Source organism: Anolis carolinensis, chromosome 5, assembly GCF_035594765.1.
Source record: "Anolis carolinensis isolate JA03-04 chromosome 5, rAnoCar3.1.pri, whole genome shotgun sequence".
Taxonomy (NCBI): Eukaryota; Metazoa; Chordata; class Lepidosauria; order Squamata; family Dactyloidae; genus Anolis; species Anolis carolinensis.
In genome coordinates, this window is record NC_085845.1 from 161,997,713 (window position 1) to 162,256,845 (window position 259,133).

General features: G+C 39.6%; 3 protein-coding genes and 1 long non-coding RNA gene across 8 annotated transcripts; 1 reads left to right on the plus strand and 3 right to left on the minus strand.

Annotated features, from left to right (window-relative positions):
• Positions 1 to 26,419: 26,419 nt before the first annotated feature.
• dusp6 (dual specificity phosphatase 6) lies at positions 26,420 to 36,957 on the minus strand. The gene is made up of 3 exons (XM_003221118.4): positions 36,268 to 36,957; positions 30,876 to 31,313; positions 26,420 to 27,973 (listed from the first exon to the last, which is right to left on the minus strand). The coding sequence occupies exons 1-3, from the start codon at positions 36,689 to 36,691 to the stop codon at positions 27,666 to 27,668; spliced, it is 1,170 nt and encodes a 389-aa protein (XP_003221166.2). The 5' UTR covers positions 36,692 to 36,957; the 3' UTR covers positions 26,420 to 27,665.
• Positions 36,958 to 72,494: 35,537 nt separating this feature from the next.
• Positions 72,495 to 104,197, minus strand: poc1b (POC1 centriolar protein B). 2 transcript variants are annotated; one of them, XM_062982799.1, is made up of 13 exons: positions 104,076 to 104,197; positions 103,486 to 103,596; positions 101,604 to 101,691; positions 100,640 to 100,811; positions 99,109 to 99,288; positions 97,987 to 98,094; positions 97,662 to 97,777; positions 95,014 to 95,147; positions 89,668 to 89,736; positions 89,276 to 89,428; positions 84,494 to 84,580; positions 75,014 to 75,208; positions 72,495 to 72,757 (listed from the first exon to the last, which is right to left on the minus strand). In XM_062982799.1, exons 2-13 carry the CDS (start codon positions 103,498 to 103,500, stop codon positions 72,659 to 72,661), a joined length of 1,416 nt encoding a protein of 471 aa, XP_062838869.1. In that variant the 5' UTR covers positions 103,501 to 103,596; positions 104,076 to 104,197; the 3' UTR covers positions 72,495 to 72,658. The 2 variants fall into 2 exon arrangements, with proteins under 2 accessions (XP_062838869.1, XP_062838870.1); XM_062982800.1 differs by lacking the exons at positions 89,668 to 89,736; positions 104,076 to 104,197 and having other exon boundaries at positions 103,486 to 103,653.
• On the plus strand, positions 104,100 to 117,363 carry LOC134299578 (uncharacterized). Its single transcript, XR_010006781.1, has 2 exons — positions 104,100 to 104,230; positions 117,249 to 117,363. It is a non-coding gene; the product is annotated as an uncharacterized LOC134299578 (long non-coding RNA).
• Positions 117,364 to 126,008: 8,645 nt separating this feature from the next.
• Positions 126,009 to 226,365, minus strand: atp2b1 (ATPase plasma membrane Ca2+ transporting 1). 4 transcript variants are annotated; one of them, XM_062982798.1, is made up of 22 exons: positions 225,817 to 226,102; positions 180,619 to 181,051; positions 175,341 to 175,538; positions 166,303 to 166,557; positions 166,078 to 166,203; positions 156,285 to 156,428; positions 146,872 to 146,910; positions 145,805 to 145,960; positions 145,006 to 145,220; positions 143,788 to 144,030; positions 142,571 to 142,812; positions 141,039 to 141,276; positions 140,052 to 140,231; positions 139,886 to 139,973; positions 139,265 to 139,371; positions 136,471 to 136,662; positions 136,057 to 136,270; positions 135,675 to 135,886; positions 135,037 to 135,144; positions 132,443 to 132,625; positions 132,023 to 132,136; positions 126,009 to 129,064 (listed from the first exon to the last, which is right to left on the minus strand). In XM_062982798.1, exons 2-22 carry the CDS (start codon positions 180,821 to 180,823, stop codon positions 128,750 to 128,752), a joined length of 3,774 nt encoding a protein of 1,257 aa, XP_062838868.1. In that variant the 5' UTR covers positions 180,824 to 181,051; positions 225,817 to 226,102; the 3' UTR covers positions 126,009 to 128,749. The 4 variants fall into 4 exon arrangements, with proteins under 4 accessions (XP_062838868.1, XP_062838867.1, XP_016849241.1 ...); XM_016993753.2 differs by having other exon boundaries at positions 128,889 to 129,064; positions 131,971 to 132,136; positions 225,817 to 226,100; XM_062982797.1 differs by lacking the exons at positions 132,023 to 132,136; positions 225,817 to 226,102 and adding an exon at positions 226,241 to 226,365.
• Positions 226,366 to 259,133: the final 32,768 nt, after the last annotated feature.

The following is a 259,133-nucleotide window of genomic DNA, read 5'->3' on the forward strand; positions in this document are numbered from 1 at the left end:
CCAGACAGCCCACAATACAAGACTTGTCTCGCTTTTACCTGAGATGTCCAAAAGCAAAGTACTGTAATGCAGAGAAAACTGGGTTTTCCCAGTTTGTTCTGCATCAATTTGACATCTGGAAAGATCTGGACCTTAAGCTATGGTCTGGATCTTTCCAGGTGCTGGACCTGTGGGGTTTGATTCCCAGGACAACTTCTGCAATCCCTGGGGTCAATCCCCATAGCCATCCCAATTCTTCAGGCTCCTGGAGCCCAAAGGAGCAGAAAAGTGCCATCCTCCAACCCCCCATTTTCCTCAAAAACCTTTATCAGGGGGGCTTGCCAGAGGCACAGACCCCTGCATAGAGTACTACTGATGCTTGAAAGCCCAGGGTTTGAGGTAGGGTTGGAGACAAAAACCCGTGAGGAAACGGGTTATTTTAACCCACTTCCTCCTAGGTTTCTGCCATGTATGGATGGGCCCTCAAATGATTAAGAATCAGGTTTGCCATCAACCAAAGTTGCCTTAATTCCTATTAAGATCACTTGTAGGCAAGACTTAAAGTTTGTGACTTGTTCAATGCTCTCTAAATGAGCACCATCACTGAAATATGAATGGTATCTCCCACATCCCAACCAATATTCTGTCTGTTGCACTGCATTAAGATAGTCACATGATTCCAGTCCCCAGCCCAACCAAAATGACAAATCCCTGATTGTCAAAAAAAATCATGTAAATGATACAGGCCTGTTTCTAATTGTTGTTTTATTCTATTATAATGCAACTTTTGTCTGATAATGTGACAAGGTAGTAAACAATAATACTAGTTAAAAGCAATATAAACACAGAATAAAATGTTTATAACGGCTGACATCCTATGAGTGACACATATGAGCATAAAGTGTGCTACACATGTGGATGTAATTATTTTGTTTACTATATGGGTTGTATCTAGCTGAAGGCAGCATAAGCAGAGCTGTGTATTTGGGACCAATCTAGTGTATTAAAGTATACAAAGTAGTGCGTGCACAGTACTTCTATACATTGCCTTTGTGAATTGCACATTGCAATTTCACAGGGGATTGTCAGCCATGCCCATTGCCTATTGAATCATAGATTTTACTTTACTATGGTAATCAGTAACTTAACTCTACTGGCAGATTATTTGTGCTATGCTGAAGTATCACAGGATCTCAAACATAAACATGCATTTAGTTTCAGGGAACAAAAGCAACTCCTGAGAAACTATACCAAGGCTTTGAAGAAAATGTTAGTGCCAAAAATCTCTGTTAGGCTTTATATAGCACCTGTCTGTTGTCCTGGTATCTAAGCACTGCACAAAAGCCCAGATGAAAAGCAATAGGGCTTGCAAGATATTTCATGACATGACATTCATATTCTCATCTTGCAGTGACCTTTATCAGAAAGCTTGTCAGCTAGTAATAAAGGCACGAAGTTCCTATGCACATGTAAAGCTGTGGCATGGAAGAAAGAAAGAAAGAAAGAAAGAAAGAAAGAGAGAGAGAGAGAGAGAGAGAGAGAGAGAGAGAGAGAGAGAGAGAGAGAGAGAGAGAGAGAGAGAGAGAGAGAAAGAAATCTTCTTGAACTCATAGAGGAAATGATACAGAACAGGTTCTGACTCTATGAGGTATAGTAGAAAAGGGGAAATCTTTTTGTGTTTATAAAATTGCTGCTGCTTACAGGTTATGAATGGAATTTCTTAAGAAATGTTGATAGGGCTTCATGTAAACACATAAGGAGCAACTAATAAAAAGAAATATTGAAATGTCACATTGAGGAAGTCACAAACTTGTTTTCTGCTGCTCTAGAGACTAGGGACCTTATCAAACTCAGTTTTCTCAGAATCTTCTCTCCCTTTTAAGGCACTAGCAAAATGGAGTCCCACGGAAGTCATCCCACAACGCATGCCCACGTCCAGTGGCTGCAATGGGAATCCATGTTCCAGTGCCTAAAAACTGAGAGAAGACTTCATTTTCAGAAGTTGGATGTCGCCTCACTCCTAATTGCAGAAAATGGGGATAATGCAGGGAAAGCACAGAAAATGATGGGATACAATGTAGGATGGCTGGCCATCCCAAATATGGGGAAAGATGGGAGGGAACAAAGGAAGATGATTCCCTCCACTTTCCCCTGCTTTCCCACTGCCTGTCTGATGAGGTCTGTAGACACAGAGCAATTGATTCAAATGTCAGGAAAAGGTATTAGGGGGGAAATCTTGACTGTAAGAGCTGTTCAACTGTGGAATATGCTGACTTGTAGTGTGGTGAAGTTTCCTTCTCTGGAGATTTTGAAGCAGAGGCTGGATGGCCATCTGTCAAGAGTACTTCATATATTCCAGAATGGGGTTGGGTTGGATGGCCCTTCAACTGTATGATTCTGTGAGATCTATGAACACATGCCACAAAGTTATCCAGATCCAGTAAAGAGTGGGTGAGACAGAAAGAGTTGCTTTCAAGAAAATTAATGCAACTTGCCGGCTTGCCATTGTTGTTTTCTTTCTGCTTGGGTTCAACCATACACATGTTGAATGAATTATATTAATGATTCACTTCACCATGGGTAATGAGCTTGGATTTGTACACACACCCCACCCCCAAACTTTGAACTGGACTTGAAAAGTTGAGTATCTAAAAGAGAACTGGAGTGGTATAGTGGTCTGAACATTGGACTAGGGCAATGGGAGCTTATAGAAACCCACAAGGTACAAAAACTGAACAACTTCTGAACAAATTTTGCCAAGAAACATACTTACTTAGACTATCCCTTGTTATCCAAGTATGATGGCCCTCCAAGTGTTGTGTCTTGGCAGTGGATACATAGGTGGCTGTAGAGCCCTATTCATGATCTGCATGTTCTTCCACAGTGAGAGCATCATTTTCCAGGTGGAAGACGGTCCCAGCCAGGGTTGGCTTAATGTGCCTTCCTCTTGGCATGTTTCTCCCTTTCACCCTCCATTCGAGCTGACCTCCAGTTAGAATGCTCAAGGGCTAGGGCTTCCCAGTTCTCACTGGCTATGCCACAGTTTTTAAGGTTAGCTTTAAGCCCCTCTTTAAATTGGACTTGTGTATAACTTTATATTTGAACTTTATATTTTTTTTCATCTTTTCTTTCTGTCTCCTTGAGGGGGTATAGTAGGATGGTGATGCTAAATAGGAGAAGCATCATTGACTCATATGGATGAGGGGAGGAAATCCAGTCTTAAAACAGCACACAGGATTTATGCTTGCTGATTCATGACTTCCTACACTTATTAAAAAGTCAATTCTGCCATTTAGTAGAGACAGGATAAAGAGACATGATGGCAACAACAGAAATGAGATGGCAAATTCAGAGAGACCTTAGGATATTTACCTCCATACTTCATAGGATAAGGTTACCATGAAATGTTTTCAGAGCAGGGTGACAGCTTTGTTTCTGACATAACATAACAATTCTAATAACTGCTCAACTTCAGGTGAGATGCTGAGGCAAAGAAAGGGGGAAATAGCTGGATTTGGTACTAGGAAGAGAGAAGCAACAACCTCAGGTGGTCAATGCAACATGGTGGCCATAATGGTCAATCATGTTCTTTCTGGTTTCTAGGGTAGCTTCACACAAAATCCTGACCTGTACTCCCTAAAACAGGGTTTCTCGGCCAATGTTTTGTAGAATTTAAGGTTTCCTCAAGAGGTTGCTAGGGGAAGACTTGATTGTATTACCAGCATTGAAATAAGATTTAGTTTCTAGTCCAATCAACTTTGGTACAGGGGATGGAGGTGGGGCACAATCCTGGTGATTGTTTCAGAAACCAAAATGTTTTGGACTGAACTTGTAAGGGAGACATCCCATTTGTGTAGTGGTACCCTGTTTCCCCCAAAATAAGACAGGGTCTTATATTAATTTTTGCTCCAAAAGCTGTGTTGGGGCTTGTTTTCTGGGGCAGTCTTATTTTTCAAAATTGACTTTTTAAATGAACTATATCTGGGGCTTATTTTTGAAATAGGGCTTATATTTCAAGCATCCTCAGAAATGCTGAAAAATTATGATAGGTCTTATTTTCAGGGTAGGTCTAATTTTGGGGAAAACAGGGTAAATAAAATGGAGTGTCAGCCTGTGAAGTAGTAGTAGTGCTTGTCCTTTTCCCATTGAACAAATCCATCACTCAACCACCAGCCATACCTAAAAAAGATAAGTTCTCATGGATATAAGGAACTGCTAAACTGGATAGACTATAAAACTTATCACGTCAATGTTAGTACTCTTGGAATACATTTAAATATGAAAACTCTCACAAGCACAGTCTGTAATTATCATGTCACTGTTATGACTCTTGTTATTACTATGACCTGGAAAAATGTTATTGGTTCTCTTTCTATAGCTTAAGTGACAATGTTTTTGCATACATGTAATAATGTAAGGCAATAAAAGATTCTAGCTAAAAACAGTGAAGAACTACTGCCAGTTATACTTGCTACCCAAACCTGTTGCCCTGTAGTGGGAATATTAGATTACAGCTTCTTTGTCCTCTACCAATGTCCTATCTGCAAAGGAAGGCAGTTGTAGATGAATAAAAAAAACGTAAGCTCGACTAAAGTTCTGACATGGTATAAAGGAAGACAGCTCCCTACATCACACCAAACAATCCCTACTACAAATTATCAGCTACTACACTTCCTAATATTCGTTATGCCATTGTTTTTGGTTGTTATGGTTATTTAACTTATGGCAGCCCTAACATAAGGTTTTCTTTCTGAGATTTCTTCAGAGGTAGTTTGCCATCTCCTTCCTTTGAAGTTGAAATAGTATGACTTGCCCAAGATAACCCAATGGGTTTCCATGGCTGAGGAGAGATGTGAATTCTGGTCTTTCAGACTTCTCGACTAACATTCAGATTTCATTCATTCATTCTGGAACAGGTAAATGTGTTGATGTATTTCCATTCAGCCTGTTACCATTCATATGCTCTCATTGACTTCCAGTTGACTCAGGACAGGCCTAGATCTCAGTCTCTCAATTTCACTACATTCATACAAGAGACAAAAGCAGGCAAATTCCAGGTTTAATGTGTCCTTCCATTTCCATGGACACCCTCTTCTAATTTTGTGTGGAATGTTTTTTTTTCCTTTTAGCTATCAACCTTGTTAATTCTGTTTCTCCACTTAATAGCTTGTACAAATGTACTGAAATAATGCGACACCAGCAAAGAAAGTCAACAGAAATAGAAGATAAAGCGCTTCTTCCAAATATGGGTCAGGTGGCAGATGATGAATGGAAGACACAACAATTCTTAATTACTCTTTTAAGCCTTAGAAACAATTCACTCTGTGTTAAATAATCTGCCACATAAGGGTAGGATCATACACATAGCTCACAATATGATGTGCCCACCGAGTAGAAGTCCCTCAGAAGTGAGATCCAGTAGAACTATATCACTGAATCTCAGCCATTAATTGTAACAAATACAAATCACATTGTAAACATAGGCTGAGATTCTGCACTGGGAGGCATAGTTATGGAAATGTATCCATGGCTAGATCTCTCAATATTACCTTCCAAAATATACCTTTCAAGCATTATAGTTCCTGCAACATGGCAATTTCTGTGTTGCCAGAGAACATCGGGTGAGCAGAGATGCACCTAACTTTCTTCCTGTAGCTGGACTGGCTGCAATAGATAGCTATTCTCTTCAAATGATTGTGTTATGATGATGGGGGAGCTGTGCTGCTAAAACACCTTTTGTGGGGGATGATTTGTGGGGGATTGCACATTGTGTGTGCAATCACTATAAAACTGAATAGCAATGTTGTAAAGAAGGTTTATGGCATTGTAATTACTGGGCAGGATGTCAACCATAATGTTCCTAGTTGTGTACTGAAAGGGACATCTCCCAGTTTTGTGATAACAGGAGGAAGAGGATTCATGGTGTCAGGAAAGTGTGCAGTAAAATCAACTTGACAATTTATAACAGTGTAAACAATACAACTATTTCGGAAAGCTAAAACATATTAAACAATTCAGTATTTTTAGACACATTAAGAATAGTTGAACTAGTTTACCATGATTTCAAACTGTGCTGACATCCCATGAAGCATTAATGATGTCATAAGCAAAAATTACAATATTGCCAATCAAAGAACTATAAACAAAATAACCCCCAAAGTAACCACCAAAGAAGGATACTTCATGCTCTGGAGAATGGTCAGTGTGTGAGATTGCCTCTCCCAGAAGCAAGGGTTTTTCAACAGCAGCTGTGGAATCTTGTTCCTACTGCCTGTTGCAAAGTTCCTCATGGCTTGGAGAAGGTTGGATGCATATTTACCCATTGCCCCACTCACAAGTGTCCCAAAGTCTTATGTGGAGGTGAGGCTGCACAGCTGAAAGTAGTTTCTGGGGGCAACATCAGGAGACATAACTACAAAATGACCCCCAACCATATTTTCCATACTTCATATAACTAGGTAAAACCAAAGGCAATAGCAAGCCTTATTGAAATGAAGAACTTCTACCCTTGGAGAGCCTAGAGAATAGCTAAAGAGAACAGATTTTGTCAAATGTCGATAAATCAAATAACTGATATGTGGGTCATATGGATATGTGGGTCATATTGTTCAACAGACTTCTATTGTAGGTACAATGCAGAATTATACAAATCAGACGTAGAAGTTGAGAGTATTCTTAGTTGGGGTGCTACATCAGAGAAGTCTCCCTCTTCTCAATCAGATTTCAGACCTTGGGTGGACATACATACTGAGAGAAATACTCATTCAAATTGTACTTCTCACTATAGTTCCCAACATGAACTCTGTGTAAATTCCTTCACATTCCTAAAATGGCTCTCTAATAAATCTCCATTGCTAAATTTGTTCATTTCAAACTAACAAAATGACAGGTGTGTGCATGACAGCAAGACAAGATTCTAGTATTCAGCTTTAGGAGCCTCCTAGCTACAGATAGCATTATTAGAAATTCTTTCTGCATTAGACAGAAAGAACAGAAGCAATCACTTTTCTGACATCTTGAAATAAATTTAGATTCCAGAATTGTTGATAAAAATAGACAGAACAAATGCACATGGATCTGAGTAATGTGAGTTACTGTCTGATTAACCAAAGGGACAAAAATGCCTTACAAGATTGTTTTCAAAAGTTTTAAAACTCCAGTTCTGGAGTCTTTAATACCTTTTTATAGAGGGCAAATTGTAATCACGATTTGCAGTAGTCAAAGTAAGAGGAATAGAAAGGGGGACAGCAAGAAGCGGTAAGAAAATCTGGGCACTGTAAAAGCAACAGAATTCATCAGAACTATCCTATTAAATCAAGATATTTGTAGGATATGAGACCTAAAGCTTCATCTAACCTAGTAAATCTGCCCCAGAGCAACCATGGACTTGGCACATTCATGTTGAATCTCTAGACACTCTTGGAGAAACATGTGCTCCATAGCACTATCACCTCCTCCATGTTGTCACTGCATCTAGCTGGCCACTGAGCTCCATCCAAGCTCCTGGCTATCATGGACACATCTGGTAAGCCATACAACTAGCAAGAAAAGCAGAGACACTATCACTTTGTTGTGGATCATCTCCAGGTAGAAAACAAGGTTTTGGTAGGCTCAGCCTATTTCCCTATGAATATAAGAAGGAATAACCCTCTCGTTTCACTTTGATATGGGAATAGCCATATCATTTTGGAAAGTAAGATTGGCCTCTTACTTTCCAAACAAATAAAATGATAACAAGTGGATATGGTTGTGTGAATGACATGCTGTGAGTAACTGTGACTGTTATTAAATGTATACGGCTCAATGACATCACTAGGGTCCATTTCTAGAACTCAGATTTTGGCTTGGAAATCTCAGGGTGATCCTGAAATGGCAATTCTATCCAGAAACATTTCCTGCCACCAAAACGGTGCACTTCTAAAATTGAGGACACTGGCACTACCATTGACATAACTCTACTACTGAAATTCAACAAAGATGACACCACTAAAAATAATAAAATACACTGTATCTCATGACCTTCACTTCCTTTATAATTTGAAAATATGTAGGTGTTCTGCATTACAGACCATTGGAGCTTTCTGGCATGGAATGGTATTTTGCCACAATTATGCATCATAAAAACTACCTTTTCCCCCTCTATAATAACAGATTGTTGAATCATCTATCCAGTGAATTCAAGTTTGCTTCATCCCTTCTAATTTCTGGTGAGCAATGTAGACTACGCTATTTTGATTGTTCTTTGTATCTTAAAGTTAGGGATGTTTGTTCAGGCTGTTTTAAAACTCTGGTTCCAGAGCTACTTTTAAAGAGGAGTCTGGGGTGTTTTAATGGGTTTGGGTTATTTACTTTAAACATTTAAAGTGTTTTTAGCCATTGTGCATCAACCTGGGTTCCCCGTGGGTCAAAAGGTGATAAACAAGCAAACAAACTACAGAAACATCTGGAAGATCAGGGTCATAGGTCACATTTTGGTGGCAACATCAGCAGAAAAAATAGTGGTAGATTCCAATTACTTGAAGGAACACATCACAACAGGAGAAATAACTCGCGGCAACTTACAAGTGTGGCAAAAATTCAATGCCAATAAAAACAACAGTACAATAAGACATAAAACAGTTAAGAAACAATTACATTAAGCATTAAAATACATGGAGCTATATACTAAACTTAAAACATATAAAGTGCATATTGTGATCATCTTGGTAATGTTTTGAAAATATATTTGCTTCAAAAAATACTTTATTTTTGAAACAACTGTTTATTGAGAAAGTCAATGGATTTCAAATTAGCAAGCCTTAAAATGTGTGTGCATGCATTCAAGCTGCTTTTCCACCAATGGCAACCCCTTAATTTCAAAAGGTTTTCTTCAGCAAGGAATCCTCAGAGGTGGTTTTACCAATTTCTTCCTCAGAAATATAGCCTAAAGCACCTGGTACTTATACACGGTTACTAGGTTATTAAAAGCACCACTTCCTTAAGATAGATTTAAGCGATAAAAAGAATAACTGAGATTTTAAAGTTCATATGGAAGATACTGTGGTTTAATTCTGTTTAAAAACATCAGTCAATTTAAGAGTATCTGTGTGAGGATACACAGCTCAGTCTTTGGAGTTTCACAAATATGTTGATTTCAAGCAAAACCTATTACAGACATGCAATTGAAAGAATTGCAAAGTGTGAAGCCAAATGAAAAAAACCTCCAAATGCTGCATTCTTTACAAAACCTTTTGACCTTTGGGTGACATTTAATGACCAGAGGTGTGGGGATGACGGACTACTTAACAGCCTGTCAAAAGATTTACTAATCCAGTCTTGCTGCCACAGATGTATTGAGCTGCATGCTCTTAATCAAAAGCAATTATGGTGATATTTGTAAGAAAAAGAAAAATGAACAAACCAGATCAAAACACTAAACAGAAGGTGTATAATATTTATGGCCTTTGATGGGGTTGTGCTTTGAAATGAGAGCTAATTGCTATGTTCACTAAGACCAATGACCTAAGAGTATAGTGTAGTGGTTAGTACAGTGTTCAACTAGGACTAGAGAATTCCAGGTTCCCATCTCCATAATGCTATGACAGACACTCTATGTCATTTCACACAGCACAATTATACCACTATGAGTCTACTTTAACTGCCATGGCAGCAACCAATGAAACTATGGGGAGACCTCTCTGTTTCAGATTTATCAATACAGGCAGCTCCATAGTTATGAACAAGATAGGTTCTGTAGGTTTGAAAGCTCCAATATACAACATACTACAGAGTCCCCAAGTTATGAACAAGATAGGTTCTGTAGTCGGAGCAGACAGATATAGATAGATAGATACAGATAGATAGATAGATAGATAGATAGATAGATAGATAGATAGATAGATAGATAGATAGATATAATCTAGGGCCCCTCCACACAGCCATATAACTCAGAATATCAAGGTAGAATAACCCACAATATCTGCTTTGAACTGAAATATCTGAGTCCACACTGCCATATATCCCAGTTCAAAGCAGATAATGTGGGATTTTATTCAGCTGTGTGGAAGGGGCCCTAGAAAGCATAGAAAAGGGTTAACTCCTCTATAGTGTTTGTTTTGTGGTCCATATGCCTGTTCAGAAGAGTTCACTTCACTTTCTGTCCCTATGAGAAATGAATTATGAAAAAAATGGCTTGGGGTGGAAACAAGCATTGGTGAGAAAGTTTCAGTAGAGACACCTTTTCCCCATGATAACTCTTTCAGGAGTGAATTTTATTTCCTAGGGGTAGATTTCTCTCACTTCCTGTTGTCTCACCCTCGTTCTTAACTGTGAGTCATTTGTAAGTCAAATATTTGTAAGTCGGGACTACCTGTAACCAGAGCCGGTCCAACAATGAGGCGAATTGAGCGGTCGCTTCAGGCGCCAAACATACGGGGGTGCAGTTCAGACTGCTTTTCTGTTTATTTGTTGTAAAACATGATGTTTTGGTGTTTAATTTGTAAAATCTTAATGTAATTTGATGTTTAATAGGCTTTTCCTTAACCCCTCCTTATTATCTAACATTTTCGCTTATCCAATGCTTTTATTTTTCAGTGATTTTTTTTTTGGGGGGGGGGCGCCAAAATTCTGTTCGCCTACACTTGAAAAATACCTAGGGCCGCCAACCCTGCCTGTAACTCACAAAACTGCAAATTCCAGAATTCTATGGAAGAACTTTGAACAATGGTGTGAAGCTTGACACCACTTTCACTGCCATGACTCAATTCTGTGGAATAATAGGAGTTGTATTTTGGTGAAGCGCCAATACTCTTTGGCAGTGAAGGCTTAACATTTTGTAAGAATTCAACACCAGTCATTCCATTGCACTGAACCCTGGAATTGAAAGTGGTTTCAAACTGCACTAGTTCTACAGTGTAGATGCACCCATAGTGCTATAATTGTGCAAGGTGAAAGGTTTCTTAAAGTGATAAGTATAAAACTGTGAAGGTGGGGAGGATAAATATTATACAAATGATAGAAATAAGTAAAAAGAGAGAGAGAGCAGAGGGAGAGAGATAAATGACATTCCACCAGAGAAAAAAGGAAGGTGGTGATATAAAGATGAAGTGATATTTCAGAGTTCAAAAAGAACCCAACCATAGCTAAATTATGAAGAAAGAAAGAACACGAAACATCTGACATTTGCACAGAAATTGGGATTTGATGGATGCTTTTACTTAGCAGAGGAGTGGAGAGTCACTACAGGAATACTTTATGCCCCATGCTTGAGGTAAAGACTGATGGCTCCACTGCCATTTCTTTGGCCTGAACTTCTCAGAATTAGACTGTTTGCATTCAGTCAACACTTCAGTTTTATAGTCCTGGGGAGCCAAACATGGCTAGCCTTTTGAACCCTGGGCTGTCTTCTGTCTGGCTACACCCTCATCTTCTGGAGCCAAAATCATTTAAACAACTGCACAATAGCAGGTAATTAGGATGGAGTCTGTTAATCCTCTGCTCTGGGCCCTGAGGCATGTATTTAGCAGAATCAGCTGGGGGTGAAGGTTGAATTGCAGTTATCAAAGCCTGAGGTTACCATGTGAAAGGTTGAAAGATAAGGTCAAGGAAATGTGCACCGAATAAAGGAAGGCCTAGACAGATAATGTTCAGATTAAAACCCTTCTATGGAGACATTGACTATGGTTCCCTTTGAAAACAAATTAAAAGCAATTCACCCCTCTAGAGGAAAGTCGAATCCCTTCTTTAAAAACAAATCCCATAGCTGTGCCAGTTATATAGCCCTATCTTATGTTTTGGCTAAGATAAAGTTTGATCTCAACATCATGGTATTGTTTGTGTTTGGGCCATCTGCACTCACGCATTTTGGCCAAAGTAGCTTTTCAAGAAAGTAACAATTTGTTCATTTCTAATGGATATCTTATGTATGAGCAATTCTGCCCTTCTTAGCCAAAAGTTCAAAGGTTGGGAAAGCACTTTTTTGACTAAATTTCCAAGAATCTCCAGCCATTGAGCAAGCTGATGTAGATAAAATGCAAGAAAGCAATTTTTCTATCAAGTCTATTGAATTCACATTGAATTTATGACCTGGTAGATTATTTTGGCCATAATGGAGATTTTTTTTTCATATAAAATAATTCAGAATATGAGTGGAAAGGAAAATTATGGTTAGTTTTTCTTGTTTTTATGTGCCTTGAAGTCATTTCTGACTTATTGTGCGTGTGTATGTGTGTGGCTTTGTCAGTTCCTTCCTCTAAAATATAGCCTGTAGCACTTGTTGGTAGTCTCCAAGTAAAAACCCAAGCTGATCTTTGCGCCCAAGTTCAAACAGAATGTGGTGCCTGTTTTCTTGGCAATTTTATTCGAAGGAGGCTTGCCATTGCCTTCTTCTAAGGATGGGAGACTGCAATTTCCCCAAATGTAATCACCAAATCTCTGTTGCTAAGCAGGGATTCAGATCATCAGCCAGAAACCTAGTCCAATATGCAAACTATAATCACATGAGGTTTGATAATCGCATAAATAACCACTCCCTAATGCAGAGATTTGGGGATTTGAACCCTTAAAGAATGTTAGAAAACCCTGTTCATTTCACTGCTTCATAGAGTACAAAGATACCATACATGTCCACCCACTGAGATTGCCTATGGTAAATAACACATTACTTGCTATGGATGATGAGATACATATTTCTAAGATGCCCCTTTAAAGGCTGAACTATAATGATTTGAAGATTCAGAGAATGAAATCTTGACTGGAAAAAATTTTTAATACCACAAGCAATTTAAGTTGATGGGCTTTCACTTTTAATTGAGTCACATTTCTTGCTTGTTATATTTTGATTTCCTATGTTAAACTCTGCATGAAGAGAACAAAATACAATGCAAGAAAGTCTGAAGCCTTAATCCCTCCCCACGCAGCCTATATTATACACAACCTATATTTATTTTTCATTTCAGCAGATCTTCTTACATCAGCAGCCATAAGACACCATTAATTAATCATAGAACTAAGCCTAAAAATAAAAACAATTCTGTTTTCAGTGTGTATTGTGTATTAATTCGTTATGAATCTATGCAAATCTGGTTGACAGCATCAGGAATAAAGATAGCATCCCATTTCCTGTGCTGTGAAGAATTCTGACACATTTATTCCTTACTAAATGAAAGCTTCTTTCTTCCTAAAGATGATCATAATAAAATTAATAAAAAAATGAATAAATTGTGAAACAAAACACAGCTGAGCCCACAAATGAATGTTCAGAGCAATGGACTAAACGTTTCCTTGAGCAGAGCTATAATTTGGGAATGAAAAGAGTAGCCTTTCCTGAAAGGCCCTATAGATAGGCTGGATTATAAACACTATCATCTTCAGATAGTTGTTGTCCAAAATATTTGGAGCTCATTTCCTCAGTTCAGTTTGTTTCTACATCCTTTACGTATGGCCTTTCTACAATATATTTCATCTCAATCTGCCAGGCAATGTAGAATGAACAGAAACATGTAAAGCAATACCTAGATCAGTGGTTCTCAATCTGTGGGTCCCCAGGTGTTTTGGCCTACAACTCCTGAAAATCCCAGACAGTTTACCAGCTGTTAGGATTTCTGGGAGTTGAAGGCCAAAACATCTGGGGATCCACAGGTTGAGAACCTCTGACATAGATGGAAACACTGAAAAACAAATAATACCCCTAGCATTGATTTTGAGCCAGAAAATAACATCCATTCCAACATTCCAATATTTTGTGGGGACAGTCCTAGTTATTCTTCTGTGAATCCACCTTTTTTGGCTGCTTTTAAAATGTCCCAGTTTCAATCTCCTCCTCCCATGTTCCTCAGCTTTCTCAGCTTCGTTCCAGTGGTGCAAAGTGAGTTCAAAATGCAAAATTCTTATAGAACAGGAAGAGACAAGAATGCCATCTTGCCTTCTGTGTAAATTCAAGCAAAAGCAAACTTCTGCAGCTTCTCTCACTTGTGTGCTCTTCTTCCTCATTAATGATATTGGCCATCTTGACAACACTCAGAAGATGTTTAGTCTCATTTCTCCCAGTTTTTATCTGTGAAATGCTGGGGTACTATCAACATTAAACTGTGCTATCAACACCAAACAACATTAAAAAATGGTCTGAGGAAAGGAGACTTAATTGCAAGGTAACTTCCAGTGGTAGCTGATGCCTTCCTTGTCAGTGAGGCCATGAATCTGCTGAAACTGTAATCTGGAATGTATAGGAACTGTCCAAGGTCTTAACTCTCTTGACAACATAGCTTCAGCACCTTAGAGAGCTTATTTAAAGGTTGTACAAAACTTTCATCACTTAAGTAGTATGGAAGCTACTAGCCACCCAAGTAGTCACAAAAACAGAAGGTGCAGTACTAATGCAGAACAGGAAGACTTCCAAAGAACCAGGTAGAAGGGTAAGAGGCGGTCAGAATAGAAGGAATTTACTCTCATAGGTAACCAGTGGAGAAATCAAGATAAATAACACCTAATTTGATGCTGAAAATTAAACAGTTACATACTAGTTCCTGCCAGGCAATTGATCAAGTCAAACTGTGTCAGAACTTCAGAACTTGGTATAGTTACTTTTTGTACTACAACTCTGGGAATCCCACAATGGTTGAAGGATTCTGGGAGTTGTAGTACAAAAGGTAACCCATCCAACCCCAGCTTTGCAAACTTTCAAAATTATTTTCCTAAATTATTTTTTCTTCTGCCCCCCCCCATCTCTACCTTCTAGAAATATATTTCCCTAGAATGATACATTCCCTAGCTAGAATGTTACTCCTTTCAAAGTTACTTCACAGACTTTTTTGTACCTCCCCAGCTCATTCCATTTTTTTTAAATGCCACCACAACGCTTAAAAAAAACTCACTTCCATCCTGCCATTTGTCAAAAGTATGACGTTTTTCCTATGGGAGAAAGCTCAGCCACAGTTAATTATGCCGTTTTTCCCATTAGCATGAATCTGGATGACATGACACAAGATGAAAATACAACATGCTAACAGTAAGTCAAACAGCCTGTTTAACAAATTGAAGAAGGCAAGGGACTAACTCCATCATTATGTAAAAAGTCTGAAACCCAGACAATCTGACACAGAGACCCCCAGAAAACAGGAGATGTTTTTAACAGACGCCATGGCCATGAGCTTCCATAAAAGTCAAGTTTCTGGCATTATGAGCCAGGTCTTCGCCCCAGTCTCCAGATGAAAGTAAACAGACCTCCCACACGGTGTCCATTCTTTTCTTTTTCTTCACACCCCCATCCCCTTTTGAAATTCTGCCTTCAATAGCTGCAAGCTGGACAATTTATTGGTGGAACACAGCCAACGAGAGAATACTTTGCCTGGACTCCTGTGGAACTAACACAGTTGTGAAATAGATTATTGTTATTTTCTCTCCCCAAATATAGGCCTGTAATTCTGCTCATCTTACTCCACTGGGTCTTCTCTCCCTTCATCTAAACATTCTCTTCATTCTCTTGTTACACATTATTATGAATTATGGGAACATGTGTTCAACACAGAGATATAACCAGGTGACTGCTGGAGACTAGGGTGGACTTAATGTTCTAAAACATCTATCTTTGTGATTTCTTTTCTTCTCAGGGAAGAGAGAAATGCTTCTCCATAAGCGGTCTGTGTGGCCAGAACAAGAATAGTTTTCCATACTTTACACGTACATCAGTGAAGAAGGATGAGAAGATCATGACACATAATAATCTATCCAGTTGTAGACATGCATGAAGTTTACACTCTACCCCTTTTCATAGATACCACTAGCTGGTGAATGTGGTTTACTTAGAGAGTTTTTACTCTGGCTCGTAGTAATACGTTGACCTATGACAACCAGGTGATGTTTGTGAACTTTTGTATAATGGGCCTTCTCTTTTAGTTCTGCACAAATCATTGCTTTTAAATCAGTGTTTCACATGCATTTAATTAAATACAATTTTTCAAGATTATTTTAATTGTAACTTTTAAAATGTGTTTTATACACTTTTGCTTGTTTAGTCAGCTCTCCGTATTCATGGATTCTGACTATATGTGTATATGTGTATTTTATATCCAAAAGGCAAACCTTGATTTTGCCATGTAATATAAGGGACACAATTTTACTACACCATTGATACACAGTAAGCCCTTGGTATCCAATGGGGTTTGGTTCCAGGATACCCTGTGGCTACCAAAATCCATGGATGGACAACTACCACTGTATACAATGGGGTAGTAAGGGATTTGTTATATAAAAGGATCACCTTTTGGATTTTTAAAAACATTTTCAAGCAGTGAATAGGAGCCCCCAGTGGAGTAGTGGGTTAAAGCCTTGTGACTTGAAGGTTGGGCTGCTGATCTGCAAGCTCCAAGGTTCGAATCCCACCCAGGGAGAGTGCAGATGAGCTCCCTCTATAAGGTCCAGCTCCATGCAGGGACATGAGAGAAGCCTCCCACAAGGATGGTAAAAACATCAAAAAACATCCGGGCTTCCCCTGGGCAACGTCCTTGCAGACGGCCAATTCTCTCACTCTAGAAGCGACTTGCAGTTTCTCAAGTCGCTCCTGACATGAAAAAAAAGCAGTGAATGGTTGAATATGTGGATATAGATGAACAACTGTACCAGGACTTGATCATCCATGGATTTTGGTATCCATGAGGGGTCCTGGAACTGAACTTCAGTAACCGCCAAAGGCCCACTGCGTTTCTTTTATTCTGTTAGCCACTGTGAGTCTCATTCTTGACAAAATGGTCAGACAAAAAGTAACTGATTGATTTTAAACATAACCCCTGTTATGCTGGCTGGGGAATTCTGTCAAGTGAAATCAAAAGAAAAACTCTTTCTAAGCCCTCGTGAAATATGTGTTTTATCCCGATCTCTCTTCCTGGTCCTACATCTTCTGGCTTTCAGAATAATTTTTAGCTGCATGGATTGATGATGAAATACAAAAAAAAAATCAGTGAACTCCCTTTAAAAGCAGGCGGGTGGAGGGGAGAGAGAGGGGGGGAGGGAGAGAGAAAGAAGGAAGGAAGGAAGGCAGGCTTGCATTTGCTGAATGGGAGAGGCTCAAATTATGCTCAGCTGGTTTAATTCACACTGAGAGCCTTCCCTGGCTTCCTAGTATTCAGATGTGTTACTTCCCCTTTGTGGTAATGGCCCATGGCGCTGGGCCAGAGAACATTATTAATTTCAGAAGTGGCCTGAGAGCAAACCCGCAGCGACAAGAGAGGAAGTGGCAGGGAGGCCATCTGTTGGTTTCGACAGAACAGTAGGAGTCCTGCTCCGTGGGTTCAGTGAGGAAAGCAGATTAATAATCCACAAAGAGGAAACTGCCTAAAATTATCCACAGGCCATATTTTTTTAAAAAAAAAAAATCACTTGAGCTGCAGCTGGACAGGAAATTGCTGGCACTGTTTGCACTTTCCTGCTCTGTACATTACAGGGGACCGCCAAGAACAAGAAAATGCTCGATGTAGGATTACAGGAAGGATGTGTTCGTACACTTGGAGACATACTCCTTTTTTAATGTGGTCATACAGCTATTCCATTTTCCCCCTCTATAAAAGATTTTCAGAAATGTTTTCATTTCTTTTCTCTCTCTGAGAGAGGATTATAGTTCTCAGAATTATGCTAGGTTGGGGATGGAGGGTTCAAGATTCATATTCTTTTACTGGGCTTCCCATAGACTTCTAGTTGGCCACTGTGTAAACAAATGGTTGGATTTCAATAATTCCTCTGACTAATCCAGAGTGGCTTTGCTACCTTCTTAAATCAGACCAAAGGCTGAAAAATTAAGAAAGAAATTCTGTGAAGTTCTAAAAAAAAACCTCTGATATCGAAACATTTTTAAACTCAGGAACACAGGAGAAATAGTACTTTGAGAAGAGAATAGGTCATAGAATCATCGAATAATAGAGTTTAAAAAGACCCCATGGACTATCTAGTTGAACCCCCTGCCATGCAGGGAAAGCACAATCAAAGCACCCCTGATAATAGATGGCCTGTTTAAAAGCCTTCAAGGAAGGAGTTTCCACCACACTCTGAGGCAGAGAGTTCCACTGATGAATAGCTTTCACAAGAAGTTCTTCCTAATGTTCAGGCAGAATCTCCTTTTCTCTAATTTGAACCTATTTCTCCAAGTCCTAGTCTCCAGGGCAGCAGAAAACAAGCCTGCTCCCGCTTCCTTATGGCAGCCTTTCAAATATTTAAACATGTCAATCATGTCTCCTGTCAACCTTATCTTCTGCAGGCTAAACATACTCAACTCTTTAGGACACTCCTCATAAGGCATGGTCTCCAGACCTTTGATCATTTTAGTTGCCCTCCTGTGCGCAGATTCCAGCTTGTCAATAACTCCAATTCTGTGTCCAGAATTGGACACAGTATTCCAGGTAAGGTCTGACCACAGCAGAATAGAGAGGCTGTCCTGCTCTGAAGCTCTCTAGAGATGAAATTACCTCACAGGCAGACTGCAAGGCTTTTATTTCTCAAAGCATACAGTATGGTTACAAGCCAAATGCCATCTGAAAGTTGCTTTCCCTCTCACCTAATGATATTCCTCACCCTGGCCCTCCCCTTCACCACCCCATTTCCATGTAGACACTCTGTCCTGGTCAGCTCTCCCCTGCTTCAGGTGTGCTACTAGCCAAGGCATGACCTACTTTCATGGTTCCCCACAACACCAGGAAAGGAGGTCATGTCAGAGTCATGATGATTTCCCTTGATCTAGAGCCACTATACTCCTTTTGATACAGCTCAAAATCCCATTGGCTTTTTTAGTTGCAGCATCACATTGTTGGCTCATGTTTAACTTGTTGTCTACTACGACTCCAAGATCTTTTTAACAAGGATTGTTGATCAAACCAGGTGTCAGCCACTCTGTAACTATAGATTTCATTTTTTTCTGACTAAGTGAAGTATCCTACACTTCTTCTTGTTGAAATTCATTTTATTAGTTTGGGCCCAGCTCTCTAATCTGTTGAGGTCATTTTGAATTTTGATCCTGTCTTCAGGAGTATTAGCTATCCCTCCCAATGTGGTATCTTCTGCAAACCTAATAAACACGCCCTCTAATTCTTCCTGGACCACATCATGCATCTGAGAGGAGAGATAATAAGACTACCTGTACATTACAATCCTTTAATTTTGTCCCCCAAGCTTCAAAATCTCTGCTGATCTTTTGTAGACTATGCTTCGCAACATCATTGGTTCCCACATGAAACAACAGAAGAGGTGGATGGTCAGTGGGCTTGATGAGTCTCATCAGTGGGTCAGTTACATGGTTGTTTTTTGCCCCAGGAAAACAGCATACTTCTCACATTTGCAAATCCCCAATTCTGTTCCTCTCAGAAGGGAGTCTCCTACTACCAGTACACGACTCCTCTGGGGGCAGACAGGGCCCTTTTCCTGTGTTGAATCCAGTATGATGCCCATCTCCTGAAAACTGACCTCGTTGTTCTTGTTCCTGTTCCGCTTCATTTTGACTGAATTCTGAGGCAATAAAATGATGTTTTCTTCAGAGATCTCCCCCCTGAGTTCATCAAGAACAATCCACTCAGCTGTGTCCAAGAACCCCTCATCCTCCCCAGACAGTTCTTGTTCTGCATAATTTCTAACTGGGGAAAGAGCTTTCATTTGATTCTGTAATACAAGATTTTGTGTATGTGAATTGGCCTCCTCCTCCCTAAAGACATCTGGCATGAATTCATCAGTTGTATCTAAGAACTTCAACATGTTCTAATTCTTCATCACCTCTGACAGGATAGAGAACTTCTAGAGAGCTGTGGCGCAGGCTGGTGAGCAACCTGCTGCAATAAATCACTCTGACCATGAGGTCATGAGTTCGAGGCCGTCAATTAAAAAATAAAAAATAGCCCCTGCTCGTTGCTGACCTAGCAACCCGAAAGATAGTTGCATCTATCAAGTAGGAACTAAGGTACCACTTATAAAGTGGGGAGGCAAATTTAACTAATTTATGACGTTGGAATGAGGAAGTGCCGTCACAGTGGATGATGAAGCAGCTGCTCCCCCCTGTGGCCAGAATCAAACATCCCCTCAGGAGAAGATTAAATTGCCTCTGCGTCTGTCTCTGTCTCGGTTCTATGTGTATATGGGCATTGAATGTTTGCCCTATATGTAATGTGATCCGCCCTTAGTCCCCTTCGGGATGAGAAGGGCGGAATATAAATACTGTAAATAAAATAAAAATAAAATAAATCAGTTCTATAATTCCAGATTTCAGAATGATCCTTGTGTCCAAGGAAAACTCAAGCTTCCTGATCTCCTTAAGTGTAGTGATTTGGGCCTTCATTTGTGAATTCTTCCCGTCTAACAATGCAACTTGTTTGCATTTGCTGGAGATGTCATTTACCAAGTTCTGCCAAAAAGACAAACATTCCACAGGTCCTACAGCTGACTGCTGCTCCCATCCTAGTTTAGACAATAAGCAACAAAAGCTTAATTTCCATTTACTTTCTGGAAGTGCCATACATTTTAACAAAAATCTTAAAAGAAAATCTGTTGGCAGGTCAAAAATATAAAAATGGGAAGGACTTCCGGTGGAAACATGGAGCAGCAAGCTAGTAAGCTGGCTGGAACACAGGGTACTGCAAGGATAATAATGACTGTTTAAGAGTCAGAAATTCCTCTTCAGAAAAACATAAACCCTCAAAACTCAAAAGATTTTACCTCCCCATTTTAGCCCACTGGAACTGGAGGAGGAGATGAGAGAAGGGACATTGCGCTCTCCAGCAAATTGGCATCAAGGAGGCAGAAGCTACTCCAATCTACTTCTTAACAACTCTGTATTCCCACAAAGATTGCAAAATGATTGAATGATGCCCTTAAATCTGCCGTAAATTTGTGGCAAATAACATCTCTGAAGGTAAATCTATTTTTTTCATTGTTTGAAAGCTATAAAGCCTTTAAAAAGACTAGTTAAGTTTAACTATTGAAATTATATTCTAATAATTACCTGCTAGTGAGGCTATCTGGTGATTATCTACATAAAGAAAAAGAGATTTAATCTGCTAATATTTAAACTTTAAAAAACAAAATGTGGGGACCAAAATTGTTTACCATACCTGAGAACAGCATTGGACAAAACAAAAGCCAGCCATATGGAAACCTTGGACTTACACCAGAAAGCAATTATTGAGTGGAAACAGGAGGTATAGCAGAGTAGAAAGAGGAAGTAATTGAACCATAGAAGAAAATTTATAAAGAAGTCCATAAAGCTTGGAATACAAGAAACAGGAAAATAACAACTTTCCAGAATTTTAGGCAACAGCACATCAAATTTTAAAATCTTTGAAAATTGGATGTTTATTTAAATGACAATTTGCACAATTGTTAATCAATGACTACAATGACAACAAGCCTAAGAACTAAGGACCAGAAAGATGAGAAAGACTCTCCATGGATCTTTAGTGGATGAAGATCCAATGAGAGAAAGACTAACTCAATTAAGAGTCATTACAGATGGAATGAAAAGAATGGAGATAAGAATGGAGGAATAAATCATGCAGGCAGAAAAACACCTAGGAAAGGGTCAGAAGGACATGAGAGAAGATATGCAGTGGTTGGGAGGTGCAATGGGTGGTATTTTGAAGCAGTGGGAGCAGCAACAACAGAAAATAAAATTAATTGAAGAAACACAAAAGAAGATGCAGATGTATTTCCAGAGGGGTTCAGCCCAACTTCAGTGGCTGGATTATACACAAAGATTATATTCCTTGAGACTGAGAGGAATCCCTGAATCAATATAGGAATTGGATATGGTAGTAACAGACACTGTGGCTAACATCCTTGATAGAGGAACAGAGAAAATGGCCAGGATGGAACTTCAGAGGCTTGTAGTTCACCTGCATCCAGAGAAACTGTGACCCCCACCAACAATGGACTGGGACCAAACTTGGCACACAGACCCAACATGGCCAACTGTGAATACAAGTCAAGTTTGAGGGCGATGAGTTCGAGGCCAGCCCATGGCGGGGTGAGCACCCGTCAATTAAAAAATAAAAAATAGCTCCTGCTCATTGCTGAACTAGCAACCCGAAAGATAGTTGCATCTATCAAGTAGGAAATAAGGTACCACTTATAAAGTGGGGAGGCAAATTTAACTAATTTATGATGTTGGAATGAAGAAGTGCCATCACAGTGGATGATGAAGCAGCTGCTCCCCCCTGTGGCCAGAATCGAACATCCCCTCAGGAGAAGGTTAAATTACATCTGCGTCTGTCTGTCTCTGTCTCAGTTCTATGTGTATATGGGCATTGAATGTTTGCCCTATATGTATATAATGTGATCCACCCTGAGTCCCCTTCGGGGTGAGAAGGGCGGAATATAAATACTGTAAATAAATAAATAATTAAATAATAGACCCAACCTGGCCGACTATGAATACAGGTAGGGTTTGGAGGTTATTGACCTTGACATATGACAGTTATAGTTCAAACTTGTCCAGAGAGCTCTGAACCAAGCTGACAACAGATGTGGACAAAACTTGGCACATAGACACAACATGGCCAACTATCAGGAGGATTGACCCATGATTTTGGGAAATGTAGTTCACCCACATCTTTATGCATTTTCTAATGAGAGCATTCATAAAAAACAAAAGCAAAGGCTGAATTTTTCTAATAAATAGCCTTACAAATTACCAAAATGATATTACCTAACATCCAAAAATGAACAATCCCTTTTCAAATAACCCGGGCATCACAGAGTACCCAAGCTAGTCAGTAATTAAAGTGAAATTATGTATGTATGTGGGTGGAGTTCCCACAGGCTCCCATTTCCACAAACAGTTAGGATCCCCACCAATGAGGAGCCATCAAAGGCCCTTCCTCCAATAAAGGAAAGCGTCATGAACATGTATAAGAGCCACCAACCCCTGCAAATGTCCTCCACAAACACAATACTGCTCACCACCCAAGTTAATGCTTTCATACGGGAGCAATTTCATTCTAGATTTGATGTATGTTCTACACCATGGACATCTCAGCGTTTCTTACTCTCACAATTGGTGTGGAATTTGCATGATCCCACCCACTGCCTCTCCAATAACCCTTTGCTACTCTTTTTCTCTGTTGCACAGCAAACAGAGTTGCATTGCTCCACAACTGAACATACTGAAAATGTTCAGGAGACTAACTCTATATGATGGAATTTGTAGTTCACAATGCATCAAGACAGAGCACTGTGACCTGCACCAACAATGGACCTGGACTAGATTTGACATAGAGGTCACCCATGACCAACAAAAAATACTGGAGAAGTTTGGGGGCTACCCCCTGAACCAAATTATAATGGATTTGGACCAAACTTTTCCACCCACTGCTGAGGAGGCTGTTCAGGTCTTGAACCGGTACTTGGCAGCTGTGATGATCTGGATGAGGGCAAACAAATTGAAATTGAATCCAGACAAGACAGAGGTACTCCTGGTCAGTCGAAAGGCCGAATAGGATATAGGGTTACAGCCTGTGCTGGATGGTATTGTATATCCCCAAACTGTCAACCTTAAATGCTTAAATCAGACACAGAAGGAAGATTTATAATGGTATTGATAGAATTACATACTAAGAAAATACTAATTGTTACTATTTATGCTCCTACAGTGCAAAAGATGGAAGATATCGAGTATACGGATATGATTTTATGGGAGACTACTACTCTATTGTGGATTTCAATACAGAAAAAAACCCTATAAAACCAATTCAAGATAATTAAGAAAAATTTCCAAAAAAAAAACCTTCTGAACTATGATCAAAGAACTTTCAGTCATAGACATCTAGAAATTCTTACTTCCACAAGAAAAGGAGTACAGATTCTTTATCCACAAATTCCACCCTCCATGGCTTGAAAATATTCAAAAAGAAATTTCAGAAAGCAAACCTTGATTTTTGCCATTTTAAAAAGGAGACATAATTTTACTTATGTCATTGTATGTAATGAGGCTTGAACATCCATGGATTTTGGTATCCAGAGGTATCCTGAAACCAAACCTTCAGATAACAAAGACCCACTGTATTAAGCACAAGACATCACTGAGATTTCATCTTGGTGAGTGGTTATCTCTCCTTCATTTTAAGATTTTTAAGCCAAGGTTGTGTGGCCACTTCTCAAGACTCCTTTAGCTATAGTCCTTAGGCCAACAGAAGCTTGGATCAGACGACCCTTAAGATCCCTTGAGTCAATGTTATTCAGATTGAATCCATCATTGTGCAAGTGCCCTAAAGGAGAGAGAGAAACTAGCTGCAGAGGATGAGTAGGGTACAGACAAACATTGTAAAAAACAATATACTCACTGATGCTACTTAGTCAGAGATGACTGACTCATAATGCCCCAGTAGGCTTTTCTTCTTCAGATTTTTCTCTAGCACAGAAAGTAAAAAGCGGCTGTTGTAATCTCTCTTGCTGTTTCTCCTGCACCAGGAAGTAAGCCCACCAAAGAGCATAAATATTTTTTAGTGTTGCTGACAGCAGAACTGACTGCCTCTTTCTATGATTTGAAATTGCTAGTAAAGCTGGAGAGTATTGTCAAGGCAAATTATTTTTTCAATTTATTACTATGATTTAATATTATTCAATCATCCTTAACTACAAACACGTGTACACGTTCAATGTATTTAGAAATTCCTATCATGTACTCAGTACAACTCTTTCCTAAATAAGTGTGTCATAGTTTAGATGGTGTGCAGTCTTCGATATCCTTGGGAGAGCTTAAACACAATATGGATATGCTTGATTATTTGGTTTACTTCTGATTGGCAATTTCTCTAGGGGCTCTCCAGTTTTGCAGGATAATTTCAGAAGTACTCAACTCCTCCAGCTTAAGCTCAAGACTGTCTTGCTCCCCCACCAGCCTTTTCCAGGGCTCATAGCACTTATTATGATTGTGCAGTCTCAATGTGCATCTACACTGTAGAATCAATACTGTTTGATAGCACTTAACTGCCCTAACCCAATGCTATGGAATCATGAAAGTTTGAAGTTTTACAAGGTCTTCAACCTTCTCTGCCAAAGAGTGCTGGTACCAAAGCAGTCGAAGTTGTGTTGTGTGGTTTCTGGGCTGTATGGCCTTCTTCTAGTAGCATTTTCTCCTGATGTTGCACCTGCATCTGTGGCTGGCATCTTCAGAGGATCCTGTAAAGATGCCAGCCACAAATGCAGGTGAAATGTCAGGAAAAAACGCTGCTAGAACACGGCCATACAGATGGCAACCACTCAGTGCTGTGATTCCGTCCGTGAAAGCCTTCGGCAATAGTTAAAGTGGTATCAAATTGAAATAACACAACACTAGATGCAGTCTCAGTGTGATGGAGAACAACATAGGACAGCTTGTTTACCCCAATAGTAAAAGTAGCTAGACACCAAAATGTGAATCTGATGGCTTGACATTGGCTCTGATCTCCCAGCCTGAATGCCGTTTGCACATACATACAAACATCCATGGGACAAGTTCTTTTTCTATATGAGTAAAAGGACTGTGTAAACACTCATTTTGTGTCAAAGAAAACAGGATTCCTCAATACCAGTGGCATAAATGTTGACTTTATCCTAGAGAGTTGCTATGTGTTTGGAACAGACATGACAAATGGGGAAAAAAGAAAATCTGAGGTTCCCGTTTTAATCTTTAAAAAGTCCTTTCTTCGGCTCAGTGTGAAGGAAAGGATGTACTCTAGAAAATGTGCACTCAACCTGGCCTAAGATTCACTTTAAGAATCAGAAAACCTTACCTTGTATCTCTCTTACCATCTGATGTTGGTATACCTCCTACAAACATCTTATTTCAGTGGTTCTCAACCTTCCTAATGCCGTGACTCCTCATGTTGTGGTGACCGCAAACATAAAATTATTTCCATTGTTGATTTTGTGATTTTGCTATTGTTATGAATCTTAATGTACATATCTGATATGCACGGTGTATTTTCATTCACTGGAACAAATTTGGCACAAATATCCAATATACCCAAATCATCAGAAATAAGTGTTTTCTGATGGTCTTTGATGACTGCTCTGAAACCCCCCTGGTGATACCCCCCCCAGGGGTCCTGACCCCCAGATTGAGAAATGCTGTCTTACCTGAAATAGCCCACAAGAGAGGCACAACAAATAAGCTAATTCAAGCTCACTGAAAGAGGAATTATAAGCATAATTCATGAACTGAAATGTGGTATTTGTGTCCACACTATCCTGCTCTCAGCAGAGGAAACCTACATGTATGTATCCCCCCCCCCCCATCCTAACTAAAGTAATGTTGGTTACAGAGGTGGTATCATCTGTTATCTGATCAGCAAGCAATATACACACTTGAAGTTGGCAATGCATGCAGATCTCCTTCTCCAAATAGGGTCAAGGGTTTGAAGATCAAACGTCACATCATTCTACCTATTTGCAAAGGATAAGAAGTTCCATCCTTTGGATTCATTACAGAATGCATTAGGTAGAAGATAAACCAGTTCACGTCTCCATAGCCAAAAATAGTTATTTATTAATAATTTACGATCTTACATTCTTTAGAATAAAACCTCAAATTTACACTGGCAAATTAGAGAATCTCCCTTATTGACCATCGTATGCAAGATTCTCTTGCATATACACAGCTATACAATGCTCACACACACTTCCAGTTTTATACAAAAATAAATGCAATTTTTTTGCATTTGAGGTGAAGCTCCCTGAAGAGTTTGTACAGAGGTAATGCACTGTTTAGCACATATCAATTTTTACTCATTTGTTTAGAGCAGAACAAAAAGTAGTTCCTTCTATGTGAAAACAGAACTCTCTTCCAAAAGAAAAAAGCAAGCTAAACTATTTACAAAGATAAGGCCAAAAAAAGTCATAATGAGACCCTGTACTGATGGCACACTCAAGAAATATATATAAAGTGAGAAAGAAAGACTACCACCACAAAATAGGGAGAGGGGGGAACTGATATGATCTTATCCATCCACAGAGTGTGAATGGACAAAACAACCTCAAAGCAGACATTCAGTTTCTAACAAAGGAAGAAAGTTTGTCTCATTTAACATGCTGCAGATGTAACCTTTGCACTGAGAAAAGAATGGATTACCAAAGATGACAAAAATGCCATCCCTCACATTGACCTCTTGTACCTATCATTAAAACTGATGTCTCTTATTCATTTGCAATTTAAAACATTTACATCGATCAAAAACCAAGCATGATAAAGCTCTTGGCAAACAAATATTCCAAATATATTGAGCTGAAACCCTTCTTTGGCTCCTCTAAATCGACACAAGGAGAAAAAAACCCTAAACAATTAAGTCTTCATTGAAGACAACAGGTATTACAAATGCAACAAATACATTTCTCTCAGTCTCACCACAGAAAACATGTGCTCAGAGTGTCTGTTCTCCCCCTAACCGTGTTTGGAAGTCCTCAGTTCCAAGTCACTGCATAGGTCGGGTTTTCTGTTCATTTTGTGCATTCAGCAAAAATAAGCTGCCTACCTAACCAACAACGGCTGAAATTTCTTTTCTTTTTCCCTGGGAGAACTCAGCAAGTCCCCTTCCTTTGCAATAGCAGATTTCAAACTTTGTAACCTTTTATTTTTGTTAAGCACACAGGCGGACCCCTGCTCAATAGCAGTGGCCACAAAAGAGTGCAGTGTTTGTTTGCTGCTGTCAAAGAGAACCATTGAGGAATGATCACATGACCCAAGGCTAGAAGGGCTGGGAATTGGCTGGCACTCACGTGGACTGCAGCGAGTCCACTTGGAAGACATTTTGGTTGGAAGGAGTGGTGAAGTACAGCTGTTGGCTGGGCACCCGGTTGTCACACGGGCTGTTCAGCCCCAGAGTCCTTTCAAAGTCCAACAGTTGTCCCATGAAATTAAAGTTGGGGGAAATGTTGGATTTCTTCATCTTGACAATGTCATAGGCATCATTCATGGAGAGGTTGAGCTTTTGCATAAGATAGGCAACTGTCACGGTGACTGAGCGACTGATTCCTGCTAGGCAGTGCACAAGCACCCCACAGTTCTTCCCACGAGCTTCATCTGTTAGGCAAAAAGAACAAGGAAGACTCCATAAGATAAAGATTTTCATCTGACATGAAAAAAAGATTCAAGAACCCAATGTTAAGTGAGATGAGACCCACAGGCATGCATGTCAACAGAACTGTGATGTTCTCCAGATGTTGTGGGCAGTACTTCCCATCAACCCCAGCTGGGATGACTAATGGCCATGGAGAATAGAGAAGTCCAAAACATTGGGAGGGTTGTAAATTCCCCATCCCTTGTTTTACCTCACTACTCTTTTCCTACATTTTGATTACATTTGACAGGAACATATATGTTATGTACTGAAGTAGAGTGCAATATATGTCTCGATATGATGCCTCATGAACTTGAATGTATATTGTAGTTGGGTTTTTTTTATCTGTTTATTCTATTATGCTTACATTATTGTGATGTACTTTGATTGTTGTTTATGTGATTTTAATATGTTGTAAACAACTTTGGGTCCCGTGAGGGAGAAAAGCAGGATATAAATAAAATTATTATTATTATTATTATTATTATTATTATTATTATTATTATTATTATTATTATTATTATTGTGCTTGCATTGCCTTCCCAGGAATCAAGTGAGGCAGGCCATGCTAATTTCTCTTGATACACCCATTTTTTTTAGTTAGAGGCAGGTCTTTCAGATATTTATCAAATCCTTGATGCATCTCAGCAGTTAACCTATTTAACCCAATTACATAGCACCACCTTTATTATACAGCTATGGGACAACATAACTGGAAGCTCTCTGGTATCTTTGTAAGAAACCCAGCTTTTTGTGTTGCAGATCCCAGATGCGCTGGCTATACTGACAGAGGAATTCTGAGAATTGCAATCCAGGGAAGCGACATGCAAGGTCTGCATAGAGGGCTCATTCTTCCTGGCACATTTTTAACAAAAGACAAAAATCTGCATTTCCTACACAGAGAAAAGCAGACACACCACTCTACCTTAGCCTTCTGCTTGATATGCCTATTTTCTAGGTACAAAATGCATTTATTTTTAACTAATTAAAGGGAACTCCCAGGCCTGTAGTCTAAAACAGGTCTACAGCAAAAAACTTCACCGTGCGATTCTACCCACTGTGCAGCTTAACGACAAATTGACTACAAGGATTCTCTGTAAAACCACATTCTCCCAAAAGATTAAGACATGTTAGCCTGCAGCAGAAACAGGGCTGCAAAAGTGGCCATAGTGCCTTGGCAGCACAATGTGAGAAGATAAAAGCCACATCCTGCTTCACCAGATACAGCAAACAGCTTCTAATGGATCCCACAGATAATAAGATCTGTGCTTTTTCAAGCGGCAACAACAACACAGAGCAGAACACTTGCTCACCAAAAGAACGGCGCCCTAGTATGGCGCTAAGTGTGGAAAGCTCTACAATGTTGCCCTTTTAGAGAGACAAGCAGATTGCAAAGGTCTATTAAATTATTCTCCAACTGCTGTGCAGTGCAGTCGAACAATGAAGGCATTCAGCTCTTTTAAAAGAAAAAGAGAAGTCACAGGGGACAGCCCATTAGGAGAAACAGGATGTCAACATTGCTAGAAAATGGGTTCCTTTGTAATAGGAAGTACATTATAATGCCTGGAGATTAGTTTCCTTGTGGCTCGCAGCCCACAGTTTCTTCTTGCTGGGCTCAGATTACCTACATTCTGCCCTATCACCAGCCTCGCTCAATCAGATTACAGCTCGGTATATTCCGTCACTGTTAATGCAATCACCCTCCCAATACGGGTGTGGGGAGAACACAACTGAATCATTTCACAGAGGAGGAGAAAATACTTTTTCATTCATGTCCACTTTTACTCTTGAGTCTTTGCCATGTTTTAATGTATACCTGCTTATGACATGAAAGCTGGGCCTAGGAAAGTTACTTTTTCTGGCCTACACTTCCCAAAATTCCACTGGCAGCACAGTCAATGAGGATTCCAGGGGTTGTAGGCCAAAAACTACATTTTGGAAGCTCTGCGAAAAGTGGGAAACTTAAGAAAGAAACTGTTCAAAACATTTAGATCAAAAGTGATCAGGTTTTGTGGAAGTCAATGGAATCAAGGGGAAAATCATATATATCTCTTCTCAGAACTAAATATTTAATGGGACTTACTGCTTGACAAATATCCATAATGTATTTTAAAACTAACTAGGTTCAAATATGCAACCATATGGATTCATATTTTGGTAGTTAGGGGTGTGCTGATCTTTTAAAAAAGAATGCATTTGATTAAATCAGTGGTTCTCAACCTAGAGTGCCCAAATGTTTTTGGCCTTCAACTCCCAGAAATCCTAACAGCTGGTAAACTGGCTGGGATTTCTGGGAGTTGGAGGCCAAAAACATCTGAGGACCCCTCGTTGAGAACCACTGGATTAAATAGATGCCTAAATCCACATGATCTGAGTAGACCCATTAAACCAATGACAATTTTTCTAGTCAAATAACTGGTTTTAGGCAAGTGTTAGTATTAATATAAAACAAAATTGTATTGTATTTTATTTTTGTTTGCTTTCAGTTTTTCTGCTCAAATTCAAAGACGTCCATGAAAATTGATAAAGAAATGTTATTGCAGAATTCTGACAAATGCCAACTTTGATTTTAATTCTTAAAATGCTTCCACACACCTGGTAAGCTCATAATCTTTTCCCGTTTTAATAGCATAACCAGGAAGACCACACAAAGCATGCTGCTAATAAGGCAGTGGTTCTCACCCTGTGGGTCCCCAGGTGTTTTGACCTACAACTCCCAGAAATAAAAGCCAGTTTAACAACTGTTAGGATTTCTGGGAGTTGGAGGCCAAAACCTCTGGGGACCCACAGATTGAGAACCACTGTAATAAGGTAACAATGAAAGAAGACAAATCACAAAGACTCCAGTTATTCATGAAATCTCACCTATAAAAGAGATGGCCTCAGGAAAGAACTGAGACAGATTTTGGCTCCAGTGGTCAGAGATAGGGATCTGCTTGTATTTAAACTCTCCAGCATTCTCAAAGAGGTTCGGCAGGTTGGGGGTGACATTCAAGATGTATTTAATGCCAAACTCTTCCAGAACATCCAAATTAGTGGAATCCTTGGCACAGCCCAGGTAGAGGTAAGGTAAGATCTCAACTGGGAAGGAAGGCTGGTTGTTGCACAGAGGGCTGCCATCAGAGTCGGTGGCACTGTTTGGATCTCGATCAATGTCAGATTCAATGTCTGAGGAAGAGTCTGAGCTGATTCGGAGGCCTCCTAGACCCAGGACTGGCAAAGGGGGAGAGCTGCTGCTACAGGAACTGTCTAGGTTAGTTTCACAATGAAGAGCATATTCTGCCTGGAACTTGCTGAAACCACCTGAGAAGAAAAGCAGAAAGACAGAGTTTGGATGGGAGCTCACATGGTGATTTTCTTCTTCAATGGAAGTCTATCAACTGGAAATGCATAACTGGAGAAATCCTGCAAGACTATACAGTTGAGACACCACCAAAAAAGAGGAAAGAATAAAGTGTGGTTACAAAAAAATGGATCATCTTCTGCAGATCTCTGAAATGCTATATTTGAAGAGCTCATGTTTACTGAAGAACTTTGGAAGAGAAGTACTTGGTCATGCTGGCTAGAGCAGTGGTTCTCAATCTGTGGGTCCCCAGGTGTTTTGGCCTGCAACTTCCAGAAATCCCAGCCAGTTTACCGGGATTTCTGGGAGTTATAATAATAATAAAAATAAAACTTTATTTATACCTCGCCACCATCTCCCCAATGGGGACTTGGGGCAGCTTACATGGGGCCATGCCCAAAACAATACAATATAACAAAATATAAAAACAACACATCATAACACAATTAAACAATACAATAGATAATAATTGAAGGTCAAAGCATCTGGGGACCCACAGATTGAGAACCACTGGGCTGGAGGATATTGCCAGCTCTGGCCCAAAAAGTAGCTTTTTTTTAACTCAGGACTGTCAGATTAAGGTTAGGTGTGTATGCTGGTCTCTATTCCTATGCAGTCCAGTAGGAAAGGGGGTATGAATTCTGCTCCATCACATCAGTAAGAGCAATTCTGTATGATGAGAAATAGGTCACCCTACTGACACAGCTGACCCACACTGTCAAGCACTAAACAAATCTACAGTTAAGCAGGGGAAAGAGTCAGGATGTCAGGAAATTTCAGAGCTACACAGTGAATCCATTTTCTCTTTTTTAACCACTATATTCAATTCATCATTGGGTATTTCTGGTCCCCAAATCCTTAGGCTCTGCCTAAACCAATTCAATTCATTTCAAAACCTGCCACACTATTAAGGAAACAAAAAGATAAGCCCCCATTCAAGGGATACCATGGAAACCTTTCTCTTCTTCTTCCTCTTCTTCCAGTCTGCTTGTTGTTGTTTCTTGCAGGGGATTCCTCTGCAAAGCCCTTCCCTCCCCCCAACTTCCCATCAAAGACTTCAGATTTTGCAAGCCTCTCTAGAGTTCCCTTCTCAACAAAGGGAGACAGGAGGTAATAGGATTAGCAGCTGAAGGGCATCCTGGTCTCAAAGGACTTCCTTTGAACCCCAGACAAATGTAACCAGTGGCTTTTACAGCTCCTTGGCAGTTAACCACAGGCACCCGGTATCTTAACATTTTGATCTGGTAACTCACCCCCAGGGTTTTGTTTGTTTGAATCCATGGGCCTCTTCATCTCCCACCCCTAAGTCTGAAAACCACTGGGTAGTGAGACAGCAGACATTTTGGAAATGAAAGATCTGTAGGAGCCTTTTTCTTCTGTGTGGGTAGCAAGGTTTGCCCCACATTTCAAGCATTATAGCAAGTGAGAACTAAAAATGATTTGCAGTTAGAACTCTGACATTTGGATACCCTTGACTGCCCCTTTTGTCTGGATGCCTAAACTGTATTTCGAAAGGCTCATCTGAAATGCTAAGTTGAAAGTCGGAGACTCAAGATCATTTTTACTTGGAGAGCAGAATTCTCCTTGGGGTGTGATGCTCTCATTCTCTAGCCCTGGGCACAGCCCTGCTTTTTGTGCCAATGTGCTTTGACTTCAGAACATACTCAGCCCTTCCAGCATTTCAGAACTTGCAAAACATGGTCCTGAATGACTATCCCAAAGTCCTACCAACCAGGCGCCACCCCTTGTGAGTTGGATGCAGGATAGAGACTACCCTAAACTTGCTTTCACCCAGGTAGAAGGCAGCTCAGAGCATAAGGTCTAAGGTATTTAGATACCTCAAAGTAGAGAAAGGGACTGGAATGTACTGGAATCAAACCTCAGGTCCCTTCTACACTGCCATATAATCCAGGGCCCCTTCCACAGAGCTGAATAAAATCCCACGTTTTCTGCTTTGAACTGGAATATATAGCAGTGTGGACTCAGATAACCCAATTCAAAGCAGATATTGTGGGATTTTTCTGCCTTGAAATTCTAAGTTATATGGCTGTGTGGAAGGGTGCCACGTTATTAAAACACATAATTCACATCTGATTTGAACTGGATTATATGAGTCTACACTGCCATATAAACCAGTTCAAAGCAAATAATCTCGATTTTATAAGGCAGTATAGAAGGGGCCTCACTGGATACCAAGGGCACACTGCATATATCTTTACTGGGACTAAAGAGTCCCATAGTAGTGCACTGGGGTGTCATAAAATTACAAGAGAAAATTGAAGGGAGATTTGCACATCGCTGCACAGGGACTGACAACTCAGCTTACATAAACTTCTAATTCAAGATGGAAGTTGTAACTCTCATTAAACCAGCATCCTGTCATTGATGCTTCACTCTGCATGGATTAAGAAATATATAGGGGGGCTCTTGTAGTTATTCTGCCATCTGGGAAAGATGTTGGTGGGAAGACTTCAATTGGAGAGAAAAAGGAGGTTGCTACTTTAGAATAAAAGGGGAAGGGAGGAAGAAAGAGAGAGAGGGGGTGAGGAGGAAGAAAGGAAAGAAGAATGAAAAAGAAAGAAAGAGAAGGAGAGAGAGAGAAGGAAAGCAAGAGCCAGGGGCTGAAGGAGAAAGACGGAAGAAAGGAGAGAGGAGAGGAAGAAAAGAAGGAAGCAACGGAAGAATGGAAAAGGGAGGAGGAAAGAAGGAACCAGAGGCAGAAGAAGAGGAAAGGAAGGAAGGAAGGAAGGAAGGAAGGAAGGAAGGAAGGAAAGAAGGGAGAGAGGAGAAAGGAAAGGACAAAAGTAAGAAAGTAGGAGAAAGGAAAGAAGGGAGGGAGAAAGAGAGACGGAAGGAGGAAGGAAAAGAAAGGGAGAGAAGGAGAAAGAAGATGACACCAAATGGCAAGGGATAGCCAGTACATCCAGAAGACAGGAGCAGAATCCAAAGTGATCTTCACAGATGAGAGAGATGGGCCAAAACTAACAAAATGAAGTTCAACAGGGACAAATATAAGATATTCCACTTAGGCAGAAAAAATAAAATGCAAAGATACAGAATGGCGGACAACTGGCTCGACAGCAGTACGTGTGAAAAAGATCTTGGAGTCCTTGTGGACAACAAGTTAAACATGAGACTATAATGTCATGTGGCAGCTAAAAAAGCCAATGAGATTTTGCCCTCCATAAATAGGAGTCTAGTGTCTAGATCCAGGGAAGTCATGCTCCCCGTCTATTCTGCCTTGGTCAGACCACACCTGGAATACTGTGTCCAATTCAGGGCATCACAACTGAAGAGAGATGTTGACAAGCTGGAATGTGTCCAGAGAAGAGCAACTAAAATGATCAAGGGTCTGGAGAACAAGCCCTATGAGGAGCACCTTAATGAGCTGGGCATATTTAGCCTGCAGAAGAGAAGGCTGAGAGGAGACATGATGATAGCCATGTATAAATATGTGAGGGAAAGTCATAGGGAGGAGGGAGCAAGCTTGTTTTCTGCTGCCCCGGAGACTAGGATGTGGAACAATGGTTTCAAATTACAGGAAAGGAGATTCCACCTAAACATTAGGAAGAACTTCCTCACTGTGAGAGCTGTTCAGCAGTGGAACTCTCTGCCCCAGAGTGTGGTGGAGGCTCCTTCTTTGGAGGCTTTTAAACAGAGGCTGGGTGTCCATTTGTTGGGGGTGCTTTGAATGCAGTTTTCCTGCTTCTTGGCAGGGGGTTGGACTGGATGGCCCACGAGGTCTCTTCCAACTCTATGATTGTATGATTGCTGGGGAGGACAGACAGGGCCTTCTCAGTGGTGGCCCTCGGCTATGGAAATCCCTCCCCAATGAAATCAGGTCCACCTCCTCCCTCCTGACCTTCAGGAAAAAACTTAAGACATGGCTGTGGGATGAAGCATTCAAGCAATAATTGAAGAAGTGCAATAATAAGAGTGAATTAATGTGATTGACAAATGGATAGACCTTGGACTATGATTTTAATTTGCATGATTTTTACTGATACTAATGTTTTAATTGTTTGGCTTTTAATTGTATTTGATTTTTTTTGGACTTATATGTCAACCTAACAGTTGGGAAGGTAACGGTGTTCCATGCAGTCATGCCAGCCACATGACCTTGGAGGTGTCTATGGACAACGGCGGCTCTTGGGCTTAGAAATGGGAAGCCTTTACCTTTACTATGTTGTTGGCATCAAATTGTTGCCTGTTGTAAGGACTTCAGGCGATGGGAATGGTGGGGTACGAATGGGGGAAAATAAAATAAATAAGAAGGAAAAGAAGGAAGGGGGGAGCCAGAGGCAGAAGAAGAGGGAAGAAAAGAAGGAAGGAGTGAGGAGAAAGGAAAGCAGAAAAGAAAGAAAGCAGGAGAGAGGAAGGAAAGAATCATTGAAAGAATCATTCCAAGAGACCTTATGGGCCTTCTAGTCCAACCCACTGCCAAGAAGTAGGAAAATCGCATTCAAAGCACCCCGGACAGATAGATGGCCATCCAGCCTCTGTTTAGAAGCCTTCAAAGAAGGAGCTTCCACCACACTCGGGAGCAGAGAGTTCCACAGCTGAACAGCTCTCACAGTGAGGAAGTTCTTCCTAATGTTCAGGTGGAATCTCCTTTCCTGTAGTTTGGAGCTGTTGTTCCTCGTCCTGTTGCCTCATCACACTAGAGCCTGACTCCACTTTGAATCCTGCAGAATTCTGGGGTTTGTAGTTTGGTGAGGTCCAGGACCTGTCTGGCTGATCTGTTTAAAGCCCCCTCCCTAGAGTGGATTTAAGGTGGATCCAAGCTCCAGCGTGATGAGGTCCCTAGTCTCCAGGGCAGCAGAAAACAAGATAGAGAGAGAGAGAGAGATGGGGGGAATCCCGGGGCACCCTTCCCTCCCTCCCCTTCCTCTCCCTCCCTCCGGAGGGGCTCACCTTCCAGGTAGAAGGCCTTGCAGCCGTCGTCCTGGAGGCGCTGGAGCAGCAAGCCCAGGACGGAGCCGGCGGCGGCGTTGTCGTTCCACCCGCCGCCGCCGCCGCTCCCTCCGCCCGAGGCGCTGCTCTCGTCGTAGAGGACGACGGTGTCGGTGCCGCAGCGGCGGGCGAACTCCTCGCGCTCCTCGGGCCCGCGGGCGAAGAGGGCGCGGAGGGGCAGGTTGCCCTTGCGGAGCCGGCGCAGCATCAGCCCCGGCAGGGCCACGCTCACCGCCGACTCGATGTGCGAGGACTCGTAGAGCTCCTGCGGGCGGCAGTCCATCAGCAGCAGCCGCTCGTTGCCGGCCTCCAGCTGCTCGTGGAGCCACGCCACCGTCTTCCCCAGCGCCGCCATGGACGCCGACGGACGGAGCGTATCCAGCATCGGGGGCAGGAAGGGCCGAGAAGGGAGGGAGTGAGCGAGTGAGCCGAGACCCGAGCTTAACTAACCCCCGTTAATGCCGCTCGGGGTGAATGAATCCCTGGGTGAATGAATCAATCCTGAATGAAGTCTTCTTGCATCGTGCACTGGCTGGCTGTCTCCCTTCTTCTCTCCTCCGCCTGCCTCGAGCCCACCCTGCCTCCCTTTCCGCCCGAATCCCGCTCTCAATGTCCCCTTTTAATCCTCGCTCCGCCCCTCCCCTCTGCAAAAAAAAAAAAGCCAAAGCCGGAGTTCCTCAATGGATCCCGCCGCGCGCGGCGTCTCAATGGAGCCCTTTCTCTCCGGCTCCGGCCAATCAGCGCTCTCCGAACGGCCCCGTTGCCACGGCGACGGTCCGGCTGGAACAGGTCCGGGTGTTGATGAATTGGTAATGAGTTTGTCATTCACAAAAAAAAAAAAAAAAAACGGAAAGGAAAGGAATTTCCGCTCCGGATAAAGCCGAGGGCAAACAAGCGGCGGCGTCGGCTCAGTGGGGAGGGAGGGAAGGAAGGAAGGAAAGGAGAGAGAGAGAGAGGGAGGGAGAGAAGAAAGGGGAAAGGAGGGGAAAGAAGAGAGAGGGGGAGAGGGAAAGCGCAGCCGCGGGAGAAAGCGGGGGAGGGCGGCGTCTGGACGAGAAAGCGGCCCCGGCGGTTACACAACAAATGGTCCAATTAGCAGAGGGACAAAAAGGCAGCCTCCCCCGGCATCCGCGCCACTTCGCAGCCTAATGGGGCCTCCAGGGAGCTCTCCAAGGCTGGGTTGCTGTTGTTGTTGCTTGGGAGGGGAGAGAAGGTGCTTGAGGTCCCTCCCCCCAAAACCGGGATGTGGTGGAGTGTCCTCTGAAGGTTTTTAAGCAGAGTCTGGATGACCATCTTCAGGGAGTGCTTTGATTGTATTTTCTTGCATGGCAGGGGGTTCAACTGCATGCCCCTTGTCATCTCTTTCAACTCCACGACCCTTGTTTTGGGGGAATTAGACCATCATGTCTCTGCAGGAATTCTCAAATCAGAAGTGTCCAAAAAAATTTTTTTCGTGTCAGGAGAGACTTGAGAAACTGCAAATCACATCTGGTGTGAGAAAACTGGCGTTGCCCAGGGGACGCCTGGATGTTTTGATGTTTCTACCATCCTTGTGGGAGGCTTCTCTCATGTCCCTGCATGGAGCTGGAGCTGATAGAGGGAGCTTATCCGCGTTCTCCCTGGGTTGGATTCGAACCAGCAACCTTCAGGTCAGCAACCCAACCTTCAAGTCATCAGTCCTGCCAGCACAAGGGAGGCAAGAGTGAATGTTGCAATTGATCATCTTGATTAACACTGAAAAGCTTGCAGCTTCAAAGCCTGGCTGCTTCCTGTCTGGGGGAATCCTTTGTTGGGAGGTGTTAGCTGACCCTGATTCATTCATGTCTGGAATTCCCCTGTTTTCTGAGAGTTGTTCTTTATTTACTGTCCTGATTTTAGAGTTTTTTTAACACTGGTAGCCAGATTTTGCTCATTTTCATGATTTCCTCCTTCCTGTTGAAATTGTCCATGTGCTTGTGAATTTCAGTGGCTTCTCTTTGTATTCTGACATGGTGGTTGTTAGAGTGGCCAGCATTTTTATGTTCTATAACAACAACAACTTTATACCCTGCAATCTCCCAGAGAGACTCAGAATGGCTTACAAGGCACTCAAGGTGCAGCACACAAAACAAAAAAAATGCAGAAACAGTAACATAAAGCATTATCAGCCAACATAAATATCTCACTTCATAATAACATGCTGTGTCCACATTGGTTCATCAGGTGCTCTGCTATGGCTGACTTCTCAGATTGAATTAATCTCCAATGACTTTCATGTTCCTTTGGGCAAATCAAGTTTTAAAAACTCTAAAATCAGGAAAGTAAATAAAACCCAACACTCTGAAAACAGGGGAATTCCAGGCAAGAATCAGTCAGGGCCAGCTACCACCTGCCAACAAAGGTTTCCCCCAGACAGAAACCAGCCAGGCTTTGAAGCTGCAAGGCCAGTAAGGTTAATCAAGGTGGCCAAGTGCAACATTCACATCTGCCTCAAGCAGACAATAATTCTTTCTCCCACCCTGGACAGTCCATAGATATATAAACTCCACTTGCCTAGTTTCCAACAGACCTCACAACTTCTGAGGATGTCTGCCATGGATGTGGGTAAAAAGGCAAGAGAGAATGCTTCTGGAACATGGCCATATAGCACGGAAAACTCACAGAAACCCAGTTATTTCGGCCATTAAAGCCTTCAACCGCACATCGAATTAACGCAGTTTGAACATATCTTCGAATTGTGGTGGCCAGATAAGAAATTCCCACAAATGCAAACAAAAGAATGCCCTTAACGTACATCAGTGCTCTGTGGTTTGTGTCGTCCCCTTCCAGGACTCAAACTGCTTCCAGGATTTTCTATGCAATCATCTGTACAAGGAAACCACTTTTTTCAATACTGGTTTGAAACTGCATGAAATGGCCAGTGGAGATGGGGCCTGTAGAATTAATGTAGTTGACAAATCTTTTCACTGCCACAGCTTGGTACTATAAAATTCTAGAATTGTAGTTTTACGAGGTCTCTAGCTTCCTCTGCCAAAGAGTGCCGGGGCCTCATTAAACTAGGTCTCCTATGATTCCATACCATTGAACATTGACAGTTAAAGTGGTGTCGAACCATATTCATAGAATCATAGAATTGGAAGAGACCTCGTGGGCCATCCAGTCCAACCCCCAGCCAAGAAGCAGGAAAAACACACTCTAAGCACCCCTGACAGATGGTCATCCAGCCTCTGTTTAAAAGTTTCCAAAGAAGGGGCCTCCACCACACTCCAGGGCAGAGAGTTCCACTGCTGAACAGCTCTCACAGTGAGGAAGTTCTTCCTGATGTTCAGGTGGAATTTCCTTTCCTGTAATTTGAAGCCATTGTTCCAGTAGGTGCACCCTCAATCTCAAAAGTGATGTGAGAGCATTTGCACCCAAGCTAACATCTATGTATCTGAATTTTACCTCCATATTCTTTTAAGCATACATACTTGACTGTGAGCTCCACCGCACGCTTGGAGGGTGGTTGTGAGAATCTTCCTTTTTAACAGTGTTTCCAGTGATAATGAACAGAGGAAGTCCCTTGCCTTCCGGCAGCAAGCAAACAAAATAAACAATCCACCTGCCCGTGTGGAGCTCCCAGCCAGTTCAAAAACACTCCCTTCTACTTCTGTCCCCTTTCCTTTAAATCCCTACAGCGATGAGAAAAAGCCTTTTTTGAGGCAACAAGGATACAGACAAGCATCTAAATGGACTCTCTTATCGCTGGATATTTGTATTTAGTGACTTTCCCTGATCTCTAGCAGAGGTGGTCGTTGTGTGTCTTCAAGCCCTTTCCAACTTATGGCAAACCCTAAGGCGAACATATTCTGGCAAGATTTGTTCAAATAGGGTTTGCCTTTGCCTTCACCTGAGGCTGAGAGAGTGTGACTCCAGTCACTCACTGGAGGGTGCATTTAACTGTCAGATTAATGCAGTTTGACACCATTTATCTGCTATGGGTCAAGGCTCTTGGAATACTGGGAGTAGTAGTTTTATAAAATCTTTAGCCTTCTCTGAGAAATAGTGCTGTTTCTTCACCAACCTATAATTCTCAGAATTCCCTAGCATTTAGCCATGGCAGGAAAAATAGTATCAAACTACATTCATTCTACACAGTGTTGAACTAGCCTGGGCTTCCCTGCCTAAGTGAAGTCGAGCCCTTCTCCTGTCCTTCATGAATGCTCTACTACACCAGGCTGTCTCTTTTGTTAGCAGAGATAACAAGCAGCAATGCCACGCATCCACCCATTCCCCAAGCGTATTTCTCTTCTCCAGGAACATGAGGAGGCACAAGATGTTTTGGGGGGAAAAACACTGAGAAAAAGACCCGTTTACTTTAAAAATAGTCAGAGGAGAGCAAAAGAAAGAGAGCTTGCTGCCTGCTTCTCTAAACCACAGCCTTTGCAATGCACCCTCTAGGCAAGCATAATGCATAGAGGAAGGAGCTGCGTGGGCGTGAATTACGTGAGGAACGTCCCAGAGAAAGCCGGCTGGCATTTGCTGGGCTGCCAAGCAGGTTGTGACTGCTGCCAGAGCTTTTATTTTCCATAAGTACATCCGCACTGTAGAATTCATGCAGTTTGACTCCACTTTAATTGTCTCAAGGCTATGGAATCTTGATAGTTGTAGTTTAGCAAGGCATTCATGGGCAGAGAAAGTGAAAGACCTTGAGAAGCTATTCCATAGCACTGAACCACGTCAGTTAAAAGTGGCATCAAACTGCATGAATTCTACAGTATAGATCAGTGGTTTTATTTATTTATTTATTTATTTACAACATTTATATCCCGCCCTTCTCACCCGAAGGGACTCAGGGCGGCGTACAAATTGGCAACAATTCAATGCCTGCACATAATTAAAACAGCAATGAAAATCCAATAAAACAATTAAAACAATAGAAAAATATAAAACATATGATTAAAATCCATTCCTCCAAAATCCTCGTGCTGTAGCCGTAAATCAGTCCAGGGTCGTCTTTTATCATTTAATCTTTGAAAGCCTGGGCACATAGCCATGTTTTCAGGGCTTTTCTAAAACTCAGAAGGGTTGGGGCGTGCCGTATTTCTCTGGGGAGGGTGTTCCACAGCCGGGGAGCCACCACCGAGAAGGCCCTGTCCCTCGTCCCCACCAGCCGCGCCTGTGAGACAGGTGGGACCGAGAGCAGGGCCTCTCCAGATGACCTTAGGGATCTTCCTGGCTCATAGGAGGAGATACGTTCGGACAAGTAGATTGGGCCAGAACCGTTTAGGACTTTATAGGTCAAGACCAGCACTTTGGTTGTCAATCAGTGAGTTCCCATATGTTTTAGCCTTCAACTCCCAGAGATCCTAACAGCTGGTAAGCTAGCTGGGATTTCTGGGAGTTGTAGGCCAAAACACCTGGGGACCCACAGGTTGAGATCCAGTGGTATAGATGTACTCTGTGGTTCCTTCCAACAGCTTGAAATGCAAGCCTGCAGTGAGCAAATTTGCTTAATTGCTCTTTGTTTTATTATGAATTTATTTTTAACCCAAAAGGCAGGCATAGGCAAACATTTGTGCCTTGAGGCCACATTTCGGGCCCAGCCAGGAGGGCTGGGCCAGGAGGGAGGGGAGCCAGGCACACACTGGGTGGGGAGGGCCCGGGCCTGGGAGATGGTGTAGCCAGGGGAACAGGGCAGGGCCCAGGTCAACCTCAGGTTGTCCTCACAGCATAAGGATGGGGCTGCTCACCCCATCCTTATGCCAGGAGGAAGGTGAAACACATGGTGATTGCCCTGATCCTCCCCCCCCAATCCTCCTCCCCCAATCCTCAGGCTGTCCTCTTGGCATTATGCTGGGAGGAGGGCGAGACCGGTGGCGGCTGGGAGTGCTCTGAAGGGCTCTCAGCCATTGCATGCCTTCCTTGAGCAATCTTCCTGGCATAAGGATGGGGCCACTTGCACCATCCTTATGCCAGGAGGAAGGCGAGACACATGGTGGCTGAGAGCACTCCAGAGGGCTCTAGCTGCTTCGTGCCTTCCTCCCCCATCTTTTTGGCATAAAGACACAGCACCATGTACTTCTGCCAAGAGGACAAGGAAAATGAGGAGAGCCTGAGGTAAGCAGCACCCAGGGGGCCGCATCCAGCCTCCGGGCCTTAGTTTGCCCATGCCTGCCATAGGGACTCAAGGTGGTGAACAATTGCATGATGCAATATGGTAGAATTTAAAAACAAGGCAAATGCATATACATTTGAACACAAAAACAAAAAAATTATTTGCATCATGAGAATAAAAATACTATTATTAAAGTACCTGTATATTAAAATACAGCAAATACAATTTAAATTATTTAAAAACTAAACCCCCTCCCCCCCAAAAAAAGTCCACCCATAATATCCTCAGCAGCTTGCTCCCTCATCAGCAGCCTAGCTAGCCTTCTTTTTTGCTGGCTGGCTTGCCTTCCTTCCTCCCTCCCTCCCTCTCCTGCTCCTCCTTCCTCCCACTTTCCTGGGCTTTCAGTGGAAGCCTTCCCACGCACTAAACCATTCCCCCGCTGTGAGATGCTCAAGGCGTGCGCTTCATCGCTACCCTGCAAGGAAACCACCCAGCAAGTGAGGAAACTGCTTTGCTACCAGGCAGCAGCGAGCAAGGGCCTTGTATTAATAGGCAGGGCTTCAATGGACCACATTGGAGGAAATCCTGTGGGGAGGTCAAACTTCCAGCACTTGTTTTGTTGTTGCAGCTGCTCAGTGGCATCAAGATGACATTGTGGCGACCCTAGGAATGAGAGACCTCCAAGAGCCCAGCCACCAAATGCCTCTCTTTCAATCTTACAAACTTGGGGCAGCCTGAATTCCTTGACTGAATCAATTCACCTTTAGGGTGATAGAATCGTAGAGCTGGAAGAGACCACAAGAGCTTTCTAATCCAATCCCCTGCCCAATTATTGTTGTTTACCTGCTTCTCAGGGTTCCAGGCAGGGAACGAAATAATTAAAATACATAGCTAATTTAGAGAACGACAAGAGAAAACAATACAACTTCATTTTGGATTTTTTTGATTTAAATTTTTTTTTGATATGACATTTGTTTATTTGTGTATTCATACATTTATGACAATGGAAATGATACTTGTTCAGGGCTTGGTTATGGGTTTAATAACAATAACAATAATAATAATAATAATAATAATAATAATAATAATAATGTGCAAGGAAACCGACGAAACCATTGATCATATCCTCAGCTGCTGTAAGAAAATTGCACAGACAGACTACAAACAGAGGCACAACTACGTGGCCCAAATGATTCATTGGAACTTATGCCTCAAGTACCATCTCCCAGCAGCAAAGACTGGTGGGATCACAAACCTGCAAAAGTATTGGAAAATACTTTGGAACATGCAAAGATACTGTGGGACTTCCGAATCCAGACTGACAAAGTTCTGGAACACAACACACATCACATCACAGTTGTGGAAAAGAAAAAGGTTTGGATCATTGATGTTGCCATCCCAGGTGACAGTCGCATTGACGAAAAACAACAGGAAAAACTCAGCCGCTATCAGGACCTCAAGATTGAACTTCAAAGACTCTGGCAGAAACCAGTGCAGGTGGTCCCGGTGGTGATGGGCACACTGGGTGCCGTGCCAAAAGATCTCAGCTGGCATTTGGAAACAATAGACATTGACAAAATTACGATCTGCCAACTGCAAAAGGCCACCCTGCTGGGATCTGCGCGCATCATCCGAAAATACATCACACAGTCCTAGACACTTGGGAAGTGTTCGACTTGTGATTTTGTGATATGAAATCCAGCATATCTATCTTGTTTGCTGTGTCATAATAAAATAATAATAATAATAATAATAATAATAATAATAATAATAATAATAATAATAAATCTTTACTTATAACTGGCCTATCTCCCCGAAGGGACTCAGGGCAGTTTCCAACAATATGCCAAAAGAAAACCATACAAACAGTTTACATCAGGACAAGGCACATTAGACAATATAAACAACCTAAGTGTAACTTAATAAACAAAATGATGACAAGTAAAATAAAGACTAAAAACTGAAAATAAGAAAATAAAATAAAAAACATAAAAAAATAAAAAAATCCTGATAAAACACACTAAAAATAATAAATATATAAAACTGAGTACATTGAAACTCCATCAGGTGAGGTTCAGGAGTACAATAGTCAGGTGTACTAAAAAGGGCCTAATCAACTATCTGGTGACCTAGAGACTGGGTCTAGGGACTAATCCTTCTCAAAAGCTTGTTGGACCATCCAGGTTTTCAGTTCCTTACGAAAGGAGGACCATGTGGGGGCTTGCCTAATCTCCCTGGGGAGGGAGTTCCAAAGTCGTGGGCCACCACCGAGAAGGCCGTCTCCCTCGTTCCCAACAACCATACTTGTGAAGGTGGAAGAAGCGAGAGAAGGGCCTCCCCAGCTGTATCTGTAGAACCTTCCTCAAAAACTACATTTCAAATGAGTTAATTTCTCTCCCCCTCCCTTCCCCTCCCCTCCCCCTATCATCTTTCTTCACTGTCCTGCTTATTTATTTGGAAGCAAATTGACATTTGCTGCCCAGTAGGCACCCTCTTCCACTATTTTATGAGATCACATGCTACTGAGCCCACGAGGGCGTAGGCTGCAGGAAAAGTAATGAAGTGCCAAATTCTGAATATTGCTGTCACATGTATTATATAAACAGTGCGCAATCCCACAGGGTAGTTTCCCTTTTTATTGAGACAATTTGAAGAAATAAAACTTTATTAAGCCAACTTAAAGGAACATGCAGTTCAAACAGCATTTGAACAGTTGCATGATTCTCACCCCTGCTTTATAATATTGAGAAGTGATCTAATTTCATCTAATTATGAAATGTACTCAAGGACTGGCTATTAGGGAATAATATCTATATGTGATAGTGGAAGTCTATGCATGATTATTTGGAAATACACCTCCATTTAATTCAACCAGGTTTACTCCAAGTACTTAGGAGCAGAACTACAAATATGACTACCATAATATACTGCTTACCTGACCATAAGCATTATTGAACTCACTGAGGCTTACTTAATAGACATAAACAGGAATGCACTATGAACAACCAAGAAAAACTTTTATCTGAAAATATATCTTTTACTGTAGTACAATTGGATTTCAGATAGTTCCCTACTGGCCATTGACAGCAGTTATTAAAATGTTGGTAACTTTTTAATGATATACATCAAGAAGTAAACATTAGAGAGTCTGTGTTTTGTAGTGGTTACAGTGCTGAAGTGGGAGATGTGTGTTTAAATCTACCCCCTGAAACATGAAGCTCACTTTGCCTCAACCTGGACTAGTGGTGGCAGGTCTCTTCCATGTCAGTGGGCAGTAAAGCCACCCAGGTAGAGTTGGGCCCGAATCCTGTTTCATCTGTTTCTTTCAGGGTTTTGTACTGTTTTGTCCATTCGGATGGCATGGAACAATGCAACTCCCTCCTGAATGAAAAAAGCAGTGAAATGTAAAAAGGGGGGAAATGGTAGCTGTTTGGTTGGCTGATTTTCAGTGCTTGGCTCGACACTCATAGGCCCGGCTCGCAATGCCTACAGTTGAGCGCCAAGCTCTCGTAGCAAGTAGGCCCAGCAGGCAGGACCTACAGTCAAGTGTTGAGCATTCGACTGTAAGCTCTGTGAGCCGGGCCTACGAGCCATCGAATGCTCGATGTTTGCAGACCCAACAGGCAGGGCCTATCTACAGCCAAGTGGCAGGCCTACTCAAATGTAGGCCATGGCTAGCAGGCCCTGGTGCTTTGCCACCCAAGGTCTGAAAAATCTTTGGGTTTTTTTTCGGACCTTGGATGGAAAAGCCCATTTGTGTAGGTGCCCGTTTCTGTAAGTGGCAGACAGAAATGGAAACATGGTCATATGAATGGTACAAATAAAAATGGTTAGTGATGCCATACAAATGCACACCACTAACCCCAGGTTATAATCCTGGCATTGAATGAACTCTCCAAGGTGCTGAATCCTATTTCTAAATAGGCCCAGTGCCATAGCTACTAGCTCCCTGAAATCTAGCAAAAACCTGAAATGGATTCACTGTCCCACATATATAGAAATCATCAGCCACCACTGTCTTGACCTATTTTGCAGGGCATTGTGAAGAAATCTGCAGAGGAGGAGAGCCATATGGAAGAGATCATGGGATAAAACATGCGACATAAATAAATAAATAAATAAAGTTAGAAATGGTATTACTTGACACTTTATAAACTTATCTGTATATGTATGTTTATATCTGCTTGAAATAAAATCCCATTGCATTTACTGAGGCTTACCCCCAAGTTGATATGCATAGAATTTCTGAGCAAGTCCAAATTGTATCTTACTTGAAAATCAGTGCACTTTGGTTTCCTAGTCTCCGCTATTGTTTTAACTCACAACAATCATTGTATTGTCTCTAAGCTTATGGCTTTGTGCTCCTTCCAGTTTGTCAAGATTTTAATAAAGTTTACTGTAAAGCAAGAAAGGAGCCAAAGGGTCAGAAATGCCCCATTTTGGTGACCTTTTGACTTCCATCATCATTTCCCTGCCAGGCATTCAAAAAAGACAGTAAATGGCACCATGGCAAAAAGAGTAGTGGAAGCTGGTGCTTCTTTCAGGTTCTCCCAGGATAGACTAAGCCCCCACCTTTTACCACTGTACTTAGAGAAGTAAGTAGTTCTTTATAAGAGTTAAGGCCCAGTACTCACATTGACCCATGGATAAGTTAATCCTGGTTTTGGGTGTTGATCTTTTGACTAAAATCTCTAGACTTATACAAGAGTATATAGGATAATTCATAGCTGTCCCTCCAAGCCTTAGCTTTCTTCTGATTTACTTGACTTACACATTTGTTATCTTCTGGGTTTCCAGGCTCCTCTTCTCACAAGCCCCTAGCTGCTCTAATACCTAGGGACCTAGGTCATGAGAGGACTGCCCAAGATCATATGAAAAGTGTAAACAACTGCCAGTTGTTAGTGAACAGATTAATACATCAATGTAAAAGATACAACAGAAAAAGAAATATATTGTAAGGGAAAATCAGATCTGGTTACAAATCAAGGTTCCAGTACTCACTCAGAAAACAAGTGGGTTTTCAAGTACTTTAGCTACCTAACACACAATATGGTTCCCCTCTAGTTTATTGGACTGGGCTAGTATTTATGGCTTTATCAAGATGTCGACTATATTAAGATTTTATGGGCTATACAGCAAGGCCCATTTTATGACAAGTAAAACATTTTCAGTCACCACTAATGATGGTATCAAGGACTGCTTGCTCATAAAACCATCCATTTTTCTTCACTTACACTGTGGCTAAATGCCAACATTATTACATAATGATCAATTGAACTCAATGTTCTTTTCCTTTTTAGATTATGGCCACCTAATCTTAAAGACAATAAAAAGACCAAGAGCCATTGTGATGTAGTGGTTAAAATACTGATAAAAAATGGGAGGACTTGCTTCAAGTTCCCACTTATTTAGAAATCTTACTTTTTTCACTGTGGGTTACAGTCTTTAGCTCATGAGATCGTGGAGAGGATAAAGTGGAGAAGAAAACAATCACATATCCTGCATTGAGCTCGGTGGAGAGAAAGTGAGATGGTAATATGATTAATAAATATTACATCATGTAAGTAAGGAATCCTTGGTAGTGCAATGGGTTAAACCCTTATGCCGGCAGGACTGCTGACCGACAGGTTGAAAGTTCGAATCTGGGGAGAGTGGGTGGGCTCCCTCTGTCAGCTCCAGCTCCCAATGCAGGGACATGAGAGAAGCCTCCCACAGAAACCTCCCTAGGCAATGTCCTTGCAGACGGCCAGTTATCTCACACCAGAAGCAACTTGCAGTTTCTCAAGTTGCTCCTGACACAAAAAAAATGTAAGTAAGATAAACTAAGAGACTTTTTCATACATATATCTAAGGTGCTTGGCTACATTCTTGAACAATAGAAATGCAAACCTTGGCCTTTGAGTGAGGATTCTGGGGGCTGTGGTCCCCAAAGTAAGTTTACCAAATGGCATCTGGCAAATGCACATGTACAGTTTGTGCAAACATTCCCAGAAGCTGGACCTTGTTGTCCACGGAAACTGCATGATGATGTGCACTAGTTGTTTTTACATAACACAGCCCAACCCCCCAAAATGTTTTGGTGTCTTGGTTATTAGGTTTATCTAGTTTCTTACATATGTTTATCATTGTTTTCTATGGGTGAGTAGATGCTGACTGGTAGATGTCAATTGTCCTGTAACTGGTGCCATTTTTGGAATCAGCAGGTCAAATATTTCCAAATAGTTTTAAGCATCAAAATATGTGCTAGGCAGTGAATTCAATCATGCACCAAATACAGTAGAGTCTCACTTATCCAACACTCGCTTATCCAACGTTCTGGATTATCCAACACATTTTTGTAGTCAATGTTTTCAATATATCGTGATATTTTGGTGCTAAATTCATAAATACAGTAATTACTACATAGCATTACTGCGTATTGAACTACTTTTTCTGTCGAATTTGTTGTATAACATGATGTTTTGATGCTTAATTTGTAAAATCATAAACTAATTTGATGTTTAATAGGCTTTTCCTTAATGTCTCCTTATTATCCAACATATTCGCTTATCCATCGTTCTGCCAGCCCGTTTATGTTGGATAAGTGAGACTCTACTGTATATCAGGGCTGGACAGAAGGAAAACAATGGGTGATCTTAGAGTAAAATTGCTTGGGAAAGGAATAAACTGAATAATAGCTAGTTGTCTGCAAATTGCAAAGGATTTTGTAGCATCTTAAAAGCTAACTGAGATAATGTCTCATTCTTCAAGATGTTACCAGATCCCTTTGCATACTGATATTCTAGCCAACACAACTATGTCTCTGAATTCTACTCTTCTGCTAATTGCTTACTTCTCAGCTTTAGTATTTTCTTCATTATTTAGGATTTTCTTCATTTTTGCTGGTTGTTTTACAGTGTCATATAGGATACTCTAGTAACCTGTGGGCATTTCCCCTTAGATCCTGATGTATGTTTTACAACTGATAACTGAATTGATGTTGCCTATTGAGCCATTTTTTATGTATGACCCTGAATAATAGATGAGAAAAACTGGTTTACCATAATCCGTTCTATGTTTTGATACCTTCTTATATCCTTCCTTCCGCAAGTCCAAATGAGATTGTCTTGATGAGTTCTGTTTATTATGTATTTATTGGTGATAGTGCTAGGTTACACCCCCCTCAAAAACAGCCCGTAGCTAGGTTCTTAAAAAGCCATATCATTAAATTTGAGTCAACATGCTATCTGGAGATCACAGTGGCTTAAAATGTAAGTTTAGTGGATAATAAAGAGAGGGCAGGGTCCACAGTTCCCATTAGACATACATGCTCCCGAAACATTCTCAACAGCCAATAGCAAAAACTTGCTGGATCTGAGCAGGGACTTATCTAGCTCAACACAGAATATGCCCCAAAGATCTGGAAGTGTGCCAAATGGCCAATGGCTTTTGGGAAGTCCACAGCCAGAACATGAAGGCAACATTCCTTTTCTACGGTTATTCTTCAGTGACTGGTTTGCAGAGCTATATTGCCTCCTAGAAGTATTACCAGTATATAGCAGTGGTGGCGCAATGGGTTCAACCCTTGTGCCAGCTGAACTGTTGACCTGAAGATTGAAGGTTCGAATACCCGAGACGGGGTGAGCTCCCATCTCTCAGCTATAGCTTCCCATGTGGGGACATGAGAGAAGCCTCCCAGCAGGATGGAAACATATCCGGGTGTCCCCTGGGCAACATCTCTAGATGGCGGATTCTCTCACATCAGAAGTGACTTGTCTCAATTCACTTCTGACACAATTTTAAAAACCCAGTGTATATCCTACACCCTGATAACCTTGTCCATTCTAAATTTGAATCTAGTTCGACTACAGAGCCCAAAATAACTGTATTCTTGGCCCAAGATGACCTAGAAGTTAAATGGTCATGGATTCTAGGTGATACAAAGAGAAAAAATCCTTCATAATTTTCTCTACATTATAAATACTTTATATGTTTATGTTTCACCTCACTTCCCTCTTTCCTTCCCTTAACTGAAATATCCCTGAAGACTTTTTTTTTCTTCTTTCCTTTTTAGATGAGCTGCTCCAATCTGATGGTCATTGTGACTGTCTTCTGCAACTTTTCCAGCTACACAACAATCAGAATATACAGTATCAAAGATGGTAAAAGTTATTTTTTGGACTGCAACATTCTGAGTCTGCTCACCAGCGTGGGTACTGTGCACGATGGCTAAGGAACTCCAGGAGTTATAGTCCAAAAAAGGGATTTCCCTAAAGCTCTGAGTGTCCTCAAATGGGAATGCTATATGACAAAGCTTTTTGTCAAACCCTTTGCCTTTTTTAGATTAAGTTTTTCTGCTGAGAAGTAACACCCACACCTTGCTTTCAGCACTTAAAATCCTTTCTGGGAATAAAATTTGGGACAGAAATTTTGCATAATAGAAATAGCCGTGACTCACACATTCGATTTAGGGTGGTTAGGTCTATTCTGTCGTGTGGGTGCTTGGATAGAGCAATTATATAACTGTTAGGGTAGCTGAGAACTTTTGACATCTGTGGCAGTTTAACAATGTCCTTGTCATAAACGAAGATTTCAAGAGAGGATTTTACGCACATTAAATTACTATGCACCTATAAAATAGTTAAAACAATGTTGTCATGTGTACCTGTGTATGTGTATGTATATCTGCCCTGTAAACTCATGGTGATCCCATGAATTTCATAGGGTTTATTTAAACAAGGAGTAGTCAGAGTTTTTGCCAGCTCCTTCCTCTGAAATAATAGTGTACAGCGCCTGGTATTGATTGATGGACTCCCATTCAAGTATTAACCAGGGCTGGCCTTGCTTACTTTAGGAGATTAGATGGGATCTGGATGGGAGACAGGGCAGACATAATGGCAATTGCTGGATTTACTTAATTGGACTATTGTGGAAAAGGTAGAAGTTTATTCAGTTTCATTCACATTTAAAAAGAAAACTTACCAAAATCCTTAGATTTGACAACCCACCCCACCCCACCTCTTATATATTATTTTAACATGTCAATTGTGGGAAAAAGTGAAACTGAACATGTGTCCATCACCCAAATCTCAAGATGACCTCTTTCAGTTTCATGGAGAGATTAAAATAGTGGAGGAGGATGACTTTCAAGTCAGTGTGGTGTTAAATCTTTTCTGAGATCAGTCTGCATGTTAAGACCTATACAAGATACTGAATCAATTTTCAGCGTTCTTTTTAAGGAAACACAGAGCTGTGATCCAATGAAAGAACATTCTCCATGGTCTACTTTCATTAAGAATAGTTGTGGAAGATGACTATATGCGTAATGATCTGCGCCCTGTTAAGACCAGTTAAAGTAGACCAACTGCTTGGTTGTTGAATAGTGAAACATTCACTGGCTACCAACAGGAGTGATGCCAGTGTGTGTGTGTGCTTGCCTTTAACTTCTAGCCTGAAATCAAAGTTAACAATGAACTCTAAAATTTGAAATCTCCTTCAAAGTTTTGCTATTATTGTATAATGTATTGCAAGAACATCCCATGTCTTCCAAAATGGAGATACTAATGTGTCAACTCAGAGTTCCCAGTAAACAACATTATCAAATTTGCTCCATAATTGTAACTAAGTTTTGGACTTGTTTTGCAACATTTTGCAACTAAAATCTCACATTTTGTAACAGCCCCCAAAGGGGGAAAATTGGAGTTTCAAACCTGGGCTCTTAGTAAATCCACCAAATTCAAATATTGTCCAACAAATCTGGTTGCCACTAGTTGTAGCAGACAGTGTTGGGTAACATCCCCTTTCACTTTTTATGATATGTACAACACCATACAAAAACAGTTTGTTTTGAGAATCTGTTTGTTTGCACCAAACATCCAAACAGAAAAAGAGGGTTCTTTTTGAGATATACTGCAACCAATACAGAGAAGGCAGGAGGTAAATTTTCTCTGAGACTCCTTTCAATGTGGTGTCCTAGAGCTGAAGCAAAAGATTTAACATTTGAACTGGCAATTCAAATACCATCAGGTGAGCTTTTGCTTTAAGCATTCTAAAATTGAATCACATTTAATGACTTCCTAACTGAGAATTCCTTCTCCAAAAAGTGTTCCTTCTTTTTCTTTTTCTAAAATATATATTCAGAATCTTATCAGATGCAAACAGTTCTTCCAAATTAACTGTCTGACTGCTTTGGTACATCTGTATGTTTCACTGTTGTGGTTTTTTGAAAGGTCAGGTACATGGCATGCCAGACTACTGTCTGCTATACAAGAGCTGGCAAGTCCTTTTGAATTAATTTTTTTGGTACCAGCATGACACATCCTTCTTCTTCAGTTTCTAGTAAACTTGGATTTAAGCTTTCTTCTTCATTAAAGAATGTAGTATTTCTTGTATACAAAAGGATCTATCTTATTCAGCAGTGAACACTTCCCCACTCTCACATTTTTAAAAGCATTTCTGTGGATTGACAACATTTGATAGAGCTGTGATGTGCAAGAATACATGGATGATCAGAGTTATCGAGAGGTAATATATGGGTCATCCATTCAATGAATGACCAGAGGCATCCAGAAATAGTGGAAAAGGCAATTCTATAAAAATAATTTATTTGGAACCAGGTAGACCATTACTTGAGATCCTGCATGGTGTAGTGATTTGAACGTTGAAAGATTCTGGAGACTAAGGCCCCATCTACTTTACCATTGTAATGTAGATTGAACTGAGCCTTCACTGACTATATATATTGTAGTTCAAACTGCATTATTTGGCAGTGTAGATGGGTCCTAGGGTTCAAATCCCCACCGAGCCATAAAAACTCACTGGAGGACCTTGACAAATGGCATTCTCAGTCTCAGAGGAAGGCAAAAACGAGCCCCTTCTGAACAAATATTGAAACAAAACCCCTGTGGTAGACCTTAGAGTCACCATAAGTTGGAAACAACTTCAAGGCATACAACAAAAACAACAACAAAACTATTATTAGGAGTCTTGAATATCTTTTATATCTTTAAGACTAAATTTTAGGATCTAAATGGACCACCTTGCATTTAGCTTTGAGATAAGAAAAACTGTTTTGCTTATCATCAGATCAGAGTGAAAACAGAAACATAGTGTAAGAGAACTGATGTCAAAGTAAATACAAGGTTACAGCTATATTTCACTTTGAACTTAATGACACTAATTTATTCAATAAAAGTTCTTTTATGCTGTTGTATCATATATTATAGGATTCATATTATGTCATGTGGTGCTATGTTTAATCTATATTGGTATACTTAATAATGTTTTTGACATCATTCTACAAAAACAGAGTACTTTCGCATCATTTTCTTCACATTGTCATAGTGAGGTGAAGATGTTTGTGGGATAGTCAATCTTTCCAAGGTCTTGTTGGGACCAGTTCTGTTGAGGATGCCAGATGACTTGCAGAAGAGGAGAATACAAATCAATTGGGTCATGTTTTCCTTGCAGCTGACACAGGCATAATTGTTCTGGATCAGAATGTACATGTGGAAAAGATCACGATACTGTAGTCAATCAGAAGCTGAATGAGTCAGCAGCACACACACACAAATAGGAAGGAAAGAAAAATGCAAATAGCACTTCTGAATTAAGTAGGAAGTTATTGCTCCATTTTATTTTACTCTAGCCAAACTTCATCTGGGCTAGTCTGTCTAGTTTTGTGTGCTATATTTTTAACAAGACTGTGGTAGACTGGAAGAGATTTGGATGGTCAGTAGTAAGGGAAGGATTACACTGCGTAAGTGGGTAATATGAAAGAAAGACATGCAAATGCCTTTCAAATACTTGTGGGATACAGTGTGTTGCTGCTGTTCTTGGAAGCAGAACTGTACAAAGTCTGGAACATTAGGCTTGAATATTAATATCATAAGATATACCTCCATTCACAACGTGAAGCTCCTTTTTACAAAGCCTTCTTTTGGAGTGCCCAGACTTTCCTTTTTCTCCTTGACTAATGAATGCCTAGGTGGATTTTTTAAAAATTGCTGTCAGACTTGGAAAGAAAGTCTGGAGAAACACACGCTTCTGGTATTGGATGGCAACAACATATCTGAGGTAAAGAGTGCAATAAAGCTTGAGGTGGGATATAATGGAAGACTACTTTAGCTATTCAACTGTAACTGAGCGTATCTGCCTACAAAAGACAAGGTAAACAGCTACTGCCTCCAGAACCCACTACTGCATATGTATGAAAAGGGGTAGGTAGATAAATCCGCCTTGCCAACTACAGCCAGATGAACATCCATCAATCTATATATTCAGCCACCAAAAGAAAAATGAAGGCTAGAAAGTTATCCCATGGTACATTTTGGAAGAAGTCTCTCATTGTCTCTAGAAAATGGGACAAGTTTTTCTCACACATACAAGATTGAACACCAATGTGTTATAGTTGTTTGGGCATTGAATTATGATTTTGGAGACCAGAGTTCAAATTCTCACTTGGCCATGGAAACTCACTGGGTGACATTGAGCCCCTTATACCTTTTCAGCCTTAGAGGAAAACAAAGGAAAGTCCCCTCAGAACAAATCTTGCCAAGAAAAATCCCATGATATGTTTGCCTTAAGTTCACCATAAGTTGGAAATGATTTGGTCAGTGTTACAACAGAATGTTTTTGGTAGATAAGGTTTGAATGTTGTGGCCCACTAGAATCAAAATGGTCCCAGGCTCCTTGAGGTTGTATAGCCTGAAAAAGGAGATAGAAGTTCATTAAAAAAAAATGCTGAATCTGAGGGCTCTTCTACACTGCCAAAAATCTCAGGAGGAACTGGGTTATATTAACCCAGTTCCTCCTGAGATTTTGTCCCCACCCCCCAACTCAAACTCCTAGCGTTTCCCTCAGTGGGCTGGCTAAATGCCATCCTGGGTTGACCTGGAAGGGCATCCAGCCATCCTGCAGCCTCCCATTTTACCCTGAAAAAAATACCCAAGGGGCATGCCGGCAGTGCAGGACCCTCCGGAAAGTACTCCTGACACACAAAAATAATGTCAGAAGGTAAAGGGGGAAAGGAGGAGATCCATCCTCTCCTCCCCATCTCCTGATGCATCATTTTTGCATGTCAGGAGTACTTCCTGGAGGGGCCTGCGTTGCCAGCATGCCCCCTGGGTATGTTTTTGAGGGGGAAATGGGAGTCTGGGGGAGGGGGTGGTTGTCATCTTGCTTTTTCAGGCTCTAGGTGCCTGAAGAATGGCTGTGGGAATTGACCCCGGGATTGTGGAAGCAGTCCCAAGAGTGAATTCGCACAGGTCCAGCACCTACAAAGATCCAGACCTTAGCTTAACGTCCAGATTTTTGCAGGTGTCAAATTAATCTGGAGGAAAGTGGGATATCCCAGTTTTCGCCAAATTAATCCGGGTTTACCTGAGGCGCCATTTAGGCGCCTCAGGTAAACCCATTATGTATCTCGGGATATCGGGCAGTGTAGAAGGTCCCTAACTAAACGCCATTTTAGGATTCCCAAAATAACTCACCTGGCTAGGGCATGATGGGAGCTATTGTCCATAGAGTAACTTTTCCAAGCTCATGTTGAAGCTGTGCCAAAGTGGCCATTAGGATTACAAGACTATTTTGGCTTTCGTACAAGTCATGGTTCAAAAAGAGATAATATTCAGCTTAATCATCTGTTTTGTAACAAAATTTTTAAAGTTAAGCTTTCAAGAATGTCAATTTTGGAAGAGTGAGGCAAGGTGAAAAATCACAAGTCACAAGTCAGCTTCCACAGAGGAAGCTGAGATAGGGGGAGAGAAAGGAAAGTATCTGTGGGTGCCAACTGTCCATTAGGTTTTCACCATAACTGTTAGAACAATCCCAGTCATGGGGAAGCTAAGTGTAAAAGAGTAAGACTGAGAGGAAGTTGGTGGACTTCTGCCAGTTTATATCAGCTCAATGGTTGCAATTATTGTGGTTATTGTTCGGCTATTTCAATGCAAGATCCACACAAAACTCATCACATTTTTTGCTTTGAGTGCAAAATTCCCTTTGGTTGTACTTGAGTTTTGGAAAGTTGGGGAGACAACCAGCTCCTTTTGTCCTTTAGACATGAAGGAGTAACTTGCCTGATTGTTATTTATTCAGCTGGATGTAATGACTTTGAGAAGATCTAAGTGGTAGGCTGAGAAATGTGTGACTTCACCTAATTACCAGAGCTCAGAACTTTGATCTATGAGCATCTGTTTATTCACTTGTGTGGATCACCTTCTGTTGAATTCTTTTTCTTTTCTTGGTTAAGATCTATAGCCCTCCAGATGTTGCTGGACACAAGATCTTATCCATTTTAGCCAATGGTTAGGCATGAGATCATCAGCATGGGTTGAGCAATAACAAAGAGTTTGCTAGCACCACCATCCATAGGGGCATAGCTAGATAAAGACCACAACTTTATTTGTTACCCACCTCACATGATGGCTTTAGACTGGGAACAACATAGTTGAAATCCATAGATAAAGAAGTGTAAAAATACACATATTAAAAACAGAACAAAGATTAAAACATCAATACTAACAAAATGTAAATTTAAAATTCATAGTTTAAAACTGACATACTTTAAAATAAGAATTTTCTCCTTCCATTCCCACCTGACTGATTTTAATTCAGCAACCATATATCCAGCACTGAAGTACAGGTAATTTAAAATTTCAATTGTGCATTTAGAAATACAGTTTGGGCTTTCAAAGTAAGAAAGCAAACAAAGTTACAAAAGGCATGAACACATAACAAATGATAAGAGTTGTAAGTGTGAATGACTTTCAGTGGTTCACACTTTGAAATGATAGAAATTTGGAGGAAAATTTCATTGGGTGGGGGAAAAATTTTTATTTGGAGGAGCAATCCTCTCGTTTAACCTCTTTTGAAGCTACAGTCTTAAGATCTATGGAACTGGCAGTTATGGTGACCCCATGAAATTCATTGAGTTTTTTTTAAGTCAATGATTAATCAGAAGTGGTTTTTCCAATTCCTTCCTCTGAACTCCAACCTATAGCAACTGGTATTGCTTGGGAGGGCTGACCTTGCTTAGCTTTAAAGATCAGATGTGATCTTGTGCCTTTAGAGTGTTTACAATTTTATATATGTCATTTTATATAGATCTGCCAGCAATCTAGGTTTGTGATAATATGACTACACTATTATTATTGACATTCTTATAAATGTTATTTTATATAGATCTGGCAACCTCTGAGGGTGCAAGGGACATTTTTTGCCTTCTCACAGACCCTAGAGCAGAAATATGAAATGTGTAACCTGTGAAATCCCCAAAGACCCCAGATGCCCACATTTTAATAATTTTTCAAATAATCCTACCTCACAAAATGGCTTGATTTATTTTTTAAAATCACTTCACACGGAGAGGATGCTGAAAATATCTAAAAATGATTGTTCTCAACAAGACAGGAACTTTGTATGAAAACAGGATGGTCTGCCTTAAAAGACGCCAGTGTATCCCAGCAAAGTTTGAGAAAAATCAACAACCAGAGTTTGAAAGGGAAAACGTCCCAGCGGGTAATAGAATGCCACATCTGGTAAACAGGAAAGGAACATTCAGCACAGAGAGGGCCTGGAGGTGAAAAGGCTGGGGAGAGCTCTGATCTATTAACATGATAAAGATGCTGGACAGAAAGATGGCTTTGCAAACACTAGCAAAAACTAGCTACCCAAACATGACTTCCAGGTAAGGAACTTCAGCCTTCCAGTTTGAAAGCTCTTCAACTCAGCATATGTCCCTAACAAGCAGACCCAAATATGATGGATGTGAATAAAGAAACACCTGGGCATCATTTGCTTTTGCCTGGGAATCACATCCAGCTTTAATATGGCTCAGTAAACTAGAGTGGGAGCCACAGTGGTTTCCAACCTTTTTTTGACCAGGGACTACTTGACCAGGGACCACTCTCCAACCTTAGTTCCAAAAAAGTTATGAATCAGTTTTTGGTCAACTTTAGATTAGGTTTGTTTAATTGGGGTGCTGATTCAGAAAATTGTATTGGATAGACCACATCAGCTCTAGTTTCTGATACAGAACATATGGCATCCAGTAATCGCCATCTGTTCGCCCACAGAAAACCATATTTAGTAATCTAGAGCTGATGTGGTCTATCCAATGCAATTTTCTGAATCAGTACCACAAATAACCCCAGGAAGAGCCCTAAAAACGAAGACACCAAGGAGCCCCCGCTTCCAGATGCCACATGGAATGGCTCCGCTCAGGGGGAGGGAGGAGGAGAAGCAGCAATCAGGAGGCTTGTTGTCATGCCTTTCGTGGGTAGTCAGACTCTCCCCTCCGAACACCCCCATTGCCTTGGCATTATAAGAGAATTTTGCGAGACCAGTTGCTCTTGTTGCAATGGTGAAGTAACAGTGAGGCCGCAGACCATATTTTAGTTCCTGGGGGCCACTGGTGGTCCATGGACTACAGGTTGGGAACCATTGCTATAGCAGGATTTTGCCCCTTTCTAAAATCTACTGAATTAACTGCATGTAAACTACTTTTGTACTTTGAACTCAGCTTGGCGCAACTGAAGATATAACCAAAGACCAGAAAATCCCAGTTTTTGTTCCTGTTTTTTAATCTTATTTTGAAGATTCATATGTTTTGTTTATACCAGAATATTTTGTCAGCACCCGATACAATCAGAGTTTTTTCATGTACCAACTCTTGAAGTTGGTTTAATTTAACCCAATATAAAATCAGAAAAAAACCAAGAGCAAAATCTGGGATTTTTCAATCAGTCTGAGCTAGATCTATACTTCCATTATAACGCAGTGTAGATTCAGCCCTGAATGAAGCCTGCAGTAAATTAAGGAAATGGGGGGAAAGGAGGAGAAGAGAGATTCTGGGTCATTTAAAAACCAACGGAAAAGGTCAGGTTACAGCAGTTTAATTAAGGACTGCCCTGCCAAATTGTGATAGCTGGAGAGTGTGCTCTTAAGGCCTCCTTTAGGTGGGGCACTTAAATTCAAAAGCACAGAAATTTCTGTGCCAGGAGTTTCCAAACTATTTCCTGGCATCAAGGAGGCAAAGCTAGCTTGCTTTTGCCCACTGCTGTTTCTTTAAAGCTGGTGATGTCAAGGTCCATTTGCTGGTCAAGTAAGAAAAGCAGAAGGGAGAGAAGGTTAAAGGGAGAAACTGCTGGAAAGGAAAATAAAGCATCCATCCTTGCCCCTTCCTTCTCCTTGAACTTCCCCCACTCCAATTTACTCTTTTCTACATCAGTGGCAATAATGAACTTGGAACTCCCATGTGTGCTCATCCAATGTCTATGGTGATGAGATTTCTTATAATTTCCAGAGATTCAAGTTATAAAATCAAAGGATTGTGAACCAATTCATAAGTGAAAACTGTCATAAGGAAAAACTGTCTTCTTCACTGAGGAAAAGCAAAAAAGGGAAAGCGCATATAAGGATAAAATAAATTTCTGAGCCCAACAGTTGAAATGTACAAAATCTGCAGTCTTCCTCCCACTATTTTTGGTTTTTGTGTTTACAGTGATAAGATCAAGAGTACTGTTCTAAATAGTGTAACCTCAAAAGCTTCATCTTAAAGGGATTAGGTCTGTGATGTGAAGGGATTACATCTTGATTTAAGACAATCAGAACAGCACTCTTTCTCATTTATTATGTCTGGTCTTTGCTCCTGTCACACTACACTAACACTCCCCTCACTAAAACCAGGAAGGATGCACTAAATTATAAAAGCAAGAAGTTTCTATAGCATCCACATACTGTATCGTTTTCTTCTGCTGTTTCCTCTTTGATACTCTTTCTTTCTTGGTAATCAATCATTTGCTCCTTGGTGAGTTCTTTTCCATGTCAAACATGATTTGTTCTGTAGGTGGATCAAAGTTTTCAGCTCTCTTTGCTTCTGTTATATTTATGGGGTGCTCCTGGTGATCACATTACCTGCAAATGCCTTCCTTTAATATTTGCAGATTCTTCATCCTCTATTGTATCTCAAGTCATGATACAGACATACAACACTGAGAAAAAGATCAAGTCAGGTTTTATTTTCTTTCTATCTGGGTGCTTCCACACAGAATGAAAATCTGCACCAAAGCGGGTTTTCAAAACCCCACTTTGGTGTGGATTTGCAACCCCACAAGCCCCCCAAAACCTGGGATTTCCCAGGGGGGTGGCTACATTACAATCGGGATGGCATGCGGCCACCCTGACGCCCCCCAAAATAAAGTTAAATTTACCTGGCCACCATAATATACCTTTGTGCTCCTGGAGCCCAAAAAAACAAGATGGCCATGTGGATTGGGCTCAGAAATCATATGACACAGTCCCCAGGCCCAATTCACACAGGGGCCACACATGGTAAGACCCAGATCTTACCTTTAGATCAGGACCTTACCAGTTTTACCGGAAGCATCGTTTGGACACCTCCGGTAAAACTGAGACAGATTTCCCATTATGGGTCTGTCAGGATGGGCCCCACCTCCGAAACCTGTCTTATGGGGTATCACCTTGATGAGATGCCAAGATATAAAAATGCACACATTTTTGTACCCTTTTGATTACCCTCATAGATGTTTTTCCTCTGGTCATCACATTTCCCTCCACCTTTTTGTAATTTCTTTGCTGGTGGTAGCTCTTTTCTCATGTAGGATCTACCAAGCTTGACTCTAGGACCCTTTCTGTTCTTTCTCTGAAAAATTGCTGACAAAAACCTTTTCAAAAAACATTATTGTCACTCTTCCATTGCTAGGACTTGCTGGAACTTTAAACTCATCCTGTCCTATACACCTCATTCATCTAAGTTCTAAGTTACTATTCAGCCTATTTACTTCCCCCTCTCTTTCTTGCTTGCTCAGCTCCACCACTTCCTGCTATTACAATCACATAGTCCTATTTTTGATACTTTTCCATTATTTGCCCTCAGATAAGCAGGTTTTTTTCAAAACACTGCAAATAACAACCCCTTCCTCTTTGTTTTTTGTTTTTTTAAAAAAATTCTGGGTCAGAATTTTGCATAATTTTGGCTCATCTCTAGACTCTAATGCAACTTCATAAGTTGTCTTTCATAAGTTTTAAGACCATTATCTTGCTTTCAATATCTGATGTTAAATGCATTCACCTCATTCATCTAAGTTCTTCTTAATTTACTCCCTCGTCCTGGCATTTAGTATTACTGAAAACCAGGATTCACCATGCTTCTTATGTGGGGTTCATGTGTTACCATTGCCTACATATGTAGGGTTTCAAAAATGGGGCCAAGAATTTTGATCTGTATTCTCATACCCATATAGAAAAATGATGGGCATAAAACCACCTCTTCAGACTAGGTAAATCGGCTGGTTTGTGTGATGTTATTGCAATGTGACCTCTCCTACGTCTAAACTAAATGCTTGAAAGAGACTTGAAAAGACAGTGCATTCAACCCTCTTGAGGAAGGTTTTTTCATATCTACAGATTCTGTATCCACAGACTAGGCCACCCAAAAGCAAACCTTGATTTTGCTCTTTTATATAAGGAGCACAATTTTACTACCCTACTGTATATAATGTGACTTAAACACACAAAACATTTGGTATCCACAGCGGATAATGGAACCAAACATCAGTAGAAAGCAATGAACTACTGTTTATAGAGATATATTCTCTCTTGTATCAAAGTCTCAAGCTATTTAGAGGGTTTAAATATTATTGGCAATACCTTTCGTTCAGAATGGAAACATACTGTCCAAGTATACACAGACCCTGGACAACTATAGCTGTTAATATATGCAGAAGTTCTACATTTCTAATTAATAGGCACTATTACTATCCTGAGATTTTCTATTAGTCATTTTGCTAATAGCTGTCGAATGAAGGGATAGAAAAAGCTATTCAATAAAACAAGACCACGGGAAATCCTTTAATATCATGCTAAATGTTGACTTCCTATGTAAATAGTAAGCAGTCACTTGACATTTATCTAAGGAGGACACTCTGTGGGAGTGGAATTGTGAGATTAAAAATAAGGCAACCTAGAGATATATATTTTTAACATAGACTGAAATTCAAATGATTGCAATTTTGCTGCTGTTTCTATGATAAATCTATAATGCAAGTTTATAAATTATCTGCAGTTTGAAAAATGGTTATTACATTCTTTGGGCCTGGTACAACTCTGCAGTGCAGTCCTATATCTACTCAGAAGTAAATCCTGGCACTTGGTAGGGTCTTGTGTGTACTTAGGGACTTTCAAATTACCTGTTGCCTTGTGGTGACCCCTACCAATTTCTTGTCAGCTCTATTTAGTATATCAAATATTTCATCTTTATTGAATTATGAGAGGAATCACATGAATAGAATTGAGTCTTACATGGAAAAAAGTTATAGAAATGGTCGAGATTGTTGGAGGTAATTTTATTGAAAAGCTTTCTGTACTAACCCCCAAAACATTTTTCTGTGTAGAACAAGTCACAATACGAAAAGTCTTTGAAAATTGTGCATTTTTGATGTCTTGCTCACAGTGATGACAAAAATTGTTAAAATATAAATTCTTGCATGAAGTGATATCCATGAAGATTTACATCCTGAATTAACAAATATTTGTGTACCAATTGGTTAGGGAGATAATCTTTCTAATGTCTGGTTAAATTGATGTTCCCTGTGGGTTAGGATTTGCCTCTCATTCAGTGCCTCGTAGCCGCCGTGTCTGGGGCAACAGACACTTAACAATGGTTAATGTTTGAAAGGCACAATATGTTCTGTGTAACCAGGCTGCTCATTTCCTCTTCTTAATAGCTTGATTGCTATTGCAGAGGCTGAAGTTTTTTCATTTATTTCATTAGACCGCAAGAAACAATGCTATTAATATTCAGGCTCTGACACATTTTAAAAGTAGAGACAAAAGCTAAACTTTAGTAATTCATTAACTATTTTTTTCTTTTAAAGGTCAGGGTACTTCATGCAAGTGTCCAACAAAAAAAATGATGGGAGGGTTTCATCCTTGACCCTTGCAGCATATATCAAGGACCTTGTGCAGAACATTTCCAGCCAGTCATGCCCTTTCACAGGACACTCCATTCCTCTACCCAACTACTCCCATTTGTAGTTTTCTCTTTCCAGATATACTCAGCACCCTTTGTCCTTTGTGTACTCAATACACATTAGTCTGTGTTTGCAGGAAGGCTCCAAATTACTTTTTTAAAAGTTTTACTTGTGTAAAATGCTGGACTCTATTTTAACTGGTAAAATTACTGTTGTTATCATCATCAGCACCCCACCTTTCTCAGGATTGAGACCCAAAGTGGTTCACAACTTTAAAAGTATACAAAAAGTAAATATTAAAATAGAATGTTTGAATGTTTTCACTTCTGTTGTTCTTCTGTCTACCTATGTATCTATATTCCTATAAAACCACATCCGGGTGCCCAGTTTTTATATTCTTCATTGGCTTTTAAGCAGAGGCTGGATGGCCATCTGTCGGGGGTGCTTTGAATGCGATTTCCTGCTTTTTAGCAGGGGGTTGGACTGGATGGCCCATGAGGTCTCTTCCAACTCTACTATTCTATGATTCTATGTTCCTTTCTCCATGCAGTAGTTTGTAGCATTTGGAAGCATGTCTTTTGATGCTGTCAGATTTTGTGAAATAATGCAAGAGAGAGTAATCAAATGGCAATTGAAAAACCAGCTGGTTCTCCTCCAAGATTCCATATCATAATCATCATCGGTGATCACTCGTGTCCAAGTAGGATGGCCTTCCAAGCATAAGGTCTTGGCGGTGGGTCGGTAGATGACTGTGGAGACCTATTCTTGACCCGCATGTTCTTCTGCAGTGAGGACATCAGTTTCCAGATGGGAGGTGATCCCAGCCAGGGTTAGCTTGATGCACCTTCCTCTTGACATGTTTCTCCCTTTCTCTCTCCATTTGTGCCTCTTCAAATTCCACAGTATTGTTGGCGACAGCTGAACTCCAGTTAGCTCAAGGGCCAGGGCTTCCCGGTTCTCAGTGTCTATGCCATATTTTTTAAGGTTGGCTTTAAGCCCCTCCTTAAATCTCTTTTCCTGTCCACCAACCTTCCATTTTCCATTCTTCAGTTGAGAGTAGAGTAACTGCTTTGGGAGATGGTGATTGGGCATTTGGACAATGTGGCCAGTTCAGCGGAGTTGGTGGTGGAGGATCCTTGCTTCAATGTTGGTGGTCTTTGCTTCTTCTAGCATGCTGATGCTTGTCCACCTGTCTCCCCAAGTGAATTGCAGGATTTTTTGGAGGCAACGCTAATGGAATCATTCCAGGAGTTGAGTGTGATGTCTATAGATGGTCCACGTTTCACAGGAATATAACAGGATTGGGAGAACAATAGCTTTATAAACAAGCACCTTGGTCTCCCTACGAATGTCCCGATCCTCAAACACTCTCTACTTCATTTGGAAGAATGCTGCACTTGCAGAGCTCAGATGATGCTGTATTTCAGCGTCAATGTTGATTTTTGTGGAGAGGTGGCTGCAAGGGTAGCGGAAATGGTCAACATTTTCTAACGTTACACCACTAAGCTGTATTTCTGGCATTGCAGAGCGATTAGCTGGAGAACTTTGGTTTTCTCAACGTTCAGAGAGAGGCCAAGCTTTTTGTATGCTTCTGCAAAGGCATCTAGAGTGGCTAGTAGGTCTGGATCCTCCCCTGCGGCCCTCCTGGGAGTACATGACTCCTGTGGTTACACCCACAGGTTTGTTGGAACACGCAAGTCCTCTCACCACAACAAAGTGACAATCCCTCAAGAGGGTTTCCATAACATCTGAGTTCCCATAATATCTCAAGATCTCAAAACATCTGAGTTGAAGGATTAGCACTAAATGCTTCTTACATAGCATGATTTTGGCTACTAGCTTATGGGACTTTCTAGCTTTCATCTAGTTCTCAACTTGTGGGTCCCCAGATGTTTTGGCCTTCAACTCCCAGAAATCCTAACAGTTGGTAAACTGGCTGGGATTTCTGGGAATTGTAGGCCAAAACACCTGGGGACCCACAGATTGAGAACCACTGTTCTGGTAGCTTCCCTGTTCGCCTGCAAAACCACCCCCACCTCCAGTAATGGGCATCGCTCCTAACAAAATTTCATGAAAAACTAAGAACTGTTGTAGAAAGAAAGAAAAACTGCCACTTTTCTAAACCTTATTTTCATTTTGTTGGTATGTGGCTTGAAGTCAATTCCAACTTACAGCATCCCTATCATAAAGTTTCTTGGCAAGATTTATTCAGTGGAGGTTTTTCATTGACTTCCTCTTCAACTGAAAGGTCTTGCACAAACTCACCCAATGGACTTATATAGCTATTTATTTACTTTTTATTTATTTACAGCATTTATATTTTGCCCTTCTCACCCCAAAGGGGACTCAGAGTGGATCACAGAACATATACACGGCAAACATTCAATGTCGTTAGACAAACAGGACAGACAAAAGATAGAAGTATTATGTCAGCATTTTTCCAACTTCAGTGTCCTGGAGGTTGTGCTCAATTCCAGCCACTGGGGAAAGCTGTCACTCCATCTGCTATAACGAAGAACCCTTGATCACAAACTCTCCTCCTGTTGTTTGATCACCAGCATTTCTGGTATTTCCTTTTATGGTGCCATAAAATACCTCCTCGCTTAAGTGGTGCCTAATTTCTCTACTCACAGCTCACATATGTTTTCGAACTGCTTAGGTGGACAGTGAGCTGGGCTGAAGGTTGGGTACTCACCCTGAATCATCCAGCAGGAAGAGCACACCAAACTTTTATTTCTATAATTTCATGCCGAGATGGCTTTGCAGCACAAACCACAAACAACTACACCTCATTGATAACTAAATATCTCTATCCATTCTGATTGTAACTAGTGAAGGCTCACAGCTCAGTCACAAAATACAAGTAATTTTCCACAGAAGAACCCAGGTTCAACTCTACCCAAGACCTTGCATAGTTGCTGCTAGTCAGACTAGATGGGGTTCTTCAAGATAGACCCACTATGACAGTGGTTCTTAACCTAGGGTCCCCAGATTTTTTGGCCCACAACTCCTAGAAATCCCAGCCAGTTTACCAGCTGTTAGGATTTCTGGAAGTTGAAGGCCAAAACCATCTGGGGACCCCAGGTTGAGAACCACTGCACTATGAGACAGGTTCATGTTTCACAAGTACTATCAAGTAGGAAATTTAGATACCACTATGTGGGGAGGCTAATTTAACTAATTTACGACACCATAAAAAATTGTCCATCAGCGTTTGGAATGAGGAAGTCAGCATCACAGTGGATGATGAAGCAGTTGCTCCCCCTGTGGCCAGAATCGAGCATAACCTCAGGAAGCTGGAAGCTGGAGAAGGTTAAATTGCCTCTGTGTCTGTCTCTGTGTTCATATGGCATTAAATGTTTGCCTTGTATGTGTAGATTGTGATCCGCCCTGAGTCCCCTTTGGGGCGAGAAGGGCAGAATATAAATACTGTAAATAAATAAATAAATAAATAAATATGGAAAAAGAATGCACTTACAACACAAAGAACTGTCTGACAATATATTGCATGAAATAATTCTACCTTCATGAAGGATTGAGTCCTTTTCAAAGGAGCTGTTCTTTGAAAAGCTTTATGTCAATAATGGCTTATTCCAATAGTTCATTCCCAGATGGCGTAGTGGACTAAGTGACTTGAAGGTTGGGTTGCTGACCTGAAAGCTGCCAGGTTTGAATCCCACCTGGGGAGAGTGTGGATGAGCTCCCTCTATCAGCTCCAGCTCCATGCGGGGACATGAGAGAAGCCTCCCACAAAGATGGTAAAAACATCAAAACATCCGGGCGTCCCCTGGGCAACGTCCTTGCAGACGGCCAATTCTCTCACTCCAGAAGCAACTCCGGTTGCTCCTGACACGAAAAAAAAAAAATCTGGCAAAGGCACAAACCAAAATTGTAATAAGTCTGGTAATTCGCCCTTCATTCTAGGTTCTGTTTTGTTGAGTTTCTGCCAGATAAACCTCTGCTACTGTAATTTACAGTAACTGGAAATGCCTTGGTGAAACATTGGTCTTGGTTCCATCTAAGAAAGTATTTTAGGATAATCCACACTGGAAAATAAATCTTGTGGGTATAAAATGTAAATCCTAGTTCCAACACATGACAGTCACAAGACCAATTATCATGCCAGAACCCTTCGTAGTGGTTTCTCCATGTATATAATCGTTGTGTGAATCATTGTCACTTAATCCTTTTGGTTTCTATGGTGTAAAAGGGTCCATAAAAACAGCTGATCATTACACTTTAGTTCTCTGTGGATTAGATTATTGTTGTTTAAATGTGAATAAGCCTTTAAGAATTATATTAGCTTTTAACGAGTAATATGATAACGTCGACATGGTCCGATTGAAGGCTGAAGCATGAGGTTTTTAGACAAATGGATCTAATTTACTTATGTTTTAATTTTTATAATGTATTTTAATGATGTATTTTTATAGTTTTAATTGATTATATGTACTGTTTTTTGTTTTATTATTATGTTCTTGGCATTAAATGTTGCCAACTGTGTAAGCCGCCCTGAGTCCCCCCGGGTGAGAAGGGCGGGGTATAAATTCTGGAAATAAATAAATAAATATTAGACTGGGGTCTCACATATTCTAGAATATTCTTGCTAATTAAAATTCGTTTTGCCAATTCATTCCAATAAAAGTATTGTGTGCTAAACTCAGAGCTAAATTCAGTAGGTCTCTTGGGTTACTCTGCACTGCTTGGTCCATTTTGATGAATCTTTAAAACTGTTTCTCCTGTTAAAAGCATTGCCTAGGGCAAAAAAAAAAAAACCAAACAACTCATGAGAGCAATAAGAACTATTCTGCTGCCACATAGTTTGTAATATGGGTCTTAACAGACATAGCTTTCAATTACATTAGAAAATCCCATATCAAATAATTGCCTGAACACATCCATTGAGACATCCTAAATGGCTGCTTAAAGCGGAATGCAGAATGAATACTATAGGTAATTAAAGGATTAGTTCTTGCTAACCCTATCCAACATAGGTTTAATTGGGGAAACTGGCCTCCAAATAGCTTTTAATAATCCCACAATAGCACAGAGAAGCCTGTTTCATTTTCTACCTCTGCATACTAAAACGTTTAAAGGGAAATGAGAATATCATGCATCAAATATGAAAGTAGCTTTAGTACAGACTTGTTCAACTTGTAGTTCACCAAGAAAAATACAGACGTATTGAGGCCTGTCAGATACTTGAAACAGCTCTTCTCATTTATGCTACACTTGGTTTTTTAGGATTGTATTTCCATCTTGGGGTGTCATGGAAATGAATATTCATAATTCCTTATTTATATATGTGTGCAGCATTGCCAATAGTTTTGAATACCTAAAGTGAGCAAGCCAAGTGATGTCCTAGTTGAGAGAAGCCCTTTGGTCCCTTGTAAGACTGGCCTTCTTAAACCTGTCTGAAATCAATTAATCCCTCATATATGTGTGTGTATATTGTGCACAAAAAGTCTATACTTTACCTGCTACTAACTCCATTCCGCCAATTCTGGGCTCAGTTAACTCTAGGAACAGCAGGCATGGAGGCTTTTCTTGTTGATGCTTTAGGTTGCAGCCATTGACCTTTTGCTTAAAAACCCGGTCTGTGATGCTGTTGGCAAATGAGAATTGATTAGAGATAGAAAAAATTGAAAATATTTTCTAAAAATAGTCAGAAAATTTAAGAATAAGTATTGAGATGTTAGTAATTTCAACCAGCACTGAACAATGAATCAAAATAATCATATGTCTACTCTTTTTATTTTGTGCAGCTATTTTTAATTCAAAACAGTTGGGAATCACATTGGAGATGTAATCAGTGGCTAATAAGAGAATTTGCTGGAAAACTGATAATGCTCGATTTTTTAGGCCTGTGGTCCAATGGGATTTATCAGGAATTCTGCTTGTATATTATCCATTTCAGGAGCTAGCACTCTCTCTACCTAAGCTAGTGGAGCTGGTCCCAGATGTGGTGTTGAGGTTCCCCCACTTGTTAGTATTAGAATATATCAACTACCAAGGCAGCCAGGTCTGGGACAACTCAAGCTTTTATGGCCACGAAGACAGCTATTGGGCCATTCCAGATGTCAGGATGTGCTGGCAGGAAGATAATTCTTTACTACAGGTTTCAAGTGAGGCATTCAGAGCATTGTCTTGTCACTTTTGTTGCATGAGTGTCAGTTGCCGATGTGCAAGATGTTTGCTCTGCTCCTACTTGGATGGTCAGCATGAAAAGGCATTGCTTAGTCTCAAAGACAAATCAGGTTGGGGTTATACAGAGGTCAGACTTAACCTCTTTTTTAAAAAAAACCCACAAGAAAACACTGAGGGAAATTATATGGAGTTCAAAGAGCACTGTCATCAGTACACTGATGATACACAGCTCTTCTCATTTACATCATCAAGTGAAGTGCTGGACATCCTCAATTTTCATAAAATGAACTAGATGATGGCCAATAAACAAGAGTCTAGACCAACTGAAGTACCAACAGTTCTTCTGTCTAGATGTAAGGTGTTGTATGGATTGTGGAGGTATTTTTGTATTAAAAAAATAGGTCAAACCCTACTGTATCACGAAAAGGAATTATTTTAGATTCTTCTAGATTTACAATCCAATTTGCAAAGAGCAGCCACAGGATTATCAAATACACTCCTGGAAAAAGTGAAAAGGGGCCTCTCGTTTTGCACTCTAGTGAAAGAACAATTATTCTGTCAAATGTACGCAGATTATATTCTTTTTTTCAACAAACAGTAAGAGTCAGATGTTGAAAATGCTCCTTGGCATTTCCAAAATTGTTACTGAAAAAACATTCCTTCATTATTGTTGCTTTGCGCCTTCAAGTCATTTCTGAAACTGAAATTATCACGGGGTTTTCCTGACAAGATTTGTTCAGGGGGAATTTGCCTTTTCCTTCTTCTAAAGCTGAGATAGTGTAACTTGCCCAATGTGGTTTCCATAGCCGAGCAGGGCCATACTTGTATCACATTTCAATGCACAAAAGAGATGAGGGTGCTGGCTTACTATTAATACACTAATAATACATTGTCATGTAGGTGGGAATGTCTTTCTTAATATGAAAAGGGATTTATCTTGTCATTTGAATTTTCATAAAATATGTATGTGATGGAAGCCTGCCTATCACACCGGTGAACAGCAGTAAATGACTGGAGATCGGAAACAGATTATGGAAAGTATTTTCCCCATTAGATGCATCTGCTTGTCTTCCAAGAGCATCCTCTGATAAAAATCACATATAAAAGAATCTTGAAATCAACCATTCCCTTGACAACTAATCATAATTTCATTTAAAATGCATACATCCCTGAGCAAAACAATCCTATGGGAAGGTACTTATCGCTCCTCTCCTCTTATCATGTTCAGCATAGAAATAAAAAATCAGTGCTGAGTGTAGAATACCAGAATGGCCTAATGCAAAGTCTAAAATACTCCAAAAATGTGGAGACATATGTCAAGCTGCCCAGGTGTATCCTAAAAGAACAAACCAGCTCAGCTGTCACATATTATGATTTTCTGATTCTGAGAACTTTAGACAAAATAAAGAACACAAGGCTGCCCATTGTACAAAAAAACAAAAACAAATTGAATTTAGTCTAAACTCTGTAATGCTACTACCAGTTCTTAGAAACATTATTGAGTTTACAGCTCTTACAATCCATCAGCCAACATAGCTACTTTAACAAGACTATTCCACAAGGATACATAAAATTAAAATCTAGCAATAAATGAGGGACGATATTCTGCACCTGCATTTTGCCCTTAATCAAAAGAAAATCTTTCCTAAACACAAGGAAGCGTTTAATCTTAAACATACCCCTAGAAGGTTTAAGCCCTCATCTTTAAACACACCAAACAAAACCTACTGCAAGTATGACAGATGCTTTCAGTGAGAAAGAAATGTTACCTGCAGCAGTCTAGGCTTTTTCCTGCCCGAAACATGATGGTTACTTTAATGTTTTGTTGACAGAGATGTGAGGAGGTAACATGAAGCCGCTGGAGTTTACCTACTTAAAAATCCCCAGCTTACAGATGCTTTAGCACCTTTTGAACTTTTTTTCTGATACAGCTGCTCCCAGAAACAATTGTCTTGTGCAAATGCACTCCATTGGGCTTTCTAAATGATTCATCTTGCCACAGACCTTGATATTCAATACAGGTGAAATAACATAAACACAGTACAGCTTTCAGGTTTCTCTCATCAAGTGCTGGAAAAACTTCAATAGAAATGCTGCAGCATCCAAGGATGCACCAGACAGTTCCCGAGCCATTCCCCTTTTATCTGTTTTCTCTATAAAAGAGCACGGATTTCTTTTGGGATCTGGGGAACAACCAGAGCTGAAACTACTTTTCCCTCTATAAGTTTAGGCAGAGACATCTAAAAAGATGACTCAGTCCTTTCTCCTCTCCAGGTAATCTTTCTGACTTTCTGACAGTTTCATACTAGTTTACTGAGTCCATGTTTTCTCTTATGGGTAAATTCTAAATAACCTCAATGCTTGCCGAAATATATCCAAGGTTATGCCTTGAAACTGGATAAAGCTAATTGCTATGAGGTGCTTAAAGGAAGCCTTCATTACACACAAACAAGCAATAAAAAGCCAGTAACTGCTTCTTTTGGGCAAAGCAGCATTGTAAAATACAATAAAACCAAATCCACAAAAGGGCAAAACCTTTATTGGTCAGCCAAAATGCAGAAATTATATCATGTAAGTTTTTGAAACTTTATTGGCTTCTTCATCAGGCAAAGATGTAAAAAATCATATCGGAGAAGAAAAGTGGTAAAGTTGGAATCACTGCTACTCTGTAACTTTATTGTATTTATGTTATTTAAGATAGAGAGATCTCAATGCAGGTAAAAAGCACTCCTTTTCATGGCCACGTGGGGATGGGCACAAAGGGCAATAAAAGACAGGTAATACAATTTCAACTATTAGCAAAAGAAAAGTAACTTGCCTTGAAATTCAGGCTGCTTCATTCTGTGGAAAGTTAACTAACTACTCTTTTCTTAGGCAGATAACAATGCATTTCTTAAGAAGTCCCTCCATTGTTATATATGGAAAAATCTGTAGATGCTGTATAGATAAAACATGCCAGGTGTAGTCCAAATGAAAGAAATGGAATATTCAGAAAATAAGCAAAATATATTTAATAATTAAAAATTACAAGTTAAAAATGTTATCAATGATAAGTTAATTTCTCACAGGCACTTTTTCTTTGCTTTATTTCGGGATTGGCATTCATTGTTTCCCTGAATATATATTAAAAAGTGTACATCAAGATACATAAGAGTTATTTTCATTGATGAATAGAAAGTAACAGCTTCTCTTGGTTCTCTAAGCACTCTTTCAGTTTATCTTCAGTCAGAGTCAAGCGCTGCTCCAAGATTGAGATAGTCTGTTAGGAAAGGAGAGGAAGCACTTATTATTGACAATGTTTTATTTGCAAAACAAAAATAAACACAAAAAAACCTCTACTCCTAGCACATTAAGAAAAAAAAAAGTTTGGTTCAGATATTCCAGCCTTGAGAAAAAGCTCGCTAAGCAACAGAAGTGTTATGAAGATTACGTTTTGGAAAGAATCTTTAGTCATGCCATGAATCTGGATATTGATGTTTGTGTTTTTGTTATAGAGTATGTGTAAGTATGATATGCAATATTTTCAGCATCAAAATACAGTTCTAAAGAAGAACTCTCAAGTAGGGTTTTCTAGTCCTAAATATTTGCTATGGCAGAGAATTCCCACATGGCACCACTAGGGTGTGTATTTATACATTAGCTGCTGTGGGAAATAAATCCTCCAAGGAACTATTTTACCAAGAGATAGCAATAGGAAAGGCGAGTGTTGAGAGATCTTTGAAAAGCTCAGATCCAAAGAACCAGGCGAGATGTTCTGCACACATGCCAGGATTTTTTTAACTTCCCCAGCTTTTTCCTGAACAGCTGCATTGCCTGAACAGCTGTAGGAGAAACACGTGTCTGAGATGGAGGCTGCAGCTGAGAGGGGTGCTTCTCCTGCCCCCAGGCGCACTTCAAAGTGACTTCTGCTCATGCACAGGGAGCTCTTAAGGTCCCAGCATTCCCTTATTGTTAGGTAAAAGAACTTCACAATGCTTTTGGATGAACATCATGTATTTCTGAAATTCCTTCTTGTCTTAGAAGCCAGCACTTCAATGGTATCGCTTTTTAAACATGTTCTCAACCATAATGTGGAGTATCTTAAATCAATCAATATGTTTATTGTGCTAGTCAAAAGTCATGAGAAAGAGCTACAAAATGTGCAGAACATTCAAGATTAAAAAGTACAGAAGATGGTAACCAAAGTGATCACCAAGCTCACATAAGGCATAAAAACATTTCATGTTACAGATAAATTTCTAACATAACAATCAAATTAATACTTTCAGTCTGCATGGCTTTGTAGCAATTTTATCTAGTGTTCTTTTCCTGATGTTTTTTGCAGCCAAAGTGAAAAGGGCTACTTTATAGGTTACATAATCTTTAGAATCAGGAAAAAAGCTTAAATATGAATTCAAAAGAAGTTTCAAGCAAACTTCTGTGAATATGTCACACTGCATATCTGGATTCCACCAACACAATTAGAAATAGAGCCATCACTACCTCAGTGATGATAACAGCAACAATAAAATGACATACTTCTATTTAAAGCATACAAAGCATCTGACATACAAGGCTTCTTGGTTTAAATCATGTAATCAATTAACGTAAGGGCTTATGTTTCAGAACAGCCTTTTCCCCTTTTAAAGGGAGACTACTTATTTAAGGGGCTTACTTACTTGGGGGCCCCTGGTGGCACAGTGCGTTAAAGCGCTGAGCTACTGAACTTGTGGACCAAAAGGTCCCAGGTTCAAATCCCGGGAACGGAATGAGCACCCGCTGTTAGCCCCAGCTCCTGCCAACCTAGCAGTTCGAAAACAAGCAAATGTGAGTAGATCAACAGATACCTCTCCGGCTCCATGCAGCCATGCCGGCCACATGACCTTGAAGGTGTCTACGGACAACGCTGGCTCTTCGGCTTAGAAATGGAGATGAGCACCAACCCCCACAGTCAGTCATGACTGGACTTAACCTCAGGGGAAAACCTTTACCTTTACCTACTTATTTAAAGCTACTGTAGCTCAAATGTAGCACTATGAAAGAAAAATGATAGCTTTCCTTTTCAAACATAAATTGCATTAGATTTCATTAAATGTTCTTGTATTCTCTTTCATTAGAATCTCAAAAGGACATTTATAAAGATGGATAGCATGTCAATTTTAATGAACATTATCTTGCTGCTTGTTACAACATTAGCATTTATCACAGCTAAAGACAGAGAGTGAAGTCTGCACCTGCTCATTGCATGAACCGATGAACTGAGATACCACATAACCCACTCTGGGAAAGCTTTTGAAGGATAGGGTATAAATCTATAAACAAGTTTTTAAGTAAATAAATAAAGATTGAAACATGGATTTCCAGTCTTGGACAGAAGCCCAGTGTTTAGCCACACTCTTCCCACACAGAGAGGCCTTCCTTGTTACTTCCCACCCCGTTCTGGTCTTATTTGTTAGGATTTCGTCCAGAGAAATGAAAACTGATTAATAAAGGGAAACATGGTAATTCAGTAGATGTGATGTTGTTGGGAACTCACAAGGGTCAGAATGTCGAGTTGCTCAATAATATGCTCCAACGCGTTAGTCATAACTGGAGAAATGCCTACAGGCTCATCCATGGTGCCTGGTTCATCCGCAAAAGGCAATATTTGTCTGTTTTCACCCTCCAAACGTCTTTTTGATACTGTTGGAGAGGATAAAGCATGAGGATCCAGCTGAGCCTTTGTCTTGATCTAAAAAGGAAGCAGAGAATATACATATAGTAAGCTTTAAACATTTCAGCATTGGTAGGTGTGGATATTAAAGTCTCCCCTTTTAAGCACATAAAAATAATTATTGCATTTGTACTTCTATTTCCATTTTCACAAAAAATAAGATGACTTATCCCAATCTTATACATTATTCCTTTTATATGTATGGAAATATTACAGCTTGACTAGATTAATATTCCTAGTGGACAGTGATACAAATGTAACATGACTGAGCTACAATATATGAGCAAGGATCTATAGTTAGTTTGTGTGTATCCAGATTTTTAGAATGGGTTTAGGTGCACCCAAAACTGCTCTTTGGATCTTGCCATGGGTTAACACATTACAGCTCTTACCTCAGTGGTGCATAATCTGAATGATCTCCAGATGTTGTTGCTGCTTATCAGCCCCAACTCCCATGACTGATAGGAATAGTGGGAGCTGTGACACAAACTCTTGGGAGCCGCAAATTGCTTAGCTTTGCCTTATAGGATCATTCATGAAAGTCACATTGGCAGTTAGTACACAAATAGGACAAGAATCAAATTGGTTCCAAGTCAATATACCTAAGCAAGTCCTGGCTTAAGACAGGCCAGCTTATACCTTTTGATTTATAGGGAGCAGTTTTGGAATGCTCTGAAATAAGAGGGAAATGCCTTACATCAGTGGCTCTCAACCAGTGGGCGCCAGATGTTTTGGCCTTCAACTCCCAGAAATCCTAGCAGCTGGTAAACTGGCTCGGATTTCTGGGAGTCGTAGGCCAAAACATCTGGGACCCACAGGTTGAGAACCACTGCCATACAGGATATAGTTACAGAAGGATCTGAAAAAAGTAAAATGCATTCTCCATGGTGAGGCTACACTATAAAAAAAGCCCCCCTCAAATAATGAAACATTTTAGAAATTTCTAAGCATAATTAGGTCTAGTATGGGGTTCTCAGGAAACACAAACATTTGTATGCCATTAACACAGTCTAAGTGTTTCAGAAATACTGAGCAGTATCTATATAAACACAAGTAAAGTTAAGCATAAAAACCACACATACCATGGAAGCATGTCCTCATGTTTTACAGGATAAGCATGATGCAGTATCCCAGGACATGTTTTATAGGAATAGGGATGTCACACATAGTCTGCAACTAGTCAATTAAACAAGAAGGCTTAACTAAGGTGCCTATGTTTCACTCTTTCTGAATTGGTCATGTTTGTTGTAGGAACTTCCTTGGGCAATCTATACCAGCTCTATGTTATAAATAAAATTCTGTTACATTTAAGAATCAAACATCTTATTACCTGGACCCAATCAATTTGAAAGCTGACCCATCATTTAACTTTGCCTGAAAATAAACTAACTAGTGCCGGTGTTCCCAAGAATGTACATGCTATATGATACATCTCAAAAACCACCTTCCTTTAATCTTTGGCCAGCTTTCTTACACATAAAGCATATTTGACAGCTTCCTGTAAAATGCCAGAATGACCTCATGACAAATAAGGATTTGAAGATAGGCCTTCGAAATGAATCATGACGTTGGTGAGGCATGCACTTTAAAAATAGGACACCAGTTTCCACTTTGACTATATAAGTAGAACTGTCTTGTATCACTTTGAAGCATGCAAGGTGGCAAAGCAGAAATGCACTTTTGTTTTCAATGAACATATTTGTTAAGAACTAGGGTTCTATGTACATTTACCTTGGATTGAGGCCAACTTAACTCACTGATGCTTACTTTTAAGTACATTTGTATATGACTACACCGTAAGGTTCTGTAGAAATTATATTGTTGTTTATGAAGAACCATTGTGGTTGCTATTTTAGAATCAGGGGTTCTTGTTTTTATTTGTCAATTCAGGCAGGGAAACCCTCTGACTGATTCAGGACACATTGCACGCTCCCATCCCAAAAGGAGGACAATGGCAAATCTCCTCTGAAATGTTTTGCCGAGAACATGCTGGGATAGTCACCAGAAATCAGAGTTGACTTGAAGTTACATAACAGCAACACAAAAATCTTACTATGTTCCATTTGCAGTTTGACCATTTACACCTGACAAAGCTTAAGATTTCTTTTGCTAGCACTATGTCTATTATGAAAACCTCTGAAAAGTTCCCCTTAAGGTCACTGTAAGCTAGAAATGACCTGATACTTTACAACAATAATAATAGGATATTTAAATCTGGAACATTTAAATCCAGTTTAATTCTAAAAGTGAGGGCAAGGATAAACAGTCCCTGGAAGTTTCTCATGGAAATGCTGTGTGGCTGTGGAAGTCACAACATTGGACTGCATTGACAATTTAAGCCTTAGGAATGGGCTCTGAATCTCTGCCCATGCAGAGCCTCCCACACACAAATGGCAAACAACATACCTAAAAGGATTACCCTCAATAATGAAATGGATGTTTCCATCACTCACTTTGTTACTCTTACTAACTTAACCTAAAGCTGCCCAAGCTTATAGGGGGCACTAGGTCATTTCAGAACAAGTGGAGTAGGGAATCTCACAGTGACTTGGTTTTATTATAACATATGCAGGATTGGGGAGAGGGAGAATAAACAGAGTTCTTCAGTTGTTGCCCTTGCAGCTGTGCTTGGATATGCCAGCTTTATTGATTTATTTGCTAGGGACGACAGCTGTGTTAAATTTAGCACAACGGTGGCATTACACCACAGTGATCTCTCAGCCACACTCAACAGCACAAAGCGGGCCTGTGGTCTTTTAAACACGTAAACTGGGTTGAGGGCAAAATATGGACTTCTGTGTTTGAAAAATTCCAAAAGTGTAGTAGTTTTTACTATTCCAAAAAGGCTTCAGAGAAGCTTTTCACACTGTTATTTAAACTGAAAATAACAGTAACTTCTAGGACTGCTGGTACTTTGATGGAGGTTGGAGTTCATATCCTTCACATGTCATCAATGGCAGGAAATGCACAATGTGAAACATTAGAATACTAAAACTTCACATGGAAAAAGTTTGCAAAGAATTGGGTGTTCTTTAGGGCAAGATGGATACACTGGCTGAAGCCTAAGTATCTCACTACAAATATTAAATGAATTATATTGTACTTCTATGTAAGTATTAATGTGAAATCTGGCATTTGAAAGAAATCAGTGTTTTCCATTATATTTTCATAAACTATACTTATTTTATATTTAAATGTTAAAATTGAATATGGTTCAGTTTTAAGTAAAGGTTTTCTCCTGACATTAAGTCTAGCCGTGTCTGACTCTGGGAGTTGATGCTCATCCCCATTTCTAAGCCAAAGAGCCGGCGTTGTCCATAGACACCTCCAAAGTCATGTGGCCGGCATGACTGCATGGAGTGCTGTTATCTTCCCACCGGAGTGATACCTATTGATCTACTCACATTTGCAAGTTTTCAAACTGCTAGGTTGGCAGAAGCTGGGGCTAACAATGAAAGCTCACTCCGCTCCCAGGATTCGAACCACTGACCTTTCGGTCAGCAAGTTCAGCAACTCAGCAGTTTAACCCACTGCACCACCGAGGGCTCCAATTTTTATCTATCAGCAAAATAAGTTTGGCAAAATAAAAAAGAGACAAAACATTCCACTAGAGAATAAAGTCATCAAAAGCTCTTGGCTTCCAAAGGTGAGAAAATACAGCCAGGAAGTCAACTCAAAATAGAATCCCTGCAGGAAGAAGTATATACAAGTCCCTTCATAAACGACAAATGTTCTTATGCAGACCCAAGGTACCAAAAATAACAATAACAATTATATGGAGAGAGGTAAAGAGATGTAATAAAAGGCTGGTCTTCGGTGTCTCTGTAAACAGCTGCAGCAGGAAGCTCTTAAAATGAGACGGACAAATAACTTGAAACCACCAAAACATTCACACTATTTACAATCGAAATAAAAATGAGCCCGGTTTAATTTGCAACTAGTTGCTTCAGACCATATGTGTACATAGCCCAAGGAAGAGCTCACAGCAAAGCCCCTTAATGCTGATGCAATGCCACCTAGTTTTTAACTGGACTGCAGTTCCATCAAAAGCTGCCTCTCCCAATCTAACTTTACAACCTCATTCCACCCCCTCTACCCCAACCCACTAGCTTCCTGTCTTCCTGGTCTTGCCTTTGAAGCATGGGGGACACAGCTGCTTTCCCTAAATCTTGGCCCCCTCTCCGTGTCCAGAACATCCTTCACACACATGAATGCCCTATCTTTGTTGTCTGGATTTTCAATTTGCAACTGAGGAGGACTGACAACCATTGCAGCCACTCCACAGACTCTGGGGATCACCTGTGATGGCTTGGACAGTTTTCTTCCTTGCTCAAATGATTAACGGTGGTCTTCTTCCATTTGATATTCAAAATGAATTTAACTGTGAATTCCACGTATTATATCAGTCTTTTTATATAAAGAAAATGTAATAATCAGCATTCAAAAAACCGTTGAAGTATTTCCACACATGGAATTGCCATAGTAGGGTTCTGCATGGCTACCCGCCCTTGCCAAATTTTAGCCATTTTATGATAGGATCCATCTGGTGAATAGCCTACTGTTTGCAGGAACAGAAAACACATCCATGTGCCAAATAACCAGGAACAATTAGATCAAAATCTCTCATATTGATCCAAATTCTATCCAAAATATAAATGTGTTTGAAAACATCTTCAGGATAATGTAGACTGCTACGGATTTGGCTTTAAACAGTAGTGCTGAACGTGCAGTCCATAGGATTCCAATTGCCATCGACCCTTTACCAATTGCTTGGCCATATTGTGCCCCAAACTATCATAAACATGGGAAGGTTTCCATTCTCTTGCCCTCCAAATCCCCCACATAAAAAGAAAAATAGCATTTTAAAGCTGACAGTTGAAACTGTTTTTGGTTGTGTACTCTATGTAACCATGTATAAGTCTAAATGTTTTACTAAAAAATCATGTCAAAAAACATGGGGCAACTTATCTGTGGATCAATGAGTACTGTACCTTAACTCTTATTTTAAAAAGGAACCATTCCCTGCCAAAAGGTGAGTACTTAGTCCACCAAAGGAGAATCTAAAAGAAGCATCAATACATTCTATTATTTTCACTGTGCATTACTTCTGGCAATTTTGAATGCCTGTGTGGGGAAATGGCAGCCGCTGGCACCAAAACAGCGTTGTCCACAATTTTGGCCCCAAAACCTCCCCTCAACTTATACATGAGAATGTACTTCTGTTTGGGCTGGGAGAATGCTGTAGATGGGGGGGTGGGGGGAGGATTGACCCTCCTTTTCCAGTAGCCAACCTCTGCTAAACAGAGTTACAAACTAGATAATCCAATTCAGTGTAAATCTGCTCCTTATTTGCCTCCGTTAAACTCTGTAATCAAACTATTGGTCTGCAGTGCTGTAGCAAAACTGATAACAGCAGTTAACTACTTTGCAAGGAGAAAAACCTCACTAAATGTAGTGAATTTATGCATGAGACTGTTCTGTTAACATATTTAGCTTTGTATGGATTTCCCTCTTGCACAAAACTGCATAGATTTTTATAGGGGGAATGGACGGACACTTGATTATTTTTCCCTCTTGTCCATGATATTATGTGTGGTTAGGCTATTGTGCTACTGTCACTTAATCCTTACATATTCCAAATGTAGTTAACTATAATATTGGGCCAAGGGCAATATTCTGATATTAGGTCAATGGGCATAAGCCAAAATGGTGGACAGAAGCCTTATTTTTTCTGATGTCAGCTGACATTAGGTCTACAGTTTTTTAAATGCTGACATTACAATGCTCCATTTACTTACATTTGTATAAAAGTAAAATTGTTTGGAAATGGCTCAGTGATCGGCAGCAATATTTTCCATGGTAAAGCACGCAGCTTGTTGTTTGAGGGAAGGGGAAAATGCTCAACCCTGCATGCATGTGCTTACCACATTGAAGTTTAAAACAGGGCAGTTACAGATTTACAGAACTGCTGACCACCAGCTTCATTAGCTGCCGTTACGCTTACAGACTGGCAAAGGCATTCAGATCAGTAGTAAATCATCTTGTAGGTCAGCAGGAAGCTCATTATGGGCAGACAGTCCAAGTGACAGAAGCACTCTCTAAGCTTGTAAGAGCAGTAATTTCCTGTGTGAAAGCCTTGCCGCTGTCTCTGCATTCCTCAGGGTGCAGCGCTCAGAGAATATTTCTTTTCCACATGAAGAGGAAGGAAACAGTTGTTAGCGGATGTGGGGACTGATAGTTGTGAGGCGTTTAACAAATGTCTAATTATCAGCTGTAAGATACTGGCAGCAAGTTAGACTTCCAGAAATATAAGGGCAAAACCGAGAGGTGATGAGGGAGCAATTGGTGGTGGAGACATGAGGTCACAGTTCATACGAAAAATATTAGATTATGTTACAATGCAGCAAAAAACCAAAAATATCTGTGTCCCACCCAACACATTCAGGAGCAGCCATGTTGGCTGTGCAGCATAATACAACAAAACCCCAAATCCACAAAACATGCCCCAAATACATCACACAATTTTGGGAAGTTTTATTGGTTTCATCAGACAAAGAAGTTAAGACATCTAAGATTTTAGTATTTATAGGTTTTACCTATGTAACACTTAAACATTTTTCCCCAGGGGTAACACTATTGAAACCTCACAAGATATTCAGTGTTCTCTGACTAAGAAAGGGGCCCTTAGAATCACACGGGACAGAGATAACCTGGATTTCAATGGAACTTACTTTCCAGCTAATGAATTTAAAATTTTATTCCTGGATTTCTACTGCCTTTTCTTCCTGGTCCTTACATGGCTAAGATGCAGAATGGTCTCCACTTGTATTGGAATCGCTCCAGATCATCTTAACTAACAACAAAAGTAAAATTTGAGACAAAAAATAGCCTTATGTCTCTAACATCACTTTGTTTCTCCTGCATTATTTTTAACTTGTTTGCCTGATGAAGAAGCCAGTGGAGCCTGAAAAGCTTGAATGATCTATTTTGTACTTTATAGCTAGCCCAATAAAGGTATCACTGTGGATTTGGTTGTGTCCCATGCAGGGACATGAAGAAATTCCTCTCCCTGGAAAAGTCCTCAAGAAAGGTTATTAATGAACACAATGGCATTGCTTATTCTTTTTGGAGTTCCGTTTCAAGATCTCTGTTTGCATAACATACTGGAGTTAGAACACCTCTCAAGTGTTTGACACTAGGACAAGTTGTAACTTTAATAAAGATTGTCAAGCAAACGCGTACTTATGACTCACTGAAAAATTATGGAGCTTTACTCAGAAAAATGGAGTAATTTCTACTTATAGCTATTTGATCAGAACAGTTAGCAATAGCTCAGGCTTTTCTGGAGTACTTTCACTAGTTAAAAACTCAATGACAACTATCATTATCTCAGCAAGAAGGACTGCTTTATATTTAGCTATACAAAGTAGTCAATTTAAGAAAGGATAGAGACTGTATAATAGACATATAAGCCTTTACATGTTCTGGAAGCAAAAAGGGATGAAACGTTGGCTACTTGCTCAGTATGTAGTCATTTTCAAAATCACATAATTGTGTTTTAAAGCATGTAAATTAGCAATGATGGTACATAGGAAGTTGCGAAGAGGTTCTCATCAGTGTTTTAAAGATCAAAAAAATCTATAGCTGATAAGCATAAAAGCCACAAATATTAGAAAACAAAATACTTAGCACTTTGTTTTTGTCTAATATATAATTATAAGCTGATGTAAGGGAACATTAGTTAAGAAGATGACGCACAGAGTCTCATTATACCCACAAGTGAATTCACCAATGAGTCACCGAAGAAAGGTTTGCTAGAAATGTAAGGGAATCCTCTTTAAATATATTTATCATGTCTGAGGTGTAGTCCTTTTGAGGTCTTTTATGACAACGAGAGCTAAAGTCGTGTCCTACAATTCTTTTCTAAGTATTTTTCAGTTACAAGAAGTCCCCAAGTTACTAACAAGACAGGTTCCGTAGGTTTGTTCTGAAGCTGAGGATAACTCTAGCCAATATATATAGAGGGGGGGGGGGGGAGCATGCACTTTGGATAGCATAGGAAAGGATTAACATCCCCTTGATGTTTGCTTTGCTATCTGTGCCCCTGTTCAGAAGATTTCATCTCACTTTCTGTGGTTATTGGATTTTGAAAAAAAATTGGCTTGTTGTGGAAACAAAGATTGGTGATAAATCTTCAGTAGAGATACCTTCCTCCCCATAAAAATTATTTCAGGAGTGAATTTCCCTTTAGTGGGAGATTACTCTTACTTCCTGTTTTCTCACCCTTGTTCTTAATTATGAGTTGTTTGTAAATCAGTTATTTGTAACTCGGGGACTTCCTGTACAGGCAAAGACACTTTGAAACCTAGATCAGTCTGCAAATGGGATATTGGCATACTTTTAATTTTATTACAGTGCGGAAGCCACTATCATGGTTTCATCCCATTTTTGGTAGCAATATCTAAAATCCCCACACTGGTAGGGCTAGTTCCATGGATCTTCCTAGGACAATTAGTACAATTAGCCCCATCATCAGTACAGTGTCAGGCTTTCATGTGATATGTCACTGGTATGTGACTACTACACCACAGGAAAGCAGCTCCAGTATCCAATTAAGAAGCACTGAACTGACTCATAACAGGCTTGAAGATTAAGCAAGGAAAACAACAAACAACACAATATGAGGTCTCAAGTATATTGGACACTTAGCAGGGTTTAGGTAGTCTGACATAGCTAGATCTATTCTTGCAGAATTGAAAGGAAGCTTATTAAAATCTTTAAATAAAAGCTTTGAACAAATGTACACACCCACAAATTATATGAGTTCTTCCATATGAGTTCTTCAAAAGTTGAATATGTACAACCTATATGTAAATTACACATAAGTTGTGGAAACAACCACAATGACTTCAAAAACAGTCAACTCATCTCTATTTAGACATGTAATACATATGTAGCCTGTCCCACAATGATTTCTATAGTTTGGAAATGGAATGGTTTTGGCAACATCTGAAGATTACTGAGAAGCCAAATCTGTGCCAAAACAGTAGAAAAAGAAAACCATCCAAACAAAACAAAGGGGGAAACTCTTGGCACAATGTGATATGTAACTCTAAACACAGAAGTCTATTCTAATTTTATTGCAATTGAAAGAATAAACTCAGGTACCAAGGCAGTGTAAGCTTGCCATGCGACAGAATCCAAACCTGCAAACATAATGTTTTGATCTCTTTCAGTAAAACATGGGTCGCCACAAATAATATGTCATGTGTACAATTTAGGACATGCCCCTGGAAGACTTACCGGAGACATCAAAGAGGATGAAGAGGTAATATCTATGACTACTGGGTCAAATGTTTGCATGTCTGTTACATCATAGCTGGGATCTATCTGTTGAAAATAAGATGTGAGGTTATTATTAAAAATGGGCACAGAACCTCAAAATTGTATATGGTGAGATAATATATACTGCTAGCAAACTATTTGAATACACACTATAATTTAAGAAAATGTTTTTTATCCATTTAGTAGCAACGAATACACCTTTTGGCTTATATTTGTAATTTGCTTCTCCTGAAGATGCATAGGTAAAGGTAAAGGTTTTCCCCAGACATTAAGTCTAGTTGTGTCTGACTCTGGGGATTGGTGCTCATCTCCATTTCTAAGTCGAAGAACCGACGTTGTCCTTAAACACCTCCAACGTCATGTGGCTGGCATGAGGGCATGGAGCGCCATTATCTTCCTGCTGGAGCAGTACCTATTGATCTATTCACATTTGCATATTTTCGAACTGCTAAGTTGGCAGCTGGGGCTAATAGCAGGAGCTCACCCTACTCCCCGGATTCAAATTGCCAACCTTTTGGTTAGCAGGTTCAGCAGCTCAGCGGCTTAACCAGCTGTGCCACCGGGGCTCCATTAGAAGATGCATGGGCAACCATTATTTTGTACCCATGCTTTCAGTTAAACTGGGGCTTTTAAAGTCTGTTTAAAATTGTATAATTCTCACTAGGAGAGCAGAACACCCAGAAATCACTGCTGTGTGAATGAAGCACTGCAAATAATATCTGGATTTTGCAGAGATGGTTATTTAGGGATTTTTTTATACACAAGGAGATCAGCTGGGAAGAGTCAGTTCTTAAGAGTACCAGAAACAGTACCGTTAATGATGCTCAATGAAGCCCATGAAAGAGCAGGAGACCATGGACTGTATCTGGAGCAGAAACAAATTGCTATGAAGCACATCTGAATTATTAATGGAAAAAATAGTTTCTGGTAGAATGTAGCTTGAAAATATATTTTTTTAAAACTGAAAAATTTTGGGAAATGCATTAAAATGCATCTAGATGCCAATTAACCATAGATAGCATCATGGCATTAAATATTTCTCTCTTCTCCATCAATGTCTTTAAAAGTCTTTAAAAGTCTGATAGAATAAAAATTTGAATATCTACAATGAGCTTTTGCTTCTGCCAACCTAGCAGTTCGACAACATGCCAATGTGAGTAGATCAATAGGTACCGCTCCGGTGGGAAGGTAACAGAGCTCCATGCAGCCATCCTATCCACATGACCTTGGAGGTGTCTATGGACAACGCCGGCTCTTTGGCTTAGAAATGGAGATGAGCACCAACCCCCAGAGTCAGACATGACTGGACTTAACGTCAGGGGAAACCTTTACCTTTACTTACAATGAGATTTGCCCCAAAGGTGCTATTCTATCTTAGAAGACTACATTCTATCTGTTTGATCTCGTTTTATGGACATGGTTTTAGGCTCCCAAGTTGTTTTCTTTTTCAACAACTCCTGATCAAAAGTATTTCCGCTCTCATTTCCATATGGCCATATTCAAAACTATTTTACAGAATTTGAACATTCATTTTTAAGGTAGTTTTTTAATTATTGTTGCAAGATAACTTTTCTTGTAGCCCATCATATATAGCATCCAGGCTAATCTGAAACCATGTATACAATCAAATGGAATTGAAACTATTCGAAGTGTGACATTTTCAATGTTCAAAAGGGTACTCAATTGAAAATCCTATTTCATAGTAGGCTGCTTTCTGATGCACATTAAAATCACTAAACTGTAGTGCCATCTAGTGTAAAGTAGAAGTTATTAAAATGAACATTGGTTTATATTCCAAATACTGTACTATCATATACTTGCAAACAGTACCATGCATAATGTAACATTAACATGCATTAAGGTGTTATATTGTTATTACAATTGTTTTATTGTTATTTTATTATTTAATTCTCTCTGTGTTTAAACCTTTTTAAATCAATTATGTTTTAATTGTTTTATTCTATACTGTTACAGTAGTGTCTCACTTATCCAACATAAACGGGCCGGCAGAATGTTGGATAAGCAAATATGTTAGATAATAAGGAGAGATTAAGAAAAAGTCTATTAAACATCAGAATAGGTTATGATTTTATAAATTAAGCACCAAAACATCATGTTATACAACAAATTTGACATAAAAAGTAGTTCATTACACATTAATGCTATGTAGTAATTACTGTATTTACGAATTTAGCACAAAAATATCACAATGCATTGAAAACATTGACTACAAAAATGTGTTGGATAATCCAGAATGTTGGATAAGTGAGACTCTACTGTATTATCTCTTTACTCTTATTTTTACTGAAATTATTTTCAATCCATAGTGTCTTAGTATTGTAATGTACTGTGTTATTACTTGCACTTTTTATTCCATTGGAAGTTGTAGTCCTGGGGAAAAAGATATGCTATAAACATCCATCATTGATGGGCCATCAATGTCTTTTTAATGTTCCCTGACACAGTAGCACGTAAACAGATATTTTCTGCATGGAACCTACCAGGATACATGAAATCAGAGGTCCCCAAATTAAGACCCGCAGGCCAGACGCAGTCCTCCAAGATCAGTTACCTGGGCCTTGCCCTAAACATTAAATTGAGGGTTGTCCTAAGTCTAAAATAACTTGAAGGCACAGAACAACAACAATCCTAATTAATTTGACTATCTCATCAGCCAAAAGCAGTCCCCACTTATTGAAATACTAATAAGTTTATGTTGGTTAAAATTGTTGTTCATTTTAAATACTGTATTGTTCTTTCATAGCTTTTGTTTTTTGAAATACAAATAAGATACGTGCATTGGAATCCATTAATGTTTTTTCAAGCTATAGTCCAGCCCCCCAACAGTCTGAGGGATTGTGAACTGGCCCTCTGCTCAAAAGGTTTTTCAATTCAGGAAATACTAAACTCAGCATACAGTATGGTTATTGTAGAGTCTGCAAAATAATAATAATAATAATAATAATAATAATAATAATAATAATAATAATAATAATAGTAATATTACCCACCTCTCCTTTCAGTGAGTAATAAATAAAAAACATATATTAAAACATACGCATATTGAATTACCTGAGATAAAAGTGAAAACACAATAAACATAGTGTGATTTAAAAGTTATAACTTAACGATTAACTGTGTGAATCCTTCATTAAAGTATGGCAAGTTAGGTTTTTTTCACATAAAAAAGGTTTTCCCTAACATTAAGTCTAGTTGGGTTGGTGCTCATCTCCATTTCTAAGCTGAAGAGCCAGCATTGTCCATAGACACCTCCAAGTTCATGTAGTCAACATGACTGCATTGAGTGCTGTTATCTTCTTGTCGGAGTGGTACCTATTGATCTACTCACATTTGCATGTTTTCGAACTGCTAGGTTGGCAGAAGTTGGGGCTAACAGCAGGGGCTCACCCCACTCCCCGGATTCGAACTGCCGACCTTTCGGTCAGTAAGTTCAGCAGCTCAGTGGTTTTACCGCTTTTGTCTATCACTGCCATCTAGACATCCTGAGCTAGAAGAGAGAGATCTTGAAAATTAACAGAGTACTCATTTTCTAAATGTCTATCCTCATATGGCCAAAATGATACAAGAGGAAGATATTCATACAATTTACCTGAAATCACTGAAACGGCTCAAAAAGGTAGAAATTAGTCTTGTGCATTTTGGGTGAATCACTTGTCAGATACTGGAAGCTCCCATTTTCCAGTGCCTTCCAAAAATGGCCATGTTGCTAATGGGCATTTTCGTTCCACATTTGAAAAAAACAGTTCCTTTCGGCCCACTGCCGGCACTGGGGAACTTCCGAGGCTCCCCTTTCCCCTGGGAACCTTTCCTTTCTTCCCTTTAGGGGAGCCTGAATATCAGCAGTGGGGTTAAGAAAGTATCCTATCCAGCCCATTGTGGGGAAGACTTCCAACAGGCTCCCCTTCCATACCCTTAATTAAGACCCAGATTTTTTTAAAAAAGCATCAGTTACCACTGTTTCTTGATCCTATCGTTTTGTAGAGAAGAAGACCAGGTTTAATGCTTCTTAAAGCTGTTGTACTCTAGAGGAGAGGCAGGCGTGGACACACTTTCTCTCCTAGCATCAGAAGCACACCACACAGCTTTCCAAGGCATGTTAAGGATGTCAAGGGAAGGAAAAGCAATGACATGGAGCTCAGTGGAGATATCCTCCCTGGACAATCTTAAAAATCCCTCTCTTGACTGCAATCTCCTTTCTGCTTGGGGTTTTGCTTCATTAAAGCTGTTTCTACTTTCTACTCTAGAGCAGAGGTAGGCTTTTCTTTTTGTTTGCTGGGTTTACTATTATTATTAATAATAATTAATTATCTTTTAGAAGTATTTTCTGGAGGTGAGGAAAGGAAGCAGAAAAAGAAGCTTAAAGGGTGAAAGCCCCCAAACGCGCACACACCCCACACACCATCCCTCAGGTCCCCAACTCCCAGTCAGTCCCACTAAATAAAAAGAATCAGGAAAATAAAAGAAAACCAAAAAGATTCAAATGTATGCCAAATAAGGGAGAAGGAGCAAAGATCAGCTATTGCTTGCTTTCGTTGCGGGCGAGTTTTTGTACTGGGAGGGCCCTTACCGTTATGGGCTCCTGAAGGTACCGATGGTACTGGAAGAAAATAAATCCGCCACAACTCTAGTATTAATCATGCTCAGTGATTAGAGTATGTTCACTGTTAGAGGGAAAATGGAATATATCACTAGCTAGATAAACAAGACATAAAAATTTACCTCTATGGATTGTGATTTCGCATCATGACGATGAGGTGATCTTGGGTAAATATCAAGAAGGTGAGGAGGATCAACAATACGTGTTCTTTGCATATGTTTTTTGAGCACTTTCCTACATTCAAATGCATCAAAATTTGTTTTCCATAGCAGTACCTGTAATAAGTAAAAAAAAATTAATGCACACTTCAAAAATGTACGTGTCTTTATTTTGTAAAGAGAAACAACATTATATATTAAATTATGAAGGTATTTTGTGTTATTTGACTATCAACACGGTCTACTTAGTGAAAAATTTAAAATAATTTTAACAAGACTCTAGAAGGACTAACAGCAAGCAGAAGAAAAATGATTATGGTTTAGAAGTCCTTTCAGGTATACAAAACTTAACAAACCTGTGCATCTGTACCACCAGAGGCAAATGTTTCCCCACCTTTCGAAAAAGCTGCAGAAAGGACAGGACCCTAGTTGAAAAACATATATATATATATATTTTAAAAGACAATATATAAGCTTCCAGAAGTTTTCAACTAGTCTTTTGTCCCTTTTTATGATGTGGTGTTCATGTTCTGTCCTATATAAGATTATAATATATTGTGTATACTTATAATATTGATAATAATATTATAATGCAATACAATATTATACTAATAATACTACAATATAATAATATTAATTATATATTATATAGTAAATGTAATATTACTAATAATATTACCATATAATTATATAGTACAATATAGTAATTTATTGCTTATATTTTGCTATGCTAATATATTGTTATATAATATAATAATTTAGATACTAATTATATATATATATATATATATATATATATATATATATATGTAATTTATTGCTTATATTGTGCTATGCTAATAATATATTATTATATAATATAATAATATATTGTATGTACATTTGATTTGAGTCCCCCTCGAGGTGAGAAGAGCAAGATATAAATGTAGTAGATAAATAAATAATTTTTTTTCGTGTCAGGAGCAACCGGAGTTGCTTCTGGAGTGAGAGAATTGGCCGTCTACAAGGACGTTGCCCAGGGGACGCCCGGATGTTTTGATGTTTTACCATCCTTGTGGGAGGCTTCTCTCATGTCCCCGCATGGAGCTGGAGCTGATAGAGGGAGCTCATCCGCACTCTCCCCGGGTGGGATTCGAACCTGGCAGTTTTCAGGTCAGCAACCCAACCTTCAAGTCACGAGGCTTTTATCCCCTACATTCTATCCTCACTTCTAACTAAAAGGATATCTAGAATTGAGCATGGGAAATTCGGGAGTATGAAAAATATGCTGATCTCTGCCTGAAATGGGACCAGTGTCACTCTGTGATATGACTTTTCAAGGTGTTAGTATACATTTGGCAGGGGGTTGGACTGGATGGCTCATGAGGTCTTTTTCAACTCTATGATTCTATGATTCAGAGTTACTTCACAGATTACCTTGATAAAATGGAAGAACTAGAAAACTGGAGAGAAAGTTAGAGAAAAATACAATATTTTTACATTTAGGTACAAAAACAAATGCAGAGCTATAGGATGAGGAATACATGGCTCAGCAGACCTACAATCACAGAGGACTTTGGGATTCTTGTTGATCGTAAGTTGAATATCAGCCAAGATTATGATGCCGTAGTGAATGTTATTTTAGTCTGCATTAATAGAAGCATAGTTTCCAAGCTGAGAAAAGTAATAATCCTGTTATATTATATACTAGCTTTGCCCGACCACACATTGCTGTGGCTTATGGGAATCATTTGTTGGCCAGGTGGAATAGCAGTGAATAGCCTTGCAGCCTCAAAGCCTGACCGTTTTCTCGAGTAGCTGGAGTAGCACCCTCAATCAAAGAGCAGCTTTGAAGCCTGGCTTCCTTAGTAGGGGAATCCTTGTTTGGACAGCTTGAACTGCACTGAATAGTCTTGCATCTTAAAAACCTGGCTGCTTTCTACATAGGGCATCTTTTCTAGGCCTGGCAGTATGGGACAGAGTAGCATCGTGGCTTCAGAGCTTGGGGGTTTTCTATCTAGGGGAAATCTTGGTTGGCCAGGATGAATAGCACTGAATAGCCTTGCTGCTGGCAAGCCTGGCCACTTTCTACCTACTACTTTTTCTATCAAATTTGTTGTATAACATGATGTTTTGGTGCTTAATTTGTAAAATCATAGCGTAATTTGACGTTTAATAGACTTTTCCTTAATTCCTTATTATCCAACATATTCGCTTATCCAACATTCTGCCGGGGTGTTTATGTTGGAAAAGTGACTCTACTGTATATTTATAATCTTATATTATCTGCTTAAAACTGGATTATATGAGGCTCCTTCTACACAGCTGTATAAAATGAACACTGAAGTGGATTATATGGCAGTGTGGACTCAAGATAATCCAGTTCAAAGCAGATAATATAAGATTATAAATGGGTAATATAGCTGTGTGGAAGGGCCTTGAGTCTACACTGCCATATAATCCAGTTCAAATCAGATAGTCTGTATTTTATAGGCAGCGTAGAAGAGGCCTGATTGAAGCGGCCCTGGGCGCCATTAAATGGCTGAGTGGGTTGCTAGGAGACAATCCTTCTAACTGGCAGCAATGAGAAAAAAACAATTATTCCTATCCCTCTAATTAGGACTTTATTTTCTTGTTTTTTAATGTCTAAACACAGCGGGGAATACCATGTCTTTTGTGGCCAAGTTTCATGGGTTTTGGGTCTTTAGTTTTGTTGTTTACTTTAAGGCAGAAATGGTCAGAACATTTATATATATATATATATATATATATATATATATATATATATATATATATACACACACACACACACACACACACACACACACACACACACACACACACACACATACATACACACATACACACACATACTAGCTGTGCCCGGCCACGCGTTGCTGTGGCGAAGTATGGTGGTATGGGAAATAAAGTATTGAGAAATTGGTGGTAGTTAAGGTCAAGGGTAAAGGTTTTCCCCAGACATTAAGTCCAGTCGTGTCTTACTCTGGAGGTTGGTGCTCATCTCCATTTCTAAGCCGAAGAGCCGGCGTTGTCCGTAGACTCCTCCAAGGTCATGTGGGATGACTACATGGAGCGGCGTTACCTTCCTGCCGGAGCAGTACCTATTGATGCACTCACATTTGCATGTTTTCGAACTTCTGGGTTGGCAGAAGCTGGGGCTAACAGTGGGGGCTCTCTCCGCTCCCCCAATTCAAACCTGTGGCCTTTCGGTCCAGAAGTTCAGCAGCTCAGCGCTTTAACACGCTGCACCATCAGGGGATATTATTTCCTAAAGGTTGTGAATATACAATATTTCTGATTGGTTTTTTGTTTTTGTTTGTTGGAGGCAAGTATGAATGCTGCAATTAGGAAAAATGATTAGGATGTAATGGCCTTGCAGCTTTAAAGCCTGGCTGTTTCCTCCCTGAGTGAATTTTTTGTTGGGAGGTGTTAGCTGGCCCTGATTGTTTCCTGTCTGGAATTCCCTTGTTTTCAGAGTGGTGTTGTTTGCGATATTTTATGTGCTTCTACTGTCTGTGGCCCTGAGAAAACAGAGGATTTTCCAGACTTTGATGATGGGAATACTTTGTTGGGAGGTGTTAGCTGGCCCTGATTGTTTCCTGTCTGGAATTCCCTTGTTTTCAGAGTGGTGTTGTTTGCGATATTTTATGTGCTTCTACTGTCTGTGGCCCTGAGAAAACAGGATTTGCCAGACTTTGATGATGGGAATACTTTGTTGGGAGGTGTTAGCTGGCCCTGATTGTTTCCTGTGTGGAATTCCCGTTTATTTACTGTCCTGGTTTTAGAGATTATATTGTTCTGCATTATTCTATCCCAGTAATTATTTCATATTAAAGAAGAATCTCACTTATCCAACATTCGCTTATACAATGTTCTGGATTATCCAACGCAGTCTGCCTTTTCATAATCAATGTTTTTGTAGTCAGTGTTTTAAATTCAGTGTGATATTTTAGTGGTAAATTTGTAAATACAGTACAGTAGAGTCTCACTTATCAAACATAAACGGGCCGGCAGAACGTTGGATAAGCGAATATGTTGGATAATGAGGAATTAAGGATAACCCTATTAAACATCAAATTAAGTTATGATTTTACAAATTAAGCACCAAAACATCATGTTAGACAACAAATTTGTCAGAAAAAGTAGTTCAGTACACAGTAATGCTATATAGTAATTACTGTATTTATGAATTTAGCACCAAAATATCACGATATATTGAAAGCATTGACTACAAAAATGCGTTGGATAATCCAGAACGTTGGATAAGCGAATGTTGGATAAGTGAGACTCTACTGTAAATACTACATAGCATTACTGCGCATGGAACTACTTTTTCTGTCAAATTTGTTGTATAATATGATGTTTTGGTGCTTAATTTGTATAACGATTACCTAATTTGATGTTTAATTGGCTTTTCCTGAATCCCTTCTTATTATCCAACATATTCACTTATCCTGCCAGCCTGTTTACGTTGGATAAGTGAGACTCTACTGTATATTTCTAATCTTATATTATCTGCTCAGAACTGGATTATATGAGGCTCCTTCTTCACAGCTGTATAAAATGCACACTGAAGTGGATTATATGGGAGTGTGGAGTCAAGATAATCCAGTGCAAAGCAGATAATATAAGATTATAAATGGGTTATATAGCTGTGTTGAAGGGCCTTGAGTCTACACTGCCATATAATCCAGTGCAAATTAGATAATCTGTGGAAGACGTCTAAGTGAGGCCTAAATCTGCCTGTCCCCTAACTGAAACCTGGCTGTCCCTTGGTTGCTAGGCAACCAAGTGGGCAGAGATTAGCCCTCTAAACTGGCAGCAATTGGATAAAAAAAATTATTGCTCTCCCTCTAATTAGGACTTTATTTTTCTTTTCTTTTTGTTGTATCAACCTTGAGGCGTGGATGATGGGTTGTGTTGTCAAATTTTGAGGTTGGGGGCCTGTACTTTTGTTGTTTTGTGAATCGCCGTGATGCCATCACTCTTTTATATATATATATATATATAGAGAGAGAGAGAGAGAGAGAGAGAGAAAGAGACTAAGACTAGTCAGGCCTATCTGAAGTACTGTATTCACTTGTGGGTGTCTACAAATACATTGATTTGGACACATTATGAACACAGCATTTGTTCTGTCAGTGCCACAGGGCGCACTCAAATCATACTTTTTGCATTACAATACATTAGGGACAAAGGGATTACCTTAATACAGGCAGTCCCTGAGTTATAAGCATCCAACTTACAAACGACTCATAGTTAAGAATGGGGGCCAGACAACAGGAAGTGAGAGAAATCTACCCCTTGGAAGGAAAATTCACTCCTGGAAGAGTTATCATGGGGAAAGGGTGTCTCTACCAAAGCTTTACCACCAATTCTTGTTTCCACAACAAGCCACATTTTTCAAAATCCAAATCTCACAGGGACAGAAAGTGAGACGAAATCTTCTGAACAAGGACACAGACAGCAAAACAAACACAACAAGGGTGTTAACCATCCCCTATGCTATATTTTGAATGGAAATATTTTGAATGGAAAAATGTACCTGTTCTGATGTACATACAAATTCAACTAACGAACAAATTTACAGAATCTATCTTGTTCACAACTTGGGGTCTGCCTGTAAAAGGAAACAACAATGCACAAAGTGTCCCTTTAAGGTAAGAACAAACTACAAAACAGAAGAGATAACAAAATTTTACCTTATGTCCATGAAGGGTATATAAAAGTCTTCCTCCTAAAAGATCCATAATCTTAAGGGTACCATCATTTGAAGCCGTGATGAGATAGTTACCAGAAGGATGGAAAGATGCATAGTTGACACCAGCCCTGTGAACTTATTTAAGGGGAAGTAATTAAGGTATTTATTCCCAGTATTTATGTCAATATAATCATCAATAAGCATATATATATTCAGAAGTGTTCTACTATTTACAATGGGATTTACTTATATACAAGTGTGTACAGAACTGCAGCTAAAGGCTAATTTGATTCTTAAATGCCATTTCTTTTCTGCTGAGCAACACTTTTTGGTTGAATTAATTTCCGATCTGGATTGGGCAGGTTCCAGTTTGATACTTTAACTGTCATGTCTCCTTCTGAAGTACCCCATGTACCTCAAAACCAATTCTGAGTGGTCTGGAGACCTTCTGAAATATGGTGTATTTCTTGGATTTTGTTTGGAAGAAGAGAGATATAACTTAATTGCCTATTTAGATCCTGGCCTGTCTCCAGCTACTCTGACCTATTGTCATTCTTTGAAATTGCTAAACTTTCCCTTTCCACTGTTCCACTTTTCTCTATGGAAAATATATCTCGTTATCTCTCAACTGCAGTATTTTAATAGTGATTTCTCTGTGGCTGGGAAAACAAATCCCTTCTTTAATATTTATAATTGAATGACCATATATGATAGGGCAAGATCTCTACTGTGAATTCACTTGCAAGGAACTGCTTCACTTTGATCTATGTGTTAATTCTCTGACTTCCAGGTTTAACAGAACTGTACACACGAATGGATCTGAAGAACAAAAAACACAGACTATTCATATTTAAAATAATAAAGTAAGAGGGTTATATAATGTCAGCATTTAAGCTGAAAGTATAGTTGGAGCTTAATGGCATACAATTTGCATCCAGAACCATTTAGGCCATCCACAGTTTTGGAAAACCAGGGCGGTTATTCATGTCCAGGGGATTCTGAATGCTCACAAATGATCCCTAAAACCCCTCAAAGGTAAAGAACTTTCTAACGGGCAGGCACACAAAATGGGTTCAGAGCAGGAGCTGGTGTCTTTCCATATCTCATAATTTGGAGTAAGTTTCTACTATCTCTGAACTACTTATGGGCACTATGGGATGACTGTCAAAATTGCCGGTTCATCTAACTCTCATTAAGAAAAGGATTTCAGGAAATAGCAGAACATATGGGAGAAGTGAGGAGAACTGCCAACACATCCTTAGGAACAGCTGGGGAGGAAAGGAAGCTGAGTGAGACAAATGATTTGGCTGCAAGGAAAATGTGAAAGTTCCTAAATCATGCATTAAGATTTGATGGAAGAATTTCTGCAAGAATGGCCAGTGACACTATTTTCTAAGCCTTTTTACAGTAAATAAAGCAACATTATTCAATTTCTAGTTTCCAATATGAAAATCACATTCTTAGATCTGTCTCATCAGATTTAGAAGTAATATGATCAGATTCAAGATTTTAATAAGATTTTTCAGCAGAACCCTAGACAGCAGTAGACAAATTTAAAGGCTATCCAATGTTGTTAATGTGACAAGCATGGGAATTTTACAGACAGTACACAATACCACATGATTTTAACATCAGCGACAAATATTTCATTTTCCGAATGTCTAGAATTTCTTTGCACCAATGCAGAACGAAGATGGCATCATTTTTGGATAACCAGAATGTGGAAGTCTGGATCTTGGTAACATCCAAATACAAAAAAAGCATTGCAGATAGAGACAACACATTAAATGGATGATTTCCTTTTTCTTTTCTATGTTAATCTGCCAGCATCCTATTTAGGAAGAAAATGAATTTGAGATTATACAGAAACTTTGCTGCCATCTTGTGGTTTAAAATAGTAATTTCAATGGGTTATAAGGACAAGGAGTTGTAACAAAATCCTCAAAACCCATTTGTTCAATACCCAACTAAATTCAGACTAACATCTCAATCCATGATAAGAATTTACAACAATGGTTTTGTTATTATTAATTGCTACATTGCTATTTAAACATATACTTTATTCTACAATACTTTTACTACCATTTAGATTCATCACAATGACCCAACATAAGGGAAAATGGATATTAAAAATGGGTAACATAACTTATAAAATTACATATTGCTGTACTGCCAAATATTACTAAAGCAGACCATTTTTAAATACTAGATGAAAAAATTGCTTTCTTCAGTATGCTTGACAGGTTTGTGGAAGAAAAAATTATAATCAGAGGCTTCCCACATTTACTTCCTAAGACTTGTATTAACTTTCAAACAGATTACAAGTGGGGGAGGATGGGGAAGACTGAAAGAGAGACAAAGGCCCCATTTACACTGACCACTTATTGTAATTTGAAACTATATTCAAACTGCAGTGGCCAGACAACAAACTTCCAGAGAAGTATGTGACAGCAAACCCTTAATGTGCAGCAATGCTCTGTGCTTTGTGTAATCACCCTCTATACTTCAAACTGGTTCCGTGATTTCCTATGTAGTCATCTACCCAGCAAAATCACTTTTTTCAATACCAGTTTGAAACTGCATGAAATGGTTAGTGGAGATGGGGGCTGAGAAAGGGGTTCACTCATTTTGAACAGCATATACAATTACCTCGGTGCTGCTGCAATAATTTATTTATTCTGATATCCCAGATCTTCACTGTATGATCTGAACCTGCGCAAGCTATGCATGTACCATCAGGACTGAAATCTACATAGTTCGTAAATCTGGAAAAAAATTAATAAAACAATGGTTTGTCACTGTGAAGATGCAATGTCATCCTTTTCACTTAGTTTTTCTAAGTTTAAAACTAGCATAGGTATTTTTTTTATTCCAGCTGCTTTGCCAAATTGAATCACAATATTTTGCCTTTCCCTACTGGCTGAAATAGTCACAAGAACGTGCATCCTTTTTTTCTTATACAAGTACAGCTTACCCATCATGGTCTATTATACTATCAATGCAGGTCTTGTTCCGTATATCCCAGACTTTAACAGTTTTATCTTCACTGCAAGATATTATTAATCTTCCATCTGGTGAGTATCTGAAAAGGAAAGATAGATAAATAGATATGTAATTTTAAATAACATTTTCACAACTACTGGTTGTACAGAAGGATGCAAGACAAAAGACAGGCATGCAAGCCATTGAAAGGACTAGTTTAATTTGTTAATTATGAGGTCTGCTTATGCTACACTGTTTTCTACATTTTATAGAAAAGAAAAGTTTTTGTATTTTATATCATAGAATCATAGAATAGTAGAGTTGGAAGAGACCTCATGGGCCATCCAGTCCAACCCCCTGCCAAGAAGCAGGAAATCGCATTCAAAGCACCCCCGACAGATGGTCATCCAGCCTGTTTAAAAGCCTCCAAAGGAGGAGCCTCCACCACACTCTGGGACAGAGAGTTCCACTGCCGAACAGCTCTCACAGTCAGGAAGTTTTTCCTGATGTTCAGGTGGAATCTCCTTTCCTGTAGTTTGAAACCATTGTTCCACGTCCTAGTCTGCAGGGCAGCAGAAAACAAGCTTGCTCCCTCCTCCCTATGACTTCCCCTCACATATTTGTATATGGCTATCATGTCTCCACTTAACCTTCTCTTCTGCAGGCTAAACATGCCCAGTTCTTTAAGCCTCTCCTCATAGGGCTTGTTCTCCAGACCTTTGATCATTTTAGTTGCCCTCCTCTGGACACATTCCAGCTTGTCAACCTCTCCCTTCAACTGTGGTGCCCAGAACTGGACACAGTATTCCAGGTATCAATTACTAGTTTGAGACACTTACACACACTTAACATAAGAAAGGTAATTCTTTACTAGGAGTATAATTTAGTACATTTCTATATAGTCTGAATACAACAATGGAATTGACTGCAGTCTTCTGATCATATCCTGGCCAGATGGAAGATCCATGGTTTCAGATGAGTTGTTGTATCAATAGACCTTTTCTCCTTCCTTTAGGCCAATTAATGGAGTAGAAAAGGAGAAGACTATCTGCAAATTCAGGAGAAGCACAATAACTTTTCAAATTCAAAAAAGGTAAGGTATACAAACACTCACTTGGCACAGCTCACCCAGTGTGTATGCTGGGATAAGGTAAACAAAATATTTTGTCTGTAAACACTCCATACTTTTACTGATTTATCATTGGATGCAGTAACGAGAAACTGGCTGTCATGGGAGAAGTTCACACTGCGGACTGGTGCAGTATGGCCTTTCAATGGTGTAGATTCGCCATGACTGCAAAATGGAAAAAGAAAGCAAGCACAATAAAAGGAGAGTAATAAATATTGCAGATTAATCTGTCTTTCTCTTAATTTGCTTAAAGACAGCATAAACCTTTTCAATGCAATCAGTGAACTTCTATGCAAAACCTGACACTTCTTCTCCAAAGAGCAGATGTACCTAGTTTGATCAGGAATAGTCTGGCTATGAGTGTGTGTGTGCAAGAGATCATGAAGGCCTCAGCAGTTCCTGAGGGTAATATGTATTCCCAGCTCATCAGAGACCATGACTCGTCCTAATATACATATATGGAGAACCAAAGAACTTTACATAGTCTTTTCTTCTTGTTTTATACCCTTATCATCTTTCTCTCTCTCTCTCTCAAAAAAAAAAACTACTGAAGAGCAGGGGTGAAACTAGAAAGAAAAAACCTGCAGGCCACCTTACGCTAAGCCAAACAAATAACTTTTAGAATACCAGATAAAGATATTTTACAGCCCTTGTTTGAATGCTGTGTTAAATTGCACCTTTGTTACGGCGAAGGGGATAAAAGTAAAAGCCCAAACACAAACTTTGAGCCTATAGCTGTAGCTATTTTCATACAACTGAACAAACTTGTTTAGAGGATTATAATAAGATAGGTATTAATATTCTTCAGTATTGCACAGAATAATATGCTATTCAAATAATTATCCTGATTTGCAATTCACAATACCCCAAGGATCAAGGAGTACTGTGTAAATATTAAAAACAAATACAACTCCCTGAAATTCAATCTTGTCATATTTTTGCAAGTCTAGCTAAAAATCAACAGAAAGGTGTACAGAAAACTACTGGCATAGGAAGGGATAGTTTGCTTCTTGTTCACATGAAAGAAAGATGAACTGTAGAACTACTGCAAATCTATTTAGATAATATCATATTCACTCTAGTATAGGGTAGTTTTTAACGTCTAGCATATCAAGCCTGTACGAGATAATCAACTGGTTAGTTTGATAAATAAAATCCCAAATTCCAAGATCGCATTCACAAAGTATACTCTACCATTTTAAATCCTTGTAAAAGGGAAGGGACCAACAAGTATCAATAAAAGTTATGTTTTTAAGCATCTTTAGAAAACAGGACCTTAAGATCCTATAACCAAAATATCCATGTCAATTTTGTAAATACAAATATCAAATTTGTAAATAAAAAGTTACAGCTCAGGTGAAGTCAATCCTATAGATGGAAGTAAAAGTGACTTTCATCTATACTTTCTACAGGAACAGAAATAGTAATAAGATGCCCTACATCTAGCCATACTTTCAGAAGTGTTGCCACTGAAAAGCACAGTGTGCAAAAATCTTCAAGTTTCAGCGCTACTTACATACAAGGAATCCACAGCCTGGCTGTCCTGTCTTGAGCAGCAGAAGCCAGCAAATGTCCATCTGGTGAAAACTGTACACATGTTACACCTTCTACGTGGCCCATAAATCTGAAGGCTCTGGAGTTTGGCCTCAAATTCCATATCATAAGAAATCTATCTAAGGAGGAGGTAGCTGGAAAAAATTAAACATATATACTAAAATCACAAACAGGGCCTCTGTGATGGGCCCTCTGTGATGTCACTGGAAAGAAAGGTGACATGTATCTGAGAGGATGGGAGAAAGGAAGGAAAGAGCCGCGTGGAAAGAGGAATAGATATGAGAAACGAAAGGAAAGGAAGTGAAAGAAGGGATGAAAGTACGGGGGCAGCAGCCCCTTCGGCACCCGGGCATAGCTGAATATAAAAGCCAAATCAAGTCTGAGAGCTGGGACTATAATTCTGCAAACTCAATTATGCAGGTATTTGCATTTGGATAAAAATTGCCGCTCGCATTTCTTGTGCATTTCAATGACAAGGGCATTTCTCTGGTCATGGAGCTTTGGTGGTGAAGACATATCCTGAGATTGATCAAAAATAAAATTGTTAAGTGGCTGGGGTGAAGGAATGATTTCAGTACAGCACCAGTGAAGGTAGATAGCAGAAAGACGAAAATGATATAACCTTTGCACATTTTCTTAGGCTTAAGTTTGTTGAATATAATCTGAAAACAATTCCACAAAAAAGTATTCTCATTTGAAGAACCATCTTTTACTTTAACTTTAAGATGATGTACAACTCTGAAGAGTTTAAAAACCAAATATGTCACTCAGGGCAGCACCTGGAGTCTTCTTCCCTTAAGTCTCCAACTGACAATATATAACTTGGCAGAACTGAATGGGCTGACAATTTTACCAGTTTGTGTATGTAGCTTCCCAGAAGAGCTCAAACAAATCCCTTTGTTTATAAATACTTCCAATTGACTTACCAAGTGCTTTAGTAGTGGGATTGAAGGCAACACAGGTGACTGCATCTTTGTGGCCTTTAAAGTTACGGAGCAAGATAGGATCCTCCTGCTAGAAAATAACATGCAGCTTTTATTTAAATAGTTACATAATCTGATCCCAAAATTAACAGTGAAATACTGCATTGACTCTTTTAGACTTTAAGGTGTTATGAGACTCTTTGTTGTACTGTGGACCCTTGGTAACTGTTGAGGTTTGGTTCCAGGGCCCTCTGTAGATACCAAAATCAGTGGATGCTCAAGTCCCATTATACACAATGATGTAGTAAATTGCAAAATCAAGTTTGCTTTGGAGATATTTTAGTATATATATATATATATATATATATATATATATCCTATAATAATGATTATCTCTTATTATTATGTAAAAGCCCTTTTTTCTTTTCTTCTTTTAAAAATTCAATAAAAGACTGCCACTCTTCTTCAAATCTGGGATGGTCTGGTGATTGTATAAGCATAGTCAGTTTGTCAAACTCTGCCAGATACATCAATTTTGTAATCCATAGATCTTCCTCTTGTTTCCAATAATAGGCAGAGAGATAAATAATCCTTTACTTTGGGAATGTTTTAGAAAATCTATTGAAGCCATAGATGTAGAATCTGTGGGTGCGAAGGAATGACTGAACTTAATGCACAGTCATCCTTTCATATTTGCTGAGGTTAGGGGTCCAGGACCCCTGTGAAAATGAAAAACTACAAATACAAAATGCTATTTTTTATATGAGAGTTGTAATATCCTGTTAGGAATTTCCAGGGGTATACCAATACTGTTGAATCAATTTCACACCACTGTAATTGACATGGCTTGATGCGATGGAATCATGGGAGTTGTAGTTTGGTGAAGAACTAGCACAATTTTGGCAGAGAATGCTAAGCATCTTGTGATATTGTAATTCTCATAATTCCACAGGCATTGAGCCACTGCATTTAAAGTGGTGTCAAAACTGCATTAATTCGACAGTGGAGATGCATCATTTCGTCTTCCAGCATGATTCTATATTCAACTTTTCCTGGAAACAACTTCATCACATTGGAGGGGCTAGAAATTACTTTCATTACATTTATGAGTTATCAAATCTGCAAAAGTTAAAACTGCAAATGTGGTGATTAGGGAAGATATATAGACAAGAGTCTTGTGTTGTCGAAGGCTTTCATTACTGGAATCACTGGGTTGCTGTGAGTTTTCTGGACTGTATGGCCATGTTTCAGAAGCACTAGCTTCTGACGTTTCACCCACATCTGTGGCAGGCATCCTCAGAGGTTGTGAGGTCTGCTGGAAACTAGGCAAGTGGGGTTTATATGTCTGTGGAATGTCCAGGGTGGGAGAAAGAACCCTTGTCAGTTTGAGGCAAGTGTGAATGTTGCAACTGATCACCTTGATTAGCATTGAATAGCCTTACAGCCTCAAAGCTTGGCTGCTTCCTGCCTGGGGGAATTCTTTGTCGGGGGAATCCTAGTTAGGAATTGTGGGAGTTTAAGTCCAAAACACCTGGAGGGCCCAAGTTTGCCCATGCCTATTATATTCTAATATTGATATAACTCAATGCTATGGAATCCGGCAGTCTTTGGGAGAGGACTCAAACCCTTGTAAAACTACAACTCCGATGACTGTGAGAAAGTGGTGTCAACCTGCATTCCTTCTACAGTACAGAGGCTAAACTACAACTCCCAGGACCCCATAGTGTTAAAGCCAGGACAGTCACAGTGGTGTCCAACTGCATTGCTTCCAGGGTGCAGTCTGTGTTTGGGGCACTGATGCCAGACTGCTCTCCGGGCCCTTTTTAAACGCTGAGACGGTCCCAGAGTCCCAAAGTGCGTTCGTGGGATGAGAGAAACGCCCTACCAGAACCGAGGCCATCGACCTTCGCTCCTTTCCCCTCTCTCTGCCACTGGGCCGCGCTCAAAAGCCCCGCGCTCCAGACCATCCCAGTCGAACGCCGAGCCGCCGAGCCCCCTGGAGGAGAAACAAAGCGGAGGAGCGTTCCAGCCGGAGAAATTGAACTAAGCCCCGCCCACTTTTCGGCGCCGAGCCTCATCATCCATGGCGTCGGCGCTCGATTCGCCCTCCCTCTAAAGACCCGGAAGTCGAGCCTGTTGCTTAGCAACGGCGAGCGTCCGGGAAGCTTGGTCAATTTAGGGGGCGCCTAGAGAGGCAGGGAAGAGGAATGGCGACAATTGTGGTTGTTTATAGATTTGCTTCAGCCAACATAATGCCTCACCATAGACCAGTGGTTCTCAACCTGTGGGTCCCCAGGTGTTTTGGCCTATAACTCCCAGAAATCCCAGCCAGTTTACCAGCTGTTAGGATTTCTGGGAGTTGAAGGCCAAAACATCTGGAGACCTACAGGTTGAGAATCGCTGCCATAGACTGTGACGACTGGGCCTGATGGGAGTTGTAGGCCAAGAAAAAAAATATGCTTATTATTCCCTTACTTAGGCGATCCCTCGTTGGCCCTCCGAGAGTTGTGCCTTGGCGGTGGATGCGTAGGTGACTGTAGCAGCTCGAGTTCCCTTTCTATTACTGAGGAGACGTTAAAGGCGACTAAATGTCTAGCAAGAGTTGTGGCCCCACAGGGCACGCCTAGCAGGTAATCAAAGTAGTGAAAAGCGGGTCATAAAGCCTTGACGTAGATACATAGGTGAAGTGATGCAAATACTTTAGGAAGAAGGTTTTAGAATGGGTTGCTGTGAGTTTTCTGGGCTGTATGGTCATGTTCCAGAATCATTCCTCCTGGCGTTTCGCCCACAACTATGGCAGGCATCCTCAGAGGTTGTAAGGTATATTGGAAACTAGGCAAGAAAGGTTTATATATCTGTGGAAGGTCCAGGGTGGAGGAACGAACTCTTGTCTGATGGAGCCAAGTGCGATTGTTGCAATTTATATGAGTGTGGACTCATATAATATAGTTTAACTGTAGTGCATTATAGGAGTCTGCACTGACCATTTCATGCTGTTTCAAACTACATTATATGGCAGTGTAGATGGGGCCCTGAGGAACCACAGATTTTGGTATCTACAAGGGACCCTGGAACCAAACCTCAGCTGATACCAAGAACCTTTTGTCATCACTAGTTTTATTCTCACCCAAAACATTTTGCTGCATGAGGCAGAGAAGCCCAAGGCATTCCCCTAAGATATATGGTATTTCATGCCAGTCACTTTATGTTGAGGCCCCTGACATTTCGTCCTATCTCCAGACACAATCACAGCAAAGGAAATTGCTAATACAATAGAGTCTCGCTTATCCAAGCTTCTGGATAATCCAAGCCATTTTTGTAGTCAATGTTTTCAATATATCGTGATATTTTGGTGCTAAATTTGTAAATACAGTAATTACAACATAACATTACTGTGTATTGAACTACTTTTTCTGTCAAGTTTGTTGTTTAACATGATGTTTTGGTGCTTAATTTGTAAAATCACAACCTAATTTGATGTTTAATAGGCTTTTCCTTAATCCCTCCTTATTATCCAAGATATTCACTTATCCAAGCTTCTGCCAGCCTGTTTAGCTTGGATAAGTGAGACTCTACTGTAATTTAATTTTATGACAATCTAAAACCTGTTGTTGTAGGCTTTCATGGTCCTGTAGATACCAAAATCTGTGGTTCCTCAAGGCCCCATCTATATTGCCATATAATGTAGCTTGAAACAGCATTAAATGGTCAGTGCAGACTCATAATGCAGTATGGTTAAACCACATTGTATGAGTCCACACTGACCATATAATGCAGTTTTGAAAGTGCATGATATGACAATGTAGGTGGGGCCCAAGTCACATTAGTGAGATGATTCCATGTTGTCAGCGTATGATTGCCTTCCTAGTGTAGTGTCTTGGCAGTGGATACGTAGTGACTGTGGAGCCCTATTCTTGATCCGCATGTTCTTCCACAGTGAGGACATCGGTTTCCAGGTAGAAGGCAGTCCTGATCCTGGTGAGGTTTGGCTTGATGCGCCTTCCTCTTGACACGTTTCTCCCTTTCGCCCTCCATTCATGCCTCTTCAAATTCCACAGCACTGCTAATCACAGCTGACCTCCAGCTAGAGCACTCAAGTGCCAGGGCTTCCCAGTTCTCAGTGTTTATGCCACAGTTTTTAAGGTTAGCTTTAAGCCCATCTTAAAATCCCTTTTCCTGTCCACCAACATTCTGTTTTCTGTTCTTGAGTTGGGAGCATAGTAACTGCTTTGGGAAACTGTGATCAGGCATTCGAACAACGTGGCCAATCCAGCAGAGTTGATGGCGTAGGAACATCCCTTCAATGCTGGTTGTATTTGCTTCTTCCAGCACACTGACATTTGTCCACCTGTCTTTCCAAGAGATTTGCAGGATTTTTTTGGAGGCGACGCTGATGGAATCATTCCAGGAGCTGAGTGTGACGTCTGTAGACCGTCCATGTTTAGCAGGCATATAAAAGGGTTGGGAAGACATTATATACAATGTTGCAATATATACTATGGCGCAGTAAAATGGTGTCCTTTACCCTTACATAAAATGGCAACATCAAGGCTTGCTTTTGTGAACTCCTTTTTTAATGTTTTCAACTAGTGAATGATTGAATCTGTGAGCAGTTCAAGCAATAAAAGCCTTAGGATGGAAAGAGCAAAGGATATGGGAACTTTAAAAATGGTATGAATATTTATCAGATTATATGCTTCAAGATTACAACACTGGTAGGAAAATTAAATATAAAAACGGACATCCCCAACAGAACTGGGAGTCAGAATGGAAAGGGCTTATAGCCATAGTACAAGGGAAAGAAAAATATAAAGAATTGAATCAGACAATCTTCATAGTTGAACAAATAAAATAATGCAAGGAGTAGAGGTACAACTGTTCCCAGAGGGAGGAAGAGGGAAGGGGAAAGTTGGATATGTATAAGTAGCAGATAAGTATAGAAATGTAAAGGACAGGAAAACAGGAATCATTAGAATGGTGTGAGAATATATGGGATTTTTTCTTGTGATGGTGGCTGTTACAATGTTATAATTTACTTATATAACCAACTTGTGTGTGTGTGTGTGTATGAAAAATATGAATTCACTTGCAAAGCCTTGGCCAAGATTTTAATTTTTTTTCACATGTAGAGCACATATTATAACATTTCTGACAACTCCTACTAATTAATGTCCCTGCCCTATTGCAGATGTGCTATCAAAGAGTGCCTTGAATCCTACTCCATACTAAGAAGTACTAATATTTCCATTTTCCATCCTTCTCTCATGCATCTCAACAAAATGGAAGATTGCTTCGATTGCTCAGATCAAGGACAGCACACCTTTAAACTGAGACAAAAGCCATACTGAATATATGGAACACAGTTAGAAGTGAGGGCCTCAAAGAGTCAAAGGAGAATATAAGTTTCAACATATAACTGTTCCAAGTCAAAAAGTTATCAAACTGCATTCATTCTACTCAAGAACCTATCACTCAAATTCCCTATTAGGAACATTCATCCAGTGAATTTTATTCAAACCCTGGAATCTTAAGTTTATGAGAACCGGGAAATGTTCAGTGGCTCTATTTTGCACGGTTTTAAACATTTCAATATGTTGTGCTAGGCTTTAAAACTGTCTTCAGAAGTAGCACCATGTTTAAGATACATTAAAAAATCAGTTTCAGTGTTATCTGCATTTGGAATGTATATAAACTGGCAGGCAGCATCTAAGAATGCTCAGTACTCCAGTGCATGATCTAATTTCAAGCTGAATTTACTACTGAGGCTAAAAGGACTGAGCAGAAGCAAACCATTATATATACCTACGTTGAAGCGATTTTACAGTTAGATTAATTTCATATTTCTAAACACATTATATAAAAGACTAATCTTGTGCCACAAGTTGTCACTGAATTTATTTCAGAAATCTTCAGGATTATATTTATATCTCACCTCTTTTTGGTACTTGGCCCCAGGATAGCTAAATCAGTATGCTTATCCCAGGCAGGAGTTAACTCCCTTTAAGTGTAAGTGAACTGTATGCAATTGAAATAGTCTCTTCTTCTTCTGCTTTCCCACACCTTCCTTTCTCCTTCCCTCTGTTGTTTCCTTGCATCTGTGAGCTAGGGAACTGTCAACTTTTCTTTGTGAAGCATTATGAATAGAAATAATGCTCTATAAATAAATTGTAAACGGGGCCAGAAGCCGATGAAATATATGTGTCATTTGACATTATGAAAAGCTAGATAATAAGGCAATTACAAGTACCATTCAAAATAGCACTGTAAATGACAATAACTCAATTTTTTTCTAGTGCTGCATTTGAAGTTGTTTTGCTTAAGAAACGTGACCAGCATGCGCGATAAAGTGTCCAGGGAGATCTAAAAGATTTTTGCTGTAGTTTCAAAATAAATTAATCTCTCCATCAATGAATCACCCATCCTCAGAGTGAAATTCCAATAAGGAAACTTTGATTTTGTTATTTTATATAAAACCACTGCATATAAAGGCACTTGAGCATCTATGGATTTTGGTATCCCTGTAGGGTCCTGGGACCAAACTGCATAGGATCCCTAAAGCCTGCTGTTTTGTTCATTTCTAATATACAGTATTTTCTTTCCTGCATGGAAACTGACTTCTTTACCTTGGTTATAAATTTAGAAAAACATTTTGAAATCCAAAACACCTGGAGGGCCGCAGTTTGCCCATGACTGCTGTAGATTTTCTTTAATCGTACTATTCTTGACCCACACATTTTTCCACAGTGACTGCATCACTTTCCAGGTGGAAGGCAGTCTAGGTCAGGGTTGGCTTGACAAGCCTTCCTCTTGGCACGTTTCTCATACTCAACTCCTGGAATAATTTCATCAACGCTGCCTCCGAAAAATCCTACAAATCTCTTGGGAAGACAGATGGACAAACGTCAGCGTGCTGGAAGAAGCAAACGTTTCCCAGGAGCTATGGAACTCCTTGCCAAGGGAGTTCTTGGCTTTCCCAGTAGCCGTGGAACTCCTTGCCAAGGGGGGTGCTCCTGAACTCTTCCTGGTTTTCTTATCAGTAGACAAAGACATCTTTATTTAGGCATACATTTAGCAATTGACTGGCTATTGAGAAAAACACTTTAAATGAACAGATACAGTACTTTCAATAATGGTCTCAATTTTCAAAACTTGGCTGTTGTTTTTTTTACAATTTCTTTCAGCATTATATCTTTTATCGCTTTTCTGTACACACTTTTATCTCAATAAGCTTGTGAGTGTTGATTTGTAATATCCATGTTATAGCACCACATTATAATGTAACTCAACTGTATACTATTGGTTAAATTGGTTAATTGAAATTATATCTCAATGTAATTATGAAATTGGATTATATGTAACAAATAGTAGCTGTAATTTAGTTACCCTATTGCTATTTTTCACAATCTACTTGTAATTTTCTGTTTCTTAGCTTTAGGAAATGAAACATTTCATAGTGTTCTATACATAAAAATAAATGTGATTTTGTTTTAGCTTTCATTAAAAAACCCCACATCCAGCTCTTTTCATTTCTTCAGACAAAGATCTGACATTCAAGTATGCAATCCAGCTTTTAATTTTTCATGTTTGTTCACAAATATGCCATCACTTGCCTGGAGGCTCCTTTTTTGGAGGCTTTTAAACAGGCTGGATGGCCATCTGTCAGGGGTACTTTGAATGAGCTTCTCCTGCATGATGGGATTGGACTAGATGGCTCATGCGATCTCTTCCAACTCTATGATTCTATGACAGCTAGTGTGCTATAAAAATGGCCAGCTATGCACACAGACACGAGTGAGATGTGCATTTGAAAAAATGTATATCACCTTTTACCAGCACTTTCAGTTGTGCTTGAGAGATAAAAGTCAGTGTGTCCAACAAGCCTCATGATGCTCAAAATATTATCTTTTAGGGAAAACAGGAGCCTATGTAGCTAGTGAATAGCAATATCAGGGTTACTCTGTACATTTGTATTTTGCTTTTTAACTAAACGTACTTAATAAATGTTAACAAAACATCAGGCATTAGAAGCTATTCTCTTAGAATATCCATACTTGCCTAGCTAGAGTGGGAGCCCAGTATTTCTTCTTCATTTTCCACCACCCTCCACCACTGCTAACATCACTACATTACTATCTTAAAATATATCACTTTTTGTTTTTCATGAACTTCAAACTCAGAAAAGATATTTAACATACAATACCTGATCCTTTCCCATATCAAACAAAGCAAAGAAAGAAAACCAAGTATAACTTTTCTTATATATTGGTGAACTTCGCATTCTCAGCTGTGAGGATTCTGAACATCAGTGGCCAGCTTGTACTGCTGAAAAGAACAGCTTATTGACAAATCATTGGCCTAAAGGCCAACTTTCCAATATCACTAAAATCATTAGATCTATGTATGAACTATGTGGTATCACACTAGTACATATAGGTATCCCAGGGTGAATATTAATATTCTCAGAAAAGGAAGAAAAGCGTATAAATATTGTCACTTTTTAGAAATACAGTTTCAAAAAACTTCAGACACATAGCACACCATTTAATGCCTTTGAAAGTTGAAAGCAAAAATAATACATGCATAAACTCCTGTGCACATAGACAGAGCCGTTCTGAGGTAATTTTTAGGAGTAGGTGACCAGAATTTTGCCCCCCCCCCCCCAAACAAATAGCTGAAAAATACATGCGGCGGCGGCCACCTGGAGAGTGCACACGCCCAGCCACCCGTCCGCGGGGGCGATTGGAAGGCCTGCACACATGCACAGGCCCATCGATCATGTTTTTTGGGCGATGGGCCTGTGCGTGTGCGCAGGCCTTCCAATCAACAGCGCCCCCGGTAATAATGCGCTACAGGCAAGCGCCTAATTGGCCTCACCGGAGGACCGCCTCTGCACATAGATATTCAGAGCTCAGTCCCTAAGCTGCAATGCCTCTGTGTATGTCAGCATAGGAGATTTAAAGAAATGTTATGAACTTCTATAATTACAAAAGATAGATGGAGGCTCATACAATGATCTCAAAGAGCAGGAGTCTTGTATCGGTGATAGGCATCATTTGTACAAGGTTTCATTACAGTATCTCAAACCATTCAAAAATGTACTTAATACTTGCTACTTCTGCATATGAATGATACTGAGGGAAAGCACACAGCATTTCTTGCTACTGTGCATTTAAGCAGAAGCTGCCTGTGCAGCTGCACTGGCTGCTAGGTTGTCCTTGTTGTGCCACCACATTCTCATAATTTAATTTGCTTCTATGAATGCCATAGCTTTGCTGAGAATATTTTTTTGAAGAAATTCATGTATAAAAGGAAGATCATGTTCACCAGAAGGAAACTTTGGAGCCAGTCAGTGTGTTTAGTAGGCTTGTCCGATCGATGGAAAAAATGTTTCAATTCTCGTTTCTAAAGTAGGGGGGTGCCGGTGCTTCGATATAGAAAGTATTTCCGAATTTTTCACCCCAAAATTTCGGATATTTCCGAAAATTCATAATGATTCTTAATGTTTCTAAAATGGCGGACGCACATGCGCAATCGCCAAAAAAAAAAAAGGAAACCGGGAGGGGGGGACTTTTACAGGGTTTTCCCGCCCTCATTTCTTGAGCTATCCTCATCAAATTTGGTACAGTGAGAGATCACATTCAACACTCTTTGCGCAACAAATTGCAGAACGTTTCCTGTCTCCTATGATTTTTGGCAAATTTTCATAACTTTTTATAATACACTATTTTTCAATATTTGAAGAAACCTGTTCCTGGCTTGAAAGTCTTATTTCCTGTTCAATTGGGTTCTTATCACTGTAAAAGTCCCTCTTCTACTTGTGTAGACTTTGGATTAGAAATGCAGCACATGCCAAGCAATGGCTTGGCAGGAGTGTCACTGTCCTTTGGAAACTATAAATTGCCTTTAAACCTTTTGATCAATGGTGCCACTGGCTGACCTTGTGATTGCAAAAATGAAACTCTGGCCGAGAACTTTGGATTAGAAACGCAGAACACGCCAAGCAATGCCTTGACAGGATTGGCAATGTCCTTTGGAAACTATAAATTGCCTTGGACCTTATTGATTGATGGTGCCCCTGGCTGACCTTGTGATGGCAAAAATGAAACTCTGGCCGAGGACTTTGGATTAGAAACGCAGCACATGCCAAGCAATGCCTTGACAGGATTGGCAATGTCCTTTGGAAACTATTACTTGCAGTGTACCCTTTTAGGATTCAAATCAATGGCTGATCTTGTGATTGCTGAAATCAAACAGAGGCAGAGGTCTTTGGACTAGAAACGGAGCGGATGCCAAGCAATGCCTTGGCAGGAATGCAAACGTCCTTTGGAAACTATAAATTTCCTTGGACCCTTTAGGGATTCAAATCAATGGCTGATCTTGTGACTGCAGAAATAAAACTCTGGCAGAGGGCTTGGGAATAGAAACGGAGCGTGAGGAAAGCAATGCCTTGGCAGGAGTGCCCACGTCCTTTGAAAACTATAAATTGCCTAATGCCTCTTTTCTAGCAAGGACTCTTTGGCAGATCCCACAAGCCCCAAGCTAATGCATTATTTATTACCCAAAAATACACACAATATCGAACCAGCAACAAAAGCCAGCCCTTACCAGACCCAAATCCCTCTGTCTCAGTCTCTCTTTACAGCCAGAACTTCACCCTCTCTCCCCTCAATGCAGGCGGCTTGTTTCCTAGCGCAGCGAACCACCCTCTCCGCTTGGTAACCCAGCCCAAGAATGGCTCGCCAGGGTTAGGGAGGGGGGTTTTATGGAGATCTTCCACGTGGACGCAGAGGATGCTAGCCCCCACCTTTTCCATCCATCGTGGAAGTCTCTAATTGGCCTGGGAGCGGCAGCCATTTTAGGCTGCGCTAGGCTCCCATTCAAGTTAGGTTGCAGAAACAAAAAAAAATTTTTTTTTTAAATATATTAAAAAAAATGGGGGGGGGGATTTAACGAAACATTAAGACACAATTAGAGAATGGGCCAACGATGGTTTGAATTACATTGCCAGTTGTGCCCAGGGACGTCTAAAAAATCAATTCAAAAAGCGAGAACAATCCGAAATAATTCTGAAATAAGAATCATAATGAATTTTTGGACAACCCTAGTGTTTAGATTGACTTCAGAATTATATCTATGGATTACTGAAAATGTGTTTCTTCTTTGATTGCTGTAAATCAAAGCACTTTGTTATTGTTGCATAAAAACATTTCGATGTTATCACAGTTAATTTTGTCAAGATAGACTATGACTGAGTCTCAGGATAGAATTTGAAACATAAAAGTGCATCTTGTTCAAAACAAAAATGAAATTCCAAGCATCTTTAAAAGTGCTATATAAAAGCAAGAAATATCTGTTGATTCGCTTCCTGTGAACAGGTCCAGAAAACAAGGAACTGTCATATAGTGTGTTGTTACAATGTACTGTCCAATGAGGTCATGAAACTGTCAATTGCAATGACATCTCCATATTAAACATAAAGAATATGCCACAAAGAGCACCCATTTTTTCAACAGTAAGGAACAAGGACTTTGGGAAAGTAAGAAAATGGTAAAAGAAGAAGAAGAAGAAGAAGAAGAAGAAGAAGAAGAAGAAGAAAGAGTTACTGCAGTTGATTGTAATGTAACATCTCATTTTTTTTCACCTAATAGGAAAAATGGGAAAATCACACAATATTACCTGTTGCAAAAATCATGATTTCTGCATTGATCAATTAAAAGGCCATCAATTACTTTTCTTTAATACTTTGTCAAATGGCACAGTTAAGGGGTGAATTGAAAATTTGACGGCTGAATTCAAGGAACAGTTATTTGAAAGAATTGAAAGAATTTTGCTCTGCAACTGAAAGCATAGACAGTAAATAAAGCAAACATACTGCTTTGAGCAAGAGAGAAATATTTTCAAACACTTACTGAACATCTCCATGTTAATTATACACTATAGCTGAAGAAGTGTTTTAACAACTTAAATGAGTTTATGACATTTCATGATAGGGATTGGTTGAAACGTGTTGGGAGTTGGCATCTTTGTGACTCACAGTAATAAAACATAAAAGGGGTCCGTGGCAAAGATAAAGTCAGGATTTGCTACCATATATTTAAAATATTTTAATTTTATGTAAATTACCTTGGAAGGCTTTGCAACCTAAAAAGTGGCCTAAATAAGCCATACTATAAATTTCATAAATATTCTCAAGAGTACTGGTTTACATTCAGATATAAATTATATATTTTGTTAAATCAGTAGAAAAGCTTTACACTGAGTAAATATTGCATATACAGTAGAGTCTCATCCAACATAAAAGGGCCGGCAGAATTTTGGATAAGTGAAAATGTTGGATAATAAGGAGGAATTAAGAAAAAAGCCTATTAAACACCAAATGATTTTACAAATTAAGCACCAAAACATGTTTTACAACAAGTCTGCCACTTGTTTGGGAGTGTGGCTGCACTTGTCTTGTTTTAGGATGTGTTAGCCACTGTGCATTGCTGCCTAGAAAAACAGCTGTGTATCTAGGCGAGAGGCAGACTGCGTTGGATAATACGTTGGATAAGCAAAGATTGGATAAGCGAGACTACTTTACTTCAAATATTTCAAATTTTACACAGACATCAATTTTCAAACCAAGACATTCAAGGCTTCTACTAGCTACACTTCTTGAAGTGTTAAGTCACTCTAATCTAAGTCTGAAAGACAGAGCAAACAGCAAATCTTTGAATTTAAAATAAGAGAGAAGAGACACTCGCCACCCAAATAGTTATGTAAGTTGCAGCACACCATACTCCACAAAAACAATAACAGTGAGTAAACCTTATTTACTGCTCTGCACACCCACCCACCCCAACTTTGCTAGCTGCTGTATTTCATCACACACAAACATAATGGCATATGTATAAAATAAGTTGTTGCAAGAAACTTCATTACTCAACTCTTTGCTTCCAAGTTCTGGTCTAAATAAGAGAAACTCATGACCGATGCTCTATACATTTCAGTTTGAATTACTCTTAGCCACAGCCTGCTTCTCCAGTTGCACTTTGAAAGCAGATGTTAGAATCATTTCACAATATTGCCATATTCACAGCTGCACTTAGAAGGCAGAAATACTATGAAGTAGATGTATCTAGGTATATTGGATCATAGTACCAATATAGTTTTGAAAGCAAGAATGCAATCATTAGTGTGAAATGATTCTAACATTTGAATAATAAGAATACTTGTCATTAGTTAGGGTAAATATTAAACTAGCATGCCAGGCAGTTGCTATGACAGTCCATTCTGAAGAAGACATTTATCATTAGGTTATCTCCTGCTGCCACCCAGCTAGGCAAGGGTCACATGGGTGGAAAGAACAGATTAAACACAGTGACTCGGTTCTAAATAAGAAAAATAAGAATTAAAGGATGGGGGGAAAGCAAGGCATTTGGGAGGAAACAGTAAAGGCAACCATAGGGTACATTTCTACTTATGCATATAAGAACAGACCTTTATGATAAATATCCAACATGCCTATCTCAGTATGCAGAGACGAGGTTCAATCAATGTTAGAAACATGCCCCAGCTGCCAGTAATGTGGACGGAACAGTGGCTTATTTATTTTAGCTGAACTTCCTGAAGCACTCATCTGCCAAAAGGTACATCTACTAAGGCAAACATAGTCATATCAGAATGCCTACTAAATATGGGTGGGTTTGACAAATATCCCCAACATTTGGATGCAGTCTTTTAAATGGAGATTAAATGTAATCAAATGAGGCAATTTGATGTGAACACACATTTCAAATCAAGTAACTAAACATTATTTAGAACTGCATTCACAAAGTGACTGCTTTCAGGTCAGAGTACAAAATGAGAAGAGTAACATCTAGAAATGAACTACAAATGATGCCTATACTCCGTGGAAACCTTTTGCTTTAAGAATACTCAACCCCCCCCCCACCCCAAATTAAGCCAAAACACAACCATTTAAATGAAGCATTTCATTAAAAATATCCTAAATCTTACATGAGGTGGGGATTCTGGTGACATTTAGTAATATGATAACTGCAACAAAATCTTGCCATATGAAGTGTTGTTCAGGGTTTCCCCCACCAATCAGCTCCATTTCCATTCATATTCTCAATTCCCACTCACACATGCACTGAAATGAGTCAGTATTCCATGGTCATTCGGCATCTTGCTGGTCCCCATTCAAGACTTTTTTATATCAAGTTCATGTAGACTTTGCAAATCTTGATTTCCCTTGAGCCTACTGAAGAATGGTTTGCATCAATTTGCTACACAGAGGATCCACACTTCATATCAGTCATGTGATTAACATTTTGGCTACACAAAGCATGTACACTCAGAAGATTTTGCTATTACAAAATCTTTCTAATGTGTTGATTACAAACACATAATCCCTAGTCAGAAGACCCATGGCCATGTATCTTGATGGTAACGGTCCAACATATCTGTAAGCTCTTTCACATGTTGCATCTGAAGGCAGCTTTACATAGGTAGTTTCCACCAGATATCTCCCAGCTGCAATCCCATCACACATCACTCTGGACGTCTTGACCATCAGAAGTGACTTGTGAAAACATCAGAAGTTATAACCTGAAGTAGGCAGGAAAATCACAGTACATTAGAATAGTTCTAAAACCTTAAGGAGAGAAAAGTAGAATTCTCCCATAAAGACAGGTGAAATTATGCAGCTTTGATAAGGACAGGTTGCTTACCTGTAACCATGTTTCTTCGAGTGTTATTCTGTGAATTCACACTAGTGGAGATAACTGGGCCTGCGCAGGCTCCAACGGAAAATCTTCCAAGCTGAATCTTTAAAATTTTGGCGGTAACCCCGCCCCTCTCCCCAGAGGGCATAAAAGGCGGCCCCTGGCACCAGCTCCCCAGTTTCTACGCCACAAAGGCAATGAGAAAGGGAGAGGTTTGCCAGAGGGGAGGAAGGGCGGGATTGTGTGAATTCACAGAGTAACACTCGAAGAAACATGGTTACAGGTAAGCAACCTGTCCTTTTTCTTCATGTACTCTGTGAATGCACATTAATGGAGACTAGTAAGCTGAAGTCCAGGATGGTGGGCCATAGCAAACCGACAAGTGATAAAGTGTCCAAACACCCGTTTTATTTAAGGCACATATAGGACAATAACAGTGAAAAAGTTACTGGGGTCCATAAAAATGCCCCAAGTAGATTGTCATCATAGGTGCAGTGCAAAGAACATATAAAATACCAGTGCAACAACAGTGCACAGGAAAAACATGATTTAACATGGAAACCGGGTGGAGAGGCCAAAGCAATTGGTGGCTGGGGAAGGCACCTGCTATTTCTTTCTTTTTCCCCTCCCCCCCTTTTTTTGAGGTAGCAAAGGAAGAAACTGACCCTATAAGGTAAGGCTGGAGCTAAGTAATATAAATCTTGGCCAACAGCGTAAATAGAAGGCAACAATATTAACCACCTGAGAAAGTAACCAGGGGAGAGTGAGAGAACACTTAGTGTGAACTAGTCACATCGTAGTCATGATAGAGAAAACATGATGGGGAGAGAGGAAAAACTCCCAAAGCATGACAACTTTAGAAGAAAGGCATTGATTAGTCTGTAAAATGAGACTTTGTTATACAATTTTGACCCTCATTTTTTGTTTCTTTAAATTATAGATAAAAAATTCGAGACTCAGCAAAGGCCATGGGCCTGGTCATACAACAGGACGAGCAACCAACAGAGACATGGATATATATCAAAAGGAACAATAAAGCTTGTTTCCAAATGTAACTTTGAGTTCTTGCATTTTTGAATATCTGCTGGTAGAGGGAAAACAGGGCTATGGGAGGCAGGAAGATTAGATTGATCTGCCAAAGGAATAGTCTCTGTGAGTCCTTGAGTCTATTCTATAGTGAGACACAAATGTAAGGGTATAGCCCTTTACAGATACTTTACAGATAGGGTCCAGGGGAAGTCCTCTAAGGAAGGCTGTTGAAGCTGCTAGGGCCCTGGTGGACCTCGGCTTAACTGAGGGGAGTGGGGGCGATGGGCTGGTTGGTATGACAGTTCAATGGTTCTTTGGGAGGAAAGGGGCATAGGACACAAAGAGTCTGGGAGTCTTTCTGGTAAGACGTGTCCTGTCTCTATAAAACAATAATGCCCTCCTGACATCAAGGAGGTGCAGCCTCTTCCATTGGGAAGGTTGGATTTTGAAAAAAAGAATGGGAGAACAATGTCTTCATTGACGTGAAAGGCAGAAACCACCTTGGGGAGGAAGGTGATGTTAGTCCTTAAGACCACCCTGTCATGATGGAATCGAAGGTAGGGTTCATTGATTCGGAAGGCAGTGAGTTCGGAAGGTTGGCAGGCAGAGGTGATTGCCACGAGGAAAGCCACCTTCCAGGAAAGGAAACGGATGCTAGTGGCTCAAAGGGAGGGCTGGAGAGCTGGGCCAGGACGGGCTTGAGGCTCCATCCCGGTGTCGGTGGCTGTACCGGTGAGTGGAGATTAGTGTATCCTCGATAAACTTTTTGATGAGGCTATGAGAGAAGAGGGATGAGTGGTTGTGTTGCTGGAAAGCCCAGGAGAGAGCTGCCAGGTAAGATTTTATAGATGAAAATGAGAGGTTCTGCTTAGCCAATGTGAGGAGGAATTCGAGGACCATTGGTACCAACAGAGGGAAGGAGGGCACATCTTGGGACTGAAGGAAGTTCTGGAACCGAGAGAGTTTGTATGTGTAGGCCTTAGTTGTGGATGGTTTGTGGGTAGCATGGGATGAAGCCCTGCTAAGTCTGGATGATCCAAGCTGAAAGATGGAGGGAGGGAATGTCCGGGTGGAGGAGCTGACCATCGTGTTTGGTCAGGAGGTGAGGCAGCAGCGGGCGAGGGAGGTGGTTCTTCACTGACATGTGGAGGAGAGTTGAGTACCTGGGCTGTCGAGGCCAAGCTGGTATTATCAGGATCGCCAATGCTCCTGTCAAATGAAGCCTCTCCAGGACTTTTGGACTGAAGAATGGGGGGAAAATGTAGAGGAATTCCTTTGACCAATGTAGGAGAAAGGTGTCCCCTAAGTAGCCCAGGATTGAGTTCGGCGGTAGCCTCGCTCCGAATCAAGGGAGTTGGGCATTGCCTGGTGATGCGAAGAGGTCAATCATCGGCCAGCCCCAGGTTTGAAAGACTGAGTGAAGGACAGTCGGGTTGAGCTTCTACTCGTGGCATGCTCTCCTTGATCTGTTGAGAGCATCTGCTAGGGCGTTCGGGTGATCTGGCAGGTGGAGGGCAGTGATGGTCACGTTGTGAGTGATGCACCAGTCCCAGAGGTGTGTGGCTAGGATCACCAGCCTCCTCGAACCCGTGCCACCCTGCTTGTTTATGTAGAACATCACCACCATGTTGTCAGTAAGGATTTGGACTGAAAGCTTTGAGGGCCTTGAAGATGGCAAGAAGTTCCAAGAAATTTATGTGATAGCTTCTTTCTTGAGGAGCCCAAAGGTCCTGGATGGTGAGATCTAACATCGATTCCCCAAGCGAATGTGGAGGAGACCGTTGTTATCATTAGGGAGGGCTGAGGTGGGTGGAAAGGTACTCCTTTGCACACATTGGAGCGGAGTGTCCACCATCACAGGGATTGCTTGATTGCTTGATAGGTAGATTGAGTTCGGGTGGCACGACGGTTTGTACTTGTCGATAAACCATCTCTGAAGCGGCCTCAAGTGGAGCCGGGCAAAGGGAGTGACTAGGACTGTGGAGGCCATGTGACTGAGAAGGACTTGAATGGAGCGTGCTCGAACTCATCAAAGGGACAGGCAGACAGAGATTTCGTGCTGAAGGGCTAGAAACCTGTTTTGGGAGGTACACTCTTTGTGACATGGAATCAAAGAGAGCGCCTATAATAAAATAATAATAAACTTTATTCTTATATCTCGCCACATTTCCCTGAAGGGACTCGGGGTGGCTTACAACAGGGACAAGCCCAAACAACGACACAGCAAAACATTACATACACAAATTTTAAACAGAAAAAAATTAAAACATTTCAACAATAAACAAAAACAATATAATAAAACAATACTTTAAAATCTGAGCAGATAAAATCAGAGTGAATAAAGAGAAACGCGGGGCCTATGAATCTTATCCTTGTTGTCAGATTCAAGGATGATTTCTCGGCATTGACCTGAAGGCTGAGAGATTGTAGGAGCTTGAATTGTGGGAGCTTGAATTAAGTCGAGACATGTGACTGAAGAGTGGTCGGGTCGGGGGAGACCAGTAACCAGTCAACTAGATATGGGAAGATAATTATTTCCTGTTTCCTCAGGTGGACTGCCACCACCACAATGACTTTCGTAAACACCCTTGGTGCCGTGACGAGGCCGAACAAGAGGACGGAGAATTAGTAGGTCTGTTCGAGGACCTTGAAAGAGAGGAACCGACTGTGCGATCTTCTGATAGAAATGTGGAAGTAGGTGTCCCGCAAATCCATGGAGGCGAAGTAGTCCCCTCTTTGAAGGAGTGGGAGAATTGATGCTATGGTCACCATGCGGAATTTTGAGGCATGGATGAACGAGTTTAGAGATCTTAGGTCTAAGATAGGTAGGAGGTTGTGTCCTCTTTTTGGAATGGTAAAGTACCTGGAAAAGAAAGTGTGCAAGTCCTGCTCTGAAAGAGATGAAAGGATGGCGCCTTTGGAGAGGAGGGTGTTTACCTCTTCGAGGATTTCGGGAGAAGGGTCGGTGCGGAGGACTTGTCCCATTGGTGGAAGTTCTTCTAATTCCAAAGCATAGCCATCTGTCACAATTTTGAGAACCCGCGCATCTGAAGTAATATCTTGCCAGTCTGTTGCAAAAAATGAGAGGTGGTTGCCAAATTGAAGGTTTTGCGGCCAGGTTGGAGTAGCCGTTTGATGGGTGGCCAAGGTGAGACGGCATCAAAGGGTAGGGCGTCAAATCCGGCACCGAGATTGATTGTTGTTGTTGGAAACAGTATGGCCTTGCTGCTTTTGGGCCTAGTGGTGCTTCCTCTGCTGGTGGTGCTGTTTTGGTTGTCCTTTCTGCGCAGGCTGCCTGTAGCCTTGTTGGCAAAGGACTGGTGGGGGAATCTTCGGTACCATGGCGGATACCAGCGAATGCACTGGGGTGGGATTGCTGAACCCCACACTTAGCCACTAGAATTTTAAAATCTTGATTGGATTTTAGTTTATCGTTAGTCCCAGCATTGAAAAGGCCAAGAGCATCAAAGGGGAGGTCTTAAATAACCTGCCTAGAGGAGGATGAGAGGCCCGACAATCTCAGCCAGGAATGGCGGTGGATTGCCATGGTGTGTGCAATCATTCTGCCCGCAGTGTCCCTGGAATGCTTAGCCATCTGAATTTGATGGTGGGCTAGAGAGTCTGCCTCCTGTTGGAGGGTCATCAGTGCAGGCCAGTCTTCGTCAGAGAGCTTGTCGAAGAATGGTTTAACCTTTTCCCAGAGGATCTGCTAGTAGGCTCCCATGCAGGCTCCATAGTTTGCCATCTGGTGAAGGAGGAGGGCTCCAGAATAGAGCTTGCGCCCGACAGCGTCAAAGCGTTTGTCCTCTCGGTCCAATGGAATGCTAGCTTGGCGGCCTGAGGATTGAGCTGCCTTGACGACCACCGAGTTTAGTTCGGGATGGTGCTTTAGCCATTCCAGCATGTCATCATCAGTACGGTATCATGCCTCGATGCATTTTGAGGTCGGTGGTATCGATGACGATGTCTTCCAGGAACCCTGGATCACATCTAGGAGATAGGGCAGAAAGAGGAGCACAGTAGCCGAGGGCGCCTCTGCCTGGACCCGTTTGAAGACAGGACCTGTTACTGCCTTAGAGGTCTGCTTTATCTCAAGACCCAGGGCATTGGCCATCCTGACTATTTGGTTGGCAAAGGCATGAACATTGGAGAGGGAGGGTCAACCTCGTATGCCTCCTGTGCTGGCGAAAGATCGAGTCCGAGGGAAAGCACTGAGTTGGAATGTATGGATTCTGCTGAATCGCCACCTTGGTCATCGTCCTTGGTCTCTCGAGGGGATCGAAGAGGAGACATCGGCTGCAGGTCTGGCCTTTGTGGAGCAGGTTGACTTGAGGCTGAGGCAACTGGATGCTTTGAGGCCGAGGCCTAGGCTGTCCTGGCGAGGTGGGTTGTTTGTCTCCCCCTTTCTGCAGTTGCGGAAGGTGGGAAAAGTTCCTGGTGGGCTTGGGGTTGTTGAGCTCAAGTCTGGGGAACTGAAATCCTGAATATTGTTTGGGTAGAGTGGTGGGATGAGTCCTGCAATTCGCCGTCCGACAACTGGCAGGATAGAGACTGAGAAGGCGATCTTCTAGGCTGGGCCAGTTGGATCGGAGAGGAGCATCGGGATGATGTCTCTGAAGAAGAGAGGACATCTTTTTTGGAAGACGCCGAGGAGGAGGAATGCTGTGGAGCCTTTCTTTTAGCCGCCGGTTGTTTCGATGGGGCCTTCATGGACTTTCCCAGTGTAGGAGGTACCAGACATGAAGCCGCGGAGTCAGATTGAGCTCGGCGAGTCTCCTCATGGGCCCGCTTGAAGGCAATTTTCATTGCTATGGAGGATGGCAGAGCTCCGAGGTGGGATCGAACCAAGGCTGCCAAGACCACTGAGCTTGACGTTGAAGAGGGGCCTACCTTGCCCGAACGGGTCGACACTGTGCCTTCGAACGTCTCGAGGTTTTCGTGGCCCTGAAGGAAGTCGAGGCCATCATGGTTGTCAGGGCTGAAATGGAGGTTGATGGCGTTGGAGCCAAGGACCTCTGATAGAGAAGCGCCTTTAGGCAAGCTGCCCGGTTCTTTCTCACCTGAGCCGTGAAGGCGAGGCAATGGTGGCAGGACCCAATAACGTGGCCTTCTCCTAGGCAGAGAAGGCACTTGGCATGGCCGTCAGAGTCAGGAATTTTTGCTGCACATTCCGTGCACCTCTTGAAGCGCATCGTCAACATGGGAAGATTCCAATGTGAACCTTGCAGCAGAAAGAAGGAACTGGGGAGCTGGTACCGGGGGGGCAGCTTTTATGCCCTCTTGGGAGAGGGGCGGGGTTACCGCCAAAATTTAAAAGATTCAGCTTGGAAGATTTTCCGTTGGAACCTGCGCAGGCCCAGTTATCTCCACTAGTGTGCATTCACAGAGTACACGAAGAAAAAAACAGAATGTAACACAGGCTGTATTCACAATGTAGAATTTATGCAGTGTGACTCTAGTTTAACTACCAATGCTCAATTCTATGGGATCATGGAAATTGTAGTTTGGTGAGGCACCATCACTCTTGAGCAGAGGTGAAAGATTTAGTAAAACTAGTTTCTATGATTCTAAAGCATTGCACCATGACAGTTAAAGTGGTATCAAGCTGCATTAATTCGGCAATGTAGATGCACTCAGTCTGTAGCATATACCTTAAAAAATGAAGAGGTTCAACTGATCTTTTTTCTTCCATTTTTTTGAGAAATGAAAAGCAACACTGGCACAGATATGAAGAATGCAACACTTATCCAAGTTATATACAGAGCAATTTAAAACACCAAAAGGTTTTATTATCAAGTGTGCAAATAGTGGCACCACCTGTATTTATAGCCACAGTGCTTCATCCAGAACATTACTATAAGTTTCTATTTTAAAAACCTATTATAGGGTTTGAGATTAAATTTCTCATCCCAGAACATACAACTAGATAGTTGGAGAAGAACAGGTTCTATTGCCCATCTTATGAAGCAGTGATATTTGCAAATTGAATATTAAATCCTGAATGGTTGAAGTCTTAGAATCAAAATCCTGTTTTCTGAAATACGCATACAGAGCTAGAAATCAATGCTATTAGAATTGCAAATGGGAAATCTATGGAATGTAGAGATCAGTGCAGAGACAACTAGATCAAAAATGATCTGTCTTTTCCTGTTGCTGTAAGTAGTTTATATTCTTTGCTGTATATATTTGTACCCCTTATTCACAAAAACAGTTGACAGCTTCCATGCTGAGCAACTGGATACTTTGATACATTGAGAGTAGTTTGCTCTGGATGTTTTTTTCTGGTTTTATTTTTGTAATGTGAAAACTAGACAGCAAGGAGAGTACTTGAGGGGAGATTTTCATGTCTGAAAAGATTTAGTATTTTCTAATTTTGCCTTAGATTAGTCTGATGGTCAGACAAAATTAAAACCAAGCTGGTATCAAAAAAGAACCTTGAACATACAGCTGGGTTTGAACAAAAATCTGCATAATACAGGATGTTAAACTTCCATTTACACTCAAACTACTTTACACAAGATTTTGAAATAACCATTCTAGACACGTGTTGTAATTTAATGTGATTCAAGTTCCATATTTTTCTGTAGCAAGAAAAACTCATTGCAGTATTTATATTTTCCGAGGTTATCTACTAAGATTATATACGTACACAATACTGCTGAAGACTGACTATAACTTTAAGTACAGCACTTACCACAATGCTGATTCTTTAGGACTGTTCAGGATCGTATATTTGATCCTGAACGGCAACTAGGCAGAGTCCATTCTTTGTATTTTGTTCCTTCACAATGTTGCTAGAAGATATTCTTGAAAATGTGTGTATCAATTTGCTTACTGAATGTAAATTGAAGTCAAAATGACAGTATTGGGAACAAGCATTAAAAACTATTAGAAAACTGAGGGAGATTGTATGGAAACAAGGGAGGGAGACTGTAGAAACAAATTAAGTACATCTCCAGTTATGTTTAGTTCTTTTTTCTAACATGTCTGATATTTACTTGGAGAAGTGGAAGTACACAAAATGTTTACAGAGCAAAAGTTGAGAGAAGTGCATAAGAACATCATTGAAAACTGAAACTCACAATGAATTTAAATCCATTACATGAGGATTTAGGGGTACAGGCGAATCGTGTTACTCCAAAGTACATTTCAAATGTACATACATTTTTTTCTCCAGAAATTAAATAAATGAAAGCCTTTATTTCCAATGCATAGCTCTCCCAGCATATCCATGCAGTTGAGTGAGGCAGAAAGAAAGATGAGGTGAAAGACGCTGTTTAAAGCTTTGATGTGGACTTTTGTGCAGTAAGGAAAGCTGAATTTGGGTGAATGACAGAAGAGAAAGCAACTGTAGTTTTGGCACTCCTGGAAGGAACTGTTTCCTCTGCTTGTTTAGAATAACATGAAGAGAAAACAACATGGAAGGGGTTTTCCCTGTTGGCTTAGGTGGGAGGTTAGCAAACTTTGTGTTATCAACCAAAGGAAGGGGTTCTCAATGCCTGCTTAGATGGGGGAGTCATAATGGGGGCACAACTCACCCCATAACCCCGTCTTGGGGTCAGCAATTGCAGCCCCTTCCGGAGACCATAGTTTTCTAGCCTGGAAAAGTTAACCTTTCATGTTTCATGTTTTAAACCTTTTCAAAATTGGAGGCAGTATGAGTAAAATCTTTAAACTGTGTAGCTACATCAGCTTTGTACACACACACATGGTCTCCTATGGAACTGGTTCCTCTCATTTACATCAGTCTCAGTTTACATAGAAAATCCCAAAATGCATCCCAAAGACAAACTCATTTCTAGTTATGAGTTCCTTATAGGGCTCTATTCTCACTTGAAGTTTTCTGTGTATTTTTAAGCGCTAGTTTGTTTGGCTCTGTATTTTTTCTGCATTTCTAATAAAATCCTGAAAAATGTCAGTTCTATATAACTAAGAATTCTTTTCAGTACAGCAGAGATTAACAGACATAAGGCTTGTGGAATTCATTTGTTTTTACTGGAACTCTGGTATTTACAGTAGAGTCCCACTTATCCAACATAAACGGGCTGGCAGAATGTTGGATAAGCGGATATGTTGGATAATAAGGAGGCATGAAGGAAAAGCCTATTAAACATCAAATTAGGTTATGATTTTACAAATGAAGCACCAAAACATCATGTTAGACAACAAATTTGGCAGAAAAAGTAGTTCAATACACAGTAATGCTATGTAGTAATTACTGTGTTTATGAATTTAGCACCAAAATATCACGATATATTGAAAACATTAACTACAAAAATGCGTTGGATAATCCAGAATGTTGGATACGTGAGTGTTGGATAAGTGAGACTCTACTGTACCTGCCAGAGCCAGATGCAAAATCATGGTTTCAGCATACACATAGGCTGTAGGAAATGAGATTGCATTAATCATATGCCCTGTCTACAAATGTATAATTAATATAAAATCTATCTCATGACTTTTCACAAAAGATGCCATTTCTGTGTCCCCATGCAAGCATTTTTCCAAGCAACAGGGAATGTAGTGTCTTATTACTATTGTATTCAAATGGGAGTCAGAGCCCTGTAACAATATGCAGCCAGTAACCTGGAGATTTACATCCTCATTCAACTTCTGCCCATGATTGAAATACATTATACATAATCCATAAAAGAAACAAATGCACAGTAGGTTGCTTACTTAGAATAAAGTTATATATTTCAATGAAAATAGTTTCAAACATTTCAGTCCCTATTCAGAGACAGATAAACAGCACATTTATTTATTTATTTTACATTGAGCAAGATAAGTAGGTCTTACAACCAGAAAAAGCAAATTTGGGGCTCAGCAATTGAAAAGCGAAAATGAGTGTTTTGATAACTTAACATGATGTTATGGTATCTTGCTTTCACAGTACTCAGGTTATTGAACAGTTATGCCTGATTTTAGATTACATTTACACTTTTTGTTAAGATTCAATGTACTGCTGCCAACAGGATCAGAAAGGTTAATTTGTGCACAAAGTCTACAGTTAAATTTCTTGCAGATATCTGAAATGTAGAATTCACAGTACATTTTGGACATTAGAGTGTAGTCGTGACTACCATTAAACAGAACAAAAAAACAGGTTTCTGTTCAAATAGCAAGGTAAAAAGGTAACAAATACTATTACACTGAGTCTCACATGAGATAGTTTCAGTAATTCAATTTCACTTCTCTATATAAGTTGCAAGCACACTTTTCTCCTGTTTATGAGAGTAACTTATCTCCCAAAATGTGCTGCTTCACCATTAGGAGAAGAAATGCCATGTAAAGTACAAGTGTGACTATAAAAATAGTGAGTTCCAGATTAGTCTAAGGGGAAATCATCCTGAGTGAGTGGTTGATAGTGGGATGCAATGTGTGTAAAATCTCAAGGGCAAATATAAATTGTGTTCTTTGAAGATCATAACCTTAAATATTTTCCTTGGAAGTTGGTATCATAGTATCTAACTATGACACAGTGTGTGTTTAACTGTCAGGCATTACTTCTCCAAAAATCAAATGAACACTCATAAAGTATGGCCATGTTGATACATTTCATTCGGCATACCCTATATATGGTATGCTGTATTCTCATTTACTCTCACTTTCCCACACTATACTGTTTCTGGTAAAGGGCAAGCAAATACATTCAAAGCTGATTCGTACTAGGTTCCCTTATGAGAAAGGCATTGCTCTTACAAAAGGATTTTGAAAAATAACAAATCACTTAGAAGAGTAATACCAGACTCTCAATGCAAGGAATGACTCTCAAATAATCCTATTTCACTTTTCCATTTGACAGTCTTTTCATCATCAAACTAGCTTCCTGAGTAGCATATTCCTAGTCCTTATTTGGCTCCACTAGCAAAAAGAGAAGTGCAAGACCTTCAAGAGGACAAAAGGGTTAAGAGGCAGGAAAAAAACCAATAAGGAATGGACTGTAACACAAGGTTGTTGTTAGAAACATCTCCAGTTTTCAAAGGGGTATATGTTATTCAGCTTCTTGCAGTCTGGTTTGGTATTGGTCTTAGAAGAAGGTGCTTATATTAGACATTTGAAAGCTTTTGTAAGTAGTATGGTTTTCCCCCATAGAAGCCAAAGTGAACTTTGGAACAGAACAATTTGTGCTACCATTTTTATAGCTTTGGAAAAGGTTTATAGTCTGAACTATTCTCTTATTTGTTTCACCAATGACAGTAGCAAAATTATTTTTGGAACAACTTGCATTAACTTTCCTCCTAAATGAAGCTACTAAAATCAATTACCATAGTATTTGCAGAGATGCTGAATCCTGTAAAAACCATTGCTGCATGTTTATTTTAACAAAAGGGCTGATTTATTTTTACACAATTGAATTTCAAAACAAAAAGAAAACACGTATGTCACCTACTCATAACTTTCCAAATGCCAACAGCCCTCATGCTGTAAAGATCATAAAAATAAACAGCTCCACTCACAGCTCACCAAGACAGCAATAAGCTACTGTGTTTAGACAAAAACAAAAAGGACTAAGATTCTGATGTATTTTGATTTAATCCATTTTGCCTGAGATAACAAAAGTATTTCAAGCAAATTTTCATCACATTGTCCTGCATTAAACAATCCTCTACTAAATTCTGAACAGAAGTTATTCAGCAAGTTTCTCAATTTTTAAAATTTTTACAGTTGTTTCAAAACCATTAAGTAGTAAATGTTTAAGAAACTAATTAGGACAGAGGCCATAACTTCATTAGAACACCACTGCTCATGGTTTTTACAAAGCATTAGTGTCACCTATTTGGCTATTAGTAGTAGCAATTTTATCTACAATATTTAACAAGGTATGTTGCAGGCAAAAAATTTAGTACAGTTTCAATAGAAACACCCTTTCCTGAAAATACAGCAGTATTTGATGGACTAATTTTCTTCTCTGCATCATTTATAAGGAAGCTTCCCATCTATGAACAGGAACAAAAAAGTATCTACAAACCTTGTAAACAGATCTGTATCATTTATAAACATAAATAATCCAAATTATTAACAGCCAACAGCAGAAATGAAAGGTATCAATTCAGTGATCCAGGGCTCCTTTGCTCGTTTCAGCCCTCTCCTCAGAAGGAATGAGAAACTAAAGCTCTGCTAAGACATTCTTAAGGGCCATTCTTAAGTATAGTTGATGATCCACAGGTCACTTAAGCCAAGTAACTGTTTCTCTGTCAGAGTTCATTATTACTCCCACCCACCCCCAAAAGCACCCTCAAGTCTGGCGGAAAGCTTTTTTTAAAAAAATAAATCTACATTCGTACAAGTGTATCTTCGTATTGAAGTCCCAGACAAGAATACCATCTTGCCCATCACCATGAGTGAAGAAGACCCAGTTTCAATTTGTTTCTTTACAATGCAGCTAATGTGTTAACATTCAGCTTACAATCAGAGCGATGTTTCCAAACTATGTAGTGGGCTCCCTGGGGATGAAGAGGTAGCAGACTTCTTCAAGTCTGTTATAAGATGAATTCCACTGTCAACCGCATTGTTATTTTTGTTGGGAGAGGGTGGAAGAGGAGTTGAGTTGCGCTTTGTTGGAGCGTCATCTTCAGCATCAGTATCATCAATAAGAGGAATATGAGTCTCAGAATCTTCTATTCTAAACTCTGGATGTGTCATAAAGTTGTGGATTGAACTTCGTGTCTCAGGTTTTTCCAATCCTTCATATAAGGAACTACGAAACGCATTCACCACTCGGATCTGCAAGTATGAAAAGCACACATTTAGGCTATAGTTAATTTGTTTTAAGGGGAATACGGATTTATGAGCTTGAATCCACAAACAGCTAGACATGAGTGAACTGAATATGTATGTAATGCAGTGGAACTTGCAATAAACTGTAAAAAAAAATATGAGAAGTATTTCAATAGAATACTGCGAGGCTACAGTAGATATAGAAATATCAAGTACATTGTAAAAAATGCCAAATCTACAAAACTAAGCTGAAGCCACTTATAAAATAATATGGATTAAATACTTAAAAATTAAGCCAATCTGAAAAATCTTTCTCCAATGTTACCAGCTTGGTAAAATATTAGAATTTTGAAACATTTAAATGGCAGGATGTTAGGGATTACATTTTCCTATTGGTGGAAAAAGTTATGTTTCTAACTAATAAAAACACAGCATAAGCAATACTTCTGGACACTATTTATAACATCATGCGAGAAATACTTCTACAAATGCAGATATTTGAGTATATGCCATGCAGAATGTTGTCATAGTAATCTGGGCTGTAATTTGTATGGTCAAGAAGAAATACAAGATAAAACATATGCAAGATATACAGGTTTCTCCCACTGTTTCAGTGACTTTGCACATATAAACAAACAAACACTGTATTCACGTGTATACACATTGAAATGAAGACAAAAGTAATGAAAATTGACCTAAGCAGAGAGATTTTCAAATGTTGACTATGATATTCATAACTATCAAAAACAATGTAATTGTTCTCTGGATACCAATTGAAAAAGGCAGCATTTAAAAAAGATCCTCTTCACAATTTGTATGTTTAAAACTGGCTGATTTGTTTTTTTACAACAACAGGTTATTCACCTAGTTAAACGAGAACTGAGAACTTTATTACACTTGAAAGTTATTAACTAAATACTAACTTATAATTTTTCATTCCCTTGTGGCATATTAGATCAGGACTTTTATGCCATCAAAACAAAAATTTAATTCTGTCAGATACTTTTTGATACAATCTCAGCTCTTTCCCCTTAAATATCCAACTTGTATAATTTCCATTATGAATCCCAATAGAGGATAAAATTAATTGATCACTCACCCGCCTCTAAATTTATTGAAGCACAAAAAAAATATTCCAGGTTAAGGTCAAGCTTTTGTGAAACATTGCAAAAACCAGATTCTGGTGGAAAGTTATGCATAAATTTTATACAGAACTATTTCTTAGTAAAGCTGTGAGTGTGTTTTAAATTTTGGATGTCCACATTAATATCCATTTAGGCCATCAGTCAATCTAATTGACTTAAAGACTAATTTATGGTAAAAGAGGTTACCATATGAACCGAAAGCAACAGAGAAGGCTGCTTATTGATAAACATTCAATAATAAAATTATTAGACATAATAAATGAAAACAGTATCCATCATCATATTAGAAATAATTAATATTAACATCTGATGTCATCTTTTTTGCTAGACCAATTTTCACCAACTATGTAGCCTCCAGATGTATTGGACTGCAGCTCCTAATATGGTGAGGAATCATGGGATCCGAAAGATCAAAATATCTTGAAATAACCTGGTTGAAAAAGGCTGTGCTGGATGATTTCAATTTCAAACAGACTGACAATGACATAACTCTGGGACTGGGCATCTCATTCATATATATATATATATATATGGGCATCTCATTCATATATATATATATATATATCTCCCCCACAGAATTTAGTTGATGTGTTTTATTATTTTATGTAGTTATGTAGTTATAATGTTTATAATTGATTGTTCTGTGTTTTAACTTGTGTTGTTGGGCTTGTCCCCATGTGAGCAGCCCCAAGTCCCTTTGAGGAGATGGAGACAGGATACAAAAATAAAGTTATTATAGAAACATATTGCAAATCCTGACAGAGATAAAAAATTTGGTAAGTACAAGACCTTCCAAACAGAACTTCTCTATAGGATTTCTTAATGAAAACCAAGTTCTCTATGAGAAGTAGTATTTCTATAAAATGTTTCTTAGGTCACAGTATCAAAATAATCAGGCACTTCCATTTAAGCAAACATTCATTTTTAAAAAATGCTTTTTCAACAAGTTCAAGATGGTATGAACCAAAACAAAAAGATCTAGCTTCCACACACAGTCTATTTTAACATAAGTGATTATTGCTCTAATTTATGTCCTTATTTATTTTGACCGGGGAGAGGGTGCTAGGAGGAGAAAGGCGATGCAAGTTTATATATTTTTGTCAAGAGACAAGCCACAAAGAATTCATCCTCTGGATTTAATAAGGATTCTCAACTCATAACAATTCTATGTAGGCAAATCTCAGTTAGTAATGCAGTAGTCTAACTCTGCAGGAAATTTGATGCATAGGTGAGCAAAACTCTATCTAAAACAAAAACATACACACTCAGGTTTCAGATTAGAATTAGGACCAACTGACAGACTTCCATTTACAACCTGAATGTGTTGTCAATACATCCAAATCACAAATTATAATTTAAGTTTGCTATCTTCCATTACCACGTTTCTTGATGTCAGCCACATATATCAGAATGATTTTAAACATGTCGATGAATGATATTGTACATCTTCTTGCCAAATTATACTTGAGGGCATATACTCAAATATTTATAACAATTATTTCTAATTTTTTTTAAAAAAAACCCTCCCATTCTGTGCAAGAGAATTCTGCACAGCTCACTGCTTTCACTGTGAACCAATATAGCAACTGTTCCAACTGTGTTGTAGTCCTCCGGATTAAAAAAAGAAAAAGATACACGAGGACTTCCTTTTTGTGAGTAAAAATATGAAAAACCTTATGATGAATTTAAGGATTGAAGGAAAGAATGAAACGTTAGGCGTGTGGATTAGGAAATGTTAAGTTCATGCACTTAGGAACACACACTCACACCCCACAGTAGTAGAAGCAGTAGTAGTAGTAGAAGAAGAGGAAAATACTACATGTGTAGGGGTAGAAATATTTGTTACATCGTGATGCTGGCTGGCGATGGAAGGCTGCCGCCTTAGAGCCCCCTGAATGGAAGTTCCACTCTGGAAAGCATTCACTACATCCATCTGCAAGGAATCAGAGATTGTGACAGCTTGCTCAGCAAGAGAGAGAGAGAACAAGAGAAAGGAGCATCCCATCTACAACACATAAAAAGTAAAGAAAAAAGGCACTTTTATAGAGCAGGTGTAGAGGCAAGAGTTGCATTAAGAGATGAATTCAAGGTGAAATTTGAGAGATTAAAGAGACCTTAATTTACTCATGTGAAGAAGAGATCAGTCACACAGCTTATGCTCACCACCCAAGCCAATACTAATGAGAAGATTGTCAAAACCCTCTGCCCTCACCATCTCCTACCTTTTCCAAGACCATACCTGAGTTTGTATCCTGTTTAGGCCCCTAAACCACAAGATCTGACCACGCCGTAGCTCTCTTTCAGCATGATCAATCTCTTCAACATCTTCTGCTAACTCTTCTTCTGGAATCTCATCTTTCTGTGTTCCATGGCCAGCTTCTTTAAGGAATTTCAAATGACTCGTTGGAATTGTTGATATCAACTGCAATTGTGAAAATGTGAAAAAAAATAAGTTAATGGTCTCTAAAAGCAAAGTAGAAGATACAATTTGCATTTAAAAACAAAATACAGTAATTCAAAATTAATCTGTATTTCAATCGTTTATTTCCAATATGCCCTTGGAATGAAGCAATGGATAGATGTTTTCCAGGTGTAAGCTGCTAACATGGCACCAAAATTTTACAAGCATCAGATAGTCTATAAGAACTGTATCAAGAAAGACCTGGCCATAGCCATTAAATACATGGTAATCTTGAGAATGGCGTTACCAATTTTTCTGAATAGAGAGGGATAGACTGAAGTCTCTTCCAATTCAATAATTCTTTGACCAGCATACAATATTATGAAAGGTCTGCACTAATCATCATCATGACAACAAAACAGATTCAAGATTTTGACATTTTATGTATACAGTCCTAAATACCTTGGAATCAACCTACTCGAAGAACAGCCTCACTATGTAAATTGCTGCCCAACTGCTTCATTTAGCAATGGAAGCCTTACTAACAGTGCCATCCACTGTTTGCTTTGTGCCTAATAAAGAAAGTGCATCAATCTCATTTTCTCTTATGGTATATGAAATTTCAATAAATACATATTAAACAGAAATGGAGATGAGCACCAAAAAAAAAGAAAAGAAAAAAAAGAAAGTGCATCAACCTGATAGCATACTTAAATGACTAGTACGAAACAAGAAGCACCACTGCTGAAGCTTATGTTGCTTACACAAATTATTGCTCTCAACTTAAGTTTCCCTCAACTGTGATGAAGCCACATGCTTTTATGACACACTAGCTTGGGGACCCGGCGGTGCCCGGGTTATTAGATGAAGGCATGGTTCGTTTTGGGATGTTAGGTAATGTCACTTAAGTTTGGTCCAGATCCGTGGTTGGTTTGGTTCTCTGGATAAGGGTAAACTACAACTCCCAGATTCCCAGGGCAATTACCCCCAAACCCTGCCTGTATGCACAGTTGGCCATGTTGTGTGTGTGTGTCAAGTTTGGTCCAGATTCGACGTCAGCTGGGTTTAGTGCTCTCTGGATGAGGGAGAACTAAAACTCCCAGAATCCCAGGGCACTCACCCCCAAACCCTGCCTGTATGCACAGTTGGCCATGTTGTGTCTGTGTACCAAGTTTGATCCAGATTTGACGTTGGCTGAGTCCACTGCTTTATGGATGCAGGTAAACTACAACTCACAAAAACAAGGTACATTCCCACAACCCCCTGCAGTATGTTCTCTGTGCCAAGTTTGGTCCAGGTACACTGTCAGTGGGGGTCACTGTTTCTCTGGATGCAGGTGAACTACAACTCCCAAAATCAAGGTCAATTCCTACAAATCTCTGCAGTATGTTCAGTTGGTCATAGGGTTTCTCTGTGCCAAGTTTGGCTCCAGTCCGTTGTAGGCAGGGGTGACATTTTCTCTGGATGCAAGTGAACTACAACTCCCAATATCAAGGTCAATGTCCCTGAAACTTCTTCAGTATGTTCTGTTGATCATGGGGAGCCTGTGTGCCAAGTTTCATCCAGGTATGTCTTTTGTAGTGGTCTGTTGAAGTTAGAGCTGAATTGGGTGAAGGTACTGCAAATCCCATCATCCATGATCCGTCCTCCCCCAATCAATACCAGGACATAGTGGGTCATGCGGGGTCTCTGTGTGCCAAATTTGGTCAGGTCTATCATTCGTGGGAGTCACAGTGGTCTGTGAGAACCAAATTGGGTGAAGGTACTGCAAAACCCATCATCCGTGATCCATCCTCCTCCAAACCACACCAGGATGTGAGGTAGGTCATGGGGGTTCTATGTGCCAAGTTAGGTGCAGGTCCATCATTGGTGGGGTTCGGAGTGCTCTTTGACTGCAGTACCAACTAACAAAAGTATAGTATAGTATAGTATAGTATAAATCCCAGTACCAACTAGTATAGTATAAATCCCAGTACCTGAGTATGCGTGCCAAATCTGGTGCAATGTCACTAGAGGGAGTGCTTTTGGTGGCTCCTCAGCACTATGGGTTAAAGCTATTTGTGGAGGTGAGAGCTTGTCTGTGTAAGTGGGCACCTCCACCACATACACGCATGCACATTTTCACTTTTACTATATGTATAGATTATATGCGCCCTAGCCTAATCTGTTGCATTATATTTTATCTTTAATAAGGTATTATTTGTGAAGTGATACAGAATAAACACACACACACACATTTAAAATTGTGCCATACATTTGAGTACAAGACTCATTGATAACTTGTAGCAGCAGGAGATTATATCACATTTCTGGGGAGTTGGGGAGTTTCAGGGCTGCATGGCCTTGTTCTGCCAGCATTTTCTCTTGACGTTTCACCTGCATCTGGTGATTTCAACAATTAAATTGCACACAGAAGAACAAGTACCACTCACCTGGCCCCAAAGAAGTGTTCCCATTCCTAGAAATATTGACCATAGCCACTGTTCAACTGTAAGCTCTGAACAACTGAAAGGCTTTCCACCAAACTGCACAATAACTATCTGTTAAGAATAAGCACAAACATTTGTTGGCTACATCACATACTTAACAATTGAGATATATATAGGTTAACAAGCATAGGATATAGTTTAACAAGCAATCAGAAGTACCAATGATAGTCCAAAGTCATTATTTTTCTCTGAAAATATTTCTACATTGTTGTTTAGTACAGCTTTCACAGTAGTTAACACAACAATTTAAAGCTCAAATAAAACATGTAAAATATATACATTAAAAAGTCTGGAAACAAAGAACATCTCTGCCTGTACAAAAAGAAGAATGTTTATCTTTTGATAGAAAAACTTGCTTCCCACCTTTCTTCTTATACATCCATTCACAAAAGCAATAGTTAGATGATTTAGTAGTTAATTTTCCAAAAGGGAAGTATTTCTAAACATGTCATAAAATTACATGTTATGTTAATCTATCTAGGGATGACCTATTCCCAACATTGGTACAAACTGGCAGCACCTGCAATTTTAAATGTAAAAAGTATATAGTCTGCATCAATTAAGTTCAATAACTTGCTCACCTGTACAATAAAGGTGCCAAGAACTATAGTGCAGAATATAGCATTATTGAATATTCCTTCAAATACATTCCTTTCACCATGAATTTTTCGGGCGTTTATTTCATTAAAAAGCTGCATCATCACAAATGTGTTAAATACAATAGTATAGTGCTCTGAAGGAGGAGCATGAAGAGGTGCATTTCTTCCACTGTCGATGTCAAAGATTTGTTCACCTGCAAATGAGAAATGATTATGCTCAGTATTTCATGGCAAAACCTGAATTCACCAAGAACTATTATAAACAAATGCAGCTGATGACTTAATAGCCATTTGAGAAATAGCCAGTTTAAAAAAAAAAACAGAATATGAAAAGGTTAAATGCATATAAGTCTAGCATTCTTACCAGCAAAAAGAAGTGTAAAGACAACCACAAGCTGGTAGAAAGCATGGCCCAAAATATTCTTCATCATGGTGCGCGAGATGAGAGGTTTATTTCTACCATAAGGTTTTCTCAGCAAGAGAGCTTCCGTGGGGGGTTCTGTTGCCAGTGCAAGTGAAGCCAGTGTGTCCATTATGAGATTTACCCATAGCATCTGAACAGCTTTAAGTGGAGAATCCTATAAAAATGATATTTTTCCTAATACATAAAGAACAAACATCTTGGAAACCAACAACTTTTGCAGTAAACACTTTATCTACTGAGATTTGGTACTACGCTTGAGGATGACTTCTAGCAAATCATGCTGAAAGGCAACTACAAAGTTAGGAAGATAACATTTTCAACCCTATCAGCTGAAAATGAGTACATAATACCTACTTGCGTAATGCAGGCTCCTGTGAAAGCAACAATTACTGCTACTACATTGACAGTAAGCTGGAACTGAAGGAATTTGGAGATACTGTCATACACATTTCGTCCCCACATTACAGCTTTAACAATGCTTGAAAAGTTGTCATCTGTAAGAATAATGTCAGAAGCTTCTTTAGCAACATCGGTTCCAGCAATACCCTGAAAGAAGTAAAAATGAAACAAACATGAAGTTAAGACATGAAGAGTGAGGAGCATTATCATGTTCCAGCTATATAAAACCTTATAAATTAGCCCCCAAGACAGTTATCGGCTTGCAAAGAGTTGCTAGCAAAGGAGACATCCATCTGTACTCCAATACCATGTTGCATTTCAAGGAGGGTCTGAAATGAGAGGTTTTCCTTCAGTTATCTGTTTAGTCCATGTGCTGGGCAGAGAAGAGGGGTGGTGCACCAAATCCCTCTTCTTCCAGTCTACTCAACAGCCTGTATATAATTACTTGGGTTTCTGCATTTGACAAGCAAGTGTCAAAATCCTGCCACACAAATTTCATTTAAACTCCAGAAAACACTAGAGGTTTCCTTCTACCTGATTCAATATATTTTAAAAACTGTAAACAGAGTAAGCACTCAAATTAGGCTGCACTGACTTGGAATTCTTGAATTTAAAAGTAGATGGTAAAAAAGGAAACACCTTTTAAAAGCAAGATTCTATCTAAAAATATTGACCAATGTCATTTGTAAATAAATGGTAGCAGCAGTAATACTTAGAGCAGCTTTCCTTTAGAACAGTTATTGAATAACATTTGTGGGTTGTTCCCAAAAGGTACCAAATCCAAAAATGTTTGAAAAATGAATTATAGGTGGCAGCACATTGTTGGTTAGGAGTAGAATATTATGCACAGATCAAAACTATTAAAATTTATCAAATCACTTCTGTATAGGGTGTGGAAAATTGCATTTCATAGAAAACAAATGCATACCCTAAGCACGTTTTTTCGATTCCTGCAAAATTTGTTCAAATTGATTGGGTACTTTGGGAAACAAACTCTAGATTTAGGGATAAAATAAGCATGCAATCCAACCTTAGACATCTAAGTATATTCCTGAATTCAGTGATCACTGAACAACTGAAGCCACTTCAATGTCATATATCTACTTAAGGAAATACAGTAGAGTCTCACTTATCCAACACTCGCTTATCCAACGTTCTGGATTATCCAACACATTTTTGTAGTCAATGTTTTCAATATATCGTGATATTTTGGTGCTAAATTCGTAAATACAGTAATTACTACATAACATTACTGCGTATTGAATTACTTTTTCTGTCAAATTTGTTGTATAACATGATGTGTTGGTGCTGAATTTGTAAAATCATAACCTAATTTGATGTTTAATAGGCTTTTCCTTAATGCCTCCTTATTACCCAACATATTCGCTTATCCAATGTTCTGCTGGCCCGTTTATGTTGGATAAATGAGACTCTACTGTACCTGGAAATGGCATATTTAAACCATTATTTTCCTTCAACAGCAATTTGCAAATATATGTGTGTGTGTGCGTGTGTGCGCGCGTGTGTGCGTGCGCACTCGCCTTCGGCTTAGATGAAAATCACCAAAATAGCTTGCTTCATTTTCACCCAACAATAGCAATTAATCTACAAATCCACTAGGTGGCAAAGCAGCACAGTTCTTTAACTTTACTTATTTGTATGGGTTGTTGTACAAGCAATGTGTTTTGAGGCCCTTGCATATCTTCCTGATGAAAAGAAAAAGGTCGCACTGGGGGGTGGGCTGAAGGATAACTGTATTGTGTATGGCGGGCTGTCCACAAACGTGTATGTGTATATGTTTGTAATGTGTATTGTGTTTGTTTTAAAATTTTAAAATAAAAATCTATTTAATTTTTTTAAAAAAAAGAAAAGAAGGCAGCAACAGTTACCAAATCATTAAATTTAGGTGGTCTGCGAAGGCTGGCAATGTTTAACCACACTGAGAACATAATTAATTAGTTAGCCAACCAATTAAACTATTTGAACCCTAATCTATCTCTGGCCAGTTTATGTTAAGATATGTTTAAACAATTGTAATCAGAACAGTAACTATTTGCGACAATAAATTAATTTAAACATTGACTATATAATTAAAGAACTGGAAATGATAAATTAAAACAAAATTAAACACACTGATACAAATTTGAATGAAATCAGTATACCACGAAGTCTTCTGTTAAAAGCCAAATTTTAACTAGGCACTGGAAATGAGTCCTCCGAGGGAACAAAACAGAGTGCTATAGCAGAGAAGGCCCTCTCCCATTCATAGTGTGTATTATTTCCTCTGGAGGATAGAAAAAGGGTTTCTCCCCACATATGTTCTAAACCAAACAAATATGGGAGAGATGTTCCTTAAAATGTTGATCATGTTACTGATGCAATACCAGTCAGTGCTAATTATTAAGAAAATGTGGCACTGAAATGCTACATGCAAGTAGCACATGAAAATTTTTAACAAGTGTAGCTAAGTTAACTAGGAAAAAAACAACACTGTCACGGACTCCACATTAGGAGAGAAATATTTAACACACATGCAAGTTTCAGTGTCATGTAAGCGATCTACCTGACACCAAATTCTACAGAGATAAAGAATTCTACACTCATCTTAGATGCAGTGTCACAATTCTACTGTGACAAAGAAAAGGAAGGAGGTGAAACCTGATAACTGAATTAGGTGCTCAAAAGGAGTATCAGTTTAGCTTGAGCCAGATTAACATCTCACGACCCAACACACTTTAATTTAACTCACCATAGCAAAACCAACATCTGCTTTTTTTAAAGCAGGTCCATCATTAGTTCCATCACCAGTCACTGCTACAACTTGCCTCTGTTCACAAACAGTGCTGTCTATTATGCCTAAAATGAAAGCAAAAATATTTGTATAGCTACAAAAATATAAATTTGAACTGAGAATTATGAGCTACCACATGTGGATCTAAACACCAATGTTTATATTACATTAGGTAACAAGAGTTTTGTTCCTGGGTTATAAATACTTCCTAATTGGTTCTGTCATAAAAATATGGAAAAAGTTTATTAAACTGCAAAAACTTTGTTTTTGCGGGACATCCTTCAGCACATTTTGCTATAGCTTTTCAATGAATATCTCATATATCTGAGTCTCAACCAATTCAACATAGTTTGTGGCAGCCACAGAAAATACTTTCTACTTTCACAACTACTTTCTAAGTAGGTACCACACAATTAAACAGGAATAAAACTTTCAAACCAGGAACATACAATATTTCAAATTTTGTTACATAGTGTCATATTACAATCCATGCTCTCCAACACCTACACATTTCTATCCAAACACAGTAGGTTAGCATTTTTATAGATAAGTGTGTCAATGTTAAATTATTTGACTTACCTTTCACCAATGTGTGTTTGTCAGTGGGGGAAGACCTTGCAAGAACACGGAGTTTGGGCCAAATTTTGTCTATTCGTTCCTGTTCTATCTGTAAAGATAATTTAGATTAGTCCTGTAACTTACGATTTCTAATATCTAAATTGAATGACCCATTAACTACACTCACCTCTCCTTTTTCATTACGTATTCGCCTATTGAATTCTTTGCCTTCTAAACATAAGAAATCTTCACCAGGATGCAAAATGCCACATTTCAAAGCAATAGCACGGGCAGTGTTAATATTATCACCAGTAACCATACGTACAGTTATACCAGCACGCTGGCATTTTTTAATTGCATCTGGTACCTATGAGAAGGAGATAGCTGTTTATTACAAATGCTTTGCCATTATAATTCCAATGGTTCATTTCACATTTTCATGTTACCAAGGATGGGATGCAGATATAATTGTGTGTGTGTGTGTGTATAATATATATATAATTCTTTAATTTACAATCTGGATCAAGCAACATTAACAATAAGCTCAACTAGTATTCATGCACATTATCATTCATTAACCCTCATCCAAGCCTAGGAGTTCCTATGAGTCACATTTTGTCCTACATATTTTAGTCCCTCTGAGTCACATTTTGCTGCAGAATTCATCAGGTAAGAATTTTATAACCTTGTGAGTTTTAGATTTGTAAACATTTCCCCTGACTTTCAGCTATTTGTCGTGCACACATTCTCCCTCCCCAAGGTAAAACTAGACTTTGACAAAAATACTTCCAACAAATCTAACATACGTGTGTTGCTTAGTTTTTTCCTCCCAAAGAGGGCTGTCAGCTACTCGAAACAAACATCTATCAAGTAATTTAGTCAGTACTTTGTATTTGATTGAAGTAATCTACTCTAGTTGAAACTAATCAACAGGATTAAGGACACAATAGTCCCCCCCCCCCCCCCCCCCAATCCGGCTTTGGCTCTCTCAATATTGTGGAGCATCTCTGATTATGAATCTAGCAACACTCTTGACAACACAGGGCATTTTATATCTGTAAACAATTAACGAAGTGTCCTAGTATGCTTTTAAACAAAGTTTGGCTGACTTCCCAGAAAAGACAACAGGCTATTTTAGTGAAGAATACACAAACATACACTTATTTCCTCCTACCTCAGGCCTCACAGGATCTTCAATGCCCACAACAGCAATGCATGTAAGACCAGTGACAATGTCATTTTCATTGTCCCACTCTGGCTCAGGTTCACCAGCTGGGAAGTCTCTGAATGCTAGGCATATGGTTCTGAGTCCCTCTGAGGCCATGGGCTCAATCACCGTTTTTACAATATCATCACGGTCCCTTGGTCTGAATACTTTGGGTTCACCATTTGCGCTCAATATCTTAAAACATCTGAAAACAAAATGAGTTTCGTAAGTCTCACGTAAGGGTTTTAACCTACCCCTTCCAAACAAATTCCTTTGTCCTTGACAAGAATACCTGTTTTAAATCATAGGGATACCCCAACTATATCCCCACTAAAAAACCTGATTTTGCATTTTGGCTTGACTATATGTATCTAATAGAAAGTTCAAGCAGACTGCTAAAAGAAAAAGAAAAACGGCTAGGAAAGACATATTAATGTGGCTCTCCAGATGTTTTTGGATTACAACTCCGATCAGCCTCTAATGGAAAGCAATTAAATGAGGAGCATTTTCAAAACCTGTCAGTCATAGTTTCCACCCCTGAATTGTATATGTCCAATATTAGTTAACCCAACTAAAGGCTTCCCAGACTTCTGGATAAAATTGAATGTAGTATAATGTAGGTAACCAAGATTTTATTGTTGTTTGCCCTCAAGTCATATCTGACATGGCAACCCCAAGGCAAACATATAATAGGGATTTTTTGGGCAAAATTTTTCAGATGGAGTTGTTTAAAGTACTTTTATCTGTAAACTGCCTTGAGTCTTATTTCAGGAGAAAAACAGTACTTAAAATAAATATCTGAGGCTGAGATAGTGTCACTTGCCCAAGATCACACAGTATTTCATGGCTGAACGTGGATTAAAGCCATGTTCTATGGATCCCTTGTGCAACACTCAAACTACTAAATCACACTGGCACTCTCTAAAATTACATTTTACAATTAATCTAATATAAAGTAGTCACTACATTACATTATATACAAGCAATCATGCTAATTAATGGGAAGTAAACAAAACTTTGAGTTTACTCAGAATAGGCATGGATAACACATAGTTTGTGGACTGCATGAGATCTCAAGCACCCTTATTTTGCATTACTACTACAGAATTTGTGATATTCTTGTCTGTAGTGTCTTTCAGAAATATATGGCTGAGACAGATGTTCTAACACCTTTCCCACACTACAGAGACCTCACACACTTGTAAAAAAAATCCCAGTGGCAGCTACAATTCCAGTGGCTGCTGCCAATTTTTAACAGCAGCAAGAGCTCCAATAGTGGTCCAACCCCTGATGGAGAACTTCTGTGAAAAAGCACACCTAAATTTGAAAAGTACTTTACTCAGCTTCTGTTCTAGATGTGTCATAATTCTGATACCAACTCTTTATGGAGAAAGGTTTCTGGATCAGTTAGTTATAAAAGCAACTGAGAAGCACTAAACATTGGCATCATTTCAGGAACCTAATCACATAGGAGACCACAAGTACAAAAGTTAACTTGCTTTTTAAGTACTATCTCTGAGGCACCCTTGCTGAATATCCGGAAACTGCCATCCGAGTTCTTCAGCACAGTACTCATTGATTTCCTGACTGAATTAAAAGTGTAGACTTTGTAGAGTGCCTCTTCTGGGATTTCATTTCTAACGTCCTGATAATCTCGTTTCAAATCCAGTAGTAGTCCCAGCAAGGCACATTCAGTTTTATTACCAACATGGCGGGGCAGTCCACCTTCCTTTTCAGGAGGCTGAAAGACAGAATAAACCCACCGAGAAAGTTTTATTTTCTATTACAGCACAGAAAATGTGCTAAAACAAGAAACTGGCAACTTGAAATTTATTAAATGAGAAACTACAAACCAAAGATTAAGCAGATATAATCTGAAATCAGATATTTTAGTTTATACGTTTCGAAGGACATGCAATTCTCATGAAGTTTTTTCATAAAGTGAAATGAGGTATATTCAATTAAATGTCAAATACACAGCAAGATTTTTATAAAAGTTATTTATCTTCAGGGCAGAGTGCACATGTAAAGATTTGTATACATTAAACAATTCACTCATTAATGTTAAAAAGAGCAACTCAGAAGGGTCTAAGAGGATCCATTCTTACACTTCTTTTTATTTTTCTCAGAATGCCAAAGGCCAAAAGTGTATTACAATATTAGGCAAAGATTTGTACAGTAAAAATGATGCTCATGAATTATTCTATGATTCTATGATTGTGCTTTTCCTGCATGGCAGGGGGTTGGACTAGATGGCCCATGTGCTCTCTTCCAACTTTATTATTCTACGATTCTAACGAATAAAATGTAATCACTAACATTTTTGGATTTATTTGCAACGTATTTTCAACGTATCTACTTAGAAATGAAGCAAAATTATACTGCTAGAGGATAGTGCCATTAGTGAATATCCCCATAAAGCCAGTTATCAATGAACTATCCAGCTATGAAATCTCAGCCAAATATTTCTAGAATCATACAGAAAAGTTGATTTGTTATCCTAGTAACATTTTAATAATGTGCACCTACTACGTTAGTAGGACACATATATTAAAATACTGTTTTCAATTTCACCCATCTAAATGTATGGGTGAGACTTACAATCGATTGAGGACCTTCTGATTTCAATGGGAAACATGCTAAGCTAATGTTTGAGCCCTTAAACCTTTGGGATGTTCTTACAAAAACAATTTTAAACCTTTTATTTTGCACTTACCAAGATTTTGGAAGTATAAGCACAATTAACAGAGATTCCTGTTACAAGGTATGACAAAGTTTTCTCAGGAATAGCTTGTGCCTCTGGAATTTTTTTGTAATGCTTTTCACTGATAAAGGCTTGGACTACTGTCATTCTGTTCATTGTCAGTGTTCCTGTTTTATCCGAGCAAATGGCTGTTGCATTTCCCATTGTTTCACAAGCATCCAGATGTCTGACCAAATTATTATCCTTCATCATTTTCTATATATAAAGAAAAGAAAGACCAAGTCAGTCTCAAGAGTAATGAAGCACTTTCTGTTGTTTGATTCTAACTGTCCACACCCAAGCTGAGATTCTCAGGAAAGCACACAGTAATTTTATGTTTATATAGAATCAAATAAACAAATGTCTATTTTATGAATGATCATAATTTATGAAGAAATAAACTCATTACAAAGGCAAAGAAAGATATTATACCTAGTGGAGGACTGGCAAACCACTAGCCTCCATGATAGAGTGTACCCAAGAAATATTTTTCATATGGACTTGTCTCCTCTTAAGTCTCACCCCCTGCAGCCATGCCTCCTCTTCCTCTGCAGTTTCCTTTTCTGTTTACGCCATAGTGAGTGCTCTTGCACTTGGCACTAATTGAACTACAATTTCCTTTGTGCTACCTGCTATGCTTTTGCATTTGTCTCTTTGCAGTTTCTTGTTGTGCTGTCTTCTTTTGGGTGAATTTTAAAAACTACTTGGGCCAAACTTGTCATATCTGAACTCCTTGCAATACCTTACTCTTCCCAATGCCTTACAAAAGGCAGAAGAAATGGTGGATGTGCTGCGCAGTTTGTAAGCAAGGGGGGAACAATTTTAAAAACTATGTGTTTAAGGAAACCAATCCACAAGCTATCTTGTCTTTTTTTCCTATTGCCCCAATCTTTCTGTCCTGCAACAAGTTGAGTACAAAGAGAATTTTCCATGAAGAAAAAAGAGAAGGCAGAAGTTCTCACAGAGGTGGCATACACATAAATATGTGTATCACACACATACATATTCTAGAACTGTAATGGAGAAATCAAATAAGCCATACACTGGGGATGGGGGAGTTCAAAGATAACTTCTGGATTCTTTTCCTTTGAAGGTGGATACCTTTGGAAATTGATGGATAGGGATAGGGTGCAGTAGGCATTTAGATTATCTATCATGGTAATCTACAGAACAATATTTTTTCATACATACCTTTACAGAGTAAGCGAGTGAGATAGTTACTGCAAGCGGAAGACCTTCTGGAACTGCCACAACCAGAACGGTAACACCAATGATGAAGAACTTCACAAAATACTGAATATATATAGGTGTGCATTCCGCTAGCCATGGGCGTTTTTGGACCCAAAAGGTATCAATTACAAAAAACAATACAAGAATGATGACTGTGATGGCTGACATGAGTAATCCTTGTATAAAGAAAAGAAAACCAATTTACTTTTCATTATGGAAGTGCAGTCTAGAAAGTAAGTTTCTAATGTCTAGTTCATTTTAACATTTTAGTTTTTAAGCTGAATGCTTGATTCAAATCTAAGTACTATATCTGGACAGCTTTTTATAAACTCACATATTTAGAGTTAGGAGAGAACACTAAAGTGGCAACATTATTCAGGATAGTCACAAAGGAGCCCATACAACAGAGTGAATGAACAATAAAATGGCAAATTCTATTCAAAATAAGTGTAAATTGGGGTATATTGCTGGGGAAAACCTAAGCACACACAAAATTATAAGGTGTGAATTGGTAGTGACCGATTCAGAAGATTTTGGTTCTGTAGCAAATAGCTCAAGAACATCAATCCCATCTGGAGCTGGAAAAAAGGTAAATTCTTCATTATACATAATTCTTAAGAAATCCGAATCTCTGAGAGGCCAGGGACAAAACATTACTTTCTACTGACTGTATGATCTGCTCTTCCTGATTGTTATTCACAAAAATAATAATCTAAATACATTTTCCTCTTATGTAGGACCAAGAATGGAAAAGTCATACCTGCTTTGCCAATCTGAACGGCTAATTTTGTGAGTTTCCCTTGTAGAACTGATTTTTCTTTCTTGGGCATGTTGTTTCTTTTTTTATCATCCCCATCAACACCATCTTCACTTTTCAGGGGCTGCATTTCCATAGCAGCACCATCCTGAGCCTTTGCTAAGTTTTCAAAAACACAAATATATCAATAACCTCCCCACACACTTTAGAGTAAACCTCAATGTAAAATATTTTTCCACTGAAACTTATTCTGTCTCTCAGGTACTAAGGTTATCTGCCTTGGTGGTCAACCTGACAATCTGCCTTTATTTAAATGTGAACTAACATAGCCGACACTTCAAACATTTGAGTACTCAGCAGTAAATTGGATATCAGCAATACCACTCACAAGTGGCAAGTGTTCACCTCTCCTTCTTTGCCCCGCTGAGTGCAAAAAAAAAAATCACATTCTTAAATTCTATATATGCCAGAAAACATGAGGGCAAGAATCATGTTTGCTTTCTGCAAGATTCTAAGGAAAAGGGTAGCATGGCAGAATCCTTTTCTCCAGGTTTTATGAAATTCAGGAGGCTCAAAAGATAAAGGAGATTTGCTTCTTTCCTGTTGTGGTTTAAAGATGCACTATCACTGCCAGATATCTAGTACACAGTTGGCAAGTATCTGACACTATCCCTTTCTAGTTAACTTCATATTCTATAGGACCAGGAAATAGGGAGGCTGGAGGCACATCACGGGAAATGTTTGGTGATAAAGCAAAGTCTGAACATGTGGCTTCTTAGATTTCACTCAATTTTTTCACCTAAGTGCCTGAGAAGTAACAGGGACTTTAGAGTAACATGAATTTATTAGAGTAAAATTATGGTTAACAGGTGACAGCATCATATTCTCTCCTATTCAACAGCACAGTGCCACGAGTAGCTTGGAGCTCCAGCATCCTAATACTACATTGTGAGGGCAAGTTATATAGTTTAGATCTAAGATTAAGCACAACAAAGTTAAAATAGAAACAGAAGTTTTGCCTAAATGCTACAGCACCAATTAACTTAAATGTAACAAGCATTGTTCATTACCTTTATTACGGTTTTCAATAGCACCATCTTGTTTTTTATCTGCAAACAAAAAACAGTGGTTCATTTAAAAAGACTTTTATATTTGGAGATTTTGTACCTTTGGGGTTTTTTTATTAAGTAAAGATATTTTTGAATAGCATAGAAAGATTATTCTAATTTGTCTAACTAGTAAGTGCTTACTGCTGTGCTATGCAAAGGTGCTCCAGAACAGTCCATTCCAGATTCTCCAACCACCTGGTTGCATGTGTTAGTCTACAACTCCAATTATGATGATGGGAATTGTACTCCATTCAATAATTTCTTTAGTCAGATTAAGTACCAAGAGGTACCAAGACCTAATACAGGCAGTCCCTGAGTTACAAACATTTGGCTTACAAACGACTCATAGTTAAGAACAGGGGTGAGACAACAGGAAGTGAGAGAAATCCACACACACACACCACAGAAGGAAAATTTGCTCTTGAAAGAGTTATCATGGGGAAAAGTTGTCTCTGCTGAAGTTTTATTCCCAATTCTTGTTTCCACAACAAACCACATTTTTCAAAATCCAATTATCACAGGGAAAGAAAGTGAGGTGAAATCTCCTGTTCGGGGGCACAGATGACAAAAGAAACACCACATGAATGTTAACCCTTTCCTATGCTATCCAAAGGTAGCTAGCTAGCTAGCTATATATGCTGGGGTTATACTTAAAAATGTACCTGTTCCAACTTACATACAAAGTCAATTTAAGAACAAACCTATAGAACCTATCTTGCTTGTAACTTGGGAACTGCCTGTAATCTCATTTCTAGAGGCTACGTTATAATGAACAGCCCAGTAACTTTTTATTCCTGAAAAACCATTTTTATTCTTTCAATTCAAACAAAATGTAAAAAAAACAACAGATTAGTTTAGGTTCACATTTCATTTTAATCTCTTACCAACTACATTGACAGCTATTCCAGATGCATGTTGTAATACAAACAGTAATGCTATTACAAAACACAAATCTTGAGTGTTTATATACAGTTGTCCTTCCACATCCATTGATTCTGCTCCCATAGATCCAACTACCCATGGTTTGAAAATATTTAAGCAAACTTTGATTTCGCCATTTTATATAAGGGTCTCAATGTTACTACACCATTGTATATAATGGGGCATCAGCATCCGCGGATTCTGCTATACATGTGGGATGGTGTCCTGGAACCAAACTCCAAGTGACACCAAGGGCGGATTGTATTATATTTCTACTTCAAGCACATGGTTAAATCCAGCAAATATACAGGGTTAGGGGAAACTCTTTCATTTTTCTTTAAGCCAAAAGAAGGCAGGTTTCTCCCCTTGTACTTACTTCAGAGACAAATGAAAGCAGTGGGGATCCCACCTTGATTGCCTCAGACTAAGGGTAATGGATACATGATCCAAATCCCAAACAAGATTACAGTTTTGAAAGACACATGATTTCATCCTTTGCAATCACACCAAGCACTGAGTTTAATATATTGTACAAGACGATTCCTAAATTCCTGCTCAAGTGTAAGAATTATTTAATATTCAGGAAAAATCTCATTCATGTTACAAAATCCCAAATATATTTATTCGCACTCCAGAAGCACAGATGTCTAGTCAGAATTCTATTCACTCAGAACTCATAGCCCTATTTCTACAATACCATAATGCTATGCTTGTGTCACGACCCAGGCTACAGAGCACCAATAACCATACGCAGAGGCCAGATTCTATCTAATATCTTTATTAAGGAAATATATAAAGTTAGTAAAAGCAAATGTAAAAATTAGTCCAGAAGCAGACCTTTCAGGAAAGGTCAAAATTAGTCCAAAGAAACAATGTCCAATATGAAATATTAAGGTCCAAAGTTGTAATCCAATAACCGAAACACTCACTTTGCCAGGCAAAGTGAGGGGAGATGACAAGGTCCTTTAGTCCATGAACTTGAGCAAGGCTAGGAAATAACTTGATACTTGAAACAAGGCTTGAAACGTGGAACAAGGTAACGAGGAACAAGAACAAGGTCCGTGGAATAACTTGGTAAAATCCGTGAAACAAGGCAAGGGTTAGTCCTGGGAAACAAGGCAAGATCCGTAGGTAAACAAAGGCTGGGAAACAGGAACGAAGGCTGGAAACAAGGCAAGGCTTGAGCAGGAACGAGGCTTGAATCGGAGCGCGCTGTCCAGACACAACTCGCTCCGGAGGCTGACGAATTGACTCCGCGAAGTTACTACGCGGGTAAAACACCTATAAAGAGTCTAACTTTCCCGCCGAAGCAGTTCTCTGGGAACCAGAAACGAAAGCTAAACTCTGAGACCAGATGTCTGACTCCTTAAAGATTCTCACGAAAAGCAGACTTAATTGGGTACATTCTTAGCTGCTATCCTCGCACTCCTGCGCGAAGCTGCTTCCAAACCCCTCTGTTGTTTACAAAACTCATGGCGAGAGAACACGGGAGATGTAGGCTCAGGGTTTGTTTGACATACTTCTGGGACACAACTTTCTTGCAGGTGCAAGGTTCCCAGATCTGCCTGGGAAAGATCTGGCTGAGAAGATTCCAGTTCTGACTGAGAAGGTAAAAAACCCAAGTTTTCTTCTTCATCAGGCATTACAATGTCATGAGCAGGACTACAAGGCCCATGAGTCATCACACTATCCCCCTCCTCAAGGCCCCTCCCAAACTGGGACTCTCTCCCCGAGGCGCGAGGTCGTGGCTTGGCGGGATAGGTTTGATGAAAGCGGCGGGTTAGATCAGGAGCATGGACTGTGGAGGCGTCTTCCCAAGAGCGTTCCTCAGGGCCAAAACCCACCCAGTCAATGAGATATTGCAGGCGGCGGCGGTGAAAGCGAGAATCTAAAATGTCCTGAACCTCGAACTCGTCCTCCCCATCCACCAAAATAGGGACGGGGCCCGGCCGGTCTACATCTGGCCGCACACCATCCGCCGGAAGGAGCAGGGAGCGGTGAAACACTGGGTGAATGCGCATTGAACGTGGAAGTTGGAGTTTGAAAGTCACGGGGTTTAATTGCGCCACCACTGGATAGGGGCCAATGAAACGGGCATCTAACTTCCGGCAAGGGCGGTGGGAGGGCAAAAAGCGAGTGGACAGAAAAACCCGATCTCCTACCTTGATTTCGGGGCCCGGCTGGCGATGTTTGTCCGCGTGACGTTTATAGTCCTCCTTGGCTTGTTCCAGTTGCTGGAGCAAAAGTTGTTGCACCGCTGTGAGTTCCTGCAGCCAATCTTCTGCTGCGGGAACTTCTGAAGTTTCAATGACAGGGGGAAAGAAACGTGGATGGAAGCCGTAGTTTGCAAAGAACGGCGTTTCTTTTGTAGAAGCCTGGACTCCATTGTTGTAGGCAAATTCCGACAGTGGTAACAGAGAAGCCCAATTGTCCTGTTGGTAGTTTACATAACAGCGAAGGTACTGTTCCAAAGTGGCATTGGTGCGCTCCGTTTGCCCATCCGTTTGGGGATGATGAGCTGAAGATAAACGAGAGTCTATGCCCAATAGTTTTTGTAGTGCCTTCCAGAAACGAGAGGTGAATTGGGATCCACGGTCTGTGACCAAACTCTTGGGCAATCCATGTAGTCTGAAAACATGTTGGAGGAATAAATCTGCAGTCTCTTGGGCCGTGGGAAGACCTTCACAGGGAATGAAATGGGCTAACTTGGTGAAAAGGTCCACCACCACTAGGATCGTGGTGAATCCACAGGAAGGTGGTAAGTCAGTGATAAAATCCGCAGAAATTATTTCCCATGGGCGAGATGGGTTAGGAAGGGGGTGTAGAAGCCCTGAGGGCTTCTCCCTTCTTATCTTGGAGCGCTGGCATACTGGGCAGGTGTTAACATATTTTTCCACATCCTTGCGGATCTTGGGCCACCAGAAATCTCTTAGGATCAAATGCATGGTTTTAAATAGTCCGAAATGCCCTGCTGGTTTGCAGTCATGACACAGACGAAGTACTTTTTCCCTGCCCGGTCCGGGTGGGATATAAACATGATTTCTATAGCAAAGCAGTCCATCTTTAAGCGAAAAGGGAAAGTGCAGACCTTGACGAAGTTGGTCCTGCGCCCAGGCATCTGCTTGCTGACTAGCCCTGATTTCTTGAGCACAGATGGGCCCTGGATTAGGGGGAGTTGAATCAATGGGAGTGGATTTGGTGTTCCCCACTGTGAGCGTGGCAAAGTTCTCGGGTTGTAGTAGTTGGGATTCAAAGGTCTCCTTGCGTCCTGCAGCGTATTCTGGTTTACGTGACAGGGCGTCTGCTTGCTTGGTTTGGGCTGGGGTCACATAATGAATCTGGAAGTTGAAACGTTCAAAGAATAAAGCCCAACGTTGCTGCCTTTGATTTAGCTTGCGGGCAGTTCTTAGATGTTCTAGATTCCGATGATCAGTGTGGACTTCAATGGGAAATTTGGCCCCTTCTAGCCAATGTCTCCAAGTTTCAAAAGCTGCCTTTATGGCTAATAGTTCTTTTTCCCAAATGGTATAGTTCCTCTCTGGTGCGGTTAGTTGACGAGAATAATAAGCACAAGGATGAAGGTGATCTCCCACCGGTTGTAGGAGCACAGCCCCAATTGCCACATCAGAGGCGTCCGCTTGCACCACAAAAAGGGTTTCAGGATCTGGATGCTGAAGGATTGGCTGGGAAGTGAATAATTTCTTTAGTTGCTGGAACCCTTTCTCTGCTTGATCAGTCCAGCGGAAGGGCCGTTTTCCACGGATGCAGCTAGTGATTGGGTCAGACCAGCGGGCAAAATCTGGAATGAACTTGCGGTAGTAGTTCGCGAACCCCAAGAATCGCTGCACCTCTTTCTTGTTAGTTGGCGCCCGCCATTCCAATACTGCGGAAACCTTGGCTGGATCCATGGAGAGCCCTAGAGGCGAGATACGGTATCCAAGGAAATCTACCTCTTGTAGATCAAAAGCGCATTTTTCCAGCTTGGCATAAAGTCCATGATCCCGCAATCGTTGTAACACCATTTTGACGTGGTTCTCATGTTCTGATTGTGATCTAGAAAACACCAAAAAATCGTCCAGGTAGATTATCAAGAACCTATCTAGATAGTCCTGGAAAATGTCATTGACAAAATGCTGGAACGTTGCGGGAGCTCCGCATAATCCATAATTCATAACTCGGGACTCGAATAATCCGAATTTAGTCTGGAAGGCGGTCTTCCACTCGTCCCCTTCTCTGATGCGAACTAAGTTGTAAGCCCCCCGAAGATCCAGCTTGGTGTAAACCTTGGCTCCTCGAAGTCGGTCTAGTAGATCCGAGATTAAGGGCAGGGGGTAGCTGTTCCGCTTGGTGATATTATTCAATGCTCTGTAGTCCACCACCAAGCGTAATTCCCCTGACTTCTTCTTCACAAACATCACTGGGGAGGCGGCTGGGGATTGAGAGGGTCTGATGAATCCCTTGCGAAGGTTTGTCTCTATGAATTCCCTGAGAGCTTCTTGCTCTGGTTCAGTCAGGGAGTAGAGATGCCCTCGCGGGATCGGGGCCCCCTCCACCAAGTCAATGGCACAGTCATAAGGTCTATGTGGGGGTAACCTTTCGGCTTCTTTTTCATTGAATACATCCCAATACTCGGAGTACTTCTTTGGCAAGGTAATAATGGGCTCGGTGTCTGTGGCATGGCAGACCTTGGCTACGAGGCAATGATTTTGGCAGTACTTTGAAGCAAACTGCAGTTCTCTGTTGGACCAGGAGATGCTTGGGTCGTGAAGTGTCAGCCATGGAATCCCCAAAATCACAGGGAAATGGGGAACCTCAGTAACAAAGAAGGAAATCTCTTCCATATGTTCCCTTATCCACATCCTGGTGGGTTCCGACCACTGGCTTACGGGGCCCGTCTTGAGAGGGCGACCATCAATGGCTTGCACCACACGGGCATTCTTGAAGTCATGATATTGTAATCCCAGAGAGTCGGCATACTCTCTATCAATGAAATTGTTGGTAGCTCCTGAGTCTATCATGGCGTGGATCATGACGGGTCCCTTTTTTGCTGACCATAAGGTGACCACTAGAAGGAACAGGACCCCGGTTGGCGGCTCTTGAACGGGTTTCTTGACCGGGTTGGCGAGCCTCTCTACGCCCGGTCGTTGGCTTCCCCCGCCGGCTGTGTGCCAGCCGCCTCAGACGCCTTCGTCTCCGTGGAGGACGCCGCCGCAAGACGGGCGGCGGGCTTCCCTTTGGCTGGGCACTCTCTGGCGAAGTGGCCCCCATTCCCGCAATACCAGCAGAGATTTAGGCGTTGGCGGCGGGCCTTCTCGGCGGCATCTAATCTGGGACGCACATTGCCCAACTGCATCGGCACCTCCTCGCTCCCTCTGGGGTATGGGGATGGTGGTGGGGGTCTCCACACTGGACGCGGCTGAACGCTGGCGGGAGCGGAGGGTTTTGCCCCAGCTCTACCGCTCTGGCCTCGGACCCACTGTTTTCTGTTGGCAATCATGACTTCAGCCCGTAAACATTGATCGATGAGTGCTTCCAGCGTTTGGGGAGGATCCACCTTGGAGATTTCCTCCAGCATTTCAATGTTGAGACCCTCCCGAAATTGTCCTCTGAGGGCAACATCGTTCCAGCCGGTGTTGTGGGCCAGCACTCGGAACTCGGCTATGTACTGAGACATGGGTCTGTCTCCTTGGAAGAGGCGGCGGAGTTTGTGCCCGGCGGCCTCCAAATTGTCCTCGATTCCCCAGGTCGCCTTAAGGTGGTCCAAGAAATGTTGCGCTGACCTTAGATGTGGGGAGGCTTGGTCGAACAGAGCCGTCGCCCAGTTAGCCGCTGGCCCGTCTAGGAGACTGTAAATCCACGCCACCTTGATGTCTTCCTGGGGAAACTCGGCATCACGGGCCTCTAGATAAGCTTGGCATTGGCGACGGAAAACATGAACCTTAGAAGCTTCTCCAGTAAATTTGGTTGGCAACGCCATGGCCGGAAGACGGATTCCGCGTTCCTTCAAACCCTTTATTTCCCCATCCTGTGCATTGAGCTTGTCACGGATTCGGTCCACCTCATCCTTGTCGATGGTGTAGGTAATCGGCTGGCCGCTCGGCCCAGGTACGGTTCCGGTAGACATTCTGGCCGAGGTTAATTGGTGCTTAGGGTGGCGGAGTCAAACTGTCACGACCCAGGCTACAGAGCACCAATAACCATACGCAGAGGCCAGATTCTATCTAATATCTTTATTAAGGAAATATATAAAGTTAGTAAAAGCAAATGTAAAAATTAGTCCAGAAGCAGACCTTTCAGGAAAGGTCAAAATTAGTCCAAAGAAACAATGTCCAATATGAAATATTAAGGTCCAAAGTTGTAATCCAATAACCGAAACACTCACTTTGCCAGGCAAAGTGAGGGGAGATGACAAGGTCCTTTAGTCCATGAACTTGAGCAAGGCTAGGAAATAACTTGATACTTGAAACAAGGCTTGAAACGTGGAACAAGGTAACGAGGAACAAGAACAAGGTCCGTGGAATAACTTGGTAAAATCCGTGAAACAAGGCAAGGGTTAGTCCTGGGAAACAAGGCAAGATCCGTAGGTAAACAAAGGCTGGGAAACAGGAACGAAGGCTGGAAACAAGGCAAGGCTTGAGCAGGAACGAGGCTTGAATCGGAGCGCGCTGTCCAGACACAACTCGCTCCGGAGGCTGACGAATTGACTCCGCGAAGTTACTACGCGGGTAAAACACCTATAAAGAGTCTAACTTTCCCGCCGAAGCAGTTCTCTGGGAACCAGAAACGAAAGCTAAACTCTGAGACCAGATGTCTGACTCCTTAAAGATTCTCACGAAAAGCAGACTTAATTGGGTACATTCTTAGCTGCTATCCTCGCACTCCTGCGCGAAGCTGCTTCCAAACCCCTCTGTTGTTTACAAAACTCATGGCGAGAGAACACGGGAGATGTAGGCTCAGGGTTTGTTTGACATACTTCTGGGACACAACTTTCTTGCAGGTGCAAGGTTCCCAGATCTGCCTGGGAAAGATCTGGCTGAGAAGATTCCAGTTCTGACTGAGAAGGTAAAAAACCCAAGTTTTCTTCTTCATCAGGCATTACAATGTCATGAGCAGGACTACAAGGCCCATGAGTCATCACACTATCCCCCTCCTCAAGGCCCCTCCCAAACTGGGACTCTCTCCCCGAGGCGCGAGGTCGTGGCTTGGCGGGATAGGTTTGATGAAAGCGGCGGGTTAGATCAGGAGCATGGACTGTGGAGGCGTCTTCCCAAGAGCGTTCCTCAGGGCCAAAACCCACCCAGTCAATGAGATATTGCAGGCGGCGGCGGTGAAAGCGAGAATCTAAAATGTCCTGAACCTCGAACTCGTCCTCCCCATCCACCAAAATAGGGACGGGGCCCGGCCGGTCTACATCTGGCCGCACACCATCCGCCGGAAGGAGCAGGGAGCGGTGAAACACTGGGTGAATGCGCATTGAACGTGGAAGTTGGAGTTTGAAAGTCACGGGGTTTAATTGCGCCACCACTGGATAGCCGTAGTTTGCAAAGCCGTAGTTTGCAAAGAACGGCGTTTCTTTTGTAGAAGCCTGGACTCCATTGTTGTAGTTTTCTTCTTCATCAGGCATTACAATGTCATGAGCAGGACTACAAGGCCCATGAGTCATCACAGCTTGGAAGAGAAATGGTAAACTACCATTAAGCTCAATGGGCAGTTCAGAATTAGTGCTTTTTTCCTACCCCCAGTGGCATCATGTAGAACAGGATTCAAATATAAAAGCTCAGACCCTTTATGGCAGTGTACCTACTATTTGGCTGTCATAAGTTCTCATTTATTAAAAATGATATGTGCAATAGTGTCTTGAAAATAAGTCTAATTTTCCTCAGATTATTTGCATCAAAATGACAGTACTAATTTACTCTTACTACCAAGGCGTTGGATGGGTAGGAAAGATACATTAAAACATTTCCCACTCCTATTTTGAAAGTTCCATATGGAAAACATATCTTGAAACAGGAAGCGACCTAAATTTCACTATGCTAAATGATATAGTCTTACTTTGGACACTTCCCCTACTTCTGTTTTAGATGGATGCTGCTTCTGTATTATATTCTGTAGAGCTTCCAGTGATCTGACAGAGCGTGCTTAACACACCATAATCTTGTGATACAATTAAAGAGTCCTAAAGTGAAAACTTATTGGACTGAAGTGGCTAGTAAACTGTCTGCTGAAGGCATGGAGAGAATTCAGTGATAGTAAAGATCATGATTCTATTTTCAAACTTCTCTTCCAGAGCTGAAAGAGGTATAGGAGTAGTTTCACAGTCATTTTGGATCTACTTAAATCATCAATTTTGCATAGTTGAATGGAAGAATTCTATAAAACATAAGTTATTGAACATAAAGTACCAGTAGAGACAATTCCAAGTATTTGAGATTTTACAACTTTATGCTTACTTTTCTTATCTTTTTTCTCCTTTTCTTTTTTCTCTTCTTCATCATCAGCTCCAGCACCAAGCAAGGTAAAGATAATTCCAGTTTGTGAATTCACACCTACTGCAGTAACTACCATTCTTCCTGAACCCTCCATTACGTGAGTACCTGAAATGCAAATTTGTTCATTGTTCATATTTATATAAGGTTGAAATTTCTCTAGCTGGCTGTAAAGTATGCTGCAGTTGCACAATTTGCCTGTGTTTAAGTTCTACTGATGTTTCATAGCAGGATGTGGTAACAGTGGACTTCAATATGCTTTGGACTACAATTCCCATAATCCCTCACCATTAACTCTATGCTAGCTAGGAGAAAAAAATCAAGTAGCCCACTCCTATTTTACAAGAATCTACTATAGTTTGAACAAAAAGTCTTCAAAATATAAAGATTTTAGAATACTCAAAACACAGACAATCAAAACCATTCAATAAACAACCATTAGAAAATCTTGCAGCTGCAAGCTTCCAAATAGTGCTAAGACATCTGAATAATGCACAAAATCCTAGTTCCAGAATAATCTACTAGCAAGTATCTAAAAATAATTGTATGTATACCCGCTTCTCAAGCTTCTGGTGGCAGACATTTGTCTTAACAACCCCCATGTTAGCCCAATAATATGGTAATGCAGTTTGAGATAAGAGCCAAATTAATTGAAGGCTGTTGTTCTTCATGTTGAAAGAAAGCATTTCCTGAAATAGTGGTGATGGACAGAAGAGTTTAAAATTAGAAGTAGCAGATACCATGTACAGAACTATTTGTCTTTTTTGTTCTTGTTGCCATCCCTCCTGCAATCAAGCTGCCTTTCCCTCCCCAAATCACTTACATTAGGAATAGACTGCAAGGAGGTAAGGTGGGGCAGATGGAGAAGTTCTGTACTTCTCATATGTGAAAGATATGTTTCTCTTATCAGACCCATGAAAGTATGCATGTATATACACACTGGCCAAGATCCAACATTGAACAACACAGCATAAGAGTATCGCACGTAGAGGTACATTACAGCTATCCATTCAGTGGGGAAGAAGATTGCAGAAATATCTGAACCAGGTTTGCCTTAAAATCTCTGTTGATAATATACCATTTTGAATAGCCAGATGCTTCTTTGAACCCCCCCCCCCCCCCCCCCCCGCTCTTTAACATGTCCAAAATGGCTCTAGTGGCTGCAGTGCTTCATGACAAGTCAGCTCATTGGTCACTGCAGGAAAAACCCCATCTCCACAACAACTGAAGAGAGAGGAAAAGGAGAGATGAAATACAGGCAAACACCTGAACCTACCCCTATGTCAGCCACTAAGTCTGACACGCTCAAGCCGCTCTTGACACGGAAAAATAATCCACTAAGAATGCCAGCCTCTTCCAATTAACAATTTAAGCAACTTTGTCTTTATTCCCTGCTGTAGCCTTGGGACTACCCCTGCAAAGTTTTTGCGTGCCAAAAGGGATGGAAATGTAATCCATCTGCTGATTCTACAGACAGGACTACTTTTAAAAGATCTGTTTGCCTTGGGTCCTGAGCTATGCCTGTAGAAATAACTCTGAGACAGATGGCTTTCCTTTCCAGCCAAACAGAATTTAAACCCAGTAATCTAGTTGGTCATTCACTGGGTACCATTACATGCAGAACAAATGCTTTCCTTATAGCTACTATATTCTTACTGACAGAGACACCAGTAAGAGCAGACTGGTTTTTTTAAGGCGCAAGAGAGCAAAGAAAAGGGGAGGGGGGAACAAAGCAAAGAAATGTTATTTTTAATTGCAGAGAGAGAAGATCAAATTCAGTAGTTTGAGAGCACAGATCACCAAACCTGTGGAAATAGCATTAATTTCCACATAATAGAACAGTGTAGTATAAGAGCAACCTAGACAATGGAGTAGACAAACTCTAGTTAAATAATAATGTTGTAACATTTGCCAAGGAGACCATACCATGAACTCTTTAAAGCACAATTGTTTAATACAGGGTTGAAAATCAGGCAACGTTTCAGACTACAACACCCGGCATTCCTCATCTACTGGCTGTGGTGGATTGAGATTATAGAAGTTAAAGTTTAGCAACATCTGGAGGTCTGCGTAAATCCCATCCCTAGCATAATATTGCAAAACTTTACATTAAGTCTTGAATACTTTTTTAAACATGTGATGCTGACACAATTCCTATCCTCATCTGCTCCCCACTCTCCCATCTCAGTAGTTTGGGGAACCATGTACTGTGCACATGGCTCAGGATCTGTGATTCTGACTTTCCAACCTGGATGTAGTGGACTAGTAGTTCCTACTCAAAGATTCGTGCAAAGACAGGATTAATTTGTAGGCCTAGAAAATCTTCCAGCAGCTTTGATAACAAGGGATTGGAAGCAGTTAAACCTGACATGCACTCTTACTGTTTTAGTGCATTCAGTTTCTGTCAGAAAGCATTGAATGCCATAAGATAAGGTGTCTTATCAAGTTTCCACTTTTGCAATCCCATAGAACCCTTCTGATTTCTACTCCTGTTCAGTGAACACAAGGTACTGTGGGGTACATCAGACAATCCAATAGTTAAAAGCCCTGTTCTAATTTTAGATATCACCTTTTCAGCTTTGAATGTCTATGCCATGTTTAGATGCTGTCTGGGTCTACAGAGCAAGCCTCAAATAGAGCTCAGGCTGAGTTAATGATGCTCAGTAGACCCCGAAAACAGAATGAATTCACTTTATTCTGTGTCATCAGTAATCAATCTCTCGATCTACATATACAATATAAAAAATCCCTATGTCTAAATTCAGTTAAAGGTAGATCCACACACTCAAACAATATAACAATAATGGATGAAGGCAGGATGCCAGACTGGTTGTATGGGTATGAACTGGGTAGCTGTACACCCACCTCTGTAACCACAATCTTATTCACTCCATAACACATACATACATACATACACACACGCACACGTACGTTTTTGGACTAGAACAGTGGTTCACAATCTACTCCGTGGGGACCCAGTGGGCCCCCCGCTTGCCCCTGCCTAGGAAGTATGTGGCCTGTGAAGCCCTGTTGACGCCAGCTTGGCCTATGGGGCCTCTCTGCTGCTGCTGCCACGACTTAGAAGCCCTCCCTGCAAGGCCTCCCCGTGGTTGCCACCACCATAGCCTGCAAGGCTTCCTCACTGCCGCCATGGCCTACAAGACCCCGCAGCTGCCACCACAATCTGCAAGGCCTCTCTGCCTCTGCCGCCATGGCTTACCTGCCCCGTTTTCAATGTGCTTTTACTACAAGGCAGAAGCAGGTTGGACTGGGTGGCCCCTGGAGTTGCTCCTATTATTATTTCAAAGGCTGGATGGTCATCTGTTGGGTGTGGTTTAATTTGTGCTTCTACTGCATGGCAGAAAGAGGTTCCTGAGGTTGGTCCTATTATTATTATTTTATTATGACACAGCAAACAAGATAGATATGCTGGATTTCATATCACAAAATCACAAGTCGAACACTTCCCAAGTGTCTAGGACTGTGTGACCCCCCCCCCCCCCGCGGGTGCCACCTTGAGGTGGGGGGGGGGGACTTAACCATTCCGAGGACGCTGAGGGCTGTGCTGGCAGTAGTGTAACTACCGGCAGGTCCAACCAAGCCAGAGAGGCCTCAGCTGAGGAATGGAACCAAGAGCACCTAACCCATTGGCATTATGGCGAATCAAACCAAAATGAAGTCTATACTGGCTCGGTCGTCGCCCAGGATAAAAAGGACCGTGGTGGATGCTGCTGATTCTGGACATCCATCGACAAGTGGGCTACGGAATCATCAAAACCCAAATGAACAGTCACAGAAGCGGCAGAAATATACAATGCCAGAAAACCGCACTATTATTATTATTGTTGTTGTTGTTGTTGTAAAGGCTGGATGGCCATTTGTTGGTGGTGCTTTGACTGTGCTTTTCCTGCATGGCAGAAACAGATTGGACTGGATGGCCCCTGATATCTTCCACTGAAATACTGCTAAGTTTATGTTGGTTAAAATTATTTTTCATTTTAAATATTGTAATGCTCTTTCTTTCTTTTGCACTACAAAGAAGATATGTGCAGTGTACATAGGAATTTGTTCATGTTTTTTCAATTAGTTTACATAAACATTCTCCATTCATCTGCCACTGCCCAGGCCCATCTGTCAAATTTTAAAATGCAATGTGGCACCAACGTCCAAAAGTTTCTTGGGGCTCCACGAGAAACTTTTCCTTTAAAAAGGGCTCTGTGGCTTTAAAAGTTTGAGAAGCCATGGACTAGAGCAGGGGTCCCCAAACTAAGGCCCGGGGGCCGGATGTGGCCCTCCAAGGTCATTTACCTGGCCCCCGCTCTCATTTATAATATAATATTTTATATCCTTTTTAGTAATATAATATATTTTATATACATATGATATTGATAATAATATTATCATTTTATACAAGATAATACTAATAATAATACCATATAATATTAATTATATGTTATATATTACATATAATATTACAGTATAGTGATATAGTTCAATATAGTAATATATAATGCTAATATTGTGTATAATATACTGTATGTACATACAGCTGCTCTGAGTTCCCTTTGGGGTGATTAGGGTGGGATATAAATGTTGTAAATAAATGTAGTAAATGAATAAATAAATAATTTTGGACTTAAGCTCGCTCAAAGTCTGAAATGACTTGAAGGGACACAACAACAACAACAATCCTAATTAACCTGGCTATCTCATTGGCCAAAAGCAGGCCCACACTTCCTATTGAAATCCTGATAGGTTTATGTTGGTTAAAATTATTTTCATTTTAAAATATATATTGTTCTTTCATTGTTATTGTCGTTGTTTTGCACTGCAAATAAGGTATGTGCAGTGTGCATAGGAATTTGTTTTTTTTTTTTTCCCAAATGATAATTTGGCCCCTCAACAGTCTGAAGGATTGTGGACCGGCCCTTTGCTTTAAAAGTTTGAGGACCCCTGGACTAGAGTATCAAATATATAAAACCAATATTTTCACCAAATAAGCTAATATCAAGCCTCCATCTTGAAGTTATTACTGCTTTGGTAATTTCAAAATTCTGCTTCTGTACATCCCATTTATGCATGCAGAGGATGAATAATTATAAAGATACTGTAGCACCTTTATAGGAGAATACCACTGTAAATAACTTCTTGATAAAAAGAAAAAAAGTGCTTGTCCTTCTGTTGTTGATAATCTTTTTAAAATTATGCTTGGAATAAATGGTACATGCATTTGATTTCCTTTTCCCCAATCACTCCATATTTTAATAATGCCCTCTCCAAAAACCTCAAAACTGTTTTAAATGAAGTGCACCAAGAAGGAATGCTTATTTTACACCAAGTATAATTTCTCTTTACTATTTACATGTGCTTCTTAATTGTACATCTTACGGTATTCCTCAACTAATTATTTTAGCTTTAAGATACAGAAAGAGCTATTTGTGATTTCTAGTTAAGTATATTTTGAATATACTATTTCTGTTTTATTGACTATTCTAAAGCCTTTGACGGTGTGGATCATAATAAATTGTGGAAAGTTCTTGGTGGTATGGGGATACCAAGTCACCTTATCTGTCTCCTGAAGAATCTGTATAATGACCAAAGTAGCAACAGTCAGAACAGACCATGGAACAACAGTCTGGTTCACAATTGGAAAAGGAGTACGGCAGGGCTGTATACTCTCACCCTACCTATTCAACTTGTATGCAGAATACATCATGCGACATGAGGGGCTTGATGAATCCAAGGCTGGAGTTATAATTGCTGGAAGAAACATTAACAACCTTAGATATGCAGATGATACTACTTTGATAGCTGAAAGCAAGGAGGAGCTGAGGAGCCTTATAACCAAGGTGAAAGAAGAAAGTGCAAAAGCTGGGTTGCAGTTAAACATCAACAAAACAAGATTATGGCAACCTGACTGATTGATAACTGGCAAATAGAAGGAAAAAACGTGAAGGCAGTGACAGACTTAGTATTTCTAGGCGTGAAGATTACTGCAAACGCAGACTGCAGCCAGGAAATCAGAAGACGTCTACTTCTTGGGAGAAGAACAATGACCAATATTGATAAAATACTGAAGAGTATCGACATCACACTGGCGACGAAGGTCCGCATAGTTAAAGCAATGGTATTCCCCATAGTAACCTATAGATATGAGAGCTGGACCATAAGGAAGGCTGAGCGAAGGAAGATGGATGTTTTTGAACTGTGGTGTTGGAGGAAAATTCTGAGAGTGCCTTGGATCGCAAGAAGATCAAACCAGTCCATACTCCAGGAAATAATGCCCAGCTATTCACTGGAAGGAAGGATATTAGAGACAAAGATGAAGTACTCTGGCCACATATTGAGAAGACAGGAAAGCTTGGAGAAGATAATGATGCTGGGGAAAATGGAAGAAAAAAAGGAAAAGGGCAAGATGGATGGATGGTATCCTTGAAGTGACTGGCTTGACCTTGAAGGAGCTGGGAGAGGTGGCGGCCGACAGGGAGCTCTGTCGTGGGCTAGTCCATGAGGTCACGAAGAGTCTGAAACATCTGAATGAATAAACAACAAGAAATATTTTTGAAAAATATAATAAAATATCAAGTTTTGTAAAGTGACCCATTGCCCCATGCTTGGTATTCCAATCTGGCCTTGTGTTTTAGGACAGTTAAAAAAAAACACAGTACCCATTCACATTACATCATGATGACATTATATCTCTGTAGCCAGGGGACCTATATCTACATTTTCACTTACTCTCACACAGGTATGCAGATATGGCATTTTCAAGGCTCTCCAGGCAATTCTATATCAGTCTGGACACAAAGTTACATTGGAGAACATACACATTTCTAGAGGGGATACTTTATGTATTTATTTATTTGAGAAATGTATATTCTGCCCTTCTCTTGACCTGGAGAGCCAAAGTTTGCCCATGCCTGTTCAACCTTATGTAATCCTGTGATTTGCAGTACAAGTAAGGGCATTTAGAATTTTCAGGCAGTGCCTCACTCAATTACAAATCCCAGGATTCAACAGAATGAAACCACAGCTGTTAAAATGGAACAATGCAGCTATAATTGTGAAGTTGTGAATGGGCTCCTAGGCTGGAAAAAGGTAGTCTCTACAACTACAAATACTTATTCTGAAAAAAAAGGGAGGTGGGCACAAGAGCAATGTAAATATGCTAATTTTGATCTTTTGATTGTATCCAAATATCACTTATACATTATTGAAGTGATATGCATTTCAACCTGCCTGTTGAAGATCAGCTAACCATCCTGCCTGTCCAGAATTCATAGCAATTCACATACTGCAATCAGTGAAAACCTTTTGCAGTATTGGACAATGGATTAGACCTAAGGGGCAAGACAGGATGGAAGAAGTGGAACATCGGCTGAAAGAAAAGAACAGGAACAGATGGTATGCAGAAAGAAGGGAGAGACAGATGGGGATATGAACAGACTGCAGTTGTTTAGAAAGAACACAGTGACCTGGGGGGGGGGGGGGTAAAGAGCTGGTTACAACATATGCAACGGCTCTCGTCAGGAGTCAAGCTATGTACCCTTTACAAGCCCCCTTTGCACTATGGTTTGATGGTCATTTTAGTGAAATCGTACTGGTAAAATAAAAATGTTATGTCTACTGTAATGATTTCACATGCTTACTTTTTCTGTGCCAGTAAACAAAATAACATCATATCATGTAGAAGGAATGATCTTATATCGTGTCACACTGAACTGTAACATAGTCCAAAAGAAAGGATAACATTTGGTATTCCCACAATTCAGTATTATTTTTCCCCAGAGCCTTTAGTGCACAAAATTACTGAATTCAGCTCTGTGATTTGAAATACAGTACAAACGAGCTCCTAGTGAAAGACAACAAGACTGAGAATCTCCTAAAAACGAACTGTTATGGCGTTCAGACAGGTTCAAACAGAGTGCACTTATAAAGAGGTTCCAATGTAATCCATTCTTTTTATGGCTTTCTGGCTTATAGTCATAATTCATGACTGACTAGCATTCAATTACTTCATTTTTTGTTTGACTTTCCATTCAAAATAGCATTTCAAATAGCCAATCAACAGAAAAATTAACTAATTATTAAAAGCTCATAGTAATAATCATTAGAACATTTTAGAAGTCCAATTTAAAATGATGTACTACAAACAACACATGCAGTTTTATTACTCACTAACAGCAAACTCACTGCCTAAATACCCTAAAGGAACTAGATTCCATTCAATCATGGATGCTAACAAGAGCTTCTGATGGCGCAGTGGGTTAAACCGTTGAGCTGTTGAACTTGCTGACCGAAAGGTTGGCGGTTCGAATCTGGGGAGCAGGGTGAGCTCCTGCTGTTAGCTCCAGCTTCTGCCAACCTAGCAGTTTGAAAACATGCAAATGTGAGTAGATCAATAAGTAACTGTGTTCCATGCAGTTGGAGGTGTCTACGGACAAAGCCGTCTATTCGGCTTAGAAATGGAGATGAGCACCAACCAGTTGGATACAACTAGACTTAATTTCAGGGGGAAACCTTTACCTTTACTAACTAGAGTCAAGCTCTGGATATTACATGGATGGGAGCCCACCATAGAATACCAGGTGTTGTAGACTATATTTCACAGTACGTAACTAGCAACATCACTTCTGATTATCCCTTGCATAAGAAAACCTTATGAAACTCATGGGGGCACCATGAATTAACAAGCAAGTTAAAGGCACATATACACACACACAACAACAACAACACACTCAGGTATTGAGGATTAGTAGAGAGAAAGCCCGAGCAGAGCTGCTTAGAAATTAAAAGGATATTATCAGTGTCTTTCATATCAAATTTAGAGGGTCTAAAGTTTCCTTCTATTAAAAATCTGTCACACAAATCTAATGGAACAACAGTACAAGGAGAACTGAGTTTACTAGCAACAATGGAATACTGTTTGTGATGGAAAATAAATAAAGATTTGTACAGCTCTCTCTATGTTTTTGGACTGTAACTGCCAACAGCCATAACCAGCATAATTAATAGTAAGGCATCTGGGAACAACAGCACAATTCCAAATTATCTTTAGGGGAAAAAGTAGCCAACAAAGAATATAATTGGCTCCATCTCCTTATATTAAGATGAGAATCAATTGCAATATTTTGCAGACCTAACTTCCTAAGTTTTTATTGAAATACAATAACTCATACTTTGGTTAAGTTTTAGCTCTAACATACCTTATAATTAATTCAAAAGTAGCACTGAAGTTAAATCTGTATAGGAGGTGAAATTCAGTTCAAAGCAATAAGAGAAAACCACAATAAACAGATTAAGAGTATTCTACAATACTTCTGTAAATTTAGTAACACAACTTACTCTTCACTCATAGGATTTCATTGTTTCATTTCATTCTAGAAGTATTAAACCATTAATGAATGAATTTTATTTAATGGAGCAAAATTCAGAAATACACTGAATCAACATTGCCTGGCTCAAATAATGCTGTTCTATGTTTAATCTTATGCAAAGTAGATACATTGCACCTACACACACTACTAATCACATTAAAGGATGCTTGTATGTCTGAAATCCTACCTCTTGTTAAGACCCATCTTTTTGGTCTCAGGGAGGTTAAAAGCGTAATACATAATACATAAGAGCACTGGATCGTAGCACATTGTTACCTGGGAAGACAATGTTTCACATAACCTAGTTCTAGAAGTAGGAAACTTTGTCCAGTTTCCAAAATACCTCATGCCCAGATCTTAGCTATCATCTGATCACCCACCTGAGAGCAACATAGGATCTCGATCCAATGTTTTCTTAACATGATCAGATTCTCCAGTCAGTGAACTTTCATCGATTTTGAGGTCATTTCCTTGTATAAGTACACCATCTGCTGGTAAAAGATCACCTAAAAAGAAGCCAAAACTATTATTAACATAAGACACTTTTAAATTAATTTTAGTACAATACATTAGAAATGTGTCAATAATATAAAAAGCATATTTACCATATTTTACTTGTGCAATATCACCAACAATAATGTCAGCTATGGGTATCTGGATGACTTGGCCACCCCTGATGACAGTAAACTTCTGTTCTTGTTCAATCCGGCTTTGCAACCCCCTAAACTGTTTCTCTTTACTCCAGTCATTGAAAGCTGTCACTAATACCACACAAACAACAGACAGGAGGATGGCGGCGCCTTCAATCCAGCCTGTTTCCCCTTCTTCCTCTTCTTCTCCAACGGCTACTGTTCCACATACTGCAAAATAACAAACACTGAAATCTTAGTAGTATTCTGTATTAAAATGAAAAATGCAAGAATCCAAATGCTAATAATACCAGTTACCAATTCCATACAAAAAGTACATCTAGTTATTCATTATTTTAGTTTTTCCAAAGGTATAAGGCTGTTAGGTCTGCTTAGTATTTGCAAGGGAGAATATCAGGTGCTGAAGGCTATATTTCAGAGGAAGTTCATGTCAAGCTCTGAGTATTCCTTGACTAAGAATTCCATGAAATTCATGGGATTTGACTTGAAAGCACATATAAGATTGACTTGAAAGAACATAGAATTTGTACTGCATACAAATTAGAACTATGTTTGTCTTAAAACAGTGATAGATATCATGCTCCCTCTCCTAAGAACACTCACTACTGTCAATACAGTACGAACATTCAGTGGTACAACAGTAATTAGAATCTTTGTCTCAGTCTTGCTACTATGCACCAAAATCTAACAACATGGCCGAAAAATAGTCTTAAAAATGAGTACAGTTTTAAAACAAGCCACAGACATACATACAACCTCCTTTGAAGCCAATTAACTTACCAGAAATGCTAACTGGTTTTATAATAATGTGTGTGGAATACCTTTCTAAATGGAAGAGATTCTTTGGGGGGATTTCATTTGCTGCTACCATGTTGATGGGGATATGGTAAATATGCCACATCCTAAGGATACATTTACATTTTATGGTGTTAAAAGAACTCCAACTGTTTTTCCATAAGCATCTTAGCCCACAATATACATTGGTCACTGTATTCAGATTAAATATATCATATCATCTACTGAATTTGAAGGAAGGATCCTTTTTTTAGTTATGTAAGAATTAAAATTTCCAGGGGAGAAGTGGCTGAGACTAAAAGGATTTTTTTAATGGCAGTGTTGCACTAGAAAAGATGAAGTAACTACAGAGAGAGATTCTGTAACTCTCTTCATCTTTTTTCTGTTGAAACAGCATGCTTCTTGTGGTGAACAAGGTGGCCATAGCTGTTTTATCATTCACCAGATAATACATTTAAAGTTCTTTTCAGTTGTCATCCTAACTTTGTACACTTTTTCTATTCACTCTCTATATAAATGCATGCAAGAAAGCTATTTCAGATTTCAGGAAACTGGTGACTCCAATATTCCAGTTTGACAGAAACTAAGAAGCAACTTCATACATAAATACAAATAATAGAAGGTGGTATTTCAATGGTGTAAAAGCAGCTGTGATGTAAACCCTGTGGAAACAAGGCTGCTAATGGCCTAAATACCAAGCAATCAAACTCCCAATACTATATAGAACACGAACTTCCAAAAGAGGAAGAGCTTAAAACAGTACTTAACAATTCTTTTCATTGTAATTTATAAGGCTTAGCACTTTCTCCCTGTTTCATCTGCACAGCTTCCTATACTCAGTATTTAGCAGTTATGGGCCTATAAAAAGATAAGAATGAGGACCAGCAGTGCTACCTTGTCAGAGTGTTGCCAAGCTCTACGGCTAAACATGTACCAAAGCTGGTCAACTTAGGACAGTGCTGCTTGAAATCTTTTAATTAAACCCTTACATTGTATTCAACATTGCTTCTGAGCATCATCTGTCTAGTTGTAATTTCCAAAGTCTGAATATCAAAACCAAGAGAACATAACTGTCATTCACCATCAAAAAAATATTTTTAAGTTCTCAAGTTTTCTATCACAATATATGCCATGAATAGGAAATGCAGAAAGTAGAGGTCAATCCAATTACTCATGTCCATGGATTAAGTCCACTATTTAGAAGAGTGTCAGCGTGAAGACTTGCCTTATCTATCCAGAGGAACTGACCTCGCTGAGGCGTAAGAAAGTGGAAGAGGGAGATGGGTGTATATTTTTAACCCTCCACTTATGTACAATACAATGTGTGCAGAACTCTTGCACATGGGAAAGCAATTTGGCTATCTGCCATATATATGGCATACTGATGTCCATTACTTTACCCAGTTGATATGTATCTGATTCTGGATATTTGAGGTATATACCACATATACTCATGTGTAAGACAATCTCATGTATAAGCAAAGGGCAGGTTTGGGGCCAAAAATTACAGATTTTGATATGACTTGTTAATAAGACAAGAACCTAAAGGAAGCACCGATTCCCTCTACTCTCCACTGTGGCACCGGATCTGGTCTTTTGTAATGCCTGAGTGGAAAACTGGTGGTAGCAGCTCTTGGGTGCTTCCCTGCTGCAGCAGAGGGAGTAGAGGGAGTTGGTACTTTCTTCAAGTTTTCCCAGGATGAACTACCAATAAACTCTCACCTTTCATCACTCAGAGAAGAGGATGGTTTCTATATATTTTGTTTCCAAGCCAATCCTCTGCCAAACTTCTTTTTACTGCTTGTGGGTTGTGCCACACATAGTCCTCAACCTTCCCACCCATACCAATGTTGCAACACACTCCTTTTCAGTCCCCCTCACATCTGCTTTCAGGGCAGAAAGGACTCACTTCTTAAAATGAAGATGAAAGGACCCACTTCTTTAAAAATCAGTCAGCAAACTCTGACAATATAGCAGAAATCTTGTCCTGTTACCTATGTGAATAATTAATCAAAGCCTAGGGGATGGCACTACATTTTAAAAGCAAGGCTACCAGAATGAAGGATGGAGTCTGTTCCTTTCCAGCCTTCTTTGACTCTTCCATTTACAGAGAAAAGGCACCTGAACTGTTTCTGCTAACTGAAAGATTAATAGACAAGGGAAAATGAAAGAAAGGTCCAGAAGTTGGATATTTATCTCATCTGACAGAGTACCTAGCTCAAAACCACACAATGTGTTTCAGCTAGCTCAAAGGCCTCTGAAACAAAAGCTCGGTGCTTACAAGTTGAACTTATTTGTGTATATTCAAAAAACTAGATATTATTTTCAGAAATTTCTACATAAGACTATAATCTTAGAATCAAAATACATAACACGGTGTTGTGACTGCGCCTTCGGGGATTATGGTTGATGGGGATGGAATTTGAAGAGGAAGAAAAAACCCTCGTGATGAGGGTTCACTGGAGGAGTTGCGCAGGAAGCGACTTAGAGAGCTATATGGGGGATCTTCTGAGGAAGATTCAGATGGGGAGATGGATGCTGAGGAACAGGTGGTGGCTGGGGAAGCGGGCACTGAATGGGCACAGCCACCGGAGATGTCTGGGGATTTAGGGTCTATGGATACTTCTGAACCTGGGGTTTCTGCAGGAGCTGATCCCAATTGGGATGCTTGGAGAAGGGAGGATGGTTCTTTAAGTGTTCATGGGGCTAAGTGTGGGCAGGATGATTGGGACTCCGACGAATTGCTAGGTACTCCAGATCCACGAGCTCTAGCTGTGTGGAGCTCAGACTCTGAGTAGATTTGGGACACCTGGTGTTTGGGTGTGAGTGTTTGGTCACCCAGGAGGAAGGGGAATAAAATGGGAATGTTTGGCCACTGCACTTTGCGTGTGGCAAGGTGTTGCTGAGGCGCCATTGGGATCTCTGTGTTTCCATGAAGACTGGACTTGGACTATGATTTGAATCTGCTGTTATCACCTAGTTTGGCTCTCGCTGTGTCTTATCGTGGACCTGTTTTGGATGACTGCACCCTCTTCAGACCTTGGATCGGAATTTGACCTTGCTACTGCCTTCGCCCTGTGATTGATGACTACTATCGGCTTTTGACTCCTGGCTTGCTCTTTGGACACCGCTGTTATCTCCTGACCTGACCTTGGAATCCCGGACGACGTCTTTTCACCATCCTTTTGGAGCCTTCGGCTTTATCCACATTGTGGAAGCAGTCTACTGCATTCTTAGTTTGTTTGTTTGTTTCCTGACCAATTTGGTGTTTTCTTTTGGGAACTGTTCCTTTGAAAACTACAGAGCCGGCTAGCAGGGCTTGGACTCAGAAAGTGCAGTTTGCACTAAGTTTATTTAGCTTTGTTTTTACCTGCTTGTGTTGCTGAATTACATTTTTGTTTGAACTGCTCTTGAAGCACTGATAGTGAAGTGTTTCAAGGTTTTTTCTGTGTTAACATTACTTTTTGGCTTATCTGCTGAATAAACTCTATTTTTGTTCGCTAATTGGCATCTGACTCTTGACACACGGAGAAGATGGTAAGCAGGAGTTCCTCATTCAAAATTAGCAATTTTTCTATTCTAAAATGCTTCTGAACAAAGCTCTACAGCTTTCATTTTTATAATAAAAACATAAGAATCAAAGGGACAATCCATAAAAGTAGGTTTTGTACCATGACAAATTTTGGATGAAAGGCAAAGCAGTATTTTTTATGCATAACTAGATCAGATTTGTTGCTCAGGGAAGGAAATTGCTATTCTGAAGATCATTGAAGTCAAGGGGTGGAGAAGTGCGTCCTGACTATTTTTTTCAATCTCTGAAGATCAACCCAAACTCTACAACTCCTGCAGATCCTCCAATTAAAAAAACAAGCAATATTTCCCGAAGCAGAACTCCAAACACCAGCTGTAATGATATGCTTTAAAACATCCTTTCCCCCAAAATGTACTTAAATTACACCAAATTGGCCATAACAACAACAAAAACAACAACTTTATTTTTATATCCTGCCACCATCTCCCTGAAGGGACTCTGGGTGGCTTACATGGAGACCAAGCCCAGGATAAACAAAATTTACAAGCTAATACATGATTAAAATATAATAACATATAACATAAACAATTAATTAAAACAAATAAAACCAGCAGAATAAAAACATAATTAAAATGTATCAAGCCAACTCAACAACCAGTAACCAGGATTATAGTGGGCATGATTAGATTAGAGAGGGAAGGGCAAGGACTTGTGCAAAACATAGACTATAGGGCCGAGGCTAGGGGTAAAGTGCTGAATAAACCATGCACCAGCTCTACGAAAAACAGAAAAAACTGATTTTATGAAGGCAGTGTGGATTTACAGCCTCTCTCAGAAGTGAGAAGTGGCACCTGCCCCTGCTACGCTTACTTTTACTGAAGCAAATTGGGAACCAGATAAAATTTGTTGAAAGCTTGCATGGCCAGAATCACTGCGTTACTGTGAGTTTTTCGGGCTGTATGGCCATGTTTCAGTAGCATTCTCTCCTGATGTTTCACCTGCATCTGTGACTGCCATCTTCAGAGGTCTGCTGGAGACAAATGGAGTGTGTATATCTGTGTAATGTTCAGGGTGGGAGAAAGAACCTTTGTCTGTAAAGCAAGTATGAATGTTGCAAATAGCACTGAGTAGCCATGAAGCTGCAAAGTCAATCAGTGAGGGTAACTGCATAGAGGTAGCCTGGCTGTTGTTGCCTGAAAGCATCCTGTTTGGGGGAAATCATGAAAATGAACAAAATCGGATTACCAGTATTAAAAAACACCAGAATCAAGATGGTAAATAAGGAACACCACTCAAAAACAGGGGAACTCCAGACAGCAAACAATCAAATTGCCAATTAACATCTCCGAAACAGAGGATGCCTTAAGGCAACAACAGCCAGACCACCTCTATGCAGATACTCTTATCGATTGACTTTGCAGCTTCATGGCTACTCAATGTTATTCAAGCTTGCTAATTGCAACATTCACTCTTGCTTTACATAGATAAGGGTGATTTCTCCCACGCTGGACATTACACAGATACACACACACACACACACACACATTGATGATCATGCCTTCTTGCTGTCTTTCTGACACAATGTAAATGTTCTTTTAAAAATATATTTAAGTGCAGTTTTCTTTTTCAAAAGGAAAAAAACCCCCACAACCCATGGAATTAAACTCAAGTTCAAATAAAAAAAAGGGAAACCAACGCACAGAAAGCCTGAGCTACATAACTTTAGTGTCTATTGATGCCAGTAAGTTCATAGAATTTTTCTGTGTTAACACAGTAAGACACGACTTCACAGCCTGGTCAAATCTACCACATGCATTCTGCTAATACCTATCACATAACACAAATAATGGAAGGCCTTTCAACAGGGTATGAGTTAAATAGAACCTTCACCATCTACTTCAAGTGATGATGAGCACAACATGATGAACACAAGTGATGATGGCTGGGATTTCTGGAAGTTGTAGGCCAAAAATAAAATGGGGATCCCAGGTTGAGAACCACTGCCCTAGCTACATTTCCCAACCTTGATCTAACTTTCCATCCCATTCATCCTGCCTCTTCCTTCTCCACATCCTATCTACCTTTGTGTAAAGTGAAAAAAGACTTGTCACTGTTAGGCTGTTTTGTTCACAAGTGGGAGCATCATCATCTGAAGAAGCTGCTTGCTGCCACAATGAATTACAGGGCAGCAAACAGCTTTTGCAGGACATGGCAAGTAGAGGCATTGGTATTCTCAAAAATGAACAAACAAATAAGCAACAAAGCCTACAGCTGTCAACTGCCAAATCTTTGAAGAAAATGCAAGCCACTGCTGCCAATTGCTGACCAATACATAGCTTCCACAGAATACAGTGCGTAGTGGCATTGGAGCTCTCACAAGTGAGCAGGAACACCTGCCACCACCAATCACCATGTCCCTGAAGAAACTGAAGGTTGCCACTGCCAATCATAGGTCAGCAAACAACTTCTACAAAATATAGTGAGTGGCTCTCATATAAATGAGCAGGAAACACATGCTGTAGCCAACTGGCATGCCCCTGAGGAAAGAGCAAACTGCCACTACCAACCAGAGGTCAGCAAGCGGGATCCGCAGGACACAGTGAGTGGTGGGATGCTCTCACAAACTAACGAGCAAAATGCCACCAATTGCCAAGTCCCTGTATTTTTTTAAATAATATTTTGGATCTGAAGTTGACTCAATCCACAAATATAGTCTGCAGATATGGTAACTGTAGTTTTCTTTTAGAACAGGGAATAAATGTTAATCTTATGCAAAGTAGAATGTTGATAAAACATTAATAACCTCCCTTCCTACCTCTCATAACTTCTGAGGATTTAATCTATGATTTTTAAAAACCCGAGGCTTGAATGAAGACATTGATATTTGTTTTTAATCTATGGACACAGAATCCATAGATACCAACTTTTATGTGCCTTCAAGTTGCCTGTAATTTTTTCAGGCAAGGAATACTTCCGCTGAATACACCCTATAGCTATTGGAGGACTCCCACCGAAGTACTACCACAGCTGGCCTTACCGAGAGTCTAATATTAAATTAGATCTGGTTCCTTTGGAGCAGGGGTTCTTAACCTTTGATCCAAAAATCCCTTTGACAGTCATGTGAAAACCATGGACTCCTTCTCACAATGTAGCAACAGATAGTTTTATAACACTTAACACCGTGATGTTGCACAGTGGTTTGTACACAGCAGGACTGTGATCACATGCGATCTAGCTTTAGTTCTAACAACTACTGTAATTTCAAAGTATGAATGAGTGCAAGTGATTTTTCAAGATATGCAACAATTCTAATGAGATATTAAATGAATACTACTGTAATTTATTGCATACACTTAAAATGCTTATAATGAAAATAATGCTAGATTTCTGTTAGAGTTCAAAGAAAACAAAACTATTAAAGTTGATTCTTTTTCAATTCAAGCTCATGGATCCTCTGAAATCTTTCCATAGACTCCCAAGGGATCTGTAGACTTTAGGGAGCACAACTGCTTTTAAAATGGAAAACAAGGTAAATTCAAACCAAACTATCAGGATATCAGTCCAAGCATATTACAGTGTGCTGGTGTTTGTCAGACAACTTATGATAGGAAAATTTAAGTTTACAAGTAGTGCCCCTGGCATACATCCACTGTATAATGAGAAGTGCACATCTTATTATTTTCACAATCTATATGCCAGTCTTACTACAATTTCAACATTTATATCAGTTACCACATTTGCTTTTATTTCAATATTTATTGATTTTCACAGTCAAGAACAGGAACTGGCAAAGAGTGAATCTTATCAAGCCTTGACTATGGTGTTTTGCTCCTTTCACAGTGTATAAATTAAAGTGATGAGAGGGATTCCTGCTACTGAACTCATTTCAATGAGAAACACAATGAACAAACAGGCTTTAAATTTGAGGGAATAAAACAATGGGAAACCTCAGAATGCCAGTGCAAACACAAATTTAAAACAATCTCTTACTTTAATTCAAGATACTTTGCAACTCTAGTTAACTTGCTTTAGTTTCCTTCCTTCTATGATTATCACACATTAAAAGAAAGGGAATAATGAACATTATAAATCTGGTGTCACACTTTTGCCACTCCAAATCCCCCAGCCTTACAAAAAATTCTATGTGAACTTTTTCTACTGATCTTGGGGTTCTTTTTTCATCCAAACATTGGTAAAAATAAATCACACCCAGCAGTCAATACAGCAATTTACTTCTCTCCCACATTCCAGGCTCCTCCAGCACCTTTAATCAAAAGAACAAGTAAAAAAGTACCCCAAATAGCATCTGAAAATGCATAAAATTGAACAGTGAACCCATGGGATTTGGGGGGGGGGGCACAGAAGAAAACTGGTCCAGCTTGTATAGCATTATCTTGCCTCTTACAGACAGCTGAAGTTTAGGTTTTCTAAGAATTATTAAAAATAGACATTTAATTTCTGCCCTATATTCATCTGTCTGGTTCAAATGATATGCTGACTACAAGCAGATGTAATTCAAATATCTTTGTTGTATTAATATTTATATCACATGCGATGTTCCCAGAGGGTCTAGGGGCACAAGCAATTTTATGGCTTCCCAATACTATTTAACTGCACACATTGTGAAATGCTTTTCATTAGGAAAACTATTCAACTGTTTACTTACGTGCTTCATTCCCACCAGGAGGTTGGTAAAAAGAAAGGCCCAATGATACTATGGCTGCAATTTCTAATATAATTAAAGTAACATCCTGTAGTGCTTCCCATACTAACTGGAGAAAAGTTTTTGGCTTTTTAGGAGGTATAAAGTTCTTCCCAAACACAGCTGCTCTCCTCTCTATATCTGCTGGGTTTCCACTTAAGCCTAAATAATAAAAAGAGAAAATTGTTTTAGAGTACTTTATTATGTACACATTACATTCCAATAACAACAAAACTTGCCTTGGATAACTACAAAAACCTTAAGTATGTTACATTAATAGGTGAATGTCAGAAAACAATTATTCATTAGATATATTTTTATGTTCCATGTTTTCCAAGTTAGCCTCTCAAGGAATAATTTTATGCACACATTTTCTAATGCTGAAATAACAACAAAAAGGCTATATGTAGGCTCTTTCTACCCAAAATGTTACATATCGAACTCCCTTGTTTCTGGGAACTTTTCTCATGGATTCATGTATGTCTCATGTAGATACAAGAATTCAGCTTCCAAGAAAACAAATGCATTTTTACAAAAGAAATAAATACAATATTCCCTTTGCCATACTAGCAGTTGCTAAATAATTTCTATCTTTAGGGAAACCTGATGCTTATGCCAACATCGTCATGGTGAACACAGAACACAAGATCCCTCAATAAGTACTGGATTCTTTGACACAACATACATGACAATGACACACAATTTGATGCTAAAAATAATTAAGGGTAAATCTAGGAAGCTATACAGACACACAAAACCACTATTCAGTTAAATGGAGGTTACACCAGATTTCGTTATGTGTTCTTATGAATGATGGTGGTTTATTGTGTTTACCCAGTTCTATAATTAATCCATCTTTGAGTAATCTTTCTCCTGGAAGGAAAGGCTAATACAGCAATAATGATCAGGACCAGATACAATGCCAACCATATCCCCTCGTACGAACCTGCCTGCGCCCTGAAATCTTCAGGAAAGGCCCTTCTGTCGGTCCCACCTCCATCTCAAGCTCGGTTGATGGGAACGGGAGAATGGGCCTTCTTGGTAGCTGCCCTTCAACTCCAGAAATCCCTTGCCAGGGAAGCCAGAATGGTCCCCTCCCTGTCCTTCCGGCAGCAGGCTGAAACCTTTTCATTCATACAGGCTTCTAAAGATGGAGGGGTTTAATATCTAGTCTGGGGTACTGTGGTTTTATATGCTTTTAACCTGAATTGTTTTTAATATTAATGATGTTTAATATTTTTAATATTTGTATATTTCAAGTTGTATTGTAATGCTTTTAATGCTGCTAATTTCCTTCCTTACATGCCTTGTTTTCATTGGTCTTCCAACAATGTAGCAACAGCCCACTAAAACTCCATCTCACCTGCATTTGAGGAGGTGTATGCATATTAATAGGGAAGTTGTGTGTTTCAATAATAAGGACTGAAAGTCTCTCAGGAATAAAAATAGTTCTGCTGAAGCTTTTTGCAGTCCTCTGACAATTAACATTTGTTATCAAGCAAACAGAAATGTTATCTTTCTAACAGACATCAGGATAACGTCTGAACGCTTATCAGATATGTATACTACAAAGCTATCTTTTGGGGAACAAAAACTGAAGGGGAAAAACAAATCTCCATACCAACTTAAAGAAGGAAGGTACCATGCTTTTCTTCTCCATACTAATAGAAAATGTAATTTACTTAAAGCATTTTGTGTTTCAATTTCATTTCACTTCAGGAAATACTTTTTTTTTCCTCAAAAGGCAGAACAGTTAGTACTCTGGCTTAGTCCTGATACAAGAAGGAATTATATAACGTCTAAATTATCAATAAGGGCAAAAGGTAACCTTTGAGTTACCATCTTGTAACTTCAGGAATTCATTATACAGAGAAGGAAGACTTGGAAGAGATTAAAACATTCCAGGCTAGTGGATCCCCAAAACAGTTACTAGACTACAGAGCTTCATATCTTAAGTTTCAAGGCAAAAACGTTTATTCTACCAACTATTAGAACTGTAAGATCTCATCTGAGGCACAATTACTCTGCTTCAGATACTTGGGGGTAGGAGAGCACAAGCCCCCCCACCTACCCATTTAATTCAATTTAATTTGTGTAACATGGTTTTTTTAAAATTTCCATAGGTTCTGAGTGTGTAACTCCCACAATAACACCCTGAAATCAAATTCAGTCAAAGCAATATATAACTTTTAAGTAAACAAAATTCCAGTTGCCAGCTTCACTCAGAATGATGTCTGGCTGAGATTTTCCAGCCCATTTTCACCTGATGAATAACATTTCAGATTCCAGATCACTTGGGGTGTGGGGGTTGAGCTATGAACAAAATGTTTGACTGTAAGCAAAGTAAAACATGTTATCTATCCTGTCCAAGAAGCATGCAAACCAGAGAATCAAACCAATGGTATTTAACAGGGAAACTAATAAGATTTATCTAACACTGAGGTTGTTGAGCTTGCATATTTTTTTACTGCAAGATAACTGTACCTGGCATTATGTAAATAATCAGATTCTAAAAATAAGTACCAATATAGATATTATGATTTGTGTAACCACTGAATTGATGCTAAGCTGGTGACACTATATGTTGCTACTTATTTTTTGCAAACACTAAAGGTCTTGACTGAAGTTTATTGGTCGATGCCCAAACCTCAATTTTCAAATGCCAACCGTGAACTGAATTGTCTATATCAAAAAACCAATGGTTGAAGACTGTGCCCATACTTGCTGTATACAAGTAGTAACCTTCTACATCTTCTGATATAGAAGAGTGTTATTAAAACAGAAAGATAGAAATAAAGTGATAATTAAAGGGATCAACAAATAAGAAATTAAAATCAACAGGCATTGAATGGGAGGCTTATAGATTGGTTTTGTAGGTGTTTGTTTAGAATGTGTATAGGTGGTATGTTGTAGATAAATTGTGTTAGTCACTTTTGTATATAATGAAAAATTGTTTGGTGGTTGTTTCAATTTCATTTTGTGTTGTAGTTTATGTTTTTTGTTTGTTTGTATGTTTGAGTAAAATCATTAAAAATTGAACTAAATTGGAAGGACATGGATGAATTCACTATTTTATGAAATATTGAGGAGAAAGGTATACGGATAATGAAAGGAAGCTGAAGAAAACACACTCCAACAAATAAAAATCTTGGTGTCTTGGTTTTTAAGTCTGCATCTGTGGTTATTTCGGATGCTGATTCAGAACATTGCATTGGATAGATCGCATCAGTTCTAGTTTCTTAGGTATGATTGTCATGATTCTTTATGGGCAAGCAAATTGCGACTGGTACAGTAGAGTCTCACTTATCCAAGCTTCTGGATTATCCAAGCCATTTTTGTAGTCAATGTTTTCAATATATCATGATATTTTGGTGCTAAATTCGTAAATACAGTATTACAACATAACATTACTGCGTATTGAACTACTTTTTCTGTCAAATTTATTGTATAACATGATGTTTTGGTGCTTAATTTGTAAAATCATAACCTAATTTGATGTTTAATAGGCTTTTCCTTAATCCCTCCTTATTATCCAAGATATTCGCTTATCCAAGCTTCTGCCTGCCCATTTAGCTTGGATAAGTGAGACTCTACTGTACATGGCATATGTTCTGTATCTGAAAATCCAGATTTGATAGGGGAAAATCAGTGCCATTTTTGGAATCAGCAGGTCAAATACTCCCAGAAACAGGTCTAATATTTGAGGCACCAAATGTGTATTAGCCAATGTAATAATTTCTTTGTCTTTAATGTCTATCTGTTCAATTGCTTAAGAAGATACAGTAGAGTCTCACTTATCCAACATAAACGGGCCGGCAGAACATTGGATAAGCGAATATGTTGGATAATAAGGAGAGATTAAGGAGAAGCCTATTAAACATCAAATTAGGTTATGATTTTACAAATTAAGCACCAAAACATCATGTTATACAACAAGTTTGACAGTAAAAGTAGTTCAATATGCAGTAATGCTACGTAGTAATTACTGTATTTACGAATTTAGCACCAAAATATCACGATGTATTGAAAACATTGACTACAAAAATGCGTTGGATAATCCAGAAAGTTGGATAAGCGAATGTTGGATAAGTGAGACTCTACTGTATACATCTTCTTATTCAATATTAAAAGACTTCTTCCAAAACAGAAAAACAAAACTTAGAAGATCACATTTGAACAAATCACAATTAGATTTGATCATCTGCAAATACATTCTTAGCAAAAATGGAGATCAGGTCTGTATTCTTACATATCTGCTACTTATACATGTATGTTAACTGACCACTTTTAAAAAATAAAAATAGAATGAAAACTGAAGAGAAAAGACTTGGGAATCCCATTCACTAGAAATCTTTTTATTATCGAACACCTCTATTTCAAGAAAATAGAGACAAATTATTAAATATTTACATTTCAAGAAATGTCATGAATAATGTCCTGTAATACCCCTCAAATATTCAATTTAATTTATGTTGTACAAGTAGCTACAATTCTTTCAAATATAAACCTTTGACTCAACTTTCTAAATAAGACCTTAAAAATTATACAAACTAATTTACTGAATAAATAGAAAGCATATGCCTCAATTGATACTTGCAACTCGAATAGATACAATGGAGCAATGGGAACATTAAATTACCATTTATGTAAGTTCCATTGACTCAATTAGTATACTGTAATTGAAACAATCAAATGAATTTAAGTTGGTGGTTCCACTGTTTGGGAGTTTTTGCTTTTATGTACAAAACCTGTACAAAATTATCATAAATAGGGAACAAAGCTTTAGTCAAGATTCTTGACTTTAATTTCAGTAAAGCTGTAAAAGAAAATCCCTTATCATTAATCAAAAATTAGATGACCAGATTCCAAAGCTATTTCCAACTAGAATGGACCCACTGATTCAATTGAACATATAAAAGAGTAGAGTGGATTTGCCCTAATTTGAATTACAGATCTAATTTTATATTTAAGTACAATATTCTTGTCCAAGTTGACCTTGGTACAGACCATTTAAATTATTAAATTTATAGTTTTATCTTTCATAATAAAATGTATACTGTTTGACTCATCAGCTTAATACAATGGAAAACAAAACTGTACATCAATATACAAAATAGGTCTATAAAATATTGCTGTCAACTGTCAGTATTACCTAGCAAACAATGAATATATCTACACAAGAAAACATTAATAGAATGAGTATACATGTTGTTACTTGTGATTTATGAAAAATTATCCTTACCTTCATTTGGAGAGGTTTTCAATCTTGTACAGATTCCATACACATCTCCATAGCAGTCTTGTATTTTATGCAAAGCATCAGCAGCACGCAATTCCATAAGGTCCCGGAGCTCTTCAAGTGTGATGCCAAATTCTCCATGATTTGAATCTTTTATAGTATATTTTACGCCGCTATATGCAACCGAGTTGTTAGCCATGTCTCCCATGTCTTACAGTGTTCTACAGGAGCAAGTTGTCTCCAAGAACAAACAATTAATTATTTTAAATATTTCCAAATGAAAAATAAATCCTTCAGATATGAAAACCATCAAAAATGTAGATATAAACCACTCAAAAAGAAGAGAGCCATGAGACAGTCTTTCCAGAAGCGTTATCTTGAGTGTGATCCCATAGTTTGTTGCTTCATTCCACTTCACTTGAATGGGGAAAGCAATCTGCGAACAAAAGAAAGAAGTTCAGAGCAGCAAGATTTAACACATTTCATATACAGACCACATTCGTTTGTTCAGCAAAACTTCACCCACAGGCTTTCTTCTCTATTAAGGGTTGTCCTGCAGCTTTCATTAACATGTTTACTCATTATATCTACTTCTCACTTTCTGCCAATGACTTCCCATTATTCGATGCCAAATCAAAGTCTCTGCTGTGCTTTTCACCTAGTCTTCCCTGCCAGTTGTCAATTATCATTCCCCTCCTTCTATCTTTTACATCTCACTTGATGAGTTGTCCCTGATGCCCTCTCCTTCTGCTCAGGACAAGTCTCATCCTCACCATGTCCACTGACTCTTCAGAATTTCAAATTGTACACCTGAAGGTCTGGGAAAGATTTATAAGCAGTCAATAAATGATGTCCTTTTTACACAGTTCGGAATCCCCCTCTTATCAAAGTTCCTAGTCTCACAAGCTTCCAAATGACTTCAACCAAACTGACTCTCTTCATACCTTCATAAAAATTATGCAATTGACTAAAGAGGATAGGGACACTTGGAGAAGAGAGGCAGCCACGTATGTTTAGCTTTCAGATGTTCAACAAAATGCCTAAAAAGGGCTTCTGAAATTCTGAAAGTGAAAGAATAGCACACTAATTGTGGAATTTAGTCCATGTGAGTATAACAAAAAATTCTGAGACCAGAAAGACTTCCAACAGTACTGAAATAGCAGACATTAAAATGTCTGGTGATTCTTCTGTTCTGCTGTAAAAGGTAAAACTTCGTTCTTGTATTTGTGCAGATGAGAATTTTGCTTTTGTTTTTAAAGAAACAGGACAATATATTCCCAGCTATAAAAGAAGGAAACTTCAAGAGGACTATCTTCTTAATGCCTTACTTATGGACATCCCAGAAATGTCAATGCAAGTACTGTAATAATAACAACTACAGACAGTTCAACCTCTTTGAAATTACTTAGTATATATTCAGAATGAGAAGAGAAGGAAAGAGAGCAAAAGGTGAAATAAAGTGAACACATTCACCACTGCCCCATTTCTCTTCTGTCCACATTAAAATAAATTTTAAACCACATATAACATATTGCTGACAAAAAGGGGAAAAATGTTCTTCCAAACTGTACTGTCCAAGTCGCTATGGGCAAAGTTATGAATATCTTTAGAAACAAGCTTGGTCCCAGAAACAACAGATCATCAGGATTGTTTGTTACATGTATTTAAAACTTATTAAATAAGTTACCTATATTAAAGCTCTCTATATCTGATTTTGAAAAATGGTTATTCTTCAGGGAATGCCTTTTAACATGAACTGTTCAAGCTTGTGAAACTTTTCTAAGGTGCAAATGCCTCTGCAGCTGTGAAAATTTTCAGCTTTAGCCTACAAACCCATTTCTGGTTAATGATTGCGGTAAAGGTGAAAACATTTTTGTGTATTAGTAGAAAGGAAGAGATGTCAATAGGAACTGTAAGCTTTAACCAATGGTTTAAGCAAAGGAAACTTAAATTGCCAAGGTAAAAGCGGATTTTCCTAAATAAAGCTGTGAATCTGAACACTAATATTAATTTATATCTAAATAGAATACAGTTTATACTGCTTCTGTTTTATCAGGAATCTTTTTCTCTCACCAAATATATTTTGCATGTCCATGACTGAAATATAGAAATAAGGCCTCAATATAACTTGGAAATACATATGAGATAAAATGCCTATGCTTGTGCTTGCCTAAGTATGTGAAAGAAAGCCCTTAATGCACATTAATGCTCTATGGTTTGTGTAATCACCATCTGAGCCTCAAATTGGTTCCTGGATTTCCTATGTAATAATCTGCACAGCAAAACCACTTTTCTGCAATACTGGTTTGAAATTGACTTAAGTGGTCAGTGTTCTTAGTCTTTAAAATACCACCATTCTCCTTTAACAATTCTGAAATCTTTTCTGCTTCTGACAGGTTCACTGTCACCAAGACTACTGGGGGAGGGGGGGTCAGACTATAGTTTGAAAAAAAAAAACATGAACATATTCATATGCACACTGCACATCTTATCTGTAGTGCAAAAAAAATGAAAAAACAATACAATATGTAAACAGTTTCAACCTGCATAAACTTTCCAGTGTGTGCCTACTTTTGGCTGATGAGATAATAAAGTTAATTAGGATTGTTGTTGTTGTATGCTTTCAAGTCATTTCAGACTTAGGACAACCCTAAGTTTAAGGTTTAGGGGAGGGGATAGGTAAATTAACTTGGAGGGCCGCATCTGGCCCATGGGCCTTAGTTTGGGAACTCCTGCCTTAGTGGGTTCACTCCCTACCAATCTAATAATCTTTTCAATGTTTCCATAGGTGGATGGGTTTGACCTTCTGATATCCATGCCTATGTTGGACTTCCTCTGAGATCTGTTCTTAGTCCTCTTCTCTTGCTATACACACTCAACAAACTCATCAAACGAGTTAGCTTTCAGGAACACCTGTATACCTGCTTTCTCCCACTTAAATCGGAAGTATCCCAAAATGTTTAATCCCATGTCTCCAATTGCCTTTGATAGTTCTGCAAAGATATTCTGCTATCATTTGCTACTCAGTGTATCCATATTCTCCATCTTTTCCCTCAAGGCCTCCCCATTGTATACACTTTCCTTTATTTACCATAAACAAACAAAAATAAAATAATAAGAAACTGCAATTAAGATGACATTAAGAAACGTAATACATGAAGGTCACAATGTAAACTCTTAACTATCCTACAATCCACTTTGTTAAATAGGTACAGTGTGTTTCAACTTTGAGCCTTCTTTTGTTCCTTACATTTCACAACATATGCAAAATTTACACAAGCCTTTTTACTCTCTCTGGTGATCTCTCACCTATATTACAATTTTTTTATTGTCTCACCTTGGTTTCCTCATAAACATTCAATATTTTGCTTGCAAAATTGTTCAGTGTCGATTTTGTTTTGATCACATGATCTTTGAATCCTATCTTCTCCCAAATCCACCACAAATTAATTGATCTGATTATCAAGCTCCTATGGCTATGACACCTTTTCCCATTCTTCACTTAATTTATATAACCATTAAAAACATCTTGATTTGTCCAGCTTCACCACCCTCCACCATACTCGAAGATAAGCCGAGTTTTTAAAATCTCTTTTTGGGGGCTGAAAAAGTCTCCCCCGGCTTATAATTGGGTCAAGGTCAAGCCAGCAGCGGAGCCTAGAGGCCACAGTATGTTTTCTTTTCCAAAACCTCCCTTCTTCGCTTCTCCTCCCAGGCTGGAATTATCTTATTTTTTAAGAGAGAGGGAGACAAGGAATGTTTTTAAAAGCGAAAGGAGAGTGAGTGACACAACCTCTTGCAAGCCAGGAAGAAGAAAAAGATTGCATGGTGGAAGGGGAAGAAAAAGAGACTCTTGCAAATTTGCAGGATTTATTATTATTACTATTATTGCAAGATCGTTTGAGTCAAAAGGGAGGGAAAAGAGAGCAACAGAAGGTGTGTATTTTTTTTATTCCTAAGGAAACAAAAATGGAGTGGGTTTTTTGGGGAGAGGGAGGGAAGTCTTAAAAAGCCTTTTCTGACTACTTTTAGAGTTTGAAAGAGGGAGAAATAAAAGAGGTGGGAAAGGGAAGGAGAAAAGAGGCCAAAGTTATTTTTAGGAGGGCTTTGCTTACATTTCTTCCTTGGGCAAATGCATGCCCCAAAGCTTGTAAATAATATATAGATTTCCCCCTACAAATACATTAATTTTATATATGAATTTCCCCTCACATGTTTGCAAGTCTCTACAAGTCCTATAAAGATATAATTCTCTTTATACAGGGCAATGTCTAGATAGATAGTTATTAATATAGATAAAGGCCTTTTAAATATGCACACACACACAGATGTCTAGATAGATGTAAACATAGATAAATGGGACTTGCAAATATTGCAGGAGGGAAATGCACATATATAGAGAGGATTTGCAAACTTTTCAGGGGGGAAATGCAAATGTGAAATTAGTATATATAATTATAGAGCTCATGGATGGGCCGGCAAACCAACCAGCCTCAGCAAGTCTGGCTCATTCATGGGGTCTTTCAAACTGCCCTCCTGCGCCTTAAGCTTGCTTGGCCGCGGGTGGGGCAAATGATGCCACCATGTCTGTAAACATCCTGGAACTGTAACTCAGTGAACTGGATCAGACTATCTTGGGCTCGGGCTGTGGCACAGGCTGGAGAGCAGCTGCAATGAATCACTGCAATGAATCACTCTGACCAGGAGGTCATGAGTTCGAGGCCCCCTCGGAGCCTATGTTTGTCTTGTCTTTGTTCTATGTTAAAAGGCATTGAATGTTTGCCTATATGTGTAATGTGATCTGCCCTGAGTCCCCTTCGGGGTGAGAAGGGCGGAATATAAATGCTGTAAATAAATAAATAAATAAATAAAATCTAGCCCTGCATTGTTTACATAGGCATTGAATGTTTGCCTGTTACTACCCTGTTTCCCTGAAAATATGACATCCCCAAAAAATAAGACCTAGTAGAAGTTTTGCTGAATTGCTAAATATAGGGCCTCCCTGAAAGTAAGACTTAGCAATGTTTTTGTTTGGAAGCATGCCCAGCGCCCGCCAAAGAAAACACCATAGCATGAAAGATTGGTTAATGTATATAATAATTATAATAATAATAATAATAATAATAATAATTTTATTTTATACCCCGCCTCCATCTCCCCAGAGGGACTCGGGGCGGCTTACATACCAGTTGTATATGGAAATAATGGTAGTAACAAGAAATTCTTGACAGTCACAGTTTGTCTGGTTTAGTTATGTTGGTTTGTGATGACAACTACTGTACAGTATCGAATAAATGTTCATTTTTTTTGTTCAACAATGAATCTGAATTCTTTTTCATGGAAAAATAAGACATCCCCCGAAAATAAGACCTAGTGCATCTTTGGGAGTAAAAAATAATATATGACACTGTCTTATTTTCGGGGAAACACGGTATGTTGGAAGCTGGCCTGAGTCCCCATGGGGAGATAGATAGAGCAGGATACAAAGGAAGTTGTTGTTGTTATTGTTGTTGATGTTGATTATGATGATTATAAAGTTATTGTTGATACCATATTGTTTTTGTTAACCCTACTTATGCATTTAACAGAGTTAGCTTGCTGTTTTTCTTTGAAATACAGTAAATATTCAAAAAACATTTACCCCACTTATGCCTCAGTTAATGTAATTTTATTGGTATCTATTTTATTTTGAAATTTACCAGTAGCTGCTGCATTTCCTACCCTTGGCTTATACGCGAGTCAATAAGTTTTTGTGGTAAAATTAGGTGTCTCAGCTTATATTCAGGTTGGCTTATACTCGAGTATATACGGTAATCTCTCAGGATACTTCCCTTCTCTCTTGCTGCCCTGTATGACTGGAACTGCCTCCCAGAAAACTCGCATGATGCCACCTGCCATTTATCTCTATGTACAGATTGCATCGAACTCCAAAATTCCGGATGAAGTCTCCCAATGGCTTCATGTAGATGTTAAACAACATGGGGAACAATACTGAGCCCTGCGGAACCCCACAAGACAATGGCTGCAGGGCCGAACAGCTGCCCCCTAGCAGGAAGGACCAGAGCCACTGCAGAACAGCCCGATTCCTGTGAGGCATCCCAGAAGGATACCATGGTCTACGGCAGGGGTCCTCAAACTTTTAAATAGGGGGACTGTTCACGGTCCCTCCGATTGTTGGAGGGCCAGACTATAGTTTTTAAAAAACTATGAACAAATTCCTATGCACACTGCACATACCTTATTTTGAAGTTTAAAAAAACCAAAACAAAACAAAACAGGAACAAATACTCCCTCAATGTTAACAATAATCATAATAAAATAATGAGGGTTGGAAGAGACCCCTTGGGCCATTTAGTCCAACCCCCTTCTGCCTTTGTGCACCAAAAGCATAAGCAAAGCACCCCTGACAGTTCGCCACCCAGTCTCAATGTTAATAAATAAATAATGGGGAGGAGGGTTGGAAGAGACCCCTTGGGCCATTTAGTCCAACCCCCTTCTGTCTTTGTGCACCAAAAGCACTAGCAAAGCCCCCCTTAACAATTAAAAATACCATTATAAACACAAGCAAAGCTTTGGACGGTGAGCACCAGGCGAGGGAGGAGGTTAGAAAGGCTCATGCAGCGTGAGAGAGGAGGTGGGAAAGGCGCGTGCCTTTCCCTCCTCCCTCGCCCCATGCGCACCTTCCTCAGCGGGAGGGAGCCTCCACCATGGGGGCCAGATAAATGGGTTCAATGGGCCACAGTTTGGGGACCCCTGGTATACGGTATCAAATGTCACTGAGAGGTCCAAGAGAACCAACAGGGACACACTCCCCCTGTCCAGACCCCAGCATAGATCATCTACTAAGGCGGCCAGGGCTGATTCAGTTCCACGTCCCAGCTTAAAGCCAGATAGCACCAGATCTAGATAATCAGTTTCCTCCAAGAACACCTGGAGTTGTGAGGCCACCACACGTTCCATGACTCTGCCCAAAAAAGGGAGATTGGAAACTGGCCAGAAGTTGTCTAATTGAGTGGAGTCCAGTGATGGTTTTTTCAACATGCGGTTTTATGATGGCTCCTTTAGGTCTGCTGGAATTTTGCCTTTTTGTAAGGAGGCATTGACCACCACCTTCGTCCACTCGGCCAAGCCCCCTTTGGCTTCCTTTAACAGCCAGGATGGGCAGGGGTCTAGGATGCCTCTGGTCGCCCTTGCATCTCCAAGGATCTTGTCCACATCACTGAGTTGCACCAACTGAAATGAATCCATTAAAACTAGACAAGCAGATACTTGTAATACATATTTAGAAACTTCTGTTAACATGGAGTCCAAGTGGGAACGAATCAGAGTGACTTTGTCCGCAAAGAACAGAGCAAATGCTTCACAGCCACCTGCCGAATGGTCAGGGATCCCATCGTGTGGGATGGGATTTAATAGCCCTCTGACTATTCAAACTCAGCTGGATGGTTTTTAGCAGATGCAATGAGAAACTTTATTGTGGCCTCCATTGCCGTGGCATAGCCGTTTTCGGTCTGATTCACTGCAAGTTGAACATCACACGTGCTCCAGTTCCCTCTTCACACGTTTCACCGCTGCCAGCCCCTCATTGAACCAAGGAGTTGATTTAGCTCTGCTATGTGGGAGGGGACGTTCCGGAGCAATCCAGAGAGTGACCACACCATCGACAGGATCACCTACCGAGGTGGCAGGAAATTCCCCAAGAGCCATCAGGAATCTGTCCAGATTCATAATCCTCCTGAGGCAGACCATTCTAATTGGTCCTCCAGCCCTGCGGAGGTTAGGGGGAGCAGTAAACCTAAACCTGATCAGGTAATGATCAGGTCCATGGCAACGGAGTGGTCAGCTCCTCCACACCGCCACCTTCCTCCCATCCCTGGCAGAAAACCAAGTCCAGTGTGTGCCCAGCTCTGTGGGTAGAGCCGGATACTAATTGGGACAGCCCCATAGTCCATGAAGTCCTGAGCCACTCCCAACAGAGTGGCCTCTACATGGACCTTGAAGTCCCCCAGCATGTTTCTGTGAACTCACTTCTCCCAAAAACCTTACTACAAAAACTATCCTGAATTGAAATAGCCTTGTTTCTTTTGCACTGAATTTTAAATTATGAACTGCTTGGAATAGGGACTTATCCTCTTGTATATTTTAGCATAATCCACATTAATGCCACCATAAAATTTAGCAATTATTTCCAGCAGCAAGAGCAATGGAATAAAATGCTGAAGTTTTAAAATGCAATTATAACATTTTGTGCAGTTTATATTAATATTGTATTACAGCGTATTTGAAAATTGCAGATGTACACATACTGCTAAATCTCTCCCTAACCCCAGAAATCAATAACTGGTCTATTCTCTACACAACAGCATTGGATAATTGTCCTCTTCCTAGTACAGTACTTGATGGCTGGAGAATCTTACTACCCTTACAGCATTTAAATATGTGTCATGGACACCAGATCTTGTCTGCTCTTGGAAGCTAAGCAAGATCAGCTTTGGTAAGTTCTTGGCTGCGAGAAAGCCAACGAATACCAGGTACTACCGGTATAGGCTATATTTCAGATAAAGGAACTGGCAAAACTACCTCTATTTCTAGTCATGGAGTTGCCAAAAATCTACAAATGACTTCAAAACACACAAACACATATATATCCAACCAGTACATATAGATACATACGAGCATGCATTGCTCTTAAGAAAACTGAATTTTGATTTAATTTAATTGTATTATTCCTTCTCTCCCCCCTCACTCAGCTTATAATATTTTCCACAATAAACAAAGCAAAAAAGATTTTGAGCAGAAATATTACTGAATTATATTAATACTCAAAGCTTATAAGTACCATCACTATCAAAATGCATTGTCATTGATTTAGATCCCAGCTTATATATCTAATACTGTAACACTTATTCTCCATTGTCAGGACCATCATTCCCAATTTAAGGATATCAACAGAAGCAACTCTTGGAGACTTCTTGAGTGCTTCGTACAGTTCTTGAACACAGTGATCTGCCACACAATCTCTTGAAGTCCTGACTGTGAGCTGAAGCTCAAGTGAAAGCTTACAGTTCCTATTGACATCTCCGGGTCTTCCTCCTTTTCTTTCCACATGAGTATATATACTTGCAACTGACCTACAGAACTGCTTGATCAAAGTTTTATAGTAATTTCTACATAGCATTACTGCATACTGAACTACTTTTTCTGTCAAATTTGGTGTATAACATGATGTTTTGGTGCTGAATTTGTAAAATCATAACCTAATTTGATGTTTAATAGGCTTTTCCTTAATCCCTCCTTATTATCCAACATATTCGCTTATCTAACATTCTGCCGGCCCGTTTATGTTGGATAAGTGAGACTCTACTGTATTAACATCTATAACAACCTTATGATTAACACCAGAAACATTCCTCTTGACAGAAATAGTGCTTTTTCAGAAATACTTTTTTCATACACAAGCAAGTTTTCATATATGAAGAACTTGAACTACTTTATCTTTACTTCCCATATATACAGTAGAGTCTCACTTATCCAACACTCGCTTATCCAAGTTTCTGGATTATCCAAGTCATTTTTGTAGTCAATGTTTTCAATATATCGTGATATTTTGGTGCTAAATTCGTAAATACAGTAATTACAACATAACATTACTCTGTATTGAACTGCTTTTTCTGTCAAATTTGTTGTAAAACATGATGTTTTGGTGCTTAATTTGTAAAATCATAACCTAATTTGATGTTTAATAGGCTTTTCCTTAATTCCTCCTTATTATCCAAGATCTTCGCTTATCCAAGGTTCTGCTGGCCCGTTTAGCTTGGATAAGTGAGACTCTATTGTACTAACAAAAACACAACACAATAGTCATCTGAACAGTATGTAAAATAGGGACCAAGATAAAAAACTACCAACCTTGCCGCAGTATTAGACAATGAATACATATGCTAATGAAAACCTAGAGCAGGGGTCCCCAAACTAAGGCCTGTGGGCCGGATGCGGCCCTCCAAGGTGATTTACCTGGCCCCTGTCCTAAACCTTAGACCAGGGGTCCCCAAACTAAGGCCCGTGGGCCAGATGTGGCCCTCCAATGTCATTTACCTGGCCCCTATCCTAAACTTTCGAATTAGGGTTGACCTAAGTCTGAAACGACTTGAAGGCACACTACAACAATGATCCTAATTTTGGACTATTTCACCACAGTCTACCCCCCCCCCCCAACAGTCTGAGGGACTGTGAACCGGCCTGCCACTTAAAAAGTTTGAGGATCCCTGACCTAGAGTGTGAAAGGAAGAAAACAAAAGAAGTAGAACACAAAAATAGGGTCTACATGCCAACACTAGGACATAAAGATAATTGAATGTAAGTATGTTAATGCTAAGAGAATATAGATTTAGTGCAGAGTTCAGAAACCCAGTGGAACACTGACATTGATTTGGCAACTACTTCATATATCTTGTCCCAGTCAGTAACACAAACTGTAGAATACTTTTGCAAGATGATGAAGGTGACAATAAAGTATTTGCATTCATTCCTGGTTATCAGTACAAAAATGTATTTTGCATTACACACCACTACCGATCCATCTCTAGTCTGATGGGATGGCAATGATATTATTTCAAGTTAAACCATCAAGTCTGTGAAATGAACTTGATGCTGACTTCATGTAACCTTGATATAGAAAGCACATCTATATCAGAAGTGGACAACATATAGAAGTGGTGAGATTCACTGTTCTTCTCCGAACCTTTGGGAGAAATCTCACACCATCACTGTTGCTGAACAATCTGCATTTGCTTTAATTTGCTACTGCATTGCCAAAAAATTGTGTTTCTTCAAAGTTATTAACATAATTTATACAATGCTAACGAAACTATCATTTCAAACTTTTGAGAAACATAAGTCAATCAACTGAGAAGAACATGCATATTTAATTAATAATTAATATCCACAATTGCGACCTTTATATTCTCAAAATCCAGGCAGACTGCAAACAAATCTGTCTAGTAAACTCTGTGTGCTCAATATGAAACTTAGCAATTTAACAGTACAATGCAGTGGGTTTTAATATGTTCCACAACCAGAGAAGTTGCAAACTTTAACACGTCCCTTCTGTCTATGAGCTAATTAAAAATTGATTCCAACAGTCCATTTTATGACATATAACTTAAGCTTTGGCTGCTTTGGTATAGAAGATTTGACCTTCAGCTGCATATGATCAACAGGCAGCTTCCAGAGAACGCTCCCTCAGTGATTATCTTAGGAAATCCTTTGCTTAGATATAATTAGCTCAAAAGCCCTCACAAATCTGTAGAACATCACATTGCTGTTGTCTGATATGTCTACATTTGTTTTGCTATTGGCTTGGTTTTTAGAATAAGGTGTGTTTCAAGACAAGCCTTTCAATAAATTCTGTCAACCTTTATATGCACTTCAGATATTCATGTAGCTAACATTTTTTCCCCAACATATTCATTTATATATTTATCACCAGAAATCTATACTATCACAAAATAATGTAGCTAACATTTTTTATCAAACTCAGCAAAGCCAGAACAAACCAGAAATACTTATTAATTCTCAGAACTGATCAATTTCTAATGATGTCTCCATGAATACGTCTATAAAAATTAGCTATATGGCTATTAAACATTTCTCTATTTTTCTATAAAAATACATAATTTAACCTGCCATGTAAATAATTTTAAAGATACATGGCAATTATACTGAAGAAAGTGTTTTTTTTTGTGGATAAGGAACAGACAGATTCACACTAAACAGAAGATGTTATCAGTATTTCAACTCAAGCATATCCCTTTATTTAGGTTGAGTCAGGATCCAGAAGCAAAAATAAACTGGGGCACAGCTCTCAGTATGGAAGCCAGTACTGTTCTGAATGATAACATTTCCTTCCTAGAGGAAAGAACTCTCGCAATAAATAAGGCCCACTGAATAGTAAGATTACATACACAAAAGAGTAAAATGCACCACACATCCTGAATGCACAGCTATAAATTTACCATTCTGAGTTTGAAGGTGGCTTAGATATGTAAAGAGACAATTCTGGTTGCTGTTATAAAACAAATTTATACCATGTTCTGGATCAGAGACTGTATATTGTAATTTCAAATTCTTAAGTACAGTAGAGTCTCACTTATCAAAGCTAAACGGGCCAGCAGAAGCTTGGATAAGCGAATATCTTGGATAATGAGGAGGAATTAAGGAAAAGCCTATTAAACATCAAATTAGGTTATGATTTTACAAATTAAGCACCAAAACATCATGTTTTACAACAAATTTGACAGAAAAAGTAGTTCAATATGCAGTAATGTTATGTTGTAATTACTGTATTTATGAATTTAGCACCAAAATATCATGATATATTGAAAACATTGACTACAAAAATTATAATCCAGATACCTTGGATAAGTGAGGCTTGGATAAGTGAGACTCTACTGTAGTTTGTTAGCTCGGTGAAATGGTATACTAGTTCAAACTTTCCTACAGAATTTAAAATGTTTTCACTTCCGAAATAATAAAAATGCAGGAGTTCGTATTGTGGCAACATGTTAATTATTAGGTCAACGAAAAAAACTTATACAGGGAAGAGGAAGAAAATTGTATTAAAAACATATATTGCTGTTTAAGGTAGTATGGAAAGATTGTATACCATTTGGTCAGACAACCTCCAATGACCATGAACTGACTGGGAACAAAGGCAGTAAAAGAAAGGTACCGGATATAAGCCGAGTTTTTCAGCCCTTATTTATGATCTGAAAAAGCCTCCCCCCGGCTTATATTCGGGTCAAGGTCAAGCCAGCAGTGGGAACCTGGAGGCAATAGTATGTTTTCTTTTCCAAAACTTCCCTCCTCTGCTTCTCCTCCCAGGCTGGTTATCTTATTTTTTTTGAGAGAGAGAGAGACAGAGACAACAAGTAAACGTTTTCAAAAGCGAAAGGAGTGTGTGAGAGAAACCAAGTTGCAAGCCAGATTGCATGGGTAGAAAGAAGGAGAAGAAAAAATATATATTCTTGCAAATTCGCACAATTCATTATTATTATTATTATTATTATTATTATTATTATTACTACTACTACTACTATTATTGCAAGAACATTTGAGTCCAAAGGGAGGAAAGGAGAGAAAAGAGAACAACAGAAGGTGTGTATTTCTTTTTATTCCTAAGGAAACAAAAATGAGGTGGGTTTTTTTGGGAGGGGAGAGAAGTTTTAAAAAGCCTTTTCTGGCTACTTTTAGAGTTTGAAAAGGGGAGAAAGAAAAGAGGTGGGAAAGGGCAGGAGAAAAGAGGACAAAGTTGTTTTTAGAGGGGCTTTGCTTGCATTTCTTCCTTGGGTAAATGCATGCCCCAAAGCTTCTAAATATTTACCGTATTTTTCGCTTTATAAGACGCACTCCCCCCCCCCCAAATAGAGGGAAAAAGTCAGTGCGTCTTATAAACGCAATCTGCATCCAGGAATTAAGAATGGGGCGATCTGTGCCGTCCGCCCCATTCTCCCTTTCTGGACGCATCCGCAGATCGCCCTGAGGGAGAGAAACGAGAGACAAGCAGCGTCCCTTGTATTATTATTTCCTGCCTCCCTTCCTCGCTTCCATTCTCGGAGGGAGAGGCCTTCTTCCACTGAGGGAGGCGTCGAGAGCCAAGGCATATTCACTGACTCTTGAGGGACTTGGCCGAGGCCGAGAAAGGACTCTTTCTGTGTGTGTCTCCCTCTGAGGCACTTGGAAGGCCTGTTTCCATCCCTTGGCCGCCAGTCATGCTCAGAAGCAGCCTCCTTCGAGTCGAGAGAGAGAGAGTGAGAGAGAGAGCACGAGCGAGAGGAGGCTCGTCGTCGTTGTCTTCCGTCAGCGGCGGGAAACCACTCACTGACTGGCTCCGAGCGACGCGAGGGAGAAAGAAGAAGGCCTCGCTCCTCTCCCGCTTGCCTTGGAGGCCGGGGCCTTCCGCAGGCTCTTCCCCGCCTCCTCTCCCTCCCTCCCTCCCTCTCCTCGCTCGGTCTTGGCCCATCTCCTGCTCCATGTTGGCCTCGCCTCCCGGCCCTTCGCTGCAGCAGGATGATGGATGCGGGCGCTGAGGTTTGTTGGAAACCAAGCAAGGGAGGTTTATATATTTGTGAAATGGGAGAAAAAGCTCTTGTCTGTTGGAGGTCAGTGTGAATGATGCAATTAGCCTGGCTGGTTGATTCAAGGCCTGGCTGATTTCTGTCTGGGGGAATCCTTTGTTGGAAGGAGTTAGCTGGCCCTGATGGTTTCCTGTCTGGAATTCCTCTGTTTTCAGAGTGTTGTTCTTTGTTTACTGTTCTGATTTTAGAGTTTTTTAAATACTGGTAGCCAGATTTTGTTCATTTCCATGGTTTTCTTCCTTGCTTAGTTTGTTCAATATACCTCACAATCTCTGAGGATTCCTGCCATAGATATGGGTGAAACGTCAGCAGGGAATGCTTCTGAAACATGATCATACAGCATGGAAAACTCACAGAAACCCATTGATTCCGGCCATGAAAGCTTTCGACAACACCTTATGCTATGAATGCTCATTTTTTTTTACAGTAGATTCTCACTTATCACATGGGATTTTCCTAGCAGAACAACATTTCCTAATGTTCAGCACCTCTCTTTTCAAGTGAAATGTCTTCTATAGGTGTTAGTATTTTAAGTTTACATTCCTGTTCTCCTTTCAAGTACAGTTATACCTCTACCATGCGCACGAGCTCAGATCGCCCAATTCTCCCTTACTGTTATGTTATTTTATTAAAATGTTCTAGGTCATCTTTTAGTTCAAATTATTTTTCCCCATTTTCCTCCTCTGAAAACTAGGTGCGTCTTGTCATCAGGTGCGTCTTATAAAGCGAAAAATACGGTATATAGATGTTCCCCCTACAAATACATTAATATATGAATTTTCCCCTCATATGTTTACAGGTCTTTGCAAATCATATGTAAATATAGATAACTAGAGATTTCCATGTACCTGTATATCTGTTCCTATATGTATACATTAATTTTATATATGAATTTTACCCTCACGTTTGCAAGTGCAGAGGGAAAATGCGCGTGCGCGCGCGCACACACACACACACAGATGTTTAGATAGATATAAACATTGATAAATAGGGCTTGGAAATATTGCAGGAGGAAAATGCACATAGAGAGAGGATTTGCAAAGGTTTCAGGGGAAAATACACATGTGAAATCTATATATATAAAAGAGTGATGGCATCACAGCAATTCACAAAACAACAAAAGTACAAGCCCCCCAACCTCAAAATTTGACAACACAACCCATCATCCACGCCTCAAGGTTGATACAACAAAAAGAAAAGAAAAATAAAGTCCTAATTAGAGGGAGAGCAATAATTTTTTTTATCCAATTGCTGCCAGTTTAGAGGGCTAATCTCTGCCCACTTGGTTGCCTAGCAACCAAGGGACAGCCAGGTTTCAGTTAGGGGACAGGCAGATTTAGGCCTCATTTAGACTTCTTCCACAGATTATCAGATTTGCACTGGATTATATGGCAGTGTAGACTCAAGGCCCTTCCACACAGCTATATAACCCATTTATAATCTTATATTATCTGCTTTGCACTGGATTATCTTGACTCCATACGGCCATATAATCCACTTCAGTGTGCATTTTATACAGCTGTGAAGAAGGGGCCTCATATAATCCAGTTCTGAGCAGATAATATAAGATTAGAAATATACAGTAGAGTCTCACTTATCCAACGTAAACAGGCCGGCAGGATAAGTGAATATGTTGGATAATAAGAAGGGATTCAGGAAAAGCCAATTAAACTTCAAATTAGGTAATCGTTATACAAATTAAGTACCAAAACATCATATTATACAACAAATTTGACAGAAAAAGTAGTTCCATGAACAGTAATGCTATGTAGTATTTACAGTAGAGTCTCACTTATCCAAAACTCGCTTATCCAACGTTCTGGATTATCCAACGCATTTTTGTAGTCAATGCTTTCAATATATCGTGATATTTTGGTGCTAAATTCATAAATACAGTAATTACTATATAGCATTACTGTGTACTGAACTACTTTTTCTGACAAATTTGTTGTCTAACATGATGTTTTGGTGCTTAATTTGTAAAATCATAACTTAATTTGATGTTTAATAGGGTTATCCTTAATTCCTCATTATCCAACATATTCGCTTATCCAACGTTCTGCCGGCCCGTTTATGTTGGATAATTGAGACTCTGCTGTACTGTATTTACAAATTTACCACTAAAATATCACAATGAATTTAAAACACTGACTACAAAAGCATTGATTATGAAAAGGCAGACTGCGTTGGATAATCCAGAACATTGTATAAGCGAATGTTGGATAAGTGAGATTCTTCTTTAATATGAAATAATTACTGGGATAGATTAACGCAGAATATAATCTCTAAAACCAGGACAGTAAATAAACAGGGGAATTCCACACAGGAAACAATCAGGGCCAGCTAACACCTCCCAACAAAGTATTCCCATCATCAAAGTCTGGCAAATCCTGTTTTCTCAGGGCCACAGACAGTAGAAGCACATAAAATATCGCAAACAACATCACTCTGAAAACAAGGGTATTCCAGACAGGAAACAATCAGGGCCAGCTAACACCTCCCAACAAAGTATTCCCATCATCAAAGTCTGGAAAATCCTCTGTTTTCTCAGGGCCACAGACAGTAGAAGCACATAAAATATCGCAAACAACACCACTCTGAAAACAAGGGAATTCCAGACAGGAAACAATCAGGGCCAGCTAACACCTCCCAACAAAAAATTCACTCAGGGAGGAAACAGCCAGGCTTTAAAGCTGCAAGGCCATTACATCCTAATCATTTTTCCTAATTGCAGCATTCATACTTGCCTCCAACAAACAAAAACAAAAAACCAATCAGAAATATTGTATATTCACAACCTTTAGGAAATAATATCCCCTGATGGCGCAGTGTGTTAAAGCGCTGAGCTGCTGAACTTCTGGACTGAAAGGCCACAGGTTTGAATTGGGGGAGCGGAGAGAGCCCCCACTGTTAGCTCCAGCTTCTGCCAACCCAGAAGTTCGAAAACATGAAAATGTGAGTGCATCAATAGGTACTGCTCCGGCAGGAAGGTAACGCCGCTCCATGTAGTCATCCCACATGACCTTGGAGGAGTCTACGGACAACGCCGGCTCTTCGGCTTAGAAATGGAGATGAGCACCAACCTCCAGAGTAAGACACTACTGGACTTAATGTCTGGGGAAAACCTTTACCCTTGACCTTAACTACCACCAATTCCTCAATACTTTATTTCCCATACCACCATACTTCGCCACAGCAACGCGTGGCCGGGCACAGCTAGTTAGTATATATAATGATAGATCTATATCTAGATCTGCATTGTTTATGTAGGCATTATATGTTTGCCTGTTACTATGTTGGAAGCTGGCCTGAGTTCCCCAGGGGGAGATAGATAGGGCAGGTTACAAATGAAGCAGTTGTTGCTTATGATGATTACAGTATCTCACTTATCCAACACTCGCTTATCCAACGTTCTGGATTATCCAACGCATTTTTGTAGTCAATGCTTTCAATACATCGTGATATTTTGGTGCTAAATTCATAAATACAGTAATTACTACATAGCATTACTGCGTATTGAACTATTTTTTCTGTCAAATTTGTTGTGTAACATGATGTTTTGGTTTTTAATTTGTAAAATCAAAACCTAATTTGATGTTTAATAGACTTTTCCTTAATCCCTCCTTATTATCCAACGTATTCGCTTATCCAACATTCTGCCGGCTCGTTTATGTTGGATAAGTGAGACTCTACTGTATTATTATAAAGTTATTTTTGCTTTTCCACTTATAGTTAGTTTACCGTTTTTCTTTGAAATACAGTAAATATTCAAAACATTTAACCCATTGATGCCTCAATTAATGTAATTTTATTGGTATCTAATTTTATTTTTGATATTTACCAGTAGCTGCTGCATTTCCCACCCTCGGCTTATACTCGAGTCAATACGTTTTCCCAGTTTTTGTGGTAAAATTAGGTGCCTCAGCTTATATTTGGGTCGGCTTATACTCGAGTATATACGGTAATATAATTCGGTTCTGTGTTTGAAAATAGAAGAGAGAAAACACCTAACAATTGAAGTTCTAAAAAACGTTTTCTGTCTCATCTGTGGTACAGCTTGCCTTATTTCATTAGACTTCACTTGGTAAGCTGTTCAGCCTTTTCCACAACTCTGACTGGTGTTTGTCACAAAATACAAAAGATAACAACAATCAGCACTCTAATCTTACAATTTGTCCTGTTGTATAAGCTTCTAAAAATTAAATGCTTTTGCTGTTCACCCCAAGCTTCCAGGTGACCAGACTACATAGCGAGAGGATAGAAGATGGATAAAGGGTTCTACTCAAAGTATGTCTAGATTTATCTGTAAGGGGCCATAACGAGTTCCTTTATATCAGGGGTAAGAATCATGCAGGCTTCCATATGTTGTTGGACTGCAAATCCCAGCAACGCTGACAGTCAAAGTCAATGATAAATGCTAGAAATTGCAATTCAATCATATATAAAAGCTTAAATGATTCTTACACATGCAAGTAGACAGAGCCCAAGCTCTGATCATTTAAATCCTAGGTTCTCAAACAGAACGGTATGGCAGTTGCTTAACAGGGCTACCAACAATTTGAAGGCACACAGACATGTACATAAGCCCTAATTAAATTACAACCAATCCAACAAGTTCAGGTTACAGGCAAACCACCTATTTACTGACTTGTTGGATCCCACTAGAGCAGAGGGGTCGAGCTCTCCAATGATCATTAGCTCAACCTCCAGAACATCAAGTATCAAACTGCAGAGCAGGGAGAGCTGAAGAAAATGAAGTGAGAGTCAGGATAGCTTAGGCTGGGGTTCACATGGGTGTGCAGCAGCAGCTACTGCCTTCAGTGTGCATATGGAACAGGGAACAAGAGAGGAAAGGGAGGCTCAGGGTGTGCTATAAAGGCTGGAGTTCACACAACTGCAATGCCAGCCCTGCCTCTGGGTGTGTGCAGGGATGGTAGGGTGGATAGCTAAACATGAAGGCACGCAGAGTTTCTCTCTGCCAGCTTTGTAAGCACAGATGTTCTCTTTGTGAAGTTTCCAGAGTGTGTGAATGCATTTGCCTCATTGCAAGCCTGGCAAACATATGTTCTCTTTGCAAGTTAACTGCGAGACTGTGAATGAATTTCCATCTATCTGCAAGTCGGACAAGCAGAAGGGATTCATGATGAAAGGCTTGCAGAAGCACTAGAAGCATTCACTTAAAAATAGCATAGAGTACACTAGCGGTGGACCTTCCACTGCTGCCCAACAAAATTTTCAATAGGGACTTGAGCATATACATTTTTTTATATCCCACAGATACAGAGGTCCCACTGTAATTAATATCCATATTAATCCCATGCAATGAGCCAGGTTGTGGCGCAGGCTGGTTAGTAGCAAGCTGCAATAAATCAATATGACCAAGAGGTAATGAGTTCGAGGCCAGCCCATGGCGGAGTGATCACCCAACCACTAAAATAAAAAATAGCCCTGCTCGTTATTGACCTAAGCAACCCGAAAGATAGTTGCATCTATCAAGTAGGAAATTTAGGTACCACTTATATGTGGGGAGGCTAATTTAAGTAATTTACGACAACCGGTACCCGGCAATGCCCAGGTTATTTGAAAAGGGCCTTGTTTGATTTTGGATGTGAGGTCCTATTAGTTTGGTCATATGTTACGCTATGTCTTAGAAAAACAGTCTTTGCTTCTGTTTTTTAGAAATGCTCCCATTCGAAAACGCATAAGGATGTGGATGAACTACAATTCCCAAAAGCCTTGGATCAACCCTCCCAAAACTCCACCAATATTCACAGTTGGCCATGTTGGGTCTGTGTGCCAAGTGTGGTCCAGATCCTTCACTTCCTGGGTTCAGTGTTCTCTGAATACGGGGGAACTATAACTCTCTGGTGCCACGGTCAATCACCTGCAAAGCCTGCCAGTATTCATAGTTAGCCATGTTGGGTCTGTGTGCCAAGTTTGGTCCAGATCTGTCACTTGCTGGGTTCAGTGTTCTCTGAATGAATCACTCCCAAACCTCGCCAGTATGCAAATTTGGCCATGTTGGGTCTGTGTGCCAAATTAGTTCCAGGTCCATCGTTGAAAGGGTTCAAAGTGCTCTTAGATTGCAAGTGAACTATACATCCCAGAGCCTACAACTCATATAAATCATGGTTAATTCTCCCCAAACCTCTCTCTTAGTTCAGTTGCTGATCGATTCCTGTTTGCTGTGTGCCATAGGAAAGGGTAAAAAAGGGCAATGGGCGGCGTCATGCAAATGGCGAGAGAAAGGAACACTGGGATGTGCTCGTTGTAACCTGCAATGTCCTTGGAAGGAGTGACTTGGTGGCTCCTCAGCACTGGGAACTATAGCATGTTTGTGGAAGCCGGAGGTTGTCTGTGTGAGTGGACACCCGTGCCACATACACATATACAGATTTTCCCTTTTATTATGTGTATAGATGTGTGAATGAAAACATGCTGATGAAACAAAATATTTTTATACATATACTATATTTGAGGTGTGTGCAACATCGACATGTACATGAGACATAGTCACAGAGGTAAAATGTTTGAGAACCATGAATGATCACAAAACTGAATAGGAATGTAGAATGCAATTCCAAAACAAATTGACAGACTGCATCCCTTTCAGCATTGACATAATACAGTCCATTTGAAACAAGTCTGCAGCTTTTATCCCAGTGGGATACTTCCAACTCTTCAAAACAAGCAAAAAGGAAAAATCAAGAATGGCAAAAATAGTAATTCACTAGTAAACAAGAGAATCCTTAGATGGCCAAATAAGCCACAATGTTCACATTCTAGATATGCCACACTGTCATTTTTGAGACACAACACTAATGAGTTTGCCATCAGTACTTAAAATAGGAAACTAAAGCTTTATGTCTGGGCCCATATCCTCCCTCTCAAGGGCAATCAGCCCAATCTTAATTCATTCTGAAAGTCTTCTGTCTCAACTAACCCAATTTTATATAAAATCTCCTATCTAAAGTAGCTTTCTGTGATCTCGCTCTTTATATCCAGTAAGGTACTTATATTATAATATGTTTTCTTCATAGTAGTCAGAGCTAAGTTTACCTCATAAAGAGGCAACCAGAAACCTTAAGACACACAAAAACCACCAATAGGCTCTCATATTCCTGCTTGTGTCTTCCACAAATACTTTCACCACAGTTACCTTCAAGTTTAACATTTTAGTCAAATAGATTGCACACTACTCACGGTTCTTGCTGCTCTTCTGGGTTTTTGTAAAATATCGAAAGAACTATGAACAAGCTGAAAAAACTCCAAGGCTTCCCATAATCCTCTGGCTTTATCAAAGGCAAGAAACCAAAATTTCCTTTTCTAGAATATCAGAACTAACTGCCAAATCCAGGAGGGCATAGCAATTTAGATATTGCCTTAAATACAGTAATTGGATATGTAATTTATAATGTTTATATGACTAAGGATAACTTTAAAGTGTTAACTTTAAAGCCAAAAACTATTCCAGGAATTAAAATTGAAATATGACTAAGATTTCAAAAGAAATGTTCAGTGTTAAGTGACATATTTAAAGAAATGGAATCCACGTGTATACATGCATATGTATTTATTAGGAAATATCACTTGATAAAGTGAATTATAATTTGATTGTAGATTTGACTATTAAGCACATTCTATCTGACCACTTTAACCTGTTGTCTTTTATTATGCTGCATAAAGGAATTACATTTCTAACAATCAACATTTTTCTGCTGGAAAATATCAGTGGAAATTTTAAAATAAAATGATGAACAAAATCCTTCTGTGAGCACCCCGCCCCCCTGTAAAAATATGAAGATACATATTTTTACAGCAGCCTCATGCAGACCCATTTTTTAAAACTATACCTTTGGAGCTTGAGGTAAGAGTCTTCTCTAGATTAGACAAGAAAGCATTTATAGGCTAAGTTGTTTTCAGAATATTTAACTCCTAAAAATAAGTACAAGAAAGAATACATAAACCAATAAAAGCATAATTTTTGTGAGCTTACTTCAAGTCCTAGCAACAACATGCAATTTACATGCTTGAAAGCCAATATTAATACATCAAATTCCAATTCCTAGTTACTTAAGCATTCACTTTTAGGCCAGCCATATAGTTTGCTCTCATCCGAAGCAGCAACATCTCAAACCAGTATTTGACAGATTCAGCAACAGGTCTGGATCATAATAATAATAACTTTATTTTTGTATGCCACCTCCCTCTCCCCCAATTCGGAGCGGCTCACATGGGCCCAATCAATACATTTAACATCATAGAGCCATCCATTATACAGCAACGTCATAATAAAAACAATTTAAACATGTCGTGATTAAAAAACATAATTAAAAACACAAAATAATTAACAGTCATCACATGCCAGTAAAAAGTCCAATAGGACATGAATGGGCAACAACCAAACTGGTAAAGGTGTCTATATCAGTTAGGACGTACATGAAAGGCACACAAAAGGGAAAGATGAATTCTGAGGGGGAAATCAGCTATAAAGTGACCAAATTTCAATATAGATAAGGACCAGAATTATAACGGACTTGTTTAATTGACTGCATGACCAAACATCTATGTTTTTAGCTGTTTCCGAAAGACAGCGAGGGTCGGTGCTAACCTAATCTCCCCGGGGAGGGAATTCCAGAGCCAGGGAGCCACCACAGAGAAGACCCTCTCCCACATCCCCACCAACCACATTAGCGAAGGGGAAGGATGCGAGAGAAGGGCCTCCTCAGAGGATCTAAGAGATCGCACAGGTTTGTAGGGGATGATGCAGTCATGAAGATAGGCCGGTCCCGATCATTAGTATTCATCTATCAGTTTCAACTGTCCATGGACAAATAATTACAAGATATTCCATGAATTCAAGAACACCCTTGACTAAGCAGAGCTACCTTTAGCAACAAGATAAATAAACGAAAAGAATCACGTCCATCACTAGTACAACCCACATGGATGAGAGTCACAGCTGTGTAGCCAGCAACTTTCCAGAAAGCTTCTCTCCTCCCTTTTCCTCTAGTTCAGTGGTTCTCAACCTGTGGGTCTGCAGGTGTTTTGGTCTACAACTCCCAGAAATCCCATCCAATTTACCAGATGTTAAGAGTTTCTGGGAGTTGAAGGCCAAAACATCTGGGGACCTACAGATTGGGAACAACTGTCATAGGCAGATATATCACAAATATTAAGTGCAGTCTCTCAGTTGATCATCTTGTTATAGAAATAATGAATTTTAATGCAATCTGTCATGTTGATTAGTGGGAATATTTCTGGGTGGAACGTAATCTTTTAGAATTGTTTGTAATGAAAACTTGACAAATTTCTTTTATTTGAATGGCTACATTTTTAACTGTTCAAGTACCAATATTAATTACTAGTCTGTTGTTCAGTTTGGACAATCACATCTTTGCTTAGTAGGCTCAGTCATGAACAAGCTTTGTCTAAACTTGTGCAACTGCTTTCCATGAAACTTCTTACTTGCATAATACAAGGTGAAACTTTCAGATTAAGCAAATTTTGCTCAACTGGAAAATGATTGCCAAAACTTTGAAACCAGTTAGGAAATTGCCATTTTAACTGTTTCAGGTTGCTTTTATGAGTTTCAAAGAAGTATTTTAATATTCCTTTTTATTCAGACAGGCTTTTAAAGATGAAGGTTTTAAAGATCAAGTCAAGGGGTGTTGTGGTTTTTAACTTTGAATATGTTTTAATGGATTTTAACTGTGAATTTTTAATACTGTTTATATTTCATTGTTTTAATGTTTGCATATTTGTATATTTGAAATTGCATGCTAATGCTTTTATGTTAAGTCACTTTGAGTCTCTTGCGGGAGAGATAAATGGGGTATAAATAAGTACAATAATAATATCCTGATATTGTTTTAATTGCTTTTTCTTTTTCATCATCTTGAAAGTCTTTGTGTGATAGGAAGTGATACAAAACTAGTGTATAATAAATTAACCCACATTCAAATGGCTACATACCATTTCAAATAGAATAATGGCCTTCTACCGTGTTGTGACAAAATGGGGACTTCTTGCACATGTTAAGGAAATTAAACTTTACCTGTCACATGCTCCCAGAAACTGGAATCAAAGTCACCTGAGTTGGGAATGTTCCAACCCTTTAGGAAAGCAAAGTATGGAAGCACATTTTAACTCATGAGAACCACTTAGAGCCTGCAGAACAGGTTAGGCAATACAAAGCTTACAGTTTCACTAGGTTTCATAGTGTGGTTGGAGACCACAAAGGGCCATCTAGTCTAATCCCATGCCATGGAGGAAAACATAAAGCACTTCTGACATATGACCTTCCAACCTCTGTTTAAAAACTCCAAAAGAGATTATCACAGAACTGTTATTTTTAAATATAGATTTTAACTTCTAAATGCCCCATGTTTTACCACATTTTTTCTCTGAAGCTGATTTTGTCCAACTTTTTTTTGTAAAATTAGGAAGAAAGTCATACTCTCTCAACTAAGGAGGAACAATGGCAAACCTCCTCTGAACAAATCTTGCCTAGAAAACCTCGTAAGATTGCCACAAGTCAGACTCAGTTACTTTCTGATTTACAAAAGTTTTTCCTAAGCCTGAAACATCCCAAGGAGGTGGCATAGTAATGTTGCCTATACTTTCCTTTATATAAGGATTCTGTGTTTATAATCTTTTTCAAAATAGTTAAAGATGAGCAGATGGGAAGCATGAAGAGGAAGAAGTCCTCCACTGTTTTGTAATTGTACAGTGTTTCCACTGATAGGAAATACTGGAACTAATACAGTATTTCCCACCTCTATTGAACTCTCATCTATACATCATTATTGAACATTTTCTTTATACTGCTTCTTCCAAAAGATTTTCTCAGCTGAGATATCTTTGCTTATATTCCCTTCTGGTTAATAAAGTGTAAAATAAAAGTCAATTCAGGTTTGATATTACACATCTTTATGACCACATGTCTTGGCACAGACTTAACATTTCAGCTGCTGCTGATGCTGCTGTGTGCATTAAAGTCAGTTCCAAAACTGCCTTCGGCATTTCAGCAATTTCTTAAAGGAAAAATCAGGGTATGTTGTTTTGCGTTTTGGTTTGGGATTTTTTTGGTACCACAAAGTTTCCACTGGAAAAATTGAAATGGAGCAAGATGTTCTGTTGTTGTTTTTTCTGGGCATTTACATATGTATACATACTATATAAAGAAAATCTCTTACAAAATCACCATAGAAAATGTCTGTGCAGCTTTATACTTTTTAAAAATCTGGGCCTAAATATTCAAGACTTCTAGAAGTGTAAATTGCCTTAGAAACGAATTCCTGGGTCTGTACTGATGGACATACAGATGTAAATACATGAGTCTTCGTATGAACTCAAACTCTCTACTCCTAAGGTTCTCTTATTATGCTCACTGGTATGCATGCAGCTGTACTCATTTCTTCAGACATCTGTACAAAGAAGTTGGAGGGTGTTGATATTTGAGGATAACACTGGGATGTCATCAAGCGTTTTATTACATTGCTTCAGGAATGCCTGAATAAGGCTACAGGAAAAGGTAACCTGGTGCCTTCTGGATATTTTGGCTTATATTTCCCACTATCAATGCTGGATGTAATTCATAGAAGTTGCAGAATAAATCATCTAAAAGAGTATCAAGTAGTCTATCCCAATGTACAGGTAACGATCTTGATAGTGAAATTGAAATAATACAACTTTACAAAAAAAGAATACCTTGGATAACCATGTTCAGAACTGACAAAGAATGTCTACACACACTAACAAACTTCCTAAAATCTTTCTGAAAATCTGGTGAAGCAGTATTATAGATCACATGAATCCATAGATTCATTTGTTGGTTAGAAACATTTATATGAGCTCAAACCAGCTTCCTTCCTTCCTACTGTCTTTCATAATAACCCTATGAGGAAGATCAAAGGAACAACTTAACAGAATTTTATGGTTCAGTGAAACACTAAAACTTTGATTTCACAGTCACGGTCCCAACACTCTAATGAAGACAATACACTAGTTCTCTTATCCAACATGATTACTTGTGTATTTTTAAATATATGGCAGGAAATAGATAATTTGTGCTAAATAGTCTTTAGACTGCAAAGCAACCCAGTTTATGACGGTATCAACAAGTAGGTAGCTAGACATTAACTGAAGGAACATGGCTTCCATTAAACCTTCCCAATAAAATACAGATGACATGCCACTCTCTCATGAACTATATGGTTCAAAATGGAGGAGATAAGAGACAGCTAGGCCCGTCAAAGAGACAGAAACAGTTGTTTCTGGAAGATCTGTGAGAGGACTGGAAATATTTAACTTATGACCACACAATTGAGTCTTGCTCACTGGTACAATTGCAATCTGCAAACTATACAACCTTTGATTCTTACCCTTTTTTGCCACTAAGTAACAACTTACAATTTGTAAACAAAAGCATTTTAAATTTTCAAAAATAGTTGCTTTAAGACATTATAATAAAAAGACATTCTAAATCAATAAATAATAACAATATTTTATTTTTTACTCACCTCTCTCCAAGGCTTGAAGAGAGGTACTCATCAATTAAAATACAACATTTAACTAAAACATATAAAGCCATTTAAAACATAAAGTAAAACAAATGCCATAAGATTAAAATACAAACATAAGATTAAAACACATTAAAATCATCAATTTAATTTCAAAATATCAATTTAAATGTCCCAGCTTAAAATCGGCTAGGTAGCCCTGCCAGAAATGATAGATTTTGAATACTTTTTAAATTAACACTTGAATATCTTCTGGTGGATCATTCCACAGCTCAGGGACAGCCAATAAAAAGGTCCTCTAGGTGACCGTCACCAGTCTAGTCCTGGATGGTTGAAGTAAGCATCCCCCATATGACCTAAATGTACAGGATGTATTGTATGGAAGGCGGCAATCCTGCAGGTAACATGGACCTAAACCATATAGAAGCCCAATGTATATATGTATAACCAATACTTTGTATTTTGCCAGAAACTAATTAGCAACTGGAAGTGAGTTTAATATTGGTATCATGTGCTCACTCCTGGATGCACCTGTAACTAATCTGGCTGCCATATTTTGAACAAATTTGAGCTTCCAAACTTGGTACAGAGGGAGCCCAATGTATCTTATTAGTTTTATTATTTGTTTTATCATTGATTGATTTGTTTTATTGTTGTGTTTTTACATAGCCTGTTTGACCTGGGCTTGGCCCCATGTAAGCAGCCCCGAGTCCCTTCGGGGAGATGGGGTGGGGTATAAAAATAAAATTATTATTATTACAGTGCATTGCAGAAAGCCATCCTTTAAGTTGTCAGTATGTGCACTACTGTCTTTAGATCTTCCAATTCTAAGAAGGGGGTGCAGCTGCAAAACCAGGCAAAGCAATAATAAGCATCTATCCAAGCTGACATTTGGATAGACTGAAGAGCATTACCAAGCTGCAAACATAGTCTTGCAGGGGGAGTGTAACCCCATCTAGAATCAGTTGACACACTTCTAACCTCAGATTAAAACCCTTAGTAGAAAGCATCTCTGTCTTGTCTGGATTCAGTTTCAATTTGTTTTTCGTCATCCAGCCATTACCTCCCTTCAAGTATTCATCCAGAGGAGACACATGATCCTCAGCAAAGACTGTTTAATGAAATGACGTACACTGACAAAAGGAAATCTGCTTCACAAGTAATAACTGCCTTTAGTTTCACAGGGTTGCCTAAAAAAGTTCTTATGGGAATAAAATAAGAGACGCTGCATTCAATATGAGCCTTCCATCGTGGTTAACAAGGTATTTAACTTATTATAGTTGGGTGGAAATTTTATAAATTGTCAACTCTGCTAGGACAAACTGCTTTGTCAGCAGAAAATGGGAGCTGTCCAGAGAAATCAAAAGCCAGTGAAGGATGAACGAAATATGTTTGCACAAGATGTAGGATTATTTAATGGAGCAGATATAAAAACATTTACATTTACATAGAATCTGACAATGTGGGGAGAATTCAGCTTTCTTTAAATACTCATTGAGACAGAAAGCTTAATTACTATGTAATTCCTGAAGCCTACTATATAAAATTATTTTTATGTCATTCTAATCCTCCAAACTGCATTTTACTATATCTGTTGTAATAAGCATTTCTTACAGTCTTCCTCCTGTTTTCCTACCATTCAGAATGCTCTGAACTTTGTAATGGGCTATATATTGTTAACCTCAAATGTGGCTCCTAGAGGCCAGCTTTTGCCCCATAGTATGTTGTCATATTCTTCAGTTCCATGCCTAGTTGATTAATGATTTGATTCCCTAACATACTTGTATTTTGATCTATGTCTGAGTAACACAATACAACCAAAAAGTTGTAAAATATAGATGAACAGTCAACTGAATTTCACTTCTCTCTCTCTGTACATACTGAAAATAAGTTTCTTCAGATAAATAACAGCTACAGAAGGAAACTTTACAACTAACACTGCCAGACACATATTGACACAACTTTCTTCCCCACTGCTTTCCTATCTGTGCCTCAAACTAATCACCTCCTGTATTTACCACATTACTGAATATTCAACATTTCTTCTTCGGCACATGATGAGAGAGGGGCATAGCAAGACAACTGGCATTTCCATATGCTTGTGTTAAAGAAAAGTCTGTTGTTCACAGCACTATGTTCTATAGCTACAGTTTCATGTTCCCTAATATAACAAAAAGTGGTATTTACTTTTTTTATAGATACCCATATTTTTCCTGTGTCACTGTGAGATGAAGACATTGATCAAGGATCCCATTCCTATATGAAAAACTCAAACATTTTAAAAAGCATCAAGGGCTCAAAAATTCACTATATAATATGAAAATTATTCTTAAAAGCACCTTTATCTTTAGACACTTGTCACTCAAATCCCCAAATACTAATATTAGAAACATTAGCTTTAGTGTGGCTAGCAACAAGCCAGTTTGCATGAATTAATGCTGCTCAATATCAGAATATCAATTACTAACAGTTCAGTTACTGTCTTCTACAGCTGAAAGCACAAAGTCTCACTAGATGGCATCATTTATCTCCATTTCCTACTGAAATTACTACATGAATTTAGATGTAGGCTTTGAACCAGGCTTTGAAAACAGCCATAAAATCATAAAATCTGTTGCGGCTCATTACCACTTCCTTACATTTAATGACAGTGATGTCATCAAATGTTTGCAAACACACTTAAGCTCAGACAAAACCAGGATAAAACGTTGACAAAGATACAATGCCAACATGGAAAAATACAGTTAGCTTGGTTGTGACAAACATTTTATGGAGGGTCTAGGGACAAAAAATGAGTATGATATCGGCAAAGGTAGCAGTAAGGGTTCAGAGTAGGCTTGTGTATTTTGGCTGAACTTCAATCCATTACTGCTGGCTGAATATTGAGAGACCCCCCCCCCCCCGCCCCAGATCCGTTTTCCCAAAAACAGGTGGGTAGCCGAATAGTTGTTTTTGGTCCACAGTCGAAAAATATGGCTAGATCTGTCCCATTGGCAGCAGTGGAGGGGCTTCCTGGGCTCCCCTTCCCGTCATTTTAGGGCTATTGGGATAAAATGACCACACTTGAAGGACACATCAACCATTTTTAGCCCACCAACTTTCATAATGTTTGGGTCATCCCCTGATTTTTAGAAATTTCTTTTCTTTTTAGAAATAAAATCTTTAAAAATTCTCCAAAAGGTATTCCCCCACTGGCCCTGCCCTATAGCTTCTCCAGGAGGAGCAGCAGGGCACCATTCCTTCTTGCTAAATGTCAAAGATGCACTTCCACATCACACAGTCCAGTGCCCCACTATTACACTTTCTTCTTTACTAATAAAAACAACAACAGTAAGCAACTTCTTCCAAAGCTTTTGCATTTCTTGTTCTCACAAAAAAATGATAGGTTCTGGCGAAGTTTCTCCAAAGATTGAAGCTCAAAACTAAGTTTTGTAGTTCTTTTTATTACTGACAACAGCCAAAGGATTATTACTAATACTTATTATTATTATTACCTGAAATTCAGAAGGCAGAGTGTACAGAGAGAAATATAGAGATTATATATTTGCAAATGAATGAAATTATAGGTAGGTAGGTAACTAGGTAGCAGTTTTCTGAGGATGAGGCTTGTTTGCCAGGATTATTATTAATTAATAATTATCTTTTAAAAGCATTTTCTGAAGGAGGGGAGGGGAGGAGAAAAAGAAGCTAAAGAGTGACTCAAGGGTCTCAGAGCCACCCAAATATTTTTAAAGAAAAGCACACCAAGAACAAATAGAAGCTCTTTCCCTCTCCCAAGTCACCAAATGCAAGCACCCCACCCACCCATCCTGTACTTTCCCAACCTCCACTCCCGCTAAATAAAAAGAATCAAGAAAACAAAGGAAAATTGAAAAGATTCAATGCTAGAGAGGCCCCAAACTACGGCCCGCGGGCCACATGCGGCCCATTGAAGCCATTTATCCGGCCCCCACAGCACAAAGGCAGAAGGGGGTTGGGTTAAATGGCCCAAGGGGTCTCTTCCAACCCTTATTATTATTATTATTATTATTATTATTATTATTAACAACATTGAGGCTGGGAGGCCATCTGTCAGGGGTGCTTTGCTTGTGCTTTAGGTCCACAAAGGCAGAAAGGGGTTGGGCTAAATATATTATTATTATTATTATTATTATTATTATTATTATTATTATTATTATTATTGCTTGGTGGCCAACTATAGTCCGGCCTTCCAGAGGTCTGAGGGATCGTAAACTGGCCTCCAGTTTTAAAAGTTTGGAGACCCCTGGGATAAGCCAAGCCAAAAAATAAAGCTGAGAGCGAGCAGCAAGGAAATCGGATTGAAGCGCCTCTCTAGAGCCAGGACGCAACTGAGAGCAATAGAGGCGCTCACCCCATTAAATAGACACAGCTTGTGTAAGACACATCATGGCGTTCTTCTATTCTGATTGGCCCAACAGGCAAGGCTCACAGGGAAACCCCATGTGAACATGCAGCAGCTCAATGCCGAACAGGAGGAGGAGGAGCTGTCACTTGGCCCGTTTCAGCCAGAAAAAAACAAGGCGGCTGAGCCCTTATTGTTACAGCCAGCCAAATAAGCCATATTGGCCGAAGGGAACCGACCAAACCAACTCCATGCACAAGCCTAGTTCAGAGCAATTAGCATGAAGTGTGAGGGTATGTGAAGGACTCTGGAACAAAGGCAACAAAGCTAGAGGCGCAAGAGGTAGTTTACTTCAAGGCAATAGAGGAATGAAGTTCATTTAATTCATTTGACCATTTCAAAAACTGAATGATTGTATGTCATCAGTTAATGACTGACTTGAACATTACTATACAGCCATAAGACTCACAACATATCCAAACTAAATAGTGAAAATAGTGAAATTAGTATCACAACAATATTGTGCAAAGAAAAAGGAACAACATTTTGTTACATTCCTGTCCTATCCAATGCCTACAAAGCAGCTATGACTGAAATAAAAAGGTCAAAGATTTTAAAGTATAACCACATGCATCCATGGTTTGTGCTAAGTGATACAACACTCCTCCAGCTATGGGCAACCATAGGCCTTTTTCCATTTCCATTAGATCAGGGACAGATAATTGTTGGGGTTATGAAACCGCACTGTCCTCCCTAAGCTCAAGATATCAAGAGAGTTGTACCCCCTGCAAAATTAAAATAAAAATCATTTTTTTAAATTCTCAGGATAAAGAACCCATGGGATGGGTTTAACATGGCCATCGACTGTACTTTCCTCACACCTACATCACACACAATGTCATTAACAACAGTGGCTCTCCATTTCTGGTTATGGAACAATTGATTACATTTTTTTTACTATGCAGTATTACATATACTCCAAACTACCATCTATGAGAACTATGCTAAAAGACACTGTTTAGACTTTAAAATACTTCAAAGTTCATTTAAAAAAAGATTAAAAGAACTACTTCTTTAAAAATACCGGAGAGAACAATGTAATACTGTGTGTCCCCGAAAATAAGACAGTGTCTTATTTTTTGCTCCCAAAGATGTGCTAGGTCTTATTTTCAGGGGATGTCTTATTTTTCCATGAAGAAGAATTCACATTTATTGTTGAACAACAAAATGAACATTTATTATATACTGTACAGTAGTTGTCATCACAAACCAACATAACCAAACCAGACAAACTGTGACTTCTGTCAACAATTTCTTGTTACTACCATTATTTCCATGTATAACTGGTATGTACATTTACCAATCCTGCATGCTCTGGTGTTTTGTTTGGCGAGCGCCGGGCATGCTTCCAAACAAAAACTTTGCTAGGTCTTACTTTCGGGGAAGGCCTTATATTTAGCAATTCAGCAAAACCTCTGCTAGGTTTTATTTTTTGGGGATGTCTTATTTTCAGGGAAACAGGGTATTACAAAAGGGACCTGTAGCAGAGACTGCTTAGTCAAGCTCCCAGTCAGCCATATTCTCTTTTTTAGTATTTTGTTCTGTTCTCTCACTGCTCTGATCAGCCACCACTCCATCATGGAGTATGTGTTCGCAAACGTACTCTGGTTTCCCCTTTTCCTTAAGGTTTTTACAAGTTATGATTGTATGCTTCTGCTTCTACAGAACATCCATCCCCTGCCCGTTAGCTGATTTTTCTCTCATGTATATGAATAGTATTGACCACAAAAACCAACAAAACACACCACCTGTATATAAAAAAATAAAGAAAATGGTAGAAGAATGGAAAACGGAAGTCCTCTCAAAAGCTTACCAACTGCACTGCTTCCATGTAGTGTGTATTTTGAAGGACTCATACAAGCTGAGAATTCGTTCTCCATAGATCTCCAAAAGTGTTTACATAGTTTCTTTCTGATTATTCAATGTACACAAAGTTAGTTTATTGCACAAAATTATTAAAATAGTGTATGAAACTACCTTCAGGCTATATGTATAAAGTATATATGCAGCATAAAACAATTTCATGTTTAGATTTGGGTCTAATCTCCACAATATTTCATTATCTATATATAAATGTACTGTTCATTTGTTAACAAAAAAACCACTGGGCCAAATCACATCAAATTTGGCCACAAAACTAATCACTATCCAAGGAGTGACCATCAAATGAATGAATGAATGAATGAAAGAAAGAAAGAAAGCAAAACAGAGACAAGGCCAGAACGATCCCCCAAAATAAAAAAACTCTGCACATGTGCAAGAAATCTTCCACTTACCCCACCCCCTCCAACACGTGGAGAAAAGGAAAAAACAAAAAAGATATACTACTGGGGGAAATGGTGACCATATCGCACCTGCGCAGAGGCGGCGAGGACGCAGGGAGGGGTTTGTATTATTATTATTCTGTATTATTCAATAGAGCCAGTGTTTATGTAGTCAATGTTTTCAATACATTGCAATGTTTTGGTGTTAAATTCGTAAATGCAGTAATTACTATATAACATTACTGTGTACTGAACTGCTTTTTCTGTCGATTTGTTCTAAAACATGATGTTTTGATGCTTAATTTGTAAAATCATAATGTAATTTGACGTTTAATAGGCTTTTCCTTAAACCCTCCTTATTACCCAACATTCTACTTATCCAAGGTTCTGCCAGCCCATTTATGTTGGCTAAGCAAGACTCTACTGTATTTCCAAATCTGAAAAAAACAAAAACAAAATACAAAACACTTCTGTTCTCAAGCATTTCAGATAAAGATTGATCAATTTGTATTGCAGTTGTCTTTATCACTGAGGTAATTACCCCCTGTAATAAAATAAAATAAAAGTTTACTGTGTAATAGCTATATTTTCAATATAACTTATTTAAACAATCTGTCCTCAAATACACAAGTTTCCAAATCCAATGCAACAAAGTGACTTACTCCATTTGAGGAACATGAATCTATCTAATGGACATGTTTCTTTCTGTAAGATATAAACTGTATATTTTAAGTTAAAAACCAAGGAGAAAACATTCTGCCCTGATGTATCCAGCGGTCAATTTAACAGCTGTCACACAATATAAGACTAATTTAAACTGCTTTCTTCCTATTCAGTATGGTTGGTGTACTATCTAGGTAGTGACACTAATTCCAGCTACCTGCTGTTAGTGGTGAATATGGAGTTACGATTAAAAGATCCAGTATGAGGAAAAAGCATGTGCTACATACCATATGAACTATGAACATGCTTTGATTAGTTTATACAAGCTCTTTCAATACCCCAAAACTATTTTCTTCAAAATTCAAGGATAGTGTATGATAGAAATTATAATCTCTCTTACACTTGTAGATGTATTTTCTATTAATACAAAGTAATCATACTCAATTTTGATTTATTCCATGGCATTTTTATTCTACACTATATAAATATCACTTCAGTATGATTTTACAGTAGCAATGTAAATCCTGCCAGAGATTAAGAACAGGTTTCCACATATACTGTACATGCTTTAGCACGACTTAAAATAGGCCTATCATCTCCTGAATGCCCACTGACTTATGTTTTGAAGGCAGCAGAAGAGAAGTGTCACCACTGCAGATCTTAAAAAGCTAAGGCAGGCTCACATGGGAAGATACAAGTAACTGAATAACAGATTAAAATGTAATATAAGAACAAAACTATTTTCTGACAAAAATTACCATATACAGGAAAGAGGATTAACGTCATAAGATGCATTACTTCCTCTCCTTTTGAAAGAAAAGGGAGCACTTACATGCATAAGACAAACATTTGTGTTATCCAAAAACCAACTCTTCTCCATATGTGCAAATGCATGTAAATTTAGCAGGCTGATAGACTCATGAGCAATTAATAAACCAATTACATATAATATATTCTTAAAACTAAAGACATGTAACATTTGGCTATAAGTACATTGAGCAAGCTTCATGGTACATACATTAAGTGTCAACTAAAAATATCTACTGAAATATTTATCTTTAGTGGATCATGTATTCACATCAGACATGCAAGGAAAATCAAGCAAGTGCCTCCTAGATATTTCCACATTGCAACGATCTCATAAGGATTAGCTGATATACATCCAACAATCAAGAAACTGATGTCAATTAGTTATGAGACTAATGAGAAGCCCCAAATCAATATTTTGTATTACCTTCATTCTTCTCAAAAACAAAGTATTCGTATGAAAGTACACACTGAGGGTATGTTTTCCACACAGTGAACTGATCTGAAAAGCTTACACTGATAGCAGCTAGTTTAGACTTCATGGTCACAACCCTGGAACAAATTTAACACCTTCCATTATTTATTTACAAATTTATTCTCTGCCTTTATCATGCATGCACCACTTAAAGGAGCTCATGGTTTAAAAATGCATATAAAATACCTTTAAAGTTAAAAATACAAACCAATACACATGTGAAAACTGTAGATATAATAACCCTTTAAGTGACATCGTATTTAGCAGCCACGCTAACCAGAACAGAAGTGACTTATCTGACCAGTAAACAACATTCAGAAAAGAGGTTACCTGCATTACATGGGGCAGGTATTATACAATATGTGCAGCCATTTAAAAGGCCCTCTTTCACCTACTCATAGATGAGCAAGTCAGACTTTCTGGAAGCTGAAGTCAAAAACACCTTGTGGATGTTGGAGCAGATAGGAATAGCTGACTTGCTGGAGTACACGTGGAGTGGATTACAAATGATTTGTACAACAACAATGCCCCTCCAGCACTATAGTTGTTACTATGTATTTAATAAATTGCTGATTGAACATACACTTCAAAGACAGCTCCATCTAAAGCAGGCATGGACAAACTAATGAACAGGGAATGGATGTGCCCCCTTTGGTGCTTACCTCAGGCTCTCCTCATTTTCCCTGTCCTCTTGGCAGAATGACACAGCGGCCCACCGTATCCTTATGCCAAAAGATAGAGGGAGGAAGGCACGTAGCAGCTGAAAGCCCTCTGGAGCAATCTCAGCCACCGTGTTTCTCGACCTACTCCTGGCATAAGGACAGTGCAAGCGGCCCCATCTTTATGCTGGGAGGACGGCTCGAAGAAGGCACACGGCGGCTGAAAGCCCTGAAGAGCACTCTCAACCGCTGTCTTACCCTCCTCCTGGCATAATGCCAAGAGGACAGCCTGAAGATCAGATGAAGAGGATGGGGAGGGGGCTCGGGGGGAGGATCAGGACAGTCGTCTCATGTCCTGCCTTCCTCCCACAATAGGAGTAGGGCAAGCAGCCCTGTCCTTATGCTGGGAGGACAACCTGAGGATGACCCCGGCCCTGACCTGCCCCCTCCTGAACTCATCCTCTCCCAAACGCTCTCCTTCTTAGGCCCACCCCACCCATTGTGTGCCTGGCCCCTCTTCCTCTTGGCCCACACCTCCTGGCCAGGCCTGCAATGCAGTCAGATGACAAAAAAGTTTGCCCATGACTGATCTAAAGCCTAAGCACACAAAAAGGACCTGCACACCAGTCCAGACACTTATTTTAAGCAATACTGTGAAACTGAATCACATTTGAGCCTTCCTAAATAAGATCCTCTCAACCCCTACAATATAAATAGTGTAAAGGCACATAAGTGACAAAATCTCTCTCTTTTAATTCAAAATTTCTAATGGCAGTTTCTGTTATGTGTCCACTAAAGGCATGCAAACTGGAGGGCACTGACAAGTGTTATAAAATATTTTCAAGAAAACAAGAGCCTCAGTTTGCAAGATTGATATTTACACATGTGTTGTTGAAGGCTTTCATGACCGGGATCACAGAGTTGTTGTGTGTTACCTTAGTTGTTGTGTGTTACCCATAGATGTGGGCGAAACGTCATGAGAAAATACTTCTGGAACATTGCCATACAGCCCAGAAAACACAACCACCCCGATATTACACACACTGGCAAATACATTTTTTTCCAAGAACTGCCCAATCCCACTCTGACAAGTCAATTATCCAACTATTTTTGACTTGAGGTACTGAAAAAACATTGTTAGTCTGCAAACACAAGATGTGTAAACTAAATGTCTGTAACATGAAATGCATTTGTTGAAGTAGACTATATTTTATGAAAAAAAGAAATATACCTATCTTAGAGGTAGCACTGGATTGTCTTGGTTTTGCTGAAATAAGCTAACATGGCTAATATGGTACTTTGGACAAGGGCATAGTTCATTAGTAACCTATCTAGTCTTTAAAGTCACTGGAAGATGTAACCCTAATATTACATGGGTCTAAAATCTGTTTAGGGAGAACATGAATTAGAGCTCTTCAATTATCCAATTCTGCTCTCTGAAATTTCCTAGCAGCTGATGGATATCCAGTTGCCAACCCTGGATGGCGAAGTGCTACGCCCGTCTTCACTAGTAAAGAGTTTGGGAGTCCTCTTGGACCCTTCATTGACGATGGAGGCCCAGGTCTCTGCCGTTACCAAAACTGCCTTTTTTCATCTTCGGCAGGCTAGACGGCTAGCAACCTATCTATCTAGGGACAACCTGGCTACAGTGATCCAGGCTACAGTCATCTCGAGACTGGATTACTGTAAGCCCTTTACATTGGCCTTCCTGTGTCAGTGATCCGGAAGCTCAAATTGGTGTAAAATGCAGCTGCCCGGCTCCTTGCGGGAGTCCCGATAAGATGTCACATAACACCAATCTTACGGCAGCTGCACTGGTTACCAATTGAGCACCGGATCACTTTCAAAGTGATGGTGCTTACCTTCAAGGCCTTACATGGTCCAGGGCCGATGTACCTGAGGGACCGCCTCACCCCCTACAAACCCCAGAGATCCCTCCGTTCTGAGGACCAAGACCTGTTGGAAGTCCCCAGTTTTAAGACCTTGCGTCTAACTGCAACTAGACGCAGAGCCTTTTCAGTAGTGGCGCCATCTCTGTGGAACACCTTGCCACCTGAAGTTCGTGCCTTGCGGGACTTGTTGGCCTTCCGCAGGGCATGTAAAACACACCTGTTTTGGCAGGCTTTTGAGTTCTGTTGCTGATGTTTTAAAAGGTGCTTTTAGGATGTTTTTAAGATTTTTTTAAAAAGATGTTTTTTAAATGTTTTTTAAATTGTTGATTTTAGCCGGTTCTTGTAAGCCGCTCCGAGCCCTAGGGGAGTGGCGGCATATAAGTTTGAAAAATAAATAAATAAATAAGTAAATACACTGACATTCCTTTATTTCTGATTTCCAGTATTCTCATGTGAACAGGTCATGGTTGTAGTGATGTAATCATACCAATAGTTTAGATCCTGCCACCCCCCCCCCCCCCAATATTTTAGTGTTTTTGTTGTTTGGATACCACCTGTGACTTTTTCCTTAAATGTACAATGTTTAGTTAATTACATAATTAATGCATAAAATACATAAATCACTGCTGGATTTCTAAATCTAAGTTATCTGTTTGACCCCCACCCCCCTTTAAAATCAACAGCAGTGATGAACAATTTGTCCAAATGTTACTGGAGCACAACTATAATCACCTCAAACAGCTTAGCTAGCATAAGCATAGCATAACAATATAATCAGAGGTTATGGAAGTTACAGTCCAAGATCAAGTGAAGGGCCACAGCCTAGAAATTATCAGATTAATCCAAAAAGACAAAAACCTGGTTCTCCGTAACCCTCTTAAAACAACTATCCACGAGTTTTTATTTGTATTGTTCGTGCAAATTCAGCAAGTATAGTGAGACATGCATTATGTGTTATAAAGATCAAGTAGGGACATTAACATTTGTGAACACATTTGTAACTACTGTGTTTCTGGGTTTAGTACCTTTATCAGCCTGGCACTGAATATCTGACATAATCTACAGTTACCAACTATATTGTTGGCACCAGATAAGCATCTTTTCCCTTCCAAAAAAGGAAAATCTACACCTGAATTCAAACACTATTAACTACTTTAGCAAGTATTTGGAATGGTTCAGGCAACAAATATAGCCCCAACATGTTACATACAATCAATCTATATTAATAGACACAAATCTGACTGCCTGGAGACATACACGACACACACAAATACACACCAGTCCATCAAAGGTCCAATGAATTACTTCCAGCTTTCTTTGCATATCAGCATAGCCTATGGTCAAAATATTTGTCACTTATGCTGCCCAGTGGCACAGCGGGTTAAACCACTGAGCTGCTGAACTTGCTGACCAAAAGGTCGGCGGTTCGAAACCAGTGAGCGGGTGAGCTACCGCTGTTAGCCCCAGCTTCTGACAACCCAGCAGTTCAAAAACATGAAAATGAGAGTAGATCAATTGGTACTGCTCCGGCGGAAAGCTCTTTGGGCTTAGAAATGGAGATGAGCACCAACCCCCAGTCGAACACAAGTAGACTTAATGTCAGGGGAAAGACTTTACCTTTACTATCTCAGATACAGAAGTCAGCAAAGAGATCAGGAATTGTGAGATGGGAAGCAAAGATATTAAAAGCTAATCTGATTCTCAAAACTGCTGGCATCAATATCATGTAGTATATATACAGTGTATATAACCTAGTCACCTACCATTCACATTTGATAATTACAACAGATTAACCTAACAGCATGCAGTAATAAAAATATGCAATGTGGACAAAACCCACCAGAGTACTGGTAGTTCTTATCTAAACAGTAGCAAAATAAGCTGAACATGTGGCCTTGTCACAAGTATTTAAAAAGGAAAAAGAAGTTACAAAAATCAGGAAGAAAGATAGATCAAGTAAAAAAATTAAAATATTTTGCCTTACCATATATTTAGTATCAAGAAAGCAAATGGATAACATAGATTAAACTGTTCATTAAACTGTTGCATTTTTTCAGAAAGTAACAAGATTATTTTGTTGCCTTTCCTAAGAGTCCAGCATGGAGATAAAATACACTTCATTTTCCTTTTGGCCTACACCCTTCCCATGCTGAGAAGAGGGGTAATGGCAACCATTAACACAAGTTGATTACTATAGCAAACCAATATTTCCAGAATCTTGTAAAGACTGAAGAAATGTAGTCAATAATCACTCTCCAGATACAAGTAATCATTGGCGAAACGAAACAAAAACAAAAGCTCAACGACAAAACACATTTAATTGTATAACACTTTTAGTATACAACAAAGTAATGCAGTTTATCTCATCCTGTTTTTAACAACTTCAGACAGCAGCTTGCCTAAAGCTACCCAATAATTATGACTGAGCAGCGAGTTGAATCCAGGCATCCTATCTCTAAACTTAACTCTCTCCACTGCTCTGGCTTGTTAATATTCTGAAGGAAAAATCTGCAGTTAGGAGGCCTTGAGGGAGTAAAAAGAGGCTGAACCCAAAGTTTCTGTGAGTAGAAAGGTATTCGTGTGGAACTAGAGGGCCAAAAAATATTGACATGAGCCATTATTTCTAGTGTGGTTGGGGGGGGGGGGGGGGGAGGGGGCGTAGGGAGAGGGAAAACAATTCTTCTGAACTAGGCCTTCAAAACAGAAAAACACGCAAACCAACTGGCACTGATCTTTCTTAGGTTGCTACAGATCCAAGAGATGGAGGGATCCCCAAATTTCTATGTGAAAGCCATCAATATACTTTCATTATCTTCTCAGCACTTTGTCTGAAGAAGGAAGGGTGACTTGTCATTCCCACAAGCCAGTATCACAAAACAGGGTCTGTTCCTGGTTTATGGGCCCTGGGTTCTTAGTTCATTTTAAGATGACAAGCAAGGACTGTCAGGTAAGGCAAATGCTAATGGTTGAATTTCTTGTTCTATTTAATGGCCCCAAAAGCAAAAATAGGTTGAAAGAACAATGCAAGTGCATAAACACACAGGGATGCAGATTACAGGCATGGGAAAGAATGTATAATGTGGGATTTCAGAATACAAAATAAGTGTAAAGAGAAAAAGATGAGGTGGTTCAGGTTCACAATTATACAAACTGTACAACAGGAAACAAGAGAGAGGAATAAACAGAAATTGAGGGAGGAATAAACAGAAATCTTGTGGATGTGCAAAAGAAAAAGAGGTAAGAAACAGAAGCGCAACCACCCCAATAGGATAATGAAGCAGCAAAAAATGCTTTTGAATGTGGTAAGTTCATGCAACAAGATGTGGACAGAAAAATGAAAGACAGTATGTAAATATGTGGCCACATATAGTGCATGATCATATCCAAAGAAAGGAGAAATGTACTGTGGAGTTTTGAAGAAAATGCAATAATACATATTTCAGTAAATGAAAATGCAAAATAGCCTTCATTGAGTTCTACTCTTATTTGTATAATGCTCTGAAATATAACTATTTTTGCAACTGAAATTCCAGAACTTCCTGAAAAGTATTTTCCACATATCCATTTGCAAATTATGTGAACATTTAGTTACCTGAAAAAATGACTGCATGTTCAAAACAGATAAATTGCATTTGCTATGGTAAATATATAAAGCACACATATGCACATCTCTTCAGTCCTTTTGGATTTATTAAGATAACCAAACAGGAAGGCCAATAGCACAATCCTGATTCAAAACACAGCTACTGCATGGACAGCAACAAAGGCAACAAGACGGCCAAACAAGATGAAAAGTAGCATCAGAGTAAAAGAGTCCAGAGGAGGAACTGGTGCTTTCTAACCTGAAAGCTAGAGCTAGCAATTCTAGATAATTTGCATATCCATTACAGGACTTCTGCTTTTCAATGTTGATGGTTATCTGATTGTACTTTAAAATTTCATGGAAAATTATGCTGAGCAGTAGCACAACTATGTTTGCCGGAAAGACCTTTGACACCAGCCTCCAAACATATAGAGACCAGGGGTCCTAATAATCTTCAGACGAAGAGATCTATAAACACTGCAGCTACTAAAAATACACCTGAACTGTCATTATACTATACAATGAATTATAGAGGTTTCATCTTAAGGTTAAGAGCCATGAATACTAACTGCCAGACATGATGAACTTATCAGTTTATCCCTGGATATGACTGATGAACAGCTTCACTGCTATTGCTCCACAGCCTAAAAGCACCTGAAAGCTATTCTCCTACATGGTAAAGGATGTCAGATCTCTTTTGTGACTAGTATATCCTATATTTTTAACATACTTAATTTACTATGCGCTATACGCTCAGTTTGCCTCATACCAAAATGCCTTGCTGTTCCTGAGCAGCAATAATAAATTTTAATGTTAAGATCAACTAGATATTCCATTGGCACACATTTCAAACTCCTTTCAATTTCCATCTATTACCCTCAGTATAAGGTTAGATACTAATGAGTATACATACTGGCAGTAAGTGTTGTGCCTCTGGAATGTACATGTTCCTATGGTATCCCTTGGAGGAACAGAAATTTCCGCACACATAGACTGAAGATCTGCATTCTATCTACTGTCACATTAGTTTAAATCTATTGTCAGTAACTTGTATTTGTGTGTGTTTAAAAGCTTCTCAACAAGACACATTGCAGAATATATCTAGAGCATTCACCTTTCATGACACAGCAGTATTTTGTATTTACGGTTCACATGAACTTTACATGCCAATTTCTGTTGTCACTATGCGCCTTCAAGTAATTTTGGACCTATGGCGACCCTATCATAGAGGTTGTTTCTGCAACATTTGTTCAGAAGAAGTTTTCAATTGTCTTCCTCTGTTTATACCAAAATTCCAAACTGGGTGAAGGGTGAGGGCTAATATAACAAGTGACATATAGAAGGAAAATAAGTGAGTATACAGAAATAAGATGCATTATGCTAAACTGACTGTTTAAGACAAGCAACCCAAACTTGGATATTAGTTATTTACAATGAAAAATATAAAGTCTGAGGGTTGTTGTATGTCTTTTGGGCTGTGTGGCCATGTTCCAGAAGTATTATCTCCTGACGTTTCGCCCACATCTATGGCAGGCATCCTCAGAGGTTGTGAGGTATGGATAAACTAAGTAAGGAAAGGAAAGAATATATATCTGTGTAGAGTCCAGGGTAAAGTCTGTTTGGCTGTTATCCTCTACATATAATACCTCATAATTTTTAAATTTACCTTTTTCAGCAGGTGGAAAGACCTGTGTCACAGACAAAATGGCAAATACTCAGAAACTACATTTTTGGATCAAAGGCACAGGTCAAGAAGAGAGAAATATTTCAACTAAGCTCCTACCTTGTTTTAGTGAAACTGGATAATTCTTACATTTAGAGCTACAACACATATTAGAAACACCAAGGTCAGACACTCCCAACTTTTATCAGTTCTTATTTATGTTGTTGTTCAGTGTCCAATACCATAATCTTTAGATCCATGAGTTCAATGTGCCCATTGTTTATGAGATGTAAACGAGAGGTATTCTCATTTAGTCATCTTCCAAGTACCATCTTATATAGGAACTGCTGGGAGGGGGGAGCATGAATTACAGCCAGCAACCTTCACCTTTCACCCCACCCTCATCATACCCCCATGGTATGAAGGCTTCTTCCTGAATTCCTGTGCTGCAACAACCAAAGGTATGGAGTACCACTTGGCCTGCGGTAAAGAAACGAGGCTCATGGAAGTCTGAGATCCAAAGGAATACACCACCCAAAAGCTGCTCTGATACACACTCCCTAGCCCAAGCTGCATTCATCTGGGGACGCAGCTGAGTTCATAACAGAAATATATTTGGGTGTGTGTATGTTCATGCCTTCACACAGCAAACTCACTTACAGCAAACCGACTTACGGCAACCTCATGCATTTCCACAGGGTTTTCTTAGCAGTTTATAAAGCACATCAAACCCTTGCCAAACCAGTGAGAGTGGCCATGCAGAAAAGAGGGGAAAGCATTGCCACCCCCCCCCACACACTTTTAAAAATTATTTTAAAATTATTCTCATGCCTTCCTGAGTGTGGATGGCGCAAGAGGCTTGGAGGGTGGGAGAGGAAAGCCGCCCCTTTTTGTTCTGACTGCCCTGGAGACCTGAATTCCTAACTCAGAGGTCCATTCCCTGAACCCTCCACCTGCACAGCTGAAAAAACCAAAGCAATACATATAATATATATCTCCCAGATATTTATGTGTGCGCTCTCTCTCTCTCTCTCTCTCTCTCTATATATATATATATACAGTATATATACACACACATATGGACTGCCCTGGAGGCCTGAATTCAGAGGTCCATTCCCAGAACCCATAATCTACACAGCTGAGAAAACTGAAGTGTCTTGCTCCTGACTTCCAGGGAGGGGAGATGTAACCATTGTGTGTGCATGTATGCATGTATGTGTCCCAGCTATGTGTGTTTACATATGTATATATGTGTGGGCTATATATAGATAGATAGAGAGATACATAGATCCATACATACCAGGTGCTTCTGTATTCTCTCTCTCTCTCTCTCTCTCTATATATATATATACATATGCATACCAGGTATGTCTGTGTATTCCCCCCCTCTATATATATATATACACACACACACCAGGTATTTCTGTGTGTTCTCTCTATATATGTACTGTATACACATATATACATTCCAGATATTTTTGTGTGTTCGCTTTCTCTCTCTATACATATGTATATATATACACACACATACGTGTGTGTGCGCATGTGTATAATACACTCCTGAGGCTGCTGGGGATGAGAATGCCGTGCAGCAGCGGCCGCCTAATCCCGGCTACTTAACCCAGCAGAAGCACCTTCACCGACCGGGGTCTTCCGAAGAGGAAAAATAAAGCGCACCTGGTTTTTTTGGGTTTTTTTTTTAAAGGGGGAGACCAGAAGCGGCAACCTCCCCTTCCCCACATCCATCCCCCTTCCTTCCTTTCCCTCCCTGCCTTCCTCCTTCCAGGTGGAGACAAGTGGCTGCCCTCAAGGTCACACTCGGCGGCGTGGGCTGCCCGTGGCCCACTGAGGAAGAGGAGGAGGCAGCGGCGGGAGGCGAGGAAGCGCAGGCCCTGCTGTACCGGCGGGGGCTGCTCATCCTCCTCCTCCTCCTCTTTTCTCCTCCTCCTCCTCCTCCGCTTTGCCTAATCCCCTGCGGGGCCTGCGGACTCCCGCCACCTGCGCCTCTCTCTCTCTCTCTCTCAATCCGAGGGAGCCCCAACCCGACGCCGCCCTCCCTCCCTCCCTCCGCGCCCTTTCTGTTCACCTCAGCCACGCTTTCGCTGGTGCTTACCTCAGGTTCCTCCACGCGCTGCTTGGCCTCGACCAAAGAAGCAACCAACCAACCGCGGATCCCCCCCACCCCACCCCGGAGCGAGCGCCCGAGCCGCCGCCGCCGAGTCCGCCTGCGACCGGGGAGGGAGGGAAGGCGGAGGAGGGAAGGAGGGAGGGAGGGGAGGAGGGAGGGAGGAGGCGTCCGTCGGCCCGGCCCCGCCCTCCGCAGCAGGCTCCCCCGCCAAAGCGCCTCGCCCTCGCCAGCCGTGCGAGGCGGCGTCCTTTCGGCCCCCCTCTCAGGACCCGTCAGCGCCGGCTCTCCTGGCCGCCTCCAAGCCACAAAAAGGGGGCGGGGCCTCGGCGGCACGGCTCTGCTCTTCCCCTCACCTCAACCTCCCCCTCGCAAAAGGAAACAGGGGTCGCTCTCAACCCACTCAACTCACCTCAGGCAGGGTTCCGAGCGTGGGCCACTTGGCGTCACGTGACAAGGGGGTGGGAGGAGGAGGGAGCCCCTCGAAGGCACGGAGCCTTCATGGGCGTGGGGAAGGGGGAGGGGCGGGGGGAGCGAAAGGGGCGGGGATTGGGCCTGGTGCCCGATAGGGGCGGGGCGCGCTCCTCTCTCCCCGCCTCCGTCCCCTCCTCCGATTGGCTGCCCTTGCCTGACGTGCTTGTTTCCATGACGTCAGTGGGCCGGGCCCAGGCATTTGATGAGGCCCGGCGGGCTTCGGGTCGTTGACTTTGCTGGGGGCGCTCTCCCTCCCTTTTTCTCTCTGTCTCTCTCCTCTCCATGGCTTGACCACCATTCTCACCACTCGCCCCACGCCAAGGTTGGGATTCAGGGGGAGCGCTCTCGCACGGGGGCGCCAGTAGAGCGCGCCGTCGGTTCCTATATGAGGGCGGTGAGCGGAGGAAGGGGGGGGCGAGTTAAGTAGTTGGTCATTTCGTGGACGGAAAGCCTTCGGGGTCAAAGGACTACAAACGCGTAAATCCCTCCAAAGCACAGAAGAAGGGGTGGGGGAGGGGCAAACGCTCGTGCTGAGGAGAAAGACCGGGCTCAGGGGGCGGGGAGGAAGGGCGAACCTAAGGCGCCCCCTTTTCCCTTCACGGCTCCCGAAAGTGAACCGAGGAGCTTCCCCCCAATCTGTGGAGGCTTGGCTGGCATCGCGGGGGAGCAGCTGCCGTCGCCTGGCGTCTCCCCTCCGTCAGAACCGAGATGACGAATCGCGGCGCGTTGAGTCATGGCCTCGCCTTGTCGGAGTAGGACGTGAGAACCCCCGCGGAGGGCAGCCTCCTGAAACCAGCCTCCTTTAGGGTCCGCCTACATGCAGTTGGACGCCACTTCAAGTGCCAAGGCCCAATGCTGTGCAATCCTGGGAGCTGTAGTTTTGTAAGGTCCTTAGCTTTCTCTTGCATATATAGCGCTGGCGCCTCCTTAAGCTACAAAACTCAGGAGCACTGAGGAGTGACTCTTCCAATTAACTGCGTTAATTCTACAGTGTGGATGCACCGTTAGGCAGGTTTAATGCCCAGCAACGTCAATGGGAACCAGCAGTGCAGTCCAAAATTGTTTACACCCAGTGATGCTACTGAACACTAAAAACACTGAATTCTGAGGATGCTAATAAAGGTTTGGAACCAAAAGTGTTTGGGATTTTCTCATTTTTATAACTTTGCATATACAGTAGAGTCTCGCTTATCCAAGCCTCTGGATTATCCAAGCCATTTTTGTAGTCAATGTTTTCGATTTATCATGATATTTTGGTGCTAAATTCGTAAATACAGTAATTACAACATAACAGTACTGCGTATCGAACTTTTTCTGTCAACTTTGTTGTATAACATGATAGTTTGGTGTTTGATTTGTAAATTCATAACCTAATTTGATGTTTAATAGGCTTTTCCTTAATCCCTCCTTATTATCCAAGATATTCGCTTATCCAAGCTTCTGCCAGCCCATTTAGCTTGGATAAGTGAGACTCTACTGTATCTGTATATATATGGAGCTCCTGGTGGCACAGCGGGTTAAACTGCTGAGCTGCTGAATTTGCTGACCAAAAGGTCGGAGGTTCAAATCTGGGGAGCGGAGTGAGCTCCCTCTATTAGTCCCAGTTTCTGCCAACCTAGCAGTCCGAAAACATGCAAATGTGAATAGATAAATAGGTACCGCTCCGGCGGGAAGGTAACGGCACTTTATGCAATCATACCGTCCACATGACCTTGGAGGTGTCTATGGACAACGCCAGCTCTTCGGCTTAGAAATGGAGATGAGCACCAACCCCCAGAGTTAGATACGATTAGACTGAATGTCAAGGGGAAACCTTTACCTTAATATACAGTGTTCCCTCACTTATCGCGGGGGTTAGGTTCCAGGACCACCCGCAATAAGTGAAAATCCGTGAAGTAGGGACACTTCATTTATTTTAATATTTATACATTATTTTAGTAGTTATACACTATTTTAAGTCTTTATCAATGAATCGTGTGTTGATAAATCGCCTCCTCCCGTTGCCGTTTGGGCTCCTTTTCTCTCCCTTTGGCTTCTCCTTCCTCCCTTCCTTAGAGTGTAAATTGTAATTTTTTATGATTTATAATAGTCTTTTAGAGTTTATTGAAAAACCGCGAGAAGTAGTGAGGAAACACTATATGTGAGTGTGTATGTATTGTGTGTGTGTGTATATATATATATATATATACACACACACACACACCCCTATCTTGGAGATAGGATCCATGTTTATTTCATACATTTGTATCCTGTCCTCATTCCCGGGGTGGGGTGGGGTGGGGTGGGGGTAGGACTCAGGGAGGTTTAAACACAAATTTGATTTATGTATCATATATGCTAGCCTGAGGGTAATTCTATAATGTTTTTAATATTTTCGTTCACAAAACAAAGTTTGTATACATTGGAAAGCAAAGGTGGCACTATGCCACCCACCCATAATAATAATAGTAATTGGAACTTATGCCACAAGTACCACCTCCCAGCAGTAAAGAACTGGTGGGAGTCACAAACCTGCAAAGGTAGTGGAAAATGAACACGCAAAATACTATGGGACTTAAGAATCCAGACTGACAAAGTTTTGGAACACCACACACCAGACCTCACAGTTGTGGAAAAGAAAAAAGTTTGGATTATAGATGTCACCATACCAGGTGACAGTTGAATTGACGAAAAACAGGAAAAACTCAGCCGTTATCAGGACCTCAAGACTGAACTGCAAAGGCTCTGGCATAAACCAGTACAGATGGTCCCAGTAGTAATCGGCACACTGGGTGCCGTGTAAAAAGATCTCAGCCAGCATTTGGAAACAATAAACATTGAGAAAATTATGATCTGGCAGCTGCAAAAGACCACCTTACTGGGATCTGCACACATCATCCAAAAATAAATCACACAGTCCTAAACACTTGGGAAGTGTTCGACTTGTGATTTTGTGATACGAAATTCAGCATATACTGTATATCTCATTTGCTGTGTCATACTATGTCTTTGGTCAATGATAATAACAGTAATAATTATTTATATCCCATCACCATCTCCCTGAAGGGACTCAGGGCAGTTTACATGGCAAAAAGTGCAATGCAGAATACATAAAATACAACAAATGTTTGCTCAAATCAATGGGCAACACCAACTAACAAAATAACATAATTAACCTATGTGGACCCTTTTGTATTTTGAAGGATTTTGAATAAGAGCTCCACAACCTGTTCATTATTTTTCATCCAATGTTGTGACAGCAAATATTTGTGTGTGTCTATCTATCTATCTCCTGGTTTATTATTAAGCACAGCGAAACCACTTGCATACTGCTTTGAATCTAGCTTCAGTAGTCAGTGATAAACTTGTGCAATCAAGGTAAACCGTGATCCATTTCGATGTCCTGGATTTCGGGTGCCTCCCGAATTTGGGAAGACAGAAATCCATTTTCAATCCGGGAAGCTGAACGATTTGTTTTCTGTCCGGCCCATTGGCAGGCTAGCCTTTCCATCATTTTAGGCATCATTTGTCCTTATATTCTTCATTAAGACTTGGATTAAAAACATCAAGAGTTAAGATACCACCCTTTCTGTGATCTTTTCATTTCTGTCTGTAGAGTAGACCTAGGTTTAAAGAAAGGGTTTAAGAAACTTCCTGCCATCCTTTTCCTTCTAGCGGCTGCTTCCCTCCCTGTACTCCACAGTTTTAAACATTCACTCTTCTGTTGCAGCTGGTAAAATATTGGCGGTGGAGCCCATGCCGTTACAGGCTTCTAAATCCGCCGAAGGCAAACGTCCATAATGAATCTGTGCACAAGCTTAGTCAGTGAAGATGTCCCTTAGCACTCACTGAGGAACAATGCAAAATTACTCATTTTATCAGACTTGTCCAGTGTGCTGCCACATAATACAAAAGCTATTGGTTTGGTACTCAATAGGCTGGTTCTAGATATTAGATAAAGTACCTCCTTTTCCACAAATAGAAAAGAGACTAGCTTCACAAGTTTAGTTTCAGCAAAAATGTTAATCCAAATCCAATTATATGGGTTTCTAGTAATATCAAACATTACAGTCAACCACATGGTGCTTTTTTTACCTGTACTTTGCTATTCCAGAAGCAAAGGTATGTACTGAACCATCACAAAGTAAAGATGTCACTGTCTTAGCCATCCTGGTATACCATTTAAGATTTTGAAGTCTTGGATTATGAAATCCGTATAAAAGGCCTCAATTTGTGTTTAGGGAGAACGACGCTGCTTCATCTGATGTCTCCTCCTGTAATCTGACCTAGAAGTGGTGGCAGCTCATTGAATAAGTTTGTTAAAAATGCTTCCTAAAATGATCTTTCATTGTTTCTAAGCAAGGTTTCTGGCACTTAAGCAAAGCCTCCTTAGATCCCTCATTTGTTTAAAGGATAAGATTAATTTTTGCAGTCACAGTTTTATATAAAGAATACTACATTTTCAAATACTCATTTTTTCTGCAGAAGTTTTCCTGCAGATAAATCAAGTGGTTTCTCACAAAGATTAAAAAAAAATTCTGACTAAAGAAATGAGTGAAAGAGTTGTTTTAAACCATCAAATATAAGAAAGCATGTTAATATTTTTAAAAAATCTCCCCCCCCCCTTTTGACCCTACTGATAATGCAAAAGATGTGGAAATGCCACTGAAAAAGAACAACACTACTCCCTGTTGAATTAGGCATTGAGCAATATATAAATTGATAATAATTACCCGAATGTACAAAATTGATCGTTCAGATCCATAATGAACTAGAATGAAAACATTCCAGGAGGGCATGTGATGCAGAACAGATGGTTGAATTTTTGACTTTTCCCTAACACTGTATTCTTGGCAAAATTTGTTCAGAGGAGCTTGTCTTTGCCTCCCTCTGAGGCTGAGAGAGTGTAACGTGACCAATATCACCCAATAGGTTTCCATGGCTAATTGGGGATTCGAATCCTGCCTTCAGAGTGATAGCCCAACATGCAACCACATCTGGCTGGCTCAATCTTAGTGTTACACTAATATGTGGGTGGTTATGCAGGAGCTAGCATGGTTGCGATCCCTTGTAGTTCAAGGATGATGGTCTTCCAGCTGTGGGGTCTTGAGGGTGGGTTCTTAGGTGACTGAAGAGACCTATTTTTGATCTGCATGTTCTCCCGCAGTGAGGACATCAGTTTCCAGGTGGAAGGTGGTCCTGGTCAGGGTTGCCTTGAGGGGCCTTCCTCTTGGCACGTTTCTCCCTTAAGCCCTCCATTCGTGTCTCTTCGAACTCCACAGCACTGCTGGTCACAGCTGACCTCCAATTAGAGGGCTCAAGGGCCAGGACTTCCCAGTTCTCAGTATCTATGCCACAGTTTTTAAGGTTGGCTTTAAGCCTATCTTTAAATCTCTTCCTGCCCACTAACATTACGTTTTCCGTTTTTGAGTTCGGAGTAGAGTAACTGCTTTGGAAGATGGTGATCAGGCATTCGGACAACGTGGCCAGTCCAGCGGAGTAGATGGCGTAGGAGCATCACTTCAATGCTGGTGGTCTTTGCTTCCTCAAGCACGCTGACATTTGTCCGCCTGTCTTCCCAAGAGATTTGTAGGATTTTTCTGAGGCAACGCTGATGAAAACGCTCTAGCAGTTGAGTGTGATGTCTGTAGACCATCCACGTTTCTCAGACGTAGAGCAGGGTTGGAAGGACAATGACTTTATAAATGAGCACCTTGGTATCTCTACGGATGTCCCGATCATCAAACACTCTCTGCTTCATTCGGAAAAATACTGCACTCGCAGAGCTCAGGCGGTGTTGTATTTCAGTGTCAATGTTGACTTTTGTGGAGAAGTAGCTGCCAAGGTAGTGGAAATGGTCAACCTTTTCTAACATTACACCATTAAGCTGTATTCCTGGCATTGCAGAGGGAGTAGCTGGTGCCTGTTGGAAGAGCACTTTGGTTTTCTCGTTCAATGAGAGGCCGAGCTTCTCGTATGCTTCTGCAAAGGTGTTTAGTGTGGCTTGGAGGTCTTCTTCAGAATGCGCACAGACTACGTTGTTATCAGCATATTGGAGTTGTATAATAGATGTTGTGGTGACCTTGGTTTTGGCTTTCAGTCTGCTGAGGTTAAAAAGCTTGCCATCTGTCCGATAGATGATTTCCACTCCGGTGGGAAGCTTCCCATCAACAAGGTGAAGTGTCATAGCGATGAAGATGGAAAATAAGCTAGGCGCAATGACACATCCCTGCTTGACACCTGATTCCACCTTAAATGGGTCACTTTGGGAGCCATTGCTGTCTAAGACTGTTGCCATCATGTCATCATGGAGGAGCCACAGGATGTTTACAAATTTTTCAGGGTACCCGATTTTTTGGAGGATGGTCCAGAGAGCACTGCGATTCACTGTGTTTGCAAGGTCAATGAATGCCATGTACAAAGGTTGGTTTTGTTCCCTACATTTTTCTTGGAGCTGTTGTGCAGTGAAGATCGTGTCCACTGTTCCTCTGGAGGGGCGGAAGCCATTCTGGGATTCTGGGAGGGTGTCTTCTAAGACCGGAAGAAGGCAGTTTGCAAGGATTTTTGCGAGAATTTTCCCAGCTGAGGTTAGAAGGGAGATACCGCGATAGTTCCCTCAGTCTGTTCTATCCCCTTTCTTGAAAAGGGTGATAATGGTGGCATCCTTGAAGTCTGCTGGGATTTTCTCGGTCACCCATACCTTTTCAATGAGCTTGTTGTATCAGCTCAGGTCCACCCTCTTTGAAGATTTCAGCAGGGATCCCATCAGGTCCGCTGGCTTTGTTGTTTTTTTGTTGGCTGATGGCATTGCTGACTTCTTCCAAACTAGGCAGTGCTGCAAGCTTATCTCTGGTTTGTTGTTGCGGGATTGTGAGAGGGCCTCTTTGGCCACATTGGAGCTGTGATTCAGCAGGTTCTGGTAGTGCTCTTTCCAGCGTAGTGCAAATGATGTTTTGTCCTTCAGAAGTTTGGTTCCATCTGATGAGCGTAGAGGCTGTATGCCATGGTTTCTTGGTCCGTATATGATCTTTGTGGCTTTGAAAAATCCCTGAGCATCATGGGTGTCTGCAAAATGTTGGATTTCTCCAGTCTTTTTTGTCCACCAGATGTTCTTGAGTTCTTTGGACCTCAGCTTTAGCACTGGCATAGATCTTTTTCTTAGTTGCACAGTTGGTGTCTCTCTGCCATGTTTGGAAGGCTTTCCTTTTGTTATCAATTAGCTGTTGGATCTCATTGTCGTTATCGTCAAACCAGTCTTGATGTTTCTTAGTTTGGTATCCAATAGTTTCTTCGCAGGCTGGGATAATGGAGGACTTCAGTTTGTTCCAATGTTCCTCAACATTTTCGGGGAGTTCTGTGGGTAGATGATCCTTGAGTGTTGTTTGGAGAAGGGCTCGTTTGGAGTCCTCCTGAAGGGCTTGGGTGTTCATTTTGTGCCTTATTTTTCTTCCTCGGAGTCTGCGTTTGATAGCCATCATGGATCGGATTAACCTGTGGTCTGTCCAGCAGTCATCGGCACCTGTCATGGCTCTTGTGAGAAGCACATCATGGTGGTCTCTGGCACATGTAATTACATAGTACAAGAGGTGCCAATGCTTTCACCGGGGGTGCTTCCATGATGTCTTGAACTTGTATTTCTGGCGGAAGAGTGTGTTGGTGATGACAAGGTTGTGTTCTCCACATTTGGTGAGAAGCAAGATGCCATTCAAGTTGCTGTTTCTGACCCCATCTTTTCCTATGATCCCTGGCCACAGGTCGGAGTTCCATTTGACACTTGCATTAAAATCCCCTAGGAGGATGATTTTGTCCTCCTTAGGTATCTCCAATAGGATGAGGTGCAGCTGACAATAAAAATGTTCCTTGATGTCTTTGTCAGCATCTAGTGTTGGTGCATAGGCACATATGATGGTTGCCTGTTGGTTTTTGGCAACGTTAATTAAGGTTGAGAGTCGTTCGTTAATGCCAATGGGTGCTTCAGTCAGGCATATCACCAGGTCATTTCTGATAGCAAAGCCAACTCCGTGTATTCTTCACTCTTCTTCAGGCAGTCCCTTCCAGAAGAAGGTGTAGCCTCCTTTTTCTTCCTTCAGCTGTCCCTCTCCTGCTCTCCGAGTCTCTAGAAGGGCTGCTATGTTGATGTTAAAGCGTCCCAGCTCCCTTGCAATGATAGCAGTCCTGCGTTCGGGACGTTCACTGTCAGTGTTATCCAACAGTGTTCGTACGTTCCATGTTCAAAAGTTCATTTCTCTTTTTTGGCCGCAGAGTGGTGACCCCTCTGGATGCGACAGTCTAGTCAGGGATAAGAGAGGCAGACTATGTTTAGGGCACCTTTTCTAGCCCCTTCCCATGTGGGGTGAGCAGAGTGGATCCTAAAAAGGGCTGCTCAATCATGGATACAACTGCCGGACTACTCAATTGCCTCGGACCTTGAGGTAGAACAACTGAGTCCATATCCACTGCCCATGTGCCAGTCTGTGACTAGGGGCTTCCAGATTTCACAGTCCTGCCCCTGTCGCCACTCGCTGATCGCCATGGGACCTTTGTTGGTTTGTTTTTATTCTTCTTGGAAGATGCCTTTTATTCTTCTTGGAAGATGTGTTCACAGAGTGTGGTTCCAGCAGTGGTGTGGTTAACAATGACAGTGGCTTCTCAGTCTGTTGCAGCCTTCTTCCACCTTCACAGCCATTGTAACATGTACCATGTTATCCTCAGCCTGCTCCGCTGTTGAGGTCTTAGGGTCTTTGGATTGTGCTTGGTCTGGATCCTCCCCTGTGGCCCCTCCTGGGAGTGCATGACTCCAGTGGTTGTGCCCGCAGGTTCATTGGAACATACAAGCCCCCTCACCATGGCAAGGTGACAATCCATCGAGGGGGTGTCATGATTTAAATATTGGATTAGGACCCTGGGAGACCAGAGTTTGGATGCTTGTCAGTCACCAAAATCACTTGCTGTCTTTGGACAAATCATCTTGAACTCAGAGAAAGGCAACCCCACTTTCAACAAATCTTTTCAAGAAATCCCCATGACATGTTCATTTTAGGATTGCCAGAATTCAGAAATAACTTGAAGGCACACAACAGCAGCAGCAACACAGAAGAAACTAAAAGACTCTCATCAGTGTACAATCTAGCAATGATGCATGTGTTCATACTCTAAAACTAGTATTTAAAAAGTTGATGGGAAAGCCCATCAAAACCTGCTGTTTTGTTTTTGAGCTTATCATCCTATCATCTTCAGTTATAGATCGGAGTCTGATATAGTTAAGGCATACTTAAGTCTAAATTGCAGTGGCTTAAATCCAATAGCTAATCCCAATTTAAGTGGGCCCATTGAATTAATTTAGCTTATTTTAGTATTTTATTAATTTCCCACTGTGTCAGTATGTCTAGCACTAATTAATTGGATTGAGGCCAATGAGTTTAAAGATCGCTAATTCTACTGAACTTGGGCCTCAGTTGGACCATTTCCTTTTGCATTGTATCTATACATACAATATGGCATCTGTGATGATGTTCAAGGCCATTGTGCTGTGAAGGAAGTGGAAGAGCAAGGCAAGTTTGTACTGAATGGTAGGGTCTGAGTCCCTATAAACAAAAGAGTCTAAAGGGTCTTACCAGTTCCATTATTATTTCTATATTATTCTTGGGCTTGGTTTAATGCTCTGTTTGACATTGTTTGACATAAGTTTGACACTTTTTAAAAGTCCTTCATTAATGAATGCAATCAGACAGGAGGAACCACTGCAATGTTCGTTTCCTGTCTGAATGTAGCTAAGTTGATATATTTAGGTCAATTGAAAAAAATCAAAACAATGAAACAGATGCATCCTGCAGACTAAATTATGGGATTTTCTTTCATGCTTTCCAGTATGAATAAAATACAACATCAGATCATGCAAAATTCTTTTTCAATCCCTCTGCAGCTCAGTGTTCTTATTTGTACTGACCATGTAACTCAGCAAGACTTCCCCAACATTTGAAAACTGCATTTGAAGAAACAGTTTTCTGACTCAAGCGGATGTATTCCACTCAAATCCTGTAGCTGCTAGATATTTTCTTTCTCCTTTCCCCCAGAAAATAATAACAAAGAGTCTGATGGCACCTTAAAAGCTAACCATTTTTATGTGACATAAGATTGTATGGACTGCACCTATTTTATAAAATGTTATAGTATAAAATGTTGACTTATTTAGCAGGCATTTATGCATATGCTTCAGTGGAAGAGAGATGTTCAAACGCAGAAGATGCAAACATTGCTAATTATTTGAACAATATTTCTTTTACAAGTTGTTTGAAAGATAAGAGAATCCTAGCACAGACAAACAGATTAAAATAGTGATGGGCAATCTTTGTGAAATCCATAGAACATAATGGAAATAATGAAGCTAATTAACCTCTCCCCCAAAGAGAAAGAAGGCAAATAATTGGCATACAGAATTTCTCTACTTTAAATATAAAGACAGAACCTGAATATAAAGGTGAATTATTACTTACCTGCACTATAGAGGAGCCTGTAGGTTTTGGTTGCATACTGTTCCACATTGTACAGATTTTGACAAAGTAATTTTAGGTTAGAGAGTAAACTTTGGGACATATCTGCTTTTCAGTGACATATCTGCATTGATTAAAGCAATTTGTTTACCGTGTGTCTAAGTGCAATGTGGAACACTGTAGAAACAAAAATCCTATATGTTTTAGTGATGTGTTTGTACTGTGATGACTTTTATAACAGAATTATACAGAAACCATACAGATAATGAAATCATAGCCACAGGAGTCTTAATTGCCAAAACTTTACTTCTATTTACTTCATCTTAACAAGTAATCTAGAACTGTATATGTCTTGCCAATAAGTAAGATTTAAGAAAAATAGTAGAGATTAGTTGTGCAAATCAGTACAAATCCTTTCCTAAGCTTAGTACAAAAACAGCGCTTATACATCTGCACTTTTAAAGACATTCCCTTCTGTATTTCTGATGTGAATTTGTAATCATATGATAAAATCTGGAAGAAAAAGTGCTATCAGATTAATTTGACAAGGTTGCCTCAGCCTTCTTTTATTACTCTTTTATTACCCTGCAATGGTGGGCAGAGAAAAGGGTTTATCACATACTGCTTTCCTCTTGAGAAGGTGGGAGTAGAGATTACTGTCTTCATGTTAGTTTCTTGTCAGCAAGAATAGTTTGCCATAATTAATTGCTACATGAAGTAATTTACTCCTTTTCTGAGCTAAGTGGGTCTCTAATAGTCAAAATGCCTCTTTCAATGTCTCCTGGGGAGGTACACTATGGTATGAAGCATAGTCTCCAGGAAACTGTTGCAAATACAGATAGAGTCCCCCTTATCTGAAATGCTTGGGACCAAGCCTATAGCTGGGGGGGGGGGAGTAGAGGTTCAGCTCCCCCCCCCCCCCTGAAAATTTTCAGGTTAAAAATTGTTTACTCATGAATTTTAACTGGTTAACCAAATCCCCATGCTAAGTCTATGAGAAGCAAAAATTAAACGAGTCCCTCCAGAACTATCTCAAGCCAATTTTGATAACTGTCATTACAATAGCCGATATAGTGGAAACAACCAAGTTGGCCCACTTATAACTGGCAGGCAAGACCAGTTATGGGGGATTTGAAGGCGAGGGCCTTCTCATGAAGGAGACCAGACTTGGTGGGGGCGATTGACAGGGATGAAGCTGCAGGCTATTTAAGGCTGCTCTACCTCCCTGCTTTGAGGCAGGAAGCAGGTTCTAATGAGGAATTAGGCTTCTTCCTCCTTGTTCCTTCCCTTCTTCCAGACAGTAGGCTTCCCATTACTATGCCTTTGCCCCAGGGATTCACCCTACAATTTGGGTGAATTACAGGCATTTTCACTTAACTGTGTCATCACATATTGAGGCCTACATTTTATTCCATTCCTCATGTTAGGAGTTAAGCTTTGGACTCATGTTAGGCTTTAAGCTTTTACAGCTATTTTTGGAGGGGGCTCTCTTGTTTCAGGCCTCATATTAGGCTTTAAATCTTACCATCATATTGGGAGGCATCTATCTTGTTCAGCTTTATAGCCTTTGCCAGTATATTAGGAAGCCTTCATTTGGAGGTCTCCATTTTATTCAGACCTTATGTCATCTTCATGCCTCTGGGCTGTTGTTGCCACATGTGGTCTTCCCCTGTATCGGAGAGGCTCTCCAGGTTCTGCCTGCTCAGGCTCATGCCTTAACAGACTAGAAGGCATCAGACCTGGTCTGTTCTGAAAGCTGTACAGTCATACTCTCCTTCCTCAGGGCAAGTCACAGATACACTATTGTAAGTATAAATCATTATGTGGTTGGTTCAGAGTGAGAATCCTGGCTGTGGCCTTCAGTACTATATTTTCACCTCATGCTAGGTGTCCTGTTTTGTCTTTCAAGAACAGCCTTAAAACAATGTGGAAAGTAAATGAAAACTGCTTTACTTCAGCAAAACATAAAGAACAGCACACTCAGTGGTATAATGTAAAAGAAAGCAAAGAAGTCTTAGGGCAAACACAGTTCTTAAGTCTCTGATCAATTTCCAAATCAAGTAGCAGTATTACTTCAGACAAAGAATCAGCAATAAATCCTTAGAAGTAGTTTCCCAGATGCAGACTCGAGCAGGCACAAGAGGAGCTTAGGCTTTAGAGTCAATTTGTTACCAGCAAAAGCTGACTGCCCCTGCTTCTGATTTATAGCCCTGAGTTCCCCCACAGCTGCTAGGGCGGTTCCCAGTTACTCATCTGCATTTCTGGCAGCTATCCTAGCTGAATGACGTCTCTGCTCTGTTTCCTTTTGCCTTTCCTGAAATTTGGGGACTTGCAAAATCTCCCCCTCAGATTCCAACTCCCCCTCAGATTCATGAACACTTTCCTGCTCCACTTCCTCTTCTGAAGAAGAGGAATCCCTAACACTAGGCCACATGTTGGGCCCTTCCTGGAAGAGGCTGTTTGCTTTGCTGCCACAGGGGGCGTCATTTTCTACAGTGTTTGAGAGGAGTTGCCTCCTGAAAGGCTCTGAAGTTAAATAGCCACACTCTCTCAGCCATAGAGTAAGACACACACACTCAGATTAAACATAAATATTCATTATATTACTTATATTCATTATGGTGAATATCTTGGCAATGTCTTTCAGGGCTGTGCCTTTATTTTATGCCAAGCCCTGAACATTTGGGGGATTGTAATCCTAAAAAAACTCCTTAAGAAAAAATTAAATACAATTTATGATTTTTCCAGGTATATAACAACTACGATAATTTGTGCTTGCTTTAAAAGTTTATACTTTAATTTCTCCTAAACTATCAAGTATTTTTGAATAATTAGGAACCAGATTAAAGGTATTTTAGGTAGTTTGTAAAATTGATATGTATGGGTCATTGATCTTGATTTTAATATATGCCAATTTAAAATGTATATACATACATATGCAAAATTTCAAATTATGTATCTCTTATTCTAATCAATTTTTTGTGAAATTTGAACACGGTTATACATATTATGTAGGTTCATTTATTTTTTATCCATGTAATTATCTTTAACATTTTTTGAAATATTATTTTAAAAAACACATGAAACTAGCCATGTCACTGCTGTCTTGCTCTTCCCCCTTTCAGAGCTCTCATATGTCTACCTTCTTCATAAATTACTAATTAAGAGTCTTAAATGTTTTTTTAAAGACTTGGAACTAAAATAGAAATTTGATTTAATAAAGTCTCTATAAAGTATAGAATGAACCATATAATTTGAAGTATTTTGTGTTATGAAACTACTCTTCATGATTCACTAAACCCCCCCCCCCCTCAAATTTCTTTTTCTGGATACAGCTCTGCTTGGGACCATACATTTTTCAGATTTTGAGGGTTTTGGAATTTGGAATACATGCATTTGCACACACATTGTGAATGAAGGAAATGAGGATAGTCCAGCACCTGCTGCTTTTTTCCGGAAGTACCCCTGACAGAGGGAAGAGTAAAAGGGGAGGCGGAGAGGACTGCACTTATAAAAAGACTTGTAAAAAGCAGACTCTCAAGCACTTCCCCAGTTGTCAGCACACTTTCTGCCATTTTAGCAAAATTATTATTCTTTTTAATTATCCCTGTACTCGATACAAGAGGCAGCCAATAGGACTGCTTCACGCTTGCCTTCATAGTCTGGTTCGAAGCCTACCTACACGCCACCTTTCCTTAGAGGCAGCAGTCTTTGGAGGGCTTTGAAGTATTTAAGATTTCTACATAAAAGAAACCTATCTGTACCACTGTATATGGCAGCTATATGGTACGGTAGTGGTACACCTGAGCAATCCCATTTCAGAGTGATTTGCACAGGGAAATTTGTCAATGGTTTATAATATTACCTTTCATCATCACATTGTTTAAAAAACTAAACAGCTAACTATAGATGATTGTCCTCTGGGGTATTTCCTGACCCCATGGGAATTCACATGTGTTTCCTGAGGTTAAAGATGTAGAGTAAAGAATATTCCACAATACCAAAACACTCAGAGCCAGAAAATGCATATTCTCATGTTATGGAATATTAGTTTTTGTGAAAAGATGTAAGCAGCTAATGCTCCCAAATAAATGTTAGTGTTACTTTTAATTTAACAGAAATAAAGGTAGAGGTGGAAATCTTTAGCCAAAACTACTCAACATATACAGTGTGGAGGTTCATCACTGAAACATTGTTATTGTTTTAAAACTTCAAATACATAAGTAGGTACACAAAGTCTTGGGTTTACTTGCTTGGAAGTACTGTAGTAGTGTTTTGAGAATGGGATGCCATAATTTTCTCCAAGGCTTTCTGTTGTCTATAACACATTTCTGCCAGGAGCAACAAACAAATGTATGCCTTTGTTTCAAAGTGATGTCAAGATGCTTTCATACTTTGTCTTTGGTTGGATGCCTCTTCTTCCATGTTCTCAGCAAAAGGCATTTCTCTTTATACATTTCATGAAATATGTGTAAATTAATACTTCCTGTGAAGAGTCGTTCAAATGTTTGTCATACAGTGTCTTTGCTTGCATCCTTCTTTGGCCCCATGTGTTTCTGAATGACATATTTAGATGCTCTGTAAAAATCTATTTGCAAATGTCAGGTTAGGTCTTTCCACCACTGCTTCTAATACTCTGGTATCTTTGTTTAGTCCTCCTCGGACAGGAGAAAGTGAGCATATACTTGCTGCCCTCCCATCCTTGTGCAAAGGGTTTCTCAAATGAGTATTCTCACCAGCTTTCTCTATTATGATTCAACCACATAATGGCATGACACTTTCTTAACCTAATGCATTACTTTGTGCAGGGCAAGAACAAAAATTTCCCAATGACAAAATAAAATATATTTGTAAAATAACAGTTGTTCCAGATGTTTTTTATCTGTACTAAAAATCCAGCTATGTGGCAAATGGCTGAAACTTGGAGACATTTGTTTGGAATGCTTGAGTTGCAATGTCATAAAATACTTATCCTATAAATCAAGTTTGGTGTGAATTCTGAAACAGAATATGACTGTGGAGTATTAAATTGTCCCATCTGGTAGGATTCGATTTTTAAAAAAAATCTTTCTGGAAATAAACTTTCCTTCTAAGCCAAATGGGAGTATATATAAGCTGGAGAAATCTTGTGATACAGTCATTTTTTTTTTGTAATTAATTTCAATTGTATATATTCTATATGAAGAAATATTCCAGCCTCAGGAGACAATTCATATGTTAAAAATTATCATGCTTTTTCATACCTTCTGCAGTACTTTCTACTAAATCTTCATGGAGGAAAAATAACAATCTTAACCGGCACTGCCTTGAAATATTTTCTGCCTTCAAAAGGGCCGTCCTGACTTCAGACAGGTAGCTTCCTAGCACTGGAAGTGAGTTATAATTCCCGGAACCATAACTTCCATTATACAGTTTTTTGGACCAATAATGCAAACAAATTAATATGAAAAGAGATAACTTTAAGAACTCCCACAAGTTTGGAGACTACATATTCAAGATTTTCTTTTCATTACCAGCAATGGCATAACTAAACAATTATCATTTCTTGTTCTACAATTTATCACTAAGGTGGGAGTGAGAAGTCAGAAAGGGAGGAAGCAGACACTACAAGGCTGAAGTCTTAAATAATACTATTTAAAAAGAATAAAGTCCTCTGGCCACTTACCTGGAATAAGCTCTATTAAACATAGTGTGATTTGTGTCTGAATAAACATGCATAGGATGATACTATAAATTTCTTACATGCTCTTAGCATTTCAGTTTTGAAATATGTGCTTATTTTGAGTTTGTAACCATGGGAAACAGGTTACTCTGATTATCCTATTCAGTGTGATTTTGTGTCGTTATTCTTATATTTGTGCATGGATACCATGTGGTTTTGTTTGGTGCCTTATGGCTATTATCCTATCCTTAGCATATATCAACGGACAATATTATGTTTTCATCCCTTAAAATGATTTAGTGTGCAGATACTGGGGGGAGGAAAAGAATGGCAACGTCCAGATTTTCTCTTGGAAAATATGATAAATGTGTTATGTTACTATTCATATGAATCATTTAGCTAACAATAGTTTTGTATCAAAGATTTTGAGGAACATAAAATGGTACAGGCTGTGACCAGTGAGCTTACAATCAACATTTGACACTCAATAAAATAAAATGGCTGATGGAAATCAGAGAAAGTGGTGTAAGGGAGAATGAGGTATGTCATTTTATCATATTATTTTATTATGACTGAGTTGTATTGTTTCATTGTGTTTTAATCTGCTTTATTTTATCTGTTTGTTGATGCTGTATATATGCTTTTAATCTTGTTTATGTTTTGTCTTTGGGCGTGGCCCCATGTTGGCTACCCCCGAGTCCCTTCGGGGAGATGGTGGTAGGATATAAAATAAAGTGTTATTATGAGCTGCTGAACTTGCAGACCGAAAGGTCCCAGGTTCAAATCCCGGGAGCGGAGTGAGTGCCTGCTGTTGCTCCAGCTTCTGCCAACCTAGCAATTCGAAAACATGCCAATTTGAGTAGATCAATAGGTACCGCTCCGGCAGGAAGGTAACGGCGCTCCACGCAGTCATGCTGGCCACATGACCTTGGAGGTGTCTACGGACAATGCCAGCTCTTCAGCTTAGAAATGTAGATGAGCACCAACCCCAGAGTCAAACATGACTGGACTTAACGTCAGGGGAAACCTTTACCTTATTATTATTATTATTATTATTATTATTATTATTATTATTATTATTATTTTATTGTATGACACAGCAAACAAGATAGATATGTTTCACAAAATCACAAGTTGAACACTTCCCAAGTGTCTAGGACTGTGTGATGTATTTTCGGATGATGCGTGCAGATCCCAGTAGGGTGGCCTTTTGCAGTTGGCAGATCGTAATTTTGTCAATGTCTATTATTTCCAAATGCCATCTGAGATCTTTTGGCATGGCACCCAGTGTGCCCATCACCACCGGGACCACCTGCACTGGTTTCTGCCAGAGTCTTTGAAGTTCAATCTTGAGGTCCTGATAGCGGCTGAGTTTTTCCTGTTGTTTTTCGTCAATGCGACTGTCACCTGGGATGGCAACATCAATGATCCAAACCTTTTTCTTTTCCACAACTGTGATGTCTGGTGTGTTGTGTTCCAGAACTTTGTCAGTCTGGATTCGGAAGTCCCACAGTATCTTTGCATGTTTATTTTCCAATACTTTTGCAGATTTGTGATCCCACCAGTTCTTTGCTGCTGAGAGGTGGTACTTGAGACATAAGTTCCAATGAATCATTTGGGCCACAGAGTTGTGCCTCTGTCTGTGCGATTTTCTTACAGCAGCTGAGGATATCATCAATGGTTTCGTCGGTTTCCTTGCAGAGTCTGCATTTTGGGTCATCAGCTGATTTTTTGATCTTGGCCTTAATTGCATTTGTCCTGATGGCTTGGTCCTGGGCTGCAAGGATCAGGCCTTCTGTCTCCTTCTTCAGGGTCCCATTCATGAGCCATAGCCAGGTCTTCTCCTTATCAGCTTTTCCTTCAATTTTGTCAAGGAACTTTCCATGCAATGTTTTGTTGTGTCAGCTGTTAGCTCTAGTTTGTAGTGCGGTTTTCTTGTACTGATTTTTTGTCTGCTGTGCTTTGAAGAGTTTCTGATTTTTGACTTCAATCAAAGCAGGTTCATCACTTTGCTTTACATATTCTGCCAGGGCATGCTCTTCTTCTTTGGCTGCTTGTTTTACTTGTAAGAGTCCTCTGCCCCCTGATCTTCTAGGCAGAAAAAGCCGGTCAACATCACTGCGAGGGTGCAGTGAATGATGAATGGTCATGAGTTTTCTTGTTTTTCTGTCCTACTATTATGATGTGAAAGAAACAAACAAGTTGAGAAGACTTTTATTATTTTAAAGTATCAGCAAGTATAGACAGCAATTTACCAAATGGTGACTTAAATGTACAGAACAACCAACCTCACATGGCATACATGTTGATGAGATAACCAGCTGGTCCGCTAGTTGTATTGTTTGTAAACAATGACAACAATCTTTGTAATTTTTTGCTTTCAGGCATGTCTGATAAAATACAACATTCTACCAATATTTTCTCATTAAATAGCAAGATATTAAGGTGTCATTTTATGAGGTTGTATTTTGTACCATAGGCTGATTATGACAATGGATGAAAAGTTAGATATGATGTCTCCCTTTGTGCGACATGATCCCAAATGTTACAACAAAGTGCAAAGAAAAACCACAAGGATCCTGTTTTTCCCAACATACATCATATATTTTGATTGACTCAACAAAACCATATCTAAGTAACCAACTATCTTTTTCCTAAGTATAAGGAATAAAGGGCAGGGACATGGAGACAAGAATGGGATAAATAAAATGTAGGTAGGAATCCAGGCAGGAATGACAGCTCCTTCAAACAGGAGTTCAAATAAGAGACTGAGGAGAGGTGATCAGAGATAAAGAGATTAAATTTAAGAACCTGAGTGGCAAATGTTGGGATTAAAGCAATTTTAAATGTCTGTAATATATCAGATTTCAGCAATTCTATTCAAAATAAAATTTCTTATTTTCTTAGGTAGGAAATATCTCAGGGAAATGTTGTCACACTCCAGATGCTGCTGGACTGCAATGTTTCTCATCACAGACTACATTGGCTAGGCCTGATGGAGTCCAACAGTGTCAGGAGAACTACAAGGATTGAATGAAAAGTAATGCCTCTACCTTCGTAACTCCTCAACAGATGGCAGTACTGGTATGCAGCCGGTACTGGCTTGTTCAGTAGACTCTACAGTTCCATTTGGCGGGAAGCCTTAGCATTGAACGGTTGTGTTGTTAAAGTGCGAAGTATGGAACCCTGGTTGTGTTGTTAAAGTGCAAAGTATGGAACCCTGGGCAGACGGTCGGACCTTCATTCTCGTAACGCGAGAGGAGTTCCTGGCAAATTTCAAGTCTGTGTGCTTTCATTTCAGGCGTCAGCATCCTGGATACCCATTGTATACAGATCTTCCAATAGCCAAGCAAAGCAATAATGTGACCCACACTTTCTTGTGAAATCCCAGTTATGCTTGAAATTTCTCTCTGAGTGATATGACGATTGTCCTGATTCAATCTGTCAACCTTTTGCTTGTGAAACTCGGTGGTTGCTGTCACAGGACATCCAACTCTTTGTCAGATGTTCCCACCTCAACATCTTTAAACTTACTCACCCAGTGACACACAATACTCACATCTACACAATCACCATAAACAGCTTGCATTCTCTGAGGAATCTCCTTGGAGTGACACCTTCTGCTGTCAAGAATTCAATGACTGCACGTTGCTTAGGTCACATTGACCAACCGTCTGCGCAGGGTTCCATACTTTGCACTTTAACAACATAACCGTTCAATGCTAAGGCTTCTCGCCAAATGGAACTGAAGAGGAGGGTCTACTAAACAAGTCAATATCTGCCACATACCAGTACTGCCATTTGTTGAGGAGTTACGAAGGTGGAGGCATTACTTTTCATTCAACCCTCGTACATGATTCCCATCCCAGAACTCTGAAGTGAAAACACCTCTACAAGCAAAAGACAAAGATATAGAAGTGATTAACATCCTTTAGAAGAATACACACACACACACACACACATTAAAAATACAAAATATAGAGGAGCTGCATTCATCAAATTAGGATTGTTAGACGTAGGATTGAAGACTCCCTTTCTGTAAGGAGGAGTGCCAAAATCAGTTACAATCAGTTTTTGCAGTCCAAATGGTTGGAACTTTTTGTGGGTTTTGAAGAATTCTTATCAAAAACTCCAAGGCTTTCAGCCAATATTTCTAAACTACATAGAAGATTCCTATGCATGCCTAAAAGAACTATTACTAAGAAGTATTACATACCAATAGCCAAATACTATAGCTTCAGATGAGGAACTGTGACTTCTGTAGTCAACAAGAAGAACAGGAGTTATTGGGGGACTTCATTCTCATGAACTTTCCCTCTTTCTAGTAACAGCTGCTTGTCACAAAGAAGTTTAATAATAACTTCTTTATCTTGGGTAGCTGTTACCAGAAAGAAAGAAAGGAAGGATGGAAGAAAGGAAAGAAGGAAGGAGGTGGCAACCTAGTCTTAGAACTCTTCAGCCATGATTCTCGCTCCTTAGGAAAAGCCAGTACTACTTCGGAAAAAATTGTATTTAAATCTGTCCTAAGAAAGAGAAGCTGTGCTGGAAATAGGGGTAGCAATTGTTCATAGATTTTCTCCCACCTCCCCCCCCCCCCACTTTTATCTTCATTTGGATAATATGAGAAAACTGTTTAGCTAAAAGGGTTGTATGAGTAACACATAAACTTTATTTGTTAATTTTGTAGAGCTGTAAGATTGAGATAAACACTTCAACTCCTACACTCAAATTAATCTCCATATGTTCCGTGATCATAGTCACATGCATATATGTGAAGAGGGAAAATTCAGGAAACAATTAGAGTCATGACACAGCAATGTTTCCTTAAAAGCACTGATTTCTATCAACATATTTGACTTTCATAACTGTAGTAATACTTGCCTATAAAATGTATATACAGTTAGCCCTCCAACCCAGCTTGAAAATATTTTTTAAAACCCCAAAAGGCACATCTTGATTTTGCCATTTTATACATGGGGAACTCTTTTACTATGCCACTGTAAATAATTGGATGAGCATCCACAGATTTTGGTATCCATGTAGTATCCTGGAACCAACCCCAGTGGATACCAAGAACCCACTGTACTTTGTATGATGTTAACAAATAGTGGAATCTTTGCTTCTCAGTAATGATTTGAAAGAAACCAAAATGAGCTTGCAAACAAATGTGATTTCACTATTCTTTCAAGTGTAACACAGTTCTTTTCTCATGTTGGCTTAAAAGAATTCAAATTAAAATAGAACGTATGAAAATGTTTTCATATTTTTCTCAAATCTTTGCGCCTGATACCCTGGCAGTCATTGAGAATCCTGCTGAGCACAAGTAGTTTTAGAATGAACATCTCCAGCAATTTATTATCCAAAATTGGAAAGAGGGATTACTGTACATGCTATCAGTTCTCTTAACTGAATGCAAACCCATAATGTTTCCATGTCACCTAACTTCTTACTACATCTTTTCAGGCACCCGTTTTCAAACAGAAAACAATGTTTTTAAAAAGTATTTTTAAATACTTGCATGGGAATGTCTTTAAATCAATTTGGAAGTTTGAGAATAATTTCATGGAAAAATCCACACGAAGGAATCTAAAGGAATATCTATTATTTGACTTTGACTATTTCTCCATTGCAGGCATGTGGAGAAATCAGCTTAGGTATGTGTGGCTCGGAAAATAAAAATATCCTGTATAGAAAATGTTTTAGACAAGAACTGACTGACGTTATAAACATAACTTTATTGGACGTCATATGGTCCTGTGCATACAATGTGTGTGCATCAAGCTTAACCTTTCCTAAAATGATAGTCTTCTTCCCTTATTTGCTTAGACATATATATGCTCTTTTCCCACACAGCAAAGCAGCTCATCTCAAGGAAAACAATTAATTTAACTTTCTTTGTGGAGTATTCTAACCTAGAAGTCCTGACCCCCAATCAGGGATAGTTGGTTCTGGTCTGTCAGGGGAACCAGACATGCTACAGGAGATATATGATCAACATTTGCTTAGTTTTCCCCTGGGCTGTATATTGATAGAAATCAATCTGTAAATATGGGTCAAAGCAACAAAACAACATGCAACAGATAAATCTAAAGTATTGCTTTTAAGTACTAAAATGTTAAAGGAAGTCGTTTATGACAGAATAAAGGAAGATGGAGCTGAATGGCAGGATCTACATGTTGTAGATAAGATGCTAGCTCAGCATGATCCATCACCTGTGTTAATGGAAGCCTAGCCTCAAAATAATAAAATGTCTTGCTGTATTCTCTACTGTTATGTTGCATGTGAAGTATGAGTCCAAGTTCTGAGCATCACATTTAATTAACTGGAAACCAGCAAAATGAATGGATTCAGAGAAGGGACCAGAATGCTGAGTGATTTGTAAACTAATTCCTGTGATGAGCAGCTGAAAGAGTTGGATACATTTAGCCTGGAGAAGAAAGTTTGCTTAATTGAAGATCCCACTGCACATTGCAAATATGTGTATGATGCTCACAACTGAACGCACAAAATGCAGTAGATGTGCTCTCTCTAACTAGGATCAGGGGGAAAGCAATACATTAGAATAAACTTGCTTGAAAGAAAGTATTTGGAAAACACTGTTTTGGTACTAGCTTGTCACTATGATGATGTGATGATGCCATTTATGTTTTTAGAAATGATTTAAATCTGTATGTGTTTTTATGTTTTTGTTCTAATTGCGAACTGCCTTTATCAGCCTTCTTCACAGTCCATCTTTCACAACTATATATAGAAACTGAAAATACAATGACATGGACAATCCAGACTTAGGTATTCAATTATATATTTTTACAGAATTTTGTCTTAATTTCTTCATAGCTGCCCTTCCAAGTCCTAGATTTTTTTTTCTATTTTCTTGTCTGCAATCCACATTTTGGTTAATAATTGAGCCAAGCTACAGGAAATCCTTGACTATCTCAATGGTTTCATCATCTACTTTAAAGTTATGTGAATAATACATGATCATTATATTTGTTCAACTGTAAACCTTTCTTTTCACTTCTTTGTCTTTCTTCACTAGTTGTTCCAAGTTTTTGCTGTTATCTGCTAGTAGCATATGTTATCTGCATATCTTAAAACGTTGAGGTTCCTTCCTCCAGTTTTCACACCTCCTTCATCAGAGTCTCATCCAGTGTTGCATATGATAGTTAGCATTAAATATCTAAAAGTATGTCATGTGGAATGTGGAGCAAGCTTGCTTTCTGCTGTTCCAGAGACCAGAACTTAATCTAGTGGCTTCAAATTAACAAGAAATGCAATTCCACCGAAACTTTAGAAATAACCTTTTAAATATAATAGCCGTTCAACAATGGAATAGATTGTACTCAAAAGGTAGTGGACTCTTTATTTTTAGAAAACTGTAAGATGGACATATTTTAGAATATTTGTGTATCCCTACACGGCGGGAGAGTAGATTAGCTATCCCTTATGGTTACTTCCAATTTTAAGAATCCATGATTCTATTAAATCAACCCAGTAAATAAACATATAGGGATTTCAGGGGAGATTGGTCAGCAGTCTACTGGACATGCTTTAGCAGCATTATACACAGAAAATTTTGAATGAAGTAGGGGCTGGACTAGCTTAACTCCAAGTTACCTTCCAACTACAGTGGCTTGATGTGGGAGGAAAAGAATTCTTCATGCTTCTTTAAAACTTACACTGAGGAAAGGGTATTGGAAGAAAGACGTTTCACCACCTCACCAGTTTTTTAACATTCCTGTATTTAGAACTAGGGACTAGGAAGAAACTATTTTGTGGGTGATGGAAGTAGCACCCCTCACAGCCTGAAATCTCAAAGGGATAATCCTAGTAATATCGATTACAAGATATTCAACTTTTAAAATATAAAGCTACTTTCAAAAATAAAATCAGGCAATGAAACACATAATGAATGAATTGTAAGCAGGGATGTGGGGTATGTGGAAAAAACATTTAATGTGTTGAGTGGGTTATATCACAATAGTCTAATGGCACATATGTTTACTTTTAAATACTGAATATATTCCCAATTGTACACAGAATTGTTGCCTTAGGCAGTTTTAGGAGGAAGAGATCACAGTGGGTAATTGATGCAAGGTATTTACTTGCCACATGTCACCAAATTTGTTAGTTTGGTCTAGACTCTAGAACTTTTTTCTTTTGTTTGTACATTAGGTCCAACAAAAAGCAGTCCATCTTTGGTTTTTCTTGGACTCACAGTTTGTGAGAAAGGAAGCATAACTATCAACTCTCGAGTGAATATTAATTGTTAAAGTTGTGTAATATAGAGTAGCTTATCTGCTTGAAATGAGTCAAAGGCATTAATTGACCATAATGGATTCTCCAATTTTCCCTTAGGTGAAATGGGATTCTGTTTGATTTTTGAAGGCTCCATTTTCTGATGATAATACATGCTAAGCAACCTTTTTTGCATGACTCAGTCATCCTACACATAGAATTTGAAATAAGGAGGTGTGTCTCATGCCTTCCAGAGTACTTACAAATTGTATGAGACTCCTGCATGACAAAATGTCTTTCAACAGTAATATATATTTCTGTTGCATCTGAGAGACATACGTATATTGAACTCTATGGGATCCTAAGTACAATGACATTAGATCAGGGACACTTCACACTTATGTTCATGCAAGATCCTTTGAGAAACCATAATAGACTATGCTAGTCTTTGTATCACATCTACAACTATGATGCTTCTCAGATGTTTTGGATTTCAGTTCCTATGATGTCTCACCATTTGCTACATTAGCTCAAGCTATGGTGGTAAATAGTTGCCTGGTTGGAATAATGATTTAGGAAATACGACAATGGCATCAATTTAGTACGTTTTGGCCCTAAGTTGTATTTTATTTAAAGCCATATGCGAATGTCAGTCTTTGTAAGAATGGAGCTGTCAGATACTATAACAAATTGTTCTTTTCAGAATATCCCTCCCTGAGAAAACTCAATACGTGTCTTATTTAAAAATGTATTGGCTTCCTGGATTTCTATGCAACAGGTACTGCATTGTGCTAGCATTGTGAAAAGTGGAAAGCCAGATTGAAATCTTCCAGCAGACATCAAACTTACTATGTGGTCTTTGGCAAGTCACTTTTCAGAAATTTGAGGTGGCTTACAGTCAAATATTCAACTAAGAAATTAAATACAACTGGGTTTGCATCACTTTATGCTTGAAAAGTTTTTTACAAGGCTAACAACTATTCTGAGCTCCTTGAGAAAGGGCAAGAAATAATTGAACACATAGTTTAGGGCTTATCGTTAAGAGTGTAGTTTTAGATTGGAAACATAAGTATGAGGGAAGAGTTTATTTATTTATTTATTTATCAAACTTATATGCCGCCACTCCCCTAGGGCTCGGGGCGGCTTACAAGAACAGGCTATGATTAATTGTTTCAGTTCATCTTGTCCAAATGTTTGTGGACAGCTAGGTGTCCTTAAAATTAGAGCCTGCATGGGTTTATAAAAAAAGCTGGATCAAACATGCAAACAGTAATGAAAGCAGTCTACTTTATTAGTCATCGTGACCCTGCCCCCCCCCCAATAGTAGTCCTTCCATTCTATTGAAAAAAAATGCCACACAGAGCACTACACACATCATTCAAAGATTCACACAGAGCTCTTCTCCCATCATCCCAGGATCCCTCTCCTCAAAGCAATAGTCAGCTCCAATTACCTTCTGTTTACCATTTGCCAGGAGACTGGTGTGCTGCTGCATGGAGAGGGCAGGGAACTCCTTCTGGATCAGCCCAGTTGAACACTGGCTTCAATTCAAGTCCCCTTTAAATAGACCCCAACTTTTATGTTCAAGTGTTTGGCTATTACCTAGGTCAGGGCATACATGCTCAGTATTCTATTTCCATCAATTATGTCTTTTAATAATGGGGGGGGGGGGAGGACCCCAGAACTAATGTTTGATCGTGAGCCCACAAGCAAGATTGACTGAATTTTAAAAAATAAAGGGCCGTGCTGTGGCGTAGCTGGCTAGTAACCAGCTGCTATAAATCACTACTGACTGAGAGGTCATGAGTTCGAAGCCTGGTCAGGTTAAGCCCCCGACCATTAAATAGCCCGGCTTGCTGTTTACCTAAGCAGCCCAAAAGATAGTTGCATCTGTCAACTAGGAAATTTAGGTACACTTTATGCGGGAGGCTAATTTAACTAATTTACCACACCATAAAACTGCCAGCAGCACATGGAAAGAAATGAGGAAGTACAGCACTCGGTGTTACTCGTGGATGATGAAGCAACAGTTTCCCTGTAGCCAGAATCGAGCCTACCCTCATGAAGCTGGAAATGTTAAAAATTGCCTCTGTGTGTGTCTAAATTGTATGTTGTTTGTTTGATGGCATTGAATGTTTGCTATATATATGTTCATTGTAATCTGCCCTGAGTCCCCTTCAGGGTGAAAAGGGCGGAATATAAATACAGTAGAGTCTCACTTATCCAAGCTAAACGGGCCGGCAGAAGCTTGGATAAGCGAATATCTTGGATAATAAGGAGGGATTAAGGAAAAGCCTATTAAACATCAAATAAGATTATGATTTTACAAATTAAGCACCAAAACATCATGTTATACAACAAATTTGACAGAAAAAGAAGTTCAATACGCAGTAATGTTAAGTTGTAATTACTGTATTTACGAATTTAGCACTAAAATATAATGATATATTGCAAACATTGACTACAAAAATGGCTTGGATTATCCAGGGGCTTGGATAAGCGAGGCTTGGATAAGTGAGACTCTACTGTACTGTAAATAAATAAATATCTTCTTACAGTGTTAGTGCAATTAGATCTTATGGCAGCAAAGTAAAGCCTTGCAGATGTTGATAACATACAAGTACCATCAGCCCTAGACAACCTATCAAGTTGTGAGGAACAGTAGATGTTACAGTCCAATGACATATGGAAAGTTGCACTTTGCCCACCCAGTCAAGATGCTCAAAATATCATCAATGTTATCACAAAGAAAAGCTAATGATGTATGTACAGATCTAGATTATTACTGTAATGTCGTTTTTCATATCTATAGTACATATGCCTTCTGTAGATGTCAAAATTAATGCAAAACTGCAGTTACATTGTGCAAAATGTCTTCCCTTCATGGAAGGAAATCGCTCTGGCAACATGGAAATGCCATCCTTCTGCATGGCCAAATGCATTGTACATTTTATATGTATATGTGTATCATTGATGTCAGTGAGTACTCAACACAAACAATCATGCCCAGGATCTCACCTGAAAACAGCAGGTTGTCAATATATCATTCAGGAGAGTTTAGACAATGTGCTGTTTCAGATTAAAGAAGAAAAATATGAAATATGATATGCCTCATAATTGTTTTGTTTATATGCTTAAATACCTATATTTGTTTATCAGATTATGAGTGGTATACATTATTGTATAATAGATTTGTTTTTGTTAGCCTTTGTATTATTTTCTTGGTAACAGAATTATGTCTGAAATGTGTATCAAGAGTAATACAAAAGCTGCAGTCAAACTTCGTTTTCCTGTGCCTGTTGCTATTCTGAAGCATTAATCAGTAAGATTAGTTCAGGGCCCAGTCACCTGGTTGTGTTGGCCAATAAAATGCAATTAGCACATGATTAAAAAATAGAAACAAATATGCCTTTAATTGCCAGTAGTGATCCATTGATCATGTGTGGGTGGAACCACACATTATACTGCATCTTGCAGTATTCGGGAACTAATTCAAACCTAACCAATGGGACCTATCTTGGTATAAGACAATGGACAGTTTTCAGCTTTATTCATTGAAACATATAAACATATTTTCCCCATGGAAATATCAACAATACTATAATTTACAAGAGAAAGCTATGATGGCACACCTTCCAACTGTATTGATTTAGCGGAGACTATACCAATTAATGTTTTCCCATTTTTTTCAGCTGCTTTAAAAATATTCCGGATTCTCTTCCCTTCTGCCCATTTGTACTTGGCTTACATCACTTTCTGCAAAGAACCCTTCCACACTGCCCTTTATCCCAGGATCTGATTCCAGATTATCTACTTTAAATGCAGTATATGAATCCCCACTACCAGATAACCTGGGATAAACAGATAATTTGGGAAGAGATCCTGGGCCCTCAAGTAGAGGAGAGGAGGGAAAAGAATAGTGCTCTTTGTAGCATGTGTTCATTACCAACTTTTGCTGTCTTGATAATATATATTCTGGTTCCCCTCTGTGAAATCTTGGAAGATATGTGATGGTCATGTATGGACATACTGAAACTGATGATTAATAAGAGCACAGTGACACTAGAGAATACCCCACAACTATATGTTAGGATTTACTTTGCGAGATTAGATCAGATGTTGATATCTCAAGTGCAGCAACAGTATATCATGCATTCATTTTATCACAACCCAGCTAGTTTCACCACAGCTTTCCTGTTTTTTGAAGTGCTAAAAATACAAAACTGATGACTCATCAGTTCCAGCCAACATATATTTCAGTGGTATGGTTTTATGGAGAAACTGTAAATAAGCCATCTCCATGGTTGCTGGACATTTTTTTTTTGTTACTGTGTCAACAATAAAATTCTAATCTTTGATGTTAATTTTGCAAGAAAACTATTGTAGAGTGATAGATGTGGCCAATGTTAATCAAAACAGTTACTACTTATCAGCATCTAATTTTGGTTATTTAAACAGAACTGATTTCTCTCCTCCCCCAATGCACCATAATTTAACCACTAGCACAAACATATATGACTGTAAAAAAGTCCATTGTAACTGCACCGTAGCTGTACAGGTTTATGTATTCATTTTGTGTAGGCAAGTCTAAAAAAAAATTTTTATAGAAATAATTGTCCAAAACATAGCTGCCGATGGAACGGAAAGAATTGCATTACAAAGTGTTATTGGAGTAAATGGACAGTTCGGATTGGGTTTGTTAGTTTGCCTTTGAATTTTACCTAAATCTATATTAACTCTATTGTACGAGGTCACAATTCCACAGCAGTTGTGCGATCACCAATAGCGGCTACATACTGGCATGAGCATTCTTATCGTATGTCTCTTCATTTGTGCAATAGTGATGATTTGCCAATCCATGGTCTCACACTTCAATATGTCTTAGGCCTCACCAACACAATGTTGATGAGGCCTAAGACATTATATAGTAATCAAGTCTGAACTGTATTATTATGGTCAGTGTAGACTCATATAATGCAGATTGAACTGCATTGGAGTCTAAACTGCCATATTATCAAGTTCAATGCAGTTAATCTGCATTATATGGCAGTGTAGATGGGGCCATAGACTTAGCTATAGAATTCATCACAGCAGTGATCCATAAAGCAATGTTCAGTGGACAGCAAGGTCAAGTAATAGCTGAAGATATTGTATTCTGATCTATAAAGACCCACAGAAGTTTGTTGTGAAAGATTAGCTAACAATGAATGAAGAATTAAAATGGTCCAGAAAGGCATTTGATGAAGCAAACTATGGACCTTGAAGCAGAGCCGGTCCAACAATGAGGTGAATTAAGTGGTCACTTGGGGCGCAAAACATACGGGGGCGCAGTCAAGACTGCTTTTTCTGTTGATTTCTTGTAAAACATGTTTTGGTGCTTAATTTGTAAAATCTTAATGTAATTTGATGTTTAATAGGCTTTTCCTTAATCCCTCCTTATTATCCAACATGTTCGCTTATCCAACGCTTTTATTTTTCAGTGATTGGTTTGGGGGGGGGGGGGAGCGCCAAAATTCTGTTCGCCTACAATTAAAAAATACCTAGGGCCGGCTCTGCCTTGAAGTCTTGTGCAGAATGGCATTTGCTAGAAGACAACTTTAACTGTCTGACTTGCCCTTTTCATTTTAGCCAACATATCCCTGCCACCTACACTTCTAATGAGCTGTAATTAAAAATAATTTAAGTCAATTTGTAATTTCAAATATGGCAATTAAAAAAAAACAAATAATACTGCAAAATTTAAAAATAATCACATAGTGAGAGGAAGGTAAAAAAAGTGGGAGAGTAGAAGAATGCCACTCCTGCATGCCAGCACAGAAGGACAACAGCCCCATCATTCCAGGTACGTGATGGGAATGTTCTGGAATTTGCTGCAATTGATAGTTTTTGCTCATCAACAGAAGGGGACAGGTTGATAATCACAGTAAGGAGACAGATTGGCAGCACTATTTGCACAGAATCGTGCAATACGGCCTGTCACCAAAGTCGATTGTCCTGTTACAATGCTGGTAGCCACTTTGAGAAAAAAGGGTATAAATAAACATAATAAACATGATAATAATAATAATAATAATAATAATAATAATAATAATAATAATAATAATAATAATAATAATAAATGGCACAAGCCAGTAAAAGTGATCCCAGTGTGATCAGCACACTGGGTGCAGTGCCCAAAGACCTTGGCCAGCATTTGAAAGCAATCAACGATGACAAAATTACCCTCTGTCAACTGCAAAAGGCCAACCTATTCGATTCTGCATGCATTATTCGCTGATACATCACATAGTCCTAGACCAGTGGTTTTCAACCTGTGGGTTCCCAAGTGTTTTTGCCAGCAAATCCCAGAAATCCCAGCCAGTTTACCAGCTGTTAGGATTTCTGGGAGTTGAAGGCCAAAACATTTGGGAACCCACAGGTTGAGAACCAATGTCCTAGACACTTGGGAAGTGTCCAATGTATGATCCAATGCAAAAGCCAGCATAGTGACCTTGTTTGCTGTGTACTAATCTTGTTGAGTATCAAATAATAATAATAGCCTCCCTTGCACAATAAGTCCTATAGCTTCTATACCAGCAGGGAATTTCTGTTTAAAATATCCTTAGACAAGTGATACCTGTGATCCTGTAACAGCAGTATGATGTAACACATGTACCAATAAAACTAAAAATAACATTGTCAGGGAGCAGAATTTTATTCTTTTAAAGAGAATGCCACACAACTTTAAGAAGAATGCATTTGTTTAGAAAGTCAAGCTAGGAAAGATTCTTTGACATTTTAAAGCTATTAAATTCATTTTAGAAAACCATCAATATGCATAGGATGTTAAAATGCATTTTAAAAGATAGGCTACAGCAGAGTGATATTTTGTATGACAGAATTTTTAAAAAGCCATCTGCCACATTAAGAACATTTGATATTTCACCACGGTATAGGCATTTGTCAGCAGTGTGACTCAGATAGCATGTAATTTGCTCTTGAAAGTATTCTCTTGCAGCCCTGTAGTTTTCAGGAGCCATTAAATGGAATTGCCAACAAAAATCTAGGGAACAGCAGCCGGCTGCTAAGTAGCTGGGCTGTGGATCTTCAAAGCATACTTCTAGTTACTTGCTAAGATTTCTCCCTTTCTTTTTAAATCTTAATTTGTCAACTGTAACTATATGCAGAAGTGACATGATCTCAGGAGATGTGAGTAAGAAGTCATTTTACTAGTGCTTCTTATTGAATTTCTCTTACAGAAGTATATGGAAATATAAACATGCAATCTTCTTTATACTTGTAAGAGGTCTGCAGTTCTGAAAGCAGGAGGAGACACTTTTGGCAGCAGGCAGGAATAAGCGAATAGAAAAGGGTGATAAATGGCACAATGCTAATATGGAAAGCTCATGCTGTTTATGTCCACACCGTATGGGCTGTGCTGCCTTACACATAAGCAAAATTCTTGAGAGCTGTGCCCTATTCTTTTTTGTCCTGCATTCCTTTCCTCAGTATTGTAATCTCCATTTTCCATTTACCAGCCCTGGCCTTAATTAAATTTAGCAGACCAGGAACTACAACAACTTTGTTCCTGTTATTGATTTTGTCATGTTAGCCAGCCAGCTTAATGATGGAGAGATGAACAAAATGTGCCTGCCTTTGTCCACATATGAAAAGAAATAATTGCACACCCACTGTAAGAGTATATCTCTGAAATACAAGATATGAATACATAAAATAAATAAATGCACTCCAATATTTAACTGCCCTCAATAGGGATGAGCTGTATTCCAAAGCAAGAAACAGAATATGGCATGATTCAAGATGATTGATCTAGGAGTAATCAAGTTCTCAATAATGAACAGAAAACAGATATCAGTTTTGGCTGCCAGTTTTTGTTTCAAAGCAATGTATAAAAGTAGGAAATTGTATTGCAATGTTTCATCATATAATATACCTCCATGCCTGATATTTTGTAAGTCATACTGATTTCTTATTTACCAAATTTAAAACGAGAGATGAAAAGAGCCAAGAGATGAGATATAACTGGAATGGAGGGGAGGGAATCACTTGGATTTTCCTGACCAGATAATGTGCTTTGCTTTATCATTCAAAGTTCAAGATACACTTTAATGTTCCATAGTGCCGAGGAAACTGCTTCTCTTTGAGTTCATCTCTCTGTGTTGTTGTAATGTTTAAACTGTGGCTAAGATTAGGATTGGTGAAGAAAAGTCTACCTCAACAGATTCAAGAGGAAGGATCCATCTACAACCAATATGGGCAGGATCAAATACTGGAGTTCCATACCATGAAATTGCGGTCACTGATTTCACCAAAAGGACATGTATGATTGTCCCACCTGCACACTTGAAGGTCTTTCAAAGTTATAGCAGAACGAGGAAATTGAACCATTAAAAAAGGTGTGATTGATCTGTGTTACTGCCTGGTGGGTCTTTCTTCACCAGCGAAATTGCAAAGTAACTCTG

Bases quoted from the DNA above. Each gene is read 5' to 3' on its own strand.
- dusp6 (XM_003221118.4), bottom strand. From the start codon at position 36,691: ATGCTGGATACGCTCCGTCCGTCGGCGTCCATGGCGGCGCTGGGGAAG. The intron at 31,314-36,267 runs GTGAGCCCCTCC...TTTTCTTCTCAG, and splicing joins CAAGGCCTTCTACCTGGAAG to GTGGTTTCAGCAAGTTCCAG. The intron at 27,974-30,875 runs GTGAGATTTCAT...TTTGCCTAACAG, and splicing joins TGAGGCCATCTCTTTTATAG to ATGAAGCTCGTGGGAAGAAC.
- atp2b1 (XM_062982798.1), bottom strand. From the start codon at position 180,823: ATGGGAGACATGGCTAACAACTCGGTTGCATATAGCGGCGTAAAATAT. The intron at 144,031-145,005 runs GTATGTATGAAA...CTTTATATATAG, and splicing joins CACTCGCTTACTCTGTAAAG to AAAATGATGAAGGATAATAA. The intron at 141,277-142,570 runs GCAAGTTAACTT...TTTTGTTTTCAG, and splicing joins TCAGAGATAGTACTTAAAAA to ATGTTTTAAGATATTGAGCG.
- poc1b (XM_062982799.1), bottom strand. The intron at 98,095-99,108 runs GTGAGTGTTTGT...TTTCCTTTTCAG, and splicing joins CACTGGGTGAGCTGTGCCAA to ATACTCACCAGATGGAAGAT. The intron at 89,429-89,667 runs GTTTGTTAAGTT...TACTTATTACAG, and splicing joins CTGGTGGTACAGATGCACAG to GTACTGCTATGGAAAACAAA.